The sequence below is a fragment of the Pleuronectes platessa genome, chromosome 6 (assembly GCF_947347685.1).
Source record: "Pleuronectes platessa chromosome 6, fPlePla1.1, whole genome shotgun sequence".
NCBI lineage: Eukaryota > Metazoa > Chordata > Actinopteri > Pleuronectiformes > Pleuronectidae > Pleuronectes > Pleuronectes platessa.
Window position 1 is genome coordinate 12,552,400 of NC_070631.1, and position 276,204 is coordinate 12,828,603.

Below are 276,204 nucleotides of genomic sequence, written 5' to 3' on the forward strand. Positions count from 1 at the left end.
TTCAGCACTCCCCATAAAATTGCTAAGTAATAATAAAAAATAAAAAATTGTAATGAGAAGAAAGTCGACCGAAACGTTTTACATATATATAAATGGGTATAATTTCATAGAAATATAATATAACAATGTAAATATATATATGTATAAGTATAGAATCTGAACACTCCCCATGCCACTGGTCACACCGCGCACAAACCTCGTTATTGTTAATATTATTATTATTATTATTATTATTATTATTATTATTATTATTATTATCATTATACATGTAATTCATATAGGCCTAGCACTATTCAATCTGCAGTACAAAGCTTTCTGAAAGCATTAAACTATTAAACTCAACTCATAGGACATAGCCCTTTGTAACATGACCACTGATGATGTACTTGTTATAAATAAAATAAGATAGAACAAATCAAAGCAAATTGTGATTAAATCATGAAATATGATGTAGTGAATATGCTGGCTGATAATAAAAGCTCATATAAATACAGAATGATTAGACAAACAGGTTGGGTGCTGCCCTTTGAATCTTTAGTTAATGTTTTAGCAGCTGGCTTTGTGTCAAACTAAATGAGCTTCAGGTCAAGAGACAATAATGCACCAGAGATGAAAAGGAATAACTCACCACTACTACATGTATTTCCTGAGGAGGAAGTTTTCTTCACCATGACATGGAATAACTTTCACTTTTACAAACATGCATTACTCAATGTCCTGAAAGAAGTTTAACTGAAGTGGTTCAAGCCAAAGTTAGTATTTGTATGTAGTAAGTTGTAGCATATTTCATTTGTCTTCATTTACTCAAAGTGAATGAAGAAATGTTCCTATATAGACTATAGAGAGTATTATGTTTGTTTTATTGAATTTATTGGAAATGATCATTCAGAAAATGTTCAGCCCGTCCCTTGTTTTCTCAGTGTTTGAAATCCTTTCAAACTAAAGTTTAAAGGTCCATTGCTGAGGTGAATGTAGAGTTGTTCCAAGTCTTTAGTACAAACAGCTTTCATGCATATGCACAAACTCAACTCCATAATGTGATTTAAATTCCTCCAGTTTGTCATCTGGGTGACACTATAGGTTCTTCAAGTCAAGAGGTGGAGGGAGGCACTAAAAACAAAAATCTCACCTGTGTCTTTACAAAAGACTAAAGCGTAACATGGTCATCTGATACCAACAGGAAAAATAAAACAAATGTTTTTTCAAACTCAAAGTCACAGCCTCATTTTCTAATATGGACCAACTGTGGCAAAATGACATCAAAATATGTCACATATATTACAGCTAATACAAAGAAAACATCAGATTATCTGGTTGCATCTTACACTGCTGGGCAAAGCAGATGTTCTCCCCCCCCCCCGAGGGTGGAAAAGCACTGAAATTCATCATGGCACATTAAACAAATGACATGTATCTATCGTCAGACGTTATTTAAGGGTGTATAACCCTTGTTTACAGTAGTAACAGATCTAATCTATGACATGGATGAAATAATAAAAAACATTGTAAATGCTTTCACGTGGACATATAGGCAAAGGGCTGATATCTCATTGAAATCTAATAATCAGAAAACCAAGACATTCTCTCTCTGATGTTAACTTGTACGACAGTAAGAGACAGACACATATATTTGCTTGCAAAAAAAACAATAGTACACATGAGATATAAATAAAGTCACATACTGATAACACTTGATAGCTGCCCACATTATCCCACACACCCCTGTCTCTTCCTCAGTCGTCATACTTTTACATGGCTCTCATCATATGAATCAAAAAGTGTTGGTATCAACAGAAGTTGCCTGGCAACTAAATCCCCTGACTCTTTTGCCTTGTCTTGTGTATCCTGACTGATTAACCCTCAAGTGTGTGGAAGACACATGTTATTGTTCACTCAGCCAAGTCAGGTGTGTGTTTTTTTTTCTCTCCAGCCATAGCATTTACATAAAGCGTCTAGATTCGGCATCATGGAAATGTGCACTTGTGTGGATGTACATGCACAAGGGATTTCATTCTGATTTCATCATGATGGGCGAGTCAGACAGATGGGAGAGGCTCAGCTGAATTCATAATCTCTCTCTCTCTCTACACACACACACACACACACACACACACACACACGTTCAAACCGCGATGCCTTGGTTGCATTTCCATTAAAATAACATCTTTCCGAGTTGCCATCATTCTCCCGTCTAAATATTGACATTTTTTTGGACTACACCACAATTGGGTCACACAGAGTGGTTCACTCCCCCGGCTTCGATCCATGCGATGTTTTGATATGCGTGTGCGGGTGGTCGGCCAGATGGGCTGTGAGTTCCACAGAGCTCAAGGACAGTTTGGGGAGTGACTCAGTCAGCAGAGGGGCCTGAGCCAGCCAACACATACAGTGAATTTACCAGCAACGAGAATGGTGGGGCCTGCTGGGAGTTGAGGTTTTTTTGTACAGGGTTTCAGATAATACAAAAATCTGATGTTATTGTAACTGTGTCCTACAATACAACTGTGTTTATCAAGCAGTTTAATCGGGGGTAATCTAGAGTTAGAGTGTGTTTCCTGGCAGAACAGCAACGATATTACATAAAACAACACCTGCGTAGCCACAAGTCCAAGACTCCTGTGAAAATGTCAGGGGGAACTCTGGGTTGGACTGGGTCTGGCTCTCACTCTATAGTGGGCCGCATGGGGGGGAGGGTTGCAGATGGGGGAGAGGTTGAGGTGGGGTGAGTGATGGCAGGGTTAAGAGAACACAGGCCGCTGGTGCATGCTCCACATTCCTCAGGTGTTGTCAGCATAGCTTGCTCAGTAATTACCTCTCTGGGAAACACACGCACAAAGCCACAGTTTACCAGTGAGCCAGAGGGCAGCACCCGAGAGAGGCTGGGGGGAATGGGGGGGACATGTCAGGGACGGACAGGATTGCATTCATATACATTACATTTAGCCATGAGGGTTAAAGGTTATTTATTTTTGAAAGAGTGCCTCAGAATAATATAAAAAAAATGAGTGACCAATCACAGACATGATGTAGTGCGTGCATGCAGTGCAGCTACAGATGCACCACGTGGCTGCCTGTGAGTCAGCCGCCTGATTTATGCAGTAATCCATCTTCTCTCAAGGATATGGGCACGTTGGCGAACCATTTCAGCCAAGCACACTTTGGCATGTGGAATCAGTGGAGTGATACAGACGCACAGTGGCTGGCCTTCACACACCGAATGTGCATTAGCTGTCCAAACAGTTGACGGATTCATGGGATCCTCCCATTGTGCGTTTCATTGTTTCTTTCAAATGTTTCGTCACTTTCATCGCCGACAGTACTGACAAAGATGAAGCAGGTTCTCCCTGTCTGGGAATGCTCCTCTCCCACTTATGCTCTCCTTCCTCTGCCCTGCTCTGTCTCCTTGGCAGGCTCGGCTCAAAGCTGAGGGATTGTGTGCAGATGTGCCTGGAGAGAGGCCAGCCCCTCTGCCCTGGGAGAACATGTGGTCTGGGAGTGTTTACGCTGGCACTCTTTCAAGCTGTCTCCCACACAGCATGCTGGCGTCTGTCTCTCCTGCATGACAGTGCTCAGCCCTCCTCCCACAAAGGGGGCATTCTCAGGTTGAGGTAACACCAGCCATCATGTTGATTCACTGTGTTGACAAACAGCAGAGACAGCAATGCTAATTAAAAAGCAAACAAATTCCCCCGGCATCAAAAAGAAAACAGTGTTTTCCAGGGAACTTGACAAGGAGCTTTGTTGAAACACATGGGCCGACTCAGTCTAGCTGCCAAAAAGCAACACGTATAAAATGCTGTGATTTGAACTATGTTCCCCTAACTTTTGCATGGATATTTCGTTTTGATCCCCAGAGTGAAAATGTGCTTGGATTCCGACACTTCATGCATGTTTTTTCACAGATTCTCAACATACCTCACATTCTCCCCTGTGATTCGGGCTCGGGGTAAACATGTGAAAGCTGAAACCCCCTCAAAGCCACGTTTATTCTTAACACCAGAGGCAGTAAGGTCACTGACTGCTGTGAAATACACACCTGTTGTTTTCTTGTATGCAAAGATTAAATAACTGTGGGAAAAGAAGACACACACTGCATAATGTCATGGATTGGCAGGAAGCGTGATTAAGAGCCTTTTCGTAATAAAACAGTTGTTCAGGGTGAAGATCCTCTCACGTTCCACTTTGGACTAAATGTTTATTTGATCAGGGTATTCTCAGAAAGTGTGCCAGTTCAGTTTTTTTTTTTTAATCAAATAACCCATGCATGGGCTTTTTGTGTTGCATTAGTAAAATTAGTTAGTCTGGATGTCTCTCTGTTGTGTAAGTACCCAGTGCCCCCTGCAGGTTTGTATGGTTCATTAGAAGATCCAGGATTTAATTATCAACTCCAAAGAATAATTTCATAAAGAATGCAGTTCTGTTTAAATCTATGAGAATATTACATTTGCACTTGTCATGGAGAATATGTTTTAATAACTCATGAACAATCTTTATTATGTTATTTTACAATTATAATTTTACATGGAGGGAGCCTAAATCTGTTAAGATCTAAATAGCCTCGTCAAATGATTGGTATTATCATCATTCTATGTATTTGGCCAGATCTGGTTATGGGTGTTGTTTTCATACTCATAATTGTGTCTTTTAAATCTCTAGATTAGAAAAGATTGTTTCATGGACTAAAGGATAAACTGTCCCTAACTTACTATATTAACCAGTCAATAGAATTCATTGCAATAGAATGCAATTATATATCTATTTGGTGATTGCTTGCTTGATGCTAAGGAGACTGTTGCTCTATGGCACATGCAAAGATATCCCAAAACCTGCAGCCAGGTCCACTTCATAGATATCTGACTGACTTTTAATATTCACATATACCGCTAGGGGGCATGATTTAGTGAAGAATGCGCCTATCGGAGGGTTTCTCTGATGTAGATTACACACACCTTTCATTGAACTATCACTGAAATATGTCTTGTAAACCAGGTCCATTTCTGAGCGTGCAAGGCTTGAAAAATACCAAAGTAAATGAGATCAACGTGAGATTCCACCATTTAGTCTTTACAGAAAACCATATATTAAATGCCTCCATTAAACTGTGATTCAAAAGCAGAGCTCCTATGCAAATATCACAATTTGAAAGTGATATATTGGCTTCCCTAAAAAAACATGTATTAAAGTAAATATAGATTAAAATAAATTGTCACTTGTCACGGCATACAATTGTAGATCATACAATGTTTGTGTATCTAAATGATTTGGATGCTCTAATCTTCCTGTGAGCAAGTTGTCAATTATAAATAACTTGGGTTTTACTCACTAACCCGCCAATGACCTACATTAAGTCTAAACTGTAAATGGTAAGAAAAAAATAAAAAATAAAGGCCCAGCAGCTGTGAACAAGGCTGGATTACTAACCCACAAAGCAGACAACTGGGACCCAGACCTCCAGGGGCCTCAAAGCCTCAGGTTTACTCCACATCATTAAACTGATTGATATCAGATTTCTTTTTTTTTTAACCACTTTAGTACCAAATACTAAAATCAGCTGCGATTGGCTCTCCATCCTCCATCTTGTAGTTCTGGTCTGGAATAGAAGACTCTGGTTTGATGACCTAAATTCATGTATTTTGTAATCAGTTGTGACAGTTTGTTTTAAAGTTGGATCCTTAATTGCTTTCATTTAGCTGTGTGACTACACAGACAAGCTTGGGAAGCTGGTTTGTTCTAATCAGTGTTGCAAATACTTTTAATTTGCAGATGTTCTCACACACGGCATTACACCTCTATCCTGGAATAGGGATTCCTCACATGTGGCTCTCTCGGAGGTTTCTACATTTTATTTCCTCTGCCAATAGGGTTTTTGTTTTGTTCTTTTTTTGCACCATGTCAAGACAGAATGAGACAAATTGGGATTTAATATTCCCTGATGCTTTTGTATTTCTTCTTAAAAATGACCTAACATTGTCAAAATTGGTGAAATAGATTTTCTACCAATGAACTAATCAATTGGGCAAATTAATAAATGAATCCATCACTTCTGGTGAACTGGTTGGTTTCTCGGTTCCTGAGGAGATCATCACATGTACAGTGGGGGTCACCGGGGGCCCGACAAAAACATTCATGGTCGTTGAGCCAACATGGCGGATCGCGGGGCCCCAGTTGCAGCGCCGCCTCTCTCTCTTCTCTCACCTCCACGGCTGAGGAAAAAGAGCATGAAATAGGAGAAAGGGAGGTGTGTTGGCGCATGCGCAGACGCGCACTCGCCGCCTTTCGGTTATACCCATTTTTTTTTTGTGAGGAACCGAGCGTTACGTCACGGGCTCGTCCACAGCGCAGGAGCTGGAGAGATTCACCATCCAGCTCGTGCAGCCACACGCACGGGGAGACATCGGCGCCGCGAGCGAACACGAAGCTTTTACTTTTTAAATTTGATTCTTTCCGGCTCGGCCCGGAATGAGCTGAGCGCAGCGGGGCCGGGCGGCGGCTGCAGGGGGCTTCAGTGCGAGCGGACGGTTCCAGTGGCATGGTGTGGTGGTGGTGAAACAGAGAGCCCAGCACGCACACACACACACACACACACACACTCTCTGAGGCTACACCATGCATCATGTTTGAAAGCCGATAATCAATTAGAGATCCACACGTCTGCGCTGCTGCATTGACCGAAGCATCGCCGGACTGGAGCTGTAGCCTCCCTCCTTTTATCACAAGCAGCCGTGAAGCGGCCGCCGCGCGTTGCGGGGCTGAGGGTGCAGCTGAACGGACAATCGCCCCCGAACCCACTGAACTGAGCGGGGTTCGGATGAGGTGGCGGATCGGCTTGTTCGGTCTCAGAAATCCAGCCAACTTTTCCTCCTTTCCCTGCGAACAGCAGTGCCACCGGGCATTGCTCTGGAGATGGCGATGAGGTTGCTCTACTTGGGATTTATACTCCACTTGGGGATCGTGTCTCCTAACGGTGCAACCGTAGGTAAGAAGCCTGTTGTGTTTGTCTTCCATTGTTCCACAGAGGCAAAAGCACTTTTTCTTTATTTCTGTATCCCTGCAAAGCATCTGTGCACACACGGGCCTGTGTTCACCAGAGTTGGAGCCAAGACAGGATCGCATAAAGAAAGCAGGCTGTGTTGATACTAACACTGTGTGCTACAGCTGTCTCCTCACAGGCAGAGATCGATCATCAGGGGGAAATCCTTTAATCAGAGAAAGTAGCACACAAATGAGCTGTGGTCTAAAATCTTGAATATGTGTATGTGTGGTTGTGAGTGAGTGTGTGTGTGTTTTTGGCTGTGCTAGTGTCTGGGCAGACAGAAAGGGCCTGCCTGCAAGGATGGCAGACAGACAGTGAGGTTATTCACAGTTCCAGCAGGTAGAAGGATTTGGCAACACTTGAACGACACATTTTCACAGAAATACCAAACGATTTCCCAGGAATTGCAACAAAAAAATGACATTTTTACTCCATTTATCAAAGAAGAAAAAACACACCATTCCTCCGATAGGGAATGTTCTAGGTGTAGAGACAGCTGATAGCTACCACACAAACCAAAGCGTGCTTGGGGTTTTAGTTTATCTTATCCACAAAATCCCAGCAGCACTGGTTCCATGTTAAACCTGTGGGATCAGATCAGTTTCCATGTTTGTTTTCAGTGACTTGGCTCATATGAAAACATGAAAACAACAGTTGTGTTGGCCTGTGGCGGTGTAATCTTAATGGCTCGTTGGCGGCTTGTCCCAACGTGTAGCCGCTGTCTGGGAATCCCAACGTATTAGTGACAGCAGCCGGGTACAAGCTAGGCTAGTGTGTGATCGTGGAACCCAACAGTCTTGTGCAGTCATCCTCTTGTGTCCCCGGAGCCCCTTTTAATACCCTGATAGTAATAATGAGTTACTCAATGTAAACCTGTGACAATGTAGACCTGTTGATCTTCACATGGGGGGAGAACAAAAACAGTTTGCCTACAAATCATATCCTTGAGTCTGGTGTGAGTCATTCCCAATATTTCTAAACCAAGTCATGCACTAGTGATGTCCCATCCAGATGTAACCGGACAGCCTTGTATATTAAAGAAAATCAACCCAATGCTTAATTTCACAAATTTACTCCATGTTAAGCTATCATGTCTTCACAACATTTCTCTAGTTTGGAAGACCTTCCCTTTAAGATCTTGATGGGGGCTGTTCAGAGTGAGACCTATAGGTTAGAGGAGTCTTCAAGCTCCTCCCTCCTCCATCAGCGTGTAACATCTGGACATAGGGTGACCATTAATCCAAGCTAAAGGCAGAGGGGTGGGGATGAGGGAGAAGTGAAGCCAAATTCCAGGATCTGTCTCGGGTACTCTCTGTAGTTACATCACAGGATGGAAATGATATGTGTGTGTGTGTTATGTCATTATAACAACTGATTTAGCGGCCTCTCTCTCGTTTTGGAGCAGCGAAGTGAGCGCATAGAAACCCAGAGGCCAGCCACTTGGAATGGATTTGTCTGGATCACCACTGGTCCGCAGCGTGAATTAATGAATGGGAGAGGATTAAAGACAGCAGGGTCAAAAGGCCACAGTAAACAGTTAAACATTGGACAGGCCATTTTGTTGGCTGTTTATCTTTAATGCTGATTTAAGGTTATTAATGCCACAGTAAATGTGTCATCCGGTAAACCGACAAAATCCAGTCGAGTTTGGCACAGTCTAGTCCCGCTTTGTCTGTGGTTGGTTATGTGAGGGGATATGATGATAAATGGATACAGTTTAAATTCGTGATTCTTGGCATATGGGATCCAGCTTAAAATTATTTTCTTAAATTGATCAGCAGATTCTTTTGGCAATATATTACCTCCGCAAAGAAGGATATGTGTTCACCCCAGTTCGTTTGCTGGTTGATTTGTGTGTTTTGAAGATTACACAAAAACCACTGGCCAGATCTCCAGGAAACATGGTGGGAGGATGGGTCAGGGAAGATTAAATGTTGGTACCGATCCGCCCTGTGATCGAGATACCGGATCCTTTCACCAAGTTTCGTGGTAGTCCGTCCAGTTTATTTTTCACTTGCTTTAACATTGAGAGCCATTGTGTTAATTTTGCAACGTGATTTCTCAGGGAACACTTGATGGAAACAAACATCGGGTTCATCAGGGAACTGATATCTGTGTACAATTTATTGCAGCTGGATTGAATTTAAAGGGACTGCTGGGTATTAGGAAACGTATGTGCTCTGCTGAGTTTTCATTTCTGTTCTTTACATGTTTGATAAACAAAATGCAAGAATATTGCAAAAAATGCAGGGCAGTTAAAGTGATTATATTCAGATTGTCCAACCAAGATTACAAAACTAGAAGATATTTTATAATAATCAACCAAAGCAAAGGATTGAATTCTAGTATTTTGCATATTGGAACTATTAAATTATTGTCATCATAAAAATCTATTTTAAAGAATAGCCAGAGTCCTTTGTCCAGAAATTTACTTTTTGTTTGGACAAAAGTACTATTTTCTGACATTTATCTGACGCTATGCTAACAACTGGATAATGGTTAGTTACGATAGTTCCAGCCAGTCACTCAATCCACTGTTGTTACAGCTCTGCTCAACTAGTCAGTAAATGCTGTGTCTCGTGGTTTTAGCTGTAAATATAATTTCCCCCCGATATTTACTCTTTTGGTTTCCGAATCATTTGTTGTTTTGAATAATGCTCTGCGAATCACCGGTTCCCTACAAGCTTTAGAGGGAGAAAAAAAATCCTGTTTGTGAAAAGTGTTACTGCGGGTCAGAGGCTAAAGAGGTTGAATTCCTGAGGAGCCGACACTCTGTTTGCCTGACCTTTTTATTGAGACCTGGCTATACATTTTCCTCAGAACTGTCGCTGAAAACATCTGCTGGAAAAATTCAGCATCCCTCATACAAATTCAACAGATAATGGAAACAGGATTGCCCTTTGCAGCTCCCCCAAGCGGAGGTCACTGGGGGGGAGCGGTTATTGTAACGCTGCACACCTGAGGTTATCTGTCGCCCACACGCTTATCAGATGGCAAGGATAATCCTCTGAATGGTTTTCCTGCCATTCGGAGTCTTTTCACGAAGAAAAAGAGGATAAAATAAACTCAAATATTTCAAGTGAAACGTGGCCAAGTGTCCGATTTTAGAAACATTCTTTGGCTCGGCTTCGTGAAACCTGATGTAAAGCTCATGCGCAGGTGGTTCGCATTTAGGTCCCAATGTAGTTAAAATATTTGCGAAATGATAATAGCAGGCAGGCTTGACCGACGCTGCAGAAAAAGATCCCCTGTTTTTCTCCCTCTGCTTCCTGCGCTCTGCATTGCAATGAACTGAGTCTAGAAGGTAAAAGCGGATCAGCATGAATGTTCCCCACACATAGAAGGCGTGAGACAGCAGATGAAAGAGTGTTTGGTAATTGTGAATGGCAAGGGGGGGTGCGCTGTAATTGGTGTTTTCTGCGAGCTGCATCACTGTTTACCCTATTTAGCTTCTAAGACCCAAAAAAGGAACAGAGTGGCTTCTTAAACAAAAATAGGGAGCGTGTGTGGGAGTGCGTGTTAATGCTGCCTTGCAGGATCCATTGGGTTTTTGTAGGCGATTAAATCTGTCTACGCATTTCCGCCTCCTGTCATTAATATCACAACGTCCCTTAGGATGTAGGGTTTGCCACATATGAACAAAACACATTTAAGTTATGTAAATGAGAAATAGACCTGTTGTCTATGCCCTTCGAAAAGGGAGTACACATGGTTGTTCAAATGTTACAAAGGTCTGCAATGTTTGCCTGATACCTGGCACAGCTGTGAGAAAACTGCCTTTACCCACTCGCGCCCATGTGGCCTCAGATGTTGTTGATGTCGCATTTTTTCGCGCCTGACTGGAGAATCGATTTGATGGCAGGGACCCTTGGTCGCTGTCACACCCAGTCAGGGTGGAGGATCTAATGTATGGAGATAAGATTCCAATTTCGTGGATTGCTGCACAGCGTCGTAGCTATTTACTCTCTTCAGGGTCGCAGCCATGGCTCTCAGATCTTTAACAAACATAGATACCTTCGGTCACGGTGCTAATTTATTATTTTTGGCGGAGTCTGCTGTTTTTCCAGAGCATCATCCCAGGATCTCTGTGAGGTAATGATGGAGTTAGGTTTGTGATCAAGTTGCACTATTGGTTGGCCGATGGTGCGTGACTGTAATTACACCATTGGTCAGCTGGGACGTCCCATTGGCTGTTGCTTTTTTTTAATTTATAAATTGGTGCAAACAGATTCTGTCGTTGTAACTTTAATAAATAATCTATCGACGTTTTGGACAAACACCAGCTACCTTCTGTAGAAGAGAATTGTTGGCACTGCCCTGTAAGTGAGAGGAACCTCTCTCTCTCTCTCTCTGTTCTCAGACATTAACTCTTGATATTGTCTGGACCTCATCCAGAGATCTGTTCCGTCTCACCCTGCTGCATGTCCTCAAATTATCAAAACATTTGTTATATTGCAAACACACACTTGCGCTCATGGAGAGTTAGGAGAACTGAATCATCCGTTCTAGCATTATAGTGCCAAGCATTAGTCACTTTCAGAATGTCCAAAGAACATTCATGAAACGTTCATGAAGCACTCGGGTTGTAGGATTTCTCACCACTGACCAAAGAGGTCATCTGTGAAGTGGCTGATGGCTTCTTGGTGCCTTGTATGCGAGTCGTTCTTAGCAATTATTCAGCAAGAACGCTACTCCCTCCTGCCTCCCTCAGGGTGAATCTAATGAGTTATTCATAGAGATCCCCTCATAGTAAATCACAGAAAATGTCATCCTTCAACCCAAGCAAAGAGGTAACTGAAGGACAGAGGCGAGCCAGGGATTCACAGTTGTCTCAGTAGCAGCGAATGCCTCACTTTATGTGGTCCAGCCTTCATTCTGTGGTTCCCATATTCTGTTTTTGTAACAGCCGGTTCTGGGTTGACTTTCCTGCTACGGATGCAGAGAATTGTGCTATGCGGAGACGGCCGGGTGTGTGTAGACCAACTCTCTCCTCTGGCAGCACCACTGGCCTATTTACATTTATCTTTATGTCCATCCATCACACTCACTCAGTGCCATGTCTTTTAACTGCATTGCATTTTACTGCTGTGGCCTGTGACATCCTGCAGAGCCTCATCGGGTTACCTCCGAGGTCAGAGCTGCACCCTTTTGTTGTGCGACGACACAAAAACAAGGCTTTTTCAGGCACAAGAGCAGGCACCAACTCCAACTCAGCCTTTGGATGTTAATGCAAGGTCAACCTCTTTGAAAATAGCCATTGTGAACCAGGGCTTGAGGACATTCATGCTCACTGTGAGATGGTTAAAGTGCTCGGCTGTGCCTTGACACAAAGCTAAGTAGCTGTCTCCACTATGTAGATGCTGCACAGCGTTATCATTGAAGAAGTGGATTCAGGCTACGTACACATTACTACATTTATGTTGAAACACAAAGCTCTGCTATGGACACGCCTCGCGTCCACACTACAACGATTCTTAGAGCCACTAAGACGGAGAATTTGGAAACGTTGCTGGCCCTGCTTTAAGCCCAATTCATGGTTCTGTATCGAAGCTAGGCCGTAGGTACGCACGTAGCCTATACAGCATCATTCATAGTTGTGTTTGTGTGGGAGTCGCGCTAGTAGCAGTAGAGTTTCTATGCTGGTGTTGAGTGTCTTCCGGTGTCTGGTCAGCTAATTTACAACTTCTCCGGCGTCTCTGTTCACTTCAGAAAAACGACGAGTGTTAATAAGTGGATAGTTTTGGAGTCTGAGCTGATAGATGTTCAAGAACTGCAATGAAGAAAAGAAAGACATTGTCCGTGTTCATTCCTTCAAATCCATTCAAATATGGCGGCGAGTCAGCCGGAAATGCGATGCTACCAAGCGAACCAATCACAGCTCTTGTGGTCTGCGTCGTCTCGACTAGGGTTACAATTTATGGAGGTGCACGTCAGGGTATTGAGCTTGACTCTGCGTAGATACACGTCTAGGCTATGGCGTAGCTTCAAAGCAGAAGCATGAGGTGGGCTTAAGAATGGACAGTGATTAAAACTGATACAGAACCAAAACACTCACCTGGACAGTGACCGTTTAAGTTTGAAAACACAGCTTTCAAATGAAAACCTAGCAGTATGGATGTAGCCTCGGTGGTTTCAGCAACAGGGACGGCCTAACATTGGAAACACAATTATCTCCATTTTTACATATGGGAATGTTCTGCACTTTCTAACCTCTTTACTCCACATTTAACATCTGTAATGTTCTGGTTAAAAGAGTCACTCTTCCATTCTGAATGATTAACGCAGCACAGATATTAAGGAATAATGACCTCGCTTTGCCCCCGCCCTCTTCCCTGTCGTCCTTGTTTGGCTTTAATTTTGCTCATGATGCATGGATTCTTGCTTTGAAATCCTGCTAAACTGAGCACAGAGAAATCACTTCAAACTTGACCTCAGGGGTCTAATTACATGCTGTAGTCTGTTTGCTTTTTCTCCCCCCCCCCCTTGCTCCCCTGAAGACTGTGGAAGACCTGGGTTTCACAATGGAGGACCAGGAAGGGAAGAAGTGGTGGGTGATGAGAAACAGGCGTAGTCTTGTTCCCACTTTCTCCTGCCACTGCTCTTGTACCCAGCAGGACCGTCGAGAACCATTTATTTATTTATTCATTCATTCAAGTCATTTCACATCCTCATTTGTACTGTTATCTTTCAACTGCATTTAATAGAATCCATGCTCTGCTGCTCACCCTAGAAATGATCCACAAGGTGATCGGGTTGGTTGAATACTGAGATGTTCTCAGTGTTGGAGGCATACTTGAAGGGGAAAGGTTACTTTTCACATGTCGTTTTTGGGGTTGAACATTTTAGCTGAGGCTGTGTTCTGTGTGCATAGTTTTCATTGATTGATCATTGTGCTCTGTGGTGTTTAAACTAAACTATGCAACACATATTTGAGGCGTTTTTGAAATGCAAAGCTTCTTGGAGCCGCTCCTTTTGTAACAGATTGTCTTTTTGGAGGCAAAGCCATACACATGAAATCAATTAGAAGGCGCTGGAATGTGCTGCGTGGATCTGGAGTTGATTTGTAGAGCACGGATGGCCATATTGAGGAAGACAGCTCGCGGAATTGGGGGCGGGGGGGAGGGATCAGTGTGGAGTCCCAGCTGGTGATACTGTCTGGAGGCCTCCAACGCTTGGCTGCTGAACTGGTGCCACAACAACACCATTAACTCACCGTCCCATCCTGCTCCATCACACAGAGAGCAAGTTCTTTATTTATTACTTACTATTTTTACTTAACTTTCCTCCTGCAGATGAAAGGAAGACCTCGAAAGTAGAGCATTACTTTTATTAGACACTCAAGAGAAGGACTTTTCTATAAGACCCCGTCTCTCTGTACATTTACGCATTTGCTCACTCGCTCGTGTTTAATGCTTTCTGCCATGCACAGTGCTCAGGGGCAATTCAGTGTGCCCTGTTTATACAGCATAGAGCTCCAGTGGCCCTGCATAAGGAAATACAGTGTGTGCTCCATACAAGTGGCAGTATGCTCGTAGTCAAACAGTGTCAGCCAACTGGAGCCGGGACAACTAACTTACCAGGAAGCAACTCAGTGAAATATCTTTGTCTGTATGTCAACTCGGGATTTGTGCATCGATTCTTCAAATTAATTGTTCAGGTTACAAAACGGATATATAGGCTGTCTAATATATATTTTGTTAATAATTCCTAGAATATTATTATCGAACCCCCGACTTTATATTGTCTAATCATAAACTTTACTATAAATAACCATGAATAAAAAGGAAACCCAAATACAAACAAATATTTAGAATAAAAATCAACTAAATAAAAAGATATTCATGTAAAATTAGAACATAAAGGCACATGTTTTCTGCATTGTTTATTCTGTCAAATCTAAGTTTTCATATCTTTCATATAAAGTGTTGAAATTAAAATATAGAAACTTTCTGCAACTTGCTTCGGGTTGAGCTAGGTTTGAGTACTTAACCAGAGGAAAAGCTTTTTATGGAATCAGTCAGCCGCAACATTTCTTAAGAAAATGAGATAATGAGGAAAGCAGAATTACATTTCATTCTGACACCAACATCTAAAGGCAGTGCCCTTCAAGTAAGGGCGTGTAATCCATTAAATAAACTTAATTTGATGTTCAGTTGAGTGTAGAGAATGAAATAGTTGAGTAGAAACACTAATCCATTGTCTACTGGACAAACAGTGCCTTCAGACTCTTGAGAGCGTACAGTCGGTACTGTATCACTTTCCGATAAGGATATTTAGCATTAAACACAGTGAAAGATATTTTAACTACACCAGAGTGTCAGAGATGGACATTTTGTTTTTTTGTGGAAGGCTGCTGTTTTTCTTTTCTTTCTTTTTTTTCTTCAACCAGCCAAATAAAGATATTCATACATACTGTAATTTCTGGACAGAAATAGAAACTCTCTTTCCTGAAATCCGTCCAAAGTTGTTTTTACTGAATAATGGTGTGAAATTCAGAACTCTTGAGGGTTTCAACTGAAGCTGCCAAAGTTAGTTTTCTCATTTTCATCTCTAATGAGATGCATTTTTTGCTCTAATAGATACCCACAGGACGATTGTTTTTTTATCAGGTCATCTCAGTGCAGAGGATATATTTCTTCATGATTATAGCATACTGATCGCACTTTCAAGAAACTTTAAACTACAGAAGGTGAAGTTATAAATGTCTTTTTTCAAATGTGATTTCCTGCCTCCTTAATGGGATTTCCTACTGTTAAGTCACAGCAGTGGGATCAAGTTGCCATTCAGCTGTGGTAGGAAATGCTTTGGTAGGGATGGCATTATCAGCAGGGAGCTCTGCTGGAGGCAAACACACGGGGCTTAGAGGAGTTCCTGTAAGTGGAGTATGTAACTTGATTCAATCGGATGGATGTTTGCTGTTCGGCCAATCCCAACATACAAAATAAAGGCCGTCTTCATTCCCCTTTGTAGGCAAAGACGACTCAAATGGTTTAACATCCCGGCCTGATTTGGACCCTCCAAAAAAATGGTCAGCATTTTGGCAGTGACTTTGGGGAAAAAGCGACTTTGCCGGCTGAATTAACAATTCACATCTCTGTCTGAGATATTATAAGTGGGCTTTGAAAGAGGACTACTGAGAGGGAAGGATGCCAGTATTTGCTCCAGTCACTAACCCCTCCTCAGCCACAACCTCCAATTAGGCTCCGAGGTTCCCCCCTCTGCGGTCATTTCATGCTGGTGTGTAAAGCGATGATAAAATTAGAAACCACAATGTTTTATTTCCAGTTTTATGCCCACTCACAGGGAACAACTGGCTCAGCCCAGCTGCTCCACACAGGCACCAGAGAGACAGAGGGAATGCCTTCACATAGCACACAGGTTCTGGTGCGTTTACCCGTCCAAGCTCAGGGCCCAGTCCGTTTGGCTGTTTGGTCTTTTAGGCAGATTACATGGGAACATGTAAGGGCTGGAAAAACCTGTTTACCACCATAACAAACGTACTGGGGCAAGATGAAAAGAGGCAGAAGTAACAAACTGGCTACAGACCATGGCAACTCAAGTGTTTGGGTGTGTGCACGTCATCTAAACTCTTTTACAGCTCTCTCTCTCTCCAACTCTCATCTCAGCCTTCTGACATTTAATATGGCCTTTGTCTTTTGGCATCTTGTTCTCTTGAATCACTTGAATTTAGTTTTGTAAGCTTTGCCCCCGTCATTGTGCGAAGAGGAGAGCGGGTCAACAGCTCTGCATTTTAAGAACTTGTGTTTCCTCCTTCCTCCCTAATCTCCTCAGATATCAAGGTCTTGTTCATGTAATGGGAAAGTTGTGATCTAATCCCGAAACTCTTAAGCATCTAAATGTATTTACGAAAAACACGAGACTCAGAAGTCTCCGTGTTTGACTCACACGTTCACTTCACCGTCACATGGAATGGGGATAAAAAAGACCAGGGTCTGAACCCTTTAGTCTTGACAGCCCGAAGCAACGTGATTGCAATGATACAGGAGCCTCATGCTCTCTTGTGATTTCAGTCACATCCCAGCCCCCTTGCGGTGCACCCCCACACAGCCCGACTGCCCACCCCAAACAGCTCCCTGCCTGCCAAGTACGCAGGGAGGCAAGTCATCCAGGATGAGAGAGTGCTAAGTCCCTGCAGAGAATCACAATGAGACCTTTGGTGTTGTCCTTCCCAGAGCATTGCTGCACAACAATGCAGTAACCGCAGCCTCCTGCTTGGTATGGCCAGTGCTGTCCTTTTGACCACTTGCATACAAGGAAGCATTTTCCTTCCTTATACTTAGCCTCTATTTCCACATTTCCTTAGAAAGGGTCAGTTTTCTGCTATAATTTGTATTCAGGTTGGATGAGACTAGTCCAGTGAAGGATTATATCATTAATGAGTTTGAAAACATAGTCTTGACTCCCTTTTATTTCGTACAGTCTTTGAGTATTTGAAAATGTTATTCTATTTAAGACAATGTTAGATAGAACAGACAAAACAGAGCAGTACCACTTGAAACAGTGGGGAGACAGTGTGGCCGATAATTCAAGTTAGATTGACCATAAGACACGAGGAAGACAATTCAAAGATGGCCGCACTTTTGTTTTCTTTCCAAGAAAGTTTTAGCGAGTTGGTAAGGACCTACAGGCGTCCGTATGATGTTGCTTTGCCCGGACACAGGGACAAGAACGTTCCTGAGAGGTACATTGTCACAACTTGATAATTTATCTGTGTTGTGGGCCACACAGTTTTATTCACCTCAATGTTGAGGTGGCAGTGCAAATCTCAGATGCTGACCCGAGACAGCTCTCATAACATATGTTTCTCTGTAACACATCCCTGTTGCTAGCTGTTCGCATGGTCTCCACACTAATCTAGAGTTTTCCGCTGCCCTCAAATTGAGAACAACACAATTGGCCCGGATTTAGATTAAAAACTCCGGGGCGTCCCTTCAGTCTGCACGGCCAGAAACGGAGACGATTGTTTTTGCCAACCTCGTTGTCCGTCCAATAAAATAAATCCCTGCTCTTACTTTCTTACTTTTTCTTGTTCTTAGTTCTTTCTGTAACTAAGCAACTACTGCAGCTTAGGAAAACTGCTTCCTGTTTACACCCGACGCACATGCTCAGTGCACGTGAAGGATCATGTGATAAGCATTTTCAGTTGTGTAGCATCGAAGGAAACTACGTCTCATAGATTACTATAAAGCCAATGCACTTGTCTGAACAGAGAGTTTTAAATCGAGGTGTAAACTACAATGTATGAGTGTGTATGTAACCTGAGATAGATTTGTACATGAGCGACAACATCTCCACCCGAGGCGGCTGAGTGACAGCACGTCTGCAGCGTCACACAGCCGATGGACCGTCAGCATTGCCGCGGTGCTGCCCGCCTGTGGTACGCCTCAACAATCTGCACCGACTCGCTGCCCAGAACTACCGCGCTCGGCAGTGTCCCATGGGCCAGACGGAGATTGAATGCCCTGTTATGTCTGTGCCACGACACATGAAAGAGCCTCTGTGGTGAGAGTTGAAAAACACCTTTAGGAGTAATAAAAAAAATTGGGGGAAAAAAGCAAAAAGAAATGAGATGTCCGTAAGAAGAAGGGAGACAACAAACAAACCAGAACTAAAAGGCACCACTGTTGCTTGTAAACTTGTAGAGGAGTTTTTTTCTTTTTCTGAATAGAGTGCCCCTGTGGGTCCTTTGATACAAAAACATCATTGTAAACTTGAGTTGACCCTTGCATGTTGCTTTACCCCGCTGAGTTAAGATCTGTGCTGCTTCAAACTGGAAATTTCCTACGTGGATTCTGGTCAGGAGAGACGGGTGTGCGGGGGAGGGGGGTCATGGATTTTTAAAACTTCCACTTTCATTTAGCGTTTGCTCAAATTTGGTGCTCGGAGCGTGGCGTTTCTTTCTAATTGCATTCGTGACTTTGAAAAGCCTTTTCAACCACTGCTGCTTTTAATAACACATCAACTGTCCTGTTTTTCTTGTTGTTTTTTCAGCCCCCAAAGCTGACGACCATCCCAAGACCTGCAGCACTAAGCAGTTTGTGTGCAAGGACCAGGTGACCTGTATCTCCAAGGGCTGGCGCTGTGACGGAGAGAAGGACTGTCCAGATGGCTCAGACGAATCACCAGATATCTGTGAGCATGCCGACATAAATAAAGCTACAAAAAGTGTCTCTCAGCAGGTTTCGTGTCCTCATGTTCCCTCCCGACTGCTGGTTCCCGAGCGATGGGGATTACCACTGGATTTACTCCGTTTTCCTTTAATTTGCCGCTCTGCAAATCAACCGATTCAAACCGTATTTGTCCAAACCTCATTCCACCACAATGTTGTGGCTGCTCGTGATTTTAAAAGATCAAATTCACTTCCTCTGAATGGCTCGGGGGAGATGACGGCACACTGTTCAGACGGTTTAATTTAGGCCTGAAAAGGAGGATGGGTTATGGCCTGATCTGAGCAGGACACAGGCTCACAGTGTGTGCTCTGGCTGCTCTGCTGAATTATAGCTCTAATTATGTGGCCATGTTTAGTCTGAGTGTTTTCGGGGATGTGTCTGCTCTTGTCTGGACTCTTGCGGGATCTTTGCAGTCCCTCCGAGTCTTGTCCCAGCCGCTGTCTTCCGCCGGCCGCCCCATCCAGCCATTCCATCCATAAACTCTCCCCTGGTAAAAGCCATCCCTCTGTTTATGTGCAGGCGCTAATGGTGATTTTACTGTCTGTCTGTGCCACACCTTACATCTGTCAGGCCACAAGTATTCTCACAATAGCCTGGCACTCAGAGACAGGCGGTTGACACCATGCACCAAGAGACCTGTTATTTTTGGGTGAAAACACAATTAAGTATTAACACAAAGGATTACCGATTAAAACCTGTGATGTGCTTGAGGGTAATGTGTTCATAAAACATTACCGTAGGTGGTGGAATAGTTTTCCAGGTCAGGTCCTCTCCCGTGCACAGGGACTATCTTCACTGAACAGATTTTGAGAATGAGGTACTGAGTAATTCCTGGTTCAGAACTAAAAAACCAAGGAGGAGCTGAACAGAAAAGTCTCTCGTCTACTCTTTGTCTCTCTTCTTCTGTTTATTGACTCATACAGACTTCACTTTGAGAATTTACTGCCAACATCTGGACTTTTTATTCATGAAGCATACAAAAACGTGTAGCTAAGATAAATAGTTTTTTTTTCCAGGAGGGGAAATAAATGATCTGAAGTTTTGGAAATGTCACCGATCGCCAGCATGAGCTATTTTTATGCAAGCGTGACCCGCACAATTCACTTGAGCGAGATGCGCCCATTCGACTTCTGCCCCTTTTTCGTTTATCAATTGAACGGAGTGAATTTCTTTTCATTGCACTTGTGTGATTTGGTGACACGGGACAATGATGTGATTCATTTTCTGCATGTAGAAGGTGTTTCACAAGAACATCAAGATGAGTTCTGTTCAATAACCCACGTCTCACGGGCTATTCTCTGATTGTGGATTTACCTCAGTGAGAGCACCCCTCCACTCATGTCAGTTTCCGAGCCAATCATAATAAATATCGGTTGCTGCAGTTAATGCACGTATTCCTCTGTGCAGCACTGTGTGTTTGCAGGTTTAAAAGTCAAAGGAAGCCAGGGTGTCTCAAGGAATCACAATGAAAGGCGCCCTGACTGGGATTCTGTCCCTAGTCGTTGAGTTCATCCAGCCGTTAAAAAGTGAGCAGTGTGAGGAATGTAGGGCTGCAGATAAAGCCACAGAATGAATGTTTTATTTAAAGTCCTGCTCTGACTAAGGGGAATGGAAAAGTCTCCTCTTAAAGCTTTCACCAGTCATTGGCTAAAGCGGTGTGGAGGTCATCGGCCCGCTCGCTCCTGCTGGCAAGCATCACCAGAGACGTGCTGTAAACAATTCTGCTCTCAGTTCAGCTGGTGTGGAAATAGAAGGTCCAGGCCAAACATTGATCCATTTTACAGCGAGCCAGTTTTGTGCTGTGTGTTACTTTTTTAGTTTAAAAGTTCAAGGTGTCGCGTTGTGCCATGGTGTCGGGTGCGTTTAATCCCCTGAAAAGTTAGTCTGACCTCCTCTTTTCAAACTTACTTCATGAAAGTCAGACATTTCCAAGAAAAGTCCCTGCTCTCTTAAGACTTTTGTTCCAGCACGCATCCAGACCACAGTCTAGGTTTGTGTGTCGATGTTGATGGGAGTTATGGTGGCGCATGCTCCTATAATTTTGACATTATCTCCAGTTCAAGTTAATTACTGACTACAGCCTTAGTTTACAAAGAGAGCTCGCGGAGATTTCCCATTTTCCTCTTACTTTCTTTCTTGTCTGTTCTCCGTCCCTCCTTCCTGTGGACGCTTTGGCTCTGCTTCCGTCCCCGGGTGGGATCATCCCGGTGTCTGGCCGTCCTGTAGATCAGAGACTGTGACCGCGCAGGCACCGCATGCGGCCGACACGAAGCTTTGTTTCTTAATTAGATGTATTCATCATTTGAAAATTGCGCGAAAAACCAGAATCTGCCTGAATTCTTCCACTCCTCCTCGGGCTCAAGTGGGTTTTAGTGAATGCCACCTCTTTTGTTTATCGTGAATTCACTTGCGTTCCGACTGGCGGCTGTTCTTTTGTCTGGTCGCGATCTTTGATCTACACCTCTAGTAGCCTGGTTGGAAGAAAGTGCACTCCTCAGCATCATTCTGCCTGGAGGTCTAATTGCCTGTCATTTCCAAACCATTCGTCTGGGCTGTAATTATGTTGAGCAGCTAAAGACAGGCATCTGCCAGAGTAGTGGGGTTGTAACGTTGCATCACATGAGGCGTTGACGTGCCGTGGTTGAGATGGCGGATCATGCTACTGGAGGTCGGTGTTGTGCATTAGCATCATTCGCCTGTGGGCTTTTGTTTTTTAGTGGAGCACTGAAGCGGAGTGATGGGGAGCTGCGTGCATGGACGTGGGTTTCGCACATGGATCTGCATGAATTGTCATGATGAATGGCCGAGTGGAGGTGTGGGCCGGCTGCCAGCTGCAGGGACGTCAACGCCCCCCCACCTGTGCACCGCCCTCATATTGCCCCTAGTAGACGCTCAGATAGCCATCAGCAGGCTGCCTGTCTGCAGGTGTGACCCTGTTGTCCTCTCCCAGGGACTGCACTCTGCCCCCCCCTCACAGCATGGCTTCAATTGGTCTCAGACAAACCATTTCACCTCAATTACATAGAGGCTTAGGGCTCCAGAAGTGGTTGAAACTTGGCCTCAGGGCCGGAGTTTATGCTCTGTGTGTCTCAACGATGGTGCTCGGTGCAGGACCTCTACTCTCTAAGGCTCCTGAAGGTAGTTGTGGTATGCTGTCAAAGAGTTACCTTTGTTTCCACAGATCAATGATCCAACGAACATCTGGATTTGATCTAAAGTGGAAATGGATACAATCAGAATTTACTCCCTGCATGACTCTGCAGTAGACTTTTTTATTTACTAATTTCTTTTTTCTTCTTCATTTTTTGTCTAACAGAGACTGCACCTTTTCGAGGGCAACCTTATGAAACGCTGGAACTCCAGGCAATAGCCAGCGATTTATTTCTTCGTATTATTCAAAATATAACCGACCAAAACCCGCTCATCCGCTGTTGAGAAAGAGGGACTGAAGTTTAACCACTGTAACATTGTCTTTGGTCTGCAAGGTGCTTTCCTCTGTACTATGATGTACTTCACCCTTCCAATGTGTTGGTTTCTGGTATCGCTGCGACATAGAACATGAAAATAGAAAAGCAGAGAGGCAAACCCATGTATAGGTTAACCGGTGTAAAAGAGATAGCAGTGATATAGAGGTGAGGGAGAGTGTTTGTGTTGTCCAGTAAAGCTGAAAAAACGTGGTGCCATTCTTACACGACACCAACGGAGATGTCATGAGAGCTTTTGGTGATAAGAGCCAAAGTCGATGTTCTGTAAACAAAAACACACGATCTCCGCAGCAGAGTCACTGTGACATCCTCCCGCTTTGTGTGTTGTTTCGAACGCGTCTGAGCCAAGAACCTCCTGCTGCGTTGTGCATGTGTGTAAGGAAACCTCAGAAGTAGATCCAGACCTAATCTCCCGACACCATGTCTGAAAATGGCTTGTGTCGGTGCTGGGCTTATTCTCGCAGATGTTGAGCAGACACTACACAAGCCTGCAATCCCTGCATATGACTGATGAGGTTTTTTGACCAGAAAGATGTGTATTAACTTGTTTGTGGTTGTTTTTTGTTGTACACATCCAGTTTATTTACAGTTTAGTACCAGAAACATAGGTAAATCCATTGAGACACCTCCCAATAGAAGGTTCTCTTTCACTCTGCATTGTTTTCGCAGATTTTTCAACTCTTTGTTTCTAGGCTTTTTTGTTACGCAGAGATGGGGGTTAGGGGGGGTTGTAATGAGATCATGACATGTTATAAAAGTAACTGGAAAAAGTTAATGGGACGGTCTTCCAGTGAAATCTTCCATCTCACTGTATCATTAGGGCTCTGACATCTGACAGCCATAGCTTTCATTTCCAATCTATTTCAGTAACCGTACTTTCATGGTGCTGTTGTTAAAATCCAAAGTACTGTGTCACAACTTGCATTGCATTTCACTGTTCTTTTTGAACCGTGCAGTTCAAAAAAAAAAACAAAAAAAAAACTGCATTTTTGGCAGAGATCCGAGCCTGTGTTCAATTATGATGCATTATTGTGGTTGAGCTGGCGAATGGGGGCAGATGTTGGAGTAAGCCATAGCATGTAAAGCACTTTCTCTGTCATGAGAAGCCCTCGCCACGAAGGAATCCTTTTCAACATCCGAGAAAAACCTTATGCAACCATTGCCTGCCCCTAATTCTCTTGTTAGACTTTTTGACCCCCGATTTGGCATGAAACTGTCCACAGGAGGACTTCCCAGCAGGGGGTGAGAGGCATCTCAGTCATGCAAATACACCGCCTTTCTATTCCCATGCAGTGTTATCCACTTTCATTGAGGGGGAGAAAATGAGCTGATAACTCAACTTAGTTAACACTTGCAAAACCCTAGCCGCTCCCTGCTCTGAGACTGTCAAGTTGTCACTTAACTTATCTCCATAGGCTTGTGGAGCTAATACACACACATGTATGCACATACAAATGTTTTCCTTGTTGATGCTTAAAAAAGTAATTTTGAGGGGATATACCTGGAATGCAGTTTCATAATGAAAGTGAGGGTCCCATGGCTGAAGAGGCTAAAAGTATTTAACGTAACAATGTGGGCCCTCGAATCCGGACACGCTCCTGATTTCATGCGATGTGCTTTCAACGGGACTATTTGCACTAACGCACTGGAAACTGCTTCAGATAGATAGCTGAGGGAGCAGTGGTGACACAGAACTGTGGTGAAAATACATGAAACACATCCAGTCAGTGGATGTGAAGGTCTGAGGGGAAGATTGAGTTATCTTCTCCATGCAGCTACCCTAGGCTGCTGGGGGCCACACAGCAAGGTTATCCGTCCATCTCTCCACCGGCCCGGGCCTTTGTCCGGCCCATCCGACTGTCACGCCCCGGCCACCTCTCCGTGACGACCAGGAAGAGCAGACTGCAGAGGTGGTGGGATGGGATGGAGGGATAGAGCGATGAGGAGAAGGGATGATCTTACAAAAGAAGCCTTTTATAAGAGAAAATGAGCAGATTACTCCTTTAGTCTCAGGAGGAAAATGGAAATGGCATTGTTAAGCTCTGATCCTCTTTCAATAGTCCCATCTCCTTACAGTAGAGTTAAGGGGGAGCGATCCTTTAAACGCCCAGGCATGCAGCTATACTTGCGGGGGGGCACCGGGCAGGGTTAGGAGGGTCTGTAGTGGCAGCGGTTGACACACTGCTTCCACAGAGGAAGGAGCAAAGCCCTGTAAATCCCCCTGGTCTGTGGCCCTGAGCCCTCCTCACCGGCCTATCAACAGACAGAGAACACAGCGCTTTCTCACGCCACACAGGCACCACTTCCCCTTCTTCTCCTGTCTCCTCCACGCCCCGTTTCCTTGTCTCCCTCTGTCAGTCTGTCCCGTGTCCCTCTGTCTTCCTTCTCTGTCTGTCGGAGCAGCTGGAGAAGCTAGACTCAAGTCTCGTCTGATCCCTCTTCCTCATATCTCATCTCCAGTCTTTCCTCTGGTGTAATCGCCTCATGGTTTTTTCCCCTTGTTGCAGACAGTGACCTTTTTTTTTGTTGGCTGTCTCTTTTCTGTAGGGAAATGGTCTGTTGTGGATTTTATGCAGTGTAGTCCGATGGATATATTGCTAGACACTGCACTGTTTCACTGTGGCAACACCTTTAACATGTTGGAATAAGTAGGTCCCCAGATTTAATAGTTTGACTGCTGTTTTACTGAAAGAATTCAGCCTTAAGTGATACTCCACCCGAGCTCCATCTAGTGAGGGTCAAGCCCCCGAACCCTGTGGGCGTGAAAGGTGGCTGTAGGACGTTACAACTTTGTTAAGAAACTGTAGATCTAGTTGGACCAAATAAATGTAAGTTACTAATCCTGCAGATTTGTTTAAATGATCACGGTGCCTTTAGCTTTAGCCCAGAACTGCTGAGTTTGAGAGCCGGTAAAACTGAGAAATTTGGAAACGCTGCTGCCCCCTTTGCAGTTTGAAAACTAGGGGGCAGCGTATTAGTCTGGATGAGCAGAAAAAAATATATTTGGTGATGGAGACGCTCACGACGTACCTTACGCGGATTCGTCCTGCTCCTGTCACATGACCCTCTTCCAGAATAAAACTGATAGAGAGACTAAACGACCAAACTTCTTGCAGGGACGTTTCAAGCCTACGTGATCTGTAAAGACTGCCCTCTTCTACTGTGCAGACACTACATACAGTACACTTCACAAGCATTTCTGTTCGTTACTTTACAATCTGTTATCTCAGGACTCAGGTTGTGGTATGAATTATAAGCGTGGGTGGGAAAACCAGCACATCACAGGTCTTCTTCCTGTGCGAGCAGAATGTGCTACGCCGAAAGTCCTCTGTGCTGCTGCTTCGGCATGGCCATGTGCTTGTTGTACAGAAAGTGAGAGTGTGGAGGGGGGGGAGGAGAGTCGGTCAGTGGGCAGGCCGGCCTGTCACCCTACACAACATATTCATTTGAGCTGACAGCAGACTTTATGGAAGTCAGTCAGGGGCTGCCATGGAACCCAAAGAGCAGGAAGAATAGGAGTCTTTTATGCTCCGGACAAAAGATCGACAGGGGATCCAAATTTAAGGTCATTGCATAACTGAGAAGTGGGGGGATGGTGGTGCTGAGAGGTGTTGGAGGGAAGCACACACTGGGAGAGACCCTCCTCCTGATGCCTTGTGTTGGTCTTTACAAGTTTAGCCGAACCCAAAGCAACATGCGAAGGACATGTGTGATCTGGGTTCGGGGGATTATGTGAAGCTGAGAGGAGCAGTGATGCATTTCCTAAATACTCAGGGGAAACATGTAATATTGTGTTTGCACCAAGCATACGCTGCCATAAGAGTTTTAATAACTGAACATAAGTTGTGTATTCTGACTCGTATAGTGTATAATGTTTTAATCATGATGAACCCCAGCACTCATTTCTTTAATGTGAGATTCATATAAGAAATGTAAGAGAGAGAGACAGAGAGATATCACACAGCAGGTTGGAGAAAGGTTTCATCGGTTCAGATCTCTGAAGACACCGTGAGGCTAATCTAATGCCACTGTTAGCTGATCACCCAGTTTAGTGCAATAAGATAATTATCCCCCCTCTGCCCTCTATTAGGTGTGAGGGTGGTAATTTCCCCCTTTTCTTTGCACGTTAACCACGTCACTGCCGAGTGTCTCGCATTGTTCTTAGGTGCAGTGCTGCCTCCGAGGCTGCCAAGCTTTACAGAAGACTCTGTGCAATCCCCGCATTAAGTGACGCATCACATTATTCTAATATAATGTTCAGTGCTAATTATATCGTTGTATGTACGTTTACACTGCCTCACATGGGACAGGCATACACTAATATGCTAAATCTGAGACTGTTCAAAGGGGTTTTTAAGGCAACCAGTTAGTTTAATCTGGTTTGAAACACCACTTTAGTTGTAACAAATTATGGAATTGGTTGCTGAAAGAAGATCAATGTGTCACAGAGCGGTGCTATGATACGTGAAAGGAAAGGGTATCATATACAGCAGCTTGGAAATGAACCGGTGGTTTTTTTTTGTTTTTTTGCTGCTGGTCCATATTCAGCTCCTTCCGAGGTATTACTGTGTTGTGGATCTCAAACAAATCTTTCTGTCTGTGTCGTGGTTTGCAGCTTGTGTAGTGTGCTTCCAGAAACTTCTATTGTGCTCTCTGATTGGCCAGTGGACAGGAAGGAGTGTGTTTGTGTGTTGGTGAGAAGGGGCTGTTGATGTTGCGGGTGCTTGTTTTCTTTACATCTTTAGGACCTTTTCCAGTATAAACACTGACCTTGCCAGGACCAGTGGAACACATTGGAGCCAAAGCTTGGTCATTTCTGAGGTCCTTGTTAAGTTTGGTGTAAGACATGAATTGTGTCAGATTAAGGTTTAAGGTAGGAATAGTCGTGGTTAAGTAAAAGGTTTTGATTATAATTTTCACTATGAGTCAAGTCAATGGAAAGTCTGAATAAGGACAACTGCGCAAATGTGTGTGTACTTTTCCGTCCCCTCTTGAGGACCCTTGCCAGTATAACCACTCTGGGTCTAAGGCTGGAGATACAATGTGAATTGTGATTAGGTTAAGGTTAGATATGAATTGGTCATGGCAAAGGTAATTCTGAATGGAAGTCAATGCCAAGTCCTAATAAGGATAACTGTACATACTTGTTTGTGTGTGTGTGAGAAAGTACAGGTTCCTGGGACGTTGTAACCGACACACACACAGTTTGTTATATTAGTTAATCTGTCTGACAGATCAATCCTTAACATGTCACTCATCAAGGATACTTACGTGTAGTCTGCAAAGACACTGGTGTGTCACGACCACAGTGAATCACCGTCATTCAGATGACATTCACCATGTCTCGTCCTTTAGAGGAAAAACTGTTGACAAATGCTAAATCCTTGGCAGGGGTTTTCATTTCCAGTGTGCGTGGCAGTTTATTCCTGTTCCTGCAGTTCATGCAGAAATCCCCAGGTTGTTTATTGAATGTAAATCAGGCAGGCTTAGAGGCTGAAGCTGTTGGAGGGCTGCTAATATGCTAGCGTCCCCCAGATGGGTAGAGCTGCTTTCCCCCTCCCTAAGCCAGATGCATTAGAGGCTAATTCTCTGTTCGAATGTGGCACATTTTCCACGCAGGCCTCTGTGGTGGTGGGATTATTATGGAAGCGCTTGTCACTTTAAGGCACTTGTTTGAGCTGAGTTACGTTTTATGTTCTTTATGTGTGGTTGTTAATCCCCCTGGAGTGGATTGAGTGGACTCAGAGGGAATGCGTGTGGTTTACGTGACTTTATAAATGGTTTCCATCATATAAGTCTTCATGCATATCCACGCTTTTATTTACCAGATTACATATAACTTTGAATATACATAGTCGTAGCTATTGAGATGTGTGTTTTTTTTTAACTTTCTTAGTTGATATAGGTCCCCACATCTCAGCTGTGCATGACAAAGAAAATATTAGATACTATACATCAAGTCAAGTCAATAATATTTATGTTGGAATTTTCTCTAAGCCGGCTCCACAGTCTCGACAGGATACAGTGCGACACCCTCTATCCACAGACCCTCAGTCTGCAACTGCATTTTTGGCTGCAACGGCTTCTTAATATTCAGACGCCAAAGACCCTGCCACTGGGAGATTCTGAAGTAGGCATCTGAAACAGGTTTTACACCACAGGCGGCGCATATGCAGATATCATGCCCTCAGAAACCCCGCATCGTGCGCACAACCTGCAGGAGTCTGCAGATCGTTTCCTGTGAAGGAAGGTGAACTTTATTTTCTCTGCTTCTAGTGTTTTTCTGAAATGGGTCAGCAGATGTTAGCGAGAGAAAGATAGATAAAGGGGGAGAGAGAGGGAGAGTGAGGTTAGAGGAGGAGGAGGAGGAAGAAGAAAAAAAACAGCCAAAGCAAACTGTTTGCTGTGTAGTGTGGGCTGAGAAAAGAGAGAGAGAGAAAGAGAGAGAGTGAGCGAGGAAGAAGAAGAAGAGTGGGAGACAGTGCGGGGAAGAGACTGTATCCAGTGTGTGTTCTGATCTGATACCGGTGGAAAAAAACCTCTGCTGTTTTTGGACCAGAGGAGATCATGTTCTGTCCTCAGTCCTCCACAGCCCTTCAGAGTCCATATGGCTTTGTTTGCTTTTGGAGATTTCGAATATTTCTCCTTCACCACGTGCCAAAAGATCAAATTCGCACAGAGTGCTTCTTGCCATACTGTACATATTGAAGACATACATGGTAACTGCAACGTGTGCACTTAAAAGTCTGTTTTTAATATTTCTCTTTCTTTCTCTGTCTAAGGAACATTTAGTTTCTCACATGCCAAAAAGTCACACTCTACCAGAACCCTTTATCTCCCTGCAGTCGTCTACAGTTTTAATCACAGATCAGCCACATTAAGAGAACACGTTCCTCTCCCAAGGCCCCACCGTCCCCTCATGAAACCTCATTTCAATTCACAAGATCCAGATTTGATTTGGATTTGCACCAAAGTGCACACACTGTTAGGAATCCCCCCCCTAAAGATATAGTAATTTACGAAATGTTTTGAGGAACAGAATAATGAATCTAAAAGTAAAACAGAGCTCCTGGTAATTGCAGGCTCTGAGTCAGACTGGCAGCCGGTTGTACTGTGACAGGAAAAGCTACTTTGTTATCTCCCCTGATGGTGGATACAGGAGTAAGTGCAGATAGTACAATGCCACATGTGGGGATACAAATGAAGCTTCTTTCTCATCGGGGGCTCCGGTTGCTCTTAAAACCTAACGATACAGCAACACATTCTGTTAGGCTGGGAGGTCCCCCATCAGTTTGTACTTCTGTACAGGAATAACAGCCCAAGTTATGACATGACATTAAAATATTGGCTTTTTGTTGTAGCTCCACAAACAATGGATTTTAAGAATCATTCGGACATTTACAATTAAAAAAAATTGAAAGAATAAACCCCAAAACATTCAGAAGACGCTGAAGTTAGGTGTACACTTGGAAAGACGACGGAATTTAAGAGCTTCCGGAGATAAGAGGTAACGCTGCTGCCATGTGCTGCAAACAGAAACTTGATACCCGTGGCAGAACTCGTACGTCACCTCCTGCCTCCTGCAGGCTCTGCCCAGGCTCCACAGCTCACCCCAAGATTTTCCTGCTGTCGTGAAGGCGTCTGACTCGGACAATCTCCTGCTGTGTTGTTCATATGTGAATGTTAATGTCTGGAGAATGTTCGGACACAATTGTGCGGACATTCTGTAACAAAAGGTTAAATGGCTGACCACAGGAGTCCTGTATGTTATTGTGCTATTTTTTCCTGAGATATGTTTTTTCTATGTTACAGGCACACAAAACCGAGTGAACCAGTGTCCTGTCAATGAACACGGGTGTCTGGACCTGGACGTGTGCATCCACATGAGCAAACTGTGTGACGGGGTCCCCGACTGCTCCGATGGCTGGGACGAGGGGCCACACTGCAGAGGTAATAAACAAACACAAGCATGCCTTCACATTTAATGACTTGACGTGTAAAACAGATGGCATTGTTAGGGGTCTTTTCTGTCATATACAGACAAGAGTGCTGTCTGTTGTTTTGGGTCAAAACAAACAGTCACATCTCCTTGTTTTCCCATTCAGGACTAACTATATCTATCCAATAATCTCCTGTATTAGGCCTCTTAAAGGGATAGCTCACCGAAAAAGGAGAATTCACTCATTATCCACTCTGGAGTGTGACCCTGTGTCAAGTGGGACCTTTTCTTTAGACATAATATATCAACAGAAAAAACTTGAGATACCTCCATACTGACCAGACATTCAAATTCAACTCGAAGTGGTGTCATTTACGCCAATTATTTTAGCCAAATGTCCTCTGGTATCCTCCTCGGAGGTGTGTTCATGGACCCTCGGACACACGGAACACGGCACAAACGCTCTCCCAAGGGCACTTGCGGTGTGAATGTCCTTTAGCTTAGCCACTTTCGGTGGCGGACGTTTAGGTTAAAAACTTGGTGTAAATGTACTCGTTTCGGGACGAATATGAACGTCTGGGCTTGTGGACACTTGTATGACACCACACGAGCAGTATGGAGGCATGTCGTGTTTTTACTGCTGTTTTATTACGTCTGAAGAAGAGGTCGCCTTGGCTGAAACACTGTTTACCCCTGACACTACCAAAGTGATTTGTGGATTCAAACACGTCACCCAACCCCCCCGCGGTATAGTGGTGAGCTGATAATGAGTGAATTTTAATTTTTCGGTGAACCTTCCCTTTAATGAGCTGTTCTGCAGTGACTTGTGCAGTTACAAAGGAATTTCTCTTTCTGGGGGAAATGTAATTAATTAATCAGGCAGCTCAGCTTTGAGGATGTTTCTCCAATCCCTGGGGGAACGATGACCATTCAGCCCAGATGCAGCTTAAGAAGAATCCCATCCTACTGTTAATTGGGGACGACAGAAGAATGAGAGATGGAACACGTTGGGTCCATAGTGTTGGTCTTTGTTGCAGCAGACAAAGGAGCCAGCAGTGTCCGCCTTCAGAGGGTTGCCTCAGTATTCGGCAGTTCAGCAAGGCAGTGCTCAGATAAAGCTGTCTGAAGCGCTGCCTGTTTGCAGCTGCAAAACCCCATGTTGTTGTGTACGTGTGTTTTTTATATTTTGTTGTGCACCCTGGGTGTTTAATATACTGCTCGGAGTAGTTATGCACTATCCATATCTCTTTCCTGGAATAGGAGATCTTGTTATCATATATTCAAAAACAGGACTAAAGAAAATAGTTGGTGCTGTCAGCTTTTCAAAAATTGCAATCTTGAATCATCTCTTCTGATAATTATCAAATATTAAAGCTTCTCCTCTGTATTGCTTCTTCTGTATTGGTACGTTTTATGTTATTTTGGATGCAATTGGATACTTTGGGGTCTGTCACTCTACCCTGTTTGGTCCGGATTTTCAGAACATTCAGCTTGGTCCAAACCAAAGTAACAGGCGTGGAATTTGCCTCGGATCCTGGTCCAGACCAATGGACCTAAATTTGGTCCAAACAAAAGAGTTCCCAGTGTAGATCAGACTGAACCATGTTTCTTTTGTTTTTTTTGCAGTTTGGGATTTCTTTGGCATTGTTCAGACTTTCTGATCAATTGCAGAAAGTTGAGATGGTAATAAAACAATAGAAGAAGAAAAGAAGCGGCTCACAGGACTGCTTGTAGTCTTCACCTCGACAATTAGATGAAATGACAATATTGCACAGGCAAGAAAATGAACAAAGTGATTTATTTTCTCCATTCAAACGGAAAGAATCCTTATTTAATACACTTAATTCAAAAACGTTAGTGAATACAATAGCCAAATTCACAACAAGCCAGTGTCTGATACAAAAGTCTTTTAGTCTGCTCCCTAAATTACTGTGTGAAGCCAAAACTAATGGACAATGGTACAGACTTTTAAGAGTCATAATTTATTACATTTATTAGAGTTTTGTTGATGTCCATAAGTTGCAGCTGTATATCTTTATTTCCATACCCTGTAAATCTGTCTTATTAGACCACCCTGTATATTTCATAAATTTTATCACGGTTGAGTTATTAGATAGAAAGTTGCACATTGAAGTGCGATGAGCCCAGAGGAGCAGGATAACTGTTGGACAGTTGCACAGAGTGGATGAGTGTGAGCGTCCCACACACTGGTCGTCACTGTTGGACGAGCCTTTTCCCAACGCAGCAGTGATATCATCCAGTCACAACATGCGCCGGCTGTTCCCGAGGACACATGTCCAGCTGTCCCCAGTGAGGCGATGGTCAAGACACACCTAAATACACACACACCTACGCGTTCATGTGCCTGTAGTGCCGCCATGCACTCACTTACATTCGCACACAAACAAACGCTCACACAGTCACATTATTGCGAGTACACTCCCAAACACACCCATCACCCCACACACAAACACAGTGTGTCCAGAGCCTTTGGCATTGCTGTTTGTGAGCTCCCCTCTTTTCAGGGAAAGGTCTGGCCTTTCACAAGCTCCCTAGTGTTTACTTGTACAAACTGCCGGGTTGTGCAAGTGTACCTGGAAGCTGATGTCTGAAAGCCCACTTTGTCAGTCAGTGTGTCCAAGTAATTCTGCCAAAGTTGTTGACAGGAGTAGTTAGAAAAAGGGGAGTGTAGCGAGGTAGGTCAGGCAGGAATTTTATCTGGCTTAAATACATTTCCTTAGTGTTTTCATAGTGTGTGGCAAGGTTTGGGATTAGATGTTTCATGTGCTGGAATGATAGCAGGGAGTTACCTTGTGATAATGGTGATACTGGCAGCTCGGCTCCAAGGTTCAGCGTTTACTCTCACTCAGTTTGTATGTTTTCAGTTCCTGACTCTTGAAAGTCTCGATTTATTGTGAAGAAGAAAATTAAATTATAGAAAAGTTAAATAAAAATGTTTTACTACTTAGTAAGGTTTGTAACCATATTTTCCATATTTTCAGATACAACTTGCCATTAATAGCTTGCAGTCATGTACTATAACAGATTGACCCATGCTTTATATAATATGTAGCCATTCTTCATTAAAATGACTAGAACTATTTTTTTTTTTTGTTCACTTGTGTTCTCATATTTTTTTTAATGTTTCTATCAATGTTCAAACCCAGAGATATCAACAATTTATCTTGGTTGACTTTTAATCATTCATGATTGTTCATTGCCGTGTGCTGCGTAACGTAAAATATAACTCCCAACTCCCATAATCCCATGCTGCTTCGTCATCAAATGTTTTGATTTAGAGACCCATAGCGGCCAAAAGAAGGTTTAAAAAAATAGATTTTCTAATGTTGATCAATGAACACCTACAGATCTTTGCCGTCCTTTGGTCAAAAACAATCCAGTCTATTTTTTTAAAGACCTTATCTAAATATACTCTTTACAGAAAAGTGACAGTTATTTAGATTTTCTGTCACATGGGTGAAAGTTGAGTGTATTCATTGATCTGCAGTCTGCATTTGTCCTTTTCGCTGCCATTTTGGGGGGTGATGGGTGTCTTTTTGGGGGCAAGGCCTTAGACCTGCCTCCCTCAGAAGTGACTGATTGATAGAAAAGAGAAAATGGGGTCATAGCAACACTCCTGAGACCTTTCTCCTGTTCCTCGCTGTCCCAAAGGGAATCCTGATTATTGTCATGGCCTGCTATTGCTTATGCATGCAGTGGGCTTTCATTGTCCTTCATGTCCCACCAAACAGGGAATAAGAATCTTTCATAGGCTGCTTAAAGCTCCCAGGCGGAAAGACCACAGTTTCATCTTTTATTCATGAGTGGGTCTTGACTGAGATTAGTTTATCGGCTCCAGTAAGAGTTGTCTTGCATGATAAGACCTGTTTTATTGCCACTCTTTACCAATCACTGTACGCACATGGACAGTGGGTTTGTAAATTCTCATAAAGGCAAGTTACTCAGTGTGGGAGGGTCAGTGGCCACACTGTGTGTATTTTGTAAGTTTAGATCTACGTGTCTGGGGCCACGTGCTGCCACTGTTTGGCACTACGATAGCCACTGTTTGCTCATTACTCAAGCCCCTGCCCTTTTTGTGTGTTTGCAAATGTTAACTTTGCCCCCTCTGACTATGCAGCCTGCAAACAACTTCCAGTAAATACACCTCTTTGGAAATCAGAGCCTTCCCGTCAGCCCCTGTTCTGCACACATGCCTGCGTATACACACCGTTATCACCTCTATCTCTAAATTACCTTACCCAACAGTGCTGACTTTCACTTTGCAGTAATGCAACATTTACGACTAAGTAGTATTATAAGTAATGGTGTGCACCAGGAAACCATATCATGACAAGGCAGGTTCATAGAAGGAAACGGCTCTATTGTCTGAGTGTTCTTTGTGATTCAGTGCTATTGAGCAGGTTAATCTGCTAAATCTATTTAATTAAGATAGAATAGTATGTGCTCTGCTAGAATACAAACTAATCATGACAGCTATGGCTATCTATACAACATTAACACAAGTAAGGAGCATAGATACAGATATACAATAAAAAAAATAATTTAAATGTTTCTTGTGCCATGAAACAACCTGGACTGGTAACTTGATGTATATGTATGAGCCATTAAGTTTAAGATGTAGAAAATTGGGTTTTTTGATGGAACCATGTAGGGAAACAGGCTGCTGTCAGCTGCAGGTAGAGGACAAGGGCATGTGTGGACTTGTCTCCAGACAGTGGAGCACAAAGGTAGGAATGTCCTGGGATTCACCACTTTTTTAAACTGTCACACACTCCAATAGCCTGTTTACACAAGTGAATGTTTAGTCACTACGATTGTAGGAAATGTAGCAGGGCTTTATTTGATTTCTTTTTTACTTAGAAAGGGGATTTGTCTTCAAGCCAGTTGATGGATAGATGAACAGATCTTTTTAAGGAGAGAGGTTTATGAAATAATTCAGTCGTGACAGGTTTGTTACATAACTACAACTGGTCCCCGTCTCATTCAACCTGCGTTACCCTGTTGCACCGACCCGTCAGCCCCATGATTTGACTTCAGAGGAAATTTTTTAACTTTCATACATTTCCTTGAGCGCTGGGTTGTAGACAGAGGCCAAGAGTATTTCCTCCTTCTTTCTGCCTCAGTCTTCTTTCTAATATTTCATTAACCGTCTCTTATTCTGTTCCTGTTTATACTAAACCCACCTTTGCCCTTTCCATGATGTCTGCGTGTTGTATGTGTTAAGTAATACATTAAATCAATTCTAGAATCTAAAAGTAAAAAGCTTGATCACCAAAAGGCCGGTCAGAATTTTGTGAATATTTGTTTTGGATTTCTCCCCTTCATTCAGTGTTAATTTTTGAAGAATTGGGCTTTTATTATTCTGGCATTCTGAAATCAGTTGGCATGACGTGGCAAAATGTCAACATTGGCAAACTCTGCTACCACGGGTTTGGTTGTGTGATTGCAGAATGACTCTAGGGCACACATGCTCAAAACAGAATAGGCGACGTGTAGGCCTCGGCATAGGCTAATCCTCCACAGAAATATAAACTAGGCTTTACAAAGACATCGAGTCGGCTCTATGACTCTCTGCTGCCAGGTGGAACAACTATGCCTCCCTATTCTGTATTTGAATGGCGAGGTGGAATAAAGGTGTAACATTCCTGCCTTAAAGAGGCTGTGTAAAACGCTCTAGAATCCGTGGCCTTGGTATGCTTGTATAGGACTGAAGGCCTGCAGTGTGTCACTGTGTGATTTGTTTGCTTCGTTCATTAACCCCTGGTCAAACGTCTGTCACGCTGCTGTTTCTCGTTTGCTTTGAGCTCGAACTTTCTAACTCCTCCGTATCCTGAAGCCCTTTATTCCTTCGTTTCCACCTCTGTTTACCTTTCCTCGCCTTTCCTCTCCGGCCCTCTGTTCTTCTCCTCACATTATGTACCTCCACTTCTCTCCCTGTGTAGCCTCTCCATGCTACCACACATCCACAAATGTTCTCTGGTAAGAGCCAAAGATTCACTTGGCAAAACCCTGGAAATATGCTATTTTTTTTACAAGAAAAAGCCTTAATGGGAATCAAGAGATTTGAGCAATATTTTCATTCAATATCATTTCAAAGGCATTCTCTCCATGTAATAACTAAGGTCTTATCCTACTTAAACAAAAGTAATTGACTTTTGAAGACAATTATAAGGTTATGATTCATTTTGAGAAAGTAATAAAAAAGAATTTGACACTTTATATACTTTGCAAAATAAGAGGTTGAGATAATGTCTTCGTATTTTTAGCAATATTCATTTAGTTCATATTGACCACCTGAGCAGGGACGACGTGACCTTGAACAGAGTTGCGTTTGGTGGCTGTTTAGCTCCCTGGTTTCCTGTGGTCCCTCACAGTTTGAGGCTCGGTGAATGGATTCGATATGGGCCACAGTGTTTTGCTGGGGTACTCTTCCTTTCAGTGGGGCCACAACAAAAGGGTCATTGTGGCCCACAGTGCCAAAGGGTTTATATAATAAGCCCTTCACTGGTCTGGTCTCCGCTCTTCACAGCCGTGCTATCGCTTGTTACTGTGCGTCCATGACCATACCCCTCTTTTTTTGTGAGTCACTGAAGTAAATTTGATTTCCCTAGTGGAAGCGTCTTTTCTCTTTTTTACTTAATCACAGTCTTGTCATCCTCACTTTCATCACTAAATGGGAACTTCTCTCGCCCAGTTCAATCGATTTTCGAGTAAAGTTTGACTCTTTAGATCAGTGAGTGTCGTGACACAGCTTTGGCCATGCTCACTGTGGACCGTTGTGTTGCAGCTGTCCAGGCGCTTCAAAGTGCAGCTATAAGTTGTTGCATTGTAGGATTGCGCCATGAAAACACAGACGTGTTATATTTCATGCCGGCGTCTTCACTCGGAGATAAAGGCTTTCAGACAGTGAGGCAGGAAGTGTGTGACGCGGAGACGGGGAGCGACGGGGACGCGAGGAGACAAAGGGAATGTTGTTGAATAAACGAGTGCTGGTCATCATCAGAATAATACCAGGTTCTCTCGTTTCTGTGACTTCATACAAATTGTTTATTGAACTCGGGGGCCTGTGGGTCACGGCCTTCTTTTTGGTGGGAGCACCCATGACCTGAGTAATGAAATATTTCATAAACCTGAGCTCAAGAGTGTCACAGGACTCTTTATTAGAGGTTTAAAGCTGATAGTGAAATGTAATTTGTTTTGTAACATCCGATGCGAGCCCACCCCCTCTCTGACACATCACTTCAACCTACGATAGACACTCTACTCCAATTATCGCCGAGCCTTGACACACATATCTGCATGCACGTGCACACCCTAAATAGAGAGAGAGAGAGAGAGGGAGAGAGAGCACGATGAGAGCATGTGTGGATTCCACTCTTTCATTTCCTGCCAAAAGGATGTGTCCTTGAGTTCCCTCTGAGGGCGGGAAATACGAGGCCCTTTAACGCATGTGCATTCAAATCACCCCCGTCCTCTTTCTCCCTCTCTCCCTCTCTCTCTTTCTCTCTCTCTCTGTCACATGCACACGCAACCACAACCACGGTCCTATCTGATCTCCCAGTGGAGATGTGATAGGATATGACAGGAGGGCTCTCTGAAGATTAGCATAAACATTTGAAAGCTTATCTGTGCGCAAACCTGATCAAGGAAACAATTAGTCGAGCCGAATTCACTGAGCCTTTATTGTTATCCCGATTTCTCTGCCCTCTAAATCAAAGTTACCTATCCCCCCCCCCACATCAATGTTTGCCTCCTCAGTATGTAACGTTCTCTCTGTCTGTGTTTTTTCTCCGGCACAGAACGAGCACCAGACTGCGACTCCCATGGGTGCCAGTTTCACTGTGCTGTGACTCACGACGGGCCTCAGTGCTACTGTAGAAGCGGCTTTGAGGTCGCTGCAGATGGAAAGACATGTAAAGGTGAGTGGGTGACTTGGCACATTTATTCCAGCTTGGCCCAAGTGACACCAAAAGTACTCATCTGATTACTCAGACTTTCTGGCTACTGAGAAACAACCTCCTCATCAAACCAGAATCCTGCACAGGTCAATTCTTGCTATAACCTCCAAGTCAGATCCGGACCGGCCTGCACCTAATAACATACGACTTGCGACCCCACGATCATCTGTGATTAAACACATGCTACATAACGTTAGCTGGTATTTGAGGGGAAGTTAAGGTGTTGTTATAGGTTTTGACAATGATGCAAATCCTTGTAGCTGACAAAGTTTCAAAAGAGCTGACTTAGATGTTAAAAAAACTGCTCTAACATTTTAATTTGTGATTAAACAAATAAAAACTTTAGTTCTCACTCGCTGCCCGTCCATATTTAGTTAATCTTTTCAGTGGCTTACATGACCCGCTGCAGGACTCTATATCAAACTCCTCCTAACCTTGATCAGTGCATGTTCCAGGGTTTTGTTGAAACCATTGTTTTGTGTTGCCTTCCCTGAAGAAAATCAAAAGGCACCCACTTCAGTAAGATTTGTATAAGTATGGTTCAATCCCTGTTTATTTAATCACAGACGTGTGTGTGTTAACACATTGTCTTCTTGTCCTGAAGATTTCAATGAGTGCAATGTGTACGGGACGTGCAGCCAGACGTGCACCAACACTGAGGGCTCCTACACCTGCAGCTGTGTGGAGGGCTACCTGGTGCAGCCAGACAACCGTTCGTGTAAAGCCAAAAATGGTGAGAATACACACACACACGCCCACAAACACACACACAAAGAGCAGCAGAGACCACGGATGCAGCTCACACTAAACCCACAAAAGATTAGAGTTGATTTGTTTCTCTGTTGGAGGTGGCTCCCTGCTGTATTGTATCAGATAATTACATCTGCATGGTGTGACACCCTCAGTGTTTTTCACGAGCTTGTTTACTGGAGAGAGATGTGTTTACAGGTGTGTGATAAACATATGACCCATGACTCCTCTCCACCTCCTTTCTTTTCTTGTACCTCTTCACCCACTCCACTGTCTCGTTCGCCGTCCTCAGAGCCGGTGGATCGTCTGCCCATGCTGCTGATCGCCAACCTCCATGACATCCGCTGCACCTCCCTGAGCGGCGCCACCTCCCGGCTGGCCTCCATCGCCACCAAGCAGGCTATGGCGATGGACTTCATCTATGCGGATGAGACCGTCTGCTGGATCGATGTGGGCGACACCCCTGCCGCCACCCAGCTGAAGTGCGCCAGCATCCCTGACCTCAAGACCGTCACGAACATCCGGACCATTAACATCACCCTGAGCCTGCACCGTGAGTAGAACTTTGAGTTTCTGTTAATGGCGATGCGAAATTTCAAATTTGACTTGTTCCTTTTTTTTTTTACTGATGACATAAAGTTGGTGACTTGGTCATAGCTCGGTTATAAAATCCTACAATGTGTTTACTCGGCTCATCATTGGTTGTTTCTGCTTTAGCTGTGACAGGCAAGCAAAACCCTGCAAACACCTGAAACAGGCCACATTGTGTTTTAACACTGTTAACGGGCTTCAATACTCGTAGCTGCGGTGAGTCAACAGATATGAATCGCTCTGATAACGTAAAAGTAACTGTTCACGCAGAATGGCCAGTGGGAAAAGCCCAAGCACTCTGCGACCGGACCAATGGTGTTATTTTGTCACTCACTCAATCAGGCTACATCCACACACATCACTGAGATTTCAAGCACCTGAAACAGAGAATTTTGGAATCGTTGCTTTAGTTTGAAAACTCCAGGACTGCATTGTACTCTGGGCGGGCAGCAATGGAGACGTTTGGAAACTATGATGCAGTCACCCGCTTTGGCTTCCTTATCAGTTCCTGTCAGTCTCAACTAGACTTCCAACGGTGAATGGCGGTGAATGCAATGCGAGTCAGGCATTGGTCTGTACTGGGATTATTACTCGACGCGGAGCAAAACCAGTCATGTGGACAGAGTTCGCTTTCAGACTGTAATCCTGCTTTCAAATGAAAACGTACGAGTATGGATGTAGACTCGCTCACTCACTCACTCACTCACTCACTCACTCACTCACTGTATTGCATTGAATAAGCCCTGGTTTCCAGTAATTGCACTTTCTGCTGACAGTGTTCCTTTAAAAAAAAAGTACACTGAGGACATGACGCTTTAGCTGTCATCTGCCAGCGAATGAAAAATCAATGCCTTGCGCAAGAGCACACAAGCAGCGCTGGTGTAATCAGGATGAGTTGTCGGCTCAGCCTACGTGACCGCACGTTGCCTCAGGAATGAAATGGTCCACTTTGCATTTGCCAGCTCAGGCAAAAGTAAGATGTGAAGCAATGCAGGATGTGCCGATACTGTCATTAAAGCGGCAGTTAAAAATGCTGAGGCCAGCTTTATTTTTCAGAAGAGTTTTTCTTTGAAGAACAGCGGCGCTCTGACACACCACTAAATCATCCCATGGAGCCAGTGTGTTTGTGCAGCTGACTTACAGTGATATGATGTGTAGAAGGCTGCCAGCAAGCCTGGACATGTTACATTGCACTTTTCATGACATGTAAACAGCAATCGACTGTGTCGTTTGATTTAGTTAATGTTTCCACTTCTCTTGTCGGATGCATGTCAATCTAAAAGTCAATCATGATGTTTTTGTATCAAATATCCAAACTGACCACGTGGACATGACAGAACAGCCTGAAATGACAGAAGCCATTTAGACTTTTTTGTTTGGTTCATGTCCCATATGTTAACATGTAGGAGGACGAATTTATGGTCTATACTGCAGCATGCCACCAGGTGGCGATCAAGATGCTGTACCTTAACGGCTTTCAAGTAATTCAAAAGTCATCCGATGAGATCAAACTATCTTTAATCCAATGGATTATGTGGTTATTAAAAAAATTTGCTATGTATTAAGTATTTATAATGGACTACATTTCAATGTGTTCAGACCCATCCTTGGTCAGGATGCTTCCAGACTCCCACCATGGAGTTCTGTCATAAAGACACTGACTCATCTCTTGGACCACACACACACACACACACACGTGCAAACACACACAAGCAAACACTTACCTTTGAGAGGCTTTCTCATGTAATGGTGAGATCTCTGATTATGAGAAACAAGGTTTTGTTTTTTATTTGTCTTGCTGACAAAGTCGTTACTCTCTGAGAAAGAGGGGGGGGGGGGCAGCAGAGGTGTAGACAAAATAGAAAAGCCAGGCTGTGGGTTTGTGCCGTTGCTCATACGTGGGTGCGTGTGGGAAAGGTTCCCTTGAGAATTAGCCCCGGGCATGAAACAGCCGACGTGAAGAAAACAAGTGAAGACGTTGGGTGTGCAGACTCTGAGAGGGGGCTCAGGTTAGAAGTACCTTGGCTCATATCCACTTTAAATGAAACTTGTGTAACTGCTGCCACCACTGACAGCCGGGGCTGAGCCGAGGCTACGGGGCTCAGGAAACCCCGGGTTCCCATAAAAATGTTTTTAGTTTTTTTCCCAGTAGATTCAGTGCTCTCTATCTGAGCTGACCACGTCCCATCTCACCCCGAGAGTTGGTGTGCTTCTGAAGCTTTTTTTAGTCCCCGCTCTGTTAAGTGTTCTGACGGGTGAATGGGGGGGGGGGGGGGGGGGGGCGAGAGACAGAGAGGGGGACCCTGAGAGAAACAGTCAAGTAAAAGAGACAGGGGACAGATAAAATGAGAGGGAGAGAAAGAAGGTAGTGATTTTCTGTATCTTGGAGGTGTGTACGTGTGTGTGTGAGTGTGTGCGCGAGTGGTCATGCAGATGGTATTTACATTCCTCGGTTGGGTTATGTCAGCCTGAACAGCCTCTACATTCCTCTGGCCGGCTCAGGTCCTGTCCAGTCAGGTCACTTAAACATGCTCATAGCCGGGGCTCAGACAAACACACACAAACACACACACGACCCAAATACCTTTCCCTCATGCACTCATTACTCAGTGACACATTGAGATTACAGTTTGTGTTCTCCTTAGAATATGAAATGCTTCCACTGGATCCTCGTGCATTTTATTAAAATAGGAGACATCAGTTAAAAATCACTACATTTATTTATTTTCATCGCCCTCAGCTGCTGCAGTGGATTATTGTATTTCTTACTTTTTCCATGAGTCTTCCTCTGATTGTACATTTAGGATTTAGTATAATCAAATGCTGATATCAGAAGGTTTAGTTTAGAATAAGACAATCAGGTAAATGACTTTCTGTTAAATTGGATTTGCAGCGTCTATAATTAGATCTTGACGTATTAAGCACATTGCACATGCTGTTTGATTGCTGTTTGATTTCGGTGTGTTCGCTTTGAAGGGGGTTGACGTGTTTTTTCCGGGTGATGTGGCCCGTAGCTGTTGGAACCCCGACTGTGTGAGTGCACCGGGGTCAGTCAGGGGGGGGGGGTTCAGCTCTGCTAAGTCACTCAGGGAGCAAACGGACAAGAGGCTCTCTTTGCATTTTGGCAGTGACTCCACATTTTTCGACGTTACGTCACTTCGGGCTTTTAGCGGCGATAAGAGAGCAAATGACCTCCCTTACTCTGGTGGAGCTGATCCCAGTCAAGGCTGTGAGTCAACTTTATAGTTTCCCCTTGTGGTTTTATAAAATGTTAGTTAACCTTGACCCGTGTGAATTCTGCGTTGTTCCGGATTTACTCATCTGCCCTCCCTTCACTTAAAGGTGAACCTGCTCTTTTCAGAAACGATAATCTGATCATGGACGTACCAACATGGGGTGCGTGTCAGTTCTATTCTCGGTTTTTATAACCAGCAGGGCTCAGGTGCACTCTCTAAAAGTGTGATGGGCAGACCTGGGGTTTAGCGTAAGATGGATATTGATGAAAGTGGGGAGATGAGGGGGGGTTAGCTGCAGGCTTCTCACAAACCTGGTGATTTATAGCTTGTGGGAGCCCGAGAGAGAGGAGGGCCGATAAGTAGACGAGGGCTGCAGATGTGGCCCTGCTCTGTTTGCATGTGCCATTTCCCGACTGGGAAGATAAAAGGGGAGCAGATCCGACTCATCCGTTCCTCTCCACCCTCTGAGCAGAACTCCACAGCAGGGACCAGCCCTTCTCCCCATGTCCCACTGGCCAACGCTCAGTCCTTCTTCCGCTCTCTAGCTTAAGGCACCTTTTCTTTTCACCCAGAATACATTATCTTATTTTTTTCATGGAGCAAAAATGCCCAGAGCTTTCTGTCTCCCTTTTTCTTTGGAAACTAAACTTTTTCCCCAGGGGAGCGCACACCTCAGCTAAAGCCCCAACAGTTATATGCCTGATATTTATATTCATCTAGATCCATATATTACTCCTTGGGAAAAAAAATGTAAACGTAAAAAAACACCATATCTTGCAATGTTTAAGAAAAAGATTTCAAACAATCCTGGATCCTGACCTGGATCGAAATTCCCTTCAACCTTCCACCAAATTTGTGGAAATCTGTTTAGTAGTTTTTATGTAATACTGATTTAACTAGCTGCATGTGTACATCTCAATCTGCTCTTTCTCGAATCCAAACAGTCTATTCGACCTAAAGGACCCGTTTTGTTCCATCCTCCATTTTATATTCAATAAACTCTCTTTTTCACTTGCGGCAGATGAAGGGGATTAAAAAAATTGCCAAACGTTTATCATTAAATTACCTAAATTACTGCCTCTTCTATTGGGGTCACGTGTCAGATCCTTAAGGAAAATCTAAATCGCTAAACTTCCAACCTGAGCTCCAGAGAGGTCAAAGAGGTTTCCTCACAGATTAAGAGGATCTTCATGGCAGAGGGAGAATTAAAGAAACTGCCTGATGATGCTTTCCTGCTTTGCCCTAACAGGTAAACATAAGAATACTCGCAAAGTATGCAAACACATGCAAACAGAGCCGGGTCCTGTTTGTGTATATATATATACACGTGTGTGTAATTTGGGGCAGAATGTGTGTTTGCTGTAGCCAGTGATCCCCCACCCCCCCTCCGTCGGTTTGTGAAACGTTTCCACAGTGTAGCGTGAGCTCGTAGGTGTTTAGGGCAGGAAGTGAAGAGAGGTTGTGAGGGCTGGGGCGGTTGCGTGAAGAGAAAGGGGGTGGGTTCATTCCCCTTCCCAGCAAACTGTCCACTTACCAGGAGCCGAATGAGTGACGACGTCCTCAGACTGGCCGACTCTCTGGATAACGGCCTCCACCAGTTGCTGCGTTGCACAAGCGGCTCTCGCTCTCTCTCTCTCTCTCTCTCTCTCTGGGTCTAATCAATGCCTCGTGCAGCCAGGCTTCCAGCTGGATTTCTTTAGAGGCGATTGGGTTAAGGGCTGATACCAATGGGAGTATCACTATCCCTCAGAGCTGCATGACAATCTTCCCCCCCTTAGTCACAATTTGGTACTGATGTTAATGAAACATCTTGGACTGGTTTTCACTCCTTCCCTTTTCATGTTTTTACTAGCTCATGTATTCACGACTATAACCATTGTTTTTTAGGACGTGAAACGACTCTCAATAAATTCTTTCCACATTGGAGGTGAGCCAGAACATAGAATGTTTTGATATGAATTTTTTCCCCTCCCAGAATTTCCTTTGTTTTTCTTGCCACGTTCCCATCCGCCATGGCTTCTCTTCCAATCTACTGCTTATTTTGAAACACCAAGTATAACACAAGTCCCATGTGGGGCAGGCCTTTTGAAGCTGTGTGTGCGTTGGGTGGGTGAGGTAGAGGGTTTCTACATTGGGCCCAGATGTTTGTTCTGTTGTGCAGCTTGCTTCGGTTCTGTCTCCGTGCAGCGTGACTGTCATTGTCAGGGGCTCAGGTTCAGACTTCAGGTTCTATTTCATTCCTAATGAATAGTCAAAGCCTTGAGAGCGGCTGACGGCAGAAGTGCGACACCCCACTTGTGTACCTCGACATCAAAGTTGTCCCCCGGAATAACCGGAGAAACACCTGTGGTTACTTTGATAGTGCATGTGTGAGTAGTGAGCTTGTGTGATATGCATGTGTGCATACAGTGCACTGCTTTGAAAAGGAGGCACGGCGGCAGCTGTGAAAACACAAGGCTGTATGTATCTCCAAGCCCCCCCTTCGAGCTCGGTCTCCCTGTGGTCTGGGACCTCAGCGTCCGCAGGTTCTCAGAGAGTGAGAAATGTTTCCACTGCTAACTTAGCACTTCACAACTCTTAACGCTGGTAATATATCCAAAATAACTGTGTACATCCGGAACGCTTCCTCTTTCCAGTTTGGCTTAGTAAGCAGCCGGGGTTACTTTATTTCAAGTTCCTTTTTGTGAGAATTGCGACAATTCTTTTACATCACTTTTTTGAGTGATACTTGGTTTGACTCCTGAAATGCGTGACCCATGTTTCTGTGTTTAAAAGACCGGAATAAAGACCTGGAGAGAAGTACAAGGAAATACATTGCACAAGAGTTCACTGACAGTTTTAATGGTTTTGGGAACAATGTGTTGGTGATCTCCAACACTACCGCCAAAACACCAAATAATAAAAATATTCTGAAGAAGAAACTTGTTCTTGACTCACATTCCAAGGAATCCATAGTCTAATATTAGTGGCATCATGTGCTTCCTTATTTTTGTGAATGAAGTTGTACTTGGGTTGTAGCTGCTGGGGACTGCTGGGAGCTGTGTTCGACCAGTCAGTGATGGTTAAGTCTCTCGGCTTGAGGGTTCACAGCCCCTGTGACCTAACGAAAACTACCTTTACCTGACCTAACAGTGTATCCACAAACCCAGGGAAAGACAAAGTGTTGACTCTTCCTGCACATGGAGTCCTGTGTTGCTGCTCAGGTCCACTGACAGGCCTTCACCTCTCACTTTTCATCTGTCCTCTTCTGTGTCTTTGTCCCTCCCCCATGCACCGCTCGCCTTAATCCAAGACAAGTGGAGTGAAGGACAGAGGCTCATTAATTCACCGCTATTATTTTGGGTTTGAAGAGAGAGTGGGCACTTGTGAGCAGAAGGTCATTGTATCGTAAAATGATGCCATATCATCTGGGTAAATGACCAAGACTTGTTTGACTGTATAGACTCTGTTTTTCTAATGCCTCGGTTCTGTGCTCTCCTCCTTGCTCCTCTGCATCTCTCAGATGTCGAGCAAATGGCGATCGACTGGCTGACCGGGAACTTCTACTTCGTGGACGACGTGGACGACCGGGTGTTTGTCTGCAACAAGAATGGCCAGACATGTGTGACCCTGCTGGACCAAGAGCTGTACAACCCTAAAGGCATCGCTCTGGACCCGGCCATGGGGTCTGTACTTCCCTCCCGTCCCTCTTGACCTAACGCTACCCCCAGTGCTGTTTTAGCAACACTTGAGAGGAAAAAGCCGTCTTATTATCAGGCGACGTGCTGACAAAGCAGGCTGTCAGAAATCCAAGCACTTCTTCCAGATGGAAAGAAGGACAGATACTCATGTGCCACATAAACACTTATGAAACACAGTTTCAGGTTCCTGATACTGAAAAGCTGGTATTAGCTGTGGTTCCGTTTTGAGTGTATCACTTCTCCATTATATCAAGTTTATTTTTATTTAATTGTGTAATGTCTAGATGAATTTATACATGAATTTAAATGGCAGTCTTTTAGTATAAAACTCTTGTTAGTGAAACTCTTTTTCCGTCTCCTTGCCTTCATCTTAACCTCTCCATCCTCTACCCCCCCACCTTCCCTCTACTACAGGAAAGTGTTCTTCACAGACTACGGCTCGACGCCGAGGGTGGAGCGCTGTGACATGGACGGCCAGAATCGCACCAAGCTGGTGGATAGCAAGATCGTGTTCCCGCACGGCATCACCCTGGACCTGGTCAACCGGCTGGTGTACTGGGCTGACGCATATCTGGACTACATCGAAGTGGTCGACTACGAGGGCAAAAACAGACACACCATCATCCAGGGCCTGCTGGTGAGCTCTGAGCCATTGGATTGGTGGTCACGCACATATGAGTCAGCCACTCCATGTTTTTTTTCTTTGTTTTTTTCTTTCTATCTTTATTCAAGAGCATGCTCTTTCAGTTTGAGAGCGAGACTTATTGATTTCACGTTCAGATTTGTAATGCTCTTACTCGAATGTGCTTGTGCTTAGATTACTACGCTCCAGCTTCAGTTCTTGGACTGTTCTCCCTGATGCGGTCAGGGAAGCGCTTCCGCTCCATTGTGGCCAACACAGAGAGAATGGAAAGAGCTTCTTCCTGCAGGCCATCCAAACACTCGATCAGGCCAACACCTAGGGCACTACACCAACTTACACCCCCCTACATTTCTTATTATTCCATATCCTTTCTATCATATCATATAGTACACGCTGAACACCCCAAATACCCCAGTCTCATGTTGCACAGCTCATGTTTGCTCATAATCTGCACATGCCTACACTTAACTCCATACAGACTACTGTTGTTGCGCCTATCCCAACCAGATATATATCATTTATACATGTATACATTTCTTCCTTCATTTCTCACCCTATAGTTTTCTCTCAAACTGAAAGACCACGCTCTTGAATAGAGATAGGAAGAAAAAAAAACTTCCACACATCTCCAGCAAAAACTGTAGATGTTTGAAAGTTTGCAAATCACCAAACGCCAATAATCTTCCCCTCGACAACACAAAGCATCTGTTTTCCGAAGCTGTACAATCATTGATTTGATCTCATCATCTTCAGAGGCAGTGCTGTTTTCCACTTGTCTCCTGTGAATCTGGACAAAGAGTCCGTCTCTCCTGGGCACAAGTCCGTTTTATTGCCTTGATTGATATTACTTAAGGAGTGTGTGATTTTCCTGGCCAGTGCCTCTCTAAATATATTAGTCTCCTCCTCGGGAAGCTTGGCTCCAACTTATAGTGGAGTAATGATCTTAATGAAATCAGGGCTGTGGTGTGTGTGTGTGTGTGTGTGTGTGAGAGGCTTGGATCTTTCTGACGGTCGAAACCCTCTCTCTGCGTCTATGCTTAGTCTCTCTCTGTTTGATGCTGATAAATAGTTTGATAAGAACGTTTCATTATGAAGAATTTTGCCAGGCAGCGTTTATGATAAAAACTTGTACACAGACGATATCGCTCAAGCTATTAGTCATGCACCATGAGCTGCTCTAGTGGAACCGTCAGCATTTTCAAAGGCAAACTCAAGACAACGTTTCAAGGTGCTTAATCGTCTCATTGGCTTTTCAGATTGAGCACCTGTACGGCCTGACTGTGTTCGAGAACTATCTGTACGCGACAAACTCGGACGAAGGCAACCTCAACCCCAAGACCAGCGTGATCCGAGTGAACCGCTTCAACAGCTCCGACTTCCAGGTGGTGACGCGGGTAGACCGGGGCGCCGCTCTGCACGTGTACCACCAGAGGCGCCAGCCACAAGGTGCTCGCTCTAGAGGGCACAGATCAAATCTGAACTAGCCTGCCAGACACCTCTGATCCACGGCCATTGAAAAATCTTACCATTGTTGCTTTTTGTGCTCTGTTGACCTTCCCTTAGTGCGCAGTCATGCATGTACCCTGGATCAGTTTGGGAAGGCCGGAGGTTGCTCTGACATCTGTCTGCTGAGCAACAGCCACAAGACCCGCACCTGCCGCTGTCGCTCTGGATTCAGCCTCGGCAGTGATGGAAAGTCCTGCAAGAGTGAGTATCGAGCCCGAGGAGGAGTTTTGATATCGCAAAGATGAACCCTTCCCCATTAGCTTAAGCAGCTATGATGGAAGAAAGATTAAGAAATTAAAGGAGACACATTAAGCTCATAATCAAATTCATTATTTTAGTTTGTGTTATTATTTTAAAGGAGAAAAACTGAAAAAGCCAAAATATCTGTGGTTACAAATTTGCTCGGAGGAATAAAGGCATCACTGAGAATATTTTCCTCTTCCTCCTCCCCTCACCCAGAACCAGACCACGAGTTGTTCCTGGTCTATGGTAAGGGTCGTCCTGGAATCATCCGGGGCATGGACATGAATGCGAAGGTGCCTGATGAGTACATGATCCCCATCGAGAACCTGATGAACCCCCGAGCTCTGGACTTCCACGCCGCCAGTGAATACATCTACTTCGCTGATGCCACCAGCTACATTATTGGACGACAGAAGATAGACGGCACGGAGAGAGACACCATACTGAAAGAAGGTGAGCGCTTTGCACAGGAGTCCAGAATATATTTCCAAATCCAAGCTGCTATAAAGACTTTGGAGAGGATAAGTATTCAGTCAGGTTATTCCATATCTTTTCCACTTTGTTCTCTGCACCTTCATCCTGAATTGGCCAGCTAACAGTTCCTCTTTCACACTGGCTTCTTCTACTTATCTCAGGTATCCACACAGTGGAGGGGATAGCCGTCGACTGGATGGGAGGTAATCTCTACTGGACAGACGACGGGCCTAAGAAGACTATCAGCGTGGCCAGGCTGGAAAAAGCTTCACAGACCCGCAAGACTCTCATCGAGGGAAAGATGAGTCATCCCCGTGCCATTGTGGTAGACCCCCAGCACGGGTGAGACACTGCAGAGGGAGGGCATTGTTATTTTTGAATGGATTCTTCATTATTGAGAAAAGTTGTTACTCCAGTTATAGTTTCTGGCTGCAGCATCATTCACTAGCGAGCAGGTCTGGGTTCAGTTATTTGCGGCTACGTGGGCGGCCTGTTCTGTAGGTTTTTGTTGAACTCGTTGGTTACATCTGTGTGTGGGAGCTGGTGAGTTTTCAAAATATTTTCTTTTTGTTGGATGCTCCATCAAAGAGAAGATAGAGACTTAAGAGCTTAATTTTGATGTCCCGAGCTCTCACAGAAATGTCTTATCAAACGTGCCTTCTTAATGTGATGTCGTCTTATCTCCCAGATGGATGTACTGGACGGACTGGGAGGAGGACCCCACGGAGAGCAACAGAGGCAAGATCAAGAAGGCTTGGATGGACGGGTCACATCACCAAGTGTTCCTGACCAGCAAGACGGTGCTGTGGCCCAACGGCTTGAGTCTGGACATTCCCAATGGCATTCTGTACTGGGTAGACGCTTACTACGACCGCATTGAGCTGGTTTACCTCAACACCACAGAGCGAAAGGTGGGTGATGCTCAGGGAATTTGAATAGATCTAAGTGGGGTTACAGCTGATAAGTACAACAGAGTGTTAGGGTCACGTTGAAGAAAAGTAAAGGCTTGAGATTTCGAGAATAAAGTCACAATATTCTAAGAATGTGGTCGTAACATTTGGAACAAAAAGCGTTTTGTTTTTGGAAAAAATTGCCAATTTCTCATAATATTACAAGACTAAGGCCGTGATACTAGGGGAAGAAATTGGTAATTTTATGAAAACAAAATCCTAATGTTACAAATATAAAGTTGTGGTTGTTCAAGGGGTTTCACAATGAGATTGGTTCAAGATTTTGGATCTTAAAATAGTGGAGCTCTGACAAGCACGGGTTCTCCTTGCTGCTTATTTTCTATCTTATAATGTTTTTTTTTTTTTTCTTAATTTTCTCAAAATATTATGACTTACTTATTGTTATATTTTTACTCTTTTCTATAATCTCCTAAAAGCTCAACAATATATTTCAAAACTTACAACTCTTTTTCTTATGATATGATGATGTTATTATCAGAGTATTGATTTTTCCCCCCTCAAAATCTCATAATTTATTTTTTTCGTCATGGCCCCACTCCTCATTATTTTGAAAATTATTAAAAAATGATTAAAAAAATTCTGAATTCTCTGTTGCCTCAGGTGGTGTACGAGGGGCAAGAGCTGAACCACGCCTTCGGCCTGTGTCACTACAAACAATTCCTCTTCTGGAACGAGTATCGAGGAGGCAGCATCTACAAACTGGACCAGGCCACTAAGATGGTCACCCTGCTCCGCAATGAGAGGCCGCCCATCTTCGAGATCAGAGTGTACGATGCACACCAGCAGCAAGGTAACATGTCCCCCCCCCGTTCTAGCTTATGCTGAAATAATGACATTGAGTATTGTGGCTGCTGTATTCAGTCGGTGTCCTTGGTTTGTCTTTGTGCGAAGGCTCCAACGCATGTCGAGTGAACAACGGCGGCTGCAGCAGCCTGTGCCTCGCTGTCCCTGACGGCCGGTCCTGTGGCTGTGCTGACGACCAAATCCTGGACGTCAATAACGTCACCTGCAAAGGTACTGAGCTGCTTCACTAGTCCAGAGGTTATAAAGGTCACCGTGGAAGGTCATGGAAAGTCCGTTACTCAGCAGTAGGGATGGGGGGAAAAATCGATTCAGTTACAAATCGCGATTCTGTGCCATGCTGCCTCCAAAATAGTTTAAAAAAATTTTTTTTTATAAAACATTTATTGGTTTTATATGGGGGGATATATGGGGGGAGGAGTAACCTCACCCCAGAGCATGTTGACCAGCTCTTGTTTTTGCACAAGAATCTAAACAGACCCAAGCACTAGCTTTGCATAGCCTACATGCAAACAACAGTGAAGCATAGCTTACTTTTTTTTTATTTCAAAGTCTGTATTTTAAGTAAACTTTTATTCATTCTATTTAATTTACCTTTTATTTATTGCTTAAAAGTAGCCTTAGTGGTATACATTTCTTAATCTGTCAGTTTGTGTGCAGTTGACAGGAACTATACAATAATAGGACACATTTTTATTTATATTCTCTGTTGGCTGCCCGGCTGCCCGGCAGTCATCAAGTTAATGTTAATATTTGAAATAAAACTTGTAAAGCTCTAAGTGAATTTGACTGTGTTGTATTTGAAGGTATGATTCAACTGTTTTCCATGGTACAGTGTTTTAAAAAAAAATCGAATCGCAATACATATCGTATCGCCACCTAAGTATCGTGATAGTATCGTATCGGGAGGTCCCTGCCGATTCCCGTCCTCACTCAGCAGGCGTCGAGGCGGTGAAAGGATTCTCTCTTGTACCGTTGCAATGTTCTGTGTGCTCCTCTTCTCTAAATCTTTTTTTATTTTTTTCGACAACCTCCAACGATATTTTGTTGCAACTTTAAAACAGAGACAAAAGCTGACCTAAGCACTGTACAGATCTGCTCTTTTCTCAGGGGCCCATCTGTTTCTGCTTCTAACCCTGATCTCATCTGCAGCCAACCCCTCCTACGTGCCCCCGCCGCAGTGCCAGCCCGGGGAGTTCGCCTGCAAGAACAACCGCTGCATCCAGGAGCGCTGGAAGTGCGACGGTGACAACGACTGTCTGGACAACAGCGACGAGGCGCCGGAGCTGTGCCGTAAGTCTCCATTGGTTACACAGCAACACACGGAGAAACACAAATTCAGTTAAAAGGTTTTAGTTGATGGGAACCGACGGAGCGCAGGCTACAGTTTCCAGGATTGTCTGTTTCCATGCTGTGTCATGGGGCTGTAATGTCACTGGCCAGCTTTCTCCTCATCAGGCGATTGTGAGAAACACGGACTCGTACTCGTCCTGGATGTTCTACACTGTTTTTAATCTAAAAGTGACATACTTGAAGAGTTATGGGTTTATTTACCAGACATGTTCCATTTTGTTTTCTCCCGCCCAGACCAGCACACGTGCCCAGCGGACCGATTCAAATGCCAGAACAACCGCTGCATCCCCCTGCGGTGGCTCTGTGACGGAGACAATGACTGCGGCAACGATGAAGACGAGTCCAACACCACCTGTTCTGGTGCGTATAAAGTTATGTGATGTCTCCTGTTACTCGGAGATCATGGGAGTTCTTCTCTCATCTGTGGCTGAGGGGTAGAGTGGTCGTCCTCCAACCTGAAGGTCGGCGGTTCGATTCCCAGTCTGAACCATCTGCATGCCGAAGTGTCCTTGGGCAAGATGCTGAACCCCGAATGGCCCCCCATAGAATAACAAAGTGCTGGGATAGATGCACTGTATGAATGTGTGTGTGAATGGGTGAATGTGAAACTGTAATGTAAAGCGCTTTGAGTGGTCATCAAGACTAGAAAAGCGCTATATAAATACAAATCCATTTACCATCTTTTAATATGCTGCAAATGAACATCCTGCATGATGTGTATGGAATCTGGATCTGCAACTTAAAGCATTGAAACAAAGAAAATCACGTGGGGGATGTGACTGCAGAATTAACAATATTTCAGTATTCAGTGGTGGATTTTAGTTTCTTACTGAGACGATGAAGCCTGTAAGTTGCATCTGCACCACAGAGATTGGAATCGGACAATAAGTGCGGCTGATGTCAGCAGGAATTCAGAACCGGACCATGAGGATGTATTAATCTGTTTCAGTGACACTGGGCTGAAACGCAGTGGTGGCTCTTGTCCAACACAATTTGTTGCTTTTCACAAGAGCTGTGTCAGTGTCCCACGTAAATTGAAGGAGATTACACATTGTGTTTAACTCAATTAAGATAAAGGGAGCTTCCGTGATTGTTAATCACTTTTTGTAGCAATAGATTATGGGAAACTAAGCTACGCCCTGATCTATTAGGTCTTTAAAGATGTCTTCTTGAACAGTCATCACTTAATGCAAGCTGAAATGTTGAGTCAGGGATATGACAAAAGGAAAGAGGACTTGACTGTTTCCTGCCTTGTTCCCCTGCCAGCTCGTACGTGCCCACCAAACCAGTACCCCTGTGCCAGTGGGCGCTGCATCCCCATCTCCTGGACATGTGACCTGGATGACGACTGTGGAGATCGCTCCGACGAACCCGACTCCTGTGGTGAGTCTTTGCTGCACCGTCATCCTGTTGATTTTGCATGATTTGCACAAATGACAAACATGCTAATGACTATTTTTTTTCTCCCTCCTCCCAGCATACCCAACCTGCTTCCCTCTGACCCAGTTCACCTGTGCCAACGGCCGCTGCATCAACATCAACTGGCGCTGTGACAACGGTGAGCATCGGCCGCTCTGGCTTTTCACGCAGCTGCACATTAAAAACAACCTGATAATGAAACCTGGTGTGACTGCGTGTGCACAGACAACGACTGCGGAGACAACAGCGACGAAGCCGGCTGCAGCCACTCCTGCTCCAGCGTCCAGTTCAAATGCAACAGTGGTCGCTGCATCCCAGAATACTGGACCTGCGACGGAGACAACGACTGCGGAGACTACAGTGACGAGACTCACGCCAACTGCACCAACCAGGGTAGGCCACACTACTGTGTTCACCAAACTGCTGGAAGCTGTTCATCGCCTTGTCTCCTCAAACTCGGCGCTGCAAATGAAACTTGTTTTGGTCCTCAGCCTCGTGGAGCTCTCTCCTCATCATGCGCTGTCTCTCAACATTGTTTCCTGTACATGTTGCAGTTGCACAGAGGTTATCATAATGATCCCATTTCCTCTGCTCTGCATGCCCCGGCCTGCTCCGGGCTTCCACTTATCATTTACAGAGAATCCTCTCTGTTGCACTGTTCAGGATGTGATTATGCTTTGTGGTTAGGTAACAATTAAACTCTTTGAAAGGCACACGTGTTTTGACTCTGCTGCAAGCGACATGAATTGACATGTCCAGAGCAGAACGTTGACTGGTGGTTAACCGCTCTTTGTGATGGCGGCTCTGACACCGCCGCATCTCGGTGTCCGGCTCTTTCCTCAGCCGCCGGTCGGCCTGGAGGCATACGCTCCTGTCCGAGCTGCATGTCCTGTTTGATCCGTGCAGAGCCGCAGCCAACTGCTGTCAAGCCTCAGCATGCAAATACTGGGCCCAGCCTGACCTGTTGGTTTAATAAGCAAGCTGTGCTTTGTGTTTGTGTTTGTGTGTGTGTGTGTGTGTGTGTGTGTGTGTGTGTGTGTGTGTGTGTGTGTGTGTGTGTGTGTGTGTGTGTGTGTGTGTGTGTGTGTGTGTGTGTGTGTGTGTGTGTGTGTGTGTGTGTGTGTGTGTGTGTGTGTGTGTGCGCGCGTTTGGGAGCTCTCACAGCCTGCCGTCTGGAAGTCATTAGCTGAAACAAAAAAAGCAATACTATCACCTTCCCCTCCTGTATATTGTGTTCTCTGCTGAAAGGTCCCCGGCCCATTTCCTGCTGCAGCCGGGCCAAGCGCTGACCTTTGCCATGAGGGGATGTCATTGTGCCACCTCCTTTCATCTGCCTCTGACATCAGTCAGTGAGCTGTGTGTGTCATTGTTGTTTAACTTGGCTCAGCGTCAGGTTGTTAACTCCAGCTTTCCAGCAAACCTACACATTAATTAATGTCTGGAATGGCCTATTCTTCCTCTTCTCCGTTTTGGCAGAGTGTATGTGTGTGTGGTCTGAGTGTCAGTGGTGTCTGCTGGCTGTGGCTCCACGCTGGTTCTTTTTCAGTTGTGGATTTATTATGGTATTTTGTTACTTCTTAGAAATCGGCTTAACTGCACACTCCCCCCCCCCCCCCTCACTTTCACCCATTGTCTCTGTTTTTGTGTTTCTCTGCAGCGACTCGTCCTCCGGGCGGCTGCCATGTGGACGAGTTCCAGTGTCGGCTGGACAGCCTGTGCATTCCCATGCGCTGGCGCTGTGACGGCGACACCGACTGCATGGACCTCAGTGACGAGAACAACTGCGAGGGGGTCACCCACATGTGTGACCCCGCGGTCAAGTTCAGCTGCAGGGACTCTGGTAAGGAGGATTCAAACTGTGTGACGTACCACAAGTTAGATAAGAGTGTTGAAGCTTTCTTATTTCTAAAACGTATATCCTCCTCTAATAGTGACAGATCACTGAAGGAGGTAATATTCAGTCAGACCACAAAGCGTCAGTGGGAGATTTATGTCACGTGCGTCATGCAGTGACGCTCTTTGTGGCAAACTGGATACAAAGAGGAAAGTTATGACCCTTGCGTCTCATTTGGCGAACAGGAGTGCATATAAAATTTTATGTTACAAGCTTCCTCCATTCTGGACTCAAATGTCAGCCCTGTCATGATGCTTTATGATTGGCTCAGATATTCATGTCAGTTAAAAAATTGAGGTTCACTTTTCCTTCCTGAGCAAATCTGCTGATTGTGGTCTTTTTTATATTATATATATATATATATATATATTTTAGTTCCAAACTTTTAGCTTCACTCTGATGTTACCGAGCCCTGAAACCTATTAAAACCGATTTCTATGAATATATTAAGATTAAAATATGGAAAACAAACCAAATCTGAAAGTTGACATTTCCTGGTGTTGTCAGCTCGCTGCATCAGCAAGGCCTGGGTGTGTGACGGCGACAGTGACTGTGAGGACAACTCGGACGAGGACAACTGCGAGGCGTTGGTGTGCAAGCTGTCTCACCACATGTGTGCCACCAACGACTCCATCTGCCTGCCCGCCGAGAAGCTGTGTGACGGCACCGACGATTGTCCGGATGGATCTGACGAGAAGCTTTGTGGTAAAACATTCTTTACAAAGATTTCTGTACATCGAACACCACACCCACCGCTCACAGACCTTCTGTCTTGGACGCTCTCCAGCTCTGTCATCTGTGTTTCCTGCCTGCAGATTTGTGTTCGTTGGACAACGGCGGTTGCAGCCACAACTGCAGCATCATCCCCGGGGAGGGCTTCATGTGCTCCTGTCCCCTGGGTATGGAGCTGGGAGCCGACAACAAGACCTGCCAAATTCAGAGCTTCTGCGCCAAACACCTCAAGTGCAGCCAGAAGTGCGAGCAGGAGAAATCCAGCGTCAAGTGTTCCTGCTACGAGGGCTGGGAGCTGGAGGCTGACATGGAGAGCTGCAAAAGCACTGGTGAGGGAAGACTTTCAGAGCTTTCAGATTGGGCTCTTCAATACTGATTCAGCTATATAACTATGTATTTAGTTTGCAATCAAAAAAAGCTGTTTATTTTTTCCCACATTTATTTATTTATTCCTAAATATTCATATATTTATACATGTACACCAATATAACCAATCAGGCTTTCAGACTGAGTTAAGCCCGCCTACCTGATTGACATATGGAGACAGAAATACAGAAATAAATAAATGTAGAAGTAGGCCCTTTTACCTGAAACATTATTTATTTATCTATTTATAAATGTGTTTTTTGTCCTTCATAATTCAGTGGATTGTGGTTTTTGAAGACTCAATTTCAATTCTTTTGATTGGATTTTACATCAAAAAGGGTGAATGTGTTTCTTGATCTGGACTCTGAGATGAGATTCACTTTCCTGCAGAGCTTTGCCTCTTCTGAGTTTTACTCCTCTGCCTTCAGATCCGTTCAAGCCCTTCATCATCTTCTCCAACCGCCATGAGATCAGAAGGATTGAGCTGAACAAGGGGGAGTTCAGTGTGCTGGTACCAGGCCTGAGGAACACCATCGCCCTGGACTTCCACCTGAACCAGAGCACCCTGTACTGGACTGATGTGGTGGAGGACAAAATCTACCGTGGGAAACTGTCAGAGAATGGAGGTGAGGCACGAAGCCCAGCCGCAGCTCTCTGTAATTTTAGGTTACGGTGAAAGATCAATGGGGACAGTGGGATGAACGGCTTCTCAGAACGGTGCAATTTACATTGTAATGAGATCATTTTTCACTGTCTTCCTTTTGTGAGCGAAAAAAGGAAAAAAAAACAGTGGAGGGGATTGTTCTTTATGAGATAGCAAATCATGTTTGGGCTTTTAACTGTGGATTTCTGAGAAACGAACTTCCACAGAGCGAGTACACTCTGTAATTTCTCTGAGCCAGAAAGAGTCTGTGGTCAGCAGCGGCGGCTCGTGACCCTGAATAAATCTCCCAGGTCATTGTCGGCCCTTTCCTGCTCCAAAACCCCAGGTCTCCTCGCCAATCAAGGTTGTGTTCCCAGCACAGCACTTAGGGGGCACACGGAAGGCTTTGTCTCTTCCTATTTATCTCAGCACTCGCTGTGCGTGACTGCAGCCAGAACCCTGATGCAGCGTAGGAGGCACAAAACGCTGTAGTTCCCGGTCCCAGCTCTCCAGCTCCAACATTAACACAGGGCTTCTGAGGCGGAGACATTGTGAATAACTCATGCATCAGCTCCTGCTGCTTGTTATCGAAGCAAATCCAGCATCCCCAAAGTTATTGGCATCTACCGGTTAGTGCCAACTGCTTAATAAAGATGTCCCAAACCCACAAATCCTCCCAGGAAGCCAGTCCAGCTCCAGCATTCCTTTTAAGAGAACTGAAGTCGACCCATCCCTCTCCCTCTAATTACTTCTGGAAGGACTTGTGAAAAACTTGTCCGATCTCCTTGAGCCAGAGATGATCACACGTTTTGGTTTTGCACTTTGGTTTACATGAGAGCCAGTGGTTTCTGGGAAATAATAAAAAGCAAGAGGGCTTAGGAGTGGGGCAGTGGGTTTGGTTGAAGTCGCACTGACAGACGCAGTGCAGCAGTGCAGGTCCTTCACTGACCGATTCCATAGGAGAAACGAATTCTAAACAGTTCAGTGTTGTAGTGATTTTCTTTTTCTTTTTTTTTACACTGAACCATATGTGCTGGCTTGAGATCAGCTCAACCTGAGGAGTGTTACATGAGCCAAGCTATTAAACCAAATGAGGAGAATTACAGCTGCTTTTTTTTTTTCTCCTATGAAATGCAACCAATTCCCATTTCCTCTTTTACGTTGGGTTCAGCTCTGACCAGCTTTGAGGTGGTGATCCAGTACGGACTGGCCACTCCCGAGGGCCTGGCCGTGGACTGGATCGCAGGAAACATCTACTGGGTGGAGAGCAATCTGGATCAGATCGAGGTGGCCAAACTGGACGGGACCATGAGAACCACCCTGCTGGCTGGGGAGGTGGAGCATCCCAGGGCAATTGCCCTAGACCCCCGTGATGGGTAAGAGTACTGTGCTCAGTGGCTTGTAGGCGACAGTGTGTATATATGAAATGTTCTGTACTGGAATAATCCCTTGAATTGATGATTTTAACCATCTGTGTGCAGTATTCTGTTCTGGACTGACTGGGATGCCAGTCTGCCCAGGATTGAGGCCGCATCTATGAGCGGTGAAGGCAGACGCACCATCCACAAGGAGACAGGCAGCGGGGGCTGGCCCAACGGACTCACTGTGGACTACATGGAGAGACGCATTGTCTGGATTGATGCCAGGTACCACTTGCTTCTCCTCTCTGAATATGCAGAGCGCTCTCATCGCGCTGCAGCCACCCACTCACTGATTACATCACTCACTCGTTGTTTCCCCCCTCATTTCTTGTTATTATGTAATTGTTTTGATAAACATGCAGAGGTGGTATGCTTATGTAAAACCACCAACACGCAGTACTGACACATCTAGTGACATGAACAGCATGCACATACTGTTATGTAAAGCAAACACCTCAGCCTTTAACTCTCATCCAGGTCCGATGCCATCTACTCCGCCAAGTACGACGGCTCTGGGCTGATCGAGGTGCTGCGAGGTCACGAGTATCTGTCCCACCCGTTTGCGGTGACCATGTACGGCGGCGAGGTCTACTGGACCGACTGGAGGACCAACACTTTGGCCAAGGCCAACAAATGGACGGGACACAACGTGACCGTCGTCCAGCGCACCAACACACAGCCCTTTGACCTGCAGGTCTATCACCCGTCCAGACAACCCCAAGGTATGTCGCTTGGCAGAATCAAATGCTCCTAAAGAAGATTGACTCCCCCTGCCTGTCAGCACAGCCGGCTAATTTGGACTCTAACTCAGAGGCGAGTGGTGACAAGCTCGCAGCTCATTGCCGACCATGTTGTCTCTCAGCTCGTATTCCCCGCAGACAGCTGACCTTTTCAGAGCCTCGAGGCGCGTTGTCTCCTCGCACCGGGAACAATCTGGACACCTCCCGCTGCCTCGCTGATCAAAAAGTCACCTCATTGTTGGGTATCTCCCCCCAGCTGGGCGGGGAATAACCCCCCCTCCCCCTGTGACTTAAATATCATGTGTTAATCTCACAGACACACAATGACTGACAAAATGGCAGTCGGTCTTGTTGGAACTGTTTTTGCAGTGTTCTGTCACAGCGAGCTGTCGCCTTGATGTTTAGCAGCCGATGGCCTGTGGGGGTCCCAGGGGTGTGTGGGCGGCTCAGAGGCACTGGGTCCTGTAATTGGAGGCAGGGAAGAGGGATCTCACGGAATGCTTGATTGACAGCTGCAGCCAGTGTCCATGACAGTGACGAGGCAACGAGCGGCGTTGACAGGTTTTTGCACCCTCGCTTTCCTTGTGGGTCCGTTACACTCTGGGAAATGAGCAAATCACTTTTGACTGTGATACTCTGGAAATTGCATCTCACATTAAAACTATCAGCTTAGCCTGGTACGACAGGTATATGTTACTTTCATGCTTTTTTCTACATTTTTGTAAAGATAATATCCAATGTAGTTTGCAAAATAAGGACAAAAACAAGTCTTTCACATCCCACAGCTGTGTCCAAGATCGGGGGCCATCTCATTCAGAGGGCGCCAGCTGCCCGGGCCAGGGAGGAGGTCTGATTGGGTCACATAGAGCGTAAAGCTGAACTGATACCAGAGCATTTCAGTGATCAGCTTCCCCAGCCCTCCCTCACTAGCTTCAGTCGGACAGGACGAGAAGGTTTTAATGTCCCTCGGTTTTTAATCATGTGCACCATTAGCTGTTCGGTGGAGTTGAAGCGTGACACTCAAGCGTTTGTGGCCGAAGCCATTACCTCTTTGAAAAACGGTTTGTCATCAAAGTGCAATGAATCCTAGGATTGGTTTGACCCGGGAAGGATCCACCTCTTGGAGCCTTGATCTCTCTGGAATGAAAGGATGCATTTGCCGCTGTTAAAGAAGCTTTCAAAGTGCGACAGCCATGTTATACTGCAGGGGTGACTCAAGGGGTTAGGGTCCAGTCCTCAGATGCGGCTTCTGGAAGACGCAACCCCTAAATTGAGACACCTCCTCTGCAGGTTAACACATCTGAATCATCTTTCTCACTTTTTCTTTAATATTTATTTTCTTTCTCTCTTTTAGCTCCCAACCCATGTGCCCCAAGTGACGGCAAAGATCCGTGCTCCCACCTCTGTCTCATCAACTTCAACCAGACCTTCTCCTGTGCCTGCCCTCACCTCATGAAGCTGCAGCCCGACAAGCGAACCTGCAAAGGTAAGGAACACACTGTAGAACCCCTCTTAGAGAGAATGTGCACACAGTACTGGGACATACCATCCGTCCTTAAGGAGCAGGGGAACAGCTCTTTGTTTGCAGGGATCTTTTCTCACAGCGGTCAAGACTCCAGCAGTGAACTCTGCTCCGAGTGGGACTGATTGCCTCTCCCCTGTTTGTGCCACACTCTCCTTCTAATATCATTTCAGATGAAATACTATCACAAGTGCTGAAGTTTTCATTTAGCGCGGTGTGATTTCCTGATGGTTTTGAGGAGGGGGGAGCCGTGGGACTCGATGTGCACACACTTCGATGTTGAGTGTCTGTCTGAATGTTTAGCATTCAGCAGAACAGTCCTCAGCAGTGTAGATGGAGGGATAATTGGATCAGAGGGCGTCTGATGCTTTCCCCGGTAACGAGGGAGTTTTCAGGGAGTCTCAGCTGGTTTAACAGATTTCAGTTTTTTTTCCCCTGAACTCCGGTTCATTCACTTCTTCAATTACATTCTTGATTGAGGGGGAGTTACCGGTTGTCTCCACCCCCCCACCTCTCAGAGGGTAAACAACGTGTTACTGGTTATTTTGACCCTCTCGAGCATCTGTCTCCGGGGATCCGGCTGGTTGCCTTTAACTGTGTTGGCGGTTGAGTAAGAAAACACAAACTTAACTAAACCTTTAATCACAGTGAGCTAATAACAGTGTAATGGGACAAACTACAACATGAGAAAAGGGTTCTTCTATGCAGACATTATTGAAAATCTTATGTTAAATCTTTGCTGCTGATATTGGACTTAAACACTTGATTTTGTAGATATCACAGAAAGTAAAATAACTCCTTCCCCTCCTCTGCTTTTCACTTTTCTTCTCCAGAGTCTCGCAAGTTCCTTCTCTACGCTCGTCAGATCGAGATCCGAGGCGTGGACATCGACAACCCGTACTACAACTACATCATCTCCTTCACGGTGCCGGACATAGACAACGTGACGGCGGTCGACTACGACGCGGTGGAGCATCGGATCTACTGGTCGGACGTTCGAACGCAGACAATCAAGAGAGCTTTCATCAATGGCACAGGGGTGGAGACTGTGGTGTCGGCTGGTAAGAACAATCCTAGGAATATCGGTGGCATCCTGTTTTTATCATTTTTTTTTATATTTCTTGTAATTATTTGAAACGAAAATGAAATATTTTTGATAACTGACTACATGCCCTGGAAGCTCTAACATTTTCTCTCTCTGGACACTCCTCAGACCTTCCTAACGCCCATGGGCTGGCTGTGGACTGGGTCTCCAGGAACCTTTTCTGGACCAGCTATGATGCCAATAAGAAGCAGATCAATGTGGCCAGACTGGATGGGTCTTTCAAGAACGCTGTGATCCAGGGATTAGACAAGCCCCACTGCCTGGTGCTGCATCCTATACTGGGGTAAGCGTCCTTTTTTAGAAGAAATCCCTTTTGAGACACAGTGTCAGTCTCTTTTTCTTTTCTTCATTCATACATTTGCTTTTTACACATTTGATGCTCCTGTTGCTTTGTCCTTGCTTCGACCTTTTATCAGATCATTGTTTCATTTCTCAAATCCTCTCTGCATCTAATATTATCCATATCCTTCCCCAGGAAGCTTTACTGGACTGATGGGGACAACATCAGCATGTCCAACATGGATGGTAGCAACTTCACCACACTGTTCACTGATCAGAAGGGACCAGTAGGTGAGCAAACGTTTCCCCTCCGTCCTCCAAGAAACTGATTGCAGAATAATACTGAACTGTACAGGGTGAAAGCACAGACTAAGCAGATCAATGTAAGAGCTGTACATGTATAATTGTCTCCCCACACAGGCCTCTCTATTGACTTTGAGAAAGAGCAGCTGTACTGGGTCAGCTCAGGGAACAGCACCATCAGCCGCTGTCAGATGGATGGATCCAACCTGGAGATCCTGGAGGGTGTAAAAGGCAAACTTACCAAGGCTACTGCGCTGGCTATCATGGGTAAGATAATTATTTTAAATATATTAGATGGATCGGGTTATTACTTATATTCTGGGCAGATCGATGTCTTAGAATCATTAGCCCAAGATAAAGAAATAAAGATGTGAATCAACTCCCCTCGCTCTAGGAGACAAGCTGTGGTGGGCCGATCAAGGCACTGACCAGATCGGAACTTGTAACAAGAGCGACGGAGGAGACTGGAAGGTTTTGCGAAACAACACTTCTCCTATGATGCACATGAGGATCTATGATGAGGACGTTCAGAAAGGTACGAAATATCATTTGAAAACACTGACTGCTGTTTTATCTTCTTCCTCTTCAGAGCCATTTCTCTGTTTTTGTGTGTTTTATTTCTCACTGATCTTCTCCCTTTCCTGCAGGAGGTATCAACCTGTGCAGTAACAACAACGGCGACTGCTCCCAGCTGTGTCTCCCCACTTCCCCAACAACCAGGGCGTGCATGTGCACCGCCGGCTACAGCCTCAAGACGGGACAGCAGTCCTGCGAGGGTGAGACGCTGCGTCACAGCTACATTCACACATACAGTAGGAATGCAACGTGTCCTCAGAACAAAAAGTGAAATATGCTTTCTCTGAGCAGGTATGGGCTCGTTCCTTCTCTACTCGGTTCATGAGGGAATCAGAGGAATTCCACTCGACCCCGCCGACAAATCTGACGCCCTGGTGCCGGTGTCTGGCACCTCTCTGGCTGTCGGCATCGACTTCCACGCCGGTGAGTGATGCCGAGGGACATCAGTGACTATGCAGCCGCAAAGCTGTCATTATCCCAGTGAATCGATTATTTATAGAGTGACACAAATGGCCTTTTCCTTTTCAGACAATGACACCATCTACTGGGTGGACATGGGCCTGAGCACCATCAGCAGGGCGAAGAGGGATCAGACGTGGAGAGAGGATGTGGTCACCAACGGCATCGGCCGGGTGGAGGGCATCACCGTTGACTGGATAGCAGGTTGATACAGATTCTATCCATCACCTGTGGGTATTTCATTTTGCTAAAGGACGAAATAGCTGACTTCTGTCCCGGTGCTTTATAGGAAACATTTACTGGACTGACCAGGGCTTCGACGTGATTGAGGTGGCCCGGCTGAATGGCTCGTTCCGCTATGTGGTCATTTCCCAGGGCCTGGACAAACCCAGAGCCATCACTGTCCACCCAGTGAAAGGGTAAGACTTCCTGCCAACAGTTTAACTCAGCCCTCTGTAATAGGGTGGAAATGCACCTACAAATCATCTGTGGTGTGTGTCTGTGTGCAGGTATCTGTTCTGGACCGAGTGGGGTCAGTACCCTCGTATCGAGCGCTCTCGGTTGGACGGCACCCAGAGGTTGGTCCTGGTCAACTCCAGCATCAGCTGGCCAAATGGAATCTCCATCGACTACGAGGTGCGGACCACAGCTGATGTCATTCTGCTGAAATGTGTTGTTTGTACAAATAGGATTTTTTTTTGACTGGACCATGTTTAGTTTTTGAGAATTATTATTATTCATAGCTAATTGAATTTAGTGGTTTAGTAGTTGAATTACAGCTGAATTATTGAATGATATTTTATATTTGCATTGCTTTAATATAGCGATGATGGATCCGAAAAAATTATGAAATTCTTATGGAATTATTTGTTAGCATCAAGGGTTGTAGAAAAGAAGCTAAAAGGAAAATGAAATATATCCTAGTAGCATGATACCGTTACATCAATACTCATATTCTGATTATCCGAAAATACGACTTGAATAATTCCTGTCTGCTCTGTGTCTGCAGGATGGTTTTCTGTACTGGTGCGATGCCAGGACCGACAAGATCGAGCGCATCAACCTGGAGACCGGAGACAACCGGGAGCTGGTGCTGGCCAACAACAACATGGACATGTTTGCTGTTTCTGTTTTTGAGGAATACATTTACTGGAGCGATCGGTCAGTCCAGTGGAGAAATAAGTTTGTTAAACTTAAACCATCTTTCTAATCTATCCATACTTTCTGTTGAAAAGAACAGCGATTTCATTCATGGGGACAATGTCGTATTGGGATGTCGTGTTGATTGACACATGGATTTGTTGTCTTTTGTTTAGTACTCATGCCAATGGCTCCATTAAGAGAGGCAGCAAAGACAATGCTACAGACGCTGTGCAGCTCAGGACTGGTATTGGTGTGCAGCTGAAGGACATCAAGGTTTTCAACAGAGCCCGGCAGCAAGGTAGAAAAACACACAAAACATACACACACCTTAACATATCATGAGCCTCTTAGGATTTCATGAAAAAAATGGCCATAAAAATTAGTTTTCAAGAAGAGTGAGCTGCCCATGCATGTTCTCACGTGTGGAGAAAACAACTCCTCACACGCACAATAATAAAACATGTTTTACCACCCAACATAATGGAAACTCCCAGGAATGGCTGAAATGCTGCATTTAACCAGGCTCATTCTTTGTTTAACAACACACCTCATAAACGTGCCGCGCTCTCCCCAGGCACCAATGTCTGCAAGGACAACAATGGCGGCTGTGAGCAGCTGTGTCTCTATCGCGGCAACGCGGAGCGCACCTGCGCCTGTGCTCACGGCATGCTGGCCGAGGACAACCGCAGCTGCCGCGACTACGACGGCTACCTGCTGTACTCGGAGCGTACCATTCTGAAGAGCATCCACCTCTCGGACGAGACCAACCTCAACGCGCCCATCAAGCCGTTCGAGGACCCCGATCACATGAAGAACGTCATCGCCCTCACCTTCGACTACCACGGCGGCGGAGGCAAGGGGACCAACCGCATCTTCTTCAGCGACATCCACTTCGGAAACATCCAGCAGATCAACGATGACGGCACAGACCGCAAGATCGTGGTGGACAGTAAGTGTGGCCTTTCTGTTTTTTCATCAGGAAGTGTGAGTGCCATTACACAACAGTCTTTACTGCAGGTAGACATTTCCCTCGGCTCAGTGTGAAAACACATTTAAGCCTTTTCTGTTATCGTCACCATTAATAACTGCATGTTGTCCCTCATCCCCCGACACTGTAAACAGCTGTCATCACACATTCTGACAACACAAACACCCAGGAGGATCGCCTGTACAACACACACACACACACACACACACACACCTACGCACGCACGCACACACGCACACACACACACACACACACACACACACACACAGCTGCAGCTTCTCAACCAGAGACTGACATCACTTTGTGCTGCCACTTGAAGAAGATGCACACACAGGCGCACACACACACACCCACACACAGACTGTGCTTTTGGCTTGTTTCAACACTGAAGTGTCTTTTTAAATGATTCAAGAGTAGCTGGTTGAACTCCATCCTGAGAAACATGGCATTTAAAAGCTCTGGACCAAAGCTGTTGTTGGGAAAGCAATATTCTTTGATAGGAAAGACAGGAAAACAAGTTAGATACATGGGGTTTGTGTGTTTATTGATTCATGGGGGTTGTTTTCTTTATACTTTCCACATTTATCTGTGTAGTGATAGTATTTAATGAAATGATGATATTCTCATTAAAATCACAAAGTTTTTAGCTAGCCCTATTTCCAGGAAGCAATGAGGTAGCACTGTATTTGTCCTTCTGGTCAAAGACTCTGTCCTCTGTCTGACGTGGTGTCCAGCTCAAAGGGCTGCACCATGTCGCTGCTCACGACCTGAGGACACACGATCACGCAGCTCTTGCACCAGGCCCAGCGCTCTCTCCCCAGCTCCAGCAAATCTCGTCTGAACTTCTGAGACATGAGTCCATACAGTACAGGGTTCACCACGGCCACCGAGGTTGCCAGCAGTCTGGCCAGGATGGCAATGATATTGTAGCCGGGCGAGTCTGTTACCGTCCCACCGATGAAGGAGAACATGAGGGCGTAGGAGGGCAGCCACAGCAGAGTGAAGACCAGCACCAGGAGAGCTGAGGTGTGAGTGACCTGACTCTGGTAGCGTTCCAGCTGGAGCGCGTTCCCCAGCAGCCGCGCATGTCGAAGGAAACAGTAGATCTTGGCGTACATCAACACAATGATGCCTAGAGGTAGGGCAAAGCCAAACAGGAATAGAGCAATGCTGTAAACCAGCTGGCTGAAGTCAGACAGGAAGGCGAAGCAGTACACGCCGCCGGACATGGTCACCGTGCGGAAGGCGAACTGCGGCGCCGCCAGGGTCGATGCCGGGACCCAGAGCAGGGCCACGGTCAGCTTGATGCGTCTGTGCATCCGCAAGCGGTACGCACAGGCGGAGTGGACCACGGTGAGGTAGCGCGTCACAGCCAGAGCAGCCAGGGTGAAGACCGAGGCGGCGGAGCAGGCCACGCCCAGGAAGCTGATGGCCTTGCACAGGAAGCTGCCGAACGGCCAGAAACCCAGGGTGATGGCGGAGGTGTGGAAGGGCAGGCAGAGCAGCAGCAGCAGGTCGGCAGCGCTCAGGGCCAGCAGGAGGGTGTCGGTGCCGTGCGGGGGTTGACTCTCCTTCCTCCGCCTGCCTCTGAGGATGATGATGACGAGGGTTTGGCCCACAAGGCCAGTCACCAGGATCAGCCCGTCTAAGATGGGCACCAGGGCTTTAACCAAAGCCTCATCAGCCCGGGTGATTTGGCCAAGGCTGCTGGTGTTTACCTGCTGCCCCATCGTCTCCATGCATTCACACACTAGAGTCAGATTAAAGTCAAGGCCTGGTACTGTGCATCTGAGCAGCGTTTTCACAAAGTGGGAGAGCGTCTAACAGAGGCATCACCACACTCCATAGAGACAATCGGTCCTCTCACTATCATAGCAGTCAGATGAGCTGTGCAGATCGTACCGGTGAGTCGACAACCTCGTTGACATTTAGAGTCTTGAAAACAGAAGAGAAACAGTAAATTGAACTTTGAAAGATAAACAGTCCATTATCATGTGGTGACAATTCATTTTCAGGTGCAAAGAGATATCTGCAGTCAAGTGTCACTTAAAAATATCTCAGGTTTTTCTGTTGCTCACTGGCGTCCATCTCAAATATATCTCAACTCTTTTTCTGCTCTTTGAAGTAATTCAAATCACTTTAGGGTGATAAAGTCCTTTGCTGAAAACAAAAATCGACCTTAAAGAGTGTGCAGGCTTTCCATGGGCTGCATCAGCATCTCCTTTGTACTCCAAGGAGGAGCCGTCCAAGTCAAAGTTGGAGAGATGCTCTATTGATTTCTTGAAACCGGGCAACGCCGGACGAATTCATCCCAGTAGCCGCTGTCAGACGTTCCACTTTGAAAACCAGTCAATGCCAGAGTGAGCGGCCACCGCAGCAGGAGGCACGTTGTCCACTTGGAAGCTCCTCGGAGACTCCGCGGGCAGAAGAGTTGCTGCTCGATTCAAAGTGGCTCTCAGTCATCGAAAGAAAAATATTAAAAAAAAGATATAGGTAGTGATAAAAAAAATGAAGTAATTCTCAGGTGGATTACAGAGCGACTCCTGCGGTTGTCAGAGAGGCTCCTGTCTCAGAGTGGCAATGTGCTTCCCTTCAGGTTGTCTCTATTGTTTGCACAGTGACAAGGGGCTGAGCTGATCTCAGCGAGGGGAGGGGAGACAGTGTGGAATCTCATTACATGTTACTGTGCTGAGCAAACTGAATTCTTTCCTGTTCAAAGTGGGCTCGTGTTTGAATCCGAGTGATTAGCTGCCCGTGCTCATCTTCTTCTCATATCTGTTTCCTGCAGCCTGATGTATGAAAAAAAAAACGTATTACCACGACTCTGTGTTTATCCTTAAGCTTTTAGTTGAGGTTAATCATGTTGGTTACCAGCGTATTCAGCGTTAAAATTAAGGTTGATTATGGCCCTTTGTCATTCATCTGAAACATCTATTATGGGGCGATTATTGACTTTCAGCCAAAAGCAAACAGTTGTGAGTGTTCAGGTTTTTATTGGTGGGGGTAAGTGCTCATAAAGGTGGTTGCTAGTGTGACGCAAAGCAGATGGATGCACACACCCTGGAGCCCCGAAGCCTGCAGTACAGTACGGCGTCCTTTTCCATGATGTCGAGTGTCATGAAGGCAGCACAGACATGAACAGTGTCCGATGATGTTTGCTGTGAGTGCGGGGGGGGGGGGGGGGGGGTCGCGGGGCAAAAAAGGGATGATGGATATCCAGAGCGGCTTCTTTATCTCTGCCGTTCATGGCTGACTGTCTCGCCGCGCCCTCCGTCCCCAAAGTGACTCAAGCTGCTCTATTTACAATTTTCGCGGCGGATGCGAGCGTCCGCAGGGAGCTGTGTGTGTATGAGCAGGCAGTCGCCTATAAAATGACAGGATGATCCAAACTGTGTAAAGTCTTTCCAGGAACAGCAGGCTTGGTAAATACTCGGATGAGTTAGGTGCCGCTGCCGTTTTTACTCGCTTCTTTTTTCAACCATATCCTTCCAGACCGCGTTTCACCATTCATAGAGTGATGAGGGAAGAGGGGGGGGGAGCGGAGCATTTACCGCTGCCTCTTTAATGAAGTCTCACTAACGCAGCAACTTGTTACAACCATGACGGGGATTAATGATTTGTTGAATTCTCACTGAAGGTCCTCATTAAAGCTGCTACCAACACCCCTGAGAGCTGATATCATTTTATACTGAAATATAAACTTGGATCTTCTCAAGCCCAAAGAACCAGAGGTGGAAAGACTCTTTGTGAAAAGGTCCAAAAATATTTACCAACTTCTTCCTTCTCTGTCCCGCAGATGTCGGGTCAGTGGAGGGCCTGGCGTACCACCGCGGATGGGACACATTGTACTGGACCAGTTACACAACGTCCACCATCACTCGCCACACTGTGGCTCAGAGCCGCTCTGTGGCCTATAACCGCAACACTGTGGTCACTATGTCTGGAGAAGACCACCCCAGAGCCTTTGTGCTGGACGAGTGTCAGGAGTGAGTCATTGATATTGGAACTCGGTGTTCTGCACTCGGGGCCCAGTTGTATTTCTTTCTGTTTTCTTTTTCCAGCACAGGATTTATTTTACTTCACTGAACCATAACTTTTATCCCGAGACCTTTTTTGGAGCGTCCACATAATGCTTGTCCTGTGTCTGTCCCCCCCCCCCCCCCCCGCTACAGTCTCATGTTCTGGACCAACTGGAACGAGCAGGCTCCCAGCATCATGAGGGCGTCTCTGAACGGAGCCAATGTGCTCGTGATCATCGGCAGCGACATTAAGACTCCCAACGGCCTGGCCATAGATCACCGGGCTGAGAAACTCTACTTCTCTGACGCCACCTTGGACAAGATTGAACGCTGTGAATATGATGGAAGCAGCCGTTATGTGAGACATAATCTTTCTCTGTTCTTTTCTTGTGGCTGTAAAAAAAGAAGCATCGAGTCGTTCGGTGAACTGACGCCTGTTATCTTCTCCTTCAGGTCTTGTTGAAGAATGAGCCCGTCCACCCGTTTGGCCTGGCTGTGTACGGGGACTACATCTTCTGGACCGACTGGGTGAGGAGGGCCGTCCTCCGAGCGGACAAGTACACCGGAGGGGACATGAAGGTGCTGCGTGCCGACATCCCTCAGCAGCCAATGGGCATCGTCGCTGTGGCTAATGACTCCAACAGCTGTGAGTATTGTTCATTGGTTGACCACCTTGCTCTGTCACTTAGTTTGACCAGCCACCATTTTGCTCCAGACTGAAATACCTCAACGAATTAGAGCCCAACCAATATCGATTTTTGGGAACCAAAACTGGTATTGGGGGGGGGGGGGGGGGGAATTCTGATACAGCGACCAACATATTTATTTTTAACGGATTTCATGATGTCATTCTCAGACCTTTTCATATTTCACACACTCATAGATATCGATTTATATTCATCCATTTATTATTTCCGGGAAAATATGTGAAAAAAGAATTTAAATACCAGTGTACAGATACCAGTATGTGATTTTTTTTTATTTTTTTTTGTCATGTAGAGGCAAAACAATTTCTTTGACACTCTGCGTTATTCATCCTTCAGGTGAGTTCTCTCCTTGCCGAACGAATAACGGCGGCTGCCAGGACCTGTGTCTGCCCACGTCTGACGGTCGGGTCAACTGTAGCTGCCGCGGAGAACAACAGCTCCTGGAAGACAACACCTGCTCCTGTAAGTGAAACAGAAAGGCCTCCATCACTATTTCAGGATCAAATATTACTTGACTTTCCTCTTGATCATAAGGTTGCCTGTCCTTTGTAATCAGATGTGTCTCCCTCACCAGCTCTGAATATATCCTGTGGAAGTGTGGATGACTTTGAGTGTGGGAACGGGGACTGCATCAACTACAGCCTGACCTGCGACGGCATGGCCCACTGCAAAGACAAGTCTGATGAGAAACAGTCGTACTGTGGTGAGTTTCCTGGTGGAGCTGCAGGTCAGAGAACAACGAGCTGATTATCATGTTCAAACCAGTTTAGAACGATAGAGAGAGAACAGGTAATCAGTTTCACTCATTATACACAGAGCTGATTATCAGTTTCAGTGATGAATTGGTGGATTAGGTTGTGTTTAAAAAAAGGTAAAAAGTACTCTGCACTTCAGGGATCTCTAATGAACTGCTCTTCCTCCACAGCCAATCGTATTTGTAAGAAAGGCTACAGACGCTGCATCAACGGCCGCTGCATCGGTCATCAGTTCTGGTGTGACGGCACCGATGACTGTGGTGACCACTCAGATGAACTGCCCTGTAACAGTAAGTCATTTCATTTAATTTACATGTTTTACTTTCAAAGACAAACCAATGTGAAGTGCCTTTGAGCATCGTTAAAATAGCTCTCATTAAATAATCACATCTTATCAGATGATTGCACATTTTGACCCGACACAGCAGTGTTATTGCTGATCCAACTGCTGGATCTGCACATTTAAATGTCACCTTAACTGCATTTGTTCTGTCTGAGAGGAGCTATAGAGTGTTATAATTATACATTTTATATATAATGCTCTGTGCTGTGCTTCCTGCAGTGACCCTGTGCAAAGTCGGAGAGTTCCAGTGCAAAGACGGAAGCTGCATCTCCAACTTCAGCCGCTGTGACCAGGTGGTCAACTGTGAAGATGCAGGCGATGAAATGAACTGCCGTAAGTCATCCGCCATCATTCAGTAAACTTGGGGACAAACAGACGAAAACAAAACCTCCTTGGCGGTTAGTCAGTTTTCTTTTTAAAGCCCTTGTCCTTTTTTTCTCAGAGGCCACAGATTGTTCCCGTTTCTTCCGCCTGGGAGTGAAAGGCGTGTCCTTCCAGAGCTGTGAGAAAACCACTCTGTGTTATCTGCCCTCGTGGGTCTGCGACGGCAACAACGACTGTGGAGACTCTTCCGATGAGAAGAACTGCCCAGGTTCCATGCTTGTTTTCCCCCTCTGAGTGAATACAACCGTTCTTAACCTTGTCATAGATCTAACACGATGTTTTTGTCTGTTATCCTGCAGATAAGAGGAAGCCTAAATGTCCAGTCAACTTCTTTGCGTGTCCCAGCGGCCGCTGCATTCCCATGAGCTGGACCTGCGATAAGGAGAACGACTGTGAGAACGGAGCTGATGAGACTCACTGTGGTCAGTCCTCTACAGAGTCCTAGAACACAAAGCAAACCAGAATAACCAGTGTTTTTCTTTAGACTTCCTGCCGCACATGGAAAACATGAGTTACGGTCAGAGTAAATTAAAATAACGTCTCTGAAACGCTGAGCTCTCCCTCTCTTCTTTCCTGTGCAGACAAGTTCTGCACATCCACCCAGTTCGAATGTGGAAACCATCGCTGTATTTCCAGTCACTGGGTGTGTGACGGATCAGATGACTGCGGCGATGGTTCTGATGAGGACCAGAAATGCAGTAAGTGACATATTACTCACACTCGCCGATGTAAGAAATACGCCCAAGCCCGGTCGAGGCCTTCAGCTTAACGTGATCTTTCCCATAACGCTGTCCCAGAATCCAAGACCTGCAGTCCCGAGGCTTTCCAGTGTCCCGGTTCCCACATGTGTGTCTCACAGCGCTGGAAGTGCGATGGAGACAAAGACTGTCCTGATGGAGCGGATGAGAGCGTGAAGGCCGGCTGCAGTGAGTGGGACACTTTCAAATAGCACCATGAAAACGATTCAGAAACCTTCCCTGTCCACTGACCCCAGTGTGTGTGTGTTCTTCCTCCAGCGTACACCAACAACACGTGTGATTCCGAGAACGAGTTCATGTGCCAGAACAGACAGTGTATCCCCAAACACTTTGTGTGCGACCACGACATCGACTGCTCCGATGGCTCAGATGAATCCCCAGAATGTGGTGAGTGCCTGTGATGTTTGTGTCCTGGGAGAGAAATGGAGATGAAAGAAAAGAGAGTTTGTGAGAGAATGTGATTGGTGATCGTTTCTTGTTGTGAACACGATATCTAAAAAACGCCTCGAGGGAATTTCTTCAAATGTTGTACAAATGTTCAGTTTGAGTCGAGGATAAACTGATAAGATTTCCGAGGGTCAAAGGTCAACGACACTGTGACCTCAATTATCATGTTTATGGTCCTGTGAATGCAACAGCTCAGGAATTTCTCCAAACTCTATATAAACATTCACTTGGACTCAAAGATGAACTCATTAGAGTTTGGTGGCCAGAAGTCAAAGGTCAAAGTCACATTGGTCTCACAAAAAATCTTTTAGCCTCTTGAACATGATATCTCAAGTCTGCCTTTAGGTGATTTCTTCTCATTTTGACAAGTTATCACTTGGACTCAAAGATGGACCGATTAAAATTGAGTGGTCAAAGGTCAAAGGTCACAGTGAGCTCATGTGAATGGGGGGGAAAAAATGCATGTACACTGAAACTTCACTAGCTCTGAGGCGTACAACAGCAGGGTAGTATTTCTAGTTTCATCTTTATTCTTAATTTGACCAGAAGGTCCCAGTGACTCACAGATGCTGAGTCATGGTAAAAGCCGTGATGCTGTTCTGTAAAGGTCAACGCTCTCGTCCTGTTGCAGAATATCCAACATGTGGCCCAGAAGAGTTCCGCTGTGCCAACGGCCGCTGCCTCAACCAGAAGAAATGGGAGTGTGATGGAGAGTTTGACTGTCAGGATCGTTCTGATGAAGCTCCCAAGAACCCTCGCTGCACGGACTCAGGTAGAACTTTTAATGACCATTTTATACAACGTTGATTTCTCTACCAAAATAATGAGGCATCAGTTGTGATACGAGCAGCGTCTTGAAAGGCCGAGACAGGACCCACACGTAACGAGCCACTCGTCTGTGCTTTCAGAGAGGACGTGTAACGAGTCAGCCTTCATGTGCCACAACGGCAAGTGCCTGAACGAGACGCTGCTGTGTGACCGCAACGATGATTGTGGCGATGGCTCTGATGAACTCAACTGCTTCATCAACGAGTGTCTCAACAGTAAGATGAGTGGCTGCTCGCAGCTCTGTGATGACCTCAAGATCGGCTACAAGGTGAGCCCTCTAATTGGCTGTTGTAAAGTCTTTATCTTTCTATTTTTTTTTTTTTAACGAATGTGTGCTGGAGTGAAACCACAGCTGCAGTCAGATATGCACCAAGCTCTGTTTGTGAGAACATAAAGGTCTGAGCCTGTTCCTAAAAACAATCTCTGGAGTCTTTCCTGCCAGCTCCCGATTTAAAAACATGCAAAATGTCCAAGGATGTGAAGGCGAAAACAAAGCAGGGGATAATCTTTGAGAATTCACATCAAGTGAGTGGGCGTGTTGATGACAGTTCTATGAGACAGCAGAGGCAAAATTGAGAAAAACAAAAAGAACACAAATATCTCAGGAAGAAAAAGAGGTGCCACATACGTAGAGGACGCCAATGAAGACGTCAACTTAAAAAGAAAAGAGGGATTCAAGAGCTTTTGGTGTTGAAGGCTGACGCCGGTGTCGGATGTTTTGTAAACAAAAGTGTCAATTCCCCAACAGAATGAAAGCGTCACACAATCCTCACCTGAACACTTTCCTTTTGTTGTGAACATCAGGAGAAAGTCTGGACCTTATTGTGTGGACGTTTCGTGACAGTTCATGTCTGAAAACAGCTCAGAGCAAATTAAACAACTTTGACGTCACATGTTTTGAGTGGCCAATAAATTAAACCTCCAGCAGGCAGAGGCAGTGGGGTGTCGGCTATTATTGGTGAGTGAGTGAAAAAAAGAAAGAAAATGGAACAATTTGGAAGTGCTGACTTCAAGCCTGTGGTTATGTAAGACAAAAACATGTTTTGGCTTCTTGAAAGTTGGAGGCCAGTGCTGGAACAGCTTGAACTCTGAGTGAACCCTCATGTCTGTGGTGTTGAGGCTGTGGACTGAGCTTCAACTGAAAACCATAAGAAACTATTTAGATGTTGCGATATCAGTACCACAAAAACAAAATTTAGCTTTTGGTAAAAGAAAATACACAGAGTGATACTTTTGAAAAACAGTGGTAGGCCCTTGTGGTTGGTCCAGACTCGAGGTGAAAAGTGCCAGAGAGATGTTGAGCCGTCTCCTGTGCTCTCGCCCTCTTCAGTGCCGCTGTCATCCCGGTTTCCAGCTGAAGCGAGATGGGAAAACGTGTGTGGACATAGACGAGTGCACGACCACCTACCCTTGTTCTCAGCGCTGCATCAACACACATGGCAGCTTCCACTGTCTCTGCGTGGACGGCTTTGAACTCAGCCCCAACGACCCCACCATCTGCAAGTCCACATCGGGTAAGAAGTTCACGGGCATGTTTCAAATTTGACAGATTTAGTCCAAAGCCAGTTCGACCCTGCAGCAAACGTCTTCTGTTTGGTCTTTGTGTGCAGAGGAGGAACCCTACCTGATCTTTGCTAACCGCTACTACCTGAGGAAGCTCAACCTGGATGGTTCCAACTACACTCTGATAAAACAGGTAAGCGTCTCGCCTTTCCTGGTTCCAGTGATGGAGGAAGTACTCAAACAATTAACTTGTGTACAAATAAAGAGATTGAAACATTCTCAAGTGAAAGTACAACATTTTCTACTGAGTAATCGCAAGTGCTTGCTGTTAGATAAACTTAAAGTTTTAAAGTAAAAGTACTTGATGAGTGTAGACTTTTTCCACTAATGCACCAGTCTACTAAAGTATTATGGTGGAGTCTCTGCTGTGTTTCTTCCAAAGTGAAGCTGCTGCAGGTGCACTTAGCTCTTATTGAGGGAGACCAACCCCCCCCCTTATTGATCACCTCGTGGAGTAGAAAGTACAGATATTCGCTGATTGAGTAGAAGAGAAACAGTGAAAATAAATATACTTTAAAGTAAATTTATAAAAGTACACATCCATGAAAAATGTACAGTATAGAAAATTGACTTTGTTGCCACTGGTTCTCTGTTTGATCGACTGAAACACAGTTATCCCTCTGGACACCGGTTTCATTTTCTACATTTTCTACCTACCTGTGTTTCAGGGTCTGAACAATGCAGTGGCACTGGACTTCCACTATGCAGAGCAGATGATCTACTGGACGGATGTGACCACTCAGGGCAGCATGATCCGACGCATGAATATGAACGGCAGCAACATTGAGGTGAGTGAGGAAATCGAATGCACTTTTAATGTGAGCTGTAATGTTTCTAAGGACCACCGGCCAAAAGTTACAGCCGGCACATTATTTAACCACAGTAGTTATTTTTCGTGGAAGTTGTGGAAGTATCCCCGTCCAACCCTGTGACTGACTGACTCGGCAGGTATTACACCGGACCTCCCTGAGCAACCCGGATGGTTTGGCAGTGGACTGGGTCGGCGGAAACCTGTACTGGTGCGACAAAGGTCGGGACACCATCGAGGTGTCTAAGCTCAACGGGGCCTATCGGACTGTGTTGGTCAACAATGGCCTCAGGGAACCTCGTGCTGTGGCTTTGGACGTACGCTACGGGTGAGAGAGTTCATCTTAAACCAAGCTCATTTACTCAACCTCTAAGATATGTCAGGAAAGGGTCATTTCAATTCTAACACTGTTCATGCCTCGATCTTTAGGTACCTGTACTGGTCTGACTGGGGAGACAACCCTCACATTGGGAGAATTGGGATGGACGGCACCAACAGAAGCGTGATCATAGAGGATAAAATCACTTGGCCCAACGGTCTGACCCTGGATTTCATCAATGACCGTTTATACTGGGCTGATGCCAGGGAGGACTACATTGAGTTTGCCAGTCTGGATGGCACCAATAGACACACAGGTAACTTTACACTACTATTGTTGTTACACACTCAGAGCGTGATGGGTTACACTTTCCCTACTCCTAGTTGACAGTGTGAGACTCCAGGTATATGTAGAGGTGTGTAGAAATATATGATATGTACACAACTGGTATATGACCAATACGGCTGCATTGAAACAAACAGTGTGACTCTCTCCTGCAGAACATGAATGCCCTGCAGGAAGTGTTATTGTATATTGTTTGTTAGAAAAGAGAGAGAAATTAAGAAGATGGACTATTTGGTCAGGAGTTCATGATTCAGCAATAAATCTTGTACATAAAAAACGGGTATACGTTGGCAGTATGGCAGTGGAGGAGTGAATATTTGTATTACAACTTACATTGTACTGTATGTGCAGTTTACTGTATTCTCATGGGTTTGCCTTTCTTAAAGTGAGTTATTATCAAACATAACTAACTATGTACACTCACACTAGTAGTGGAAAAAGGAAGTGCAGAAACTAAACCGAGTTTACAAATAAATATATACTCACACTTATTTGGGAGCGATTGAGCATAAGCAGGCAGCATGTTTGTCTGTCTGAGTCCTGCAGCAAAGGCCCATGGGACAGAGACACTGAATAGGAGAGATTGTCCTCATCACTGAGGCTTCCAGCATGTATGACGTCTGCATAGCCCCCACATGTTCGGCAAACTCGCGACAATAGTTGATATTGTGGGACAGCCGGGTGTGCAGAGGAATTCCGGAGCTCAGCGGGCGACTGAATGGCAATTTCTCACATTCGCTAAGTTCTGCTCTACACATAAACAGCTATGGCATCCCATCATTACTTGTCTGGACCCAGTACATAATGTAAACATGTGGGTGTATGGGATTGTATACAATTTTTGTGTTGTGTTGAAGTTGTCAGCAGTTTTGTCATTCAACTCAGTGAGAAATCCAGTGCAGCTGGAGGAAAAAACTACTGTTTATATTTAGGTGTCTCATTATAGAAAATCCCTGCTGGTGATAGAAAACCAACAGTATGTCCAGTGAGTTTTGCAGCCCTCCTTTGGCACACACATCAAACGCACACTGCAAACACCAGTGGGGCCTTGTGTGTGTGTGTGTGTGTGTGTGTGTGTGCAGGAGACATGGCCTTTGAATACAGATAAGGACTGACCAAAGGGCGCTTCATGCTAATCCGACCAATATCTCAGTTCAACCAGATGTTGTAGAACCACTTCTAGAATATAATTAAAAACATTTTGATTTTTCAAAGCACATTGTTAGTGAACTGAAATCCCAGTTATTTAACAAGGTGTGTGTGTGTGTGTCTGTGTCTGTGTTTCATGTGTGTCTCGCTGCATAGACCTACTCATGCATGTGGGATGAATTTGGGCTGAAAATAACCAGCATGTTTCCATAATGCACCAACGTCAAACACTGACAGCAAACACATGATATGACATGAAAAACATGAGTGTTAAGCCTAATGAGGTGTAGCTGGTTTCATAACACGCAGATAGAGTGGAGTCACTATAGAAGCTGTTTACTCCACCCTGCTGTTTTACAGTTACACTCGAGGAGCAGGAATCACAGCAGCAAGAATAAGAAACAAGCGATTGCTGATTATCTAGAAGGGAATTTGAGATGTGGATCATATTTATCTATTTCAGATTACACTTTAAATAAGCTGTTTTTATGTTTCACATACACTTCATATCAAGTTAAGCGAAGCATTTGTAACAAATCACAAAAAATCTTATGTTAGTTCACTGATAGTGTTAGAAAGTCATGAAGGTTGAATCTTCAGTATGACTGACCCAGTTATTTTCTCCTGATTTAATGATTGAATGCTTCTCTGCAGTTCTCAGCCAGGACATCCCGCACATCTTTGCCATGACTCTGTTTGAGGAGTACATCTACTGGACCGACTGGGAGACAAAGTCCATCAACAGAGCTCACAAGAGTCTGGGGACCAACAAGACCACCCTGATCAGCACCCTGCACCGACCCATGGACATCCACATCTACCATCCCTATCGCCAGCCTGAGGGTAAGGGTTCTCGGACAGAAAATGAATAAACATTATAACTGTACTCTCATTGTGTATAAGTTGTTATATTTGTTGTGAAACAATATCCTTAATTTTTCGCAGTATGACTCATTATAATACATATAATATAATTTGTACGCTTTTTTTTTGCTGTTTTTTTAACTTCGGGCAAGTTCATAGGAAAATCAGTGGTATGAGCCTTTCACTGGTATATCTTTATCAGCATTTATTTTTACTGATATGAAAACTTTTATTTGACAAAATATTCAGATATGTGCATTTAAGTTTAACCCCTTATTCTTTACCCCATAATATCCACATCAGCCCCCAAAAATCAACATCATAAAACGGTTTTATAATTTTTTTTTACAATTGTCAAATTAAATATGCTAGGAAAGATAAGAAGCATTAATGATTCGGGAGTTCACTTAATGTATTATAATATAAACACATCCCCTACCCCTCCCTAGAAGTATAACTCTTCCTACTTTCATCCAAACTCCATCAAATCAAATGTTCCCATGTCTCTGTCTCCCAGTGCTCAACCACCCGTGCCAGCTGAACAACGCCGGCTGCAGTAACCTCTGTCTCCTCTCACCTGGAGGAGGCTTCAAATGTGCCTGTCCCACCAACTTCTACCTGGCCAGCGATCAGCGGACCTGCATGTCCAACTGCACAGCCAGCCAGGTAGGAGAGGCTGTGTAAACACCTAATCATCAATGTGAATATGAATTAATGACTGCTTTGGATAAGTGGCTTGTCATATCTCCATGTCTCTCTGTGGCTTGTTTGAGGAACTCCTTATACCTGGTGATTGTCTATCGACAGCTGGCCGGTGGCCCAGTGCTGCAGTAGTTAGCCTCTGGTTTGTCGATGGCAGTGAAGCTCTGGTATTCTCGTGTCCTATCATCGCTTTGATTCATTTCTCTTCTCCTGCTCTAGTTTGTGTGCAAGAACGACAAATGCATTCCCTTTTGGTGGAAATGTGACACGGAGGATGACTGCGGCGACCGCTCGGACGAGCCAGCAGAATGCCGTAAGTCTCAGAGGAACATAATGAGAAACTCTAAAAACACGGCAGCTGCCTCTGTGGCCCGGTGGACTGTGAAAACATCCATAAATCCAAGTTTTTAGCATCTTAGGCAGGCAGACAGTTTCTGCTTTGCTGTGACTGAGTAAACTGCGTTCATGTTCAGTGGGACATCACACTAATCAACCCTCATTAATAGTCATAATGTAACGGTTACATTCTTAAATCAAACTTATAAAAGTCTTGTGGTGTAAGTTCAGAGTGATCCTGAGAATCGGACTCTTTCTTCCAGCTGAATTCAAATGCAGGCCGGGGCAGTTCCAGTGTGGTACAGGCATCTGCACCAACCCTGCCTACATCTGTGATGGAGACAATGACTGCCAGGACAACTCGGATGAGGCCAACTGTGGTATGTCTCTCTCTGTGTATATACAGCTGCTCATTCCCAAATTATATGTTTTTCAATAAACGGCATCCTGCCCAGCCTATGCTTTCTTACATGTCACAGACACCACTTGATGGATTTGACTGATCAGCATCTCATGTCTTCTGCTGGTTTCATTGTTTCCCTGCAGATATTCATGTTTGCCTCCCAAGCCAGTTCAAATGTTCCCACCCAAGTCGCTGCATCCCAGGCATCTTCCGCTGTAACGGCCAGGACAACTGTGGAGAAGGAGAGGATGAGAAGGACTGTCGTGAGTTTGAAGCCTTTTTTGTATTTTTTTTTTCCCAGTGCCAAATCTGATCTGCTATTCTTTGCCTTTTGGTGTTAAACTTGTACAAATCCCTTCTTCCCTCAGCCGAGGTCACGTGTGCTGCCACCCAGTTCCAGTGCGCCATCACCAAACGCTGCATACCTCGTGTGTGGGTGTGTGACCGCGACAACGACTGCGTGGACGGATCTGATGAACCCGCCAACTGCAGTAAGACTCCCGGCTTCATTGTTCCTTTTTTTGTTTCCGAGTCGTCCCGATCATCTGTCTAAATAGCTGCACCTGAATGTTTGCCTCTGCAGCCCAGATGACTTGTGGGGTAGACGAGTTCAGATGTAAAGACTCTGGACGCTGCATCCCTGCTCGCTGGAAGTGTGACGGCGAGGACGACTGCGGCGACGCATCAGATGAGCCCAAAGAAGAGTGTGGTAAGAGTCAGCCTTTTAAATTTTTGTAAAACTTTTGCAGTGGCCGTTCTGAACACGTCTGTCTGGATGGGCTGTTCACTTGGCCTGGGGGGATGCTGGTTGCAGTTGTCTTTCTGAAAAGGTAAAAGTCACCTACAGTGATTTAACAGCAGTAAATACAGAGCAGCTGCAAAAACTTGAGGCCACTGTTCTGCACAAAGAGCTGTTCACCTGTTTATTAAAGTTCAGTTGCTTAGGTTGATGAGTCCCAGCCACCACTGCTACAGAACACTGGTCACCAGTTTATTCAAATTGAACGTAACATGTGGCCCAATGGCATCAAATGAGACCTTCACTTCCTTGACCCCTTGACAATAAGCCTGCCAAGTGTGAGGCCAATAAGATAAACAGTTCCCGAGATGTGGGTTCCACATGTTTCTAGAATTACTAGAAAGATGCACTAGTGGCACTGCCAGATGTTTTTCAATTTGATTATCCTTTATTTCCATCATCTTTTCTTCCCTTTAGCGGAGAGGACATGCGAGCCGTACCAGTTCAGGTGTAAGAACAACCGCTGTGTCCCGGGCCGCTGGCAGTGCGACTACGACAACGACTGCGGGGACAACTCGGATGAAGACAAGTGCAGTACGTGTCCCCTTCATGCTCTCAACACCTGTCATCTCACCTTGTCCAGTGTCAGTCACATTCGCACCCATGCTCTTTTTCCCACTGGTAACATACTCACTTTGCACATTTACTCCTGTTAACCGTGCACATGAAGTCACTTGTTCGACACTAACATCTGCTCCCTGTCATTTCTGATGCATCTTACCTCATCTGGTGTTTGTTTCATTTCATACTGTCGTGTTGGCATGAGCCAGAGGTAAGTCACTCCACCTTCACATGAGCTACTTCCATATTCAGTGTCACCTTCCAGCTGTTTCTTTTTACTCTACACTGTCTTCATTCTCATTCTGGTGCAACTGTGCCCCCCCCCCCCACACCTGTGAGAGTCTGAAGATAGCTCAGAATATAGGCTTTTAAAAAAACCTTCTACTGTTTTCCTTTACCAATAGATGCCACTGCTAATACATGCCTAAAATACTCAAATTGAGACTTCCTGATCTCCTTTCGTTCTCCCTAAGCTGTCTTCAAGTTTCACTTTTTTGTGCTTGTCTCAGTTCAGTTTTGGTTTGTGCTTTTGAAGGTGTTTGCCAGTGCTGTGGACAATAATTAACCTCCTCTGTCTCCTCCTGCAGTGCCTCGACAATGTTCAGAGAGCGAGTTCGCCTGCACCAACGGTCGCTGCATTGCCGGGAGGTGGAAGTGTGATGGAGACCACGACTGTGCTGATGGATCGGATGAGGTACAGGAACTTCATTTGTCTTCACGTGACATTATAATAATAATATAGCATAATAATGCTTATTTCATGTATTAGCTTGTATTAGTATAAAAGCTGATCCTCAGTGATGTTTCTGCAGAATGGTTGCGATCTGAAGTGTGACAGCGACCAGTTCCAGTGTAAGAACGGACACTGTATTCCCATCCGCTGGCGGTGTGACGCCGACCCTGACTGCATGGACGGCAGCGATGAGGAGAATTGTGGCAGTGCTGGTAAGTGCACGTTTCCAGTTTTGTCGTAACTCTTTTACTAATATTTAAAATGCATGAATAAAATAAAGAATGGAACTAGAATGGCCCAACAATCCCCTTAAATTCAATCTAGCTGCATCAAATTCCCCATGCTCATATATATAAGTGCCAAAAATGTGCCTGTTTTTATTTATCAAAATCCATGAATTATTCCCTGGGAAAATGTAAAAAGAAAGCCCCATCTCACAATGTTAAAGAAAGTGTGTGTGTGTGGGGGGGGGGGGGGTGGTGGGGGGATCCTGGATCCTGGATCCACACAGGAATCTAATGGCTTCTTCCCCGACCCACACCACATTTTCTGTGGTAGTTTGATGGTAATCCATTCAGTGTTTTTTCTCTAATCTTGCTTACTGACAACAAACAAAGGGACTGTGGTGAAAACAAAGTCTCCTTAGTGGAAGTAATTAGAGATAAATTGACATTGTGATGAGACAAAAATGTATAGAAACATTTGTTTGGTTTGTGGCGAAAAGACCCAGATGTTAAAGTTTTGTGCAAAGTAATAAAAGTAACTCTCTCCTTCTTTCCCCTTTTTGCTTTTCCTCAGCGGCACGTCACTGCCCTCAGGACGAGTTCCAGTGCAACAACACTCTGTGCAAGCCCCTCGCCTGGAAGTGTGACGGGGAGGACGACTGCGGGGACAACTCTGACGAGAACCCCGAGGAGTGCAGTGAGTGCAGCCGCTCGAATCTCACACACACGTCTCGAACTACTCTCAAGTGTCATCCGTTGTTTTTGTCCTGACACTATTTCTTCCGTTCACCACTTTCTCCCTGTTCTCCCCTCCTGTCTTCTTCCTCTGCTCGGCTCTCAGGGAGGTTCCAGTGTCCTCCCACCCGGGCGATCCGCTGCCAGAACGACCGCGTGTGTCTGCAAGTGTCCAAGAGATGCGACGGTGTCAACAACTGCGGCGACAACTCGGATGAGCTGAACTGCCGTGAGTCGTTTGAAAAATTGCTCTGGAAAAAACCCTGCTCCCTCAGCTTCAATTGAGAAGATCGCTGACCCGTGTGTGTGTGTGTGTGTGTGTGTGTGTGTGTGTGGTGTTCTCTGCTCACAGAGGTCCCCCCCGCTGTGCCCACATGTGAGAAGGACGAGTTCCTGTGTGCAAACGGCCGATGCATCAGCTCCACTCTGCGCTGCAACTTCTTTAACGACTGTGAAGACCACGGCTCCGATGAGATCAACTGCAAAACAGGTGCCACAGCTGACCTCAGATCTTTTTAAAGCGAAAATTTCAAATGCAAACTCCACTGACTCTTCTTTCACCTGCGCGTTCCAGACACCAAGCTGAACGACTGCAGGAGCAACAGGACTCAGTGTGGAGACGGAGACGAGGCTCACTGTGTCATCAACGGCACCGACTCCTTCTGCTCCTGCAAACCAGGCTTCAAGAAGATGGGACACCAGACCTGTAGAGGTACACAAGCAGGAAACTGCCACTGTCACGACACCTCAAATACTTAGGATAAGTAAGTTGAGGAGAACTAATCTATTTCATATGATTTGTATTTTTCAGATAAGAATGAGTGTCTGCAGTTCGGAGTCTGTTCCCACGTCTGCAACAACACCAAAGGCTCCTACAAGTGCAGCTGCTACAAATACTTCACCAGGATCAACGACACCTGCAAGGCCGACAGTGAGTTGTTTCCCCTTTTGGCTTTTTTACAAGCTTTTCCTCATGATTATTAATTTCTAAAGCCGCGCTCGTGACTGTTTCCTCCTCCGCTCCCTCCAGACATGAACAGCAGCAGACAGATTCTCTACATAGCCGACGACAATGAGATCCGCAGCCTGGACCCGGGCATGCCCAACTGGCGCTACGAGCAGACCTTCCAGGGCGACGCCAGCGTGCGCATCGATGCCATGGACCTGCACATCAAGACCAACCGCATCTTCTGGACCAACTGGCACACGGGCCGCATCTCCTCCTACGAGCTCCCAGGGCCGTCCACGTCGTCGTCGTCCACCTCCACCAACTCTCACCGCAACCGGAGGCAGAGCGAGGGCAGGATCACCAACCTGCAGGTAACAAGGGGTCAAATACGATGACCCCACCACAGCAGAAAACACGTGAATATGGTGTAAATACCGTTTCTGCCGCTTCAGATCAAGGAGCTGAAGATGCCTCGCGGTATAGCCGTGGACTGGGTGGCTGGTAATCTGTACTGGACGGACTCGGGTCGAGATGTGATCGAAGTGGCTCAGATGTCCGGACAACACTGCAAGACCCTGATCTCCGGCATGATCGACGAGCCGTACGCCATCGTGGTGGATCCACAGAGAGGGTGAGAGACCGGGCTCAGTGCCACAAGCGCAGGAAATACGTCATTGCCATCATTGCTTTGTTTCTATATCGTGTGTGTGGGAAGTTGAAACTGTGTGTGTTTCTCCTCAGTACCATGTATTGGGCAGACTGGGGGAACCATCCTAAAATTGAGACTGCTGCCATGGACGGCACTCTGAGACAGACGCTGGTGCACGAGAACATCCAGTGGCCCACAGGTCAGTGACACACCACGACTTGTTCTCTCACACTGTGGAGCTGCAGGTGTTGTTTGTTGTGTTCTTATCCGTGCCCCCTCGGTTCCTCTCGGCCTCTACAGGTTTGGCTGTGGACTACTTCAACGAGCGTCTTTACTGGGCCGATGCAAAGCTCTCTGTTATTGGGAGTGTTCGCCTGGACGGCTCTGATCCCGTCATCGCTGTCTCCGGCATCAAAAACAGTTGAGTGCCCGGCCCGCTATAAAAAAAAACTGAACACGACACACGGAAATCATGTTGCCGGTATATTTATTCCCTTTCGTGCCTTTTCTCTTTTTCTCTCATTTCCAGAGCTGCTTCATCCATTCAGCATAGACATCTTCGAGGATTACATCTACGGGGTCACGTATGTAAATAACTTTGTCTTCCGCGTCAACAAGTTTGGCAAAGGCCCCATGGAGAATCTCACCACAGGCATCAACCACGCTACTGACATCGTGCTGTACCACCGCTACAAGCAGCCAGAGAGTGAGTGGGAATAGAGACCTTCAGTTGTCTCAGGCTTTTTCTGCACACACGTGTACTGATGTTTATACTAAGAGTTCAAATATATTATACGTCCTGGAGAAATACATTTGTATACATGCTACACACGTGTTTTTCTTATTGCATTTCTTCTTTCTTTCTGCGTCAGTGACCAACCCATGTGACAGGAAAAAGTGTGAGTGGCTGTGTCTCCTCAGCCCCAGTGGACCAGTGTGTACCTGTCCTAACAACTACGTGGCCGACAATGGCACATGTGTGGAGAGACTGAACCCCACCCAGTCCCCGTTCTGTAAGTCTGCACACGCACAGCAAACCTACCTCCTTGTATGGAGGGCTGTATAGTCCTAAACAACTTGATCCATACTTTCACTAACAGCTTGAGTGTGGTTTTAAATTTCCGATCCTTAAAGCAAAATGTGGGTTAACCATGGAATTCCCCCTTTCCGCAGCTCCGCCCTCGGGGCCGTGTGATATTCAGTGTCAGAACGGTGGGAGCTGCTTTCTCAACGCCCGGCAGGTGGCCAAGTGTCGCTGTCAGCCCAGCTACACCGGAGAGAGGTGTGAGATCAACCAGTGCCGGGACTACTGCAAGAACGGAGGCACCTGCACTGCCTCTCATACGGGTACATTCATCTGTAATCACTGGATAACTTATTGTGATGTGAACAACCTGACACGCTCAGATTAAGGATAGCTAATTTAATATGTGCAGTATTTAGTTTCTTCCCCATTACTGATCCTCAGTGATGTATATTTCTGTAGAATACAGGTAAACTTCCTTTTTAATATTTCTAACCAGGTGAGTCGTATAGTTCAATGTCTGTCCAGAAAACTATTTGTAGGATCAACCTGAAATTTTGTTAAAACATTCATGGTCTCCAGAGGATGATTTCTCCTTTAATAATCTCCTGGCATGTTTTGTTTGAAGTTGCATTGTAACATTTTAAAATTTAGATTTTCTATAAAACATCCATTGGAGCGATTTTGCTGAACTTTGGTACAAATCTAAATGATTTCTGTTGATTCTTCATCAAGCGCCACCAACAGGTCAAAATGTTCACTGAACCACTTCTAGATCGATTCATCTACTTGATCTACCTGAAAATCGTAGGGAAGATGATTCATTAACTAACTCAACAACTATGGGATGGTTTTAACCCGCTGTGAGTGAATACCCACAGGTCATTAAGTGGACATTTTTTCCTTGTGAGGAAAATGTATCTAAATACTGAGTTAGAATGATACTCAGCAGAATTCATACCTCTGGCAAGGTCCAACAATCCCTCTAAATTAAATCAGGCTGCACTAAATTACAAACACTCATAAACATGCCTGAATTTTTTTTACCGAGGCCTAAAAACTTTGTTCGTATCCACTCCAACATTTAATAGGTTCTTTCTTGGTTCGTGTCCCAACCCTCCACCACATGTCCTGCAAATCCATTCAGTACTTTTTGCTGACAAACAAACAAACAAATAATCGGATATGAGGCGAAAATATGATGAAGTAGTGAAGTAAACGACAAAAGCTGTTTCATTTGCTTTAAACAACTTCCCCTCATTCTTTCGATGTCTGGTGGAGCACTGATGAGCATCAGGCGTCACAGGCTAAAAAGGCTGCTGCAGAGAGAAACACTGTTCTATATGTTTAAACCAGAGTATGTGTTGCTGCAGCCTTTGTGAACTCAGTTATAGTTTCACTTAGTAGTAGATTTCTTTTAACTTTTAACTTCTGTTCTACCTGGATGCAGGAGCTGCAACCTGCAGATGTCCTAAGGGCTTCACGGGGCCAACGTGCAACCGGCAGACTTGTCAGGACCACTGCCTGAACGGAGGCAACTGCTCGGTCAACATGGGCAACCAACCAACCTGTAGCTGCCCAGCAGAGTACCAGGGAGACCAGTGCCAGTACAGTAAGTGCTACAGGAATACGTTGCTTCAGAGTTTTACTGGATGGACGATAAAATGTATAGTAGCCTTCTGATGTACACTACTTACACAAAATGGCGGTAAAACTGCCACACCTGATCTAATGAAGAACATATGACTGTGACTCCGCACCTCTCACATCTCTCCCTCTGACCCTCAGGTAAATGTGAAGGCTTCTGTGAGAACGGTGGGACGTGCTTACAAACCTCCAACAGCACCAAACTGTGCCTGTGCACCACCGAGTACATTGGGAACCAGTGCGAGCTGGACAAATGTCTGTTCTGCGGAACGGGCCAATGTTTGAAGTCGTCCTCGGGGGAGGTCTCCTGCAGGTGGGTACACCGTGGAACGTGGACGCTGCACAAAATAAACTAGACATGGACTTGTAAATGTTTGCTGACATCGTAAATATTTGTTCACATTTATTCTGGACGGCTCGGTGACTAGTGAGCAGGGTCAGATATCACACTCCTTGCAAGTTCCCAAAATATGTGGATATCTGAATATTGCACCCACATTCAATCATTACAACATACAGATATTAATGCTGCTGTGTGTGTGTGTGTGTGTTTGTGTGTGTTTGTGTGTGTAGCTGTCCCAATGGTCAGACCCAACCCAGCTGCTATTCCTGTTTGGACTTCTGCGCAAATGGCCAATGTACAGTTGAAACTCGCACACTGCTTCCTCAGTGCAAGTAAGATACGACACTCACCCCCGACCTGAACGTACACACTGTGAATTTCTCTATTTTTCTAACTCGCGTACACAAACACACACACACACACACACACTCTGTAACTGGCTCGTTGTGCGTCCAGGTGTCCTGTTGGATGGAAAGGATACAGATGTGAATTCGCAGATGCTGCTATGGATTCTTCTACTTCCAGTGGAGGTGAGCTGCACCTGACTGCTGAGTGTCGTTGGTATAACAACATGCACTTTGCCCTTTGTTCATGTTATTTTCTCTCTCTCTCCCAGGCACGGCCTCCATCGTCATCCCGGTGCTACTGCTGCTCTTACTGGCACTGCTGGTGGTTGGCGCCATCTTGTGGTACAAGCGGAGAATGCGCGGGTAGGACCTGGCTTCAGAAACCTTCTTTTTAACCAAACTCTCACTTTTCACCAATCTGGTCCTCACACCTGTGCTCTCTCTCTCTTCTCCTTCCCTCCTACCTTTTGATAACCCTCTATTTCCTGTCTCCCAGGTCTCTATGGCCGGGCAAATCTCGTTCTCGGTGCTCGCGGTAACTTTTATAGGGTTACATCATATATATATATAGTGTCGACCCACAAACCCTGTCCCCTCCTTTTGTTAATGCCCAATCAGAATGGCCATGCTTCTGTTGCCCATTCTGTTGGTCAGTGCAGAAAGCCTGTCTGTTTGTCCTTGCCTGCCATCTCCTGTGTTTCCTCCCTGGGGTTTCCAGCCCAGCAGCTCAGGGACCTATTGACTTATCTGAAATGGTTTTACTGGTGATGCACAAACAATTGAACTGTTTGTCCTCATTGCATCTCCATACCTTCCCTTGTTGACATGTGTACATGATGGGCTTACGCCGTGTGCTTGATTGGTAAAACGTATTTTATGTAATTGTGCATCAACGTACAATGTTTAAATGCTTGCAGTCGGCTGAATATATGCAATGTGAGAAAATCCAGCATTCTCCACAATAGACATGCTGCTGTATATTTTCCGGGTTTGATCAAATGGCCTTTTGACAAAAAAAGCTCATTTGACAAACTTTAGTACATGTTGTCTTGGTTTTGTGGATTGTGTGTAGCTGGTGCCGAGTCAGTACCTGGGTTATGATTCGTTTACAGCAGCTCTGAATTGTTTAATTTAAGGTTTCTCCCCAAAATATGTAATCATCTTGTTTTAAATCAAATTTTAAACGTATTGCTTTGATGGTCATTTTGTTTATTCTATGTCTGCCTGCAGTGCCAAGGGCTTCCAGCACCACCGGATGACAAATGGAGCCATGAATGTTGAGATTGGAAACCCTGCCTATAAGATCTATGAGGGCGACCCTGACGATGACGCCGGGGAGCTCCTGGATTCCGATTTTGCTTTGGACCCAGACAAGGTACCCCAGATAAAATCACTCTTGTTTTAACGATTAACGATTTGAGAGGAAGAAACATTTTTTTCACTTACGTCTCGTGGTATCTAACCAGAAAGATGGTTTTATAATATATTATGATGTCAGTGAGGTTCTTGAATATGTTGAAACCAAGGCTCATAGCGTGCCATGTGCCACAAGCCCGGTTTCCACTGACATGAAATGTGCCAGTTTTTAACCAAAATTTCCAAAATAGGAAATTTGGCTTTGCATGGATAGTCTCCTCATTGGTCGACACAGATCGGATGTTTTGGTCTTCAGCCTCTTTTTTCCCTCCTGTGGACTTGGAGCTTGAGTAATGTTTTAAATCACATCTCCATGTGCTTCATTATTTTTTAAAAAAAAAAAAATATTGGTTGCAATTTCTGAGATGGTTTAATATTTTTTGCCATTTTCACTCTTTTTACGATCAAGTTCAAAAATGAACATAAAAACACGTGGATGGAAATGCACCGACAGATTGTAGGACCCCAGCTGGCAGACAAACTATAGAACATAACTAACATGGTGGCAAGAGGCAGATGTTTAATTTAACCATCCATTTATAAGCTACAAAATGTGGTAAATGCTCCTTCCCAATTTTTTGAAATGTCCCTAGAGTGACCATGTCATTTTCCTTTGCTCCACAGCCCACCAACTTCACCAACCCGGTGTATGCCACACTATACATGGGCGCCCACAACAGCCGCAACTCTCTGGCCAGCACAGATGAAAAGAAGGAGCTCCTCTCCCAGGGCGACGAGGACCTGAGCGACCCACTAGCGTAGAGCTCGGCATGAACTGAATTCTGCCCACGTCGCCCTGCCCCGCCCGACCCAGCGCTGAGACGACCAGCTCGCTCGTCTTCTGCCTTTACCAACTGAAAAGAAAAGCAACAAAAAAAAGCAGGAACACTGTATAAAATGTATAAAATGAAGGACTACTTTTTTTAAGTGATTGCAGTATTATATTTTGTTCTTTGACAAAAAAAAAAAAAAAATCATCTGGTGATGAAAAAGGAACCATTTTATAGACATTTATTCAGTTCTTTTTAATTTTTTGCTCACCTCCTCCTCACAATCTCACGCATATAGCCACTACCTCTGTGCAAATGTAAAAGATAGAGCGATCCGGATGGCCGTGGAACAAATTTAATTTTTTATTTTTGTATGAATTGTATAGGGGGGAAAAAAAGAGAATATTGTTCCATCGTAGAAGACGTCGCCAAGTCTTTGTTGTTCCTGAAAGAGAAGTGTCAGCGTCACTATGAATGCTTCCTGGATGCTGCTTCGGCTCAGTCTCTCACATCGATGTGCATATGTACGTTTGCTGCTGGACGTCTAAAGGGAGTAATGAGAAGTTGTTTAACTGCACATGTACACATGGAGGACTCGGCATCGCGGTCAGTGTCTTCTCTGTCGTCCCGAAACAAACCTACATTCAAGTGATTGTCTTTTACCTCCTTGCACAGACTAAAGTTCTATACATATATATATATTTGCATATATATAAAACCTATTAACAAAGTGTCTTGAGAATATACCCAGGAATACAAACATCAGTAACAAATAGCAGTCTGTACTTTTTAACAGTTTTTTTTTTTTGTTTGTTTGTTGTTTTTTAAGTGGTACAATTGACCGACCTTGTGTCAGAAGTGAATGAGTCAATGGCAGTGTGTGAGTGTGCTGGATGAAGATGATTGTAATAAAGTCCACATTCCAGGAGGAGCAGTCTGGGATGGAGATCTGTGGCCTTTTGGTTTAGCCTCCTGCAGGACACTCGGGACAGCAGCCGGACTTTGCTCTGAAACTGTTCTAGAAAAGTTCTTTTTTCGGGGGGGTTGGGGGGGGAGAAGTGACAACAAGCGTCTGTGAATTCTTTCCAGTCATCACTGAAAAAAACGATCTGCAACGAATAATTAACTGAGAATGGTAACACTTAGCTCTCATTCCTTGTCTCTTGATTGTAAACGTACTTTCAGGAAAAGCCCTTGGAGCCCGTTTGATGGTACGTACTTCTGTGGGAGTTTTTTCCTTTGTGTGTGTGTGTGTTGTATGTAATTACATGAACATTGTAATTTAGGTTAATGCTCATTGTTGAGTGCATTCCCAGTTAGGAGACTGATTAGCTTCTTGATAAGCATTCCTTTGTTAATTCCTTTGCCTCGCTGCTAACGCTAACCATCAGTCAGTCAGCCTGGTTCTCTGTGTGTCACCATGCTGCTTCTCACTGAGCTTCTCCTCAGCCTCAGCACCCCCCCCCCCCCCCCCCCCTCCCCTGCACGGTGCTCTCACACATCCATCCTAGAGGAAACCCTCACGGCTTTTATCTTTTTAACAGTATTCATAACGGGTTCTTATGTTTATGCTTTTTTTTTTCTTTTTTTTTTACAACCTGCTCTGTTAGATTTTCACCTGACCATGTAAATTAGAACAATCATTTTTCGGTTGGAGAAACATTTTCGGTGGCGAAACCCACATGGATACTTGTGGTTCTGATTGTTTTGTTATGATTCTATTTCTTTTTGATATAAGAAATTAAATGGATTTTTATAGTAGAACTACACGGTGGCTCTGTCCGTCATTTGAGAGGATGGAGAGGAAAATCGGGAAATGAATATCAGCTAGCTTAAAAAAGAATTGAAATTAAACATGAACACACTTATAATACTTTAATAATAGACTTTGGTCTTATAGTTAGATAATTCATCTTGTTTATTAAAAAAGAAAGTGTCATCTTTCAGTCAATAGACAAATATAATGGATAATTTCTTCTAAAAAGTAAATTTCTTGATTTCAATGTACATTAATGTAAAGAATAGTGTCTCATACAACGAAAGCCAAATGAATTAGTGTACAAAGTGTCGCTCCCTTAAGTTACAACCCGGGCTGGAAGTCTCCACAGCTGTTGGGAGGAAACTCACCTTCTAGGATATAAGACAAATCTTCACAAACAACATCTCTTTAAGATTGGAAACATCCTTCATCCATCACCACATCTATAGCAGGTTAACGTCATCCGAGGCCTCAAACAGCAGTCCGCTTCTTCATACAGGTGTCACTTCCATAATGTCACTTCAAAGTGTGACAGGAAGTGTTGTCAAGGCGTTCAACATTCAGTTTCTAACAAGGCACAGAAACATAATGACTCAAGTCAAATCCGAGGAAGCTTTAAGACATCGATGCACTAAAGGTAAATAGAAGAGCGATCCTCAAACCCTTCTTCTCCTTCTTCTCATGTGCCTTAAGATCTGGAGATTTACACTTTTTGCATATTATCGTCGGTATTATAAGGCTAATGTTACAAGTACAAGGCAATGAAAACAATATTTAACGAATGACGGGTGTAAAACAAACTTATTATGGCTGAACCATGAGAAATAACACTGGTTACACAGGAAATAAAAGGCACTTCTTAAAACAACAACATGAGACATTCAAGAAAGTTTGGTTTGGCTAGCTTGTCCCCAAAAGGAACCTGCACTGTAGATGCCCTTTCCTCCGAGATACATGTGATTGAAATCTAAACAAAACATTGTCGGTATTAAGTCGTGATTGGATGTGTTGAGTAGCTTCTCGATGATTTGGAGGAAGGTTTTTTCTTTTTTGCAAGTGTCTTGGAGGCAAAACATCCCAGCAGCGTGGTTGGCATCTTCCCTTGGCTGCCTCCCAGTCTAAGTCCTGCTATGACTGCATCATCCGAGGAAATTAATGGTCTCGGGAATAAGATCCACATGTTGGCAGGCACTTGTTAGTGAAAGTACAACTCCGTCTGCGCTGTGGTCCTCCAGTCCTCACCTCACCCCACCTGTGCTCCGACTGGTCGGGCCCTCCACGCCAACAGAGCAGTGCAAGTCTCATACGTGCAGCGAGAGAGGAGTAAACCACTGAGCTCCTGGAACGACGCCTTTGCTCGCTTCAAGTGGCGGTTAATGGCCTCCATAAATAAATAAATTACCCAGCTAACACAGAGGGCTCTGTCCTGTCCTCCCTTTTTTATTTTGAGTCTTTGTGATCTGCAGCCTCAGGGTTGAGATGGACCATCGGGACGCGGGGGTGGGGGGGGGGGGGGGGGTTTAAATGGGGAGGGGAGCGCTAAGTGATGAATAAGTGGTTTAGGGTCTCTTCCAACCGTTTCGGATCAACGCATCAGCTCGCAGGAAGGGCTGGCTTCGAAGATCTGTGAGTGGGGGTGGATAAAGGGGTGAGAGACAAGGGGGGGGGGGGGGGGGGGGACACACATGTTAGAGGACCCAGAGGTCAAACTGTAAATTCTCTCCTACGTCTACCTACTTTAACTTTTTTAAACTGTAAATGTAGCGAACATACACTCAGCCTCCGTTTTATTGGGTACACCTAATAATCTGGCGTGTTCCTATTATGTTCTCTACCTATTTGTGTCTTTGAGGTTAAGCTGAGAAACAGAAACACTTCTCTGGATTAATTCAGTTCAACAGCAACATGAACAAACTACAGTGTTGTTTTCCTTTCTCTAGAATGGGCCCTTTATATTTACACCGGGAGCGGGTGCTCACTACGGTGGCCACCTTGTTTTTTACAGTAGCCCAGAGCAGACAAACTTAACACCTTTTGAGTTTTTACGACAACTGAAGGTTATAAAAAGGTTCTCTCTCATGTTTGAAGGGGGGGGGGGGGGGGGTTAGGTGAGGGGTATTCAGCTGCAATATGAAACTTCACCACTAGATGTCACTAAATTCTACTCACCCAACCTTTAACACCTTAAAAACTGAACTCATGCAGAGAGGGAAGGACTGTTGTATTAGGTGTACCTAATAAACTGGCGACTGAGTGTTTAGTGTAGCATATTCCAAACAATTGTAGGAACTCTGCGATTACTTCTGCAGTTAAAATTTGTTAACTGTAATTAGAAAAATAAAAAATTAGCAAATAAAGACAGAAATAATGCACAATAAACATTGAATGACACATTTCCACGACCTTGCATTTCCACTGGTGGCAGTGAAGCACAAGCACGGAAATCCAAGGTTATGGAAATATGGTTTCAGCAACGTTGTAACACGAATAATGCAGCAGAAAAAAAACAAAACAAACAGTGACAACAATGTGATGATCAACAAGCTCTCCTGTCTGTGGAGCGACAGCTGAGATGTCTGTGCCACTGAAGTGAGAGAAAATCTTCATTCGGGTCTGTGACAGTTTTGGATTCAGACTGTGTTCGTGCACATGTGATTGAATGTGAGAGCCTGTTGACCAACTAGCAGTTCGGCACACTGCGGATGACAGTTAGCACGGACAAAAACATGGAGGACGTTGATGACAGGTGAGACGTGAATGAACAGTGGACAACATGCAACATGTAATAGGAGGGGGTGAGGATGATGATGTTTAAAGGTACAGTTGCGGTTTAAAACTGGACGATAATGAGCTGAAAACTAAAGACTGAGACCTGGTGGACAATCAAATCACTAATTTTTGTGTTTTAATGACTGTTGGGGCTAGCTATATTGAATTTCTCTAAAACCAAACACAAATTTGTTTATTAAATAATCCTCACTATAATCATATACTGATATTCTGTGTGGTAAAGCAGATCTCAGTGTCGTAAAGCATCTTTTTGGTTTGCGCCCGAAGCACTATAGCTGAAGCAGCTGACATCACTGTAGCAGCACACAGGACCTGGAAGGCCAAGCAGGCCGGGTGTCAGCCGGGCTGTACCTTCCTTACCCTCTCTTAGGAGTGGGAAATACTGTCATTAATCTTCTTCTCAGCTGAAAGGGAGGGGTAGAATCAACAGTGGTGGTTGAGGAAAGAAGAGTCACATGTTAGCCGGAAAAAAAACCCAACACCAAACAAGTTAGTTTCATGGAACAAAGCATCGTTGATATAAAAAAACCAAAACAATTAGCCAAACCTCTTTATCGTCAGCTTCATGAAAAGAAACGATGCCAAAAATGATGCACAGCCTTTTAGAAGTATCATGCATGATGCTCTGACGTGATCATTTCATCACGTCTGATTGCACTGTGAGTGTCTCCATATATTTTTCGCGCGCAACAATATGCTGACACTTCTCTTTTTTCCTTTCTGTTCCATGTAGCTCTGCGTCAGGCAAAGAGGTTTGGCCGACTCCTATCACCCAAATGGCCTGATAGGAGTCTTCTCTAGTGGTAGTAACACAAACAACCGGTAATGGCCCAAGTTAGTTCATAGGGTAAGGGGGTTGATGGAGGGTGGAGGAGGTGGGGTGGTCATGCTGCATGCACAGTGGTCGGGAGGCGCACGAGAGACACCTGGACAACCTTGGCATTAGGGAGGGGAGGGCTAGCAGTTGGCGTCGTCGCAGAGGTTGGCTTCACAGAAGAACCGTGAGCCGCGTTTAGCAGTGCGGGCTGTGAAGGGCACGCTCTTCAGTACTGGGGGGGGGGGGGGGGGAGGAGGGGGAGGAAGAGAAAAACACGTCACACCTGAGACACCTGCGGGGAGGAAGGGTGGGTTGGGGGGGGCGGGAGGAGCACCGGACCACCATCGTGTTTCATACAGGAGATGATAATGAACGTGAGATAAGAGGAGCTTGTTGTAGCTCCTTGTAAATAAAGAGCCTCAGGGGGAGTTTAATAGGATTAGGACACACTTGAGTTTAAGCATCAGGTGCAGAGACAGGCTGTTGCAGCTCTGATAGTAGCAGCGTAGAAGCATTATTAACATCACTACAACTGACAATGATGCAACATTCGTATTATTTACATGATAAGTACTGAACACTGATGATTTCCTGAGGCTGTAGATTCTGTATATTCTCCAATTGAAGCCTTTATATATAAAAGTTTTTAATATATGTGACTGTGGCTCCTCCTGGTGGTGGACTCAAGAAGGACACTTGCACAGTCCCCAATCGGTTTTCACTGGGACTGTCGTATTTTTCTACACACAAAATTGTCATCAGAATCCTGTAACAAAATACTACTATCACAAAAACTCACAGAGGCTTTAAATAAAGATCCTATAAAGATCCTGAAGTTCATTTACAACAGGAATCAAAGTACCTGCCTGACTTATCAACATATTGAGGCTCAGCAGCTTTAAGTGTTGTTGGTCTCAGAAGTAACGAGACAGGGAGCAACTAGCTGCTACGTGCTGTGCTCCAGATGAGCTTGTGTCTGGACCACGTAGCACAAGGTGCATTTCAAAGGATCCGAGCAGTGAATGACCACAGTCATCCTCGGCCTGGGGTGACCCGGGATGCTGGCCCCCACACGGGGTCTTTTCAGGGTGCTGTCTGGCCCACCTGTAATGATATCCTCAATGGTGCCGTCCTTGCCCTCGTACACGGGCCGGTGGTCCTTGGCTTGCCGCTTGCGCAGCTCTGCGATCAGCTCCTGCTGCTGCCTCTTCTTCTGGGCCTGGACCTGCAGCAGCCAGGAGAGGATATTTGTGCTGTTCACTTTTTTTCTTTGGCACGCCACAGAGCTTTATTTAGCAACGAGTAAACATCTGATAGCTTTCATTCATCTGCGTCGCCTGCACTTGGGCTGTACCTTAGGTTCCTGCTGTTTAGCCTCCTGAGCCAATAACTTCTCTCTCATTGCTTCCTCCTGCTTCTTCCTCTGCTCGTTTCCCACCACTGCATCCTGTCGAGGAGACACAAAGGTGAACAGTCTGTGACAAGAGAACTAAAGCTACTGGGAATCCAAGCCAACGCACGTGTGTGGACCTTGAGGGTGGAGAGAGTGGGTCAGAGGTTGAAGTGAAACAGGGAACACACACTTTGATTAACTATGTAGATGTATTCTTTCTCCTTCTGCCTCCCCACTTCAACCACACAAATACTTTACACTCAGACTAAATGGGTATAAAACTTACTATTTGACATTTGATACACTAAAGCAGTTTTCTTGCTGAGTGCCAGACAAGAGGATTTATACCATATCCTCTCAAGCTGCAAGGGGAAGCTGGAGCCAGTCCCAGCGGACAAAGGGCGAGAGGCAAGGTACACCCTTGGACCGATTGCACGGGCAACATATAAAGTATAAAAGCCATTCTCCCCTCACATCTACGGCCAATTTAGAGTCTCCAAATAATCTAATTTGGTCTTCGGAGTGTGGGAGGAAGCTGGAGTACCCGGAGGAAAGCCATGCAGACACTGGGAGCAAACTCCACACAGACGGGTTTCAACCAGGAACCTGGTGAGATGACAGTGCTCACCACTGTATGGAAACAGTGATAGAGGAAGCGCTGCACATAGATACACAATGTGTTTAAATAGAAAAAATGGTTGTCAAGACTTAAAAAGCTCTATATGATACAAACTATTACACAGTGGAACTGATCTTCTCATCTGACTCTCAGCAAGAAAGTGAGTCCCTGTATTATCTATTAACTATTATCTAACTATTTGAGACACATGTAAACACAAAGATGAACAGACGTGCACATTAATCCTCCTGCTGCACATTTCCTTGAGCAGATCCCATAAATCCCGGCCGAGAACAATCTCAGGAAATGTGCTGTGTGGCGGGGCAGGGCGAGGCTGTCCAGGGGTAAAGCGGGAGGAGGGACGGAGGAGGGAAGAGCCAGTCTAAACACCACAGCTGCAGCCCCAGAGTCAGACCCCAGCTGGCCTTTCCTGTTATTTGGCCTCGCGCTCTACGCCACGTCCTGTGGCACGGGGGCGGCCAAAGTTCTGCCCCGGCTCTGCTCCGAGACAAACCCCAGGAACTCCCCCGCCCGGGCAGCAGGGACAAGCTGCTCCTCGGTCGGCAAGACGCGAGGAGAGAGGCGACCTCTGCTCGGGGGTGCTCACCTTGTAGGCTCTGATGAAGCGCACAAACACGGGGAAGAACACCGCGGGTGGAGTCGTCTTGGCGCTCTCCCCGAAGTAGTTCACCACATTGTTGAAGGCTTCCTAGAATCAGGAGGGAGCACAGTGCCAGAGAGGGAGACATGTTTGTAAACACTGTTGAGTAAGCATTCGTGTTTTGTTTTTTTAACGTGTGTCAGAGGTGAGTGAGGTGCATGTGGGAGAGGAAGCGTATATTCAGTGGATACTTTGAGGTTTAGAGGGCGAGGAGAGCGTCGGATACCTCGGCTGTCTTGGCGTCCTTCTGCAGCTTGTCCAGCTGTGATTCATTGGCCTGGACGAAGGCCTTCAGGACCGAGTGGTCGTGGAGACTGCACTCTCTGCGGATCAGGTCCATGCCTTTCCCCAGCTCTCGCACATCCAGCAGCACATTCTCCAGAGACACTTCACACACAGGCAACGGAAATTATGCAAACTTGTTTCCATACATTTGTCCAGAAATGCTGGTATCCATCCATCCCCATCCACCCACCATTATCTATACTGCTCAAAATGCCTGCCCACATTTATGACTGTTACTGGAAGTACCTATCTTTTCAATATCGTTGCTGCTCTCTTCATGTCTTTTCTCATGAATGTTTTAAATATAATTTTATTGATGTGATCTGTTACACACAGCATCTACTGGACTTCTGTCCGTCCTGGGAGAGTGATCCCTCACTAGGAAGTCGCACCATCTTAAGCCCTGTGAGGCAAATTGTGATTTGTGAATATGGGCTGAGCAAATAAAAATGTGCTTGGTTACTGTAAGAATGAGAATGGGCGTCTTTGCTCCCACTCATATATATCAGTTCCATGTGTCTGATTATTAAAATTTACAGTAGATCCATGATTTTTCAATTGGAAATGGTGAAAATTTAAAAAAAATCTTTAAAAAATCCCCATTTCGCCATGTGAAAGAAAGTGAAAAGAAATTCCTGGATCTTCCTCGTGATCCAGACCAACACCAAACTTGAATGAGTTCTTTCCTGACCCATACTGCCTCCTTCTACCAGGTTTCATAGAATTCCGTCCAATCCTTTTTGTGTTATCTTGCCTACAACAACGAACCAACCAGCAAACAGACACAATGCCTTTGACGAAGGTAACGACAGTTTGATGTTTAGTGTAAACTCACCCGCTGCAGCTTTATCCACAAAGTGAAGTTCATTGCAGAAGTTGGCCAGTTCAGGGAATTTCTCTTTTATGATGAGAGCTATGTAGTGGAGCAACGTCATTTTTCTGTCGGTGGACTTAGTGTCCAACAGCTGTGGAACAAAAATATATTAACATAACTGGCTTCATCAACAATAGCACTGCAAATATACACAACCATGGGATATATAACAGCATAGTAATAAACAAAGTAGTTAAACAAGATCTCCAAATCCTACTCACCAGATCAAGACTTTGTAATTTGAAGCCATAAACACATCCTCTCTTGCTGCTGTTCATGTAGTTCCCCAAAGCTAAGATGATCTTCAAGTAAACCAGAGGAATGAGTGAGTATGAGACACCAAAGCCACGGCTACAATAACACCAGACGAAATCTAACCCTCTTACCTCAAGCACCCTCCTCAGCTTGGGTGAGGATTTGACCGATCCCGAAGAAGCGATGACGGCGTTGAGCTGCGGCGTGAGCATGCTGACGTTGTCGGCAAAGTTCCCGACAAAGGTGATGATGTTCATCCTCTGCGTGAGTCTCTCAATCTTGCTGAATAACAGCATGAAGCGGTCCTCCTCCGCCAGCTGGTCCAGCGGTCGCCGCTCGCGCTCGTACTGACGCAGCACCTTGACCTCCGTCTCCGTGGGCAGGAAGCGCATCAGGCACTCCACGAAGTCCACGGGTAAGGCCTTGAGGTCAAACCTGAGCACAGATCATACATATCAGTAAGTTGTTCCATCTTATCTCTGTTTCCAAACAGATTTAAAGTTCATAACAAGGGCCTACTTCTCTATTGCTTTGCAGATCTCCTCTGAGGACTTGTTGGCCTTCCGCAGCGTGATGGCCAGGTTCTTGGAGCGATTGGCTTCCAACAGGGTGACTTTGTTCACCGTCTTCTGGGCCACTTTGCTCTTTGTGCAGGGGTGGTCCACAATCGGACCCTGGGCTCTGGTTTTAAAGAGCTCCTCAAACCTCTCCACATCCAGCTCCTGCAGATGAGGGACAGTTGAAAACAAAGGCTCAACTGACATTTCAAAGGCCTTGAAAACATGTCCAGCTTCTCACTAACACCAAAGTGGCTTCAACATGAAAGTTGGATCAGTTCCGGTTTTTCACATGACATATTTCTGCATATTTTAGCAGTGCTCTTCTCATTGTTTTAAAGAGGGCAGGACTCAGTTTGAAAATATTTCCAATGTGCCGATGAGGATTCATCCACATGTGACTCAAACTGCGATGACAGCTGCTTGGTTTATGGCTGCTTATGCCAGCACTGCCTGAGCTTTTGAATGTTTTATACTCTTAATAAATAACACATGAGAATGTGTTTTCACACAACTTTCTGTTTGTTGCTGAATCACTTTTAAAATTGTAATCGAATTTATTTAATCAGACAGTTTCATTGAGATTTCTGATCTGTTTTTCAAGAGAGACCTGAGAAATTCACAAAAGCAAATAAATACAACACAACACAAAGTTAATAAATAGAAGCAACATAAGAAGAACTTAATAAAAACTGTTACGAGAATAATAAAAACATCAGATAACAACGATTTAAAACCACCAAGGGGAATGTCAGATTGCAGCTCAGGCAATTTAAAAGGTGCATAAAACCTGAAGCCAGTTGTACAAACATAAGTGTGAGCATTATTTTAAGTGTTATCGAGTTTTAAATGAGAGAAGAGATTCATCAGCACAATTTTATAAATGTGTAAGGAAGTCCATCCAACACAGTGTGAAATTTGTCCTTTGTGATAGAACTTAACTCAAACTGCTGTTGATGAGGCAGCTTGACAGGACAGAACACATGAAGAAGTACTGAGCAGTAGTTGTACAGTTAGTAGTAGACCAACATCATCTAACTGTACAAGAATCCTGTTTTGATTATCTAATTTTAAGTCAAATATTGAATATGACTTTATTTATGACAGTCTGGTGTCAGGTCAAATTCCTAAGGGTTTGTATAAATCTACCAGAGTCATTTATTTAAAGTTGTAAAGATTTGAAACCAAGTTTCCGGAGACAAAGACATCAAAGTTATTGATGAAGTGTGAGTTTCATCTGCTTGATTTACCTCCAACACACGTTCATCATCAATCTCATTGAAGACCGTTCCATTGATCTGATTGGGCTTCAGGGCCGTCCAGTTGAACACAGGCAGGCGGAACTTCGTCTTGATGGGCTTCTTGATTCTGATGGCTGCAAAATATATAAATGTGTTAACTTGAGCTCTGTCTGCAGTAGAACACACAGTTAGAGATGCTCATGCTTAAAGATGTGGCTCTCACCTGATAGACCCAAACTCAGGATAACTGAGGGACAAGCATCTGGCAGAGGTGGACCAAGGGGAGGAAGCGGTGGTGGGGCTGGTGGACCTACGCCTGGAATTAAAGTGGAGACAATATTATTTATTTATCCTTTACTATTCTCTTCATACCTTATTGCCTTATTCATTTTGCATCCGCTGAGTTTTTTGTTCTATATGTTCTGTGGTATCTTGGCTCAGCAAGTTATCATAAAGAAGTGAAAGAGACAATCTGCCTGCACACATGCACACAGGAAACCAGCCTTGTTTCCTCTTCCTGTCTGGGTTAGAGAAACATAACTGTGACCCATCACCTGGCACGGATTGACAAAAAGGGGGGGACCTCAAAATAGACCTGCACTGTGGCCCTGTACTCAATGTAAGTCAACTTTCACATGTATGTGTCACCAGACATAGTCATTATGAGTCATGGTCTGTCACCTAAGGCTGAGGGCAGGGGAGGGGGAGGTGGTGGAGGTGGGGGAGGCGGTGGGGGTGCTTCACTGGCTGGGGGTAAACTGCTGTCTGGCCCTCCCGGTTCCGTCCATCCTGCTGTCGGGACCAGAGACAGCTGCCCGATGTCACCCAGAGGGATCCCGAGGCCAGTGCCCCCCCCACCACCCACACCAAGCGTCTCGATGGCAATGTCTCCATCGGGCTTCTTGTGCAAACGGATGGTGCCCTGCTGCTCCAGCTCCAGCAGCCGCCTCTCGATGTTGAAGGACCTCTGGAAGGCGGCGTCCTTCTCCTTGATCACCCTCCTCAGGGTGTTGACCTGGGTGTTGGTCGACTCGTACGTCTCCTGAGCGGGCAGCAGGGGGCGATAAAGAGCACAGCACAATGACTCCACAAGCCAAAGAAACATCCTGTTTCCTGCTGACCTAATTTGCTATCACAGCAATTTAGCTGCAACAAACATCTGAGACTGATCTTTTGCGAGAAAACACAGTGCAAGCAAAGCCTTTCGGATGCAAGGCTTGCAAGCAGCAGTGCGTCTGTTCGGCTGCCAGCTCACCCGGATTGCTAGCAGGTCCTTATCTTTCTGAAGGAGCAGCTTCTCCAGATCAGCTACTTTCATCATCGTCTCATTCTCAACCTCCAGCACCCGCTCCGTCACCTGAGGAAGAAGAGAGGGATGAGAGGAGGAGAATTCAAGAACCGGACCGATATCTCCCAGCTCCACTCCCTCCTGCTCTCTCCCCATATACACTGTGCATGATCAATAATAAAGAAGGCACATCCAGAAGCATGACACAGCAAGAGCTATGTGACATAGTGCTCATAGTTTTGATTTGGACCAGATTACACATGTTGTAAAGGAATTCGTATGGAATCTTCAGCCTCATCCTCCCCCAACATTCATGACCCCTGAGAACAGAGTTTGTTATGAAATTCCTCGAGTGATGTCAGGGCTGCCTACGACCTTTCCATGTGAAGAAGGTCTTTTGCAAAGCAGCGTGGGATACAAAAGCCAACTGCCCAGAAAGAACGAGCCGGCAGCAGAACAATATTAAGACTGTTTCGCGCAAAGCATTTTTCCAGTGTTGTGCACCCTGTCATTATCCTGAACCACTTGTGAAATGCAAACACCGACTAGATTTATAATTACCACGTAGAAACAGCAGAGTTAAGTACATAGCTGGTGAACCACAACAATCTCATAAATGGGACCAGAGAGCCGTGTTGGTGGTCCGGACTGGGCGGGCACACTCACATGGGACAGGTGCTCCTCCAGTTCTTCCACCTTCTCCAGCGCCGCATTCTTGGTCTCTGCGTCCTCCAGCAGCCCACCCACGTCGAAGACGTTGTCCAGGTAGGCCTGGATCTGCACCGACAGCTTGTCACTCTCTGTGTGTTTACATTTCTGACACGAGGAGAGAAAGAATCAAGATGAGGGATACTCCACACACACTGCACTGATTGAATAGTCTCTGAGTGAGGATATTTTATTAAAAGATGTTGTCTCCTCACCTCCAGGTAATCATCCAGTCCCAGCTTGGTGAATTCATACTGCAGGTGGACCCTGAAGTTCATGTCCTCAACCGAGTGGACCACGATGTTGACGAACTGCATGCAAGCAACCTGGACCACAGACACACAGGATAAGACCCAAAGGTATTTAAAGGGGATAGACACACACCAAGAAGAATCCATCTTGGTTTAACACTTGCCATGAAGTCGATGTTTCCCTCCTCACTGCGGAAGTGGTCCATCAGTCTCTCAAAGCGATGCTTCTCCTTACACACCTGAGAGGCAAAATATTCAGCAGTACAGAGGTTTGCTCATTGAATCCATGGGGATCATTTAAAAAAAAGAAACAAGATATTACATTATAATTTTAGATGGAATGTGATGAGAAATAAAAACCAGGGGGAGAATAAATTATATAAGTTTAACATGAAGCTGAAGTGGGAAGAATGAGATGTATAAAACGTTCCATCTTATGTTAAAATGTTTGTATTAATCTATATTATGTTGGAGCGTTTTGCCATTATTGGAGATGCCATTTATTGACACTAAATGTAGCTCACCATAGATTTGTGTAATTTGACAAGAAATAGGCACCACTTGTGCTTAATGATTATTCCAGAACTATGCTTCCACTGTACTCTATTATTTCATGTGACTCAACATAAGTGAATAAAATGTTTTGTGACGTTTAAACACATTCCAGAGTTCATATCATCCATCCCAAGAGCTGTATGTAAACATAGGACAGATTCCTCGATTCGCAACAAGCTGGTCATGGGAAGGGACGCTGGCAAAAGTATAAAAACATTGGAAAGATTTATTTTAGCCAAATTCCTACAGTAAAAATACACTAGTGGAACAGAAGAAAACAAACACTGCTTTCCCAGTGCTTCTCAAATGTATTTTACACACAAAGCTAGACAAAGTAGGGTTTGTGGACCTACTCTTCGATTACTGATCCAGCTGCTCTTGAATACTACACATGATTTTCCTATAAAGATCTGCCACCTTGCATTAATATAGAAATACCACCACAGAAATACCATCTTGTTTTGACTAGCGGGCTGATTGGGCCGTGTGTATCTCTTGGGCTTTAGGCTGTGAGGTAATTGTCTTGTTCCGGTGTTTGGTTGACTGTGCAGACAAACAGCGAGAGGCTAAGCAAACCTTTGTGGTCTGCTGGCTCCCATCAGGGACTTGATTCTTATCATCGTTCAAGGTTGCCGCACATCTGGTGTCGTAATGAGAATAAAAAACCCAGACAGTAGAGCTTTGCCTACACCCTCAGTAGACGTGAAATCTCCCAGAGCTCCTCAACTTTTGTCCTTCTACACTGGTCCTCTACACATTATTCAATCCTCACAGAATTATCAATATATAACCACTGAACTCTAAACTTAAGATGACGACAACGGTTCAAAATTAATTTCAAAGTTGCTTTGGGCACCTCTTTGAAGTTATCAAACGCTGAAAGGATGATCTCGTGACCTCCTCGGACCAGACAGACGGCAGCCAGCAGCTCAAGGACCAAAGCTTTCGTCCTAGAAAGTACAGACAACATTCATTAGGAAAACATATCTGGACACATTTCAACTGCGAAAAAATATTTACACCACAAGAATGTACGTCTGCGCATGCATCCTCCAAACGAGTGCAAATGCATCAATATGGAGAGGCGGAAATAAATAATTCACACTCGAGTCTGAAGCAGTCTTTTATAGCTATTTAAGTGTTTACCCTCCTTCACTTCATTATGAAGTGATCAGCCCCGGTGGTTTACCACTAATCTCCCTTTAGTAAACATTCTTTTTACAGCCTGTATATACGCCTCTGAGACTCGGCTTCAGAGAGAAGCCGAGCCCCACGGAGAATGGGAAGCATATCATATGAAGTGGCTGCAGGGTTTCCCCCATTGTATGACCCAGCCCTGTGGAGACGGGGGCCTCAGTTCTTACCGTGAGTTCTTATTGTTCAAGCTGAGAGCAATTTCATTGACTGCGTGTGCGTGAGACATGACCATATTGAAGCCATACTGCATGAAGAAGACAGAAAGAGAGAACGGCATGGGGTCATTAAAACCTGGGTTTATACACACACAGCACTTTACTGCAAAGGAAACACACGTTTATAACAACTTGACATTATCTGGGTCACATAGGTTATCACCCGTGTGTGAATCTCTTTATAACTGTAGCTCTCGAGCAGAGTGCGGTTGTTTGTTACCTGGTAGTTCATGATTGCTCTCAAGCACATGATGCACACGTGCACATCATCCTTCTGGCTCACAAGGCGGGAGTTTTTGATGGTTTTGGTGGTGGAGACTGAGCCATAGCTGCAACAGATGGCGGCACATGTTAACATCCTGTGTAGAGCTGCATTCACCACACTCTCTTACATCCACTTTGTTATTTATAAAAGCTCCTTTCATTATTACAGAAATGTATGTTTTGTTCATGACTCTTGTTTCAAGTGTGTCACATGGAGAGAAACACAGAGAGAGAAAATTACAGAGAACGAGGTCTGACAGAAAAAACTTCTATGGCTTTTGAGGTTACAGATGCATTATGGGAGCCTGGTTCCCTTGCTGCTGTGAACAGACCGACTGCTGTTTTGTAACTGCATTCATCATGTGCATATAATTTTACTTTTCTATGATCATATGATGAGTATCTTTATTTATATCCAACATTTCTAAAATAACGTAAAGTTACATTAATACAAATTTGATCTTAATTTGCTTCTTAATGTTAGAAAATCTCTGAAAAATATTCATTAGGACTATTTCTAATATGCTTAAATTCATTTTAGGATTTTGAGTGTGCTATTTCCGTAGCCTAGTGATGAAGAGGAGAATCATAATAGTCCAACATGCGCTGCTGCTCACAGCTGGCTCTCATCTGAAGACAGTGCAGAGGCACATCTGGACAGATTAGGGAGGACTATGAACAAAGTCGGACACAGGACAAGAGGTCAGAGACTTTCAGTTACTCCATCTGTGATACTGCTCATCCTCTGACTGAGTTTGGGCAAAGCCTTGAGGTCAACAGGGAGGTCAGCAGACCAGTGATGGCACCGAGACAACTGGGTAGCATGCTAATTCTTTATAGCATTCAAGGTTAGCAGAGCGAGGCGCTTACAGGGATAGGCAATAGGCGGGGAAGCTGGCTTAGCAATACGTACCGGAGGACAGACTGGCGGGCAGAGCGCACCAGTGTGTTGCAGAAGGGTTGGGTGCCCGAATGGTGCAGATCTTCAATAGACCTGCTCCAAGACTTAGACTTGTCCAAGAAGCCTTCCTCCCCATTCTCCAGCCCCTCAAAATCAAACCTGGGCCACATACAGACAGACAGACAAGCCAACACAGAGGCATGGGGGAGTAGATGAGAGGCGGGGGGGGGGGGGGGGGGGGGGGGGGGGGGGGGGAGCTTAGGTTAGTGAGGCGGCCTGGTAGAGAGCCAGGGGTTATCACAAGAACTGTCATCAAGCTGCACGATAAAGCTCAGCACAGAGATTCTACCCCATCCAGGCAAAGTATGGCTCGGGACTACACCGCATAGCATGTGTCCAGAAACACATTGAGTTTGCCAAGTATGCAACAAGGCATATCCGAGGAACGCAATGTGCCAAGAGCACATTTTAGATGCACAAGCAGTTTATTACAGGCTCAACAGGACACATGTGTGTGTTAACCCAGCAGCTGGATCCACTGCCCAACCCAGTTCCTTTTGACAAGGGTCAGGAGGTGTGTGTGCGTGTGCGTGTGTGTATATAAAGTACTCACATGACAGCACACTGAGCAAAGGAGAGATACTCCACCAGGACGTCGAGACCTCTGTTCTCATCATTGAGGAACTCCCTCACCCACCTGTGATGCATGAGAACAAAGAGAGGTTAGCAGGGCACCAGATCAACTACACACCCTTATCCTTCAGGACTGGCGTTCACCCATCAAAGGAGAAAAAGGAGAGCGACGTGAGGCCGACTAATTAAAAGAGTTAATCTGGTTCATAAGTCAGGTCATGGTCATCCTTCCTTTCACTAATGAGAACTAAGGATGACATTTATTATGTTATTAGGTGGAATACCTCTTGGATTAAAAGGACAAATATAATAATAACAGTACATTTTATTTCGCAGCACCTTTCTAGACACCGAATGACAGCTTACAATATCTGATTAAAAAAAACAAGCCTTAAAATCTGATTAGGAGACGCAAACACCCTTCAATACAACATATGTGATTCAAGTTAAAAAAGTGGAAATAGTGTAGATAAAAATTAAAACTAGGGTTAAGAGGGAGAGACACCTAACAGTACCAAATACTAGCTTTGAATGCATATAAGCGAAATCATCAAGGCAATGGATTGAATGAATGTGTACAGGTACCTGTGGATGTGCATTAATATGATGCTACGCTTATATGTGCATGTTCACATCTGTATGTGTGTGTAACTATGTTATTATGTTATGTGTGATGTGACAAATCTGTAAATTAATTGTGAAATATTGAAAGTAATAGCTGGTTGTGGTTCCACTCCACTGTATTGAGACCGCGTCTCCGAGGGGGGACTCGAAGACTGAAAGAAAAACGGCAAGAATGCAATGGAAAGAAAAGTAGAGTGAGGGTTCAGGTTTCCTCCCCATTTAACTCCAGTTTTGTGGAGTGAGAAACGACTCCAAACAAAGGAATTCCCATTGCGACGAGAGAAAGAATGTGGAGGGCATAAGGCTGAAGGAGCTGGGCTCGCTTCTGAATCCGTGACAGCCGACAGTATTTAGCCTGCCTCCCCCACAGACCCGCTTGTCTTCCCCCCCACTTCTTCAGGGAACTCTTGTCTTGGGGGGGTGGGGGGGGGGGGTCCGCAGGATTGGGGTGAAAGGTTCTTAAAATAGTCACAAAGTGTGGGTCATGATGAGGGACAGCCGATCAGCCAATGGCAGGAGGGCAATCAACTGCCTCAAAGTACAGCGGAGGGAAGGAGGGAGGAGGGAGGAGAGGTGAGCGGAGGAGGCAGGAGGGAGGAGGGAGGAGGGAGGAGGGAGGAGAGGTGAGCGGAGGAGGCAGGAGGGAGGAGGGAGGAAGGAGGAGAGGTGAGCGGAGGAACAGAGCAAAGCAAACAAAGCAGAGAGATTGGGTGCAGGAGGGAAGGGGGGGGGGTACACTGAGCCAGGCTTGATCATCAGTTTCCTGTCTAACACCCCCCCTCCTCTCTCTCTCTCCCCCCTTTGCCTCTGACACCCTGCTCCTTCCTCCCTTGCCCATTCTCTCTTCCCCCCCCCTCAACTTCTCTTCCAACCAGTTGCTATTTCAGATTTTTCTTGGCAATCTCAGGAATAACACATTAGAAAAGGGCCCAGGAATCAGACACACAATAAACCAGCATCTGTTACACTTAATCCCGCCCACGAAAAGACTGCTGAAAATAGCTCTCCCTTCTTTTCCTCTTTGCCTTTGAGTCTTTCTGGGAAATACATTGAAACTGTTGAGACTGTTATTGATGAGGCCTGATTTAGAATATGAGTTATTCCTGGAGGTTGGTGAATGCCATGGAAAAATAAAAAGCAGTTCTAATTTTTTTTGACACAGCTCCTTCAGTGGCAAGTATCTGTATAACAGCAGATTATAAAGTCAAAAATCAAAAATCTGCAACAGTGAAGACAAAGGCCACAAAGGCTCGAGATAACATCCACAAACACACCGGGTGCATGGTGAACTGGGTTTTCTCGCTATGACAAAATATTACATAGTACAACAATAGCTTTCTTGCTTTAGCGTGTGAGAAATGTGTAAACATAAAAGTATCCTTATGTGTGTGTGTCCGGTGTGTGTGTGTGCGTTTCACAGGGTTCAGCGTTGGTCAGCCAGGCTTCCTGTCCCTCTGGCATCCACAACAAAGCTTCCTGCTCAACACTATGGGGGAGTGGACGAGGCAGCACAATGGCTACCATCTGGGCATTACGAGGACCAGCTCTATGAAGTGGAGCTGCAGAGCTTGGCAAGCTAGAACAATAGGAGGAGATCAGGGCACTAGAGAAAACCGCCCTGGGTCCCTGAAGCAGCGGCAGCACCACGAGCACAGACGGGGACTGTTCTTATGAGCCAAGACAATAATGCGGTTTCCTTGAGCTCCGGGCCAGACGGGAGATAAGAACTGATTACCCGATGTGGTTTGTCCGCAGCGATATCTCCAGCTCCCTCAGGACTTTTGTGGATTCCTGCACCCGCCTGCGGAACTTCTGTGCGACATAAAAGAAAGAAACAGTTTAGCGGCAGATTTATCATCGTTCGCAGTTCGGCCTAATGAGCTGTGAGAGTTGTGACAGGCTCTTAAACAGTTCCACTAAATAAAAGACTTTGATGTGTAAAGTTGCCGTTTACACAGAAAGGCCATTTGCACCCCACCTTGCGCGTGACCCCGGGGTCTAAGTAGCCTCGCAGCTTCTGGATGTAGGTGTGCGGCGGATTCTTCACCTGAAACCTCTCCTGAAGACACACAACAGAGCCAGAGTTATTATATTGTGCGTTTGCTGAGGTCATTGGGTTGGCAGAGTAACACAGGCAGTGGTGTGTGTGCAGATTTGGCAGTGTTTCAATGAGAACGCACCTGGTCGCAGATCAGGTCCCATTTCTTCTCATTGTCATACTGTCTGAGGAGCCGGGCTTTGTCTGGAGGCAGGTTCATAGAATTCTGTGAATATACAAAACAAAAGCATTAGTTTAATCTATAATATATATATATAAAATTTCTTTTTTTTAACCATTTGATCACTTGTAGCAGCTACTGTATGTGGTTACAGTAGTGTGTATCACTGGAATTTGACAGAGCTCTGGCGCCAACGGTAGAGCACAGGAGAACATTTTGGGGTCTTACACCATGACCTCACTTCCTGTGTTCACTTTCAGCATCCTGCCGCAGGAGATGATCTGCATCTCCGCTTCACTCTCGAGTCTCAGTATCATTCAGGCAACACTTTGCTTATAGTAGGAACCTTTTATCAGATCTGTTATCTCATCCAGCAATAAAAAACACTTGCTACTTCAATGAGACGTATCAAGGCGGCAAATTTACCACGGCTGAGATTAAACATCGGATGCTCTGATTTGTGTCTGGAGAAAAAATTCACTTCGGGGTTTTGTTTCCTTGTTACCACGTAAAATTTATAATAACACAAACTATATGACTTGACGTTTTTGGACTATTTACTTCCTTGAAGTGAAAAGCTCACAAACAGGGTTTGACAACTTAAAAATGAGGAAGTGCAGCAACACAAGGGAGCTGGTCAGCCCCTGAAACTGATCGCCTCAGCGTTTCTTTTTGAAGACACATGAAGGATTGTTTGTACTGGGAACCCACATTTACACCCATAACAACCCCACAAACGGCCCATCAGCTTGACTTTTAACCTGCTGCTATTACTCAGCCCGCCCTCTCAAGCACAACATTAACCCATCCCAGGCCAACCATGATGCTCACACTGGTCTTTTTCCATAGAGGGAAAAAACAACCTATATTTGTTACCAGGACTAGTGGAAATTCACATGCCAGTTTTTTTAAAATTCGTTTTTCCGCATCAGGACGACGTTGCTCACTCCATCGGCACAATGATGAATCATGTGGTGATGACTAAGAGGTTCCATTAAAGTAGCAGGTTTTTGTGATCACAATTGAACATATGCTAAAACAAACTAGAATAGCCCCCAGTAGAGCGCGAACCTCTGCCACAGTCCTCTTACACTATCAGCTACACATTGGTGAGGGTTAGAAGGTGTCTAGCCCTATTTGCTAAGGGATACCAGTCCCCTAAATAAGTCTGTATTTTTTCATCAAGATTTAGAAATAATTCTCTGAGGAATCAACTAAAAAGACGACAAATCTTGCAATGTTAAAGTCTAGAGTTCCTGGATCCAACCCTGATCTGAACCTGCACTAAAACCTAATGTGTTATTGCCTGACCCATAAGGCATCTGAAGTTTTTGCGTAATCCTGAGAACTAACAAACAAACAGAGAGACGAAAACATAACCTCCATGGCGGCGATAACAAAGGAACGGTTAACCTCAAAAATATTTAAAAAATGCAGATAATAAAATGCCTGACAAATCTTTAACAGTCTCTAACTGTGGTGGAATACAATGCCAAGATGTGCGTATGGGGCTTTTGATTTAACCTGCTTTGTAAATCCCATGACGGAGAGGAGAGAGACACAACATGCATACCAGATGTCCAGTATTACAGGAGGAATGTGTCTTGTTTATAGTAGTAGTTTATAGTAGTAACTTTTCTCTCTTGTCTGACCCCCAAGCTGCTCTCTCCTCTGTCTGTCTGAGTATTTTAACAAAGGCTGGACAAAACCCACAACTTTATAAAGTTTTAAAAAATAGTTAGTGATTATCATAGAAACATAAATATAAGAAAGAAAAACACATATTCAAAGAACTTTCATTAACTGATTACAGTAAATGAAATTGATGCATTATATGAATAATAATCAAGTGATTGAGGGTAGTGCAGAAACAATTTGTTGATTTATTCATTACTCAAACACAAACTATCTTGATAATCAACTTAAAAGTTAAATGGCCTAACATTTTCTTGTCCCTACATTTAATGATTTTCTGAAGACATCTGAATACACAACCTTTTGCTCCGGAAAACCATGATAGGAATTTATCAGTTTATGGCTAAAACAACAGGTTGGGTTATTGATAATAGCTTAGTAAGTTCAAGTGGTCGCTCTAATGAATTAGTAGCATATGGAGACTTTGAATAGACCTCAGATTATGTTCCATAGGCCTGGTCTTGACACAAAACACCCAGATATCGGCTGCAGCATCTGTTCAGTTCCAAAGTCCAGCTCCCTTTGTTTTCCCCCTTGATTTCTGTGTTTATTTGATTCTGAATAACATACATGAAGACCACACACACAGAGACACACACAAACACACACACACACACACACACACACAGACACACAATCACACAATTTCAATAATGATCAGTAAAAGTACAAGGAGCCCTGTCCCCTTCCCCACAGAATAAATATTAATTCTCGTTAAGCGCACACCGGAGACTCTGATAACATTCTGCTCTCTGTCAGTTAGAGCCTCAGGTGATGTAAACAAATACAGGTGGAACTGTGAGCAGCCGCGTGTTAAGAACTGTTTATATAACAGGTATGAAAGCCACATGAACCTTGGCATAGAGAGGAGACTTCTCCCTACACCAGACCAAAAGCAGAGGGGATGTTTCCTTTCTCACTAGATTTGGGTAATTTGAGCCAAGTAACCCAATTTGGCTAATTTCATTTCACTTTCTCCCACAGTGATGCTATCTCACGCTTCCTGTTTTTTACGAGAAGCTAAAAGAAGTCGTTTCCATGGCGGCGAGGGGGCTGGTGTGGCTCCTTTTGGTTTCAGATACACCCCCGGCCCATTTGAGGGATGAAATACTACAGAAATGCCAAAAATGTCTGGTGCTTGTTGATGTAGCCATGTTGCCCACATGCGCTCTCCTCCTCCAGCGAGGCCCTTCTGGTTCGACCTGAGACCGGATCAACAAAGGATTCAATGTGCAGCTTTGTTTTGATTTGGTGCTGTGCCATTCCCATCCTTTGACATTTGAGCTATTTTTTTCCTCATAGAAAATGGCTCACAATGGCTGGTGGGCAGGGTCAGTGTTTGCCCCCTGGTGCTGTGTGGAGCAGAATCCAGCTAAAACACAACACCACTGCACAACCAGATGAACCGGTTCTATTATCAACACTATCCCTCAGATCAGTACACCCCCATTGTGAGCAAGGACAACAGAGTGAGTCACCACACAAGGCCACCTAGGAAACAAAATGGAAACTCCACTGTATTTAATGTATTTCAATTTGTAGAAATATTAATTTTTTGGGAACTTTTTATGTCGATTTCTTCCAAAGAAAAAAATCATACTACAGCGAAGAAGTAAAAACAAATTCTTTATTTTATATTGTTATACACTTAATACACTGTAAAAAATCTGTTACTTTTTTAGGAAAAAATCCAATCGTCATCCTTTTTGTTGATATAGCTTTAATTCAAAATATATATATATATATTTAAAGAGGTTAATGTGAACTCTAAGCACAGGCCAACCGAGGTTTAAACTCTAAAACAGAAAGACATTTGAGCCGCTGACAAAGGAAGACGGAGATTTCAAGGACTTGTTTTAAAGTAGTTGACGGGGTCAGGTTGCTGCTTAAGGAGCCACGGAGAGTCCAGGAGAGCCATCAGGGACTCAGCAGAGCGCTCATGTCACGCACACGCCCCCACAACTGAGGGGGAGAGGGGGGGGGGGGGGGGGGCTGGAGAGGCCATGGTCACTGCAGACTTCAGAGTGAACATGGCCACTCCATCTGCCCTCCACTGGACGGCTTCCTAATCCGAGCTGATTTACAATTAGCCCAGAGGTAAGACCCTGACCTGCAGCTCCGGCCGGAGGCCCCCGGACAGACAAATGAAATGGATGACAAGATGTTTCCTCCCTCGTCTCTCTGTCACAGCTTCACACTCTCAGTCAGGATGAGATATCACACCACCATTCTCTAAATGCTGACCACAAATCACTCTGCCTGCAGAATCTACTCCGCCTGTTTGTTTTTCTAGCGGACTCTGCATCACCAATTTACTCTCAAAGTTGAAGATGTTTATTCTGCATGCTCTCTGTGGTAAAAATGAAACTGCATTGTTGTCATTGAAGAGTGTGCTTTTCATAAAATTGCACAAACCACTGTTCTGGGAAACTGAGAAAGTTGTTTCATTTTGATATGAACTGGGTTTGTGAACTTTGCTCAAAACCCTGAAGAAGAAGTGAGATGTTAAACTTTGTATTTCCAGTAAATGACGTCTACCAAAGAGGTTATGTTTTCACACTTGTCAGTTTTTTGGTATGTTTGTTTTTTTTGTAAGCAGGAGTATACTACCACAGAACTTGGTGGAAGGAAGTGGTATCCAGTAGTGAAGAACCCATTCCAGTTTGATATGGATCCGGATCAGGGGAACCAGGGACATTCTTTTACTTTTGTTAACCTTGTAAGATCTTTCAGCATTTTCCTTGATTTCTCATAGACTAAAGTTAAATGTGGTTTCATAAGGGGACTGTTGGGCCTTGGCGTAGCTATGCACTCTGCTGGGTGCCATTCTCTTAGTCTATACACTTTTGTCAGTGATTTATTTCATTTGTTATAAAGAATGAGACTAGATGAGATTGCGAAACTGATTAAAACTGACTGATTTACTGATCCTGATTTATAGCAGGCCTACTGTCTGAAGCTGTACTCTTTGTGCAGCACAGTCGACCTGGCTTAGATAAATTCCTTATAAGTGGACTAGGCGCAGTTGTAGGCCTGAAACAATAATAGAACTTTAATGCTTTATCTTATATCATGTACATGTAATTTCCCCACTGTAATACCCTAAAGGTGGCCTACCAAGAAAATGCATTCAGTGTGATTCCCTCTTTTGTGCTGTATCGGTAGGCTGGAAACGCAGGGTCTATCTACTCTGGTAAGTTAACACAGGCCAGACTTAGTTGTCATCAGCTCGGAGGGAAAGGAGTGGGTGGTTCTAGTGCAAACCACGCTGGACGGAGCCTGTGGCAGTTCAGAGACAGGGCACACACAGCCGTCTAGAACCATGACAAGTCTGAGATCAGCTCATCAGGGTGGGGTCTGGGAAGAAAGGACCTGCGGCACTACTCAAATGGAAGCTGGCCCTGCCAACATAAAGGTCACAGCCTCACACAACACTGCACTGAGCTTGGAAAACACAATTCAAACAAAGGGTTGGTTATTGTCATATTAGACAGCCAGGGCACTAGAGGCTGAAAAACAAAATTAATAATAAAAACTACAAGAGCCAAAGATATGAACGTTGAAAGAATAGCTTGACATTTCAAACATGCTGACTTATTATATTCAATATACTGGAATTACAACATTTGTAAGCTTAATCGTTTTATATATGACTTTTATAGTTCTGTTCACATGGATGTCAGACGCGTTAATCCTGTTAGATTCGCGTGTGCCCGTCTTCTCATGCAACAAGATCTGGCTGCACGAGCGTCACTACAGGGAGCTGCTCGACTGAAGCCACTGCCAAGCTGAAGGCAGATGTCCAGTTGGATTCTTGAGTTTAAGAGCAACGAAGACAGCGTAGAGCTTGATGAAAACAAACCCATGAATGAGATGTGCGAAATGGAGTTGATTATACTGTGAGAATCTCTGAGACCATTTAAAGGAACATCACTGAAGAAGGTAGTGAAGTTCTCCACATGCACATATCATAAAGTGGGCCTGTCGCTACTTTAATATGTTGAAATATGATAAACTATACAGCGTTAATATGCTACAACCACTTTTTGTTTTACGGACAAGTGTTTCAGTGAAGTAGCAACACAAAATCTGTATTAGCAGATGTGACACATCACACACGCCTTCAGTCAATTCTTTCCTCTGATAAAAACAATATTTATTTAATGTCTACACCAAACACTGTAGCACCAGCAAAGTATGATGATCTGCAGTATGTCAGGTTATATTTTAATAATGCACCAGCTTATAGGATCATTGCACAATTTACAAGATTTGGTTTCCAAGAATCTCTTACATAAGCAAAATTGATATTACTGAAATTTCCCTAACTGACAGAAATCAGATCCAATATGGGTGGACGGTTCAAGAAATCAGTAGCGATACCCATACCGAGTGCTAAAATGTATTTCTTAATTAAAAAATAAGTATTCTTACCACGATGTAAATTTATAACTTGAAAACTAAAGAACTAAAACCAACCAAAACTAAGCTATTATACTTTTCATTCTTTAAACGATTTGTAGACAGGTAAATTGAAATCAATAGTCTGACTTTTTTGTTCCAAGTTCAGAGATGAATCCTATTTGTTTCTGAGACTTGAGGATCTGAAGCCTGAAAAGAAACAGTTATGAACCGAGACTTAAAAAAAAGCATTAATCAGCTTTTCCACATCCTGTTTGGATGGAAATCTTGTGACTGTTGCTTTATGCTTCACGGGATAAAAGGTTGATAAAATATTGCTACAACTTGATATGGCTGCTGAAGGTTAGATCTGAGTCCAGGAGAACACTCAGATTTATGTTTGTGTTGAAAAATGCAGGAAATCTTTCTTTTTTTCCTCATATTATGTTTCAGAAAACGACTTCAGGGATCTTGTAAGAGAGGAAAATGCTGAAAAGGGAAAATGTTTAAACAAAGGGTAAAGTCTGGAGAGGGTCGAAAAATCTAGAGCCCTGATCCCTGTCAGGAAGTGGGAGCCAACGAGGAGGCAAAGAAAACACAACGAATATGGGACCTGGCACGACTTTGTTTTCTTTCAGCATATTAACTGAGCATATTTTAGAAGGGAAAGTAATGCAGCAGGCCCGGCTGTGCCAGAGGTGGCTGGATATAGTTCAAAATAAATGTCTCTCTCAGAAAAAAAAAGAAGAAGAGAAATAAATAACTGCCTCCACCCTCAGAAACGCCAAGACAGACAGGAAGGGTAAATACGGCGCTGACGTCTGGGCGTGTTGTCGGCCGTACATCACGTACACTTAACAGTAGATTATGAGATTACATAAGGCGGGGCTACTCAAGCCGGATGACCTGATACGATGATGTCATTCGAAGTGAACGTAAGTGTGAATCAGACTCTCCCGATGACAGCATCTACAAACACCACACCAGCTTTTTATTAAGACATGGTGCAGCCGGTGCTAAAGTTAGAATTCCTCCTTTTCCCTGATACTGAAAGACAATGAGAGGAGACAGGATGAGAGGCTCGGCCGTGGTCGTCACGGGGGCAGCAGGGACTTCCTGCGCTCTTCAGGAAACCGAACACTGCCCTGAGTAATGTGGGGTTTGTTCAGGAGCTGCTCTGAGTAATACGAGTGTGTGTTGTTGCACATCGAACGTCCACAATCTGTTTGTGTGGATGAATGAATGTGTGTTTGTCCAGCTCCAAGGTAAAACCTCACTGAGCTGAAGGCAGCAGAGCAGAGTGTGAGAAAACCCAGCCCCCCCCCCCCCCCTTCTCTGGGCAGACACCCGATCGCCCTGTCGCTCTTTTGTGAGGTAACCCGAACCGGGCAATCACAACAAAGCGCGAGTCCTCCTGCACAAAGATGCTGGAGGAGCAGGAGGGAGACGCTCACCAGCCCTCCCAGCAGCTCTGTTTTCAGGGCCTCTCCTTGGCCACGCCTCCTAATGCTGATCCTTGTTTACAAAGCAAATATAAACAGACCCAGTTAAGAGTTTGTTTATTGAGATATTAACACAACAGGTAAAGACATGCACCTCATTTAGGTGCTAATGAAGTGTCAGCGGGCAAACCTCATTCTTGACATGTGGATCCCAAAGCATGATGCAAGTGCCGACACTGGAAAAACAAGTGATTAGACAACAAAGGTTCAACAAACTGTTTTCTAACTGTAAAAGGTGAAAGGTGAAGACGTCTGTAAACTCAACTTCTCTTCAACAGATACAAGCTGAGTTTTACAGTAAATAATAGATAACAAAGAGATCCCAATGAAAAACAACTAAAGGCTTTGTCAGTGGATTTTCCTTAAGCTTACTTACTTAAACAATTAATACATTTTCAGAATTGCTGTTGATGAACAATTGATTCTTAAAAAATCTAAAAAACATGTCAGAATTAAGACTGTAACCTTAGTGACTGTGTACACTGTTTATTAATAACTAGTAAAAATTCATATTATTATTATATTAACAATGATTCCTGTTGCATATTAAGTAGTGTAATGTTTCTTAGAATTCTGTTTATTATATCATTATTGAAATCAGGAAGGATGTTGTATGAGTCGGGGAAGAACCCATGACATTTTGGTGAATATCCAGAGTTCCCCTTGAATGGATATTTATGAGTGTGTGCAATTTGGTGCAGTTCTAAATAAAAGTCCAGATCTATTGGATTTAAATGTGGCGTCATAAAGGGACTGTTGGGCCTTGGCAGGGGTGTTTCCTCTACTAAGAGCCATTCCAGTATTAACTTCAGATCATAAAGGTGATTGGTGTTGTACATGTGCTGTTGAGAATCTAAAGTTGGGTGTCAGACTGGTCCGACCATGTCTGCGATAATGAATAATTAGACTGTGTGTGAGAAACTGTAACCCGTGTGTTCACCACCAACCAGAGAACAAGACCCATCCAGAAAGAAGTGTTACATTACCCTAGATAAGCACAGACAAATGGCCGAGACTCAAGGCTTCGCTAATGGCTGAAACCTAATGTGGCGTCGAAGCTCAAATCATGTAGCGCTAAATCCCTGTTAAATCGGCAAGTAAGGGAAACACAGTTTGCAGCTGTGGTGTGATGTTCTCAGCCTCCTCCTGCCCTCGTGCTAATCCACCACCTAACCTTCTCCGGCCTGAGCACACTCTGAAGCCTCCTTCAGCTTCTCCCATGAGCTCACGTCTCCTGGTCTGTGACCTCTGAGTCTCTCTGTTGGGAGAAAATAACTTTCCCTCCGGTCCCTTCTTTTAAAACACAGCCAAATGTACATTCCACGGCCACTCAGTGCATCAGGAAGTTGTGGAATTGCCATTTTCGGTTGATAATCAAGAACCGCCTCCCACAGCCCATTTGCTAATGGGTTCATTTATGACATGGCGGTGATTGACGGCAGTGATAGCTGGCTTCGAGCTAGAGACTATCATCATCACAGAGTTCTTTGAAGCCCAACCAACAACCACAGCCTGAGATAAAGATGAAAATGTCCTTAAAGCTCAAGGTCCCAGATGTTCCCCGACCTTCAAAAGTGAGCGAAGTTGAAATGCACACTTGTTTACAAAACCTTATCTCTGATGTTTTGATGTGAAACTATTCGACAAAAACAAAATTATTCAACATAGTCCTTTTTAAACATGTCAAAGTTTCGGGGAAATGTGGACACAAACAAAGATATTAAGGATGTTAAGAGTGACTTATTAATGAATGTGAAAATTGGTCATGAACTGGAAGTATTCCTTCATTCCTGTGCAGTGGCAAACATCCTGTTTGTTCTCCTCTGTGCATCCGTGCACATCCCAGGGAAGCCCCGGCCAACTGATGATATATACGGAGGAATGTCAGGAATGCAGGTACACGAAAGCCTCAATAACTCATGCCGGCCGGGCCCTTTCACACACTGCCAGGTTAAAACGATGAAGGTCGGCCAAAGAGAAAGGGCAACAACTGTGAGCCTGAGCAGCACAGAATGACAAGTTTTGAATTATATGAACTTTCCAAAGATGTTTTCCCCTGGTGGTGAAGATAAAAGAAAGAGGAACAAAAACAAAAACAAAAAACAGAATTCACATGAGTCCCATTAGCAGTCACAAGTCTTTGAAAAATCCCCCTTTGTTTCTCAATATGACTTCATGAGTTTAAGTGTCACAGTGACACGGCAGCGCAAGTCATGAAAAAAGAGAAACGACAAGATAAAAAAACACTATGCTATTGTGGGAAGGCCTGGGAAACAATTATGTTACATCACTTGTGTATAGGAGAAGTAGCACCAGGCCCAGCCGTGTAATATACTGGATACCAGTTTACAGCCGTTTCACTGGGCGTCAAACGAAGGCACAAAAGGCAACAGGGGATGAGGCCCCCCGTCTGAAACAACACTGACTGACAGAGTCCCCATTGTACTGAGGAGGAAACCACTTCTCAGACCTACAGCCTTGGTGCAGCTGCAATAGAGCAGCACGCAAACCCCCACTGACACGCACAACTGCACACACATACACAAACCAAAAAAAACACCCACTCACATATGCATATTACAAACATGTGCAAAAAATGAATAAATCCACAAATTTTGTAGTTATGTGACTTTAAAAAAAGGGGGAAACAAATATTTCCTGTGCTGTCTCTTTACAGGGTTTAAAGGAATAGTTTGACCTTCACTTATCAGCGGCTGGATGGAGCTTCATATCGGTAGTGCAGACATCAGCCTGACATCAGTGCCATCACCATTTAACCACTCAGGTAGAGCTCAGGAGGAAATCTCAGACAGAATCTATTTCGAATGTGGCCTTGTTACATCTGCTCAGTCATGGTCTTTAACTTGACCTTTGCTTTCCAAAATAACAGCATGCAGGGAAGAAGAGAGGCAGTTAAAGTTGCCATAAAGCCCGGCACAGATTGGGGGGAATTGCAGCCCGAGGGTGGAGGGAGCCAGGTGGACAGCCTTGTGCTGAGCCCCCACCACCAACCACCAACCACCAGCCTGCTCTGCTGCTCTAAAACCAAGTTAACCGTGTGCCCTCAACTCCCGTAACCCCCGCCCTCTTCCAGGGACATGGCGGTGGGTGGCTGAGCCAGACGTGTGATGCAACAAACACGTTTTCTCTCTTCAGAAAAGAGAGGGATGGCAATGATGATGATGCGTGAGAAAGGGAGCGTTAGAAATATTCTGCACATAAATTAACTCAGAGTGCCACTAGGAGAAATAAAAATGATTTAGGATTGATGTCTAGTAAACACGTTGCACATCTGGACTCCATTAGTTCCACTTGAGTGGCAACTATCAGACACGGCAGCTTCCTTCAGACTGCAGCCGTCAGGAGGTAGTGACGTCAGACAGGGCGCCGGAGTCACATCGTCAGCATTTCGGATTTGACCAACACTGACTTGATGCTCACTTCTTCTTCTGTAGTTTTCCCAACATTAACTCCAGGGACCTCCCTCTTGTTCAATCAAACATTGGTGGGGGGGGGGGGGGGGCGGGGGGGGTGCAAACCAGCACATGATGCAACTCGATGTCAGAGCCTAAAGGACGTGGTGCGTCGAGCAGGGTCAGACAAATCAGTAACGATGCTTTCCAGCCCAATCAAGTGGTGAAAATAATCGCCTGCTGCTCCCGTAACAGCTCTTAAATATGTGCGCGCCACTTAAAAAACGCTGGTAAAGTCGTTACAACCGAGAACAGTGGCGGGCCGCCAGTTGAAAGGGAATTTTCCCCTCTCTGCGTTCTCATGTGGCCTCAGCCGGGACTAGACCGCAGGAATCCAGTAGTGGATTGGTGCGGGGGCACTTTGAAAGAGGATCCTGGGCCAGACGTGCACCTTTGAAAATGCCAGTCACTCATCTCACATCATTTTCATAAGCGCAGAGTCATATGGAGAAGGTTATTTTATGAGGGCCAGACCAACAGCGAGAGTAAGCTCAGGAAATGGGAGCGTCTGAGAAACAGTGAATGAGAAGTTCCACTTCCACTTGGAATCAGGAATAAGTCAAAGTTACCGAGGACAAAGAGAAAAGAGCTCAAAGAAAACACAACCAGCAGACAGGATATTTTAAAGATTTTAAAGACACGGCGTCTATGTTCATCTACCTGTGAGGTTTCACGTGGATCTAAAACTCTCGCTGAACTAACTGCGTGTTGTGCAGAAGTAGCAGCCTGCATGAACACAGTTCTTATTGTAGAGCGAAGCCACCACCACAACCACCATTGGCTACAATGTAATTTCCTCTGTAAAAATGAAGACAGGAAAATGCCAGGCAGCTGTTTCCAACCACAAAAGACAGAGCTGAGGCCGTTCCTCACAGCGCTGGACAGAAAAGACGAGAAGAAGCGAATCCGATGCCTTTACCACATGCTGCAAGAAGTCAAATCTGACCCAAGCACTTTATTAGCAGACCAGCGTGAAGCAGACGAAGCTATAACCCAGGGGTCTCGTCCCTCTCTCACCGCCCCGCACCATCTACAGTACAGTAGAGCGGGGCCCTGTTAAAGTCATTAGTCTCTGGATATTACTACACTGGCGAAGGACGCTGCACCCATGACATCATCATGGGCTGGTGTCATTCCGGTGGGACGTCTGTGAGCTGTGTCTGAGAGAGAGAGAGAGAGAGAGAGAGGGAGGGAGGGCAGTCTCGCCACACAGATGTCGACGCATCCAATCACATCCGCGTGCCATCATGCAGCAGGAACCATAGTGGTCCAGAGGAGGGGGAACTTCCCACTTTTAAATATGCATTTATGGAGAGTGTTTTATTTGTTGAGTTACAAATACAGACAACAGAGTTGGCTTAGCTCAGCAGAGAGATGAAGGTTAACTGAGTGTTTCTGTCACCTTGGACATGGCAACCTAAGAAATACAACCACCGCCAGACATCAAAGTCATTGCCTTGTCTTCCTGAAAGAGCTCCGACCACAAAGAGGGAGGCTAACTGATGTACCGTTATCTCACGACAAGGGGCGAGCGGGGCAGAGAAGAGCCCACTGTCCGATAAGAACAATTAAATATACACACTTGTTTTTCTTTCCCACAAAAGTAAAGGAAACTCAGAGATACTATATGAGGTATAGGCTGGAGTGGGATTCCGGGGAGCCTGAAAACTTTTCCCAGTCCGAAAAAACAACTGAACTGTTGAGTCTACTGCGTCTCTCACAGAAATCATCTGCTCTGCACGGCTGAACATAATAACAGGGATTGATGTTGTGTGGAAGGGCAAACAAGTGCAGACTGTTCCCGTCTCCAGGCAGGCTGAATGTTGATATAAAACCATTCCCAGTCTTTCTTTGAGGAAAATGTGAGGGTTCCAGATCGGTCACGTGGAAAAACTTCACATTCCCCTAAAACGTTGAGGCCCTAGAGAAAGAGACCCAACTTGAGCTGTCATATTCACGCTTGCTGTACAGTACACTCTATAATTGTCATAATGGCTGACACTTAGCACAGCAGTCCACAAGCAGGCCTTGAATGGCTTCTCGCTGTGCTGAGTCTCCTCAAAAGAGGGCTTTACGCTGTAGCTGCTGATAGGTCTGGCAAGCAAGTAATGGTTTTTAATTCCAGAAAACACGGAGGATCCACAAAGTATTCGGGCTGCTGTCAGGATCCTGTCTCTTTTCTGCTCGATACCGTAATTAAGGTCTCAAAATGCGGAAAATCAAGTCCGGGTGTGGTTGTGTTGAAATGTGGAGTGAGGAGCACAAAATAAGCACCTGGGAGAAACCCTCATGCTACTGTTTAACAAAGAAAGATCACGTAAATAAACACACAGGTCAGGTAGTGTATTCTCCTTCGACAGCGTAACAGAGCAACAAGTTGGAGTGACGTTGAAGAGCTTTCTGTTTTCTGCCTGAGTGCGTGTGGAGCATGGGAACACGATTCATACACAGACTTAGGTCGAATATTGTATTTCTAATATATGTGTGTGTGCTGTGTTATGGTTGATTTATTGTCCAGCATCTTTATGTTTTTCTCTCTCATTTGTGTAAGGTTTTCCATGTTTACTGCTTCTTATCCTACCTCTGTATGGATTGTGCTATAGAAATCAAACTGATTGATTGATTGATTTATTGATTGAAAAGGAAATCAGTAAATCATCCTCTTTGATTTGGCTGGAACCAGAAAATGGTTCATTTCTTCTTTGACTTATTAATTTAATCACAGCAGCGAAATAGTTTCAGATTCATTTTCTGTTGAACAGAAGACAGACAGACAGACAGATATATAGATGGATAGATAGATAGATAGATAGATAGATAGATAGATAGATAGATAGATAGATAGATAGACAGATAGATAAATAGCTTGTTGAGTGTAACACTGATATTATTCAACGTGTCACCTGTCGAAAGAGAGAGCATGTAAAGTCCCCTCTTGACGTGGGATGACAGAGTCACTTGACTGAGCTGACGGATGGCAAAAGTGGTTGTTGACTGTGGTTTTTACAAAAGAGCTCAGGCAGCAGCTCCACTCCTGCCTGGTGTGAGGAGTAGGAAGGAGGGGATGGGGTGAGGAGGAAGGGGGGGGGGGGGGGCAGGCTCCTCGGGTGTGGGAGTTTTGGGGGAATTCAGAAAATGTTGCTTTCAGATGGTTCGCCTGCAGCGAGAATAAAGTGTGTGCAGGCTAAACCCAGGCGGGGAATGCTGCTGTGATGTTCTGTGCCAAGGCTGCGTACAGTAAAAACCTCCTTTCTGCCTACGTAGATCCAAACCACCCATCCCCTCACCCACCATGCTGGGCTGTGTTTGCCACTTCAGCCAAACGCCGAGTTCTCCTCTGACTTTTGGAGGAGACAAAAGAACCGCAGGGGGAGGAGGAGGTGGGGAGGAAGAGGGGGGGGGACAGCAGGCAGGGAGGGAGTGAGGTAGGGAGGGGCGGGACAGGTCCCTTCATTTAGAACATCAGCAGCTCATAATGGAGGATGGAGTGTAAACACACACAAACACACACACACACACACACACACACACACACACACACACACAAACAAACTTTCATAATTATAATAATGTGTTAGCACTATTTCAATTCGTATTCATCACTTTATTTTAGTATGGTCTGTGTCGTCTCTATTTGTATTCCTTGTAAATACACATTAATTACCTCTGTTAATATTTCATAGTTTTAGTTATAGTTTCTTTTTTAATGCTCTATCCTTTACTGTGTGTTGTCTAATGAGGTGTATGCAGCTCCACACAAAATGTCATTGTACCTGCACATGGACAGTAATAAAGATCTCTTGATTCTTGGATGGAATTTAACGGGGGAAATTTAGCAGATGGGCTCAAGACAACAGAGCTAACAGTAAAACAAACAAATAAACAAACCCGTAAGTCAGTGTGAGGTGATCGTAAATAAAGTGTGAGACACACAGAGGGGATAACAACTCACCAAAACAATGGCAAATTTCTCCTCCAGCTCGTTCGGGTCGGGCATGGGCACCTTCAGGGGCATGATGTGATGCTTCATCATGTCCGACTGGCCGTCCACGCTCTCTATGTTGCCCATCTTCTCCCTGGGGCCAAATCCTTCAACTTATTTCACTCACGATCAATAACAACAACAACAAAAATAAAAATAATAAATCCAAGTTTAAAAAAGCAAATATGAAAATCTCATTCCAAGTATTCCCGAGAGTCTCATGGACGTTCGAATCCAGATAATCCACTTCTCCGGATTGAAGGCTGACAGCGCAGGAGTCTGCTGTTACTGTCCCTCTGTGCCATTTACGCGTGTATCTCCATGTCGAGCTTCACACTGTATTTCCACTGTCCTCCCTTCAGAAAGCTATTGTCATGGATTTAAAAGAGATGAAACTTTCTCCTCTCCAGAGCAGCTCCTTCTTCTCCGGGCCCGTCCATTACTCGCAGATCGCGCATCCCTCCCGAAGTTACTTCAAACTGCTGCTCAACTTTCTTGGCTGCGACGCGTTTCCATTCATTATTGTTGTGTGATCCTGATTAAGCTCTCTCGCCGCTGCCTCCACTCAGAGGGCAGGGTTTTCTTCTTGCGTCCCCGCCCCCTGCTGAGGCGCTGCTGTTGGCTCAAATACCTGTCAATCACTTGCTCCCCCCCCTCCTCCTCTCCGCCCCTCACATCTGTAGGCAGTGGGCCCTCATGCAGCTGGACTGTAAGATGAGGGTCAGGCTGCACTCTATCGCGACCTGCTGGCGAGATATGACTATGACATGTTTGGAACGTGTTGATGCTGCCTGGCTACTTCAGAATTATTCCATGTCAAAAGTGAGTCCTCCTCAAACACTTCTACAATTTATTGTGACTTTACTATTGTTTGTGTGTTGGACTTTGTATCCATCCTACCTGGTTTATCTGCAATCAAGATTTCATATTCAATGCTTTTCACAAAATGAAACAGGTTTATCTATAATATTCTTAACATGTGTGACTCATTTGTACATTTGTGTTAAACAAATGACACAATCCTCCGACCCCGGTTTACAGCTTCAATAAATGTTGGATCTAGCTCGATGTAAATCATTGCAGTGACAAAATTGATGTTGTGCTTTTACTTTGAAGACTAAATGCTCCAAGAAATAAATGATTAAAACAATCAGAGATTTCGTCCCATGGTTTGACCCATTTGCTGACCACTGTCGTAAATAGTCTGAGGACGTAGAAGAAAATATGAAGAAAAAAAAGCCAGAAATCCAGTTTGATTTATGAGAGGGCAAACTTTAATCAAGAGATTCAGCAGCTACATGGTGATATGTCTAAATTATGTTAAAGCACAGCAGTTTTCTTCTTCATTTTGTGACACCTAAAAACACAGTTTTCTTTCCATCACCACAGATCAGTGTCCAGGCCTCTGTGGCGAGGTGACAGAGGCGGCGTTGCTGGGAGTTGTCTCACTGCTGTTGTACGAATATTTACTTTAGCTAACGACTGTTAAGCTCAAAAGGCAAAATATAAAACATGGCCAGCGGCGTCGGCCTGTTGCACTTAACGCGTACAAACACGATACAAACACAGAGAAGCATAAAGAACACCAGCAATGTGTTTTCAGTATCTACAAAGTTTTTCTCTTCATAAAAGCACAGTGATTAAGACTCTGCGTACAGACCGCTGTTTTCAGTGGTAATGTGAGGGTCTAGGTTTGTAACACTTTGACTTATAAAAGTAACTTTCACAAAGCTCTGGTTAAAACATATAAAACTTCCTTTGGAACATAATTCACAAACACTGACAAACTGTGTACAGCTTTGTAATACTTAAGGCAATGATATAAACGTATATTAACTGTAAAATTATTTTTGGGATTCGTTTGAGGATCGTAAAAAATAAAAATGTAAAAGAAATCTGGTTCAGTTGTGTCGGACGCTGTAAATCCTTGAAACATTGTCAGACCACAGCATGAGCCCTTTTGTAAATAAAAGTCAAAGAGGACTTGTTCATGCTTTCGAACACATATAAACTCTGTAGATTGTGCAACATAGTCGCATCGTTATCAAATATCTATTCAGCCAAAATATTCTACTGAAGAATCTGCGTGGATTCAGCACAGTTAACACTTCATGGATGAGAAGCTACATCTACAAGTGTCGTAAATAGTGGTGGACTGTGTTTTCATGACGCACGTGTGCTGTCTTCTTTTTGTTTTTTCTTCAGTGATGATGGAAAATTGAATTTTAAGCCGAATACACAAACACACACGTCACAGATCACAGAAGCAACACTTATTGTTATATAGTATCGAAGATCGAGCATGGATCCTTCTAGTTGGCCTCTGCTACCAAATCGTACCTTGGAAAACCGAGAGGATACAATTAGTCAGAGCATTAATATTTGCACATACATTTTCTTAAACAACAAATATAGCTGCGTAGCTGTTTTTAAATTATTACCATTGTGTGACACCAGCCTTCAGGTCTATTTGGTCCAAGTCCAGCTGCAACTGAGAGCGACAAGGAAACAAAAAGATGATCTCCCACATTTCTCTATCCCTTGATTCTTGTGATAAAAACTAATGTATGTCAACACAAATATATTCATGAGAGCTTGAGCGACAACCAGTAGCGGTTTGTAGGGAGATGAGGGAGGATCCTTCTCCCGTATGAGAGATGGAACACATGGAACGTTTGTGTATGCAGGCAGGCATTCTATAGTTAATGCCGATAACAAATCCACTAGATCTGTTTATTTCTAAAAGCTGAAGCTGCCAGCTCCTGCACTATTTGCTTTGGAAGGACCCAAAGCAAAACAGGAGGGGGTCAGAGCAGAGACGTGGTCCAATATCAGTCATTGGGAGATACAATTCCAAGTTATATTCACACAGAGTTTGGTGAAATCCGTCTATGTTTTGTTGAGTTATTTTACAAACACACACACACACACACACAGGGGTGAAAACAACATGATAACTGAAACGGTTTAATTTAAAACTTTTGTTAATTTGTTCATTCTAACCCCCTCTTATGAATTAACAATTCACCTACTTGGAACAACTACCTGTATTTCATGTGTGAGGCAGCACATGAAGATATTTACCTTGCCGATCAGGTCCCTCTCCCTGCTCATGAAGGAAACACTGTTCTTCACAGACAGGTCCAGTCTTCTCTGTGTGGACTCCTCCAGAGTGAAATCAAAATCAAACCTAAAGACCCAAGAAAAGAAAAAGTGACAGACACAAATTAAAATACATTCATCGCTTCTTTCCCTGTCACGAGTCTGTCATTGTTTTTTCTTGCCTTTCGTTGAATTCCGGGTTGAGATCTCTCTTCTTGGTGCCGGTTCTCCTCTTGGTTGTAGCCTTCTTGTCCGGCAGCAGGATGAAGGAGACGTAAGGGTCGGCGCCGTCCTTGGAGCAGGCTGCCAGGGCTCTGTGGGCACACAGCAACCATGTTCACGCCATGTGATGGTATACGGTGGCTGCTCTGGGTCAAACATGTGATCATTAAAGAAGTGTGTGTGCGAGACCTGCAGCCGTGAATGGTGATGAAAAGCCGGCTCTCCTCTTGGTCGTGGGCTATGGTGAGCTTCACCTGGCTTGCACCGTTTGCATTGTCACTGGCCCTGAGGGACACAATGGAGGAAATGGGATTATTGATTTGTTAATGTCTTTTTATACACGAGCAAAACAAACACTTCCAGCGAAAAAAAACATTGGAAATCTATAAACTGTATATCTTTTATACTACAAAACAGCCAGTAAAGGAAATCCAGATTTCAAGTCTCTTTGCAGTAGAGGCAGTGAAGACACAAAGAGACATTAGTCCCCGTGTGTGCATGTGTGTGACTCACATGGAGAATCCACTTCTGTGTCTGAGGTCCAGGTGGGATGGAACCCATCTGGGGATGAACTCTCCGGTGCCCTCATTACCTACATCGCCTGGATCCCTGCGACACGCCGCCAGCTGAGTGTCCAGGATCTGTTATCATTGCCAGAGTTAGCATGAGAGTGCTGACATTATCTGAGGCGCTGTACATCTAAAGTCAGACCAAGTAATTATTCAACAGTATGCTTTAAACGTCAGTACTCACTGTATTGCATGATTGGTTATATATGCACAAATACCTTTGAGTGAATCAATAAAATACATCCCACTCAAGACATGGCTCATAAATGATTTGCTCCAGCATAGAGCCGTACCTTGAGTGTGGCCCTCAGCAGGATCTGGCTCTCTGGTAGAACTCCCTCCAGACTGAGCCAGCGGTCCAGCACCAGGCCCGGCTCCAGCAGCACCTCCCTGAGAGGAAGAGTCAAGGACCCGAGGCTCTGACCCGAGCTATGGGAGAGCTGGGAAATAACACACATATTTATTATAAAATTATTATTATATATTTATATTTATTATAGTCAGTTTGGGCCTTCAAATACTTCATATAGATAATACTGATGATTCTTACCTTGACTGTGAGTGTTTCGTCTCTGGGGTCACGAACCAGGTAGTGGAAGGCTTCGTCCCATCGAGGAGACGTGGAGCGCTCACAGATCTTGGGACAGAATCAATAGAAACATTATGACTTCTGCATTTTCTTTGCTCAGTTATAGACCCGAGTCATGATCCTACCTTGGTCTTATGTGTAACCCCTTTGAGGATAATCTCAGCAACGGCTTTTGGCTCCTTTCCATTCTTCTTCAACTGAAATGGCATACACAGAATAATGTCATGCACAGCGACAGAGCCACTAAAAGCCACGATACTCCACTCGTTCACCTCATGAGGATAAACCCATCAAAGTGAACAGCAAATGGAACCCAGAGGACTCATAGATGTGATCTCACCGGCAGCCCATGGGCACGCTCCACATACACAAATAGCACCGCTGTTGATGGCACCGCCTTGTTCTGGTAGGACTGCTGCGACTGGTACTGCAGGATCTGCAGGACATGATGCAGAAAGAGAGGGAACAGAGAGTTTAGGTAAGATTACAGTGCAATAATACTTTTTTGGGTTCTCTTGCAACACTGACAACAAATAATCAACACAAAGCGTCACATAGTGCCCACACGCATGATTCTCTTTCACAAGCCTCGGAGTGCGGTGTAGGGGTAAGGTAGGTGGTTTCCTGTTGATTGGAAACTACTGTATCTGCCATAGCTACAAAATACCAAAGCAAAGTGAGCAAGGGTTCTGGGCTCTCACAGTACAAGAGGCATCATTTAAAGGATAAGTTTTAATATTTCCAAACTTGCAATTATCATTCCCCCAGTCCCTGCCGGCTGTAGAGCGGTTCACTGCACAAAATGCACATCGTTCTGACAATTCAAGTTAATGTTGCTGAGTCCCGGACCCAAACAACCCTCAAGGGGAAAGTCTATGCTCAGAAACGAGGCACAGACCACGGAAACCCAAAGTGGGAAATTGTTTGAGAGGAAGAGTACAGAACCCCACCGAGGCCCAACAGTCCCCTCAGGAAACCATATTTTAACCCATTGGATTTGAATATTTATTTCGATCTGCAACAAATTGCACACTCCCATGAATATCAGTCCAAGAGCCATGAACTATTCTCTGAGAAATCAACAAACATATAGTTAAATGACACAATGTTAAACAATGTGAAAAACAACTTCCTGTATCTGCTGCCAGTTCCGCACCTAAATGTTTCTTGTTTCCTGAACTATACCACATCCTTCCTACAAGTTTCATGGTAATTTCGTCATGAGGTGTTTTGCATAACTTTCTGCTGTATTTCAGACAAAAAAAGACACAAATGCAGAAGAAAACATAAAATCCTCTGCGGAGGTAAAGATCCTGGTAGATAATCAGCTGATTGGTTGAATCAACACACCGAAGCCTCGTATGACCTTGACATGAAAACAGTCCCTGTAAAAGGGAGTGAGATCTTTAGCTTTAAAAGACTCATTACACCAAATCCTCCAACTGCACTGCATAGATCTTTACGAGTTATCCATTATCTTATATGCTGGTCTTCCCCATGTTCAAAGTTCTTTCAGGTAAGAGAAATAAAGATTTTCGAAAACGTACTCCTCGTATGAATCATAGAGTAAATAAGTGATGATAAAATATCGAATAAAAAAATCAAACCTGCTCCAGTCTGGGCAGGTCGGAGACTCTGGGCAGCCACTCCAGCATCAGGTGAACTCGGCCGGACTTCACGTCATTCAAGGTGTACCACTGTGATGAGATTGACAAAGAAAGGTTACATTGAAGTATAATTTTTTTGTATACACTGAAATCATGTAAACTATGTGTCACCCACCATATCGATCATTTGTGCGCTGATGATATCTCGTAGATTAATCTTGAACCTGTAACGACAGAATTATACTTTAGTTTTCCTTTCACTGACCCATTCTCCTTTAGTCACAAGAGATGTGTAGCTTAAAGCTGGAAAATATTTATTTGTGACGTCAGGACACACCTGCCGAGGAAGTCGTCCTGATCGATGTCCTTGTCGAACAACTCAAACTGGATCTCCTGACCGGGGAGCTGCGTCAAAATCACCTAAACCATAGAGAAAAATAAGAATGAAATCTAATCTAATCTCTATCATTTCTAGTTGAGTGCTAAACAGAGGTGGTACCTCATAGAGCTCATTCCAGAGTGGATTGAGGTTCTCTTTGATGGTGTGGCTGCGGAAGGTGATGCCTGCCACACGGATCTTGACGTAGGGGTCACTCTTCCCCTTCACGATTCCCCCCATGAAGTTGTCCTTGGCTATCAGGTTTTGGGCCTCGACCAGATGAATACGCAGCACTCCCTGTCGGTTCCAATAAGGACAGTGAGCGTGACAACAGTGCACGTTTGACACATGTGTGAGTGGTGTCTGATTCTGGGCACCTATCCTTTACCTCAGTTGCGAACTCTGGGTCGGGTGTGGTGTGCTGTGGCCGTGTTGGTGGAGGTTTAACCAGCCCGCCAGGCCCCATGGGATTCAGTTCTGCTGGGAACCCCCCCTGACCCATCCCGGATCCAGCGGATGAAGGCCGGGGAGACGGAGTTGTGGGAGTGGCATCGTCGCTCAGCCACAAAACCTAACAGCAGGCAAGTAGGAGGTTATGGGGAGCAGATGTCAAGCAGTAAATTACTGAGTTCAGGTTTTTCCTTGATCTAAGAATAAACTTCTGCATTTCAGGGTAAACAGAGAGAAAATATTCTGCATGAGCATTTCTCTGGAATTATGACGACCTCGAGGTCTCAACACAACAGGAACCTGAGTCAGGAGGTAAGGGTGAAGTTCAGGCATGTGAATGTGAGTCAGGATTAGAAATTCATGAGGAGATAATAACTATCTTAGGTCTTGTGATGCTTATTTGGACGTACATGTTTACGTGTAGTATTCTTTGCTCTCTATAGACGTTTTCAGGCCTGACCTCCATCAAATGACAGGGTTTCATTTCACATGTTAAAAACGCAGCAGGTGATTGTCGGGGTCGGGCGTGTTCAAGACAACAGGAAAATGTACAGGAGCCTCAGAACTAGAAGCCCAAGATGACTTCCTCCCACAGGCTGTTAGGCTGCTAAACTCATGACTTTGTACTTAGTTGGAACTTCACCTCACACACACTGTACAGCCATTAACTGGCCACTAACTGGCCACTACAGCCAATTCAGGTTTTACTATTGCAACATTTTAGATTTCATAACATTTTACATTCACAGGCTCTTTTAAGACGAACATTTTTGTTTTTTGTTTACAGCACATTGACGCCAGCGTCGGGCCTCATCCCCCCTAGGCTCTCGAATCTTGTTGTCTTTCCAACTTCTGCATCTTCAACGTGTATCACACCTCTTTTTCATATCAGTATCCTTCTCCTTCTTTTCAGTTTTGCATCTGTTGCGTGTTAGAAACTTCATTAACGTGTCCACACAATCGCAGTCAATTCTCTCAACCTTATCCTTCTGTATTCTCACTTGGGCTCATCTGGGGTTCAGTGCATGTCTGAAAAGCAGCTTATGTGATATGATCCCAAGGATTTTATGTCACTGGAAGACAGACACACAAAAGGTTTGTTTAAATTCGATGTCTCTACACTGACAGGGTTGTCATGAGGGTGATATTTGAACTCAGAGGACCAGATGATAGCTTCAAAAGGCCAGTGGGTGCTGGTAGGATTTCAAAGTCTTCAACTAAGATACTTCAGCTGAGTTCTTCACATCTAATTTAGTCACTAGCTCCCAACACATATGACTAAGTCCAAATGTGAAAAAACTAACCCGTAACACTATTTTGATGTAGATGCGACTGGCTGAATCAGAATTCTCCAGATGGAACCACTGGTCCATGGTGAGTTCAGGGGTCGCCATGATACGAGTCAAAGGGATAGACAAACTGCCAAGGGACAGAGCGTGGTCATCGTCTTTGACCTGATTGGAAGAAAAAATTTAAAAAAACATTATTTTAATATTTATAGAGGGAGTCTTAATGGAAAACACAAGGAAATATAGAAATCATGAAGGGAAAGGTCTGTAAATTAGGTAAAAATAGGAACAACCCGAGTGAAAATCATTATTTACTGCTCTAATCACGCTGACACCTTTGGGAATAGACTTACACAAAACGTAATTGGTGTGATAAGTACTTGTCTAATGACTTACTTGAAAGTCAATGTCTTGTTGGCCAGGATCCTGAATAAAGAAGGTGAAAGCATCCTCCCACACAGGGCGGTTGGTCCCATAACAAATCTGCAGAGGAAAGTTCAAAACAATTACGTTCAGTTTTATTCAAGCTACTTAAAAACCGTTTTATTCATTTATTAAGTTTTATTCTCACCTTGCTCTCTTTAGTCGTATCCTGAATGGAGACTTGCACTATTGGGCTTGGGTCCTTATTGCCTTTTCTCATCTGCAACACGTTTAATATGGGGTGGGTAACGAATGAAAGTTCATGGTGCACCACATAACAGCATCTAGAACAGTAATAATCTTACAGGAAGGTCGTATGCTTGGTCGAGATAGATGGCCAAGATGGCGGCCGATGGAGGATCAGCCGTCTTACTGGTCAGGTCCTGGTTCTTCTGGATCACCTGGGAGAAGAACAGATGGAGGCAAAGAACGTGAAAATGATGTAGGAACCTAATGAAAGCCCAATAAAAAAAGCCTCTAAAAATGTCACAATTTGATAATTGATAATAGATTTATTGTTTGACACTTTTGCATTGGCCTTTTTTTTTTTAATATATTTTGATTGGTGTTTTTAAATTGCTTCCAGGTTGTCTTAAACCTCAACCCTTGTCCCTGAGATGAACTTCGTCTTGCCGTCAGGGGGAACACAGAATAAACTCATCAATGCATGTAAATAATGATTAAAACCTTCCAGTCCATCCCGAAGGGCGACTGTATATTGTATGTAGAGTCACATATTTGCTTTATTCTGACATTATTACAGATTTAGTTTTGTGTATTATGTTGTTTATATGTCAGTCCATACCTGATTTCTATTGTCGTACAAGGAGATTTTCAAACCTAATTTAGCTCATTTTTCTGGTTGAATAAAGCTTCAGTAAATACGTTTAAACATAATAACAACACTGATACATATAATCATATCATTTTTTAACTCAATAGGCTAATAAAGTCTACCAATCTATTTCCGAGATTTAAATCATTTTGATTTATTTCTCATCTCAAAACATGTTTATGACCATCAGGTCACAGTGTGTCCTAGTAAATAACAGATTTAACATGTGGATCGTGGATTCACAATGTTCCCGTTTGATTCTATTCTTTGCTGCTAGCCAACAGCCTCTTACCCCGTGTTTCTTTTGTCTCTCTGTATTGCCTTATATGAAATCAAATTTAATCCATAACTAGAATGGCTTAACATCTGTGATGAATTATGATGATTATGCTAGCATTCAATTATCCAAACCAATGCCCAAAGAAAACCATCTGAGCACCTTTTGGTGATTCAGCTGCGGACTCACCTCGCTCAGTCTGTCAGCAGAGGACAGCAGAGAGAGCCACTCCAGACGGAGGTGAACGCTGCCGGTTGGGACGTCCTTCAGATTGAACCACTGTTTACACAAAAAAAACAGAAGGGTTATTAAACACAATTATTCCATCATGTCCTCATCTGACTGAATTTCTTTGAGGCTGGAGGCAGGAGGGTGAGATCAGAGCAGATCACGAGGAGGCACATGGGATCTGCAGTGTCACATGCTGAGAGGATTAGTGCAGTCTCAGTCAGATATTAGCCATGAGTAGAAAGTAATAATAACAGTCGTGTTTGCTGATTGAAAAAACAACTCAATGTACTGTATCTTAGAGCTACTTACATCATCCACCACTCTGGCCTTTTTCACGATAGCAAGGTCAATCTTTACCCTGAAAGAGAGAGAGAGATAGAGAGAGGCAGAGAGAGAATCAATGAAGCCATGAATCTAAGAGGTCAGGGGTTTTAAATTTCAACAGAATCGTGGCCCAATGTGTGAAGAGCAGAGATGGACATGACATGAAAAGCACAAAGAGACCAAGTGAATGAGAATGAGTAGGCTACCTCCCCAGGAAGTCATCCTGGTCGGGGTCTTTGTCAAATACTTCCACTTCCAACTCCTGACCAGGTACTTCATGGACAATCACCTGACACACACACACATAAACACACATACACACAGACACACACACACACACGTAAATGGACAAATACACAACACACACAACAAATATACATATAAAGATACAGCCACACATGGCACCATAAAACAAGGGCATGCAAACAGAGTCACATTGACTTTTCATTTTTGTGCTCGGTAGATTTATATATTTAAAAAAGGTATCAAGAGAAAAGACCAATGTGTCTCTGAGAAAAAAGTAATTGCAAAGACCTGCTTATCTCAGAAACAGCAGCTTCCTGTTACCGGAGAAGAAGATGCAATCTCCACAAAACTGTTTATCTCTGAAGTGACTATGAAATATTTACTGACCAAAGACTTGTGCAATCCCTATGCAGCAAGGACAGCAACACCGAGCTGTAACTGTTAGCACACGAGCTGGTGGGTAGTGCAACATGGCTCAGTTTCAGCTTCGCTCTCCTCCCTATGCCGGCCGCTCTCACCTCGTACATCTCCCTCCACTGTGGGTTCAGGTTGTTGTCCACGTGGTGGGAGGTGAAGATCTGGGTTCCGACGCGCAGGACGGCGTACGGGTCCGATTTCCCGTCGATCAGGCCTCTGATGATTGTGTCCTTGGCAGTCAGGTCCTCGGCCTCCAGCAGATGAATGCGGACGACTCCCTAGTGTTGACACACACAAAATACAAAATACAAAACGTGAGTGGAAATGTTTTGCCATTCACATTGGGAATTTGCTGTATGACCTCCAGGCTATGTGTACTGCTTGCAGCTAATGTTGTCAGACGGAGCTATTTCAGTCAACGTGGGACCAGTTTTTTTTTCCCCAGGCCATTCGTTATGGAGACAGTTACCCTTGGCAGAGGGGAGCGGAGCTGTGCAATGTGCAGGTCAGCCACCAGGGGCACAGTGAGACGGTTGGGGAGCACCAGGTGGGAGGCAATTGCATCCATTATCATACTGTCCGATATGGCACTGCAAGTGAATGCAAGGGTGACATTGGGTACACAGATGGGAAGGGACACACAGACAAACAAACAAAGGCTATATACTACTGCTGACCACATGAACGTGCATTAATAACAAGATATGCAGGTTCATGACAACAGAACAAACAGGAAGCTCCTCTGATCTAAAGAAGAGGACCGTTTCCTGTTAAATAATGTTGGCTAATGGAGGAATATCATCATCAAATGACAAATTGTCATTGAAAGTATTGCCAGAGGGGACTGATATGTACTGATAGAAGTTACACCTCTGACAATGCTTTATTCTACAAAGATCTAAACACACATAGTAAATTTACATAATGAGGCACAGTATTACTTGTTGAATACAATAACAACAGAACCGCATAAAGTTCTGACTAAGAATTAGCACTTTTAGATATTTTTCATTGATCAACAAAGTCAAACAAAAACAACAACAATGTGATTCAATACTTTCTGACCTAGTCTGTCTATGTTTCTCAGCTCCGAGCTCCTTCGTTCCAACTGAACTAGTTAAAACAATTTTTTATTCAATTTTATTGTAAAAAAAATAGTGCATTTTTGGGAACTATTTTGGGATGTTCTACACTCTACTTCTACAGGATTAGATCAGTGTTTTGTTTTGGCAAATTCTTGACATAAGCCCTTTTCCTTTTAGCATGTGATTGCACAGATCTGTCAATGAAAAGAGAGAAAGTGCTTCTCTCTCTATATAACAGATTCTCTGTGATTGCAGTTACTGAATAAAATGTGAATTATCTGTAGTTTCAGTTGGAACGGTTCTACAAACTGCAGCCCCCAAACTTTACTGCAGCACGACAACTGAAACAGATACTTGTCATTAAAAACCAAAAGCAATAATCAACTCACTTGAGTCCAGGGATGTCCAGCAGGTTGGTCAACCCAGTCCAATTGATGTCCAGTTTCTACATACATCAAACATACGATACAGATGCATGTGACAGAAGATAAATAAGAACTCTATGTAACACAGTGGAAAAAGAGGAAACTCTCACAGGCTTGCGAATGAAGAACATGGTGACGGCTCCAACCAGCGGCATGTCTCCGATCAGCGGCTCCAGGATCACACGCAGCATCCCATGGAGCTACGAGGAGAAAGATTTAACTGCAAGATTCAACTCAACATGACCATAACTAGTAATGTACCAATATCTCTTCTGACCTGGATTCCCTTCACCCCGGCTTTGCAGAAGTACTTCTTGATTTCGACGTTGACTTCGACATCCCCGGCATAGCTGCAATAGAAGAGCAGTGACAAGTCCAGAGTCACAAAGTGAGGCAGTTGATACGAGCTACGATAAAGCTGATTTCTTTCTCCTGCTGAGTAAATATTGATCTGCTGCGTCAGATACGGACGAGCCCTCAGGAGGGACTCACAATACACAAGCAGCAGAATTAAAACGAGGTTGTATGAGTGGAAATACCTCAGGTACAAATCCAAAATAACTTGTCTCTTATCGTTCTCCGTGTGAGCCTTCACACCAGCCACCCTCAGAGCCTGTGGACAAAGCAGCTGCTATTAAACAAAGCAAACAAAGACTAGCAGGCACATCAAAGATTCACGGGAAGAAATCCTGTGCATGAACAGAAGAGCATGAGTAATCATGTAAATATGACTCTGGTGACACAGTAACAGGAGAAACTGCTGCTGTAATGGCTGACAGGTCCTTTACCTTGTCTCCTATGTTGACCTTGGTGAAGCTGAGAGTCTGCAGATGCATACTGGAGGCACGGATCGCAGGAGCAATGGTTTCCACCAGCAGCTTCTCTAGAAACTGGCCAATAAAGGGCCAAGCTTGCTGCAGGATCTACATGACACAACATATGGACATTTATTATTTCCGTTTTTTTAGAAATAGTAAAGCTACCATGCACTTAGTGGTTCCTTACATAAAACTTACATTGAATGATCATGAATTACTTAGTGAATCTCATATTTGTATCCATGGCAAATTCATTCTGCGGGTAATATTTTGAGTTATCCTTCCCTTGAGTAAAATAATGTTTAGCAAAACATGTCAGCAAATAACAAAGAATAATTAACAGCCGTTGACAGAGACAGCCTGCACACAGCCATGCACCACAGGCTGTGCTGTGGTTGAAAGGCTTTTTGTTGAAGGTTTAACAGAAATCCATCAAGCAGGGGATTCGCAAATTAAATTGAAAATAGCTCAACCATCAATAATTCAGCGATGGTGTTTATCAAATAAACTAATCCAGAGTCCTGCAGTTATAAGTCATTTTTGGAAAACATCATTCAGAAGAACAATTTCCAAGGAAAAAATGATCAGCAATGCTTTGCTTCATCGATCGTTAATTTCCCAGGAAAGAACGATGTACTTTGGCCTTGATTAGATGGAAATGAATGAATTAAAATTAATTGCTTGTGTAACCTAGAGAGTATCTCGGTGCACAGCAGGTCAGCAGAAAAGGCAAACATGAGATATTTCTCTAAGGAAAGAACAGAATTAAACATTTCTACAGAATAAGGTCTCTAATGGTTGATCAATAATGAATAAATATGAACGTGGGTTTGACGTGAGAATATTTTAAAAAGAAAATGCATTTTATTTCTCACAATTAGTATGACATTGGATAGCTGCAACCAGGAGCCTATGATTTCTTAGAAACTATGGAACCGTGAAATAAAGCATCATAGCAATGCATTTGATAGAATTTATTCATTTACACTGATAATCTAATAAACTGTGAATTGAACCAGTGTGTCAGTGTTTCCACCCGACCGCGGCCTCACACATGTGTTAGCCTCAGCATGTCAGTGTGAGTTGTAAAGAGTGGGGCATCCAGTCCTGTCGGCTGCTGTTTACCAATCCTCTGACCTCCACCTCAACAAGTCACGGGACTGGTGATGCGAAAAAAATCTCCTTCTGAGTGTCTTATATATTATTTACAGCACAGTCATGAACCTGCATTTAGGAAAGCGCAGCTCCTCACATGCTTTAGCCACATCAGCTCCTTTTATGAGAACATTTTGAGGCCGATGTAGGTTCGTTAATGGCTGAAGGTGAGGAGGGATCAGAGTGAGCAGCTGGGTCACACGTCAGGAAACCACAGGAGAGACATAGGCTGGTTGAAAGATGAGCCCAGCGAATAGTCATCTCACGATCTGGGCTTCTGTCACCAAGTTCATTATGGGGTTTTTTTCTTCCTCCAGAAGGCCGATTCGCATTATTAGTATTCACACCCACGCTCGCTCCGTGCTGATGAGATGTTACTGTACTGACAGAGAGACTGCAATATGATCTAATCAACTCTCCCCGCCTGTTAATTACACCGGTAGATTTCCTGCTCTGATGGAGAGGGGCTGCAGCGGGAGCCGGGACACCTCAAGTCCACACAAACAGCTCTTTATGTTCATATCAAATGTGAGCCACTGAAGCTACTGAGGCTGGACAGACTCAAGTGACTCGTGGACACCTTATCTTCAAATCATGTGTTGTTTCCTTGGCTCTGCTGAGAGTTCAGAGAGAGCTGTCCTTAATCGTACAATGTGCTGCATTGTGTTCTAGATAATTGTATTTTAAAAAGTTCCCCAATATAAAAAAAAATACAGCTGCACACATGCAAAGTCTTAGAGGGAAAACCAAAACAAACCTTATTGATCCACTCCACTTTTTCAACGTCTGGAAAGTTGACCTGTGGACCAGTAAAATGGGTCAGGCATGAACTCAAATATGACAGGTTGGTGTAAAATTACACAGAACTATATGAAAAAAGTAATTTAAATACATGAGATGATTCATTTAAAAGACCCAATGTTTTCCTGGGTATACTTTTGTAAACTTCTACTTTTCTACATATATTCCTCATGTAGTTTGTAATAGCAAGGCAGTCATTCCAGTAGCTCTACTTGGTTGTAAAAACATCACAGGTTTTTTCCCTCTGTTAAATATCTGTTTGCACCCTTCAAATTAGAAGTACAGAGAGAAAATGTCAGGATGCAATTAACAACAGTCAGCTAATCTGACTTTCCTCCTAACCACAGAGGCTCGAGATCTCAGATTAGGCCTATCTGCTCGAAAAGCACAAACTGCCTCCCTCTCCCTCTCTCTCTCTCCAGATATGGTGGTCGTGGTCGCTGCCTCTGCTCTGCTGCATGTGAAGGATGTTTATGAGTCATCACGTTTTTCAGATTCTTACTGGCAGCGTATTGGAAAAGGAAGAGGAAACACTCCGACAATCTCTATTATTGTAGTCGTATATAAGACGAGCATTTTGCAGGAGTCATGTTTTTTAACTCCATAACGCTACACAGAGCTCATCTGACATGTGGCAGCACATCCGACAAATCTCCCTGCAGGCATTGCACAGAAGAAATGTCTGAACATGTGGGCTGATCTGGGACCTGCAAGCACAATGAGCAGAACGGGGTCCTGAATGCACATATTCATTTCATCTGAGTGTTGCAGTGAAACACTAGTGTCTCTGTCTTTTATGAGTTCACTTTCTGATCAAATAGTCTAACAAGTGCCTGCTCATGACAACGGTGTATTTAAGAGCCTGTGCAATGAATGGGATGAGAAAAAGCTGAGGTGCAGATCAACATGTGACCGATGAGACAGGTGATATGCGTTTGGATGGGCTTGGTGGGTGAGCTGAAAGTGAGGCTGGGTCCTTACCCATGGTGGCATATCCATTTTGGTTCTGAAAACCTTACTGCTGGTGATATCCGTCTCGGTCTCCAGATGGTACATGGCAGACTTGAGCCTGAGCATCTTCTCCAGTCGACCGTGTTTCCATCCCATGTAGATCATCAGCACGAACAGGACCACGCTGATGCTGAAGCCGTAGTAACCGGCCAGGTACACAGGCAGGAGCGCAGCCAGGCATTTCCCGAACGACCACAGCACACTGACCGCGCGCTCGCCGGGAGGCTGGTCCGACGGGGCCCGGGCTGCGGCCACCCAGCCCGGATCTGCGTCCGAGGCTGGCATCGCTTGTCTTCGCTGGATCGACCTGGCCTTCGCCTGCGTCGCTCTGCCTCTGTGAGTGACTGGGTGGCAGTGGCCAGTGGGGACTTACCACCGATGTATTGTGGAAGCCATGGAGATGCCACCGATGAAGTGCTGGTTTGGGAATCGGTTGATTAGAGCATGATCACGGGTTCTTCTCACCGCCCCCTTCGTCCGCTCAGCTCCGCAGGGCACAAAAACGACCTATTCCGTGTTCCATTGACGTGTGAAGCTCCTCTGAAGGCGAGCACGGACCAGGAGCAGAGAGGGCGGGCTCTGCTCGAATCCCTCCTTCAACGCGAAGCGCTGCACGCATCTAAAAATCTTTTCACTTGTGGCGTCTTGCAGGCACTCACACAGTCACGGCTTTCTGTGCACAGTGGTCGCATATACAGGCAGAGGAAATCGTGGAACCATTCCGCACAGATTACTGTAATTACGCACCGGCTGTTTAACCCGTTATTTAAAGCCCGTCTTCGTGCGCAAGCGCTCATGTCCACTGCAGCAGCTGAGCACCGACAGGTTCACCGACGGAAAAGGTGCATCGGCTTCATCCTCTCACGTCTATGAGCCACCGAGCTGCGCTCTCCTCGCCAGAGGATCCAAGCCTCTTGGTTGGGTGTGTGTGTGAGGGGCGGGGGGGTCGTGACTCTATGCGCCAGTTGGCCACTTAACGCAGTGTTTACGCACCACTACCATGTTAACCTAGATACACGGAGCACTTAAAACCCATTTGTCACTCAGAGGCGTTTATCTCCAGGTGCTCCACACGATTCTCTAAGCCTGATTTATGCTCTGCAGCTGTAACCGAGGAGGGCAGGTTGACATTGCTCCCCTGTTACCGTGCAGGCTGCAGTCAGGTAGCTGTGGGCCTGTTTGCTCCCAGACCGATGATCCTTTAAGTAAACACACGAGAGAGAGAGAGAGAAAGAGAGAGAGCATCCAGCCAGTCAGGCAATAATAATCAGGTCCCACAACAGTGATCCAAGAATTTACAACATAAACCAAACAGAGAGGGAGCAAAGTATATTTGGTTATCGGTGTCATTTGAGGGAAGCAAGGGAATGAATGAAATGCTTTTAAAGTATCCATGTTGTCCTAACTCAAACGTGTCGAGGCACTTCTGCCTGTACGTTAATTGAATTGTCCTTATTTCCAGGTGGTTTTGTGATTCCACGTTTGCTGTTTTTAATATAAACATGTAGCTGTAAAAACAGAGATGTGAAAAATACAAATAAACGATGTAAAACATATTTAAATGCAGGAATTTTTTGACAGTCCAACACCCTCAGGCTCTTAAATTTGTACTTCATTAATTCACTCTGTACACCTCTCGTTGTAATCAACTATACTCTGACATGCAGGGCCCTCTGATCCTTAGCCCATCATAAAGGCCTAGAGTCTCTATGTCCTTGCCTGAGCAGATAGAACCTGCTAGTTCAGCACTTAACCCGTTTTTAATTTGTTGCTGAAATCATGTATTAATAGGAAAGACTTTTACTGGCTGATTTTCAACTGCTTTTTACAGATGTTACTTGTGATATTGTAAAATCATACACAGTACAAATCCTTTTGACTGTATTTAAGACTGATTGACCTTGAGTAAGGACTGTCAGGGTTATTTGCCATCTGGGTCAAGCCATATGACTTGCAATGGGCTCTATTGAAAGGCTACACATGCCCACTAAGTCACAGGACAGGGCACAGAAACTGCAATATTTTTTGAAGAAATTAAATTTGCCCACAACTTCCCCTTTGCGTTGCCAGTCTGCACGACAAGTGAGTGCAACGTGTTGAACACTTTGGGTTATTAAATAGAAATGTTATGTTTGTCAGCAAACATTACATTTTCAGCGTTAGTTAAAAATCTATTATGAAGATTGAATCAGATGACAGGCCTTGAAATATGCATCAATTCTGGGCATCACAATATAACACTAACAATTTACAGCACGATTGTTTGTCAACAGCGCACTCTAGATGTGAACCCTAGTATCTTTCAGATGTTATTTCATGTACTACTTACAGTATTATAACTACTGATTTCACTTTCAAAATGGACTTAAGCTGCCACGTTTGGCATATGCAATATTTTTAAACAAATCAGTAACAATGATGTGCTTTTTTAAGATGGTAAAAATCAGCAGTTTTAAGTGGTTGAAATTAGCAGAGTTTGACTCCTCAAAAATTAAATTGCAGAAATTTATGTATACACACATTTAAGGAAGTCATTTGACGAATTGTTTAACCTGACACATTTTTAAGTAGCTTCTTTGTTTGAAACTGAATATTCTGAACAGGATTCTACTACGAAGTTAATTTAAATGTTACCCTGTATAATTACACTGCAGCTATATTGACCTTATTCAAAAGCCACGGGAACAGCATGATCATAATGAGGGCCCTGAAGCTAAAATATAACCCAACAATCTTAACACGATTATTTACAAGACCTCCTGAGAAATCTGAAGCATTTGTACTTTTAAATTAAAGAAAGTTGTGCAAATTCTGTTTTTTAAACCAAAACCTTTAATCAATAACAAAAACAAATGAAAAAAGTTGAGGAATTAGGAACAAGGAGTTCAGAAAGTCCCAGTGGAAAAGCCTGACGTCCAGCAGGTCCTGGATCAGCTCTGTGGCATCGATCAGCTGCTGCTGCGCTGCATCAGGTCGATATGGACACTGCTGACTTCAAGACTAGATGTTGGGAGGAGGGGGGGTCCTGGATCTCTGGCTGTGCTCGTCTGGTCCGCTTGTTTCAAACTTTGGAAGTCACAGCCATGGCGGAGAAAACAGCTTACTTGGACCTCTGCCTCATCTTCCTCCTTTTACGCTTCAGCCTGCAAGATGATCACAAGAGCCGGTTAGACTTCAGACGGGACGAAGAAAGATTACTAGAGCTGGGCCATGAGATAAAAATGCTTCAACTCCAGAGTGAAGGGTGTGGTCATAAAGACTATGAGCAGATAAGGGGGGAAATGTAAAACACCTTTTTCAAGTCTGTTTAACCTCACTACACAATATAGATGCACAAGGCAGTTGTTACATTATTAAGTGCATTTTATAGTGATTCCTATTTTGGCATTTATTTCTAAGCCCTAGTGAGTACTATACAGTTTCACTGTAGTTCATAAGATTGAAATGATGGAAACTCTGTACAGGTGATATTAGCCTGTATGATGCCAGAGTAGTTCACAGCAGTGTGAGCGATCTAATGATATCTAAGTCAATTTGATTGTGCATTAAATGACGGTTTGACCAATCGATCAACATTTATCAAGAACATTTGCATCAAATGAGCATGACACGTGTCCATCAAGATATAGTGAGAGTAGGACAAGTTTTAAAACTCGGGCAGATAGCAGAAGCGTGTTTGACAATCTTACCTGCGCATGCGCTTCTTTCTCCACTGTGAGGAAGGGAAAGAAAACAGAATTACTTTGCCGTTTGTACACATTCATGTAAAAACGCATTGGATAAACACAGAACTGAAATGAGACGAGCCTTGGCAAAGAAACAGAGTCACAGGCGAACTCTCGTGGGCGGGCTGTTTGGGCCTGCTAGCTAGCTAGCTAGCTAACAGGTGTTAGCATGAGTACAAAGCACGGTTATCGTATGACAGAGTGGTTCAACACTAACCTTGGCTCTCATGTCGAGGAGTGGAGGCTGAAAACAGAGGAGCACAGGTAACGAATTAGCTCGATGGCTTTAAAAACAAGGTGATTAACATGGATTCTGATGCCGATGGCAGAGTTCCCACTTACCGACCGCTAACCAAAAGTGTTTCCAGGAGAACGTCACAAACCTGCGACGTCGTATTTATAGGGATTGTGACGTCACCCTGTTTGGACCGCAGTGAAACATGGGAAATCTGGTGTTATAGAACATCAGAAGCTCATGGGAAACACGGTATTATTCCACTGCAGCTTCAAGGTGCAGTGTTTCAGAATTCAGTTTTTCTGTTCCCATGATAAACTGATGATATTTATATATTATTTCTCCGTATAAATTTCATTCTACTTTTAAAGCAACAATTCCAAATGTTTGCTGCACCCATTTTCTCAAAGGTGCTGATTTGACAATTTTCTCAGTCACAGTAGAATTTTAAACTCTTGTTTTTAACTACTATTAAAAATTTACACTTACATTACAATATCATTTCAGATGCGATTTTACACAATCCATTTAGTTATTTGCCAATGCAGATTAAAAATGTAAAACATAATATACAAATTAATTATGATTTCTTAATATGATTTATTGATCCACAGGGGGAAATCTAAAATTATTAATTAGATATAGTCAACTCATTCTACAATACAGTAAATTGCACTTGTCAATGAGGAATAGGATTTATTATGGAACGACCACTCTACCCCATAGGCCACGCCGCTGTTACATTAACATTAAGGATTGGATTACCTTTTTATTCCCATGAGAAACTAAGCACAGGAAGAAGATGGACAAATTATTGTGTGTGTGTGTGTGTCATTCTATGCTGTGTTGACCGGTGGTCAGTGTTGTGCAAGTTCACACCTCTCATGAACTAGTTCAAAGTTCAGTTCATACAAGTATGAATAGTTCACGTTCATAGTTCACCATTTAAATTCTGAACTAGTTCATAGTTCAGTTCATTTCATAGTTTTAAGGTGGAAAGTGAGAATGAAAGACTTAACTTGTTAAAGAAAACCTTATCCATCACTACCCCTTGCCTTTACTGTCGGAATCTGTATCAGACAGTGTGTAAAAATCCCTCAGATAATAATAAGGTGCATCGGATCTCGGATGTAGTTGCTGAGTCTGCGTCTCTGCTTTCTCTTGCCATCTGTATATGAGACCGAGAGCTGTTGTGCTGCAGGTATGGCCTGCCCCTTTAAGGAAGTTTGTAGTGTGTGACGTAGTGCACCAGGGTATTGTGGGAAAAGACGCTAAAAGTGTGTTTGTAAGGAGAAGTGACGGACCACCTAGAGGTGATGCGAGTGTTGCTCCTGCTGTAGATCCGAGAAATAAAGTGGCCGCATTCCAAGTAAAGAGACATCTCCTCCTCCTTCTTCACGGAGCGGTCCGGACGGCTGGTTACCGGCCAGACAGCGAGCCAAGATAACCAGTGACAGGGGCGGCTCCTGGTACAGGCGACTTAGGAGACTGATTTATCATGATGTGACACATGCAATGTAAAACAATACATTAACGTCACACCATCATCCTCTAACCCCGGGACGCACCGGAGGTAGAATACTTGGGCTGTTCGCACCGGCAGCGTAGTGCCGGGAAGAACCAGGTGGCGCCGCAGCCACACATACAAGCACAAGCACATAATCTCCTGTGGGGGGGTGGCGGCTACAGGCTTGCGTAGGTCAGTCACCGGTGAAGACCAGAATCATTTACCCCTGAACCAGCGTGGAGAAATGATGATGATGATGAAAAATTAAATATAAAAAATGTAATATAAAATTTAATATAAAAGAAAAATATAAATTAAAAATTGATTTAATGTAAAAAAAAAAAAAAAAATGCGCGCGCACACCCTGCGCAGAAGGCCATTGCGCACCTCCTGCGCAGAAGCAGGAGGTGCGCATTAATAATTTTTTTTCCTGTTTTTATATTTAATTAATTTAAATTTGCATAGTGTAAGATATTTTGCAAATAATTGGAGAATTCCTGCCAATTTTTAGAGTTCAGCTTGACAATGGGAAAGACTGGGAATCGCACCCAGGTCTTTCTAGTTGGTGGCCGAACACGTTACCGGCTAGGCCGCACCGCTTGACGATTACTGCAACAAACTAAGCACATCAAGAAGATGGACAAATTATCGTGTGGTTGTGTCCTGTCATTTTATGCTGCATTTGATAAACACTTCAGAGAAAATACTTTCTACTTAACTTCATATATTTGACAGCCTTACTTAAAAGTTACTTTTATATTTTGGGATTTTAGATACTGGATGATTTATTATGCTTTAAAAATCTATTGTTAGAGAATAACCCAGTAGTTTACAACCTTGTGTTCTGACGCCTTACAAGAATCACAGTCTGCTGCTACTTGTTTCCATGTGATGTCCTGAGGCTGCCCCCTGCTTGCTGCTGGGTTCCTGTGCAGCTCTTTCTGTTTTTCTTTTAGATTGTGATAAGCTCTAGAGAGACAGGCCGAGGTCCCGTGACTAACTTTTAAAGGTGCATATCACCATCTTGTGCCAAACCCCAGTTCATATGTGGATGTTCATTCTACCGCCGCCTTTGTAATTGTTTTGTTAAAACTTTGGTTAACAATTTCTCAGGGTTCCCACGCTTGCCTTGAAAAAAAATTCCATGCTACCTCCTGATTTTCCAGGTACCATATTAAGTAATGATCTATAGGCCCCTGAAGCTTTCCGCGCCCCCCTCCCCTCACAAACACAACCCCCTAGGACACCTGACTACTAACTTGATTTAAAAGATGTGCCAGTCAAGTCTACATTGTAAATGCTTAGAGATTATGTCTTATTGATATATCAATGCATGAAATAATGCAACAATCTGTAGATGAACAACAACTTATTGAACGGGAACTTTGAGACACATGAGCACTGGGATTGATATTTGTTCTCTCTTCCACTCCTCTCCTATCTCATCCTGTCCTCTTCTCTCCACACCTCCCCTCTCGTATCCGCTCGTCTTCTCTTCCTACTCTTCTCAACTCCTCTCCACTCTTCTCCCTTTTCCTCTGTCATCCTCTACTCTTGTATCCTCCTCTTTCATCTTCTCCCCTCTTCTCTTCCTCATCCTGAATCTACAGCGTGTCATTGTCACTCACTCCTGTAATGCATCACACATTTGAGATTATGAGTCTTACGTAGAAGAGGTAATATGCCTACCCTTACTCTGTAAAAGCTTTTGTAAATCAAACTAATGAACCTAAAAGGAAAAACATAAGGCTGGTTCCCCTGTGGTTCCTCAGTACAGCAACCTCAAAAATGTCTCACCCCAAATGTTCCTATTTAGTAGTATCATTTTTTTTAAAGAAAAAACGAAAAATCACAAAATAGCTAAAAGTAGATATAAGAATGAATGTTACAAAATTGATCAAGACTAGACTGGTCATGTCAACTAGTATAGAAGTAATGTCACAGCCTAATGTGAAAATGTATTGGTAGTTAGCTAGCAACGCAAGCTAGCCAACACTAGCTAGTTAGTTAGCAAGCTGAATGTTGGCTAGCAAGATTGCACTGCATGTGCTTGCTAACCATCATTAATGAATCCAAATTCAAAACAAACTCCCCTAAATGTGTTGAATAACACGGTTTTAGGAAAAATCAATGAGTGAAATACATATGGGGATCGAACATAGTTCTAGTATTTTAAAAGCAAGGTAAAAATTACGTCAACAATTCTAGTGTAAGCTGAAGCTAGCAAGTTGCAGCTTGCTAGCTAGCAAGATTGCACAGGTTACTAACTAACGTTGATAAACCCAGGTTTATCACACAGTTGAAACACAGCTTCTTACATTTGAGGATAAACTTGCATAAGAAGTTTCACTGTAGATGTCAAGGCTCCCGTGTTGGCTGGGAAATGCATGTATTTGACCCTTCTATTGAGATCGCGAGTAATGTTTTTCGGTTATTATTCCCGAAGTCCACCAATCCGAAACTATACTTTTAAAGTCCATATCACCAGGTTGCCTCATCAAATTCCAACATCCAATACACCAGATAGGATGCCAAGAGCATGTTCTACAACATGGGATCATCCATTTCTATCTACAGTAAGAGCTGTTCACATGTAAAGGGTTTTTATAAACTTATCTTAATTCTGTGCTCAATAGTTTCATTTTATTACTATTTTACACATCATCCAATACAATTTTCCAGGATAACTGTTTCAATTTCCATGTAAGTGTTCACTTTTGCTCAGTTTCCATGACTTTTCCAAACCTGGAAAATGAAAAAATAAATTCCATGTTTTCCATGGTTTCCAGGTACCGTGGGAACCCTGATTAGAAACAAACAGATGCAGCTCAGGGAACAAGACTTTATTAAAGGTCACTTCAGGGTTGTAGTAATTAGGTGAACCTGTTGCTATTTAAAGTGGCTTTGTCTGCTATAAACACAGATCAGACCAAACTTTAAATTAAACTAAATGTTCTCTTTGTGTTTAGTTTGCTCTAAAGACGCCTTGACACAGCTCCATCACTTCCATTTACACACAAACACTAGATGATTTTTTCATAGTATGAGAGTGCTGTTCACAATGAAGCAGATAATCATCGTCACAAGGTTTGAACCAGAGGCAGCTTTTAGTTCAATTAAAACTCAAATGACGCTGCAAGTCTCTTTTTTTCAAAAGAAACACACGTCTGTTTTCAGCCTCCTGTGAAACTCAGTACATCTGTGTTCCTGTCTTATTCTTTAGGGGTCAGCTGACATGGGGGGGGGGTACAGCCTGTCCATCACAGCGACAACATTCAGGGACACACTCACACCTACATGGTATGTATTGTGTGTATTGTTTTTATCAGGTGGGCCTTGAGCCTGTAATAAAGTTTATATAAGTTTATATATACTTTATCAGTGTATTATAGATACATTTGACTATCTTACTAGTATTTATTCTTTCTTGTTTAACTTTTTAATTCCCATTTACTTTGTAATATTTTATAATGTATTAGTAATGTATTAGTACATTAGCCTTTGAACAGACTAATACTTTTATAACATTTTGTGAATGGCTTGTTAAGCACTTAACTGCAATGATTGTCTGAAAGGTGCTAAATGAATAAAGTTTGATGGGGGGGGGGGGGGGGAGAAGAGGAGTGTTTGTAATATACTCTAGAGTAATATTTATATGCTATGATGTGCTTATGATGGTGACACCCCTTAAAGGTCGATTTGTTAGGTAAATGCACCTTTATGTTGGTTCATCAAAGGAGAAGTGGTATAGTGAGTCAGGTATCGCTCACTTGACTCACTATACCAGTTTATCAACACCCGTTTATCAGCATAAGTAGAATCCGGATCTCAGAAATGAAGAAGGTTTTTACTCTTGCTGACAAAGCCTGGGCGGGTTCTAACCTACTCTATAAGTGGCAGAAAACCGTTGGTAATTTCATTGCTGTTGCCGGACAAGACAACTCAGTGAAAATATTTGATCGACATGGACAGAAGTGGACTGAACTCAACCTCCCAGGGCGCTGTGTGGGTATGGACTGGGATAAGGATGGAGACATTTTGGCTGTGATAGCTTTAAGATCCAGGTCCATCTTCCTCTGGGATGCGAGAGTCAATAAGTCTTCCAAGATAAACAGCGGCATGAGAGATCAGATGTCTCTCATCTTGTGGTCAAAGACGAGCCCAATGTTTGCTGTCGGGACGGTCAAAGGAAACCTGTTGATCTACAATCAGCAAACTTCAGGCAAGATCCCTGTTCTGGGTAAACACACAAAAAAGATCACCTGTGGGTGCTGGAGTGCTCAGAATCTCCTGGCTCTTGGAAGTGAAGACAACACGCTGAGCATTAGCAATCATAAGGGGGACACCATCAGACGGACAACCCTTTGCGGTGAGCCTAATGAAATCAACTTCTCTGTGATGAAGACAGATGAAAGGTCTTCTCCAGCAGAGAGCACTGTGAGTGTGTCTGTGGGAAAGAAGATATTGATGCTTTTCAACGTCAATGATCCTGAGAACGGGGTAGAACTGACCTTCCAGCGCCGCTATGGAAACATCGTGTCGTATCACTGGTACGGTGATGGGAACATACTCGTTGGATTCTCCAATGGATACACGGTGAATATTTCCACTCACATCAGGGAGATTGGGAAGGAGCTCTACCCGGCTCACAACCATAAAGATAGTCTGAACAGTGTGGCTATCTCATCATCATTTAACAAGGCTGCCTCCTGTGGGGACAACAGCATAATGATCCACGACCTGTCTGAGCTCAAAGATAACACTCATGTTGTTAGATTTGATGATGAGACTAAAGGTCTGGACCATCTGAGCTGGACAGATGACGGACAGCTGTTGGCTATTTCAACACAGAAAGGGACACTCCATGGTTTCCTAACCATGCTGCCTATTCTGGGTGACAGCTTTGGTACACGGCTGGCGTACCTCACCTCCTCGCTGGAGGTCACTGTCTCCAACCAGGTGGAAGGGGAGACCCCTGTGGCCATAGAAGTGGACATCGAGCCCACTTTCATTGCAGTTGGACCGTATCATGTGGCGGTGGGGATGAACAAGAGAGCCTGGTTCTACGCACTTGTAGAAAATGAACCTGGTTTTAAGAAGCTTAAGGACTTTAAGTGTTTGGGGACGATAGCCAGTATGTGCCTGAACTCCAACTACGCAGCAGCGCTCTTCGAGGGAAAGGTGCAGCTGCACCTGATCGAAGGCCATGAGGTGAAGAAACAGATGAAGTCGTTTCCTGATGATGACAGGAATGGTCAGATCCTTTGCCACGCCCTCACTGCTGACTACCTGTACTACGGCACTGATTCAGGTAAAGTAGTGTGTGTCCTGGTGGAGGACTTGAGGACTGTGAGCATCTACAGCCATTCAGTCGGCGTGAGGAAAGTGTTCCCTGATCCAGCTGGCACTCGGCTGGTCATCATCGATGACAAGAACAACGGCTTCCTGCTCTCCCCTAAAAATACCAAGGACCCCTGCATCGAGCTCCCCAACTTCTCTCCCACCATTACAGGAGTGCTGTGGGACAACTGGCATGCTGACAGAGGAGAGTTTGTAGCTTATGACAAAGACAAGGTCTACACCTACGCCCTGCATGAAACCACCATATACGGTTCCAGAGTGGTTCTGGTGGGAAGCACCACGCTCCTGTTTTCCCAGAAGCCTTTGCTAATGTACAACGGGGCTCTGACTTGTCAGACAGCAAGTGGGAAGACCAGTGAAGTGGCTCTGAGCACACACTCATTCCTCAGGCACTCACCCAACACATCCACAGATTCGCCGCCTGAGTTCAGCAAGCAGCTCACACAAGCTCTCATGCTGAAGAGGTTCCACGAAGCCTGGGATCTGTGCAAGTCCGCAGGCAGTGATGCAGACTGGGCAGAGTTAGGCAAAACGTGCCTGCTCCACATAGAGGTCGATCTGGCCATCGAGGTCTACCACAATAGTGGGAACATGGACATGGTCTTGTCCCTGCAGGCTATCCAGGGTACAGTGGACATGAATCTGCTGGCAGGACATTTGGCCAAGGTCCTAGAAGACTACAATCAAGCTCAGAACCTCTACCTGTCCTCAAACTGCCCAGTCGCTGCCCTGGAGATGAGGAGAGACCTGCTGCACTGGGAGAGCGCTCTTATGTTAGCGGAGAGGCTAGCAAAAGATCAGATCCCTTTTGTATCAAAAGAATATGCTGTCCACTTTGAGTTAATTGGAGACTATGTGAACGCACTGGCTCACTATAAAAGAGGCATGACCCGCAATAAAAAATTCCAGGAGCACGACGAGGCGTGTCAAGCAGGTATAGCCAGGATGTCCATCAGAATGGGTGACATCAAGAAAGGAGCCGCACAGGCTATTCGGCACCCGAGCAGTGTGCTCAAGAAAGTATGTGGAGCCATACTGGAGAGCATGAACAAATTCGCTGAAGCTGCTCAGCTCTATGAGAAAGGCCAATATTATGATAAGGCTGCGTCGCTCTACATTCGTTGCGAGAACTGGTTGAAGGTGGGAGACCTGCTGCCACAGGTTTCCTCTCCCGAGATCCACTTGCAATATGCCAAGGCCAAAGAGGCGGATGGAAAGTACGAGGACGCAGCCCGGGCCTATGAGAGCGCGAAGGACTGGGACAACGTGATCCGAGTTCTGCTGGACCACCTGAACAACCCTGAGGACGCTGTGCGCATCGTCATGGAGACGCCGAGCATTGATCGAGTAAAAATGGTCACCAGGTTCTTCATACGGTTGAATGACGACAGCTCAGCCATCCATTTCCTGGTTCTGTGCAAGTACAAAGATAACGCCTTCCAGCTGGCAGCGCAGCGCGGAAAGATGGAGGTCTATGCTGACATCATCGGCTCTGAGGGGACACAGGAGGATTACCAGGGCATCGCTTTCTACTTTGAAGGAGGGGAGAAACATCTGCAGGCTGGAAAGTTCTTCCAGAAGTGTGGACAGTACAGCAGAGCCCTGATAAACTTCCTGAAGTGTTCCAACACTGACGACAACCTGGCAGTGGAGATGGCCATTGAGACGGTGCTTCAGGCCAAAGACAGCTCTATGACCAATCAGCTGATAGATTACCTGATGGGGGAGAGTGACGGCACTCCCAAGGATGCCAAGTACCTCTTCCGTCTCTACATGGTGTTGCAGCGGCACAAGGAGGCTGCTCGAACCGCCATCATCATCGCCAGAGAGGAGCAGTGTGCAGGGCACTACTGTAACGCCCATAAAGTGCTGTTCAGCATGTACACGGAGCTGAGGGCCCAGAAGGCTAAGATCCCTACGGACATGACCACCAATCTGATGATCTATCACTCCTACAAACTTGCGAAGCTGCATAGGGACAGAGGAGAACACCTTAAAGCAGGCCACATGCTCATCCGACTCTCCAACTACATCAACCGGTTTCCTAAACATGTTGTTCCCATTCTGACGGGAGCAGTCATAGAGTGTCACCGCTCCGGGTTGAGAGACTCGGCCTATAGGCTTGCAGCCGTGCTGATGAGACCAGAGTACCGAGACGAGATCGAAAAGAAGTACCGGAGGACGATTGAGTGGTTTGCTCGACGTCCCGGTAAAGATCTGGAGGAGGAAAAGACTCCATGTCCGTTCTGTGGCTGCAAGCTCCCACAGAACGAGCTGCAGTGTTATTCCTGCAAGAACAACGTGCCCTATTGCATCGCCACGGGTCGCCACATGCTGAAGGAAGACTGGTCAGAGTGTCCTCACTGTGAATTCCCTGCTCTCTACTCGGAGTTCACTCTGTTGTTGAAGACGGAGGGTGTGTGTCCCATGTGCTCAGAGACTGTGAGGGTCAAACAGCTGAAGAAGATCTCGGATTGTTACTAATACCTGCACACTGGTCAACTGGATCTATGATTTTAAAATGTATTATTAAAATCTATATTACAAGTTTCCATTTGGTTAATAAAATACTTACAAGTGTTGAATGTATTGAATTTGTGTTATTGCTACCAGCAACGACAATCTGAGTATGTGCTTTTAGGCAAATTGTTATCAAACAAACTGTATATTTCAAATTCACCAATCAATTTCAGTATTTACTGACTATTACGTTGTTGCTTGGGTTGTACAGATTATAGAATCATGAAGAATTTGAAGGTAACATCAATATAAGCAAAAAGACCATTGTAGGCACTGACAGACTATTTCTGTTGCAAAGTTTAAAATAGTTAAAATGTTGTAGCACATTGTGCAAGAACAAGCAATCAATAAATCAATATCTCCCTACTTCCACATATTGAACTTACCTTGTTGCCTCCGTCGTGCATTGTCCAGCCTGAGCGCTTCACACCGAGAGCAACATGGGAGTCGGAGGCATCCAGGCACGTGACAGGATGTCCATAGACCGAGTGGAGCGTCCGTGGCTTTTCGTCTCGTGGGTCGAGCAGGTGCACAGAGTCTCCTGCTGCCAGAGCAGCCAGCGGGCTCTGGTGTACCCGGCCTGGCACCATGACCAGGCTGTCTACCTGCCACACACACAATGGACAAACGGTTTACATCTATCATGCTGCAGTAACACATATTGAGCTCTCAAACGACAATTTCACACATATATGGCATGACCAGAAGTCAAATCAGATATTTGCAAAATTTTAAACAATTAATAGTAACTGCCACTGTTTTCACAATTTCCACAATCCCGAGGGGAATAGTAAATATTGAATTTACTATTAAATAAATATGTTTTTTTATTTTTATCCAGACAAGCAGAAAATCTTTATGTTTAACTAAAAATAACAAGTCAGCTCTGGTAAAATAAATATTTAATAATTTTAACATTCCAACAACATCCCTCCAGCAATGCTTCCTTTATTATTTCTCACATAAACCGAGACATTTCCAGATGAAAGTCACGAAAAGAAATCGTGTGAATCACAACCTATTAATTAAAATAATAACACATCAGTAAGGATTTATTCAGCCGCATGAGGAATTCATCTGTGTGACTCACAGTGTTCGGGAGCCGGGTCCGGCAGATTGTCCTCCAGTAGCCGCGATCGTCTGCGCAGTCGAGCCGAACATCAGGCCCGGCCGCGGAGCCCAGCACGGGGCTGTCGGGGCTCAGGGCCAGAGCCTGGATCCTCCCTGGGCTCTGGTAGTGGTGGATGGGCTCCCCGCCTGTCTCCGTGCTCCACAGGTCCACACAGCCTGAGCAGAGGACAGGGAAATACATTTGAGACCTTTTCTGTTCAAAGTTAATGCCGTTGTATTTTTTGATTTGCACTTCGGGGCAACACACACACACACACACACACACACACACACACACACACACACACACACACACACACACACACACACACACACACACACACACACACACACACACACACACACACACACACACACACACACACACACCATCGTCATAAGCCGCAACAGCCACTGTGCTGTTGACTTGGACGTGGAGACCATGAGGTCTGGGCTCCGTGTTCGCTGATAGGCTGTTGGGCTTCAGGTACGAGGCGGTAGAGTCCCAGTGCAGCGTGTCCCACAGCCGCGTGTACCTGAGAAACACACAAGAAACACTGAGTCACACTCAACACATCCTCTCACCCCTGAATCATTTCCCGTCTCACATCTACCGCTTCTACTCACTTAGACTTCTTTTTTTGGAAATGTTTGCATTTGAGAAGGTTTAACCATTAGATTCTGTATAGTTGATTTTTTTGAACTGGTGTCACTTAATTTTCTCTTAAATACGTTCAGCACAAGGTTACACAACTTGTTAACTCACATACTGACAGTATTTGTCAAACTTTACGCACAATAATTAAAATCTGAAAGTTTAACTCCATCAGTCAATTAGCAAACAATTAGAGGCCAACTGTTTTTGATTATCTATTGTTTAAATAGATTTTTTATGTCAAAAAAGCATTTTCTTTCTCCAGCAATAAATAATCAGATTAGTAATGATGAGAGTACTTGAATACCTGATAGATAACTCTTGTAACACCTCAATGCCAATTATCAACAGGATGATGATGCTGATCCAAGAAATGTGTCAAATCTTTTACGTGCAAAAAAAATTGGCACGAATAAAAGCAAACTTTGTTCAACTTCTTATATTTAATTACTGAGTTAATGAACGATTGCCTCCTGTTGCCTCTTAAATGCCAAATCTCATTCTACCGATTATATAACAAGATTTTCTGAACACAATTGAATCATTCTTGATTACCTGCTATTGATTATTTTCTAGTTAAACAGATTCCACTACAGGGTTCCCACGCTTGCCTTGAAAAAAAATTCCATGCTACCTCCTGGTTTTCCAGGTACCATATTAAGTGATGATCTATAGGCCCCTGAAGCTTTCTCACCCCAAATGTTCCTATTTAGTAGTATCGTTTTTTTTAAAGAAAAAAAAGAAAAATCACAAAATAGCTAAAAGTAGATATAAGATTGAATGTTAAAAAATGTATCAAGACTAGACTGGTCATGTCAACTAGTATAGAAGTAATGTCACAGCTTAATGTGAAAATGTATTGGTAGTTAGCTAGCAATGCAAGCTAACTACCAATACCAACTACGAAGATTGCACTGCATGTGCTTGCTAACCATCATTAATGAATCCAAATTCAAAACAAGCTCCCCTAAATGTGGTGAATAACACGGTTTTAGGAAAAGTCAATGAGTGAAATACAGATGGGGATCAAACATAGTTCTAGTATTTTAAAAGCAAGGTAAAAATTACCTAAACAATTATAGTGTAAGCTGCTAGCTAGCAAGTTGCAGTTAGCTAGTTAGGAAGATTGCACAGGTTACTAACTAACGTTGATAAACCCAGGTTTATCACACAGTTAAAACACAGCTACTTACATTTTGAGGATAAACTTGCATAAGAAGTTTCACTGTAGATGTCAAGGCTCCCGTGTTGGCTGGAAATGCATGTATTTGACCCTTCTATTGAGATTGCGAGTAATGTTTCTCGGTTATTATTCCCGAAGTCCACCAATCCGAAACTATACTTTTAAAGTCCATATCACCAGGTTTCCTGCATCGAATTCCAACATCAAATATACCAGATAGGATGCCAAGAGCATGTTCTACAACATGGGATCATCCATTTCTATCTACAGTGAAAAGCTGTTCACATGTAAAGGGTTTTAATAAATTCATCTTAATTCTGTGCTCAATATTTTAATTATATTACTATTTTACACATCGATAACATTTTCCAGGATAACTTTCAATTTCCATGTAAGTGTTCACCTTTGCTCAGTTTCCATGACTTTTCCAAACCTGGAAAATGAAAAAATAAATTCCATGTTTTCCATGTACCGTGGGAACCCTGTTTCTGTAAATGTTATATGCACAGTACGCATGCATTTCCCTTGGAATAATATATACATACTTCGGCCCTCATGATTGTAAATGAATACTGATAAGGTACATTCTGTATTATTTATTGTTATTGCAGAATCATTTCCACCTCAACTGGTCCTCTAACATTCAATAAAGTCCCTTGGATGGCAAACCTGATGTCTCAAATGAAGTTCTTCCGGGACACCCTGCAGCGGGCCAGTTGTCCGTTAACCAGTTCCTGTGTTGTTCTTTATAGAGGGTGAATAGACATGGTTAGGGGGACATCAGGTCAAATCCAGGACACAAGCCCCTCTGCCAAGCAACTACTGATGTCAAATATGGACATGTTTGTTGAAACTAAGTTTGCATTCTCTTAAGGTGGTCTTTTAACAAGGTGTCTGGTGTTCTGTTTACGAGCCCTGATTTTAATTTGCTAAATGAGAGGAAAGCAACTTGAGAATGGTGATTCATTCATGCTCAAAATCCTGATAAATAATCAAATGAACATACACAAACAAAAAAACAGAGACACAAATGATGTCAGGTGGCTTTTTAATGTTTCCAAAAATAGTCTCTGAAAGTGGGATTTGTTTTACAAAAGTATCCATATATTTAACAGGTATGGAATTCTTATGTAAACACAGACTGTCAGACTCAATGGTGGCACCAGAAGACTGAATGCTGAACCCTTGGCAGAAGTTAGACCATCCACAAATGAGAAAGGATCATTCTTATTTTACTAACCGGTAGAATGTAAAATAAGATTAAGAAATTATTATTAGTAAACTACAGCAGATGCCTAGAAGTATACACAGTGACTAGGCTTAAGCCGGTGCAGTACAAATGGGGTAATTCGGCTGCACTGAACAATAATGTTGAATTAATGATAAATTGTGTGTGTGTGTCAGAAAATCAGGGTTTAAGTCTGGTGGTAAATTTCTTTCTGTGACAAGTTATCACCAATAACTTCAGGTTTATGACCTCAAGGAAGATATCCAAATGCCACACAAAGACGCCGACACGATGTTGTGCATTCATCATCCTTGGCCGCTCTGTCAAACTCATTTTATTCTCCATATCTTTCACTACAGTTAATGTGGAAAAACGGCTCAAGATCAGTCGAATGGGTGAATGTTCCAGTGAGTAAATGCCCTTGCAGCAGAGCTGTGTTCACTATCAAGACAAAAGGCTGTCTCAAGGACAATGAGATTTACTAGGGTCATGTGTGTGTGTTTTAGGTGGAGTGACAATTTAGGAGCAGCATCATCCCAGTCTGACATCAGTTAGATTCAGAGGTATTCACAGCGGCTACACCAGCAAGTGCCTCGGACAGCTGGGACAGAAGGATTTGTGACGTCTGTTCTTTGGGTCATCAGAGGTCTGTCAGAATTTCTTGGAGAGAGAATCTATTCTGCAGCTTCGGTCTCCATCGCCTGTCCTGTCGCACTCTCAACGGTCTTTGATGCCTATAAGTAGAAGAAAAGACTGAAGTTAGTGGATACATTTGGAATCGTATTCTTGTTTGTTCCATGAAACACACTGTCGTATCCCACCTTCTTCTTCTTCTTCTTCTGGGTCTTGCGGCTGGCCGAACTTTGAAGCAAAGCCTTTATGGGAGAAAACAACAAACAATTATTGCAATGACCACATGGGGTACATCAAAATGCAAAAACAGCTCCATTGGTCTAATATTTTCTTTTCAAGTAGAAGAGAAAATGCCAATATATTCATTAAAAACACTTCACCTTCAGCTCCGGGTCCTCCACCTCGAGCTCAGACTTGTAAAGGTCTGGGTCAAAGAGACTGTTGGTGATTCGCAGAGGTCCATTTGCCATGAGCAGCACGGTGAACTTGAACTGGGCGACAACTTCACCTGAACACACACGATGAAAGTTGCATTAAACAGCTGTTCTTTGTACAATTTAGACAAATGTCTCAGATATAAGGGTGAGTGCCAGGATTAAAAGAGATGGCAACAGTGAGGTGATGTCACTGCCGAGTTTTAATGCTTAAAAGATTATATTGAGGGGAACAAAAATAAAATCCTTATTGTTTGAGCTACTCGTTAGGTAGGTAAATGTCTCTGTCAAGGAGATTTTCATTATTGTCCGCTGTCCGAGACACAAGAGATTTACATGAAACTTGTTTAAAGCATGGTACAAGGGCAAAGACAGAATCAATTAAAATGTGGACCAGATGGGAGTATCCAGGAATTACTGACAAGAATTATTTTTAACATTGCATTACTCATGGATGAAAAAAAAAAAAAGAGACATATTAATGGGGAATGATCTCTATGATTGATTGAATTTAAGTGGACTGTTGGCCTTGGCAGAAGCAAGCACTCTACTGAATTCTAGTTTGTTCTGTTATTTTTTTTAAATAAGTAGAGGACCTAGATAAGCCATCAGGCTTCCTTCCTCTCTTGCAGGTGTAATAGGTTTTTATAATGAATATGTTTTATTCTCATCATTGTGCAATCTTATAAGTACCACCTGTACCAATCTATTTTTCTTGAACACTTTCATCTTCTAGAAAAGGAAAGAATCAAATTCATAAATAAAACCTGTTCATTTAAGCACTCACCCTCTTTCTCATGCAGCACATTGAATGGCTGCATCAGCTCATGCTTGGCACACTCCACCACGCCCAGCCTGGCCTTGCCCTCATCCTCAAATGCTCTGAGACAAAGAAGAAAAGAGAAGTTAGTTTACAGATGTAATCGTTGCACAATGTTATTTTGAAAACAAAATGAAAAAGTTAAAATCTTAGGATGAAAGAAACAACCTCAGAGTGAAAGGCATCGTATCGAAGCGTCTCTCCATCTCACTGAAGAACGTCCTGGATGTCTTCATCTTCAAGCCGTACACCTTGTTGGGGTCTCGTTTGTACACGGTAGTCCTCTGGCCTCCATCCTTGGCCTAATGGGCAAAACAGAACATACATATATAATATTCTATCCATTTTCAAAGCTATACAGAAAAGAAAATGAATCTGATTTCCTCTCACCTTGCCCTCTCCAGTGCTGATGAGCACATCCACTGCATAAACCTCATGCACCTCAAACTCGGCCTTCTCATGGTCCTTCCTACAACAACAAAGTGCATTCACTGGTTAAAGAGAACACTCATTAGGTCAGTAATAATAAGCTCTTGCTGAGGGACGCCGGAGTGACTGACCTTTGCTGGTCCGTTGGGTTTTGGATGATAGTTTTCTCCCCATCGATCACGTGTTGTTTGAGCTGATGGGACAGCATGCCTGGATATAGTAAAGGAATCAACTGAGTTAGGCAGGTCCAATTACGTTTAGCAAATATAAACCATTGAAGTCACTGAGCTCGAAGGTAACATGTGGTTGCAAACACCCACCTTCAATAGGAGAGCACTTGAAAGACTTTGCAATCTTGTTCCAGGCATCTGTGACCTGTGAGTTCTAATAGAAGATACGTGGTTATGATTATATGATACAATATATTTGAATATGAGCAGTGGTCGCATTGGAAAGGCCTCTGATACAGTTGAAAATGTTGTGTTGGGCAATGGCGATTAGACAAAATCTCATTGTACTGATCCAATACCTTCCCTTACAAATATATTTGCAAGTATATATTAAGTATACAGCTCTTTCAAGTATATATAATTTGAGGTTTCATCATTTTCTTTTTCGCCGCTCCAAAACAAAGTATTGTTTTAGAGGAGCAAAGAACTGATTACCGGTAGTGTAGCATTAGCAAAAGCTAGCTAAAATGTGGGTTAATTGGCAACATTTCATACTGGAAAAGTCTGTGCACCACATCCTAGACTTTTGAGCTAATTAAGGAAGTAATTGTTGGGTTCTTTTTCAGTTATGACTGTCAAACTAGATATTAAAAGAGTTTCTATGTTATTCATTTTCTGTGTGTATTTGAAACTCTGTATCAGCCAATATTCAAAGTCTAGGTTGTGGTATGGAGAAGGGAAAAATGGAATCAGAATATCTCGACATGGAAGGAGTTTTACCTGGTTTCCTGGCTTGACAAGACGCAGGGCAGCCTCAGCACAGAGGTGAGCTGCTTTGAGGACATCAGCCTTCTTTCCTGTGAGTGGGTTGTCCTGAAGTAACACAGGAGTCAAAGAACAAGAGTGTCATGAGCCATCGATGGTGCGACTATCAGTGGTTGTCAAGTAAATCACAGCTCGTGCCTGTCGAGAATAAATCACTACGTGTTGCAGGGTCATTTAATCCGACACTGATGACATACCTTGGTCACTCCCACAACAAAGCTGTGCGCCACATTTGAGATGAAGCCATCGACATGCACACCCAGATCACTGCACACAAGAACAAGAAAACGTGAGTGTGCACTGCATATAAAATGTAATACTAAAATTCATCTGATTCACAGGGTCGACAGGTATGAACTGAGCAGCCTACATCTTGACAAGGTCCCCGTCCTTCAGTATGACGTCAGCGTCGCTCTTCAGAGGGGAGCAATGGCATACGCAGTTGTTCACCGACACACAAGTAGGAAAAGCAATACCTGTGAAAGAATTGAGAGGGTGAATGAGGGAGGTGCTGAGTCAGACATTGGAAACAACTCATGAAATGCAACAGAAGACTCACCTTTCTTCATGTCCTTCTCCTTCTTGAAGATTTTTCCAGTCTCTGTCATGATGAAGGCGTCGCCCTTTTCACACAAGCTGAGTATGGAGACTCCAGCCGTAGCTGCCGTAACTACCGTCTTAAGAGCCTCTGCAGGACGGGAGATAAGAAATGGAGCCTTATGTTAAGAAGGCATACCAAAGTGTATACAGTTAAGGCTGCAACTAATGATTACTTTCTTTATCAATTAATCCATTCAGTGTTTTTCGGGGTCAGCTCATTAATCACGTGGTTAAAAAAATATAAACCAGATGTGATCCTTAAGTTCTTTGTTTTGTCCAAATCACACCTTTTAACTTTCTCTTGATTGTATACTCAACTAGTTATTAAATCATTTAAGCACTACTAAGTAGAGGTGGGAAAATAAATCGTTTGTCGATGCATCACGATGCAGACGTGGACGATTCTGCATCGATGCAGAGACAGAACATAACGATTCAAGTTTTCAGCGACAATTTATTTAAGCGATGTCCTCCCTCCACTCTCCTGCTGACCTATGTGAACTTTACACTTTTACAATAAAACAAAGACACTAATCACAAGTTCTTAGGACCTGGACAGTATGTAGTTTGTTGATTAGCTATAGAGTTTATGAGGCACATAATTAAACCGGTGTGCACGTAGTTTATCTACTACACACAGGGATAAAGTGACCGGAATGATCTGGATTCATGATCAGGCACCGTCAATTAAAAACTAAATGAATGTGATCAGTTTTTGCGAGCTGCAGACAACAGATTAGTTCTTCCTGCAGATTATGACAATGCTAGGATATTTGTAAACTTCATGTGAAGAAGCGACGCACAGTTTTTTTGAGGAACATAAATATGAATTCAGCTGTTTTTTTAAAGATCAGCTCAAAGTGGGAGTGATTAGAAAAGAGCAGAGGAGCAGAATCTCTTGTTGACCAGTAGAGTAATTTGCCTCGATGCTGCCAAGGGGCAGGGGGGGGCCACCCTGATAAAGTAAAGCCTTCAGGTGGCGCACATGAGGCTAAACTGACTGAATGTTAAATTGAAAAGCAGATTTTTTTTGGGGAATATTCTTAAATGTTTTTTTAAAGCACAAATTGTGTGTGGAGCCTAGAGATTCCCAGCCCTACTACTAAAGTACATTTCTGATTAAATTAACAGATCATCACTACTGTGCATGGAAAGAATTGATAATGTAACTTATATATAGCGAGACCTGTTAAGCTGGAACAGCAGCTCTTATCTTATTCCCTCTTCATTATTCTTTGCTGTGGGCAAAAGCTTTGAGCAATGTCTGAGTTTGGGGTTTCTTTCAAGCAGTCGACTGTACTTCTGTGTCTGTTTGACTCATGCTATTCTACTTGACATGATTCTTTTGTAGGTGGTAAGAGTGGCTGGTGGTGTCGGAGTCTGCCATATGACGGAAGTAGCACTTCTTCAGAGTACAACACGCATCTCATGGTTTGTTGCTCTTCAGAGTCTCTCTCCTGTTCGGTATTACCCCCACTCTGTGTCACGTTATCTCCCGTGTTTGTTTGTGTTGCCTTAGCGCACATTTCCTACGTATCCGAGCTGTTTGGAAGAACGCAAAGTATTATCCAAATAATGAGAAATATTGCTGTAAAGAGCGAGTTGTGACAAAGAAATAAACAGAATGATAACAAAATATATATTGACATGTTGCACAGCCCTAGTTCAAGGCCTATTGACTTATGATCGCTGAAACCAAATTACAGTTAATCATTTGATTCAGCGGAATAAACATTCAACAGAATGTCTGACAGCTGTCAATCAGCCGGAAGTTGCATAATACTACTAGTAAGATAGGTGTCTTCGGAAAGCAGCTGTGATAAGCTACGGTACACGACAACAACATAATAGAACAAATAGTCTATTGAGCAGGTGGGCATCTAAATAACCTAGAGGGAGTACAAGCAACTGCAAAGAGGGAAAAATGACCGGACACTGAAAAATGACATTTTGAACCGTATTAATATTAATCAAAAGAAAATAACTATAACACTCAGTTTCAGTCATTTTCAAACTAACGGTCCAAGAATGTTAAGTTGCAGCTTCTCAGATATTAAAATTTGCTGCTTTGAAAATTCATTATTTTCTAATCTATGTAGTCGTGGATGTCCAGCAACCTTGTGCTCTAATATATTATGAGGTGAATGTGATGAATTAGTCACACATCATAGAACCTACGTATTATACTTGGATATTCTGAGGAACCTTTTAATTAAATAGTTGATGAACTGATCCCCCGAAAAAACACTAAAACCAGTTCACCCCAAATCAACAATTAGTATTTATATTATATCATGATTCAGCTAAATATGTTTTGGTTTTAACTGAACGTATGGAACCTCAACATGGCAGGAGGCACGGCTGTTCGTCTCCAGACAGGCAGACAAAGACTGTTCTGAACAGGTGTGAGTGAAACGTGTGAACGGAATTGTTTGCTTCGTTTGTTCACTCGACAATAAGAGAGTGCATCTGGGAATTATTTTTGCAGAAGTTATAAAAAAAATATGAAGACGCACAGGTGCCAACCCAAGACTGTTCATGCCTTACTTCCGTTATCAGGACATGTCACTGAGTGCATGTGGCCTCACAATGGAGACATTAGGTCGCACACTGCCTTCGACCCCCAGACATAACTGCGTGTCACGTTCAAGACTCATGGCGGGGATGATAAAATGACTGTGCTTTAGTTTAATTCTTTTAAGCGGGACATAAATGGACGTTATTGAACATAGTAGTTGACTGCCTCCTGCTTATTGAGCCTTTACATTACAACCAGCTCGTCGGGCACGTCGCGTACATGACGATTACATCAGCGGGGATTTGAATTAGCAGTAAATGTGGGACACGTTGTTCGGAACAGCCGCGTTCTATCATTCCATTTTGTACTTGTCATTGTTATCTCTCGCGTTAGCTCCTACGGCTAGCTACCGCCTGCTAGGTGTGTAGCTGAGCCACATAGCCACCTAGCCCGCCGAGCTAATGTGACAGCTACGACATATGAAACAAACACGGACTACTGAAAATTGAGGTTCTTCTTTGTTATGGAGAAGAGCCCGTGGTTGTATTAGTTTTAAGCGAAGGCCCGCGTTCTGCTTTGACATATGGCCGCTGCTGGCAGCGGCACATGGCACACTCGCTGCTGGGTACTAGCTGCCACAGCTAGCTAACGTGAGCAGGATCCTCCGCTCTTACGGACGCTCGCGGGGGAAAACGGCTCGTTCCACTTACGGTTCGCGATCTCCGCGCCCATCTTGTACTTGGTGACCACCAGGTCATCGGCGATGGTCTGCTCCTGCGTGTCGTCGTCTCCAGACATGTTGGCAGTGAGTGCGAGAGCTCAGAGTAACTTTTTTTTCTTCGCTCCCCGGCGGGTGTCAGTCAGTCACAGGATGGACCACGCTGCTCTCCGCGCCGCCGCGAACCACTTCTACTACCGGCAGCCCTAGAGCCCGAGAGCCCGCCCGCTGCCCGAGACACGCGGCCAGCGCAAGATGGCTCCCTGCCTGCACGTGGACGGTGAGGGCAGGGCTGCAGCCAACTCCCATCATTTTCTCCATCAAAAAGAATAACAATAACAACAAAGTAATAATAATAATGATGCCCCCCCTGTGCACCCCTGTGCACCCCTAAAGATGATTGCAATAGATAATGGATAGATGAATGCATACTTCTACTACTACTACTGCTACTACTACTACTATTACTACTACAACAGCTTCTATTACCGCTTCAAATAATAATGCCACCCTGTGAAGCTTAAAGTATAAGCGGTATAGATCATGTACGAATGTATGAATACTACTACTACTACCACTACTACTACTACTACTTCTACTACTACTAATAACACTATTAATAATAAAAGCTCCAACTCCACCTTGACCCTCAAAGGATGATAATACACTTTATTTATATTAGCGCCTTTCAAAACACAAACAAAAACAGAGAAATTTAAGGTAAACAATGAAACACAGTTTGAACATAAAACATTGCTGCAGAAATATAACAATATAAATTGCATAGATGAGAAATGAGTAATAGTTATGTCATTTTCAAATTGCTAGGATATAAGAAGCCTCCTTCCACCACTGCGACTGTCACCACGAATAAGGGATTTGGACAGTCTGAAATAAATAGGGCTGCTAATGTTTGCCACCTGTCTTTATCCTATTTGTTAACAATCACAAATGTTTGGCAGATAAAATAAACGAGACAGATGCATAAACAGATCAAAGACAGGATAATAATTATGTTCACATGAATAGTTTTCTTGTGTAGTAATGCTGTAGTGAACCCAACAGTAGAATGTAAAGTGGATTTGAACGAAAACGGAAAAACGACGCAGTAGTTCCTCTCGCTTCTCTCATCAGCTTTGATTCTCCCTATTACCGAGTCGTAGTCGAGTGCGTCACTGATGCGTTCACGTGCCTCCATCTCGTTTTCTGCGGCTTCTGTTCCGTGTCACGTTCAATGAATTCAAGCTGGAGAAACGCATTGTGTTGGTTTGTGTTCTTCAATGATTTACGGCGGAACAAAACTTATTTCTAATAAAATAAACGAGTGAATGAGCACTTTCAAGACAAGGTGATGGTTCATTGTTTTATTCATTTGAAACACATTGTAAGAAAATGTAAAAGTCTGCTCTACACAACTCAATAACACAAATGTCTGGATACTTGCAAAAATAATTGTATTCATCATAAATCTTACCGATACAACTTGTAACATTGAAGCACATGACGTTGGCCTATAAAAACCTTACATTCTTATTTTGTACCAGTTCACAGTTCATACACATTTATTCACTGCACCATAAAACTGTGAAATGAGAATACATTTAGTATTTTTATTTATATCCTCTTGGATGTGGGACTCAGATAAAAAAAGGCAGTAAAATATTACAAAGGTACAAAGATTCATGACATGGATTTAACTGAGCGTTTCTGCAGTTCACGGTATTAGGTGCGTACAGCATCTGGTTTGAGGAACAGTCTGCTGTGCCAGTAGTCTGGGTTGTCAAAGGAAGTGTTGCTGCCAGGATCCCCCATGCCGGCGCACACCTTGATGTATCCCCCGATCCCTGCACACCTGCCACCGCCCACCTCCTCAGAAACAGCTCTCCCCTTCGTTGGGAGGTTCTGGTAGTCCGCCTGCTCCCACCCTCTGGGCACCACTCCAAATGTGGTCATCTCCTCGTACTCCTCCTCCTCTTCTCCTCCAGCTGTGAGCGCATCTGGCGTGGGCACCACCGCACCGCTCAGATTCTCCTGATGCGGGGGTTGTATGTTTGTGTCGTGGCACCTCTCCTCTTCCTCTTCCTCTTCGTGCTCTGTTTTCAACACCTCCACAGTTTGGTGGGTTTCCTGTGTCACTGCGGCCTTCTCTGCAGATGTCTGACTCCCACGTCTCTCACAGGCTGAATCCTCTCCCTCTGTGGAGTCAGAGCGCCTGATATCCATGTATTCGTACCTGCCTCTCGCTCGAGCGGCCTCATCTTGGTCCTCTGCAGCTCTGGTCCCTCTCTCAGCATCTCCACATAGCAGATTTCTCTCTGTGGAGTCCCTTTGCTCAGCTACAGTTCCCTCACAACCCTCATCTCCGTGCTTCCGCCTCACAGCTGTTAATGGTGTCAGTGTTTCCACGTCTGCTGTGTGCTCTGCAGATAACGAAGCCATGAGGGTCCGAGAAGGCAAAGGTGAGGTTTTGCTGCCGAGCGCCTCTGAAGGGGAAGCTGTCTGAGAGGAGGCCACTCTGGTTAAACAAGGAGGAGACTCTTTGCTCATGATTTCATACTCCTGGGAAGGATTTATCACCACGAGAGACAGATTATTCTTCAGTTTCAAGTTTCTTCGGCCAGAATGAGAGAATCGAGGCACTGTAAGCCGAGACAAAATGTGCAGAAGGAAGAGGAAACCTTGATTACATGTACAATAGATTCAGAAATGTTGTTTTTACAATCAAGCAAGTAATAGGACAAGTCAGCTTGCTCTCGTTTTAGTGATAAACGTTTACCTCTCTCTGGCGTGCCAGGTGAGCCAGGCAGGATGTAGCCGAAGTGGTCCAACTCTTCCTCCTCCTCCGCCGTCCACACCTTGTATGAGGACGGACTTGACGCTGTTGAAAGCTTCCTGTGCCGGCCGATGGATATACGAGGATGTCCCCTCTCCGAGCCAAACCGGGCCCTCTGAAGACCCCCGTTGTGCAAACCTTCCTCACGCTGCTCGGCCTCTCTGCCGCTCTCCCTGACCTCTGACCTGTCAGGCAGCGTCCGCACGGAGCTCAGCCGAGACCTCTGGAACCACAGCTGAGACACAGAAGCACAGACTTAGAGACAACTCACAGAAATCAATCTTGACATGGGGTCTCACTTCCTGAGCTAATATATTGACAGGGCTGATTCTTAAAGGGATATTCACCCCAAAAGGTTGATGTCAGTGTTGCAGCCAAATCCTGTGCAATGCAAGAATCAGCTAACATTAGTCTCAACAGGTGGGAATATGTGTGTTTGCATGCACGTGTGTGTGTGTGTGTGTGTGTGTGTGTGTTTAGGTGTGTGTGAGTCTGTCACACCTGGCGGAAGCTGTCCACAGGGCTGGGCGTCATTGGCAGGTATCCAATAGGTCCGGCCTGAGACGCTCCACTCTTTAAACCAGCAAACAAAATCAGATTTATGCACTGTTTTATCTGTCTCGTGTTTATTCATCTATCAAACCAGAGATGTGTATTTCATTACCCTGTAAGAATTAATCCGCGAACGGGACAGACTCCAAGATGGAGAGTGCTGAAGAGGAGGCGTGGCCAGACCGTCCTCCAATCCCGCCTCATCGTGGTCTTCCAAATCTGCATCCAGAAGCCCTCGCTCTGATTCTCTGCGATGGATCTCTGACGAGGCCGCTTCTCCTCCTTCCGTCTATATAAGATACCGTTAAATGTGAAGCATTGTGGGGCCACCGCTTACACGCCATGTTCAGTCAAAAAGGAATATATATGTTTGGTATAGCAAGAATCCATCATCATCATATTGTTTTATTTCTTCAGTGAAAATAAAATGCTAAAACTCGACTCATCACAATATAGATAAATATACTTGCAATATTATTGTTCGAGCCTTTCACGGACATATCCTTTTGGAGTTTATGTTTTCAGATTTGAATGGTTTAATTTGACAGAATAAACATTTTATATCAATATGAATACAAATATAGACATTTTACTCCCTAATATCAGCATCAGCCCCCAAATGTCCACATCAGTCGGGCTCGCAGTACTATTATTATTTCAGTAAAGGTTGGGGACACTTCCTCGTCCACTGTCTCACCTTGATGACGAGGAATCGAGGAGGGTCTCTTGCCATACGAGTGAAATCACTGGCCAGCTCTTTGAAGGTCGGCCTTATGTTTTCATCAATCATCCAACCTTAAGAGAGGAAGTCAATTTATCCACATCGAGCATGACATTGTGCATACAGGTGCAGTGTTCTCTTATTAAACTCACATTTGACCATGACCATGTAGACGTCTATGGTACAGATGTGCGGCTGGGACAGACGTTCGCCCTTCTCCAGCAGACTCGGCACCTCCTGAGGCTGCACGGGCGCATACGGCTCTGCCCCGAATGACATCATCTCCCACACCGTCACCCCTGTCCGGGAAGAGAGACGGCCCATTTCAATTCTCCCTGACCAAATTCACCTCTTTCAAGGGGGTACGTTCATTTGCTAGTAGAGGCTTTTTATAGAGCTGCACACACTCAGGCAGCGTCTTACCATAACTCCAAACATCACTTTGGTGAGTGTATCTCTGGAACAAGATACTTTCAAGGGCCATCCATTTTATGGGCGTCTGGATTAGGAGACAAATTGCAGACAAGCCAGACAAACAGATTTTATTACACAGAGAGACGGAAAAAAACACTTAATTGTGAATTACATATTCGAAGCACCTCTCAAAATAAATGAGTCAAATCAACCTTGGTGTCGGCGTAGACGTATTTCTTGTCATCAGGATAAAGGAGGTCAGCTACACCGTAGTCAGAGATCTGGACCTGGTAGTCATTCTTCAGCAGGATGTTGCGAGCAGCCAGGTTCCTGTGGACCATGCAGTGCTCCTCCAGGTAGTACATACCCTAAGACATGAACATGAATACTGTGAATATACTCAGTTTATTCATGACATTTAGTTGTTCCCCCCAAAAAAATCCATATTTGCAGGTTCACTCACTTTAGCTATCTGCACACACCAGTTGAGCAGGCGCTGAGGGTCCAGGCTGTTCTTGTTCTGCCTGATGTGCTCCAGTAAGGACCCCTGTGGAATGAGCTGGGTCAGCAGCTGCAGACTGGCCCCTGGACAGACGCCCAGCAGCCTGACGATGTAGGGGTGGTCCAGGCTGCCCATTGACAGCATGTGCTACACAGAGAAAAAGGTGATGGAGGTAGATATAAACTATAGGTATAATTTTTTATCATCAAAACCTGTCTCTCTTGCATCTCATCATTATATAATATTGTGTGTCCCATTAACTGTTATTAACTCTGCCAAGGAGGTTATGTTTCCCCCCTGTCTGTTTGTTGGTTGGTTTGTTTGTCTCTAAACAAGATTACACAACAACAATAGAACAAATTTCCATTAAACTCGGTGGAAAGGTATGTTATGGGTCAGGGGAAAAGTCAGTTTCTGTTTGGATCTGTTTTCCCAGGGAATGATGCATGGATTCTGAAATTCCGTCAAGGTGATCTTTAGATATCACATTCAACACATCAACCTGTTGTGTGAGGCCACCATGACCTTGGCCTTTGACCTTTTGTCACCAAAAGGACGGATGGAGGGACAGCCTGAAAACATAATGCCTCTGGGTACTGCCTGTTGCCGGGGATGGAGGCATTTGAGAAACTGATATCTATGGGTGTGTGAAATTTGGTGCATCAGATTCTCACATCGGTGATCTCAGTGAAGGTCTGTCGGCCTGAGCTGTCCTGGATGGTCTTAATGGCCACTGGGATCTTCACCGTCTCTCCCCCTGGAGTCCAAAATCCCTTTAACACAAATTAAATGTGCAGTTGCAATCACATAGATTATCACAAAACTCTGAAACTTCTAGAAATACAGAGACTAAAACTAAAGCAAACATACAAATTAGTGGAAAAAAAAAAAAAGAAGGGCAGATTGATATTAATTTCTACCTTGTGCACTGTTCCAAAAACTCCTGAGCCAAGGGCTTTGAGTTTTTTGAGTTCTGAGGGCCTCAAAATACGGGCATGAACCTTGGTGCCTTTCTCTCCAGGACCCAGAGGTTCAAAGCTCTGCAAAAAAAATAAAATGTAAACAGTTATTCCCCACATGATTTGGGATGACACACGATTCACTCATATCCTTGGCAGGTCATGTGGTTTGATGTCTCCACAGTCTCACCTCCCCACTCTCCAGGTACCTCCGCATGGCTCTCTTGCGACGGATGGCCAGCCCTCGGTGGTACAGCACCCCCAGGAAGAACAACACCAGGCAAAAAATCAAGCCAGCCGGCACACCCAATGCTATAACTGTGATCTGACCGCTGCACAGTGGAGCAGAGAGAGAGATGATGGTGTGGGAAAGATATTCTGACTTTAATGGTTTGAAAAAAATCGATACAATTAATCAATTTCAAAGAAATAACATCGATTTTGTTGTGGGCTTTAAGGAAGTTCATGAATTTAAGGCTAATAACTGTAAGTGCAGGGGCATGGTATGATATTTTTCATTTAACAAAGGGTTTTATGTCATGTTATGTCATTTTTAGTATGTTACATCAAATTGCTTTGTGTAGGTCCTCTAGCAGGATAAATACACTTTTTAATTAGTGGATACAAACATGACAATGTTTTAAAATGTATTAATTTTACTTTATAACCAACTCAGAACATACTATTTATTTTTGTCATTTGTATGACTAACTATAAAATGAAAAGCTTCTCATGTTCAGTTTGTAAAGTTATAAAAATGCAGCCCATTTGATGCCGGACTTAATAATTCGATAGGCAGCAGTGATCTGTTGAGGGATTCATACACATCGTAGCATAGTCCTTTTTTATTTACCAGCAGGGGGCAACCCTCACCTGCTAACGGCCAGTCTGCCAGCCTCCAAGCAGTCATTTAATCCTGGGCCTGAACATCTGGAAGAGAACATTCACAGATGTGTCACTGCCATACATGGATGGAAACATGGGGAAATACTCACAAACATATGAATTCTGCCTGTAATCTCACCCCTGTGTACAGTTGTGGTGACATGGTTCACAGTGACCCTCCCTGTTGGGGTATTTGAAGATCAGACCCTTCTGTCCGTCATTTACTCCAGTGGGACAAGAGGACATGCAGTAAGGACCATCTCGAAGGTTGGCGCATCCCACACACTCATCTGCACCCTAACACAGAAAGAGAGACAAATAAATAATATATACTATACACTATGTATTACTCTGTGGTACAAGTAACGATTTAAAGTTTTATTCTAATAGCAGAAGTTATTACCGGTCCAGTACAGCTGTCTTTCCCAGGCTGGGGCTTACATTCTGGGTGACAGGCCACACACTCACCATCAGGGCCTGCGAATTCCCTTGGAGCTCTGTGGACATGATATTCAATCAGGTCAGGCAACAGGAGCATATTGAGCACACAGACAAGCACCAGTAACAAGAACGTGAACACATACTGCATCTACAGACCCTGTGAAAAAATGACAGCTGCCCACACATGAGCTGTCTCGGCTGTAGTCCCTGCAGGAGAGACACTGGTCAGGACCCGGGCCCCAGCAACCTGAGTCTGAACACAGCGGGTCACACACGTGTCCTTCTGCAACTGCACACAGAACACACGTATCACATTTCACTCTGGTGCCAGCGTAAGATACAAGAAGAAGACAATGGGCCTATATGAGATTTAGAGAAGTCCCCAGTTGTGAAACGTGGTTTTTCAAAGTTTTAACAAAACAAAAATTCAAGTAGAGTTGTTTCTTTCTGCCTTACCACACTCTGCCAGTGGCCTGTTGTTGATGATGTTGTCAACTCGAACTTTGCGGCCTCCGAACAGCTGTGTCCAGTTGACAGTGTGGTAGTAACAGAGCTTGAGGTTCTGACTGATGTACACGCTGCCGTCGCTGATCTCGCGGAGGGAGCGCAGACCCAGCGAGGTCAGAGTGGAGATGCGCATCACCATCAGAGAGAAACGACTTCGGTTGGAGGGTTGGAGGAAGAAAAGAAGAAAAGAAGAGAATACAGAGAAAAAATGACCTTTAAATTCAGATGGAGGAACACTTGAGAAGGCTTGATGTGCAGAGAGATTGGAAGGTGCACTGTATACAGCAGAGACATGCAACACAAATTTCCCACAGATATTAGTTAATAACTCTAAGTTATCAATAGTTTTAGCTGTTTCAGATTTGAGCTTTGTCCTACTGTTTTATCAAGTCACTGCATTACACAACACTTACTTTTGGAGCGACCTCCCTTGAATGGTGGCGAGACTCGAAAAAACCGACAGATCATTCAGCTCTTTAGGCCACGACTGGATGTTTAGAATATCTGAATACAAAACACAGTAATTATATCAGCACATGCTATTGGATGATATGGTACCGACAGTACAGTTTCTCAATTTAAAGCAAAGATCATTAGCTGGATAAACGTTATTTAATTATTATTAAAGATGTGAACTGTTAATCTGTGCCACATCTGTATTTGGTTCCTTCCCATAGATTGTATATAAAGATGGACGAAGTGTCTCCACTTGGTTTCCTCTTCCCCACACTATTAAAAAATTCCAGATACGAACGCTGCCATCTTGAGCCGATGACGTCATTTGGAGTCTGTGCATTAACAATCGGGGAATGTAGCCACGCTATTGAACTTCCACTAATAGACAGATGAACCAATCGCAGCTGTCAATCATGATGTTTCCTCCCATTTTTTTGAAGTTTCAAATCAAGCCTGAAAAAAAAAGTCACTTGAACAAACATTAGCGTGACAAGAACTACCTAAAGTGACAGAAACCATCGTATATTTTGACGTTTTAGTCTTTCTCTAATCCATGTCCCATCCACTAACACAGAGGAGGCTGGATTTATGACCTTTACTGCAGCCAACCACCAGAGGGCGACCAAACTGCTTTGGCTTCACTTTTGGGGAGCTGTCACTTCATCCTTCTTTATATACAGCCTATGGTGTTTCCCTGCGTTTCTTTGTTGTAGCAGTTCATTACACAACTTCATTAAATGATTGAATGGTAAAAGTGTTTTTTAAGATTATTACAATTTATGATCAACAAATGTTACAACACCAACCTGTTATCTCTCTGACGGTGCGGAACACTTCCAGCTTTTTGGCCTCCAAGGGAGGGATCTGTTTGAAGTCATCTCTGTGGAGAATAAAGACACAAAATGAAACCCGCTGATTGTGCGACACTGAGCTCTGAGATTCTTCAGACTGCAGGCCAGACAATTACCCAAGAATCCCTGTGACCAGAAAGTGAAGACTGCCCTGGATCTTGGTGCAGTTGATGAAGCTGTCAATGTTGCTGGCGTCCACGGTCTGTCGGTTCTCCGCACCTGTTCCCTCGCACACTGCAGGGATGAGCCGACAGCATAATTGGTTTTGATGACAGACAAATAAGCTCGGCGTGAGATGATGGACGTCGTTTATTGGAGCTAACCTTTAGGGCAGAGTCCATTGCAGGGCTCACACTGACGCTGTCCTTCTCTCTGCACCTCCTTCTTAGTTGGGGGACAGACGCTCACGCAGGAGCTGCCGTCCACCACAAAATTTGCTTCGAGGAGAAAGAAAAGAAAAACACCAGTGATGAACGGAAGAAAGGCCTGAGGACATGTATCCAAATGCACAGTAACACACAGGGGCTACTCACTGGGGCACTGGGAGACACAGATGGATCCATACTGGTACTTTGCATTAGGGTTGGTCTCCATTTGAAACATCTGGTTATTATAGATGAGAGTCTGGGGACACTGAGGCACACAGGCTCCAGAGTCGTTAAAATAGCGACATGCCTGTACACACAAATGCACACACACACACACGCACACACACAGGCACACACACACACACACACACACACACACACACACACACACACAAATACACATTATTGAAGAGTACATTATAGGTAAATAAAGTATCTATTACTAGCACATAAAAAGCAAAGATGACCGTTTGACCGTAACCGTCTCTTGACATCCACAGGATGGTGAGGTGTCTCTTCTTCAACAGTCTTTAATCCTATTGAGTTTTTGTATGATTTCTACTGAGTGACTTAATTGAGCGTCATCCAGTTGTTATTTATTTAGCTTCATAACTCGACCTTGGGTCCTATGCATGCTGCAATAAGAGGGACTCATATAACACAAAGATGTGGTGCATTTGGATAATCTTCTGTACTTTCATCCTGGTTTTTAAAGGCCCCAAAATACGACACTGCAGGAGTGAAAAAGATTTTTACAACACTAATGTAATGAACATCAACACCTGCCTGTAATAAGGGAAAATCCTTTGAAATTGATCAAATGAGATTGGAGATTGGAATGAGATTGGAGATAGACTTAAAAGAGACCAAGTCATTTGGAATGAGATCCTTGATAAAACTACACTTTGTTGTCAGTGAGACGGACTTTCCCTTTTTTTTTTTATCGGCACATTCCTGCAGCGAGACACAGACGGAGCACTTACAAAACAGTCGAGGTCCAGAGGGCCTTTACATCCCGCTGCACACTCTATGTGACAGCAGTCCCTGGGGCTCGTCCCAAAACAGCGGCCGTTACACTGGGGAGCGCACACCGTCTTAGTCACTGAAACACAGGAGACATGGCTTGAACAGGGGTCACTGAGGTGTTTATGTGTGTGTGTGTGTTTTGTCTTAATGTCCTAGCGTGTGCACGTCACCCCTGTCTCTGCGTATTTCTCAGAGAGGGACGAGGAGGAGTTCGGAGACAGAGGGAGATGAATGAAAGGAGACAGAACAATTGGCCACTCACAGATCTGACACTGGTCCTTATTTGGCCCCCAGCAGTAATCGCCACAAGATTTGTGGCACGGGCCTAAAATAGAGGGAAGAGACTGAGAATATAAAAAGGGACAATCTGGAAAGATAAATCGGGATTTGGGAAACAGGGGCGTCCCGACAATGACCTCTCTCTCCGTTGTGCCGGATGTCAATAGTAGCGCTGCCGTTCCTGATGATATCTTGCCAGTAGATCCAGGGGCCATAACTCAGGTACTTGTTGTTGATGATCTGCACGCCTCCCTCCAGAATCTCTGTGAAGACAGGATGAGGCATGATAGACGCAATAAACACAGAACAGACATTCTAAATATTCTGCACATATGCTGGTTAAAATATAAATAGTAAGTACAGGCGATAAGGGAGTAACAAATTATATTGAGGAGGGACCTGCAACTAAATGTGGTTTCATAAGTAGAGTGTTGGGCCTTAGCTGAGGTATGCAGTCTACTGAGTGCCATCCTAGTGATCACATTATAAACATGTCCGTGTTGTATGTCTGAAGCAGTAACACCCTTATTCCCAGGCTTTGCTTAATGTTTTGTTCCCCAGCAACACCAACTTAGCCTTCAGCATAAATAATAACTAGTCTGTCGGCTATTTAGGAACCATTGACAAAGTAATTCCCCCAAAGTGGTTTTTTTTTCTATCCATTTTCCTATCTTGTTGCCCATGAACAATATAAAATGTTCCCTGCAATTATTAACAAGGTCAATAATTTAAAAGCACTTACAGAGAAATGTAGGATTTCAGCTGTTATCCCCTTATTCCCTAATCTCCCCTACCCCATATTTACTAAACAGTTACACTGTGTATGTGGGCTGGAATCCTAAGTGTTACTGATATTACATTTATCTTCTTTTCCACTCCTGCAGCCGCTGCATACACATCTCAAGATTCTCACAGTGCATTTTGTTGGAAGACTATAGAAGACACTTTTGGGAGCTTGGAAGTTCATCATGTTGGTATAGTATAGTTAAATTGTATTGTTTCTATAGTCCTCATTAACTCTCTCTTTAAAAGATATGAAACACAACCATCTCATACCAAATTTAAATTTCATTTTCCGTTCCAAATGTGTGAGATTTATTGTAATTTGTCTGTTTGGTGCCACTGGGTTAACATGTCTTCTCACTGACTTGGGTCCCTTGGGTAAATCACAGTAAAACGCATGGGTCTAAAATGCATATATGGCATCTTGCTCTGTTTTCCTGATATCTCTGCTCCCAGTAACCCTGCTCACCTGTCAGATTTGCGAGCCCCAGCAGCCGCAGGCCACTGGAACCGTCCTTGGGGTAGTTGTAGAAGACGGAGAGGGCGAAGCGTCTTTCGTAGAGGCTGTTCCCTCTGATGATCCGCAGCTGCCCTAAAGGAATCTCCTGAAAGTGGTTCATGACGATCAGGATGTAGCCGGTCACCTCACGGATCGTCTGGGGTGAAGATAACGATGAAGACAACGTCAACAGGAAACTACAGCATGCAGTGCACATCTTATACAACCAAGAAGGGACAAGGGAAGGAGGGAGGGTTAGGGTTTACCTTGAGGAAGGAGAAGTCCCAGTTACTCTCAATCTGAGTGATCTCCAGGTTTCCCATGATGATCTCACAGCCATTGTACCGGTCTTTAATCAGGTTGTACTGAATCTCCTGAGAGCCCGTGGAGCTCAGTCCGTTCTGCGTACCTGGACACACCTCTGGGACATGGGGAGGGGATTTAAAGGACAGATTCACTTATTTTAATCATGTATTAAACAATACTAAAAATGGTAAATTGATCGTATTTGATGTAATGTTTTCCCAGTCCACTTTACAACATTCATGCAGGATCAATTTGGGGTTAGGTATCTTGATGAAGGACACTATGGAATATAGACTGGAGGATAAAGATAAAGATAAGATAAAGATAAAGTAGCTTTATTGTCAATTTCTTCACATGTTCAAGACATACAAGGAATCGATACGACGTTTCCCACTCTCTCATGGTGAAACATATAAAGTGCACAGGCACAACAGATAACACAAGACATTCCTAAAACTAAGTAAACATACAGATTTTTCGTACAGCAGCATAAGATTCACTACATAAGTGTAAACGTAGTGATACAAGTTCAAAAAGTACAAGAGACAGTTTGTTGCAGAGTCCTGAGTGATTTTAGGGAAGGGGGGGGGGATTCAGCTTCCTGTCAGACTGGAGGATATGGCTGGGGGGAATCAAACCATCTCCTTTCTGGTTAGTGGACAGCCCTCTCTACCTGCTGAGCCACAGCTACCCCAAATACACACAAAATGCACATTGAGACAATCTCTTCTCCAAGGGGTTTTAGGCGTAGGTAAAGTGAATTTAGACAAATGCACAGTCCTTATTCTCTGTAATAATGATGACTGACTTTCAGCTGAATGCAGAGTTTTCTGCTGGACAGCAAGATCAACATCAAATCGTTTTCCAAAGGTGACTTTTTAGTGCAAACTTCCCTCTGGTGTTCTCAGAGGGATTGAACACAAAGTGGGAATTGACCAGTTGAGCTTCAGGGGGAGCTTTGATCACTTCTTTGCAGGATGTCGTCCCCCTTCACTTCATCTCCAGTGACTTTAAGAAGGGGTCCCATTGTTACAGATGGAACAACTTCAGCAAACAAAAAGTCTTTCATTGGAAATGTTGTTATTGTTTTAAGAGAGACCTGAAAAGGTCTGTCCTTTAAGAGCTGGTGAAAAGGAAACGCGCTTTAACACCTGAATGAACTTCACTTATCTGGATTACAAAGAAGCTGTGAGTTAATACTGCTACCTTGAACCCTACCTGTTAAAGGACCATGTAAAACCACAACAGGGTTAATCCAGGTGATTAAAGTGCTGGGGTCTTTAACATTTCTGGACGTTTTCCTGCTTTGTCAAATTGCCTTTTCTTGGGGTGAAATCCTAACCTCTTTGTCAGACACTCCATTATCACACAACTATAATGATAGAGAGAAAGTAATGGAAACCTAATAACATTCAAACTTTGCTGCATATACTTGAATAATTGGGGGACAATTACACTACGCTTGACTGGGCATGGTATCCCACCTCCTTGATCCTTTAAAGCTGAACGGATGAAGAATGTCTGAGTGATAGGGTTGCATTCTTTCTGCAGTATTTCTGTCTCTGGTGCGTCTTCCCTGATGATGTCTGTGCTGCAGAGTTTGATATGAAGCAGAATAAGACAAGTGGTCTCCTCGCTACATGTAGCAGCTACAGGCCCGGGGCTGACGGAGAGGAGGCCAGGGGTCCAGGGAACAAGGCTCCTCTCAGACAAAGTGACTCATTGTGATAAAGCTATAAATGTGGTCAGTGTGTCCCAGTGAGTGAGGAGCGACGCAGTGACAGACAGTGATTCTGTGTGAGTGCATGTGCGTATGTGTGTGCGTCTGAGGGGTCTGCGCTGCTGAGATCATACCAGCAGACAATGGGCCGAGTGTGAGCTGGACGCTCTGGCGGAGGGACGGGAAACATCGTGGACGGAAGGAGACATACACACCATCTCGCACAGAGCAACAGAAGCTGCGGCTCTGTCCCTTTATGTGCAACAGATGCACCTGCAGCAGTAAACACATAAACAGACATCGTTTCTGTGTTCATGGAGGCACGTGCAGAGGTGTAAATCTCTTTAGTTATAGATTGATTCACCCTATTTGCACAACATGGGAGTTTCATGTGGACAGATGACAGCATCCTAAGCCATATCCTTATCCATCCATCCATCCATCCTTTATCTGTACCACTTATCCTTTTAGGGTCTGGGCTGACGTTTGGGTCAGTGGCCTTCAAACCTTTGTTCAATTACACATCTCCAATTAACCTCGCCCCAATCTGCATGTCTCTGGATGGTGGGAAGCCAGTGGGCGGCCCAAGGTTGGCTGTGGCTCAGTGGGTAGAGCGGGTCGTCTTCTAACCAGACGGTCAGCGTTCGATCCCAGTCTTTCCCATCCGGTGTGCTGAAGTGTCCTTGGTCATGATTTTGAACAAATTGCCCCTGATGGCTGTGCCATTCAAATAGTGCAAGGTACACAAATACAGAGAAAACCCACACAGACACTGGGAGAATATGCAAATGGCACAAGGGAAGATCTCAACCAAGCCAGGATTCGAACTGGAAATCTTCTTGCTGTCCCAACCACTGCACCACAGTGCAACCCTCATTTCTGAATGCACTTACATACTGCATGATACCTCCGACTACCTGGGCAATTTATTATACATATGTATGCACATATAATCCAAAACAAACAATACTCAAACCCCTTTTTGAAAATGAAGGATTAAATGACATTTTTACTAAAAGAGTGTTACACTATGTTTTAAGTCCTCATAGGGTTTCCCATTCCCCACTAACAGTAGGCAAAGTGTGAAGTCTTGATAACAGCCCATTATTAAAAAAGAAAAGAACACAGAGAGCAGTGTGTGATCTGAGACACAGGAGAGAGGACATGGGGGGGCAGAAATGTTCTCTTCTATTTACAAGTCTCTATATCATCTATTCTGTTCTATTCTGTTCCCCAATGTAGCTGCATCTCACCATCTTAGCTGGTACATGTGATCTAGCAATGCAGGTAATGCTGAGAAGCAACAATCAGCAGGTGATTCAAACAGAAACATCATAATCTAAAAACGAATTTAAGTAGAGTAAAGGTAACATAGAAATATGTTTAACATCTCTTGAAACAGGACAAAGAGTCTGTTCTGCAATCATCCTACCGTCGTGGGTTTGGCTTGATGAAGTCTGCAGCCTCCAAGATATCGTCACACACAGCAACACGACTCCCCACTGGTTCATGTTGGTGTCTTCTCTATTTAATGATTTAATATCATATCAAACACACGTCTGGCTTGTCCTCCGAACAGCCGAGCATGTGCAGGGTGTAAAAAAACTAAACAATTAAGGAAACATAGATTGCAAACAAAAACTACTCAGGTTCCAGACCCTGAGAAAAGCAAATCCAAAATCCAAAAGAGATCTTCAGTGTGGTGATGAGAGCAGACAAAACGCGCCAAGTGTAAAACTGAGAGACAGCGAACAAGTGGTAGTTTGTTTTGATGCTGGGTTTCCCCTCCCAGAACGGGACGTGAGATTGGCCGGGAGCTTGATTTATGCACCAATCAGAGGTCGGTCCGTCACTCTTTTTTTACCAGCTGCAGCACTGAGCCTTAATGGAGCAGAACTTAAATTCGGCTATAAAAAAGTTTAATATAAAAATAATGATTATAACAACAACAACTTTAATAATAGTGAGCTAAATATAATAGAATATTATAGAATATATATAATGATAGATATAATATATATCATTATATTATATTATGCAGCACTGAGATTTATTATAGCAGAACTCAAATTCGGCTATAAACATTTTACATATAATAATAACAACAATAATATAATATAATGGAACCGAGTAGAGTAGAATATAACTATATTCACCAAACCAATACTTGAGATCTAAACCTTTTACATGAGCTCCAGTGTGAACACCATGTATGTCCACTTTCACTGTGCAGTTATTTTGGTTTGTTGGTGTCAGCTGCTGCGTGTGGACGCGCTGCTCTCCCAGTCAGCACCCAGTGATGTGAGTGGCTGCACTGTTTCCCCTGTAAAGAGCAGTATTGTGCCCGCAGCCCTGTCAACTGGTTAATCACCTCTTTGATGCGCATGTAGCAGCCGGACACAATGGGCACATTGTCGGGACGGTCAAGTGACTTCTGAACCCCAAGCAAGAACATGCTTAATTTGAGAGAATGGACACAGAGCAGTCAAATGTCCAGAGCATGGAGCTGCGGGTGAAAGGCAGACGACTCACTGATGTAACTGCTCCTGACAGATGGACCTTTAATCTGATTCTCTAAATACGAGGCAGCGAATTAGAACAGTTGCTGTTTGTTTGGAATTATGTCGAAATTTGAATAACAGCGAGACTATTCAAACATCATACTGGATTTTCTGTGGAGAATTTATTCTAATGTTGATTTCTTAAATCTATGTAATGTGTTCGCTAATCATAAAAACCACCAAACAGGAGAATACTAAGCCTTTTGTGTACATGTACCTAGAGTGAATGATGGACTCCTCCAGCAGGAGGAGCCAGAGTCTGAGTGTTGGTGATTTAATGAGAGCTGCTGCAGGGCCTGCAGGATGTGGACTCTCAGCAAGTGTTTGCACCTTAATGTCTTTTTGAACCTTAATGTCTTTTTCAATTTTGTATCAATATTCTCGGGCGGTCATCTGCACTAATGAATTGATCAGCTTTGATCTACTCGCCTTTTGAATGGTGGAAAAATCTTGCAGAACTTTGGACGACATTCTCACAACTTGACTTGGGTTTTTCCCCTCTTGCTTATTAAAACTGTGAAAAGGGGGGAAATATCATGGTGGAAATGAAACAATAGTTAAATCAAACACATTAATCATATTTCACAATCTCAGTTGAGTTTCCCTGTGCTCAGGTCAAGAGAAGAGATTTCCATAAGGCCCAATGACCGCATGGTTTCTGAGAGGAGAGTTTGGCACTTTGGTGTCAGCCTCAGTGTCTGCCCTGGTGGCCCTGTCCCTTCCAACGCGAGGTGTGGGGGGGCGACTGATGTGGCCTTTTGCATTTACCACTCCCTTCAGAGATTGATGAATTGATTGTAGGGCTGCTGCCAGTGTGTCTGTGCACTGGGCGAAGGCGTCCCGGTTACGGGTGGGAATCCCAGCTATGGCATCCGCCCTGGGGCTACTATTGTGGCCGTCCTGCAGGGGGCCCTGGGGGCTGGTGGCCCCGGGAGCAGCTCTGACCCACATACTGCTGTCACACCCCTGGAGACACAGCGGCAATCTCCCCTGTGTGGACCTCAGATTGGCTCAGATTAAACGACTCTCTGTGAAGCTATTCGACAGGAAAACTACCTGATTGAGCCAAATTACATTCGGGTAAGGATGCATATTAAATGGAAAATAAATAAATAAATTGTAGGATTTTATATTTCACTTTCTTTAATTACGTTTTATGACATCATTTAGCTTATCGGACCATTTCATTTTGTCTTTTATATTTCTACTATATCAACTTCACAATCCCCCCAATGAGTTTCATTCTAGATGTTACTTTATCCAAGTGTTTGACTTTCACTGTGTAAATCAGACAAATTGATTTTCAAAGGAGAGTATTTTGACATCATAAAACAAGTAGAGGATTTAGAAACTGTTACAAAGGGGCAGGGAAAGGGCAGAAAGCTCAGTGAATAGAGAAGAATGCCACTAGAGTTCACACCTCTGCTGAGGCCCAACAGGCCCCTTCTGAAACCACATTTTAATTCACTGGATGTGTATTTAGACAATTGTTTATACCAGCCATCTAAATTTGCTTGATTATTTTCATCCAAATCCAATAATTCTTCCAAGAGAAAATAACTAATTTGCAGCAAAGACACCAATGTTAATTCTGATAAAAATTCCTGGATTTCCCCTTTATCTGAATCAGCATTTTCTATAACCTGTATCCATCCTTTTGCCATGTTTAGCAGTTTTAGTTTTATTTAGCTTTCAAACAAATTAACCAATAAATAGACTAGAGTGAAAACACAACCTCCTAGTCGGAGCTAACACAAATAATCTTTAGCTAGATGGCCTCCAGTGAGGAGTCAGATCATAACCCAATTGTAAAATAGTAAATAAATATTGTAAAAAAAACAAGTAAAGCAAAGGAAAATTTGTAGTTTGGTCTTTTTATTGACTGATCGGTGGTGAAGTGCCAGAAATCATCAACTCATTCAACACTTTTGCACCAGTTTGTGTTGTTATATATATTTTCCTCCACTTGATCAGATTTCACTATGTGGATTGAAATTCATTTTCAGTTTCGTTCCTTCGTGAGCCTAACATTATTAGCTGGAATGTTGTGCAGTCTTTTTTTTTCTTAAAGTTAAAAAATTTGCCAATAGCCGCTGGGAGAGGGAAGTTCAGCCACAACAGTACCGCGGGTGCATGAGTGTTACAGATCATAGAGGTGAGATACTGGAATGTTTGGACATTCCTACATACAAACCTGTTATCAAAGAGAAATGAACCACTGGCAAAATAAGGCCACATAAAACAATTTACACACCACAGTAGTAATGGAGGGCACGTCACACACACACACACACACACACACACACAAGCTGCTGTCATTTAAACATATCTGCCAACACACTGAACCCGATATCTACAGGGTGTATCAACAGCACTTTCAATTTGACCGCGAACACCAGGATATACTTTTCTTGTCACATAAACATATATACAGTTGCGCTGACATAGAAAAGCATGCTTTTGCATATTAGAAGGTTGTTCGGTAAACTTGACACGATATCCATAACATTTATCAGTACAGCGTTGTTCCAACCAGCAGCAGTAATGTAGACTAACAAATACAGTCTGAGGAAACAGGCTATTATAATTCACTTTTATTACAGATCTTGTACAGTATTAACATGCCTTATGATGCAGTATTATTACTATCACCCTCTCTCCTGTTAGTGTTAAATGATGTGATTTGTGAACACTCAAAAAGACGACTCTCTGATCAGGTTAGCAAATTAGTTAAAAACAACAATAAAGTCAACACTTTGCCTTTTGATCCAAAATAAATAAATACTCCATCCAGAAATACAAAAGAAAAAAAAATATCTGACTCTACATTTTGTACAACAATAACACATCCAGAGTTATTTTGTGCACCATGGTACACGGCTCAACACAATAAACACGTATGATGTCACGCCAATTAGAGATGAATAAATCCGGGTGACCAGCAGTGTGACTTCTTCTGACAGATATATTGTCGCTGCTTGCACAAACCGACTCTTAAAAAAAAGACACATTCGAAAAAACCATGTAAGCTCTCTAATATTGCCAATCACATGCTCTGCTGCATCACTCTGCCAATAGCTTCCAGGCCAATAGCAGCCATTCACCCCCCCCCCCCCCCCCCCCCCCCCAAGCCACAGGGCTGGCACACCGCCTCTCCTGTCATCTGTATCAGCTCGGCTGTCGCACCTAGCTGACGCCAGACAAACCGCTCTAACCCTCACTGAGCCCGGCAAGTTGGATTTAAGAACAAACCTTTATTTACAGCAGCGGCCTGCAGCAGTTCACAGCTCTCACAAGCCCACGAGCCAATACTGGGATATCTCCATGCACATTGGGAAGCAGTATTATACATTTGATAGGGAGGCTTATTTTTCTTTTCTTTTTTTTTAAACCAGCTGCCTTACCATTAAATGCCCATTGCAATAAAGGGAGAGGAAAAAAATGAGGGATTACCATAAATAAACGTGTGAATAAATAAATGTTGACAAATATATAAATAAAAATAAATATTGTTTAAGACTATCCAGTATGTTAGCAGATGTAGTTTTAATGAATTAAATCTAAGATATAAATTTGGTGATGATCTGTTTGGACGGAAACTGATGTGACTCCGATAATGAGTCTGAGATAATAATGGAAATCCCACTATATTGTATAGATAGATAGATAGAGAGATAGATATAGATACTTTATTGATCCCAAGAGAATTTTAGGAAATTATGACAATCCTAGATTATATGAAGTATCTGAGGGAGGGTTGCTCTTCCATCATGAATCTAGATTCATCACATTTTTCTGAACAAATTGAAATTATTAGAACCTCAAAGGCCATAGACTGCAAAGTATGGGAAATACATATACGCCTTCACAGTAATATTATACTATTACATCCTGATATTTATGTATTCAGCTTATAGAGTGTAAGTCCTTTAGGTCAACTTCAACACCATAGGTTTCTATATAATAAAAAAACGCTCACAGCAGATCCAAACAAATTAAATTAATCAAAGCAAAAAAATAAAAATCTGATTATTTTTTGGGGGGGCCATTGAGAGTCACCCCCCGGGAACTTGTCTGCATTGCCTCTCCATGTAAACACAATGGATCCACTAGAACCACTACCTGGAGCTGGCACCCAGGCCCTTTCCCCACTCTTACTGACTTGAACCCTTCACTTTTTGTTCTTCAGCTGATTGGCCAGCCAGTCCAAGCCCTCGTAGAGGCCGTCCCCACTGGTGGCGCAGGTGGCCTGGATGTACCAGTTGCGGTGGCGTAGGGAGTGCAGGCCCAGCTTGTCTGTGATCTCTGCAGCGTTCATGGCGTTGGGCAGGTCCTGAAATCACAGGGTAGAGAACGTCAATCCACAGGCGACAGGCGGCGGTGAGGAAGCAGGTGCGGATTGACAGAGAATGCAAAGGCAGTGATGCAACGAGGACTTTACCTGTTTGTTAGCAAAGATGAGAAGAACGGCATCCCGCAGCTCATCCTCCGCCAGCATCCGCATTAGCTCCTCCCGAGCTTCATTCACCCGCTCACGGTCGTTGCTGTCCACCACAAAGATCAACCCTGTGGGGAGAGATCAGAAGCTGGTGGAAGAATCTTTTTTACAAGTTACAAAACCATCAAAACATATTGGTTCATCAAGATTTGTCATCGTCGAGGCTTTCAACATGACTAAGAGGAGGGTAATTTGAAAGAGTTGGAGGCTGTGGGCAAATGACTTCATCCAAAGCATTAGTCAGCTCAGCTGTGTCCTCAGGTGCTGGGGGCGAGAGTGTGTGCTGCAGGATCTGCCACAGGACTGGAGAGGCCTTGTAAAACATGGCCGACCGGTGCATTGTGTGAAAGGCTGCTGGAGAGGCTCACCCTGGGTGTTCTGAAAGTAGTGCCTCCACAGGGGACGGATCTTGTCCTGGCCACCGACGTCCCACACGGTGAAGCTAATGTTCTTGTACTCCACTGTCTCTACATTGAAACCTGTTAAAAAAAGGTTAAAGATATGAAGTTGGATTAACTCAAGAGGCAACATCTTTATCTTTCACAGCTGTTCCTGGTCTCCCTCGCTTTTCTCCCCCCCCCCCCCCCATTTTTCTCAGCTCCCCCCAACCGATCCAGGCACATGGCCGCCCACATTGAGTCGGGTTCTGCTCGAGGTTTGTTCCTCTTAAAAGGAGTCTTTTCCTCTCTACATTCGCCAAATGCTTGCCTGATGTGGTAACTGTTGGGTTTCTCGATTAATTTTTACAAGTACGTCTTGACCTCACTGTGTAAAGTGCCTTGACATAATGCATGTTGTGATTTGGCGCTATACAATAACATTTTTATTGAATTCTCTTAGGCCATCAGCAAATATTTGTTTCCTCACGCACCGATGGTGGGGATGGTGGTGACGATCTCCCCGAGCTTCAGCTTGTAGAGGATGGTGGTTTTCCCGGCGGCGTCCAGCCCCACCATGAGGATCCTCATCTCCTTCTTGCCTATCAGGCTCTTCAGCAGGTTCCCGAAGATGTTCCCCATGTCGACTGGCGGCTCTCAATCCAACTGCAACAGAACTGTGAGAACAGCGAGCTGAAGGGACCACTTTTCCGTACAGCAGCCGAGTCGAACAAACCCACACACAGAGAGGAAACACACATTGAGAGGCAGCAGCTCTTCACAAGGCGGCCCTCAACATCACAGCCTCATCATGGCTTCGAGCCGCCTCAGAGGAGCAGCCAGTAAAAGGCAGGCTTCACACCTCGGCAGGCCGCTGACCTGCCTTGAAAGGCTGCTGCTCTCCACTGACAGCTCACTGGGGAAACAGCCCGCCGCACTGGATCCCTGTTATGTGGATCGGCTTTCAAGTGGTGCAGGGTAACCACCTTTTATATGCTGTGTGCTGGCAGCCGAATAAACACCGGTGTAACAATCAATTCATATCACATTATGTGACACACAACCTCAGCTGCCGAGGGTGTGTTTGTGCACACAGCCTGGGAACACTTGTCTGTGGTCCAGCCTGCTGTGGGCTCTTTAACAGGCCAACTCTGCAGGCAACTTGTGCTCACACACACACACACACACATACACACACACACTGTTTGAGAGGCTGGTCTGAGAGAGGAGAGGCAGCACCAGGGTTCACCGTGGGGCAGGCTGAGCATCACTCTCTTCTCTGGGACACTTTCCTCTGTCACACTGATCATCCCAGTGGGGGGGTCGAACTCACTGATGAGCTCGGTGCCCATTCATTTGGGATCGAACGCAGTGGAGCTGTGAGCTTCAGCCCGTCGGAGCTGCAGCGGCCGTGTGCACCTGTCATGACGGCTCCTGCTGCACAGCCCGGGGATGGATATGCGGCAAATCGCGTATTCACAACTCGATGACATAACTACACCCAGTAAACATTTGAACTGGTGTCTTCGGTGTTGCGGGAAAGAAAAATCCCTCCGGGTCAATTGGTGTTCCGTAATCCCCCCCCCCCCCGTGCGGTCACGACGAGCGGCACCAGTCGGCCTCTGGTCGTCGACCGCTAATTTACCAGGAAGCGTTACGCGCCGTTTAAACATCGCTGACTCCGCCGCGAGTCACCGTTAGACCCGCTCCACGTCTCTGGACCTTTTAACACCGTTATTCACACTCACCCGTCCGCGGCAGGAAGCAGCGCGACCAGCTGGAGTCAGGCGGAGGACTGCGGTGAGGTCTCGCGATGACACGACGCTGCGGGGAGACGGCGTGTTCTCGCGAGAGCTCACGTCCGTCTCCCAGGATGATCGAAGAGGCCAGAGGCGCTGCTGCAGGACCACAGGCATCAATACTGTCATCAATACTGTCAACAATACTGTCATACTGTCATCAATACTGTCAACAATACTGTCAACAATACTGTCATACTGTCATCAATACTGTCAACAAAACTGTCAACACTACATCATGAGCAACATCTTAATATTAACATTGTAATTAAAACATGACTCCTAATAATAACTTATTATCTCAGTTTAATGACCTAATATCTGCCGCAGGACCACTGACATGAATACTGTCATGAGCCACATTATAATATTATACAACATTATAATTAAAACATTTTCCCTAATAAAAACTTAGTATCTCAGTTGTATGGCTTGATATCTGCTGCAGGACCACCGACATTCAACTGCCTCATTATCAAACATTGTATTTAACTGCCTCTTTGTTAAAATATAAACAATGTCCTGTTAGACATTATAATGAAAAGCTTTTTCTTAATAAACACTTATTATTAACAGATGTATCTATACACCAGTATATTTCAGTATGAGTTGGTTTCTCAACACAATAACCCATTAACTCAAAATAATGACTCAAAAATAATAACTTTGTATCTCATTATTACGACTTTGTATCTCAAACTAATGACTTACTTACTAAACAATGATTTACTTTCTCATAGTTCCCACTCGACTGGTGGAAATGGGCTTCCAGATATTTGAGACTCACTATGATGTTGAAATACAGTTGAAACAGCTTTTATCACACATTGTCCCCTCTGACAAGCATGAATTACCAGTGTTTAAATGTTTACTTGCTAATACAGTGGCCCAATGCATAAACCCATATGAAATGTAACTGTGAGACTTCAGGCAAACTTGCTTGAATAATTAAAACAGGAATCATCCTAATGAATAAGTAAAGAACTCGCTGTAATAGGAGGCTGAGTGATACTTCCTGGCAGCGGCCCGTCTTTGTGTCACTGATAATGAGGTGACAGGAGGCAAGAAAACACAAGCTGAATTAATATTGTAGCAGGTTACTAATCTTTGATAGGGATGCTTTAATATTTAATGTATTTTCTAAAGGTGATGCTTTACATTTATGCTCTCTTACATTTAAGAAACAGGAAGGAATGTCACCTCCCTCCAAGGTGTTGGTTTTTGGGCTGGGTTTGCTTGCTCTTCCCGTTTCTGTGTGTGTTTTTTTTTCCAGGGACTCTGGCTTCTTCCCCAGTCCAAAGACATGCAGATGGGGATAGGGTCTATTGTAGTCTCTAGATTGACCATAGATGGTTTGTCCCCTGGGATTTCCTGCCGTGTACCCTGCCTCTTGGTCAGTGTCAGGATCCAGCTAACCTCTTGGTGACCCTCTCAGGATAAAACTGTAAAGATAATGAATTGAGGGATATAATGTCCATAATCCATATAATGTGTATGCATTGTACAAGCACAGTGAGGAGGTATACCACAATCAATTTATTTCAGATTTGTAAAATGTTTTGCTGTTTATCAAGTGTTTGTCCTTCTCTGCCCATAAAGAAGAAACCACAACCTTCACTCAGGAGTAACAATCAGTCTTTAAACTTGAAAGAAATAATAATGTGACATTGAACATGATAAACATTGCTATCGCTGGATATTAAGATTTTATTTGTGGCCATATCGTCCATCCTGACATATGAACATTGGCCATTGTTACGAGAACACACACCTGTGACCTACAGCCCCACAGTCACAGGTGAATCCAACATTTATCTCCCTCGTCCTCTCTATTGCGTGTCAGTCCGCCAGTGGTCTAGTAATGGAGGTTTTTATCAATTCAGTGGTGAAGGCCGGGGAAATAAGGAGGGGAGCAGATGTTTGCAGCTGCAGACCAGATTACGGGGTGGAGTGGATGGTGGGGGAGCTCGCCGAGTTTGTGTGCGCGGGGAGTTTCGAGAGGGTTACAGCGGGCTCGGGTGGTGGCAGGAGAGGTGGGGTGGGGAGTTATGACTTAAAGGAGCCTTTCCTCTGAAGTGACTGCCAGCGTGCACCCCAGCAAACACAATCACAAGTCTCGCTGGTTCTGCTAGCTGAACTAATGAGGGCCTGCGCGTTGAGGGCAGGGGCTTTGATGTTCTGGGTAGCTGGCTCCTTGTGTTTTCTCTCCCGCTCTCCTTCCCTGCCTGTCCCACATCAAAAATGAAAGGGGAGTTGAGAAGCAGATGTTTTGAGGCATGTATTTATACAGAGTACACTTTATTCACCCCCTCCTCCATACCCCAGTTGTCCTCTGCGCTGGCATCCCTGCCCTATGTACGGCGATGATCTATCTCTCTATCTTTATAGCCAACTAAACACACTAAATCGCCATTACTTTATACATATAATCATCCTGTCAATCAAAGTGGGTAACTTTTATCTCTCCTAACTTCCTCTCTCTGCCTCCCTCTCTTTAATTTCAGCCAAGTCTGGTTGTCATTACTCGGGGGGGGGGGGGGGGGCAGTCAATGTGTTGCTATGCATGTGTCTGTGTCTGCAGCGATGAGGGGGAGAATGGGAAAGGGAGGAAAATAGTGCGGAGAGCTCGGGAGAGAGAAAGCAATCCCAGGCTGTCCACCAACCTCTGTCTCACACATGTCACAGAGTGACAGGAAATTCCCCTTTGCAACAGCTGGAGGGTGAAATGATAAAGGAATAACGAAATGCAAACCAGAAATCCAGTCTGTTATTATTCCCATCCAGTCGCTGTCTCCCATTTTTATTCCTTCGCTAAATACCAAACAGACAGAACAGTTGATTCAGCCACTGGCACTGCCATTCCTCAGGAGTCAAGGGATATTTACCTTAGTCCATACAAACAGGATTTAATTGGTATTAAATCCTATATAGCAGGAGAGGTTTTCCCAGTAGGCCGCGCATGGAGACAGTTTGGATCATCCAAGATATCTCGGAATGCTGCCATCATAAATCCAGCCAGGTGCTGACATTAGCGCTTTGCTGTGTGACTAGAATGAGAGTGCAAATCACTTGGGTCACCAGGAGTTCTGACAGTTCATGTGTACACACCAGCAGGCATGTTTCTGATTGTGCATCAGTGCCAGCATCTCTACATGCGAGTGTCTCTGTATGTGAAGCCATGTGTGTTTATGTTTGTGCAGTCTGTCTCCCAGGTAACAGGGACTGAGCACGTGGTTCAGCGAGTACCTTCCCCGGCTATGAACCCTGGACAGATGATCCCCTCAGATACTCACGCAGCAAAGACTGGTATAGTCACCCCCACTCTCCGCTCTCTTGATGCTTCTCTCCAGTAATAAAAGTCATACTTTAAGGAAACAATATCCTGGGGCCATAAAAAGTCCCTCTCTCAGCATGAAGTGGCCATAAAATAGGCTCTCACCTCCCAAATCTGCAGTGCGTAGAGGTTACCCCCCATTTACACAGCAACAGACGCACACTCAGACATACACACACACCCCTCAGCACAGTTTCAGGACTAAAGCAGGTCCATCTCTCACTTTGACATATCCTACATGTGGGAAGAATCTAAGGAGCGCTCGGACTGATGAAACAGACAAAAGCAGGCACAGAGCAACAGGGTCTCAGTCATGATTTCATAGCAAAGAGACATATCACAGTTATGCCGCAAAGCAAATTTATATCATTATATTGACAAGAATTCATAACAGGACTAGTGTTCGCTCTTGTGAAGTAGTTACTATATTACAATGATATAAATAAATGTAAACGATTAGTTTATTCAGCGTTAAGAGATTCGAGGCCTCGATCTGTCTCCAGAACTGATGTGGTGTCATCTCATCTTAAAGTCTTACAGGTAATTAAGCTTTGATGAGCTTGGAAAAGGCATACGTGTGCTTTCTGTCGTGCTGCTTCTGTGAGAAGGGTAACTATCACAAGTATCAGTGCTTCAAACGTCACAAATACCCACTCTACTCTTTTTTTGCCTTCATAAAACTCTACTCTTGAGACTGACTCCTCTGTCTGAGCTTCAGGTGCAAAATATTGTCGAGTAACAAAATATATATTCTGCTGTGAGACTGTTCTACAACAGCACAGGCTCACCATCCTGAGCCAGCATCAACCTGTCATTAATAAGAACCGAAAAGACCGGCCCCAACACCATAATAATATTAATATTAATAACAAATTTACAAATATACATGTACACAGTAAAATACCCGGCTATTGTTCAAAGAGATGAGTAAGTGTGAGGCTATAACAGAAACACTTCTTTTGCTGTTGCTCGTTGTTGTTTTGTGGGATAGAAAAGATGGCGAGGAGGCGGTTTTCATGGCTGAGAGGGCAGCGCCTAAACACGACAAATGTCATGAATCACCTCTTCAATCTCTGACTTGGCATTTTCAGAATAACAGCGGCTACAGAGAGAAAATAGATCCCAGATGATGGAGTGAAAAATAGGAGAGGTGGGGGAGTAGGGGGTAAACAGATTCTCTGGGAGAGTTACACAAAGAGCAAAACAAACACCCGAACAACAGGAGTGGGCCAAGGGACAGGCTCACGGTCTTGAGTCCTGGATGGGCAAAGGCAGCTGGGACTGCAGAGTGAACTTGAATCTACTTGCACACGTTGACCCACTCTGTGAGACGACACTCGTCGCACAACACGTAGCAGCACCAGTGAAATCTGCAGTTGCAGCGTTCACTGCGTGTCTGTTTCAGGATGTTGTGTCCGCGGCCGCAGCACAGTGAGCTGCAGCTGTCTGTGTTGTAGCTGGTCTTGTTGCAGATGCGTCCTTGTGTGCCTGGGGAGTCCACGGATGCATCCCGCTCACAGAAGTCAGGAGACTTCTCAAAGTACACCAGCTCTCTGGACATGCTGCGGCGGCGGCCTCCACTGAGTCCCCCCGTGCTCCTGCCGGCGACGTTTCCCGTTCGAGTGTTGAAAACCCCATTGTTCTTGTTCTGTGAGTTGACGAAAATGGCTGACCGGAACTTTTCCTTGAGTAGAGAACCCACAAGCCGGAACTCTGGAGACACGTGCCAGCAGGTCTTAAACTGACAGCTCCCGGATGTGCCATGACATTTGCACTTCCTCTTCATATTGTCATTCAGTGCCTGTGTGTAGAAAGGTAAGTGATGTCAGCAAAAAAAGAAAGAAAGACATTTTTGATTATAAATGCCAGCGAACAGTGAGTCTGCTTTCTGAGGAGCCCTGAGTACACTGTAGATAAGCACATCATTCACCTGTCTTCCCACCCGGTTGTTATGTATCCTCATGCGAGCGTGGATATCTCTTGGAGACCCGCTGGAGTCCAGCCAGTCTCTGGAGAACCGTTCCCCAAAGCGGACGTCATGGCTGCAGCCCCCCCACTCCCAGGTCTCCTGCATGGAGCTCAGCTCATCTGGTAAAGGCTTGAGCAGGGCGGAGGGGTGGGTGGAGCGCAGGTTAGCGGGCAGCTCACCATGGCGACCGTTTAACTCCAGGGGTAATGACCGTGTCATGCCGATGCCTACCCCGCCCTTCTGCAGGGTCTGCAGCTGCAGCTGTGTGAGTTTCAGTCGGATCTTGTCATCGTCCTGGCGACGCTTGGCCTCGCAGCCGCACCCCCGCAGCTTGCCCATGCTGCAGGCCGTGGCCACAGAGTGAGCCACACCCGCTGCCAGTAAGGCCAGGGAGAAGGCACTCTCGCGGTAGCCTGGGAGCAGGAGTTGGAAATAAAGGTCAACAAAGTAGCTCTAAAATCGTCCAGCGCCTGTGCGTAAATGTCATGCGTAAAATAATATTTACTCTCTACACTAGGACGAACATTTCCTTCCCAAACCCCAGGTAACATTTTGACCACCATTAGCTTGCCAAGGACGCTCACCCCGGTTGAGGATGGTGTAGTGCTGGGGCACCTGGCCGAGGCCCTCCAACGAGGAGCAGTTCCACCGCTGGTCCCTGAACTGGTGCTGACACTCGTGGATGGCCACCTGGATGCCCTGCAGCGCGGAGGCTGTCACGTCGGGACTCCGCACACACATCCGCATCTGACGCTTACTGAGGCCTGCCAGCCTCAGGCACACGGAGTTGGGGGTTAGCACTGGATCTCCTGCCACCTTCAGGCTGAGGATATCATTACACAGCACCCTGCAGAGAGAGAGAGGGAGGGAGAGGTGGTTGATGGATGGTCAGGGGTGGTCAGGAGGTCATCAGTCAAATCCACAGCAATGTGTGGGGATTTGGAAAGTTAAGACAATTTGAAAAAACTACAAAACCAGTCTGATTTAAGTAGGATTTGTGACAAATCTCGTTGGATCAAACTTGCCTCCAAGGGATTTGCTGGATTCAATTGGCAATAAAACGTGTTAATCATTTGCACACGTATTTGTGTGTCTACTGATGTTGCCTGAATCTGGAAAACATATAATGCTAAACAGATCATTCAGCCGAGCAGTCCCAAAGGCAGAAAGGAAATAGACAAAAACATGTTCAGGAGAAATCAGGACGAATTCTGCATGGCATAGTTCAAACTGGTCAAAGGCAACAAAATCAGCAAACATTGAATCCCATGTTTCTGTGAAATCAGAGGCAGATGTTTCACTTCCCAACTGAACCTGTAAAAGGTTGGTTTAAATCACACATCACAGTAAACTTCACTAACTCTCCCCGAAATCCACGAAGCCGGACCCCCGCATGTACCACCAGCTCTCCTGGGCGCTCTCAAGTGCACTTACGTTAATGCAGGTGACATAAGTGCTGCTGCCAAAATCAAGAACTGGTCCCAACGGAGTTTGTTTGATAGCTCCATTTTGTTAAGCGTCTTTCGAGACGTGACATTAAACCAGTCGTGATGAAGTCCTGGACCGGAAAAGAATATATGGGGGCAAGAAGAAGACGAGTGGAGGATTATCGATGCACCGCCAAACGACCGAAGAGTGAAGACGGAGAACAGAGGAGCTCGGGGGCGAGAGTAAACGGGAGGGGGGAGAGACAGAGGGGAGGGGAGGAGATGCCTCCACAGGCGACTGTTTGCAAAATATTGGCCAATATCAAAGGCGGATCAACAGTTGATCGTTTTGTTGTTTTCTAAACGTGGTCGCTGGTCCATGCGTAAAAAGACGTCTCCAAACTTTTACGCACGCAGGCACCACTTTCCATAACTGTTCACACATCGTATCTCAGGTTCTGTGGTTAATTTAAAATACTGAACAATATTAATAAGACACTGATACATAAATGTTTTTATTCCTGATTGTTGCTGTTTGGGTGGGCGGCTGTAGACTGTGTGGCATAGATCTTTAGGGACCAAGAACAAAAGAAGCGCTCCGCAAAATGAAATATGGAAAGTCAACAGAAGATTTTTGTTCATAGAGGGGTGAGTTTAATGATGAATGGGGGGAGGGTAGAGCTGCCGCTTCCACTGTACGACAGGGAGGCAGCAGCAGGCAGGCGGCTCCGCTAACAGACCCTGCAACAATACTGTTTTTTAAGTCATGTGGTCCCCCCCTCCCCTCATTCCTCCCCTCCATCCTCCCACCTCCACCACAGCGGCTGTTCTTCATTGTTGTGTTTGAAACAACTTCACTTTGTCACGCCAAAGTCTTTATTTCACGGTATAAAATTATATTCATAAATCAGGGGAGAGACAGGATTTTCTGGTGATTATTAATCAAATTGTGGTGTCACACGCTCCAACGATAACTATTTGCAAGTTAAAGTCATGGATTCGTTCAAATGAGTTTCTTGCGTTACGGGAATTGGGTTTTAATGACTTTTACGCATAATAAAAGTGATTATATTAATTATGGCCTATATTTAAATTCGTTTGTCATGCTCGATAACGACCAGGCCTTTGGAATCAGATGCTCAGGCCTTTTTCATCACGGACATTGATGAGGATATGGCAGCTCCGCATCAAATCAATCAGCATATTGATCTCAGTTAATACGCGCAATATGCGCAGCTACTGAATCCACAGGTCATCAGAAACAATGTTTATTATCCAACGAATTAATTGGGATTTCTCGAACAAATCTCCAACAATGACAGGCGCTGCTGTTGGGACCGATAAGCAGAATGTGGGTTACTTTCATAAAATTAAGTTAAAACCCCCCTCAAACACGGTTCGCACAGTGACACCAATTCATCTAATCTCCTTCCATTCCCTAAGCTGCAGCAATGAAAAGTGCATTAGCATTCTGGCTTGGCGTGTATATCTAAGTGGCTTAAAAAGTGATTTGAAGTTGATTTGTATATAAAAGGCCCCCTTTATCCGGATTGAGGCTTTAATCTGCTCGGTGTCGCATGACTGCTCCAGGAAGCCCGTTTGAGCACCTTCATATAAGACTGGAGTATAAACGTAGGGCGGCTGTCATTAAAGCCTCTTTTTTTTTTTTTTTTTTTACAAAAGCCCACTTCCTTTTACTGTCATCAGGGAAAGCGAGAGAGACGGCGAGGAAGGGGGAGGGAGATTATTTAACGTGCAAACCGCTGCACTGACTAATGTGGGACATGCAAATTAGCAGATAAATGTCACATATGAAACATTTCACCCGAGAACCAACATGGAGGAGTTTTGGGGACATTTTCGCACACTGCGCTCCCAGTCTGAGGCTTATAGATGGAGATGCCGCAAAGTGGCTCAAGCTGTGATTACACTGGGCTACATGTGCGTCGAGGGAGGTCTGCAGGCCAGATGTTTGGAATGGTTTTTATTCTGACTCGTCCCCCATCTTTTCCTGCTCATCATACATCAAACTGCTGATTGGAGACTGTATTTAATCTCTCCCGCGTTTCAGAAAAAAAAAATTCTAGCCCAGCAGGCATGTGTGAGCTATAGGACAACTGAGAGCTTACTATGGTTAATTTCAGCATTCAAGATTCGTTGTGCGTGTGCGCGCGCGCGTCTTGGACTGTACAGAGTGGTGATAATAGTTTTTTTTATTGGGCCTCGTGCAAATTTGTATCTGAATATATAGAGATACAGTCAAAAAGGCACAATATAATACATAAGTATTAACAACATTAGAGATATGATAAGTAAAATAATGTTTAAAAAAAAGTGTGTAGTCAGTAGGATCAGTCTCAAACGGAAAAGAGAACCTATTAGTCACTGCACATTTTCAGAGCGCGTTAGCAGAAAGGAGGAGGAGATGCGGTTAGGGAGTGGGCTATTCCAACCACCGGGTAAAAAAGGCCAGTTTTAGATGGCTCATATTCCGCTGTAACTGTACTGCACCGTGACACCAACTTTGAGCAGCGGCGGAGCACCAAAGCCCGGGCGCACCCACAGCAGCATCTGCACCAACACACCACTGCTCCTGGGGCACTTCTGCTTCACGCACGCAGGACTGGATGTGCATTGGAGCAAGAGGGGGGGAAACTACTCTCAGCCGCCGCACACATTTGCATGGAATCGATTCTGTGACGAGACGACCGTGAGATTCCACCAGTAGCCTAATATGCGCAACACTGTGGATTGCCCTCGTTTTTTTTTTCTCTTCCTTTCTCTTTTCTGCCCAGTTGTGTTTCCTTATTCATTGTGCGCCCTATGAAGAGCATTAACTATCCCTCCCTCCAATCCTATTGAAAGGGCTCCGAAAAAAAAACAGAGGGAGATGAGAGCAGCAAATCCCTTTTTTATTCCCCTCGTAGCGCTCAATAAGACAAGAATGTGTTGCCTATCAGTCACCGAGGGGATCAAGTCTTCGGGACTGTCCCACGCGTTCAATGCGCCGCGCAGAGCATCACTGAGAGAGACAGAGTGAAGAAGAGGAGGAGGACTGCAGCAGCAGCAGGAGCAGCAGGAGCAGGAGCATCCTGCCCGGACACTTCACATCATTTAGCAACCTGTCTCCACTTAACATCCATTCAAGCCAATCATAGGGGCTGTCTGCTTGTCTCACCTCTCAAGCCCTCTCACTGGACTCTGTGGTGAGTGTTTATCCACCTTCGATCATTTTAATCACGCAACTATTAAATTATTAGAAATAAGCCATGCAATTTAAAAACAAACCTAAAAGTATTTTCTTGTTTTTAAGCTGACTGTTTATTTAATGTTTTTTTTTTTTTTTTTGCGTAATTGTGCCTGAGTGTTGTTGCTGATTGTTGATGTTTTCCTCCTGAAGACACGATGAGGAGTCTGGCGCTGCTGCTGGGGGTGAAAGCCGCGTGCATCCTGCTGGTGTCTTCGCTCTCAGGCACGGGGGCCGTGAACAACAGCGGCCGGTGGTGGTGAGTTCAGCTGTACTCGGAGGCCTGCATGAGCCTATATATCTATATTTATATATAGATAGATATGATGATGATGCATTCATTCACATGTCAGCATGCTGCCATAGACATCTTCAGTCAAACGCGGGTTGGAGCTGGGGAGGACCACACGAACAGGCTCCTTTATTGCTGCGCGCTTGGAATAATGTGTTAGTTTTGGCACCGCTCACAACTTCTGTTCAGCCTCTGAAAAAAAAAGAGCCACCACATGATCTTGTGGGATTTCATTTCCAAATTACTCCACGAGCGCAGCTATAAATTATTCAACTTCTTTTTTTTAATATTTTTTAATATTTTGGCATCATTTATATGAGATTACAGCTGACTCTATTTGACGATAACATAACAAAATGTCTAAAAGTTTAATTACAGTTTTACCTTTTATTTGTGGTGATGTGATTCCCCCCCACCCCTCCGCCTCCCCGTCATTTGGACAATGTGGTTTGAACACAAGACATTTTTCAATCCAATGTGGGACAAATTAAATATGGATATATTCCATAGCCCAGCTGAAAGGAATACGAGGTTTCAGCCATGCTCGTGTTGATCTAATACTGTAGCCTGCATTCCTCTGCCCATACACTGCGACCTGAAACTACAACCAGCCAGTTGCACAATATTTTGTCCGAGAAAACAAAACCAAAATCCGATCTGTGTAGTTTTGCTTCAGTGGGATTATTGTCTCGCTTGTTTAAACATCCATAAACTGTGGGCTGGGTTTGTTGAGGTAATGATTTCAACAAAGTTTTTGTCGTTTTTGCGGTGCCATCCGATGGGCAGCATTCTGCGCACAGCGTCCCTGTTCAAATATTTCAAGATTCAGCTGAAATCCAAGAAAACAGCTCGAGAGAGACAGAGAGAGAGAGAGAGAGAGAGAGAGAGAGAGAGAGAGAGAGAGAGAGAGAGAGAGAGAGAGAGAGAGAAAAGAAAAGGAAAAGAATGGGAATGAGGACTGAAGGAAAACACCCAAAACAATCCGAGATCATTATTAATCTTCCCAGCACTCACCACACGACTGCCTGCCTGGGTCAGTCCTCTCAACAGGCCCAAGACTCGCACGCTTTTCCGGATAATAATGCTTAACAGGAGACAGCCATTACATGTTGACACAGAAATCTCACAGGGAAATGCCAACGAGTAAAGTGGAAAATTAAACAGCCTGTGAACGCAAACCCCAGAACTGTTCGATCACAGAGAAGAGAGCCAGTGATCCAACATTTGTAAAAAGTTACAGGAGCACATGTTTGGACGCTGATAATGACAGATTATAACATAATATTTTAAAACAAAAACTGAGTTGTTGATTGTGTGGTGATCAATATTTTTACATGCAACTCTTTTTAAATTTTTTTGGCATAGAGGATTTAAAATTTCCAGCATGCTTGTTTTATCAAATAGCTGACTGTTTGGTGACCTTTTGACTGACTGGACACATTTGAACATTGACATAACGAAACATGTTTTTTTGTAAGTTTGTTTGTCCAGGTTTGAAATTAGTATTATGCTAGGCCAGGCTACAGATAAAACATTTTATTTTGAAGGAGTCTGTGCAGAAGAAATCCTACTGAATACCATGTGTGGACAAATCTGAAGATTCGTGGTCAATGTGCAGAAGAGTGTAGTTCACTTGTTTTCAGCTTTTGGTTCATAACCGAGAAAAGTGATATTTAACAGGAAAATACAGATATGGATCTGTGGAGAAGTGAGCACTCAGATGCATCTAACTGTGTCCTGATGAGTGCATGACTGATACTCAATATTATAATAATTATAAATAAACTGGTTCTGGTTTAATTTAGAGGAAACTCAAGCTTTACCCGTGTCCAGTCATTTTAATGCAGCCAGAGGTGAAAATATTTCAGTTTCATGTTATTTGCCAAGCCAGAAACCTGCATTTTGTCTCAGACTCACTGTCTCCTCATGGTCTTGGAACAGCGTGTGTCACTGTTTGTTATTGTAGTACATAATGAAAACAGTAATTTTAAAAAGGCACGTGAGATGCCAAGACACTTCAGTTTGAGAGTTTAGAAGGTCACAGAGAGAGCTATACGCACACACACTGCCAGCTCCTTCACTCCTTCACTCTTCATTTTCCTTGTCCTTGTCTGGTGCCAGGGGTATTGTCAATGTGGCCTCCTCATCCAACCTCCTCACCAATTCCAAGAACGTGCAGTTGGTCCTGGATCCAAGCCTGGCCCTGCTGAGTCGTCGCCAGCGACGGCTGATTCGCCAGAATCCTGGCATCTTGCATGCCATCGCTGCTGGGCTGCACACCGCCATAAAGGAGTGCAAGTGGCAGTTCCGCAACCGCCGCTGGAACTGCCCGACCACCCAAAGCCCGGCAGTTTTTGGCAAAATCCTCAATCGTGGTAAGACTTTGTTGTCTTTCTCACCAGGCGACAATGGACAATTTAGGGCAGGATGCAACAGAATCCCTTTTGTGCATTGTAAAGTTTTTGTTTGCTAAATATTTGCCAATTTTGTGCAAAAAATGGTTGAATCAATTCTGATGGTACGATGTGATGTTGTTTCTTCAGGTTGCCGAGAGACAGCGTTTATATTCGCAATTACCAGCGCCGGGGTGACCCATGCTGTGGCCCGCTCATGCTCAGAAGGAGCAATTGAATCGTGCACATGCGATTACCGCCGCCGAGGTCCTGGAGGGCCGGACTGGCACTGGGGGGGCTGCAGTGACAATGTGGACTTTGGCCGGGTGTTCAGTCAGGAGTTCGTGGACTCCAGCGAGAGAGGCCGAGATCTGCGCTACCTCACCAACCTACACAATAACGAAGCTGGAAGAATGGTGAGGATTTGATACCCGAACCTGCCATGTTTTGTTTGTTTTGTCAGAATTCCCCAAACTATTTGTGATTTCCACTATGTGTGTGATCTCATCAGTAGCCTTTGTTCTTCCTCTGTGCAGACTGTGTCTTCGGAGATGCGTCAGGAGTGTAAGTGCCATGGCATGTCAGGCTCCTGCACTGTGCGTACCTGTTGGATGCGCCTGCCCAGCTTCCGCACAGTGGGGGACTTCCTCAAAGACCGCTTTGACGGAGCGTCCAGAGTCATTTACGCCAACAAGGGAAGCAATCGGGCCTCTCATCGGGCTGACCCCCGCCACCTGGAACCTGAAAACCCAGCTCACAAACCCCCCTCTGCCATGGACTTGGTCTATTTTGAGAAATCACCAAATTTCTGCTCCCGCAATGGAAAAACTGGCACTTTGGGAACCTCTGGTAGAACATGCAACAGCTCATCTCCGGGCCTGGATGGGTGTGAGCTGCTGTGCTGCGGACGTGGGTTTAAGACCCGGACTGAGACTGTGACCGAGCGTTGCAACTGCACCTTCCACTGGTGCTGCCATGTCAGCTGCTTGAACTGCACCAGCACACGGACGTTACACCAGTGTCTATGATGACAGGTGGAAAACCAAGTGAATATTTAGGCCGATATGAAGGGCAAAGGAGAAGGTCTTTGCAAAACAGGTATTTGGTTGAGACAGTGACTAGCAGGCAGATGGTTGGCGATGTGAGGTAGAAGCTAGAGAAGCTTGCAGGCTGGTGAACTATTACAGGGAAAACTTTAGCACAAAAACACAATCAGTAGTTTTTAAGAGGGAGGAGATGGAGAAAAGCACAAATACAACAGGTCACAGGGGGAGAACATGTGGTTGCTCTTAAGCATCAAGGTATTTAAACACTACAGCTCTCCATGTAGAAGTGAAATCATCCACATCGCTTGAGTTGAGTGTTTGCACTGTAGTGCACAAATAGAAACAGAAGATGAGGGACATAGTGATGATGATGATGAGGTTGCACCTGCAACCAGGAGCCACAAACCTCCTCTCCCCTGCTGTGGGAGGAAACTGGACACAAAGTCTCACAGATGGTTTCTGTGGAACAAGAGCCTCTAATAAACTGGTGGAGACCTCAAAACAGAGGGAAGTTATTTAAAAAGAAAAACAAATCTATGTTTTGTTTTGTTCTGCTGAAGTTTTTTGTTTTCATTTTAAGTTAATCTGGACTCTCTGTTCCCAAATTGTGTAATTTGGTTCTGGATGCAGCCAAACTTAGAAGTTCCTCACCACATTTGTGTTTCTTTTACTAAGATTTCTCTTGATCTAAACAACACCTCAACCATAACTCACCACTGACTTCGCACAGGACGGTCCTGATGTTGCACGACTTGGACCGGTGCTTGTCACGTAAAACAAAGACCTGAGAGAGGAAAATTCATTTGAATGTATAATCAATACACTGAATATCACTGCATGTAGTGGGTCCAAACAGAAGAGCCAAGATAAAAAAGACATGTACATAAAAATAATAAAAATAAATTCTTTGTTAATGAGCTAGTCCAGTTAGTAGGAAAATGTGTATTACGTCAGGCCACGTCTCAGTTAAAACCTTTTATTTTGAAGGAGCCTGTGCAGAAGAAGTCATACTGTATATCAGCTAAGAGAACCAAAATACTGTAAATATTAAAATATATGAATATATTTATAATGACATCTCTTGTAAGTGTTGCTGTATGATTTGTGCACATGTCAGTGGCTGGAGAATATTCTATCATTAGCGTCGAGTCAGGAGATGTTTGGGTCTCATGCCTTTTTCTATTTTGGTGTAAAGTATCCGACACAAATCCGACTCTTACTAGAAACAGAACATTATCACTTGTTTTTGCTTGTTTCCTGTAAAAACCCTTGTTTTTGGTCATGCACTGAATATTTACCTTTTTATAACTGTAAATATGAAATATTTATTTCTGGGGACTTTTTTATACTTTTATAGAGAAATGTAAGAGAAGACTTTTTTTGTTAGATTTTAATCAAAAGATTTAGGGGCCAGCTGGTTTTGTATTGTATGATAGAACAATAAAGTCTATATTTTCAATTAAGTTGCCCTCCTGAATGTGTCAAAAGATGCTATTATGCCTGTTGTGGTTTGTGTTTGAGATAGTTTTGACAACCAACAAAGTGAACATATAAGCCTATCCCTGGGTGTCCTCTGCCTAATCCTATTACCACCACCAAAGCAGCCTCTTTCCCCCGGCTCACAAAACATCCCTGCATCTGTGCTCCCACAACCACAGGGACGGCCCCAGCTTATCCAGCCACATACCTTATTTTATACAGGATTTTACTGCATTGAATGTTTTTGCTTCATTTGTTTAACGTCGGAAAGAAATAAAGAAATAATGTGGAGAAAAAAGAATGCGCCCCCCCCCCCCTCTCGGACCCCTGGCAACCTGACCAACCACGGGAGTTTTGGAAAGCTTCGCACTTTCTCTCGGGCCCACCGCAGCACAGGAGCAGTCAGGGTCATCCAGACAGAACGAGTGGAGACGCAGTGAGGCCACCAGCGCACACCCTCCAGCCCAGAAGTCCAATTAACAGAGCCGCAGAGCTGGAGCTGCGAGGGCAGACGGGGGGGACGTCCAGTGGCACCGAGGACAGAGATGAGGAGGACAAGGGGCCGCTTTGCTTTCGCCATTAAATTAGAGGTTAAGTGACAAACTGAGCAGAAAGATCAAGAGATCAACAGAAGCCAAATAACAAAATAGAGCAAATTTAAACAAAATACTGCAAATGAGGGCGAACGATGAGGTGGTCAGCCTCTGAAACAAGAGAGATGAGACCTCAAGTTTATATTGATCACAGAATAACACATCTAATCTCTACAGAACTAATAATCTGTCTCTTATCACAGGAGGACATGGGCGAACACATGCTAAAACACGATGACTCACTGTGTGTGTGCATATATATATCCTTTCTTCCTCATACTATATTTTCTCATCAAAATAGTAAATTCTTCTTTTCCTTTTCTTTTCATCTTATCTTCAAGTCAAGGAGCGCCATAAAAAGCATTTCACTGGGCGTTGTACTTCGTATTGTTGATATATGTCACAAATTAAAATTTGAATTTGATATTGTACATTGTAATAAATGGAGAAAACATTCGGGCTCAGGGACAGTGAAAGAAAACCACAACTCAGGCTTGACAGAAAAATTATGCGCAATCAAGGAATCATGGAAAAAAACTAAAGACAGAGAAAATGGCTGAGAATTTGAAAAAGAGGAGGGAAGGCAGGGTTCAAATCTCAGGCGTGAGAGTGAGGTGGGAGAGCCGGTGGAGAGAGTGAGTGGAGGGGGTGCCGCCTGTGGGAGTGCTGAGGAGTCAGTGATAATTAGCTCAATTAGTGACAAAGGCAGTGTAATAAATACCGACTTAGTGTCTGGGTCCCTGCTGGCCTCTCCCTGCGCAGCCTGCGATGTGGCCCTGGCCTGACGGACAATTCATTAAACTGACAAAATACCCCACCGTCCAGGCGTGACGCAGCGAGTTAGCCCCCTACAGGCCCGGCTCATTGTTCTAATTGTCTGGGCTGGAGTCACTTTGTGGCCGCCTCCTCCTTCACCCAACCCGCCTTCACACTCTGCCTTCAGAAAACCCATGGAGTTAATGCCCCTACCTTACTCTGTAAGTAGGTGATCGGCAGGTTGGAAAAAAAAAGAAGCAGTAAGAGTTCCTTGGGGTGGGGCGGCTGGTGGGGGAGGCAGTGGGATTAGCGAATGGAGGTTGCCTGGGAGTGCTGGGAGCGGCACCGATCGGAATGTAGGAGAGATGAGTCCAGAAGCTCGGATGCGGGACAAAGCGAGAGTTAATAAGGAAAGATTGAAGGGGCTGGCGACAATGGGCCGCCACCCGAGTCGAGATGAAATTGCTTCCGAGGATTATTGGGAGACGGTGTGAGCGTTGAAGGCTTTTTGTGTGTGAGTGTGTGTTTGGTTGGGCATTTGTGTGTTTGTGCTCCAGTGTGTTTGTGTGTGTGTGTGTGTGTGTGTGCAGGGCAGGGGGAGTGCTGGATTGATGGTTGCCCCTCTGGTTGGGGAGCAGGGGACCAGCGGAGGCTAACCGGCTGTTCCCACAGTCTGTTCTGCTGCAGTCACCTTTGACACACGGGGCTGCCAGGCGGTGAGCAGGCAGCCGTGGTAAGAAGGGCACAAACAAAAACAACTGCTACACAAAAGTCAGTGTCTGTTGAGGGCCTGTGGAGAATGAGCTGGAGGTGAGGGCATGATGAGGGAGGAAAGGGACAGAGAATAGGAAAGTTTGAAAGGGAGGATAGAAAAAGGATGGAGATGGCACACAAGGGTACAGTTGAGTCCTTTTTTTGGTGTGGACTAGGGTTAGGTTTATGGTTAGGATTAGCACATTGACACTAACATATTGACGCGCAGTTATAAATTGCTCATCATCAAAATATTCACTTTATCACATTGATAGTGCAACATTTTTGCAGCAGTATCTCCTTTATAGGCTAAAAAAAAACACTTTGGTCCGCGGGCTTACTAAACGGTCTATTTCCTTTCAGCATAGATCTTTTCCTCAGTTCATCAGCGAGACAGCTTCATTGAACCATTATGTGCTCGTCACAAGGAGCTGTAACTACAGGAGCCAAACAACTGGAGGAAAAAAGTTAATAGAACACTCTATTGACAAGGGTGTTCATGACTTTAGCTCAAGAAAGGAAACGGTTTTCACGAGCCCACATTGTTCTCCAGACAATAATGCAGCCGTGTGGTCAATCACTGGAGAACACGCAGAGAAGATGATATGGCATAATGAAGGCACAGCAGCTTCATATTAAAATTCCTGTTAAATTGTGGAAAAATGTTTGCCCGTTGGGCGGAGCCGGCCTTAATTTGAAGGGCGTAAGATAAAGAATTGAAAACTGGGTTCAGGTCGCCGCAATGAAGGATAGGCTAATCGCAGTGGTTTACTACGGACAATGTGGCGTGGCTTGGACCTGGCACACGACACTGGTTTGATTTCCGCGCTGCCCCAACATCTCATTGCAATACTAGAGTTTGATCAGCGGCCAGGTTCCAATTAATTAGGGGACTGTTATGATGGGAACACCCTCACACCGCTCATATGATAATCAGAAGCAGTCGTTTGGTGCCATTAAGTGACCGCAGGGCTATTATGTAATAAGATATGCATTTACAGTCTGCTCACACACATATTGCATGCGTAATTATAATCAACTGAACCTCACCTTGAGTTACAGAAACCTACCCAGTGGATTAATAGTGGTCAGTCCGATGGTCAAATTTGATCAAATTCAATTCAGATTTCTAGGAAACAATGAAAAGATCATGAGTGTGCGTGTGTGCACATATGTGTGTGTTCGTGAGTTTGTGCGCGTACCGAGGCCAGTGTGTGTGGGTGTGTGGATGGCAGCTGGGAAGCAGACACGGTCCAGGAGAATCGTCCCCTAGCAACTGACCTTTTCAGCAGATGGCAGTTCCAGAGTAACAGCCACCCAGCATCACAATGGCTGTGGCCTCCTAACATCTCCATCACTTCATCATCTAGCGGCCTGCCACAACCCGTCACCCGGCAGAGAGGGAAGGTTGCACTCATCCCAGCAGATGCACGCTTCTACGCACTCAAGTGCCCTCTTCCTTTTTTTACAGCCTCTGGCCTCAAGTCCAAGACATTCCATGCATGCTCGTTTTGAGTCTGTGCTCGACTGTTCCCGTGTTGCTGCAGGGGTATGAAGCAGGGCCGGCGCGGAGTTGAGAAGGGGATGGATTCAGAAGAGACACGATGGACACACTCTGCTGTCCGCAAACCCCCAGACACTCTCCAACCGCTGCTTTCCGTTGTTGGGTTTTCTTGCACATAGGGAATCAGGGTTGGGAATGCGGACAGACCACTCGACCACGGTGAGCAATCAGTCTGATGTCTGTGGTCAGGCTCTGTGCCCCTGCGGAGCGAGATGGAGAGCGAGGCCTGCAGTTAAGGTGGGGGGAGAGAACTTTGCGGGTTTTGTTCTAGCATGCGTGTGGGACACGCCAGCACACTTCACACATATATAAAGATGTTCTGAGTTATCAACAACCCCACACCACCCTTTGAACGGTGTGACCTCTTGGTTTTCTATGCTTGACGGCCTCTTGCCTATTTTTTAAAACATCACTTCACCCTAAAGTCAAAATAAAGATTCTGATCCTGATGCCTGAACCCTGACAGTGTCCGCTGATCAAAACTATAAAAACACATGTTATTAGTTTTTTATGTGACTCTTGGTTCCCGTGAAAGTGAGCAGGGGAAATCTGAACATGCCAAAATGCAATAAAGTGAGGAGACCTACTTCCTTTTGGAGAATAACACCGAGCAATTACTCTAGGTTGTGTCTGGAAACCAGTTATATGAGTAGAATCACCAGAACAAAATCAGATAATGACTGGGATGAACCAAAGGGAAACTAGAACTCAGTAGAGCGCATACCGAGTCCCACTAGTCCCCTTAATTCAAGTTCTACCAAATCTCACACACTCATAACTAGGGTTCCCTACAAATGTCTGATTTATCTCATCAAGACCCACGAATCAAATGTTGAACAACAGATCTCACTATGTTAAAGATGACTTGGTTATTTCTGAACTCATTTTTGAATAATTTTACTTACAAACAAACCAACAAACCAACAAATGGAGAGGGGGGGGGGGGGGAGCACTGGGACAAAGAATCACATCAAATTAATGCAATATGTTCTCCTGTGATATTAAGGTTAAATTTAAAACTGCCTAAAAATGCCTTTATTGAACTCTAACTGGCATTTTAGCTTTTTCTTCTTCTGCTAAACGTTTGCTACCTAAGGAGGTTATGTTTTAACCCCTGTCTGACGGTTTGTTGGTCGGTTTGTTTGTGAGGAAGATTACACTAAAACAACTGAATCAATTACCATGAAAGTTGGATGAAGGATGAAAGGTGAAAGGATGTGCTTTGGATCAGGAAAGAACTCATTAAATGTTGGTGTGGAAGAGGATCAGGGGGTCGATCAAGGACTAGTTAGAGTGAGATAGGGCTGTTTTGGGGGGCATTTTTCGCATTTTCATAAGAATCATTCATGTATCTTAATGAAAAAAATCGTACACATTTAGGGAACTGATAATCATGAGTGTGTACATTTTGGTGCAGCTTTATTGGCTTTAAGGCAACTGTCCGACCGCGCTCCACCTATACAATGATGCCAAAGTAAACTGGGAAACGCATTGTGTGGGCTAATGCTTTTATAATTTACTTCATGACGCTCATTGCAACAGTCTGGTCCCAACACAGTCCTGAATTCCTTCAGTGGCTCCATTCAGTAAATGCCACTTGTCGATTCTCCAACTGGGATCACAGCAGGGCAAAAGTCACAGTCTGTCGTCTCTGTGGAGAACCATCCTCCATCTGCTCCTCCTGAAAAGCTGAGAGCCGGAGGAAAGCCCCGACTCTGAGGCTGCTCGTCAAACAGCATCAAATCCCTCCACATCTTTACATCCGCCCGGGAGCCAAGGAGGTTATGTAATCATCTGCATTTGGTTGCTAGTTAGCAGGATTATGCAAAAACTACAATATGCAAAACCAGTAAACGTGATGGAAGGTAGCGGAATGGGTGAGGGGAGAACCCATTGTTCAGGATCCAGTTGAGGGGGTAGATGCAGGATTTTTTTTTATCCCCTTCATAAAAAAAGGTCATTTTTTGGGATATTTTGGCTGATTTCTCAGAATAATCCATGGATCTCGATGAATTTTTTTTTGTGTGAACAATTTGGAGCAGATCTGAGGATGCAGTTTATTATTATTTTTATTGCAAACACTGAACGGTCTGCTGTCGTCCTCTCCTTGCGTCTCGTCCCCACCATTTCTTCCCTCAGTGTGTCTCTCACATCCTTCCCTGCCTCTCCGGCGTCTCTCTCTGCAATGTGCATCTCTCGTTTGTCCTTCCATCCACCCTGTTAGTTCACAGATAGAGGTGCATGTCATTGACATTAGTTTGATTGCTCCGGGAGGAAGTAAACATAAAGCACTGTCCATTTCAAACAAAAAGCACGAAACGAAACTAACACACTATTAAAATCCATCAAATCAAATAAAAAAATACTGGATATACAATAGCTAATATACAAATAATAAAAACTTCTGTTTTTATGCTGGAACTCGACAATCGCACATCTGTGAATGATTAACCTGGGCCGACCAGACAAGTGACAACAAACATACAGCGACATGTCAAACTGGGCTCCACTGGGATTAAGTGTTTTAGTTGGAAACTGTGCGTCAGAGCGCGACTTTAAACCGCTGTATATTCCAGGGGAGATCCTATGCTAGCAAACACTGTAAGTCCTCCTGTAAACAGAGCTGTAATGACAGGGGGAGACTTCAGGCAAGGAACAACCAACAGTGGAATATGTTTACAGACATCTGACAGTGTACGGGTGCTGCAGCGGCGACGTCTCAGGCCTGAGATCCACATGAAATATGAACACAAACTGATGGAATTTATGTGACACAACTTAAGCCTCTGCGTAATTTCACCTGTCAGCAGGGATGAAGCCTGCATTTATCCAAATCAAACAGACGAGTCAGCGATGAATTGCAGCAATATGTGTCTGGCTGCACTGAATGCTAACACGACTCCTCATCCAAATATATCTTGTGAAGCTGTCTAGAAACACTGGATTTGAGTCTATGACTTGTTTTTTGAATTGTACTGAAATGTACGGAGTCCCCTCTGAAGGACTTTTTTTAGGATAACTTTTGTGTTCCATCGCGATATGCTTGTAATACTTCTGTGTTACCGCCCGATACTTGTCCTCTATTCCTATGTGCAGCCCATTTGTGCTGATCTTTGAATTATCAATTAAGCTTATATCCAGAAGAACACAGTACATTTATCTGCAGGATTCTGTTCGATTTATTCAGAGCCAGTTATTGAGATCAGGACACCTGCACGGATGCAGGTGACTAAACACTTGTATATATGCTAGTTTGTATTGTAAGGTATTGCAAAACTATTGCATGGTAATGCAAAAGTACCCGCGGCAATGCTTTAGACTTGCAAGGTAGGCTAATGCTGAAGTAATGAGGGGTTAATACAAAAGGTTATTTAAAAGTTTTGCAAGATAAGGCAAAGGTATAACAAGGTTACACAAAGTATTGGGAGGTAACACAAAATAATTCAGAGGTGAGGTAAACTATTGCAAGACAAAGCAAAACATATTGTGAGGGAACGCAAAAGTAATCCTCAAAAAAATCTCGCTGTGACCTGAAGCTCCATAAAAAAGACTCCATCTGTGTTGTGCTTCATCAATAAAGAGGAATCCCATCATTTTCTTTGCTATTGGCCCACGTTGACATTATCTTGGCCACACCGTGGCAGCTCTGAGTAAATATAGTGCTGAGAAATATCTGAAGGCATGGGGGCCATTATCTACAAATCCTGCTGGAAACAAAAGGAAAAACACTCCGTTTTTGGTTTTAATTACAAGCTGTGTTTTACAGCGACAGTGGGCGAAGGCTCAGCACTGACACAGCAGCAGAGGAATGTTTATTTGCTGCAGTTTAGGAGCTGAGTGGCTATGACACATTCTTGTGTCACTGACTGTTCCGCTCGCAGACACACCATCGCGTTCGCACACTGGCGCCTTGCGTGTTGGTTCACATTGTACCGACGCACACCTCCTCTATCGTGTCCTGCACACGTCCACAAATGTGGCACCTCTGGAATCTGTCAGCAGGCCCGAACTGTGTGCTCATTCACGTCGACTTAGTGTGACATGAGTTACTAGGCCTAATTCTTCCTGTGTGAGTGTGCGAGTGTGTGTGTGTGTGTGTGTGTGTGTGTGTGTGTGTGTGTGTCAGCTCTACAGCAGTGAAGAATTATTCACACCATACTTCAGCATTATGGGAATCCCTGCCCACAAAGTGTGCAAAATTGCATGTTTGTGTGTACTAATATGTGTGTGTGCTCTCCTGCATGTCTGTGTGGCTGGCTGCACACACACCTCTCCATCTTTCCCCGCTGCCGTTCTATCCATTATCCCCAGCATCTGGCAGCCGAAGCCTGTAAAGAAGACATTTCTCTTGGCAACTGTTTTTTAAAGGCAGTGACACAGAGGACAGCCAACCACAGGAGCCACACATTTCCAATCTACATGCATACTGGGAACTGCTTGCATAACAGAACCTCCCCTCTCTCCCTCTCTCAAAACACGCACTCATACACACACACACACACACACATTTTCTCTCTCTGTGTCCCACTCATTCTAACACAGACACACACATGCAATACTGCGCCCACCCACCCTTGACTCTATGCAATACACTAACCCGAGCTTTCTAATCATTTCCAGAGCTAGAGCTATCTGAAACACTGTGCCAGTATCCTTTCAATACATTTTGCTTCCTTAAAAAAAACGTCTTCTATCCCATTAGGCCTGTAATACACAGAGCGACACTGTAGCAGCCACAAGTGCAGTGATTTTATGTACAAACGTGCTTAATTTAGTACAAATATTGACTCCATGTTGTTGGCAATGTACAAAAATGCACAATTAAATCATAGAAATGTACTTGTGCTTGCCATCACATGGGATGCTGGGACAATCAGTAATTGAACCCTCAGCACTGCCGTGCAGAGGAGAACAGTGAAAGATTAAATGCAGCACCTGAATGCGTCGTTAAAACTCAAGATACCAAATAATAAACACTTTTTATTAATACTTGAAATGACTCATTAAGTGCATTAACTAATATCACATGCCTTCAGGGAACAGCTGCAGTGAGCAGCTTCTCTGAACTGCAAGCATGTGAGGACAACTTTGTTTTGCTTGGCGGACGGTCATGACGTTTTCTGGCATCCGGACCATCTGAGAGACAAATGGGTGTGTAAGCTTGATGGAATAACTGCTCTGGTTCTGATGGGCTACCAGCTAAGCAGCTGTCTGGCTGCCAGAGAGTTTACACCATTAATCATGAACAAGTTAGTTTTATTATGGCTTGATTTAATTTTTTGGGATAAAAATTAATGAGCTAGATTACGAAGAGATGTGGTTTTTGGGGAAAGATGGCCAGGAGACTATGCGTTAGTCCAGGTTTAATAATACGGGGTAGATTTTTGTTTTCGGGGTCAACCTGCATCGATAATTGTGGCCTTCTGTCCCCTGTCTTCTTTCTCAGGATTCAGCATCTGGCATTATCCTCAGAGATCCTGGAAAAAGAAACAATAAGGACAGTAAATCTATGTCCTGACATGAAAACAAATATCTTTTATTCCTCTTCATGAATAGTTTTCAGGTTTTTAAACAGATATCAAACATGACTGCTGAAAATCACTATAAATTTCAGTTTCTATCAGAGAGCCGTCTTATTGCTTCCAAATTCATCCCTCAGCATGACACGGCCCCAAAACACACAGCTCCAGCTCCAAAGAACAATCTCCAGCGACAAGAAGAAGATGGAGTCTTGTGGGATCAGTCTGGGATTATAGACAACAATGCACCTGTCAAGAACCTTCAAAAACTGCACAAATGCACCGAGGACAAGCGTGGTTTTTAAAGGCAAAGTGCCGTCACAGCAAATTTGGTTGTTATTTAGTTTTTTCCCCCCAGTTTACTTCACTTTAATTAGGTTTAGATAAATAAAAAACACTCATTGCAGTGTTTAGGACTAAGCATCGCTGGTTTACTTTCTGTATCACTGCATGTTATTATTATTATGAGGATAAGGATTATAAGCATCCTTGGGTCCTGTGAAAAGCGCTATATTAATGTAAACCATTATCATTATTATTATTACTGTTATTATTATTATTATTATTATTATTATACTACCACTGTGTGATCACAGGTCATCACTGAGGTTCAAACACTGCTACGAGCACGAACGGTCACAGATCGTGTCATTGAACAGTGCTGTAAGGCTGACATCTAGTGGCGGTTGGGTCAAATTACATTCTAAATTGATAATTCAAAAAAACTAAATAGTTTGTTAACACAGGTACAATCAAATAAAAGATCATTTTATCAATAAGATAGACATATAGTAGGAATAATTAATTTGACGTTGGTATAAAGTAGCTTAACTTATTCCAATTTTAAAAAGTGTCCTAAGAGTGGAGGGGTCAAAGGGATAGTTCACAGGAAAATGAAAATTCACTGATTATCTACTCAACACTTTGCAGATGGAAGGGGGGGGGGGGGGGGGGGGGGGTGGGGGTGGTGAAGTGTTTGAGTCCACAAAACAGTTTTGAAATTTCAGTAGTGAACAGCTTTGCAGCCAAATCCAATACATTGAAGTAAATGGGACCGTGTTTCTTCATATGTAATAAAGCAGCATATTGAAACACAACATGACACCACACTGCTCATCTGGTGTCATCAAAGTGTCCCTGACATCCATATTGGACTCAAAAAGGTTTTAATCCTAAATATCCTCTGATATCCTCCTCTGAGGCGCGTTCAAGATCTCAGACACACAGGAAAACCTAAAAAAAAAACGTTTAGGCTTAAAACACAGTGATAATGATGCTGTTTCAAGTCAAACATGAATGTTGGGGCTTGCTGACACTTGGATGACACCACACGAGCAGTATGGAGGCATGTTGTGTTTTGTGTTGTTGTTTTATTACGTCTGAAGAAGAGGTCACTTTGGCTGCTTCACTGTTTCCCCCTGAGTCTCCTAAAGTGCTTCATGGACTCGGACACTTCACCCACCCCTCCATCGGCATAGTGCTGAATAGATAATGAGTGAATTTACATTTTTTGATGAACTATCCCTTTAAGGTTTAATCTCTAATGATCATGACAGATCAGGTCTGCCATAAACATCAGTCCTGAAGTTAAACTCATGAAAAGTCGTATTCAAAACTGCTATATAGTTATCAGCAGTATGGTTACCTGGAGTTTGGATTGAACTATACTGTTGGCAGATGACTAAGTGGAACAGTTTATACTTGCTAGATACGCTCAGATAAACTCCATTGGTAATGTTAACATATGCACAGGTGTCATGTTGAAGCATGTTCTCCATTCTAGATGGAGTTTCCCTCTCCACCCACATGATGGTTTGGGGGAAACACGTCTCAGCGAAACAAACTTGTGTACCAGTGTCTGTCACTTTGTTATCCAATGACAGTTCTTTCTAAATACAATCAGTCAATGAGTTCATGAGATTGAAAGATAATTTACACAATTTAGACTTGAACATCACTGAAATACATGTATCTGTGGGTGGATCTGAAACATGCTCTGTGTGGAAAACAGCCTAAAAATATCTCTGAACTTTGAGTGATGTGAAGGAGGACACAGTGAAAATTCCAAAAGGGCGGCACCTGCCCAACCTTTTACACATTCTACCGTTGGTTACATTTTTCCAGTGAACTCACATTTTAAGAAAGGTTCATCTTGAGACGTGTTTGCCACAGTTTGTTATAATTACTTCTTTTCACCTGAAAAAAGCTGCAGAATTTGTAATTTAGGACTTTTGTATGCAGCTGTGATGGACCGTGAGTAAAATGAGATCCACCTGCTCCTGTGTTGGTTGTGGAACATTTTATCTGAAGAGACACCTGATGTCACACTGGGTCATCGGCCATCTCCCTTTATTCAAGGGAATACACACTGTTTTCATGTTACTGCCTATTGATATCAATGGTTTTCTATAGGTTTTCTCGTATTTAAGATAGAAGCCAGCTGTTGGTCATAATTTTTACTTGTTTTACTTTGATAATAATTATACCTTTTTGTAATAATAATCACAATCATAATCATTATAGACTTGTTGATTGATTGAACAGGGAAAAGATGCAAATATTCACATTTGACAAGATCAAACTGATTGACTATAAAAAAATTATAGTTTATAGTTTGTAATTATGAACTTGTTAATTACATTTCAATCAATTTATTTAATTAATTAGTTTACTAAAATTAGTTGAATGTCTAAGCATTTATCTGCTTTATCTGGTGATGTCCTTTAAAGCAAGCTATGATGATTTTATGGTAGTGTTCCCTCTGTGTTTTTTGTCATTACAAACTGGACAATTTAATGCAAAATATTTGCTTTATCCATCTCATTATATCTGTGATGTCTGACCTTCCCTCATGCACATGAACGCAGCATGTGGGAAGCTTTTGAAAGTAGTTGTTTCTTTACATTTGATTGCACTAACACTGCTCATAATATATTGTTCAGTGTGATCAGTGTGATTTTAGAAAATGTATCCAAAAATAACACACATGGTTGGGAAAGAGTCAGATATATTGTATTAGGGGTTGTGAAGCAAAGTGGATAAAATGTGTAAATACAGAAAAATAGGTGCTGGTGTCTTCTGAAAGCTTCCTGTTGAAGACGGGCACGAGGCAATTCTCCGTACTGTGAATTCCCTTTAGCAACCCAGCATATTCAAGCAGAGATTGGAAGCAGATTATATTCTCACAAGGGTAAAAGAATTTCTTTTTCTTTTGATAGCATCGACAGCCAGACTGACGAACCGTGAACCGAAACAGAGGCTGTGCACGAACGGTGTGGACGATCATTTACGTTTTCAAGAGATGTCGACGTTAAGGCTGCAAATCTAAAGGTGGAGGCACAAAGACATGTTTTGAACATGTACTCAGGGGCAACCTGATCTATTTGAAATCAAAGCACACAATACAACTTCTCTCTAGTTCACCAGAGCTGTTCAGCTGCCTTGCCTTCATCAGGGGGTCCACTGAAGCCCATCCGTCAGCAGGTCACTTTGTGTGAGAGTGAGAAAGAAGGCTCTGTAATCAACTTCTAAACAGTCGGGGAATCTTGCTGCTGATCTCTTCATCGTCACTGCAGGATTTGGGTTTATTTGTGTACCTTGTGACCTTCACCTGTACTCCTCCTGTATGTAGGAGCTACCAAAACACATTTTCCCCTGCAGACGAAAAAAAAGGTCAAACTAACCTGAAACAGGCAAAACAAATGTCTGTCACGTGCACAAGCTGAAAGGTCACGCAGAAATACCATTTTCGTTTCATTGCAGTTAAACCCTGTTCTGTGTAAACAGTATATACTGTTTGAATTTGTTTTAACTGACATTAAAAGGTACAATATGTGACTCTTATGGGAATTTTTTACTTTAAGAATGAAAAAATATTCAAATATTGAAAAACAGGAAGAATTTTTTTTTGTTTTTCTTAGCTTATGGATTTAAATAAAACATGACGTTATTTTTATAATTGTGATGTGTTTTATGTTTATTTTAAATGGTCCACTTTAGTGCGGTTACTTGAAATTATAAAGCACAGTTAAAATTGTGTCTAAACATTAAACGTTAAAGAACACTCTGAACAGAGTTTAACTGTATGATGTAATATTTCCAAATTGTTGTATATTAGGTAACATAAATATCAAGTGTGTTTTTTATTTGGATTGTAAGTGACAAAAGGCAAAACAATATGTGGATGTCATCATAGTCAAACTAGAGAAAATCTGTCTTACAATAAACGTAACTTTATTGACAGTAGAAAGTTTTGAGAATATCGAGGGGCACGCATTTGTAACTGCAAGAACATCTCAGAGAGGAACATGACTTTTTTTTTTTAAATAATGAGGCAGTTGTACATCTTTAACTTTGAGGTAAAGTGTTTTGTCATGTTACATCATTCACAAAATATCATAGAACATTGAAAAGTCTACACGAGGAGACAGAAACCCATGCCTCATTTTCACTTCTTGAAATTACTTCACATTTCAAAAATAATTCACGGTTCAGGTAAAAGCAGAAAAAGATAACAAGCACACATGCTATATTCCATTCACACACACGTCTCTACTTATCAAACCAAGTGCAGTTTTAGATTTCTTTTTTTCTTCATCACTTTCAAGTACATCTTTGCCTGCGATTAAAGGAAATCAAGTTAAACTATGAAGCAGCAAACCCCACGACAACAAGTAAGAATACTGAGTTTGGTCTCATTCGTGTTTCCAATATTAACATTATCAGATAACTCACCATACTGTAGCAATAAGGTATTCGGGTGCTATAAAGAAGCAGGAGGTAACATTTCATGGACTTGAGGAATATGCTGGATAAGATTTGGAATATAGCTGATTAAATACAACAAGGCTGAAACAAACAACACTAAATAGATAATCACAAAGTGATAACTCAACAGATCCAAACTGATTTGTTCGTTCATTTTTAAATCATTTGCTAAATCACTTACATGATGGAGATTGTTTAAGAACCTTTCGGCCTCAACCGCTAAGAGCAAAACCACCAAAAGAATTCTTCTAGTTAGAACTGATTTGATTTGTTAATCTCACATTGCAGCAAACTCGGGGTGGAGACCTCACGGAACCAGTGCAATGTCGTGGGACTCAGTAGAAGGCCAGCTCCGTTAAAAACACACCGGCGTCGCAAATGACATGATCAGCTTTTGTGAGTGTGATGCGATTTCTCAGTGCAGTAGAAACAATCACGGAACCAAACAAATTGTAAAGCCGTCAAAGTGCTTCGGCGAAGATGCTCATATATAAGCAGGGAACCTAAAAGTGCAAACCTGTACAGGTATAGCACCCCAGGCCGTCTCAGTCAGGCTGTACACCACATGGCTCATGGTCTGATCTGCACCAGCTTTCCGAGGCTCGCTTTAACATCCAAAAAAACAACTATTTTTACATCTGAGCCCTGAACGCCTCTTTTCACCCTGCAGGTGAAGATTTTCAAGTTTTACGTCCCCTCATCCTTTTCCTTTGCCCTGATAGTCTTCTCACTGTGCAGCTGTACACCATCCTCCCTTCTGAGGTGACTTCACACACCGTTAAAAACCGAGCTGTAAACAATATGTATTCCTACAGCAGCGTACTCGTGTAGGAGTTAAGGCAATCCTTTCCTGTGCTTCGTCCGTGACAAACGCTCCACCCAAACCCAGAAGCACAAAGCTCTTCAGTGCATATAAAGCTTTCCGGACACCCGAGACCAAACACCCTCCTCGACCAGAAATACAAAGCTCCTGGTGCATACCAAATATAATTCTTGGAATCTACACACCATGCTTTTCTTAAATGCCTCTGTGCGTGACCTCTGAAAAGTGCTAACTAAATCACTTATAGGAAAAGATGGCTAGTCAAAAATTTAAGAGCACCTGTCCCACCACCCCGGTTTTTGTCGTGAAGAGGAAATCCTCCAAGAAGGCACTTTAGAAGCAAAACCAGTAGTTTTGCTGGATGATTGGATATGGGAGTGCAATCAATCGTCGCATGTCATTAGCTCCCGCTAAACTTTAAATGGTGCGCTGAAAATATTCTTCACTTGCGTCTACTTTCTAGATTCATAAATACTCTCACAATAAAAAACTTTTTTTTTTTAACTGACACTCGGGATTTAAAGCAACTGATCTGGTGCAGAACAAACGTGAGCCCACAACTTCAGAAAGCAGCAGCGGCCTCTCCGCCCTGCAGCCACCACACGAGCCCCCTTTCCCCTCAGCCCACCTGGTGCTCCCCGCGGCTGATGTGAGACGAGAACTCGTAGCGGTCCTGGCTGAGGTGGCCGCAGATGTTGCACTCGAAGGGCTGACGGAAGCCGTGACAACCCATGTGGATGGTGAACATGACATGGTCCAGGAAGAGGATGCGGCAGTGCTGGCAGTGGAAGGAGCGCACAGGCCTGCCGTCCCTGTCTAACACCTGCACAGTCTCCCTGGAAGAAAGGGTTGAGCCAGCGCTCCTCTTTACTACGGGTGGGGGCACGGGACATGCTCTCTCCCACTCTGGGTCCAAGTATTTGGCCTGGCTGGGGCTGGAAGTGGGATGGCTGCGGGGCAGTGCTGGGGTTTGGTGGTGGAGGTGGTGGTTGTTGGAGGTACTTGTTGGGGCTGTGGCCCTTGTGCTCTGCTCCTCTGCTGTGCTCTCTGTGTCTGTAGAGTCGGGACAGCCATTGGGTGAGGTGGTATGGCTATGCGCTGAGGGTTTGTCGACACGACCTTCGCCTGCCTCCCGGCCAGGCAGGCCAACAGACATCGCGGCCAGTCCACCTCCGCCATGGGCTCGGGGGCCCTGAGGAGTCACGTTGCTGTTGATGGAGCCCATAACCGTGCGGAGCTCCGACAGAAAGGCAGGATGGAGCTGAGACAGAGTAGGCGACTCGTGGTTGTCACCTTTAGCCCTGGCGCCCTGGAGGCGTGAAGCAGCCAGCCCGGCAGGCTGAGAGCTTGTGAGGTCCCCTTCTTTCTCGGAGCCAGAAGACAATTCATAAGGTGCTTCAGGTATGTCAAGGTGCATGTGCTTTTCACCTGAGAAAAGAACATAAACAATGAGATGACTGAGAAGAGACCTCCTCTGGGTGTCTCTGCACATTCTTAGAGACACAAGCAAGTCCTGTTGCCTCCGGCTGGTACCACTTCTGAAGACTGTCATGCTGCAACATGTCCTCAGTTCCTTGACATTGACAAGCGTCTCGACCAAGAACTTATTACTTCTGTACTTTAAAAGTCCTTGATCAAGCTGACTATATATCATTATTACAATATAATCGAAACACAATAAAACAAAAGGGTGTTTGGTGTTTAAATTCCTTTAAAAAAAATATATATATATTATTGAAAAGTAATTTACCCACCTAAAAACTTCTGTGGTGTTGACCTCTTGCGTTTGGTGATGCTAATGGCCAGTCTATCTACAAACTGGATTTTTTCACTGGATGGCTGGAGCCCAGGTTTAGTGATAATCTCCATATTGACTGACTCTTCACCTGCAAACAGAAAACTCACCATCATTAGTATTCAAACTAAATCCTTACTTATACTTGCAGCAGGTATATTGTGTTCATGTGTCAGTGAGATTCAGTGTGAGATGTTACCCTGTGCAGTCTGTGTGTTGATGGACGTCTGGTGGTCCGGACTCCTCAGGTAACTATGGCAGCGCTCTAGATGTTCCTCCAGAGTGCTTTGTTGTTTGTAGCTGCGGCTACAGAAGCTGCACTTATAGGGTTTCCCCACCGTTGGAGACGCGACTGCAATACAAAGAACAAAGTGCAAGGATTTCTTCCAAGTGAGATAAAAGGGACAACATTTGACCCTAGATAGGTTATTATCACTGCATATAAGCAAAGTCTGGTCTAAAAACTGTTTGCAAAGTGTCATCGTTTTTTTTTTTCAATGTTAATCTCTTTTTTCTCATAAAATAACTTATTATCGGCTAAGTTTGAAAGATTGGATTTCCCCGTTGATTTAGAATTCCTGACATCGTCGCATGTTTCTCACCAGTGACGACAGAAACACGCTTAACTCTCCACCGCAGCGTTCCATCTTAGTAAGCTGTCGGAGAAACTGACGTCAATTCGCTGAAATCCAGTTTACAAGACTCTTTTCTTCGAAAGTGAACCTGTGTGACCTGTTGAAATCCACCGAGACCAACTGTACTAATACTTTTTTGTGAACACCTATTGAACAAAACAGGATTTCCTGTCAAAACCTAAATGTCATATTTTCTGAAGTGCTGTAAAGAACATTCTGGTGAAGAAGCCCCATTTCCCCTGAACTTCAGAGAACAGCGAATTGGACTGTTTTAATGAATCCCCTCTTCAACCTGTTACCAGTGTTTCACACATTTTACATCAATGCAACAAGGGATGATATTATTATGGAACATCTGCATCCACCAAGTTCAATAAGTGAGGGATTCAAAATCTCTTCTGGGAATATATCAGGTTCTGCCTGACTGCAGATAAATCTTGGGTTTACCTGTGTGTGTGCGCAGATGTCCAGCCAGCGCATCTCTCCGGCGACAAGCATAGTTACACGTGTGACATTTGAAAGGCTTCTCTCCTGAATGCAGCTTGATGTGGCGCAGTAAGTTCCCCTTCTGGGTAAACGAGGCCCCACACTGGTTACACTGGAACGGCCTCTCGCCTACAAACACATTTGTAAAGCTTTAAAGTTAAGAGGTAAGTCATTTAAAGTATTGCCTATATTTATCAATATTCAGATAAATAATGTATTTCATTCATATTATGTATTGCCCAGCTTTTTCCTCACCTGTGTGGCTACGCTTGTGCACCATCAGCACATTGGGTCCGATGCAGATCATCCCACAAACCTCACACTGGAGCTTCCCATTGGGGAGCCGGATAGGTCCTGGTGAAGCAGCATTGGGACTGGCCATCTCGCCGTAAATGTTCGCTCTGTCTCTTCCAGCTCCAGCGAACTCTGCGTTCCCTTCCTCCATGGGGTCCCCTCTGTCATCCCCACCGCTATCAACCCTCACAGCCTCTCTGTTCTCCGGCTGTGGAGCATCCGGCGACTCATCGTCACTGCACAGCTCAACCTTGATGGAGTTTGCTGTGAGGAGAGAGGATGAACAGAAAACAAACACCATTGTTTTCATGTTTCCTTTTAATGAAGCATTCAACGCGGCCGTGATGCAACGATGGGAATGATAACTGACCACTGAGGGAGCGGTGTGGCGAGGACTGCTGACTGGTTGGAGATTTCGCCGGAGGGCCCGGCAGGGCGCCATAAAAATCCTGTTCCGTTGACGACTCGCCTCCATTACCTGAAACACAAAAACATGCTCCTGTAATCGAAGTAAACATTAGGTCTAGACACTGCACAAAGGTATAGTGGCTTATAAATAAACTTACCCTGTGCGAATGAGCTCCCATTGCAGTCATCAGCATTCATTCTCTCACCAGATGCCTGCAGGAATACATTTTTAAATAATAAAGATAGTAAATATTACTTCTCCCCCCCCCCCCCCCCCCTTCATAATCATCATTGTTAAAACAAAAACAGGATACATGCCATGTCTTTGATACCAACCATATAAAACATATTTAGCAGCAGTCCAGGAATAAGGCTCGGACACAGATAGCTTGACCCTCTCTCAGTTCCAAGTGTCTAAGAATAAGTTCACTTCTAATTGAGGATTGAACTTGGACTGGGCTCTGCTATCTCTGTACCAGGCTCTTCTGCACATGGATATGAGAAGCTCCACATTTATAGAGAGGTAATGAGTGTTGAAGGAGGAGTTACAACTTGGAGGGGTTGGACAAAATAGCTGGAACACTTGACATTGTATAAGGCAATTCGGTGCCACACAACCACCACAAAACGACACCTTTAATTTAAGATGTGATGACATCTCAACAAATAATATGAATCAGTATCAATATTATGATATTCAAATCACTGAGACATTAAAAGAAGGCAGATAAGTGAAAAATACCAAATATTGCTATATACAGATTTTAAAAAACACTTTGATCAAAACATCTTTTTATAGAATATTACACCCACCAAGGTGAATTTGTGTGTGTGAAATATCAGGAGTGAAGTTTTCTGATGTGATCTATGTTATTAATAAAAACACCTGTTAGGGCTGGGCAATAAAACAAATTCAAGCATATCGTTTTCATCAATGGCAATTTAACGAGATTCTACATCTATATACTGATGTGCTGTTTATGTATTGTATAAACACAGTGAGGAGGCATAACACAAGTGGTTTTAATGATATAACTCAGATTAGTAAAATGTTTTGCTGTAAATTAACCGTCATTTTCTGCCCATAAAAATCTGTCTTTAACATTTAAAAAAACAATGATGTGACAAATGTTTTTGATATTCGATGATATCGTCTGGAATTTGTTTTATCTTGAGATTATCTTCTAGCTTTACTGTCTACCCCATTCTATCGATCCATATGTATGCATTGCTTCATAAAGCATCACTTTTTACAGTGAATTTTGTTGATATTAAAGTTTTGGGGTTTATTAAGTATTCCGGTTATTTTGTCCATCCCATGTCCATGCAATGTGTATTATATATCATATAATAATATATTAGTAATATATGATATTCACCATCTAGTCCTATATTCTTAAATGTATGTTATAATATATGTCTAAGTGCTAAAGAGACATCTACTGGACTTGGTTGAGTTGATGTGTTTTAAGCACCCCTGTGATATACCATAACCTGGATGACTGAGAATCTCCACAGACATGTTATATTAAGAATATTATAATATATATTGCATTGACACAGGGATGTAAATGATCTGTCGATATCGATGAGTGAAGGTTGTGGTTTTAAATTCTTCTCTGAGAGCAGAGAATGACACTTGATAGCAAATCTTGAACAAAAATGTGTTTCCTCACTGTAAATCTACAATGAAAGAGCAATATATATATATATATATTGGACTTTTGTTATATTGCTATTTATGAAAATTAAACTCTCTTTTTTTAAGTATTTTAATTACTGTCTTAAAATACTTTTTTTTATAAAAAAGGCTTTATCACATGACGTTTTATTGCTGTTTTACCTGCACTTTATTTTATTAAACTACATCCTCAGGTTATTAAATTGTATTGGATATTTTGCCGGCTGTAAAGCAATTTGTTGTTTGTATTAAAAAGTGCTATACAAATAAAGTTATTACTATTTTTATTATCATGGTTATTGTTAATAATTGATATTGTTTTATTGCCCAGCCATAGGATGCCCACAACATGATTGTTCCACAGCAGACAACAAAGTGAGGTGTGTAGACTACACCTGGTGCGCCGAGTTGTGACATCTAGACATGTTGTGTGTTGTGTGATGTGGGAGGCTTTATTTAATCCCATGTTAAAAGGACAGTGGGGGGGGGGGGGGGGGGGGGGGGGGGGGGTCCAGCCGGGCGCTGCTGCACCTTTCTGCACAAATGGATGACAACAGTGGACGGAGCAGGCTCTATGAGCAGGCTGTGGAAGAGGCGGAGACACGGGGAGATGAAGATCCTGGCATTGGCCGCGCACGGGGAGCAACAGGCGCTGCTGCATCCGAGACACGCGCCAGTCTCACCAGGGCAAAACAAAAAATACATAAAGACATAGATGGGGGGGGGGGGGGACGCGCAGCAGCAGCGACCCTGTTGCATGACAGCCCACACACACACACACACACACACGCACACACGCACATGCATCACCCCGCACCAACTCTCATGTTTCTCCGTGCTATCCGCGCCTCCTTGTGTCGGCGGCTCGGGGGACGCGCTCCGCTCCGGCACCGATCGGCGGCGGTGGCATGTTGCCCGGAGTTGCCGCTGCGTGTGCGGTGAAACGCCGCTGTCAGTCCCGCAGCGTCAGAAACCGGCCTGCGCCTTTTACCGTGTTTCTCATGAGCCGTTGCTATGGCACCCGACCACACGACAATTGGCATTCTCCCCGACCGACTCCTCACAAACATGCCGCCCCCCCCCCCCACATCCAACCCGACGGACGCGTCTTACCGGCAGCCGCGGCGACGTCCACCGGCCTCCTCCTTACCTGGCGACCGGTCGCGGTTTCCCCCTGTTTCCAACTGTCTGGCTGGATGTTTGTTTTCCCAGGCGACGACAGCATCTCCCGGATTTTTTTTTCTTTTTTTCTTTACCTGGGAATCCCAAACAACTTCCGGGCCCATGCTGGGATACAGACCCGACAATGGTACAACAGAGCTCTGGATCCGGCGATCGTCGAACGCATCGATGCATGTCCGCGCTGTGCTGCAGGTGGCAAACTAAACGAGGTATGCGTGGGGGAAATTGACGTCATTAGATCAACTGGTGAAACCAGGCTGGATGTCTACTTGGAGAGATGATGGAATATAAAGTGTCAATAACCTGCGAAAAATGATTCAGACACTGTTTGTGATCAAGGCCTCTTCCGGATATGCTAGTGGAAAAATAGAGAGGAGGGGAATTTTAAAATGTCTCCTTCTTTATGGCAACAAACATACATTTATTACACAGCTATTACACCGTTCACTGGTTCGTTTTTATTGGTCACAATCTGAGTTAAAGTTGTGCGTGTGTGTCTGTGGTGGTTCAGCTTTTAATTGCATGAAAGCAGACATTAAAGCACAAGTCAAATTGTTGAGATGAAATAGTTTGTGGTGTTACTACAGGTATGGCGCCACAAGGTGGCAGCAAGCTCTGACAAGTAACCACTCAGAAAGCTGCTCAAAGGCTGTTAGACCAGGGGAAGTGATAATGTCAGCACTCCGTAATGTTAAGAAAATGATCAATGTAAAACAACGCAATCTCACATCCAATCAATCTCATCCATCTCACAGTCTCACAAATCACTTTTCTCCTCTTGCAACTATTTGAAGGGAGGACGGGGCTTATGGCGCCGGAGAAGGACCTCATAAGCCTCCTGGATCTTTATAAACGTCGCCTCTGCATCACTGCTGGGGTTGTGGTCTGGATGCCACGTCTTGACCAGCTCCCTATAGCTTTGAGTTATCTCTGCAAGTGTAGCGTCTGCCTCCAACGACAATACCTACAACAAAATGGGTTAACACATTATGATCATGCCACAGCAACAGAATATGCACACACTGCCACAAAGTATACACCTCAAACCTGACTCGTCACTCTATAACCTTTTCAGAGTTGCGTGGATGCTTACGTGCAGTGCCTCCTTCTCTTCCTCTGTGTACTCTTTGAGCAGAATTTCCAGCACCTTCCTCCAAGCCTCCTCGTAGTACCCCCCTCCGGTGAGAGCACACAGGATGCGATATGGCATTAAAAGAACATACTCCAGCGCACCTCTGAGCCAAGGCAGAAACCAGAAGATATCCAGCAGCGCTGACACACAGTCGGACAGATAGTACAGTGTGGCTGTTGTGTTGTGGAAAATACAGTAGCCTAATGGGGCAGAGAAGGCCAGCCAAGCTAGGCCGAGCTTGTAAAGCCGTGGCCCTGGGCATAAGACAGAAAAAACAATGTTAGTGGGTCTTAGAAATCCAAAGAGAAGCAGTTTGATCAATGTCTAAAGGAAACCAGAGGTAATCATTTTATTTGTGAGATTCTCACCTAGTTCCTCTGGTCTCTGCTGTGTCCGCGGGGGTTTGAATCGGCGGTGCTGAGCAGCAGTCACACTGGCAGCTAGACTAATAGGCAAAGGTGACAAGCTGCTCCCATAGAATATCGAGGAAGTTACCAGACAAGTAGTCAGAGTTTTTTTGAGGTCAGAGGACTGTTGGCCAACAGTGGAAACCAGATGCACCCCTGCACCCACACACAAAGGCAGGACGATCAAGTAGAAGAAATTGAGGGAGTTGAGTCCTATCAGAGCCACGGTGCCAAAGTAGATCCCAACGCACACCTGACCAGCGAATCTGACGGGGCTTACCGGGGGAGGGACCACGGCAGAGGGTCTTCTTCTCCCGCTGTCTGCTTCTCGATTGGCCTCACCGATGTAAGCAGGGATACGTGTGAACTCTCTGACCCAGCCAAATCCAAAACCTCCCAGGGTTAGAATCCACAACAGAGCGTGGCTGTCTCTTCCTAGGTATAAATGGTGAAGGCCCAAAGGCCCACCTACTGCCCACAGGGCATAGGCCACCATTACACTCTTCCCCATCCTGCAGCCAAATCAGGCTTTGTTCAGGCGAGGTTCAATCATCCTTGATGAGTTCCTGCAATGGAGCAACAAAAATGTTTAGTCTTTCTTCCATATTGACATAATATATATATATATATATATATTTATATACAAACCAATCTACCTGCCAATTTCTATAATATTTAATTTGTTCAGAATTACAGGGGACATTGTTTTACAATTTATTACCTTAAACATGATTTAATCTCTTTATTTATTATGCTATATACTAACTTATAAATCTGTATTTTGATCACGTAACATCTTTGATAAGATCACACTCGTTGATCTCATGTGTTCACATCTTTTCATACAAGTCTTTTTGATTTCAGTACAAGGTTGTGCAATGTTTCCCCTATAATCTGCCGGCTGCTGGTCACTTGGCCCGTGCAGTGGGATTTTTAATCTCTGCGATCCACTTCCCTGGTTAAATAATACATTATATAAGAGATTTATTTTAGTTCATGATGGGCAGCGTCATTTAACTGGACTGATTGCGTGATCTAAATCATGGTCGGGCGGTTTTTTTACACAAATCACATTATACAAAAGGTTAGAAAATGTCGATGGCACCAACCTTCCACTGTAGGCCAATCCTCACTTCAAAAAGATTTACACCGGAGTGATCTTCAAAGTGTTTACTTCTAAGTACATTTCAGATATATTTAGTTCTGTGTAATAAAGACTAGGTAACTTACTGAGCCCATTATTTCAAATCCTTGACGCGATTAATCTTTTCCAGTCCTTTCCGTATAGTTGAGGCTGCAATAGTGTGTTGCAATAGTTGGACTTTGGATCATGACAATGAAACTACGCAGCGTTCTCAAACTCAACACACAATGACCCTCAACATTTGGGCCTCTTGATCATCTTACCTGATAAAGTGGATAAAAGGTTTCACGAGGATCTCACTAAGAAATAAAAGACATTATAAATGCTTTACAGAGAGTAAGTGTTTCTTCTCTACACCTTCTCAAGAAGGATGTGTTGCAAATAGAGCTAGAAAACAAATTAAGATCCTTGAGCCAAAAACCAAAGCCTCATGATAGATTCCTATAGGTGAGAAAAGTCACAAAAAAGGGCATTATGAATACAAAGTATATTAGAAAACATTATGAAAATTTGTGATGGTAAAGCAGCAAAGTTTAAAACATTTCTTTGAAAGTGAGAGTACTGCATTTCTGCTTAAAATAAGTATCTTCAGAAAAATCTACTTGAAGTAATTCAAAATAGTCACCATATAGGAAATTAGGCAGATTCAGTGCCATATTTGAAGTCACTTCTCAAAAAACACTTCTACCAAAAACCCTGTTTTATTAAATTTTTTATATTTATGCTGGTGAGCAGTCCAGGGTCTACCTCACCTCTCGCCCCAATGTCAGCTGGGATTGGCTCCAGCTTCTCTGAGGATAAGTGATATAGATAGTGTCGACGGATGGAATTTTTCAATACTTTATTTTGACTTAATCCAAGATTTTTGCTTATCTTAATCAATCGACATCTTTACAGATACAGAGGTTAACACGTCTCCCCCAAATGGAGTTTTTCTCTCTACCCGCTGCCACATTTTACCCGACCGTCTTTTGAATTTCATGCTGTGACAGTTACTCTGCTCTCTCCTGCTCTCATCCTACCTCAACGACCTCACTGACCGCGTAACTTGGAGAGGATCTGTGTCTGTCTCGCTACTGGGGCCCCTCAAGGTTCCGTCCTGGGTCCCCTCCTCTTCTCTCTGTACACCAGCGCTCTCGGCTCTGTCATTCTATGGCTTTTCCTACTTCAGCTATGTTGTTGACAAACGGTCTCTTTTCCCCAATATGAAACACAGGTAGCAGCACAAATCTCTGCCTGTATGACTGACATCTCTCAGTGGGTGTCCGCACACCAACTAAAAATTCACCTTGATAAGACTGAACTACTTTTCCTTCCAGAGAAAGGCTCACCCACCCACGACCTGACTATTACCTTTGACAACTCTGTGTTAGCAAAGGTTCGGGTCCAGTCTACATCCAGGACAGGGTCAAACCTTACACCCCATCCGTCCACTCCGCTCTGCAGCTGCCAATAACAAAATCTAGGCTCTTTGCTGTCCTGGCTCCTAAATTATGGAATGAGCTCCCCAATAGTATCAGGACAGCTGACTAAACCTTGAATAAAAAAAAATTGAATAAAAAAAAAAAAATTGGCACTTTGTAGTTTGGCTTTCTTGAAGAATATTGTACTTTCTGGATTCTTGTTGTCTGAGTTTGTACCTTCAAGGTTGAATGCACTTATTGTAAGTCGCTTTAATGAAATGAAAAGGCACTGATAGAAGTACCTCAAAACTTCCACCAGAAAGCTTTTTATGTGTTCTTTAATCTAGTTGTGATGCTTCTTTGTACATCACTTGTGTTTGTAAAGGATCTCTATAAATTTAAGTCTATTCTCTCAAACTTTGTGTATGGATGAAATAAACCTGATGAAACTATTTATTATAAAAAATAATTGGCATGTACCTGTGGCTCTGAGGCCCCTCCCCTCCACGTGGCCCCTCCCCCTGACGACCCCTCCCACCATGGTTCATAGCAGGAGGGTCGAGGAGGCTCCTCCGCTGTGATGCAGCACCACACACACTCAGACACACACACGTACACTCAGACACACACACACGTACACTCAGACACACACACAGACAGAAACTCTCACTCGTGGCGTTTCTGAAGATGTCACGTCTTTTAACTCCTTAACGGACTTCAGCCCCGGTGCTTTCTGAAGCCTGAGCGGATACTGGCATGGTTACGCAGAATGGAAACGGAGGACGTGTCGGTTCGGGAGCAACTTTTCCACAACCGTGTCCGGGAGACCATCGTGAGTAGACGGGCTAACAGGGTGTGTGTGTCTGTGTGTAGGGGGGGCGTTAGGGGGTCCCGTCGGTTAATATGCATATGAGGGGTCGCCGCAAACCACACAGCCCCCTCCTCTCTAATCAGTGCGAGCAGGAACAACACGCTCTGTCAGTTCAGCTTTTTATCTGTAACACGTTTAAAGTGACATCTTGGTGACGCTAGCTTCTTGTAGCAGTTAGCTGAACTTTCCTGCTGCACGGATGCGGCTGGTCACTGGTTTGGCACAGGAACTCCCTTACTCAGCATCTGCAGCCCTCTTATTGTGTTTCTAACCACTTTGTCTCAATCCTCCCTCCGCCTCTGATCTCATTGTAGCTGTGCAGTTAACGTCCTGCTTTTCATTTACGGTTCCAACAAGCTGCTAGTATTTGAACTTTTACCTGTTAAAGCTGCCATTCTTGTCTCTGTTTTGTGTGACTCCTCCACTTCCTGCTCAGCTGAACTTCAGACCTGCCACAGAGATCGGTCCTCTAACAGCAGGACACATGGAGGCTGACCTTTAAACCTGAACAGTACAGGGTGATTGCACAGACAGTTCCTTTCCCACTGTACCAGATATGTCTGATAAAGTGAACCACAAGGGACGATGACTGACGACATCAGTTCTGCTACATGCGTTTGACTCAGTGGTTGACTTATCAATTGGTCCTGGTTTGACTGGTTTGCTCAGCCCCGATTCTTCACGGACTTTGGTTGTAGATGAGCACAAACTGTGCAGCAGTAGAACATAAGATTATGGATTAATTACTGTCTGCCATGGGAAAGATCTGTTGCTTTTAATTGTAAAAACTTCAAAAGAAGAACTTGAGAGGTTATTAGGCAGAGCGCATATCCTCGCCAAGGCCCAATTATCCCCTTTTTAAACCCCATGAAAATGCACTACATCTAAGTTTTTATTTGGATCTGCACCAAATTGCACACACTCATGAATATCAGTCCCCTAAATGTGAAAAATGCCCAATCTTACAATATTTCAGAAAGTGAAAAAAACTCAAAACTCAATTTAAGATTTTTCTGGCTCCTCAAACACTGTTAGTGTCTTTCTCCGTTCGGTTTACAAACCTCAGGTTAAAATATTTCCACATAAAGTTATTAGCGACTCCTAAGTCTGCCCACATTGACAAAAAGACTCAATGACGTCGTCTGGATAATATCAATGTCTTCGGGAAGTTGTCTTGGAAGGCAAGTAAATATTATAAATTGAGAACAAAACTTGCACCTTTTACACAAGTAATCGATTAGGTGCCCATATTTATTCTAATGCCCTTGATTTGTCATTGTCCCTTTCACCTAAAGACCTAATGCTATTAGTCGACACCCCCTTCTTAAGCCACTGGCAGGCCTCAGGTCTCCTGCTTACCATCTCGTCACAGTGCTGCCTCAGGCTGGTCAGCTGCCCCTGCATCTCCGATTACTAATGGATTAATGTAAAGCTCATCATCATTCATCCCATTTTAAAATGACTTGATATGAAGCTGCAGTGTAAGTACCAGCTCTGTTGCTACATACAGTATCGAATTGATAAACGCTCAGCACATCAGAAGAACAGATGAATAGATACTTTAGATTCATTTCAGTTATCTCTCACATGGTCTGAAGACAGAAGGACTTATTTACATAATAATAGTCTTCAGAACACAGTGTATGTTGTTGAAGCACAGATACATTTTTATTTTAGGCTGAAAAAGGCAGTATTTATGTGACATGATACATTTATATAAGCTTTAGTCACTAGGTTGGTCTGTTAGTTTTTATATAAAATTAAAAATATTGATTCATCATCGGCCCAAGTAAGGCCAACCCACTGTCTGACCAACCAGCTTATCAATGGGAACATTTTATCAGTCACTTTAATTGACATTGTAAATCATCTGCGATAAGAGGCAAATTTAACTTGTGTCATATTTAAAAAACTGGGTAAGATGATATAAACGTTGGAGCCAGGCGTGCACACCTACAGCCAACACCCTGAGCCCGGAGGGATCAACAAGGATCAATGCTTGCAGAATAAAAAGTCACGATAAGATCTTTCTCAGCAGAAAAATCTGTCGCCCAGCATGTTCTGCATCATTGATAAAAGACTAAAACATTAATAATCCATGTTAAATGTGTGTTTATAGGAATTACTTTCTGTAGGACATTTGAGGAGGAAATTCCAAAATATATTGTCACTATTGTCATATATTTCCTATTCTCAAAGCCCTTTTTACCTAACTGCAATTAGAGTTGTTTTTAATTTTACATTCTGAACTATCGAAAATAACGGATAACACCTGCAGTAAAACGATCGAAACAACAGGCTGTTGCTGCCCACCTTCTTTTGTATGAGGATGGCAATGCCCTTCAATATTTAAAGTTATTTCTGGCCCCTGAATAAATCCTGAATTGGTTAGGGTTTGCTTAATCTAGCCTCTTAAAACAAAGACATGCTTTGCCTGAACGCGTTCAGCTGGTTGAGAGTTGCCCCTGAAATAGCCCCCCTCTGAGGGAGTCCATTTGACATTATGCAAGGACGAGCTGTTCCACTGCCAGCCTCCTCCAGCTCCTTTTGAATTTTCTCAGGAACTACCAGGTCAGGCGAGAAGTGGAAAGAGTTTAACTCCATTGTTGTCTTTGCTTGAAGCAGCTTGAAGATGTGTAGGTTCCTCTGTGAATTTTAAACTGCTCCAAGTATACTCAGAGACTTGGTGCTCAACACAAAGCTGCCCCTTTGGATGCTGAGTCTCTTTAAACTCTCCTCCCGGTGGCCCGCCGTGTGCTGCCAGCTCTTTGACACTGCCAATCCGCACGTGACTACCACAGGGTTATTCTGCCCCTCATCCATTTCTCACTCTATACCCATCCTTTGTTTCCTCCTTTTACACTTGGATTAACCTTTGCAAGCTCCTTGCCAAACTGTTCCGCAATATTGAACAATTTTGAACACTGAGCTGATTACTTGTTGTGAACGGTCTATTGTTATTTGCATGATACAGCTAGTGTGCTACCAGTAGTGTTACTGTTATGTCTAAGTTGGAGGGGAAATGGTTATATCTACAAAGCTCTTTTCAGACATGCACTGAACTCTGGGTATTCTACTGAAATTATCCCGAGGGGCTGTATGTGAGAAGCAAAATGTCAGAGTCAGTGGCTCCAGACCATCTCCAGACTTTCTCCTGCCAGCTCCCAAAACCCAGATCATATCCGAGAGAGCCCATGTGACAATTCAGCAGGATATCGTTTGGAGGATTCACCACGACCGAGTTGATGATGTTTCTAACACATGACAGATGTGAAACATTATATCTCAGGATGAGAAAGAGGTAACATGCTCATAGAAGATGCCGAAATAGAAAACTGTTTGGAAAGATAACCAGGTTTGAGAGCTTTTGGTGATGTGGGCTGACGCTGCTGTTGATCTGCTTTAGAGAAGTACATGTGATTTCCCCAGTGGAACTTATAAGCTATGTCCTGCCTTAAGTATGCTCAACCCAGGCACCGCCGCTCACCTGAATGCTCCTGAGGTTTTCCTGTTATGAACACGTCTGCACCAGAGAATCTCCTGCTTCGCTGTTCAGGTGTCACCCAAAATTGTGTGTGTGTGACAATGTGAGGCAAAATGCAGTCCTGTTGGTGTGTTCAAGTCCAGTTTGAATACAGGATTAGCTTGGTGTACAAGTCACTGTCAAAAACACATTTTAACCAGATGTATAAAACGGAAACATAAGTTTGTACACTTTGCCGGAACCCGTTTGATGTGGGGCATTGATAAGGAACTCAAGATGCTCAGTTAACATTGGTTTAAGAAACTGGTTTTATACCCCCGAGCATGTCGTCACATTTCTGTCATTCTCTAGAGAGCCTCTCTGTGTTTGTTGCTCTTGTTTCCTTAGGCACGGGCATATACATACTGTGCTCTCTAAGCATGTGGAAATGTTTGATCGGTGCTCGAGGTTTAGCAACATCAGTTCATTCATCCGTCAGCGCGAAACTGCATTTTCGCTGTTTAATGGATGACATCCATTTAATCACAGACTTGCGTATGCCCAGAAGAATTTGATGACAGCATCACCAGCACAGCAACATTTTCACTTCAAGGTTCATTGCGGGTCTTTAACCAACATTTTGAACAAGTGGAAATGTTGCTTTTAAATTGGGAATTCCTGTCAGTTTCACATGCACTTTTTATCAATTCTAACAGGCAATTTTGGTGCATGCGCATCATGTGGTATGGAAGGGAGCAGAAGGACCCTCACGTGTGTGTCTTACAAGCATGATCATTTTTTAATTTTTATACCACATCCTGATCAGGGAGCAACCATGAGAGAACGTTTAGCCTTTGTATTGTATTGCTTAAAGAGGAATGAGTGGGATGGAGCAGCCTCAACACATGTTGTTAGTTCAAATTTCCACATACAGACGATTTTAAAACCACAACCCTCAGGAGCAAAAATCTGTCTTAAAACAACAACAAAAAAGACAAATGTGGCATTTATTGTTATAATTGTACTGATCTTAAAGTTTTTATATTGAATGTTTGTCCCTATTCCAGGGATCTTTTCATTTGTCTATTATTAAAGCGATTTTATTTATATATATATATATATTTGATGTTTTATATGATTTTCACACGAGTGATTTGTGTCGTCTTTGTAGTGAAAGCTTGAAAGCTCCACCAGACAACAGATTGCTCAGTGAATATAGGTCTGACCTAAATTTGTTGGTGGATTGAGTGTAACTGTCAGACAGTGATCTCGACGGGCAGTATTGGGGCGATCTGTCTCTCTGGTATTAACCCCCTCCCCCCTAATCCGTCTTAGTGTACTACTGCTGGTCTGCCACTCATTTCACTCTTTGTTTGAAATCAGTCCAGCTGTCTCTCTTTGAATTGGAAACACAACAGAACATTCTATTCAAACCAGTCAGAAAACATGAGTCATGAGTCATATAAATAAGTGCGTTGATTATCAGTAGTTCACAAGGGAACAAGACGGCTTGTCTTTTCGTGGGACTTGCTGCTAAAACAAGAAAAACGAATAACACCATCTCCATGTTCTCAAGCTTTGCAAAAAAAACAAATTCCTTTCTGTCCCTTCTGCAGATCTGCGTGCTCCTGTTTACATGCCTCTACATATTATCCTACCTCATACTTACCCACTTCAAGAAGACGGCAGAGTTTGTCACAGGTGAGTTTTAAAGTCACTCTCTTGTATCTAAAGAGAGCACCACATGAAAGCTCCTGTGTGAGAAAGATTTCTACGAATGCCTTCTGGAGAAATGCCGGGAGGGGAATTGATGGTGTTGACAAGCCTAATTATTGCATTAATGTGCTGTGGTTTTTCTCTCTCACGCAGGCCACACATTCTGTCGCACAGGTGTTATTTTTTGTTCGGGGGGTGTAACTAAATACAGGAGATAACTGCTTATCTTTTCTTGCCTTAAGTTGCATCAGAAAGCTTGACAACCTTGAGACAAGCAATACAATGAACATGGCCTGTTTGACAAAGCTTACTCATTTCATAATCACTGCTTTTCTGACTTTTACTTTTACGTGTAGATATGTTGAGATTTGGATCATTCCCACCTTTCCTGTTTACATTCACGTAAATATAGTGTAAGTTTGCACAAGAACATTGCTTATTTCAACCCAAAGCTCTGGACCTTGGCCTGAGTATCACAGAGGTGAAGAAGGCAGGTCATAACAACCCTTCAGGCAGAATTCCGGTGGATCGCCGTCGTGGAGGGGAAGTGAAAACTGCTCCTACAGGACGAACAGTGTCGTGGTTTAAGGTCCATTTACTTTGGGAAAAAAACGTCCTAAAAGAACTCTTTCCAACAAACAAATACTTTATAACTTACGCCACAAAAGGAGCTTAATGATCTGCTTCATTTTACTCAGTCACTCACTTTTTATCTTTCACAAACGGGGCAATGTAAGAAGATACTTTGTGTTCAACTCAGCATTGATAAACAACTTTGCAGCCTCCAAACAAGCATTCCAATAAACTTGACAGTCCTCATGCACTTGACTATATCGTGCATTCTAACATTGTTAAACCAAAAAAAACAACAGTTTGACGGCCTGCAGTGGGACTGGGCTCACAGTTACATAATGAATCCAATAACTTGCCACTATTGGAACCAGATGTCGGATGTCCAACTGGCCAAGTCTCAGCTCGGCTGTGACTGGGCTGGGTTGTAGCCTGGGACAAAGCCCACTTTTCAGAAACCTGCTCTGCAATGGCTCCGGGTTGTAACCGTTGTTTATGCATCAACAAGTTCCAAACAGTTGTGCCCTGTAGCTGAATGACGATTGAGCAACAGAAATTAACAAGTCAGTTTTTGGCAAGAGCTAAGAGCTGGAGTTTGCTTCACTGACCTCACCTCATTCCTCGACAGCTGTGCCAACATTTGCAATGGAAAAAAGTTACAGTATCATGCACTGGTTTGTATATTACCACTGCAGCGGTTCTTGCAGTGCTGCTTTAAGAGAGTGATAGCATATTGGAAAGATGCAGCCTCTATTTATTTTAGTTTTAACTAGACTTCGGTTTTTGCTGGTACAGAATGTTCCTAACTTGCTCCTCCACTTTCACTCCCCACTCAGTATTTTCTTTTCATACTCATATAGACCCCTTCTGTTGCAACATTCCCCTCCACACTGTGTACACACAGCATGGTACTCAGGCCCCAGGCAGGTTTTACCTTTGTCACGAAAGCAGACATTTTGTTGAAATGTCAATTTATACCTCGTTCGAACCATCTTTAAACATTTCAACACTTTATCTGATTGCACTTACAGCAATCTGTGTTGAAGCCTTTCTCCAAGATAAGTTCTTATTGCAGCTTGTCCATGTTCAAGATGGCAAATAGATTTTTAGTATAATGGACGTAAAGATATTTGTGTCTCTGCTCTTTCAGATGATATTGAAGATGCCACCGTCAACAAAATTGCGTAAGTATAAACCTCTAATGATTAACTGACCCACATCAAATGGTTCTCGCTCGCTCTGGTGTCAGTGTGAGGTACTGAGCAGATAAGTCGACGTGACATGTTGTGGCCCGAGGCCCTTTGGCTGTGGATTTATTACACTGTCTTGTGTGAGCTTGGGTTGTTGTTTAGTGGTTGTTTAGTGGGGCACTACTGTGTCACTCCGCCCTTTGCCCCGACACGCTGTCGTGTGTTCCCCGGGACACGCGAGCCTTTCACCTGGGCAGTGATGTCAGGCTTTGGCCAAATATCCATGCGACTTCACCGATGGCCTCTTTTTCTTCTTCTTCCAGGCTGTGGTTGTGTACCTTCACCCTGTCCGTCGCAGTGTGTGCCGTGCTCCTCCTCCCCATCTCCATTTTGTCCAACGAGGTGCTGCTCACCTTCCCACAGAGCTACTACATGCAGTGGCTGAACGGATCTCTTATCCACGGTACGTTAGTAATGTTTCTACCAGGTGACAACTCCAAAACAACAGTTGATCATCGCAGAGGTCATGGCTGTCTGAAGCTGGATCTGATTTACAGAGGGTCACTGGGAATCAACCTCCAGATCATTACTCCACTGGCCTCTGTCCAAACAGAAACGGATAATAATCAGGGATAGGAGGGCTGTGGCTTTACTGGCTGCAGTGATTCAGTTTGAAAAAAATTATCTCACTGATCTAATCCAATGCTTCAACACTTCTTGTCTGTGTTGTATCATGTTCTGATGGTTATCTCTCACAGTATTCCATTCCTTCTGTTATTGTTGAACAGACTTGTTTATTTGAACATCTAACTGCCATGTTACATTGGAGGACTGCAGGACTCTGCCCCTTTGTGGTTTTCATTGGTACTGCTGAAATGCTTGAACGCAATCAAGAATGTTTGCACTGAAAACTAACGTGTTGGATAAATCTCTCTCTTCCTCCCTTGTCAGGCTTGTGGAACCTAGTTTTCCTTTTCTCCAATTTGTCCCTGTTCTTCCTCATGCCCTTCGCCTACTTCTTCACGGAGTCTGAGGGATTTGCGGGGTCCAAGAAGGTACAGCATTTATCTTTCAGTTGGAAATGGTGGCTCTAAACCTGGAAACCATTTAAGAAATAGAGACTCTTGAACCTGTTGATAAGAGTATCTGTTTTTGTGTGTAGGGGGTGATGGCCCGAGTGTATGAGGCGTTTGTGCTGCTGTTGCTGCTGGCCTTGCTCGTGCTGGGCATCGTGTGGGTGGCATCTGCCCTCCTCCATGACAACATCGCCAGAAAGAGCCTCTACGGTGAGTCGCCTCCTTCGAAAGTAATGATCCTTCAGTGACAGTTTTGGTTTCTTCTATTATAGCTCCTTTATACTGTCCTCCTGTGACTTTTAGATCTGTGGGAGTATTACCTTCCCTATCTGTACTCTGGCATCTCTCTGGTTGGAGTGTTGCTGCTTTTGCGTGAGTACATGTTAGTTATAATTACTTATATCAGCTCAAATCTGTAGTGGACGACACTTTGATATCACCATCTGTGTGTGTCTCTCCTCAGTGTGCACCCCCTTTGGGTTGTCCCGAATGTTTAGTGTGACCGGCAGCCTACTGGTCAAACCACGGGTGAGTCACCGATCTTACGTCTAGAATTTAGATTTTACAGCCATAAATAGTAAATGCAAACACATCTTGCACTATGTCCAACATCCATGATACATACAGGGACTCTTCGAAGGTTTTGAATATACAGTGTGCTCACTCCAGGAAGTAGGAAAGCAACCACAGCAGAGAATATCCTAAATAAATAAATTCGATTTTTGAGTGTGGAGGAAATGTTACATTTCAGGAAAATATGATTGTCTGTGTTAATGAATTGGCGGTAGCTTATCAGAGTTTGATTAATTTGAGAACAAATGTCTTCTATCATTTCCTGTTAATATATAAATGGTATAACACTAATTTTATGTAGTACACACATACTATAGAGTTGTTTGAAGCATGGATGGATGACACATCTTTAGTTTTACATGTTGACGTGCAACATGAACTGTAGCTGCAGATAACTGTTGTTAGTTTTGCAAGTACAGTAATTATACCAAAGTATTGGACAATTTAAAATATTGAGGTTTAAAAAATAGTCAGGTTAATGGTATAAGGAAGACACAGATATCTGGACTACATATCACTGTAATCCCTCCAGTTGTTAAAACAAACCACATGTTGGCGCTGCAATAAAAGTCAGAAATTATCAAAATTTGTTGGATTCCTTCTCTGGATTCCTCATCTCATCTTCATCTTCTATCGACCCTGTCCTCTGCAGCTGCTGGAGGATGTGGATGAAACACTGAACTGCACCACGTTTGAGGAAGACTCGCTCTCCAGGAAACTGAACTGTAAGAGACCAACCATGAACACGGTCCTCTGCCATTTCCTGATGATTCATTTAAAGCTGACTGACTAACTTCTAGTCTCTATCATGTGTTGTTGGGTCGAAGGCGGTAGCACATCCTGCTGGGTCAAGCTGAACATGGATGCGATGAAAAAGGAGCACCAAACAGTGCGGGGCAAGCGCATCGCTCTGGGTGAGACGGACTGAACAGGCAGCTCTCTGCTCGGCTTCTATCACAGTGATCACATGTTTGATAAGTTATTCCCCCCCCCCCCCCCTCCAAACAGAGATGCGTAGGAGAGCGTCCCCATGGCAGCGTAATCTTGGCTATCCACTGGCCATGCTTGGGCTCCTCGCACTGACGGTACACACTTATTCATCAACGACACCACACCGTTCTTAACTTTAATCTAATAACACAGATGGTTGTTTTCATTGTATGACTTCTGTTTCTGTCTCTTCAGGTGATGTGTGTGCTGATGGTCTGTTTCAACGTGTTGGAGTTGCTCCTGTATGAGACAGCTATGCCCAGAGGAATGGAGGTGAGGATTTTTGCCAGAGAGAAACAGAAACGAGCAACAGCTTGTGGTCGGTGCTCACTGACTGACTGATGTTTGGTTTCTCGCTTTTTTAGGACCCTCACCTGGGAAGGGCCTCCTTCTCTATGTTCGGCTCGCTGGGCGCTGCAGTTCAAGTAGTCCTCATCCTGTATCCTTTCATTGTGTGTGTGTGTGTGTGTGTGTGTGTGTGTGTGTGTGTGTGTGTGTGTGTGTGTGTGTGTGTGTGTGTGTGTGTGTGTGTGTGTGTGTGTGTGTGTGTGTGTGTGTGTGTGTGTGTGTGTGTGTGTGTGTGTGTGTGTGTGTGTGTGTGTGTGTGTGTGTGTGTGTGTGTGTGTTGTTAACTAGTCATGTATATGTGGCCATGACTCAGCTACCAACAGACTGTCCTTGTTGTCCGACCAGCGTGTGAGCTGTCGACTCATGTAATTTTATTCATTAATTAGAAAACACTTTCTAGATGTTACTATCTATGTCAGAGAATCGCTCTTCTTCCCAGTGTTGTCCTTAAAATGATTGTCAGCTACCTAATGGTATCATCAGTAGTTGGTTTCTATAGTTCTCCTCTCTTCATCAGCCTCCTGCCTCGTGCACAGGACACCAACCTCACCCAGGTGCCTGACAGCTAAACCTGACGTCTATCTAAACTCACAGTGAGATATCATTAGAAACTAGTTAGGTATTGTGTTGAGACCCTTTTTAGTAATCTCTACATTTCTGTTCCTTTCAGATAATTGCAAACTGTGTTTCACTGCTTATCCTGAGCTCTGCACTGCCGGTCTTCTCACGCACACTTGGTAAGTAAGTAGCATAAATGACAAATGCAGCATTTATCCCAGTTTCATCCTGCACGCTAGCACTAATCAGGTTTTGAGCAAGCACTGACACAGAGTGGAAAAGTAATAGCAAGCATACATCTAAATATTTGTAAATCTATATCTAAATATTTATTTATGTGCCGCTGCTGTTTTCCCACAGTGCAAAAACAAGTGCAATTCAGAAAAGAAAGTAGTTCAAGAAGTATAATAGAAAAATAGGTTGATTTATGTTATGAAGAATTATTTTATAGGAGCTGTACTGCAGCTGTTAAGTTTGGACGATGGGTGTGCAGCAGATTGTGAATTACTTTGTAGTGTTGAACTGGGACACATCTATTATTCAACATTAGGCGCAAGTCAACATTTTACTTGTAATTTGAGCTTTGACCACAAGAGGGTGTTTGTGTAACACAGTCTGCAGCTGAAGGCTCAGCTTGGATTGAGCAACTGGTTCACATGTGGATTTTTTTTTCTTTGGCCTCCTTTGTGTCAGGAATCACCCGCTTCGATCTACTGGGAGACTTCGGTCGCTACAACTGGCTGGGGAACTTCTACATTGTCTTCCTGTACAACATGATGTTCGCTGGTCTCACCTCGGCCTCCCTCATCAAGACCGTCACCTGGGCAGTTCAGAGAGAGCTCATCCGCGCCTTTGGTCAGTTTAATTACATTTTCTACTCCTAAACAAGATGAGAACACTTTTTATCCCTGCATTCTTCTGTCCTTGTGGTTGTCTCGTGCTGAAATAAGTTGCACTTGGATAGTTGTGTGATAAGTTTTCCCACCTTTGGCCCAGTTCCCCAATGGGCTGGTCTCTCTTCCTCAGATAGAACGAATACAATTCTTTCAGGAAAGTGTAAAGGGACAAGAGGAGAGTCGGGTCCCCTTGGGGACCTTCAGGCACACCGCCCCAGACACACACCCTCTAAACCCTCCACCCAACACAAACAAGCACTCCAGGGACACGCCAAACTCGCACACACATACACGCAATCCCCTTCCTCACAGAGCAGATAGCATCTCTGCACCATGGCAGCTCTCTTGCACTTCCCCATTGCCTCCCAGCTTACTTTTGTTCTGTGATTAATAGACTTTACCTAAATCCCTATTTTTCTTAGCTTTTCTTAGCTTTTCTTGGTGTTGCTCCACCTTGTGATTGTGTGTGATGTCATTGACCTTTGGGTTTCTGTCACTGTTTTTGCAGGTCTCCATAGGCTGCCTTCAACTGTGTCACGGTCCACCGTCCCCTTCAGACTCCTCCTGGCCAGTGGACTTTCTAAAATCCAGTGACTTGTTCACTTCACAACTGCCTTTCCTCAAAGAAACTGAGGCAACTTCAAATGTGCACCTATTGGATTCAATGCATTTGCGGTTTAGTCCCTTTCCCAGTTGGTGCGCAGATCAGCTCGCCTCCTGTGAAGAGACCGGAGAAGTTCTGTCTGTGTCCTTCAAGTGGGAGCTCTGGCTGTGACCATTTTATCAGGGTCCATAGTTGTGCAGATAGTTGACTGCAATACAAGTGCTGGTACAAGTGCTTAGCAGAGTCATGGTTATGACTGGAACCAGGGAAACAAGGATTACAGCCATTCTAGTAGTCCTGCTATAGTGGAAAAAAACAGAACAACCCCCTGCGAACCCGACGCCTTTCAAAAAGAGGATTCATTACACAGCCGTTGCTCTTTTGACACATATGAAAGTCAGCAGAGTCATTTTGAATTATTACATTGTCGCTGTGACATAACTTCCTCTTCCTGCTTCAGGTCGATGGAGTGTTCTCGCTCTCTTCGTGGCTTCCCCACGCTTTCCTCTCTTGGGCTACCCCACTATTTTAGGATCGGGAATCTAACTCCATGGGTTTCGTGGCTCAGTCTGAACCAGTGTTATGTGAGTTAATGAGAGGAAGTAGTAAATGAGTCCAAGTAGGACACAAGGTACCTTGTCTATCTGTGATTCCACAGATTACACCAGGGAAGATACGAGAGTGAGGTCGTAGTCTGAATGATTGAGCTCTTTTACTAACAAGTTAACTTTTAGAATTAAGAACATCTTCGTGGTGATTTATTATTGAGCAGGGTTAATATGTTTTTCAAGCTGACAGAAAGCTTACTGAGTCTGAGGACTAGTAGTTTACAAAAACCCAAAAAAGAAAGCTTTACTTTGTCTTATGCAAGAAATCTGTCTGCGACGTGACACTCACCAGGAGAAACTTGTGCCTTAGACCAATCAAACTGTGAATTATTACAAATCTGTGTGGGAAAGTGCAATATTTCATGAGTAAAAAAAATCACACTCATCTTTACCTAAGGTGAATTTTATTTTAGTCTCTCCTGTATTATTTCTGTGAAGTATTTTTTTTTTTTTTAAATATCATTCTCCTTGAACTTTGGGTGAAAGCTCAGAATTGTCTCAGAGTATTTTCGAATAGTAAATGTGACTGTCAATCCATTCAGTCCTCTGCTGGGTTTTTATTTAGATTCTCTTTTATCAGCTGTATCTTATCCTCAATGTGTTGATGATCTTGTGTCACCATGTGCTGTCGCTGCTGTATCAGCAGGTGAAAAGCGGATGGTTTGACCAGCAGGGGACAGTGTGTCGCAAACCTCTCTCTGGTTAGTTATTATATGTATTATATATGGAGCACTCTGAGGTTTACTTATGTCACTTTTTCCGGGATTTTTCTTTTTTGGTTTTTGGGAACACACAGTTTATAATGTGCTGTATTTGTATCTTTATTTATGGGCATTTTGGGATCAATACTTAACATGTTGACTTACTACGCGTAGGATTTTTTTAACCAGTGTTGAAAACTTTGAATGTGATACAGTTGAGACAAAAAGTCTTTAGAGTCATTCTCAAAGATTAAAAAAAAAATTCTGTGTTTACTTATGAAACGCTCTGATGTTTCAGATTTTCTTAAAACTGAATTTTTAACCATTGTTTTATGAGGAGAAAGCAATAAAATGTCTTTGTTTTCCATGTGTTTGTGTCCTTTTGGGAGACGCGCCTCTCTGACTCTTACAGTTTCTTTGATGCCGTTACATTTTTAGAGAAATGTAACTACGTCGTGAGGGATCTGATGTGGTGGGTGGGTGTGACTGGACGAGGGCGTCTGTCCTCTGCGTCCCTCCACCCTTTTGTTGCACTTCTTTAATCAGCGGCAGAAGAAAGCCATATTTTGGCCTGTCTGTCAGCAGTGTCCAGCCGCGACGCCACTACAGCCGTAGCCCACGCTTTCCCCACTCTGATGCAAGCGCCAGATAAAAACCCAGCAAATTAGGAGGAGAAGAGACGTTCACTCCTTCACCGCACCACCTACCCACCCACCCACCTCCTTTCTTCCATCCCTTTTCCTTGCTTATTGTTAATTTCCTCATTTCTGGAGACAGCTCAAGAAACCCCCCCCCGGCTCTGATTAATTTCTCCCTCTTGATTTTTTGTTTGTGTTTCTTGTTTTGTTGGATGTTCTAATTGAGCTTATTTGCTTTAGGTTTTGTTTTGCACTGCGTTTCCTTTGCCAAAAGGAAATGAACTCCAATGTCGACGCTACATCGCTCGCACATCTGGAGACTGGGTACTCTGTGAGGAAGTGATGCATAGGCCACATATACAAGGTGTGTGTGTGTGTGTGTGTGTGTGTGTGTGTGTGTGTGTGTGTGTGTGTGTGTGTGTGTGTGTGTGTGTGTGTGTGTGTGTGTGTGTGTGTGTGTGTGTGTGTGTGTGTGTGTGTGTGTGTGTGTGTGTGTGTGTGTGTGTGTGTGTGTGTGTGTGTGTGTGTGTGTGTGTGTGTGGTGTGTTAGTGCAATAACACTGTCTCTGGAAAGAAAAGAGTTGAGTTTGAACTAACCCAGGGTGATGCTGACAGTTTTTGGTTCAGGGTTTCAATTCAATTTATACTTAAAACTCACAATATTGAGTTGGAAAGCATATTTAGAACAACACTGAAGCATTTGTAAGTGATGCTTAGTGAATATACACCGTTCCTCTCGTAAAATATAAAATAAATCTGCCAAAGTCCAATCGGCCACTACTAAAACGGAAAAGCTCCTTGACCTTAAAGTAACGAGACTACTGAGTCTGTGTGTCCAACCCATGTGTTGTTCTTTGCCGGGTCTGTGCAATTTTTTTTGCTAATGGTGCATTACATTATTACGCCAGATTTGATGAATTAGCTCTATAAAGAACAGAAGCAACCAACAGGATTTGTACTTGTATAGCAATTTTCTAGTCTGGATGACATCATTCACTCACTGATCGTCAGGAGCAATTCTTGGTTCAGTGCCTTGCCCAAGGGCACTGAGGTACACTGAATCCAGCTCAAACCGCTGACACACTGGTCAGTGGATGACCCACTCTCTCTTCTGAGCCCCCCCCCCCACACACACACACACTCAACATATCATTCTTAACCTTGGATTCTGTTGGAGAAACAATGGTGCAGCACCTCTCCCTGCAGCAAAATATTAAAGGGTTGATAGCAGTGCAATCAAGGTGTCCCAGCAGTCCCATTGGGTAACGCGCCTTGTTGGAGTGGTTGTCGGGCATATCAGGGACAAGGCGGGAGACGGGCAGCTTGTAATGGGATGAGATAGGCTATCTTTATTGTCAAAACATGAGAATGAAGGGGGGACAAAGACACAGATTAGCTTTCCTGACAGTCGGCCGTTTGAAGTTCATGCCAAAGTGCATTAGGGGCTGTTATTCCCTCGTTTTACGCTCGCAAATACAGAAACACTCACAGGAAAAGGCGAGACTTGCTCGCTAATCAACTGATAAAGGGCCGTACTGTCCGTTTGCCACAGCTGCCCGCCATCCTGCCTGCACACTCACGGCACACTTGCTTCACACGGTGGACTGGCACAGGCCTTCGCCTCGCCGGGTCTGGGAGAGCGATGTGATATGGACTCACAGAAAGAAACCCATAATGTCACAATTTAATTCATGTCAATAGAGACCCATTCAAGCGTACATAATGTGGTATGGAGAATTTAAATGATATTTTGACTCAAAAGAAGGTAAAGCATCACATCTGACGTTTGACCTGCTTGTCAGTGGCCAGGAAGTTCCACCCTATTGAGTCTATTGTCCACGTCAGTGCAGCAGCACCTTCAACCTCAGCTCACTGGTGCTCCCTTTCAAAGGCCACATCGCGACTGAGCAACAACTCCTGGACCCAACATGTCTATTTTCCCTTTTCACATCGCTTCAAGTGGCAGACCTGAAATCAGCACCCGACATACAGTGTCAGGCGTATCATGTGAGGTATGCTTCCAACACAGAGTTACACTACATGAGGCTAGAATCCTCCAGCATGTGCAGCCACATCAGAACGCACCACCCTGCCTCTTCCTGAGCCGATAACACGGCGGGAGACAGTGAGCTGGGCGGTGCAGCAGCGGCGGTCAAAGAGAAAGGACGGGCGGGTGATTGTGTCTGTGTTTGGGAGTTGGGGGGGGGGTTAGGTGTCAGTTCCTTGACTTTCCTTTACCCTTCCAGCGGCCTCCATCTAAGGAAGTGGATCCTGCAGAGTGTCTATTCAGCTCCACGAGACAAGACAAACACTTGAGATATCACAGTTGGACCGATTTCAAAATCTAATTTCTATCTCATAACAATTCTTCTGTTGAAAAAGAGTTTGTGATCCTGAATTCATATTTCCCGGCACTTGATTATGAACATTATTTGCAGAACGTGAGCCGGTTCTGCTTTTCACCAAAAGCTTCACAAACAAAGCTACATTTACACTCACAGGTACAAACGCTACGTGACGAAACCTCTCAGGTGTACACACAGCCGTCCATTTGGACAGAACAAAGCAGGGTAGTCTAACTCAGGCCGGAAAGATCTCATTTTCTGTGCTGTGGCTTTGCAGGAAACCAAACCATTCATCCAGCCATGTACTCCCATCCTGAAACGGGGGAGTAAAATGCTAAGAGCCAGAAGGAGGCAGGGGAAGGCAGGGGGACGGGGGCAACAAAATAAAAAACCAATAGTAATGACTTTATTTCCATCTCCAACCCGCAGATGTTTGCTTCCTTCCTCTCCCTTTCATGTCGGATGGAAATCTCTTCTCTTATGCGGCTTTGATGAGAAACGTCGGTGTGGCCAATTGAAGATATGAAAGTGTTTGTTGCTTTTTTTTGATTGAGTCATTCCCTGCATTTGTCATGAGGGCTGATATCTCCCATCTGCGGTGCTTTGGCCAGACTTGAGCCGTCCTCCGTGTTTATCATGAGGGCAGGAAGATGCTGCTTCGCCTTGCCACCCCTCCCTACAACATCCTGGGATCTTATGGAAACTTCCCTAACAAGGATGCCTGTCCACGGTCACTGTGGAGCTCTGTGACCTATCCCTCATGCCTCTAAGCTAAATTGTAAGTAAAGTTTGGATCAGGGAGTCGATGATAAATTCACAGGTGCTTTATGGATACTAAGTGTCTGCTCTTACAGTGATATATTCGGAAAGCGTCTTAAAGATGTGGCCCCAGCAAACCATCAAGATACACACTGACACAAAACTATAAACTCCAGATAGTCCTGAGCAGCTCTGTTGTGAGCGCGATAGCTTTTCTTTGAAACAAAGTCACTGCGAAGGAACTGGCCGTGATGTATCGAGGCCTCAAGTGTTCCAGGAAGCTGGAGATAGGACGGCAACACACGACGACCTTTATTCTGTCATTAATTTAAGCTTCCGTATGTGATTGCACATGTCAGACCCCCGAGACACTAGGATCCCTTCTCTCTTTTGCTCCCTCTTCGGCATTATCTGACTAATTTTTACGACTCTCCCAGCTATTGTTCTGAGATGGATAAAAATAATATGTTGATGTGGCCGTAGGGTGTTTCCAGCGGAGGGGTCTCGGGTGCACAGGGTTCAGGGGGGTCAGGCTGGCTCCCCAAACAGGAAGGCAGCACTGTAAGTCACAGTCAGGGTGTCAAGGCTGGACACGTGTGCTCCCTCTCGGAGACCCTCACCTCAAGATCTGTCTAAAAATAACACAGATTCGTCACAGTTGACTCTTCCACTCTGATGGGTTGGGATGAGCAAACAGAAGCAATGGTGCAAACATTTTCACCTCTGAAATAGTTTTTATGAATGTAACTATATTTGATATGTTCTGCATATACCTCACCCTGAGATCTTCTGAGAAGGCCTCGTTAGATATTCCTCGGTCAAGACTGAAGACCGAAAGGTGATGGGGCGATTTGCTGTCAGGACGCCGACCCTTTGGAATAGTTTACCTGAAATCATCTCTCAAAATGTACTTTGACAACATGGCTTTTGCCTTTACTTTACTTAATTTTTTTAATTCTCCTTTGCCTTTACTTTTAATTGATGTTGTATTATCTTATCTGCTGTGTTTGGTTTTATATTTTATATTACGTCATTGGTCATTTTCTTGTTTGGTTTGTCTTCTGTGAAGCATTTTGTACGGCTGTTTTGAAAGGTACCATAAATAAATGGATTATTTTGAATAATAATAACAATAATAGTAATAATATTGATGATGATGATAATTATATTTATTATTATAAAATATTATTTATACTATTGGGATAATACTTAAAATGGTAAAAAAAAAAACTATGTCTCAAAATACATTTAGATGTAAGGTGGGCGGTTGGATGGCATTGAATTAACTTTGCATTGGAAGAGTTGTATTTAGCCTTCTCTTATTCTTTAATGAGGTGGAGAAGGAGGTTTGGGGGGGGGGGGGGGGGGGGGGGGGGGGTCATTGTGTTAACATAAGTAGGCTAATCATACGTCCTTTGTAAGGGTGAATTTTGGAGGCGTGTGCTTGCCGCAGTGGGAGCGCGCAGAGGAAGGGAGGGCAATCTCGTCCGGACACTAATAAGACCCAATGGCTGGTGCAAGGTGGCCAGGAGCGCTGGGACGCGACAGAAGACGGTGGATGAGGGAGAGAAGGAGGGGAAGAAAACAACACAACTCATTTTCATGGATGAACAGAGAGGATGAGAGCGTCCACAGCAGGAGCGTGCGTGTAGGAACTGCGGGGAGTCAGGGAGGGAGCCGTTCGCTCTTCGGGCGTGCGCCACTTTGTGTGTCTGGCGAGGGGAAGTGCGTGGAGAGAGAGAGAGAGGCGGTAAGTGAGCAGAGACCCAGAGAGAACACCTGTGCTCAGACAGGTTCCGGAGGAGGACGCGTGGAGAGATGATCTCAAGTGCGCAGGACTTCTGAGTAAAGCAGCTGGAACTTTGGACAGAAACCTGGGAGACATGTTGGGTCCCCTTATTGATGCCAAACTTTAGATTACAGCCAATCAGATCAGCTTGTGTTCATCAGACCTGTCAACTTAGTCTGCCTTTCTGCTGTTGAGCTCTATCTATTCTGATCAATGGGTGAAAACTGTCCAAAGAAGTTCTAACAAATACCAAAGTTTAGTAAGTTTTTTGTGATTTAAAAATATATCACCAATACTCCATGATCTGGAATGGACCGAGCTTTGATCCTCATTCACATGCTATCGCACACCTGGACCTGGGCTGTCACTGTAGGCACTGTGAGCCACTGACCCCTGGGAGCCCCAACCCTCCCCCCCAATGAAGCAGTCCTGGTGGGCCCGCCTGGCACGGCCCGGCCTGCTCGCCACCTGGACCTGTATATGGCTGGTGCAGGGATGTGGACCTGGTCCCGGGTACGGCGTACGCTCCAGGCCCAGGAAGCTCACGGCCATGCACTACAAGCAGTTCTTCCCCAACTTCTCAGAGAACAACCTCGGGGCCAGCGGGAGAGCAGAGGGCAAGATCACACGCAACTCCGAGCGCTTCAATGAACTCGTATGCAACTACAATCCAGACATTGTCTTCAAGGATGAGGAGAACACCAACGCCGACCGCTTCATGACCAAGGTGAGACGGGTGTGTTGTTGTCAAGTTCGGTTATCTCAGATTTGAAGGATTGAGTTGAAAGGGATGAATTGCTGGATCACCTGGTTCCATAAACCACAGTGATACCTGGGGATTGTTGTGTTGTACGATCAGTGCACAGACTCTTAATGTAAAAAAACTAATCCAATAACCTTATTCCCTGTTCGCTGTACTCTTCACTGCCAGCCCGGTCCAGGCTCTTAACACACAAACAAATGTTCAACACAGAGTGTGTATGTTTTAACCAAACTTCCCCTCCCTTTTTCTTGAGATAAGAAGATCAGGATGTAATTCAACACTACCCCTTAAGAGGCCGAGCTCTCCCCCAGGAACACTTCCTTTTAATCTTTAACCAAAGTCTTTGTTATTGGAAATAAAACTACTCCTAAGGCAGGTTCTCAGTGTGCCTGCCGGGAAAAATGACCCAGGCATGGCACCTGCACTTGAGCTCCTGATTGTTTACTCGGGATGGGAACCTGAATTTAAAGATCATGCATAGAAAAGACAATTGGTAGATGAAGGACTATTTGGACAAAATATTTTGAATGTCAACGGGGTCACTCTGATCGGATGCTGCGGCTTTCTGTGATTGTTATAAAATCTGTGTTCTTTCCTTTTTCCGAGTGATTTCTTTGTGATGTAAATCTGCGGTTGTATGTGTGTGCCCTTCTGATGCCCAGCTTGAGTGTGTGTACGTGTGCATGTGCCCTTTTTTTCGCCCAGATGTGAAAGACGCTCTTTGTGCGTCACTTGGAGACTCGCAGGGGTCGCCTATACAAAATTCCCGCTTGCTGAAGTAATGGCACCGTTGGAAAGGCGACTATTGTGATTCTGACAATGAAACGCCTCTCTTCAATGGCATTGCGAGAAAAATGTTCCCAGTTTGTTTTCTGTCTCTCTCGCTTTCTCACTCTCGGTGTCACATTCCCAAGTTCATGCCCATACATTCTTCCCCTCTGGCCTCTGTCTTTAGTCCCAACCTCAACTCTCTCTCTAAACTGCTTTCTTCTCACCCTACTTCCCCTCTCTCCATCTCTCCCTCTCTCACCACTTTCTCTCAAAACCCTTGTTTTACTAACTCCGCCGCAAGATAAGCTTTACTCAATCGATCACAGGCCAAGTCACAAGTGAATTCACGTCCAGGAGACGCTGATGAGTGTATAACTACGGATGCTGACTTTGTCATTTCTCTGCCTTCTATTTTGTGACAATGCTGACACAGTGTGTAATATTACGGCCCACGGGCGGGGGGGGGGGGGGGGGGGGGGTGTTAAGAGTCACTGTGCGCATTTCTCATCAAAGGTCTCAGGGGTTGAAGACGAGAAACTCATGCCTGGAACAATCTGGAGAGTCAGAGAATGGCCTTGATTATTCTGTCACCCTGTCGAAAAAGGCAAAGGAATGTGGCAAGCAGGCTACAGTAGCTTTGTTCTGGTTTGAGCAAGGTTGAGATGGACTTAAGCAGAGCGGAGGAGGAACTGTGTGATAATGCCAGAGACGCTGCGGAAGTACTGGCATCATTTGTTTTCTGAGCTGTTTTAATGTCTGTTTGCTAGCTGAGGTGTGGAGGAGAGTCACATTCTGTACATACCTCTTGACCTATAGGTGCCATTCCCACTGTAAATAAATGATTACCAGTGTCTGTCACTTCGACTTGCGTTTGGCTGAGTCAGGCCCATCACGGTACATTGTACATGTGCCGACCAAATCAATAAAATGATCCTAACTAACCTGAGGATTCTTTTTTCTTCTATGTTCTTCTCAGTTTTATCCAAAGATGCAACAAAAAAATCGCAAAACAGTATTTTTACTTCTGGAATAAACCTGGCTCCCAACTCCAACCTCCTAAGCCAACAACCACAACCACACATACCATACATTTAAAAGGCAAAACAATGGACGACTTTAAACGGATTCAAATACACGTTTATCCAAATTATTGTACATTCCCTACATATAAAGATTGAAAGTCCAGTATTGAATCTGATTATTTCTCTATTCAAATACCTTGTTGAATCTTGGTTCCACTTTTATAAAAACTTTTTATTCAAGAAGTAAAAGTTCTAACATTTTCCTGATGTACTGTATATTTAGTATTGAGTCTAACTGCTATTAACAAAATATCTAGTAACACCTTTTTACCAAGTTGGAAGAAGTTATTGGATCCCAACTCTACGCATATGTAGTTTTCTTTAGAATAATTCTTGCACTCGACTCTCTCCGGATAATTGAGTCAGTGTATAAATCGTATATGAGTGTATAAATCATACAGCCATTTATGGGCCTTTTTTTATTGGAAACATTTTAAACATCTATAAAAACATGTTTAGCATAAACCTTTTTGATGAAGATCCCTTCAATTAGATTGCAAGCTGTGGCCGAGTTCACTAGGAGGAATATTTCCTTTGTATTGTCAGAGCTCTCTGGTAAACAAATAGCTGTATGTAATGGAGACATCTTATCTAAATTACCTCAATTATATTATTTGTACATTTACTGCACTGTCTTGTTAATCATCCAATTTATGAGGTGAATCTGTTCACAAGTTAAATCCTTCCCTCTTTTTCATTCTGTTCCAGCGATGCAAGGACTGTTTGAACAGGTTGGCTATTGCAGTGATGAACCAGTGGCCAGGGGTACACTTACGTGTGACAGAGGCCTGGGATGAAGACGGCCACCATCCTCTTGGCTCCCTGCACTATGAGGGCCGGGCTGTGGACATAACCACTGATGACAGAGAGACAGAGAAGTACGGTCTCCTCGCCCAGCTGGCTGTGGAGGCTGGCTTCGACTGGGTCCACTACGAGTCCAAATATCACATCCACTGCTCAGTAAAAGCTGGTAAGTTTTTAAGAGAGAGCACTTTCACACTGAGATCATGCTGTTAACTGTGTCAAATGTCATCGCATCACTAAATGGTGCGCCAGGACATTTAAGAAAAGGAAAAAGGAACACAATTTGTGTTAATCGTGTATTTTTCTGCTGATCTTCCTGCAGATCACTCCGTCGCAGTGGAAAAGGGGGGCTGTTTCCCAGGCTGGGCCCGGGTGACTGTCGCTGGAGGGGGACAGAAGAGCCTGTCATCACTGGCTCCTGGGGACAGAGTCATGGCCCTGTCTGGGACAGGCCAGGTCGTGTTCAGCCCAGTCATCTTGTTTCTGCACCGTGACCAAGAAAGCTGTTCCACTTTCCTGTCTCTGGAGACGGAGGACGGCCACAGACTGGCCCTCACCGCACACCACTTGGTCTTTTCAGCTCACCACTGCAGACTGGACAGTAGTGAGTACCAGGCCCGGTTTGCTAACAGGGTCAAAACAGGAGACTGTGTTCTGGTCCATACAGCGGAGGGTCATGTGCGTCCTTCTCGAATCATCTCAGTTTCAGTAGAGGAGAGTATGGGAGTGTATGCGCCCCTGACAGAAGCTGGTACATTGTTCATTGATGGAGTTCTTGCATCCAACTACGCGCTGTTGGAACACCACAGACTGGCACACTGGGCGTTTGGTCCTCTGCGCCTCCTCCTCTCATTCAACCTGCTTCTATGGGGGGAGACGACCAAAGAACAGCAGACCACCCAGAGTGAAGCAGCTTTCACTAAAGCTCCATTTCATACTAGCACTTTTCCCGCGAAGGACAAAGCATGTGTTTATGTGAATAAAGATATTGTAAACAAACAAGACAATCTGAGTGAACCTCTGGGGATGGAAGAGAAGCATCTTTCTGATAGACAGACATCACACGTGCACTGGTATGGCCGATTACTGTACAGTTTTGGAGGGATCTTTTTAGACTCCCTCTCATTTCATCCTTAAACAACTACAAGTTCAGACTTAATACAAGTCGTACAGCAGCCTTGATACATTTACACTAACACTTCCTGTTCTGTTCTTCAATAAATTAAAAGCATTGGAATGGCTTGCTTGTTGTTTTACTATTTATATCATTATCTTTACCATTGAGATGTATATATCTATATTTATATAGATATGTTGATGTAAAAATGGTGATATCAAACGGATCATAGCATATTTGTATATCAAGTTATTTCCTTTCATGATTTCAGTTATATATGTAAAAATATACATATATAACTATTATAATGGGGTTGGAACAAGTTTTCCATCAATGATAGAATCTTTATTTTTGTACTTTCTGAATCATAATATATAAATGTTTCATTTTATTATAATAATTCCACTACATGCACTGTATGCCCTCACATGTTTTCTTGTCATAAAACGAATTAAAAATGTCATTTTATTGAACAACACTCTGGTTTTTCTTCAGATCTGGAAAGAATTTGGTTTGTAAAGATGATTAAACTTCTTATTGTTGAGGGGAAATCCTTGTAGTTGATTATTATTTGTGTGAACGGTGTTCACTGCCTCTGGAAACTCAGGCTAAGGGGCCGAGCGGTTAAGAAAAAGCCCGGACATACTTAATATTCACCACACTGTGCCACCAACTTCACTTTACCACGGGCACAGACTTAATCGACAACTGAATGCATTGATCATGTTTCTTTGACCCTCGCAGGAGACAGTTTAATTATATACAGATCAATTAGGGTCACAAGTACTATGTGGTGTATAGTATCTACAGGTTTTTGATTTATTACAGCCCAATATATGCTCCATACCTGTACAAGTTATACTCCAAATTTTGACATGTAATTTATCTTTTTCTAAATTGGATGAGTGAGGGTCTAACTACAGTACATTAAATATTTAACATTTTATACTATCATAATTTCTAAAGGAAATCCCACTTCATGATAAGATCAAATGGGATTCATCAATTGCTTATAAATGATTATTTTAATTCTGTTTTATGTGCAACAATTTATACAATATTCATAATAATGTGCAGGGCTGTAGGCTAAGTCCTAAGGTTATACACCCCCTTGTGGAGGAATTTATAATTCCTGTGAATTTCGCTCTATCATTTCCTTAATTTCTCCAAAATTACTGCTTTAAATAACAAAGTCCAATTTAATTAACGTTGATTATTTATTTATTATACTTGTTGGTTTTTGGCAACTGTCGGTCTAAGATGATTCAGTATCAATTTGTCAATTAATAAGGAAATCTATTTAACAACAACGACAATGCTTCAAACATATAAATGCAGCCCTCCACACAGTAATAGGAATTGCATATTGCACACTCTCTTCTTCCAGTTTATATTCTGTTGTTGTAAACATCTGTGGAGGTATTCTGAGGGATTATCCTTGAGATGCAAGAGGCAGATGGGAAAGCACCCGCTCTACTCACTGGCCAATGGGAGAGGCCCGGCGTCCTAATACCACCCTCTATTTACATCCACTGGCCAATCAGTCACCGTCCTCCAAACAGTTTCAGCCCCCCAAAATCTAATCCAATCTAGCTAAAGCTGAATGGGGAGTGAACTAATCCTGCCAGGGGGAGCAGTAATAACCTGTTTTCAAAATTAAAACCTGCAAACACCCCACATTCAAGCCCAGGAAAACTAACAAGAACATAGAACAATTCCCTGAATGTAATTTAATTTACCTCACGTACCACACCAGAGGAATTGGGTTCATGTTTACTGTATGGGAGACTTTAGAGCTCGTCAAACCATGTGACTGAAACCACTTGAAGATGTTTCTTTATCATTTAAACACTTACACAACCATTTTAAAATCTAGTGAACCACTTTAAAAAACTACAACAAATATAAACCTTGTGTTGTCTTGAAATATTAGTATCTGTTTAAAGGGCCCTGGTGAATCAAAAGTCATAGTTTATAATTGTGTCTAAAAAGCATGGGTTTCATATTTGGTTCTAGAGAAACATCTGTGCAGTACTTTATTTAGTTTGTGTTAACAGCTCATGATAATTATTAAAAGAATCAAGGACGCCCTCACCACAACGAGTTAAAGCCTTAAACTAGATTCTCTGGCTGCGTAACATCCTGATCCAAACATTCACAACTTGGACAATCCTCTGTTTAGTTGCATGGGCCTTTAAATGTTCACCCTGTTGATCAGAATTTTTGGAACATTTTCCTCTTCCCTGAGGTTGTTCACAGACGCCTCTGTATTACCACAGACATTTCAGAGTGCAGGGTCAACTGTAGACCCCCCCCAGCAACAGATGCCACCGCCTGAAGAGCGCACACTACAGTATGTTACAGATGAGCTGTCACACATTCTGGTAAAATCAGTAGCAACACCTTCCCATGTGAGATAATTAGCAGATGCTCTTCATTACAGTTACTTATCAGCTTTGAGTTATAGCCTCAGTAAGCGGCTTGTAAGAAGAATACAGGTATACAGAAGCTGATGTGGATTAAAGCTGTGACCCTCATAATGTCTCATAATGGGACAAACTGTAAACCAACTTAATTTACTGTGAGTTCACAGGATAATACCATTGACAGCCGAGCTGAACTGCATGACCTGCCTCGGGCCTCTGGTTCCCAGTGTGGCACATGAGACGATGACAAGGGGAGGCCGGTGTCTTCATTTAAGAACAACTATATCCATACAAGTCTGTTTACAAGTGCTGATATTGCAACTCCATAATCTACAGGACAGACAAAGAACATTCCCCCCGCCAAATTATTTTGGGCTATACCACACTTACAAAAATTGCTTTTCTGAAATGACTTATTGCCATTGATATTTTTGTTGTTTTGTTGTTATATATGATTGTGTGTTTGTTCAGCTGGCTGTGCAACAAATTGCCCCTCAGGGACAATACATCTACCATGATACCCGGTCTACAACTGTTTTGTTTGGATTACTTTATAGAAAATAAATATTACAGTATGTCGCTCGGTAGCATCCCCCTTTTATAACTTACAATTCAGGACTTGAGCAGCTTTGTGGCACCAATCCTTCATGGGTCATCCATGCCTTTCTGCTTTTCTCACAATGATAAGGCAAAGAACATAAACCCCCCCCCCCCCCCCCCCTTGCTTATATGTTGTGTTCACCCACAGTTATCATCGAGATTGCTCCTCAACCTTAGCTGAGGTTTCACATTTGAACTCCCATAACATGAAGGAATAATTAACAATTTAAAAAATACTCGTAAGGTCATCCAGTCGATATCCACTAATGAACTGTCAGGGCTGTGAAGTGGAGCGATGGGGATCTGCTGCACGGCTGCGCACGTTTTTCCACACAGCATTATTTATGGGGAATGATTTTGATTATTCATCTCCGTGTCGTTATGTGGGGGAAATATCTGGGGAAACCAGGCAGTGACGAGGGAGCCACAGATACACGATCAGAACACGTCGAGAGGTTTACTCCACTTTGCTTGTTTGGATCATTATGAGTGAAACTGAAAAGCTTCGTTTTCAGATCCAGATAAATAAACCGAGGTGGGATAGGAAGTTAAAATCACGATTAACTCAACAATGTGAATCTGCATCACTACATTAGAACCTGATCGATCTCAACCCCGTCGCCTCTGATCCCATCAGACATATTTATCAAACCGCCTTCACCCGGAGGCATGGGCTGCTTTGCTCTTACAATCATAACAATCTAATGAAAAATGGCTTCCCCTGGATCCGACAATCTATTGACCCAATAACTAATATCCACCTTAATCCAGTGGCCCGCGCTCGGCACATTAAACTCCCCCACCTTGTGCCCACGAACCCCCTCACTCATCGTTATTCATCTCCCGAACCCGAGCTGTCAACACACATTACCAGAAACAAGCGCGGAAACACTTCCATTGGTCGTTCGAGTGCATGAATTAAATTTGACGTAGTTCTTATTAGCTATCAATGCTAATGGCATCTAGCCGCTCGGCGGAACCACCGTCTGAACATATGCAGCGAAGTGAAGAGACGCCAGTGACCCACACACGGGTCCCGCTGGAAAGTTCAGCTGCACCTTTAAGTAAACCTGGGTCCGCCGTCGACTGAAAGTCACAGAAAAGACACATTTACTGGCGTGCGAACACAATGTGGGCCTGTAGCTTAGTTTCAACTATCAGCAGCTTCAGAGACCCCGCGAACGAGATTCCAGAACATATGCTAGCTGCTAATGTTAGCTTATTAAATATTTGATGCTACATCCACGAGCAGGGAGCAGTGCAGGCAGTGTTTGGGCTCACTGCCTGGGGCTGGGGAACCATTGTCGGAACTGGCTGAAGGCTCGCCTCTTTGCTTAGCAGCTCCCCCGGCAGTGCACGGCCAATCGACACAAAGCTCGAGCTGCTGGTTAGCAAGCTAACCGTAGCATTATCCCTTTAGCCGAGGAGCTAGCTAGCATCACCGCACAGCCTGCCTTCCGCCGACGTGCACTTCCCCCACTCTCCCTCCAGCCGGCTAGCCGCAGCGTTAGTCCGGTACATAAAATGAAGCGACCATCAGCATTCGGGGAAGCTGTGTGGCTGTTTGGATTTTGCTGATGTATGAGGAGACGATATTGTTTTTGTGAGGTGAGCTGTTTTATTCATGTCCTCTTCGAACTTCTCGCAACAGACATACCGAAAGGCACACCAACCCTGACCTTAGACCGGGTAACGTTAGCCCTGCTATCGGAATCGTTTAGCTGCTAGCTGCGACCAGATGGGGTCGTCTACTTTCTGGAGGACTAGCGACGTTACCTGGATGCTAACTTCAGGTTGATATATGCAATGCGTTGGCCGTGTTCACGGTTTGAAAAGCAAAGTATCCGGTTAATGTTGGTAGAAGTGTTCACTCGTGTGCACGAGGTTGGATGTATTTCTCGCAGTTTTACCTTCTCTGGACACTTTGATGCTACGTCACCGACGGGAGACGTTAGCTTTTCCGTATCAGTGCATTGCCGGTAACATGGCCATGGCTATTCTCTGGACAGAACCAACCCTTTGAAGTCGGTGTTTACATTGAGAAAGAGTGCTTAGCGCTGCAATTATTCACTTATAAGAACCACCGTCGCTTTCGCCGAGCCGCTGCAGACAATATGCAACTGCTGTGGTTTTCAATAACAACACGTTAGCCCCGAAAGTTAATTTGTAAACGTAAACACTTTTAACGTTAACTTAGCTAGCCGGGGTGGCGAGACATTAACTCAGCCGTCATGGCATCAGTTCGCTCTGCACAAAACCAACTTCATCTGCAGAGACAAAGCCTAATTATCCACATCATTGTGCCTCACAACACCAGTTAGTTTGTGTATCGTTTTATTGGACGTTAGTTTGTTGTGTCGAGGAGAAAGTGCGTCTCCAGCTCTGCTGCCACCGGACACGTTTGTGACGGAGATGTAACGTTAACGTTTCATGGCGAAATTCATTCCGTCGGTCTCTTGTTTGCTTTACCAGCTTCTGGTGCCATCTGCTCAGCGTGGTTTAACGTAGCGTTGAAGGTTGTGTTTCGTAGTTTTCCCTGTGAGGTTTAAGCACCAACGGCAGACATGCAAAGCAGTTCACGATTTGGACCAAGACACATATATACACACACGCACACACACGTTTAGTCTTTCAATTCATTGCATCCTGGTGTTTATTCGTCATTGATTCTATTTGGATGCATTAAAGCACGAGCGGCATCGCACATCGCCCTGTTTCAAGCAACACTGGTGAGAATGAAAAGGAAATATTTCGAAATGAAGCAGGATTTGATGGCACAATTTTTTATTGTGTAACCGATGAAACACAGTGAGAATCTGCTCGAGCTTTATCTCAAAGCCTCTGTTTCCTTTTATTGTCGTGTCGGCCGTTTTACACCAGGACACACGGCATCGTACATGTGTAAAGCTTCAGATTTACGATCATATGAACAAATGCCGATGAGCTTTTCTATAGAAAGAGTAAAATACACTTTGGGAGATCTGAGCCGATTGGCGCCTTGTAAAGAATCGCTTGTTTTTGGAATTTCAACGCCATTAATCTGTTATGACTTTCAGCTATTGTCGATGTGTATTAAATAACAGTGAGCCGGTCCAGTCCTGCGTTGTTTGTTTTACAGTATTTATTATGGCGTGAATGTCATAGCGGAACTATGAAGCGAGCGACCTAGGTTCTGCACGAAAGCTGTCCGCTGCAACAGGAAGTTCTACATACGGAAGTTGTGTTTTCTTTGTGTATCCCGTATTACGGTTGTTTTATTTAGAAAAACACCGTCTCAGTTTCAACACTTTGTGCTTTTTCGCGTCGCAGTTTTTCAGATTTGGATTATGCGTCACCAGGTAAATAATAACTTGTATCGGCCGAGCGGGTTCCGATCGACCTATCTACTGTAACATTGGTGTAATTTCCATGAGTTTTCGAGGGAAGCTCGATTGTATTAGAGCTAACGTCAGTCTAATCAACACAAGAAAATCTGCAGAACTGAGGACACGACATTTATTTAAGTGGTTGCTTTGTTGGTTATACGTGTTTTTATGTAAAAAAACAACAACCAAACTCTAATGGGTAAGAAGGAAAGTGAGTGTATTTGCATTTTAGTGGCTCCTGATGATTACATTTTGTTATGTTGCTGGTTAATGAGCCATTCCATGTTTTAGTATGTGGGCACCTGCATAAAGTGTATATGGAAATATTCTTACGTGAGTAAATGTCAATTCCACAGATCAAGTAATTTCTGTAATTTCCTTATCAGACCTATTCTCTGGAATCATTGTGCATTGATAACAGACACAGGTAGTTGCGCAGTCCAGGTTAATTATCTCTCTACATTTCAGATCTCTGTCCTAGGAGGTCAAAATCGGTACAGGGGATGGACGAGCAGAAATCAAACTGCGAAGAAAATGACTCTGAACCAACAGGTATAATTTATTTTTTACCTTTTCTTAATGGCCCATGTCATCCATTGTGGATGTACACTATTCTTCATGAAGTTGAATAATATCACAATGTGCAATTGCTCTGCAAGAAAAATCTAATGCAATTAAGTCTAATCCATTTATTCTTACTCTTCATTTTCTAGCTGATGACAGTGCCCCTGCAAAGCAGCCTGTCTCCTCTGAGGAGCAGTCTGAAGACCTCCCTGGTGCTGAGGACGTGCCAGCCGTTACAGCAGCTTCTTCCAGCACGCCAGCGTAAGTTCTTCATTCAGATCTGACGTGTGTTTTTCCCACTGTATTGGTCTTAATGCCAACATAGCTTACATTTGAGAAGCAAAAAATGAGTCCTCACTCGTGTCATGAATCATTTTGTAACAGAGAGAGCGTTCGAGCCTGTTCGCTTTGTAACTGTGTGGAGCGGAGCCTGCATGGACAGCAGGAACTGAGACATTTTGGGCCATCCTCAGAGCGGCCGACCCTCAAGCCATCCGGTTTTCCACTGCCTCAACCTGGGAATGATGACCTGTCTTCCATTGGATTTTCCAATTCCCCCTGTCTGGCGGCACTCTTTGAAGATTCAGGTTGAACTCAAAATATTATGTTTAGTCAGTGAACCATACATTGTTATTTTTTTTCAAATTAATGATGTGTTCCATGTTCAAGAAATACAGTTTTCAAATGTATAATTTAATTGGATTTGATTATGTAAATTACTGACGTCAAGTTTTATGATTAGGGTGTTGGGTTCATCAATGGTGTGCGGTGTGGTCGGAGGGAGTCAAGCGGTTAGAGAATGAGGAGCTGGAGAATGTGGATAAGGCCGTTATCTCAGGGACACAACAGGTACGTGTATCCTTAGACTGTGGTTAGAATTAGATGTACCAGGTGAGAATACAGAGATTAACAGGGTTTCTTTGACAAAATCTTAATTTTTACCAATATATATATTTTTTTTTCAGCTTTGCGAATACTGCAAAAGGCTGGGTGCAACGATTCGATGCCATGCTGAGGGCTGCTCACGGTTCTACCACTTCCCCTGCTCAGCAGCCAGTGGATCCTTCCAGTCCATGAAGCAGTTGGTTCTCCTCTGTCCAGAACACATTGACAAAGCTGAGGAGTTGGGTAAGAAAACCAAATATAAGATGTTACTTGGTGGATGCTCACAATTGTACATTTGAAGTACGAAGCTGTAATGCTTTCCTCAGACTTCTTGTTAAACAACCTGTGTCTTTTTGTACAATTTGTGCTTATCAACTGTGGACTGTCTTCAGGCTTTGAACACATGGTCTTCCTTATTATTCCCTTCTTGACAGATGAAAAAGACCCCTTACATTTTTTGCGTTGCAGCTTAATTCAAATTATTCCCCCCCCCCCCTCAATCTCAGGTTGATTTTGAACTTAATGTGTGTTTCTTACAGCAGGTGAAGAGTCTTGGTGTGCCGTGTGCGATTCAGCGGGTGAGCTCACAGACTTGCTGTTCTGTACGGGTTGTGGTCTACATTATCATGCAGCTTGTCTTGAGATTGGTGCCACGCCCATCCAGCGGGCAGGATGGCAATGCCCAGAGTGTAAAGTGTGCCAGACTTGCAGGTAAGTCAAGCCCCTAAGCACATGATACTTAACAATTTATTTGAGCTTTATTTCCATTTCAAAAAGTAACGTCTTGATTCTTCATTTTATTAGACAACCTGGAGAAGACTCCAAGATGTTGGTATGTGATGCCTGTGATAAGGGCTATCACACCTTCTGTCTCCAACCAGCCATGGATTCTCTTCCCACTGACCCATGGAAATGCAGAGTAAGTCACATTTATCATTCACCTCTGTGCAAAGAAATGCCCCTAACATGATATTTGAAAGAGACAAATTTTGTGTCCTTATCTAATTCTTGGTTTATGTTTTATCCCAATTATCTGTATTTTGTCAGAGATGTCGTGTATGCACGGAGTGTGGTGTCCGTGGACAGGTGCTGCCAGGTTTGGCACAGTGGTTTGATAACTACACTGTGTGTGAGGGCTGCCAGCGGCACCGTATCTCTATCTGTGGAGTGTGCAGCAAGGCTGCCAACCCATCTGTTGCTATGCAGTGCTGCAGCATGTGCCACAGGTTAGCTCAATTCATTAGATATAGCTATTGGCTGTGTGTGTCGCTTGTACAGTTTTTCATTATTTAATCTTGATAATCTTTGTCTCAGATGGGTACACAGTGAGTGTGCTGCACCGGGGGAGCTTCCAGAAGCCAAGTGCATTTGCCTGCTTTGCAAGGTGGACCATCAGCAGTCTATCACTCAACCACACACAACAGAGATCCAAACCAGAGAAGCATCTGAGGAAACTGAAGGACACGTGGATTCGGTGGAGATGACCATTCAAACTGATGCAGACGTGGTGACAGAAGAGCAGAAAGGCTTAGTAGAGGTGACACCAGGACATATGGGCAAATCAGAGATGGGGCAGGGAGAAGCTACGACTGACACAGAGACGCCCATGGACTTGGGTAAGACAAAACATACAAAATATGTTGAGTGAGTTTGGTTCTGTGAGCTGACGAATAAAAGAATCAATATTTGAGATGTGTCTGCCTAACTACGTTTTGTTCTAGGGGAGGAGGCTGCAGTCTCCCAGACAACAGATGTTGTGGAGAGAACCATGGAGGAGGAGTTGGTACCAACAGAAGAAACAACCCCTGAGGTGCCCGCTGCTCCACTTGAAACTGCAGGTAAACTCATAGATGGATTATAGCCGATTTGTACTATGATAAAAACATTTATTTTACAAGATCTCTAACTTGATGTTTTGCGCTGTTGGCCTGTCACAACATCAAGAACGTTTTTAGACAGGCAGACCCTGGCATAACATCTGCATTGTCTATGCACCTGTACGGCATGCTTCAGCCATTGATTTAATCAAACCCAGAAACACTGCTAATGATAGATCATAACACTAATAACTGTTTCCCTTACTCTCATATGCAGAATGTGCAACAACAGAACAGGAGTCCTCTTGTCCACCTGCAGATGAAGAGAGAGCAGGAGAGGCAGTAGGCCACGTGACCCAAGCCAACACTTCCCCGGTCCCGAAAGCAGAGACCCAGTCTAACGACTCCAATGTAGAGCCAATTCAGGTATCACAACAAGGCCCTGAAAACATGGAGGTGGAGAAGCAGGAGGCCACTCCCTTAGTTGAACAAATATCACAAGAGTTAATAAAGGGTGGCTCTATCACAGAAACATGCAGCAAGGACCCACCAAAGTTACCTGCTTCTCCTGCATGTGTGGTCAAAACGGAGCCTTTGCCGATGGATGACGAGCAGGAAAAAAGTCCATGTCAGGACCCGCAGTTTCTTCCTCGGCTGTCTTCATCAGGAGATGCACAAGAGACCCTCTCTTCTTTGGACATGGAGGGGAGGGTACTAACCAACTCTGAGGAGGAGGAGGAGGATGAGGAAGAAGAGGATGATGAGCAAATGCAACGAGAAGGACATATTGATGAGATAAAACAGGAATTGCAGGAGCTAGAAGTTAATCAGGACTTTTTGCTAGATGAGACGTCTAATTTGAGCCATGGAGATGACAGCAGCAGTGGCTTTCTGGGCTCTCCAGGAGAACCCGATCCCCAACTCTCCCTGGAGCTTGGCCTTGTACACGGTGGCCGCTCGCGTTCAGATAACTTGCTCACTGAGACGGATGATTCTCTTCCATTTGAACCCCTCAGAAGTGACAGAGAGAAGGTGAACCGCAGAGGATCCCCAGGCCGCTCAAGGGTCAAACATGTAAGATCAGCATATAATCTTGTTCATTGATTTAATAACCTTGAACTGCGGACATTTAACTGTAAATCCTGTTCTTGTTGGTAAGATGTCATTGTCACAATACAACTTGACATTCAAATATTTTTTAGGGGCGAAGTAATAGTTTCCCTGGAAAGCGTAGACCTCGAGGTGGAGCTGGTGGAGGGAGAGGGCGTGGTGGGAGGTCACGCCTCAAAGCCATGGCCTCCTGCATTGATGCCTTCTTGGTGAGCTGTGCTTTACATGCTATTCAGATGTTCCTTTTTGTAATTCCCTTTTGTAGCGTGGTCACATAATCACATACATTCATCCCCTTTGTCCACAGCTAAGCATGACCACAGACACTGGAACAAATAAGGATGAAGACGATGAGGAAGATGACACAATGCAGAACACAGTGGTTCTTTTCTCAAACACGGATAAATTTGTCCTGCTCCAGGTATAACACCGCATGTAGTTTGACATTTTCAGGTACCCTGTGGCATTTGCTGTGCCAAAAACAACAGTTCAAATGTAATGCTGAAGACTTTGTTTCCTCCCTCCTCACACTCTCTCCTCTATTGTAGGACATGTGCGTTGTGTGTGGCAGTTTTGGAAAGGGCATGGAGGGGCAGTTGTTGGCTTGTGCTCAGTGTGCACAGTGTTACCATCCTTACTGTGTTAACAGCAAAGTAAGCACAACCTTATTCTCTCTCTCTTTAAAATCACTGTATTTCTGTTAATCCAAATACATTAAACCTTGTATCTTCTGTAGATCACCAAGACGATGCTCCGTAAAGGCTGGCGTTGTTTGGAATGTATTGTGTGCGAGATGTGTGGAAAGGCTTCGGACCCCTCCCGCCTGCTGTTGTGTGATGATTGTGATGTCAGCTATCACACCTATTGCTTGGACCCTCCTTTGCACACTGTACCCAAGGGTGGTTGGAAGTGCAAATGGTAAAAAAGAACTCTAAGACAACAATGCTTTGTGCAGCTTTGAATGGGGTCAAATGGAAATGAATACATGGACATTTGCATATTATGTAAAATAAGCCCCAGCTCTGCAATAGCAGTTCAGAGGCCCATCCCTCTGCTTCTTGGTTCTGTACTAGCAGATAAATTGTTTTCCCACTCAGTCTTTGTTTCATCTGTGTTGTGGCATATTAGCTGTGTATTTGTTACTGAGTGTCTCATTTCTTCTGTGCAGGTGTGTGTGCTGTGTGCAGTGTGGTTCCAGCTCACCGGGTTTCCACTGTGAGTGGCAGAACAACTACACCCACTGTGGCCCCTGTGCCAGCCTGGTCTCCTGTCCAGTATGCAGACAGAACTTCATGGAGGAGGAGTTGCTGCTGCAGTGTCAGTACTGCGATCGGTAGGTACTGCTCATTAGAACTGCACACGCATGCAATAGACACAAAAACTGAGGTATTCATGAGACTAGTGCTAATGAAGACAAGTGGGGAATGGATTATTCATGTATTTTTTCATATCATGAATTATTCCATAACATCTTTGATTTGCAGTGTGATTTGTGATGAAAAGAGTGCGTATCAATGTATTTCTGTGTGCCTGTGCAGATGGGTCCATGCTGTCTGTGAGAGTCTGTACACGGAGGATGAGGTGGAACAAGCTTCTGATGAGGGCTTTGCATGCACATCCTGTACCCCATATGTTCCAAAACCTGTGGGTAAGTCACAGAGAGCCAGCATTTTAAAAGTGAATATATAAAAATTGGGGATTACACAAGATAGTCTTTCCTACTGATGACATGAATTTGTTTTTCTTCCTGCTTTTTCCCCTTGTTCACAGTAGTAGAGTCAGCCATTATGGCTTCAATAAAGATCAAAGAGCCAGGTTAGTGGATTTTGCTTATTCGTGTTCATTATCACATGCTGCTGGGTTATCCTTTGTTTGTTTTAATGTAAATCCTTCACATATGCAATTGTCACTTTACAGAGCCTCAGTTCTACCGGTTGGAGGGAGTGTGGTTGACAGAATCGGGTATGTCCCTGCTTCGCAGCATCTCCATGTCTCCACTGCACAAGAGACGGCAGCGGCGCTCCCGTCTTGGCACTCTGTGTTGTGAAGGAGGTCCTGATGGAATGGATCTGAGGGAGGTCGACGGAGATGGGGAGGATGGAAAAGGTTGGTGCTCTCTCTACACATCCATTAGTGTTTCAACAATTTACAGGAGTGTTGGGCTCCTTTTTAATGCAAGATTAAATCTATGTATTCTAATATATCAAGGGTGTGGGGAGCCCATGGACTGTGATTCCAAGATGGAGAACCCCGGGAGCCCTGACAGAGACGGTGGTGCAGGGGCAGACGGAGGCAATGAAGGCATGGGCGATGGGGATGGTCTCAAAGGGGGAGCAGATGAAATGGAGGATAGTAAAAAAAGAAAGCGGAAGCCTTACAGGCCTGGTGAGAAACTTAGAATTTAACTCAAGTATATAAACCTCCACAAAGATGTCTGAGCATCCAAAATTGTAGACACTTTTTATTTTTTAAATTGTAACAGGAATTGGAGGCTTCATGGTGCGACAAAGAAAGTGTCACACACGGATGAAGAAAGAATTTTTTGCCCAGCTGGCTGGAGAGACTATGTTAGATGGACAGCCAATAGAAAGAACCATCGAGGAAGGTTAGTGAAAACAATCGACAATTATATTAAACTTTCAATATTTGGCAGTTTGTTTGAATGACTTTTTATCATGCTTCTGTTTCTGACGTTTTTGTGAATATTGTTAATTTGGGAAACTGAAGTCCCTGGTTTTGCATGCATAGGACCTCACCCTGACACGGATAACATAATGGATCCAAAACCAGTGGAGGGCGAGGAACAGGCCAAGAAACGACGAGGCCGAAAGAAGAGCAAACTGGAGGACATGTTTCCATCTTATCTCCAGGTTTGTAATCTCTCTGTGCCTTATCCTTTTATAACAGCTTTGAAATTTAAAGTATTCACAGTTCTACGGTTCATATCCTAAATGTTTGTAATTCACTGCAGGAGGCTTTCTTCGGGAAGACACTAATAGACTTAGGTAAGAAGGCTCTGATGACATCCCCGGGGCACAGGTCAGGTGCATGCCCTGTCCGACCTTCATTACCAGCACCAACAGGGGTCAAAGCTACTGCACCAGAGAGTAAGAACACTACCTTGACCTGTGACACATGAAAACTTTGGATTTATATTTGTCCAACTGTGTGTGTGGAAAATATCAGTTCAGTGTGTGTGACCTTATTGCTTCTCTCAATAGCTGATACCAAGGATCGTGCTGTAGAGGTTAATTTTCCTCTCAAGCAAGAGGGGGGTGAGGCCCACCAACCTCAGGGAGAAGGTTCTGGTAAGTGTCTGGTCACTGATGCTACTGGTATATTATTATGGTTATGATGAAAATCTAAGTTTGATAAAAATGTGACATTTTCAGGAGTTTCTGGCCTGTCCTCGTCACTGAAGGACCAGGCGTCAACTGATCCTCATGCCTTTGCTGCAGTAAAAATTGAAGGTAATCCCCCTGAAAGGATACCATACAGTACACAATCCAAACTCATTGAAATAGTAACTGGTGTTAACATAAGGCTACTGTCTTTGTGTGACAGGTCTTGGGCAAGGTGTGGAGAGTCAGGACTCTGAGCAGTTCTTCAGGAAGGTTCTGGGAGTGTCAGAAGGCTCCTCTTTGGAGGGCATGAACCCCATCTTGGAGGGCAGTAAAGGAGAACTCAATCGAAGCACTTTGCCACAGAGAGCTCTCCTCTCAGGTGTGTACAATGTTCATATTATTAAAACCTTTTTGAAGTTTGTTATAGGATTATGAAGTACAGTGTAAATGAATGTCAGCTTGGTTTTTAAATATGGGAAAATCTATTGTAGGGTCTCTGCCCTCAGCTGGAATGATGGATGCCTTTCCTGGCCTCTCTCAGTCACCGTTCTTTGACATGCGGTAGGACCATGATTGCAATTATTAATGCATTGTATTTTATTACAGTCTCTCATATGTAGGTCTTCCATAACCGCTCTGGATAATGGTGTGAAAGCAGTGTGTTGATGTTGACAAATGTGTATATATATATAAATACCCTCTTCTGTGGCGTACAGGGACCGAGGAGGGCTGTTCAGTCCAGATGGAGGTGAGGAGAGCCCCTGGGCGACTCCCTCTACCCCAGCAACCCCCTCCTCCCCACCGACCCCCACTGAGGCAGAGGGTGATGGGCTTTCCTACAACCAGCGCAGTCTCCAGCGCTGGGAGAAGGATGAGGAGCTGGGTGAAGTCTCAACCATTTCCCCTGTGCTTTATGCCAATACCAACTTTCCCACCCTCAGACAGGACTACCCAGGTGAGTGTCGAAAATGAAAGAAATACTACAGCACCAAGTATAGTATATAGTTGGACCCTTCGGTCGTGCTTTTTCAAAGTAAGGATTATGTTGTTGTTAGATATCGGTTAAATATGTCTCCTGTCACAGACTGGGCGAGTCGCTGTAAGCAAATCATGAAGATCTGGAGGAAGGTGTCAGCTGCTGGACAAGGCTCCATATCTGGTAGGTTCTTTTTTAAGGATTGATTTATAGCAATGTAACTATTGTTTGACTAAGCTCTGTTATAACTTAAAATGCAGTAAACTGAATCTTGATCTTTTGTTCGGTCACACTTTACCTAGTGGCTAGTGCTACCAGCACTTCAAAAGGAAAAACTGATAAAGTTTTAACACAAAACATTATTACTTTAATAACTTTATTATAACATTTATTTATTATTATAAGAAAATATATAATTAATTACTGTTCTTAATATCAAATTCTATTCTGCAGCAAAAGGCCAAAGATAATCGAGCAGCACAGAGGATCAACAAGGCACAGAAGGTGAGTTAAGGCATCACCATCTGTTTGCATCGTTACATTGAAATATCTGGTTTGTCACATTAGAGCTGTAGATTCATGTTTCCTCTCTTGTATTGTCACAGCAGGCAGAGAGTCAGGTGTGCAGGCCAATCAAGACGGAGCCAGGACATGTAAAGGGAGAAAGGCCCAGTTTACACCTCCAGATCCCGCCACCTTCAGGCTCTACATCATGCCCTTCTCAGCCCAGCTCTGCAGAGAGCCCATTTCCTTTCCCTCCAGATTCAGGATCATCCTCTGTATTTTTCTCAGATGGACATGTTAAGACTCCGGGTTCAGCTGAAATCCGGACAGATCCCTTGTCCAAGCTTCCTCCTCAGTCACCCCATTCTCACTCTCACCCCATCCACACCCTTCTCACATGCTGGAGCCAGCTCCTTACAGGCCTCTTCCTCAGGTTTATTCTGCTTCCGGCCCACAGGGTCCTCCTCAGGGACGGCCAGCCCAGTCTTGGCCCCTTTGACATGCAACCAGGAAACTCCTGGAACACCCCGACGGGCTCAGCAGGTTGACCCCTACTTCAGATCACAGCTACAGCAACAACAGAGTAATTTACCACAATCCCACCATGGCTCTCAGGAGTCCCTGGGACATCCAGAAAGTCCTCATTCGAGAAGTGCTGGCTTGGGAGTCGCCCATCTTCTCGCCGACACACAATCCTCACTATGGAGACCCTTTCAGAACCAGCAAGTGATGGGGGCGACCAGAATATGGTTCATCCCCATCACCCTCTGCAATGGCTTCATCACCTGCAAGCACAGGACAGTACAGGGCTGATATGAGTGCACCTTCTCCACGCTCGTCTGCTGTTGGGAGACCTGACCTATCGACTGGGTCCCCTGCTGGGATGTTGGAGTCTGGGGATGGTTTATTCAAGGCACCTATGACGCCACGAGTGCAACCAAGGGGAGGGTGGCGCACTTCACCCCTGGAGCTTCCCCTAGTCACCTTTCTGAAGGCTACAGGAAGTCTCCCTCCCACCCTTTCTCTGACCCCCACTCTCAGTCACCGCTTACCCCCAAACAGCAATTGGTAGACGGTTGTCCTCTTGGACTCCAAAGACCACCTGTAGCTCAGCAGGAACTATGCTCAAGAGTGCCCTCCAGCCCACAGTCCCAGGGCAGCTCACAGTCTCCCATACTCCTGGTGGGACTATCCAATGATGCTTATAATGTCCAGTCTCCAGCAACCCCACGTTTCCAATCCCCAGACCATAGTTCTCAGCCACCTTCAAGGCCACAATCTAGAGACCATTTTGCAGCTATCCACAAACCCCCCTCGTCCTCCCTCCGTTGCCCCAGAGGGAACATTAAGTTATAAAGGATCACCTCATCCCAACCAGGCACCGGACAAACAGTTCAATAGGTGATCCTCTCTCTGGTAAACCATCAGCAGTTCCTAATTTCAGCCGCAGCCCGGGGGTCCTCCAAATTGACTCAACAGCAGAGTCAGATGGTGCAGGGTCAGCTCCAGCAACAACAGCCACATACTCAGCAGACTATGGGGGCAGGACAGCTTCAGTTCCAGGGTACCCCCTCCTTCTGGACCTCAAGAACTACCAGTTGTCCGCCCTCCAGACACACCTCATCAGCCATCTTTGCAAGGCACTCAAGAAATGCCTGATATGTCAGCAGTGCAAGACCCTACATTGGTAGGACTTAGCCCCTTCTGAGCTGGAGAAGCACAGACAGGTAAGTTATTAGTCAGTAAGCACTCATTCTGTGCACCATCTCAGGTGTTTTGCTTATCTATGCTTTGTTGTTGTTTTTTAGCGCCAGAGACTGAGGGAATTCTTAATCCGACAACAAATGCAGAGAAATTCACTCAGACAAGAGAAGGAGGCGGCTGCTGCTGCGGCTGCTGGTGGCAGTGTGTCCCCTGTTTGGTCTGCAGGAGAGATGGGGGGCCTTTCAACAAGACAACAAAGTCCACAGAGCACCACCACCCTTATCCACAGGTACCCGTCTTGAACAGTTTTCCACCAACATTACAAATGATACACTTTGCTACAGCAAAAAGTGTGATGTTACAGTTAAGAAGATGTCTTTGTAAGACTTGGGTAAAGTCACACCCAAATGTCGGATTTCCAGAGAAAACTCCATAGCTAAAACTTGTACTTTAACCTCTCTGTTGAAAAGTAAAGGTGAAAAGTAAAAAAATAAAATGGAACATTTACCTTTTTTGTATTTATTTCCTTTAGGATCGTAGTGCCTGCTGCTAGCGCTGTTGGACCTCAGGTTTCTGTGGCAGGGAAGATGCCCATGGCTGTTGGAGGAATGGAGGACAAGCTCATTCGCCCACCACCTACAGGAACCCCTGCCATCATGGATCCTAATGCACTAAGGTAAGCGCTTTCTTGAAGCAGATTCACAATTGGTGTTATATGGTAGGTTGTATATAATTATAAAATTCCTCTCATTGTTAGAATAGTGGTAACCCAGGAAACTTGAGCTTGTGTTCATTTTAGCAGGTTTTAACTATAGAATGTCGGTGCTATATTCACATCAAAATCACATTCTAAACTATAATTATTAATGGAACTGATATTTGAATGACCTGGGGCCAGAAGAGCTGTGCTTATTGCAACAATTATTTAATCCTAAAGAAAGAACTAACACCCAATATTATTCTCAGCCAATATTTTTAATTCTGTAGTGCAATGAACAATTTTCAATTGATTTCTTAAAAAAAATGTCTTTTGTGCATTTTTGTTTTTTCAGGCCACAAGGGCCCACCAGACCTCAGGGGCATGTATGCCCGTCCAGCGTTCCCTCAACAGTGGCAGGGCCAGGCCCCGGGTCCAAGGAGGTTCCCCCAGCCTGGCATGGAGGCTATTGGTATAAGGCACAACCCTACCATGAATATTCAGGGCATGGAGAGCATGGGTAACCCTCACACCATGATGCCAGGACATGGAGGAGAGACGATGCAGCAAATGGATCAAGGACCCCCTCCACAGTTCATTGAACTGAGACATAACTCGCAGAGGTTACCCTTAACGACCCCAGTTTATGCCTCGTGGACCCCAGCCCCGACCACGTTTCTTCCACAGCAAGAGATGGCAGCACCTTATGTTCAGCAACACTCCATCGCTCAAGCTGGAGGCATTCAAACAGGGGGGGCGGTGAGTCACAACTGGGGTTACAGCAGGGTGGACTGTCAGTTTTACTGCCTCATCAGTCTGCAGGCCCAGTACCACAACATCCCCACCTGCATCCCCCAGGCTACCTCCAATCCCAATAATTCAACTTCAACAGTCAGGTCTAGTTAGAGAACCCCAGGCTGCTGCCGCTGGAAAACAGACTGGAAATGCCAGAGCCTGATCTTGAGGGTCTTGGGGAGGCTCCAGGAGATGGAGGTGTGGAGGATGAGGATGATTTGGCTCTAGACTTGGACCCTGACAAAGGGGATGATGATTTGGGCAACCTGGACAACCTTGAAACCAATGATCCACACCTAGACGACTTGCTTAACAGTGATGAGTTTTGACTTGCTGGCTTACACTGACCCTGAACTGGACCAAGGAGACCCAAAGGATGTCTTCTCAGAGCAACTGCGGCTGGTAGAGGCAGAAAGTGAACCCCCTCGGGATCAGTGCTTGTTAAAGTGGAAGGGAAAGCACAAAGGGGAGCAGAAGTCTTCTGCTACCAAACTGCAACCCTCTGCAGAAATAGTTGATATCTCCAAAGTCAAAATTGAAGATAACGGTCTGACCCCTCAGCTGCAGCAAGGACAGACAGTGGTGAAAGATGAAATGGGAGAGGCTGTGTCAATGCTTCTTGGTGGGGACCACAACATCAGCCAAGCCTGGACATGTAGGAAACCAGTCTGCTTCACTTAGCTCTGTTCGGTTAGGGGGACTTCAATACCCTCTGCCAGACCAAGCTGACTCATTGCCCTTTCCTCCAGCTGTTCCACATGCAGATATTGGTGATGATCCACTGGGGCTACCTGATGTAGGGGGGCATCACTCCCCTGCTGTAGATTTAGCAAAGGTAGAGAGCTCTTTAGATGGTGAACTGCCTCTTCTAATACAGGATCTTCTAGAGCACGAAAAGAAGGAACTACAAAAGCAGCAACAGCAGCAACAGCTCAGTTCCCTCCATCAGGGAGGCATGGCATCTCATTTCCTAACAACAAAACCCACAGGCACCTGGTCAGATAATGTTACCACACCATCATCGTCCACACACCTCAAGGAATGATGGCTCAGCCAGGGATGATACCCCGTGCGCCACAACATGTTGCCGCAACAGCAGCAAAGGCTTATGGGACCTGGAATGGCACCTGCACCTCACATGGCAGTGGCACAGCAACAAGCCATGATGAGGATGGGGCAGCCAGGGATCCATTCAGGGCTCAATCACCAACCTCAGCCACAGCCAGCGGCTAAACAGTTACCTCTGACCAACAATTTCTTCCCTGATAAAGGTCAGGAACTCAGATTGTCACCATCTTTATTCTTTCATTATGTTCTTTTCATGCAATAGCAACAGATGTTCTGTTCTTTCACTGCAGAATTAGACAAATTTGCCAGTGATGAACATCATGGACCCCCATTGCCCAAGGCAAAAATGGTGGCCCTTAAGGGAATCAAGAGGGTTTTGGCACAAGATCCAATGGTTGGGCCCCCTGGCATTAACAGGTAAATTTCCATTGGACGGACATTTTTACAGATTTTTGTCATATGTTTTTAAATTTACCGTTTTATATGATTTATGCAAAACCCTAAATGGGATTTCTTTCTCTTTAAATAGATCTTTTGGCTTTTCCATCTGTAAACATTTGTTGTCATATACATAAATAATAGTGCTCTCAGTCACCAGTAGTGGAATGTCCGCTCAATACATTTGTTAATAGTTAAGATACAGGAATCTCCAGTGCCAAACATTCGCTGACTAATGTCTGATAAATGTGGATGAATGGTGGTAATACTACATTGTAATTTGGAAACTACAGACCCATTTATATCATTGTACAGTGTGATGCAAGGTATTGTTAT

At 44.2% G+C, this 276,204-nt stretch overlaps 15 protein-coding genes and 1 long non-coding RNA gene across 29 annotated transcripts in view; 6 read left to right on the plus strand and 10 right to left on the minus strand.

Moving 5' to 3' along the window:
- The first annotated feature begins 6,364 nt into the window (after positions 1–6,364).
- lrp1ab (low density lipoprotein receptor-related protein 1Ab) lies at positions 6,365–93,159 on the plus strand. The gene is made up of 89 exons (XM_053425153.1): positions 6,365–6,976; positions 19,046–19,186; positions 30,522–30,659; positions 38,469–38,588; positions 39,232–39,360; positions 39,670–39,930; positions 46,707–46,869; positions 47,299–47,521; positions 48,784–48,973; positions 49,091–49,234; positions 49,493–49,729; positions 49,912–50,092; positions 50,439–50,661; positions 51,322–51,511; positions 51,613–51,735; positions 52,675–52,815; positions 53,110–53,235; positions 54,142–54,258; positions 54,353–54,433; positions 54,520–54,687; positions 55,952–56,134; positions 56,696–56,893; positions 57,004–57,249; positions 57,715–57,912; positions 59,101–59,305; positions 59,411–59,575; positions 59,828–60,072; positions 61,445–61,576; positions 62,446–62,673; positions 62,826–63,000; positions 63,193–63,287; positions 63,417–63,566; positions 63,694–63,834; positions 63,947–64,075; positions 64,167–64,298; positions 64,404–64,538; positions 64,624–64,753; positions 64,844–64,970; positions 65,344–65,495; positions 65,651–65,775; positions 66,052–66,426; positions 70,262–70,451; positions 70,638–70,842; positions 70,938–71,130; positions 71,528–71,653; positions 71,766–71,894; positions 72,117–72,236; positions 72,509–72,622; positions 72,732–72,881; positions 72,973–73,095; positions 73,255–73,371; positions 73,471–73,599; positions 73,690–73,818; positions 74,510–74,650; positions 74,787–74,974; positions 76,037–76,220; positions 76,317–76,402; positions 76,938–77,057; positions 77,218–77,405; positions 77,507–77,712; positions 79,545–79,733; positions 80,272–80,420; positions 80,676–80,769; positions 81,056–81,172; positions 81,339–81,458; positions 81,564–81,686; positions 81,779–81,904; positions 82,412–82,528; positions 83,143–83,249; positions 83,368–83,500; positions 84,087–84,209; positions 84,354–84,476; positions 84,600–84,737; positions 84,822–84,959; positions 85,059–85,178; positions 85,278–85,567; positions 85,649–85,827; positions 85,938–86,044; positions 86,146–86,265; positions 86,375–86,551; positions 86,718–86,858; positions 87,019–87,192; positions 88,320–88,481; positions 88,658–88,829; positions 89,090–89,191; positions 89,316–89,389; positions 89,476–89,569; positions 90,437–90,581; positions 91,247–93,159. Exons 1-89 carry the CDS (start codon positions 6,904–6,906, stop codon positions 91,382–91,384), a joined length of 13,665 nt encoding a protein of 4,554 aa, XP_053281128.1. The 5' UTR covers positions 6,365–6,903; the 3' UTR covers positions 91,385–93,159.
- LOC128442610 (galanin receptor type 1) lies at positions 67,119–69,075 on the minus strand. The gene has a single exon (XM_053425161.1). The coding sequence runs from the start codon at positions 68,202–68,204 to the stop codon at positions 67,164–67,166; it is 1,041 nt and encodes a 346-aa protein (XP_053281136.1). The 5' UTR covers positions 68,205–69,075; the 3' UTR covers positions 67,119–67,163.
- A 133-nt stretch (positions 93,160–93,292) lies between the features above and the next one.
- fmnl3 (formin-like 3) lies at positions 93,293–127,105 on the minus strand. 8 transcript variants are annotated; one of them, XR_008338853.1, is made up of 26 exons: positions 126,522–127,105; positions 111,460–111,543; positions 111,258–111,338; positions 111,015–111,091; positions 108,636–108,719; positions 108,035–108,181; positions 107,078–107,186; positions 106,810–106,886; positions 106,302–106,395; positions 105,055–105,129; positions 104,855–104,965; positions 104,598–104,747; positions 103,899–104,000; positions 103,325–103,685; positions 102,867–102,959; positions 102,653–102,777; positions 101,365–101,567; positions 100,977–101,280; positions 100,812–100,892; positions 100,552–100,681; positions 99,658–99,818; positions 99,378–99,479; positions 98,113–98,205; positions 97,863–97,983; positions 96,302–96,990; positions 93,293–94,775 (listed from the first exon to the last, which is right to left on the minus strand). XR_008338853.1 is itself a non-coding variant. In XM_053425157.1 (26 exons), the coding sequence occupies exons 1-25, from the start codon at positions 126,636–126,638 to the stop codon at positions 96,308–96,310; spliced, it is 3,120 nt and encodes a 1,039-aa protein (XP_053281132.1). In that variant the 5' UTR covers positions 126,639–127,105; the 3' UTR covers positions 93,293–94,775; positions 96,302–96,307. The 8 variants fall into 8 exon arrangements, 6 of the variants coding, with proteins under 6 accessions (XP_053281132.1, XP_053281134.1, XP_053281129.1 ...); XR_008338854.1 differs by having other exon boundaries at positions 96,293–96,990; XM_053425157.1 differs by having other exon boundaries at positions 96,302–96,345.
- A 697-nt stretch (positions 127,106–127,802) lies between these two features.
- On the minus strand, positions 127,803–143,685 carry esyt1a (extended synaptotagmin-like protein 1a). The gene is made up of 31 exons (XM_053424673.1): positions 142,777–143,685; positions 141,752–141,793; positions 139,810–139,944; positions 139,561–139,634; positions 139,299–139,371; positions 139,132–139,221; positions 138,986–139,041; positions 137,981–138,101; positions 137,613–137,789; positions 137,055–137,137; positions 136,834–136,882; positions 136,483–136,572; positions 135,487–135,582; positions 135,330–135,401; positions 135,155–135,241; positions 134,774–134,923; positions 133,408–133,590; positions 133,140–133,316; positions 132,978–133,060; positions 132,816–132,864; positions 132,641–132,730; positions 131,374–131,469; positions 131,159–131,230; positions 130,995–131,081; positions 130,738–130,884; positions 130,389–130,516; positions 130,065–130,160; positions 129,836–129,967; positions 129,636–129,741; positions 128,993–129,042; positions 127,803–128,891 (listed from the first exon to the last, which is right to left on the minus strand). The coding sequence occupies exons 1-31, from the start codon at positions 143,089–143,091 to the stop codon at positions 128,864–128,866; spliced, it is 3,234 nt and encodes a 1,077-aa protein (XP_053280648.1). The 5' UTR covers positions 143,092–143,685; the 3' UTR covers positions 127,803–128,863.
- Positions 143,686–145,615: 1,930 nt separating this feature from the next.
- Positions 145,616–146,974, minus strand: LOC128442351 (uncharacterized). The gene is made up of 4 exons (XR_008338828.1): positions 146,874–146,974; positions 146,749–146,775; positions 146,496–146,518; positions 145,616–145,949 (listed from the first exon to the last, which is right to left on the minus strand). It is a non-coding gene; the product is annotated as an uncharacterized LOC128442351 (long non-coding RNA).
- Positions 146,975–152,107: 5,133 nt separating this feature from the next.
- Positions 152,108–156,131, plus strand: LOC128442858 (WD repeat-containing protein 19-like). The gene has a single exon (XM_053425462.1). It carries the CDS (start codon positions 152,108–152,110, stop codon positions 156,116–156,118), a length of 4,011 nt encoding a protein of 1,336 aa, XP_053281437.1. The 3' UTR covers positions 156,119–156,131.
- A 4,002-nt stretch (positions 156,132–160,133) lies between these two features.
- Positions 160,134–167,689, minus strand: pa2g4b (proliferation-associated 2G4, b). Its single transcript, XM_053425296.1, has 13 exons — positions 167,470–167,689; positions 164,201–164,329; positions 164,012–164,117; positions 163,839–163,908; positions 163,597–163,689; positions 162,967–163,030; positions 162,778–162,856; positions 162,608–162,686; positions 162,386–162,519; positions 162,185–162,279; positions 161,344–161,471; positions 161,152–161,205; positions 160,134–161,064 (listed from the first exon to the last, which is right to left on the minus strand). Exons 1-13 carry the CDS (start codon positions 167,555–167,557, stop codon positions 161,005–161,007), a joined length of 1,179 nt encoding a protein of 392 aa, XP_053281271.1. The 5' UTR covers positions 167,558–167,689; the 3' UTR covers positions 160,134–161,004.
- Positions 167,690–168,826: 1,137 nt separating this feature from the next.
- erbb3b (erb-b2 receptor tyrosine kinase 3b) lies at positions 168,827–183,295 on the minus strand. The gene is made up of 28 exons (XM_053425505.1): positions 183,012–183,295; positions 179,820–179,974; positions 179,524–179,710; positions 178,409–178,534; positions 178,255–178,317; positions 177,950–178,068; positions 177,132–177,273; positions 176,922–177,035; positions 176,715–176,832; positions 176,554–176,627; positions 175,705–175,795; positions 175,241–175,443; positions 174,941–175,073; positions 174,747–174,840; positions 174,483–174,640; positions 174,332–174,388; positions 173,649–173,790; positions 173,420–173,539; positions 173,174–173,272; positions 172,461–172,646; positions 172,210–172,365; positions 172,007–172,082; positions 171,736–171,882; positions 171,560–171,657; positions 170,975–171,151; positions 170,812–170,883; positions 170,254–170,545; positions 168,827–170,116 (listed from the first exon to the last, which is right to left on the minus strand). The coding sequence occupies exons 1-28, from the start codon at positions 183,088–183,090 to the stop codon at positions 169,200–169,202; spliced, it is 4,395 nt and encodes a 1,464-aa protein (XP_053281480.1). The 5' UTR covers positions 183,091–183,295; the 3' UTR covers positions 168,827–169,199.
- A 4,520-nt stretch (positions 183,296–187,815) lies between these two features.
- Positions 187,816–190,826, minus strand: arf3a (ADP-ribosylation factor 3a). 3 transcript variants are annotated; one of them, XM_053425507.1, is made up of 5 exons: positions 190,764–190,826; positions 189,510–189,692; positions 189,007–189,117; positions 188,582–188,706; positions 187,816–188,473 (listed from the first exon to the last, which is right to left on the minus strand). In XM_053425507.1, exons 2-5 carry the CDS (start codon positions 189,655–189,657, stop codon positions 188,312–188,314), a joined length of 546 nt encoding a protein of 181 aa, XP_053281482.1. In that variant the 5' UTR covers positions 189,658–189,692; positions 190,764–190,826; the 3' UTR covers positions 187,816–188,311. The 3 variants fall into 3 exon arrangements, with proteins under 3 accessions (XP_053281482.1, XP_053281483.1, XP_053281484.1); XM_053425508.1 differs by having other exon boundaries at positions 189,510–189,708; positions 190,764–190,808; XM_053425509.1 differs by having other exon boundaries at positions 189,510–189,720; positions 190,764–190,794.
- A 3,729-nt stretch (positions 190,827–194,555) lies between these two features.
- Positions 194,556–197,625, minus strand: wnt10b (wingless-type MMTV integration site family, member 10b). Of its 2 annotated transcripts, XM_053425250.1 has the most exons (5): positions 197,552–197,625; positions 196,702–196,964; positions 196,349–196,530; positions 196,079–196,291; positions 194,556–195,949 (listed from the first exon to the last, which is right to left on the minus strand). In XM_053425250.1, exons 1-5 carry the CDS (start codon positions 197,623–197,625, stop codon positions 195,449–195,451), a joined length of 1,233 nt encoding a protein of 410 aa, XP_053281225.1. In that variant the 3' UTR covers positions 194,556–195,448. The 2 variants fall into 2 exon arrangements, with proteins under 2 accessions (XP_053281225.1, XP_053281224.1); XM_053425249.1 differs by having other exon boundaries at positions 196,079–196,530.
- Positions 197,626–200,949: 3,324 nt separating this feature from the next.
- On the plus strand, positions 200,950–204,504 carry wnt1 (wingless-type MMTV integration site family, member 1). Its single transcript, XM_053425165.1, has 4 exons — positions 200,950–201,050; positions 203,205–203,458; positions 203,627–203,892; positions 204,013–204,504. Exons 1-4 carry the CDS (start codon positions 200,950–200,952, stop codon positions 204,502–204,504), a joined length of 1,113 nt encoding a protein of 370 aa, XP_053281140.1.
- Positions 204,505–219,402: 14,898 nt separating this feature from the next.
- ikzf4 (IKAROS family zinc finger 4) lies at positions 219,403–226,530 on the minus strand. Its single transcript, XM_053424322.1, has 8 exons — positions 224,731–226,530; positions 224,553–224,607; positions 224,357–224,464; positions 223,948–224,250; positions 223,654–223,821; positions 222,771–222,923; positions 222,531–222,662; positions 219,403–222,204 (listed from the first exon to the last, which is right to left on the minus strand). Exons 1-8 carry the CDS (start codon positions 224,740–224,742, stop codon positions 221,396–221,398), a joined length of 1,740 nt encoding a protein of 579 aa, XP_053280297.1. The 5' UTR covers positions 224,743–226,530; the 3' UTR covers positions 219,403–221,395.
- A 1,162-nt stretch (positions 226,531–227,692) lies between these two features.
- On the minus strand, positions 227,693–230,144 carry dnajc22 (DnaJ (Hsp40) homolog, subfamily C, member 22). 2 transcript variants are annotated; one of them, XM_053424328.1, is made up of 4 exons: positions 230,027–230,144; positions 228,758–229,362; positions 228,351–228,643; positions 227,693–228,221 (listed from the first exon to the last, which is right to left on the minus strand). In XM_053424328.1, exons 2-4 carry the CDS (start codon positions 229,305–229,307, stop codon positions 228,042–228,044), a joined length of 1,023 nt encoding a protein of 340 aa, XP_053280303.1. In that variant the 5' UTR covers positions 229,308–229,362; positions 230,027–230,144; the 3' UTR covers positions 227,693–228,041. The 2 variants fall into 2 exon arrangements, with proteins under 2 accessions (XP_053280303.1, XP_053280304.1); XM_053424329.1 differs by having other exon boundaries at positions 229,906–230,121.
- A 1,743-nt stretch (positions 230,145–231,887) lies between these two features.
- On the plus strand, positions 231,888–245,874 carry lmbr1l (limb development membrane protein 1-like). 3 transcript variants are annotated; one of them, XM_053424324.1, is made up of 17 exons: positions 231,888–232,175; positions 237,294–237,378; positions 239,114–239,147; positions 239,477–239,616; positions 240,105–240,208; positions 240,316–240,439; positions 240,533–240,601; positions 240,693–240,757; positions 241,455–241,527; positions 241,630–241,716; positions 241,811–241,887; positions 241,988–242,065; positions 242,158–242,231; positions 242,604–242,694; positions 242,811–242,877; positions 243,392–243,553; positions 244,103–245,874. In XM_053424324.1, exons 1-17 carry the CDS (start codon positions 232,113–232,115, stop codon positions 244,186–244,188), a joined length of 1,479 nt encoding a protein of 492 aa, XP_053280299.1. In that variant the 5' UTR covers positions 231,888–232,112; the 3' UTR covers positions 244,189–245,874. The 3 variants fall into 3 exon arrangements, with proteins under 3 accessions (XP_053280299.1, XP_053280300.1, XP_053280301.1); XM_053424326.1 differs by lacking the exon at positions 237,294–237,378 and having other exon boundaries at positions 231,941–231,954; positions 231,985–232,175; XM_053424325.1 differs by lacking the exon at positions 237,294–237,378.
- Positions 245,875–250,693: 4,819 nt separating this feature from the next.
- Positions 250,694–256,051, plus strand: dhh (desert hedgehog signaling molecule). The gene is made up of 3 exons (XM_053424327.1): positions 250,694–251,765; positions 254,363–254,624; positions 254,781–256,051. The coding sequence occupies exons 1-3, from the start codon at positions 251,457–251,459 to the stop codon at positions 255,593–255,595; spliced, it is 1,386 nt and encodes a 461-aa protein (XP_053280302.1). The 5' UTR covers positions 250,694–251,456; the 3' UTR covers positions 255,596–256,051.
- Positions 256,052–260,040: 3,989 nt separating this feature from the next.
- The window catches only part of kmt2d (lysine (K)-specific methyltransferase 2D), a 26,816-nt gene continuing 10,652 nt past the window's right edge, over positions 260,041–276,204 (plus strand). Inside the window, 61 exon segments of the mRNA XM_053424150.1 lie at positions 260,041–260,209; positions 262,435–262,518; positions 262,680–262,791; positions 262,915–263,117; positions 263,273–263,379; positions 263,496–263,658; positions 263,955–264,126; positions 264,220–264,334; positions 264,463–264,641; positions 264,730–265,031; positions 265,137–265,253; positions 265,510–266,306; positions 266,435–266,551; positions 266,650–266,763; positions 266,891–266,995; positions 267,079–267,260; positions 267,511–267,675; positions 267,881–267,990; positions 268,113–268,157; positions 268,260–268,448; positions 268,551–268,727; positions 268,825–268,947; positions 269,091–269,212; positions 269,314–269,449; positions 269,564–269,650; positions 269,735–269,812; positions 269,907–270,065; positions 270,178–270,247; positions 270,403–270,641; positions 270,771–270,826; positions 270,828–270,845; positions 271,116–271,166; positions 271,268–271,543; positions 271,545–271,601; positions 271,603–271,647; positions 271,649–271,678; positions 271,680–271,831; positions 271,833–272,103; positions 272,106–272,474; positions 272,476–272,549; positions 272,551–272,619; positions 272,621–272,711; positions 272,713–272,865; positions 272,867–272,893; positions 272,975–273,103; positions 273,105–273,165; positions 273,411–273,546; positions 273,923–273,947; positions 273,949–274,200; positions 274,202–274,241; positions 274,244–274,323; positions 274,326–274,418; positions 274,420–274,445; positions 274,447–274,495; positions 274,497–274,685; positions 274,687–274,986; positions 274,988–275,334; positions 275,336–275,390; positions 275,392–275,439; positions 275,441–275,633; positions 275,721–275,847. Of these exon segments, the coding sequence (XP_053280125.1) occupies positions 262,470–262,518; positions 262,680–262,791; positions 262,915–263,117; positions 263,273–263,379; positions 263,496–263,658; positions 263,955–264,126; positions 264,220–264,334; positions 264,463–264,641; positions 264,730–265,031; positions 265,137–265,253; positions 265,510–266,306; positions 266,435–266,551; positions 266,650–266,763; positions 266,891–266,995; positions 267,079–267,260; positions 267,511–267,675; positions 267,881–267,990; positions 268,113–268,157; positions 268,260–268,448; positions 268,551–268,727; positions 268,825–268,947; positions 269,091–269,212; positions 269,314–269,449; positions 269,564–269,650; positions 269,735–269,812; positions 269,907–270,065; positions 270,178–270,247; positions 270,403–270,641; positions 270,771–270,826; positions 270,828–270,845; positions 271,116–271,166; positions 271,268–271,543; positions 271,545–271,601; positions 271,603–271,647; positions 271,649–271,678; positions 271,680–271,831; positions 271,833–272,103; positions 272,106–272,474; positions 272,476–272,549; positions 272,551–272,619; positions 272,621–272,711; positions 272,713–272,865; positions 272,867–272,893; positions 272,975–273,103; positions 273,105–273,165; positions 273,411–273,546; positions 273,923–273,947; positions 273,949–274,200; positions 274,202–274,241; positions 274,244–274,323; positions 274,326–274,418; positions 274,420–274,445; positions 274,447–274,495; positions 274,497–274,685; positions 274,687–274,986; positions 274,988–275,334; positions 275,336–275,390; positions 275,392–275,439; positions 275,441–275,633; positions 275,721–275,847 (8,423 nt within the window). The 5' untranslated portion in view covers positions 260,041–260,209; positions 262,435–262,469.

Coding starts and splice junctions, on each gene's coding strand:
- lrp1ab (XM_053425153.1), top strand. CDS start 6,904: ATGGCGATGAGGTTGCTCTACTTGGGATTTATACTCCACTTGGGGATC. Junction 50,093..50,438: donor GTGGTAGACCCCCAGCACGG/GTGAGACACTGC, acceptor CTTATCTCCCAG/ATGGATGTACTGGACGGACT. Junction 80,770..81,055: donor GGACGAGCCAGCAGAATGCC/GTAAGTCTCAGA, acceptor TCTTTCTTCCAG/CTGAATTCAAATGCAGGCCG.
- LOC128442610 (XM_053425161.1), bottom strand. CDS start 68,204: ATGGAGACGATGGGGCAGCAGGTAAACACCAGCAGCCTTGGCCAAATC.
- fmnl3 (XM_053425154.1), bottom strand. CDS start 126,638: ATGGGCAACATAGAGAGCGTGGACGGCCAGTCGGACATGATGAAGCAT. Junction 104,001..104,597: donor TGGAGGAGCACCTGTCCCAT/GTGAGTGTGCCC, acceptor CTTCTTCCTCAG/GTGACGGAGCGGGTGCTGGA. Junction 97,984..98,112: donor CTAAACAGCAGGAACCTAAG/GTACAGCCCAAG, acceptor TGGCTGCTGCAG/GTCCAGGCCCAGAAGAAGAG.
- esyt1a (XM_053424673.1), bottom strand. CDS start 143,091: ATGCCAGCCTCGGACGCAGATCCGGGCTGGGTGGCCGCAGCCCGGGCC. Junction 139,222..139,298: donor CCGGGGTGAAGGGAATCCAG/GTCAGAAGAGAT, acceptor TTCTCCTCGTAG/CTCCATGGGATGCTGCGTGT. Junction 139,042..139,131: donor TGTTCTTCATTCGCAAGCCT/GTGAGAGTTTCC, acceptor TGATGTATGTAG/AAACTGGACATCAATTGGAC.
- LOC128442858 (XM_053425462.1), top strand. CDS start 152,108: ATGAAGAAGGTTTTTACTCTTGCTGACAAAGCCTGGGCGGGTTCTAAC.
- pa2g4b (XM_053425296.1), bottom strand. CDS start 167,557: ATGTCTGGAGACGACGACACGCAGGAGCAGACCATCGCCGATGACCTG. Junction 164,330..167,469: donor GGGCGCGGAGATCGCGAACC/GTAAGTGGAACG, acceptor CCCGTCCTGCAG/AGGCTCTTAAGACGGTAGTT. Junction 161,206..161,343: donor TGGAGGACCCGGAGCTGAAG/GTGAAGTGTTTT, acceptor TCTCCCATAAAG/GCTTTGCTTCAAAGTTCGGC.
- erbb3b (XM_053425505.1), bottom strand. CDS start 183,090: ATGAACCAGTGGGGAGTCGTGTTGCTGTGTGTGACGATATCTTGGAGG. Junction 172,083..172,209: donor ACGTCTACGCCGACACCAAG/GTTGATTTGACT, acceptor CTCCTAATCCAG/ACGCCCATAAAATGGATGGC. Junction 171,883..172,006: donor AAGTGATGTTTGGAGTTATG/GTAAGACGCTGC, acceptor CTTCCCGGACAG/GGGTGACGGTGTGGGAGATG.
- arf3a (XM_053425507.1), bottom strand. CDS start 189,657: ATGGGGAACATCTTCGGGAACCTGCTGAAGAGCCTGATAGGCAAGAAG. Junction 189,118..189,509: donor CACCACCATCCCCACCATCG/GTGCGTGAGGAA, acceptor TTTTTTTAACAG/GTTTCAATGTAGAGACAGTG. Junction 188,474..188,581: donor TCATCTTTGCTAACAAACAG/GTAAAGTCCTCG, acceptor CTGTGATTTCAG/GACCTGCCCAACGCCATGAA.
- wnt10b (XM_053425249.1), bottom strand. CDS start 197,625: ATGGAGCTATCAAACAAACTCCGTTGGGACCAGTTCTTGATTTTGGCA. Junction 196,965..197,551: donor CTTATGTCACCTGCATTAAC/GTAAGTGCACTT, acceptor CTCTCTCTGCAG/GGTGCTGTGTAATGATATCC. Junction 195,950..196,078: donor ACAACCGGGTGGGAAGACAG/GTGAATGATGTG, acceptor TTCTACACACAG/GCACTGAATGACAATATGAA.
- wnt1 (XM_053425165.1), top strand. CDS start 200,950: ATGAGGAGTCTGGCGCTGCTGCTGGGGGTGAAAGCCGCGTGCATCCTG. Junction 203,459..203,626: donor TGGCAAAATCCTCAATCGTG/GTAAGACTTTGT, acceptor TTGTTTCTTCAG/GTTGCCGAGAGACAGCGTTT. Junction 203,893..204,012: donor ATAACGAAGCTGGAAGAATG/GTGAGGATTTGA, acceptor TCCTCTGTGCAG/ACTGTGTCTTCGGAGATGCG.
- ikzf4 (XM_053424322.1), bottom strand. Junction 223,822..223,947: donor GCACAAGCGTAGCCACACAG/GTGAGGAAAAAG, acceptor ATGTGTTTGTAG/GCGAGAGGCCGTTCCAGTGT. Junction 222,924..223,653: donor ACATCTGCGCACACACACAG/GTAAACCCAAGA, acceptor TTTGTATTGCAG/TCGCGTCTCCAACGGTGGGG.
- dnajc22 (XM_053424328.1), bottom strand. CDS start 229,307: ATGGGGAAGAGTGTAATGGTGGCCTATGCCCTGTGGGCAGTAGGTGGG. Junction 228,644..228,757: donor GCAGAGACCAGAGGAACTAG/GTGAGAATCTCA, acceptor TCTTATGCCCAG/GGCCACGGCTTTACAAGCTC. Junction 228,222..228,350: donor AAGAGAAGGAGGCACTGCAC/GTAAGCATCCAC, acceptor ATTTTGTTGTAG/GTATTGTCGTTGGAGGCAGA.
- lmbr1l (XM_053424324.1), top strand. CDS start 232,113: ATGGAAACGGAGGACGTGTCGGTTCGGGAGCAACTTTTCCACAACCGT. Junction 240,209..240,315: donor GATTTGCGGGGTCCAAGAAG/GTACAGCATTTA, acceptor TTTTGTGTGTAG/GGGGTGATGGCCCGAGTGTA. Junction 240,440..240,532: donor CGCCAGAAAGAGCCTCTACG/GTGAGTCGCCTC, acceptor TGTGACTTTTAG/ATCTGTGGGAGTATTACCTT.
- dhh (XM_053424327.1), top strand. CDS start 251,457: ATGAAGCAGTCCTGGTGGGCCCGCCTGGCACGGCCCGGCCTGCTCGCC. Junction 251,766..254,362: donor CCGACCGCTTCATGACCAAG/GTGAGACGGGTG, acceptor ATTCTGTTCCAG/CGATGCAAGGACTGTTTGAA. Junction 254,625..254,780: donor CCACTGCTCAGTAAAAGCTG/GTAAGTTTTTAA, acceptor ATCTTCCTGCAG/ATCACTCCGTCGCAGTGGAA.